The sequence below is a fragment of the Heterodontus francisci genome, chromosome 6 (assembly GCF_036365525.1).
Source record: "Heterodontus francisci isolate sHetFra1 chromosome 6, sHetFra1.hap1, whole genome shotgun sequence".
Taxonomy (NCBI): Eukaryota; Metazoa; Chordata; class Chondrichthyes; order Heterodontiformes; family Heterodontidae; genus Heterodontus; species Heterodontus francisci.
In genome coordinates this window covers 45,165,920-45,454,277 of record NC_090376.1, presented here as the reverse complement: position 1 = coordinate 45,454,277, position 288,358 = coordinate 45,165,920, and the positions used below count along the sequence as shown (strand labels likewise).

Here is a 288,358-nt window from a genome sequence, read left to right as displayed (position 1 = left end):
TTAAATTTATAAGGGGCCAAACTCTCTCGACAATTTTATCAGACTTGCACCATAACTCCTGCAGAGTTTGGCTGAATGGTTTGGAAAAGGCAACGACCTAGATATACTCAGCCCCAACTTAGTTGGGAATTCTTTCTTGGGCTTGTAAGGGCTGAAGCCTCTGGGCATAACTTATAAAAAGCACTTCTTTGGAGTGTCCTGCTTCAGGGTCAGGGTCAGAGTAGGGAATGCCTATGATGGGAGATCCTACCTCTCCAGCCCAGAAGGGAAACAATGTAACAGGAGTCTGGTACCTTTGGACTGCTCCCCCTAAAAATAGCGCATTCTTCAGATCTTTGTTCCAACTCATTTTGTTTTGAGGAGTGTCCTGATATTTAAGTATCTTCGGGATGGTCTACAATCAAAATAGTGCAAACTCTGTACGCCTTCCATGCATTGATTGATATGATTCACATTTTTACATTTGACAGTTTAAACAGCCTCCTGAGGGCCATGGCAGATAAATAGAATATCACATGAAAAATTTCCATATGTTGGTTGGAGTAGAAATTAAAAGCAACACAACAAGTTCAACGAATTGTGTTTCAGTGTTGTTACTTGTTGGTAGTTTTAAAGTGTCCTACATTTTCAACGTCTTAAATTTTTTGGTTACATTTAGGTTTCAAATCAGATTAAACAAAATAATGAGTCCTATTTTAGAATCATGTGTCAAAAATAATTGCAAAATCCTGACCTAAATAAATTTCTGATTAATCTCAACTGCAAGACAGCTTCCAAATAGTGACAAACTAGGCTATCTATTCATGGCTAGCTCGATATTAATTCTACTACCAAATATGATCTATGCACAGCAACTACTAGGACTGACCGTCAGCTAAAATAGCGGAGGCAAGAATCCTGCAATCATCAAAGAAACATTTGGCGCTGTAATGGGGGATATTTAGATCGCGCTCGATTGATGAATTAAGATAGGCCGAATGGCATTCCTCATCTCTAAATATCTTACGATCTAGTGATTTTGTTTTATCAGGAAGTGATACCCTGCTCTTAAAATGCCTGTAGAAGTTTCCATAGCCAGTTGGAAGAATCCCCACAGAAATTCAGCCCCAACAACATTTGTTAATGCTGATGGGACTATAGCCTGAAAGGTACTGTGAGCAGCATTATCATAGAAATACTTAATTCACTCATAACAAATTGTTTTCTCCGCTATTTTAGCACAATTAAAACAGCACATTGGTGCCTTTGTTAAAGTAGCAGAGACAGGAATTTGATACAAATATCTGTTTAGTGTTCATTAAATATCTCACAGTAATTTTCTGGTTTAGATTATTCTGCAAGGAAATTCAGACAGTGTATGGGAGGGGGAACAGTTAAAAAAAAGATGGGCTGTTATACTTTTTCGCAATTGTTATTTGAAAAGGAATGTCCATTTAACATTCACACAACCCTCAGTAGATGGTGGTAGTGCTAAAAGTACACCTTCATATATAACTAGCAATGGAACTAGAGGACATGGATGGTCTTCTGGCTTCAGAAGTTACCTGATTACATTAAACTGGAAAATGAAACTCCAAAATCTCAATTTTTATTTTTGCTAATGGCCAGTCATTCTTACCAGTCACATTTGGAACACTGGATTTCAATGTCTCCCCAAGAACAGGAGATTTCCTATTGGTTACACACAATAAACAGGTGTAAAGCAGGTGTGAGTGATTGGAAAAGTGAGTGGTGATCCATTACATTGAATTTCCACCAATGTAGCATCCCATCCATTTACCATTTTAGTTTTTTATTGGTACCAGAAGCACTTACTAGTTTGGAGGATGATATTCATACAATTTCTTGCTGTTTACTCCAGTATTGAGATTAGTCATCAAGCCATCCATATAAAATGGACTGCTGGGATGGACTGTTGATGGAAGCTGCATTTAAAGAACCCTATTGTAAGATTTGTGTCTATTCAAGAAAGGAGGGAGTGAGAAAACAGGGAACTACAGGCCAGTTAACCTGACATCAGTTGTCGGGAAAATGCCAGAATCTATTATTAAGGAAGTCTGAACAATGCACTTAGAAAATCATTGTATGATCAGACAAAGTCAACATGGTTTTACGAAAAGGAAATCGTGTTTGACAAATTTGTTCGAGTTTTTTGAGGATATAACTGGTAGAGTAGATAAAGGGGAACCAGGAGATGTAGTATACTTGGCTTTCCAAAAGGCATTCAAAAAGGTGACACAAAAGGCGAATACACAAGATATGGGTTCATGGAGTTGGGGGTAATATATTAGCATGGATAGAGGATTGTTATCGGACAGGAAGCAATGAGTGATTAGAGGGATTTCAAGATGGCAAGCTGTAACAAGTGGAGTGCCGCAATGATCAGTGCTCGGGCCTCAGCTATTTACAATCTATATTAATGGCTTAGATGAAGAGACTAAGAGTAATGTATCTATGTTTGTTAACTATAGATAGCCAAGTGGGAATGCAAGCTATGAGGAGGACACAAAGAGGCTACAAAGAGATGTAGATAGTTTTTAATGAGTTTGCAACAAGGTGGTAGTGTATAATGTGAAGAAGTGTGAGATTATTCACTTTGGCTGTAAGAATAGAAAAGCTGAATATTTTTTGAAAGGCGTGAAACCTGTAGATGTTGATATTCAGAGAGACTTGGGTGTACTCGTACAAGGAATGCAGAAAGTTAGCACGCAGGTACAGCAAGCAATTAGGAAGGCAAATGGCATGTTGACCTTTATTGCAAGGGGATTGGAATACAAGAATAAGGAAGTCTTGCTACAGTTGTACAGGACATTGGTGAGATCACACCTTGAGTACTGTGCCCAGTTTTGGTCTCCATATTAAGGAAGAATATAAAAACAGAAAGTGCTGGAAATACTCAGCAGGTCATACGGCATTTGTGGAGAGAGAAACCAGAGTAAACGCTTCAGGTCTGTGACCTTTCATCAGAACTGGCAAAGGTTAGAAATGTAGTTGGCTTTGAACAAGTTAAAGGTGGGGGGGGGTGAAGAAGAATAAAAGGGAAGATGTGTAGTAGGGTGGAGGGCAGGATAGATTAAATGACAGAGATGTCACGGAACATAAGGCAAAGGGAGTGTTAATAGATGTATTAAAAGGCAAAGAATTAATTTAATTTAATTAATTTTTTTTTAAATGGCAGTCATGCTCTGAAATTGTTGAACTCATGTTGAGTTCAGAAGGCTGTAGAGTGCCTAAATGGAAGATGAGGTGCTGTTCCTCAAGCTTGCATTGAGCTTCACTGGATCACTGCAGCCGGCCAAGGACAGAAATGTGGGCATGAGAGCAGGGTGGTGAATTAAAATGGCAAGCATCCAGAAGATCGGTGTCTTGCTTGCGGACTGAGCGGAGGTGTTCCGCAAATTGGTCACCCAATCTGCGTTTGGTCTCCCCATTGTAAAGGTGAGCATGGTGAGTAGTGTATACAGTATACTAAATTGAAAGAAGTACAAGTAAATCGCTGCTTCATCTGGAAGGAGTGTTTGTGGCTTTGGATGGTGATGAGAGAGGAGTTAAAAGGGCAGGTATTACACCTCCTGTAATTGCATGGGAAAGTGCTTTGGGAAGGGGGCGAGGTGTCAGGGGCGATGGAGGAGTGGACCAGGGTGTCGCGGAGGGAATGGTCCCTTTGGGATGCTGACAGGGGAGGGGAAGATGTGTTTGGTGGTAGCATCATGCTGGAAGTGGTAGAAATGGTGGAGGATGGTCCTTTGGGTGTGGAGGCGGGTGGGGTGGAATGTGAGGTCAAGGGGGGCCCTGTCGCAGTTCTGGGAGGAAGGGAAAGGGGTGAGGGTAGAAATGCAAGAAATGGGTCAGACATGGTTGAAGGCCCTGTTGACCACAGTGGTGGGGGGGAATCCTCGGTTGAGGAAAAAGGAAGACATATCAGAAGCGCTGTTTTGGAATGTTGCATCATCAGAACAGATGCGTCGGAGACAAATAAACTGGAAGAATGGAATGGAGTCCTTACAGTAGGTAATGTAGTCGAGGTAGCTGTGGGAGTCACTGGGCTTATAATGAATATTAGTAGACAGCCTATCCCCAGAGATGGAGACAGAGAAGTCGAGGAAGGAGAGGGAAGTGTTGGAGATGGACCATGTAAAGGTGAGAGAAGGGTGGAAATTAGAAGCAAAGTTAATGAAATTTTCCAGTTCTGGGCGAGAGCAGGAAACGGCACCAAGACAGGCATCAAAAAGAGTTGGGGGAGGGGGCAGGCATAAGTGAGACCCATGCGGGTACCCAAAGCAACACCTTTTATTTGAAGGAAGTGAGTGGTGTTGAAGGAGAAGTTGTTCAATGCGAGAACAAGTTCAGCCAGGTAGAGGAAGGTGGTGGTGGATGGGGACTGGCTGGGCCTCTGTTCAAGGAAGAAGTGAAGAGCCCTCAAACCGTCCTGGTGGGGGATGGAGGTATAGAGGGATTGGACGTCCATAGTGAAGAGGAGGCAGTTAGGGCATCAGAAGAGTCACGGATGTAGGTAGGTAGAGGCTGGACCGGGGAGAAAAAAATACAGTCAAGATAGGAAGAAATAAGTTGAGTGGGGCAGGAACAGACTGAAATGGTGGGTCTACCAGGACAGTCCTGTTTGTTGATTTGGGTTGTTTGGTGCTGCAGGACTATGAGGTTGGAAGCTGTAAAGGGAAGATCTCCAGCGGAGATGAGGTCAGTGACAGTCCTGGAGACAGTGGCTTGATGTTCGGTGGTGGGGTCATGGTCCAGGGGAAGGTAGGAAGATGTGTCTGAGAGTTGGCGCTCAGCCTCTGCAAGGTAGAGGTGGTAGCAAAGGTTCACTAGATCGGTTCCTGGGATGAGAGGGTTGTCTTATGATGAGAGGCTGAGTAAATTGGACCTATATTCTCTGGAATTTAGAAGAATGAGAGGTGATCTCACTGAAACATACAAGATTCTGAAATGAAAAACAAAAAGTGCTGGAAATACTCAGCAGGTCTGGCAGCATCTGTGGAGAGAGAAGCTTAGTTTTAACTTTGTTTCTCTTTCCACAGATGCTGCCAGACCTGCTGAGTATTTCCAGCACTTTTTGTTTTTCATTTCAGATTTCCAGCATCTGCAGTATTTTGCTTTTATTTAATTAAGATTCCGAAGGGGCTTGACAGGGTAGACACTGAGACATTGGGCTGGATTTTAAGGAGCTCTCAACGTTGGGATCCATGACGAGCGGGCCTGAAGATGGCCCCAGATAAGGCCCGCCACGGACCTCGGTGCCAGCAGGGCCCGGTCCGATCCTCCCAGTGGCGGTGAGCACCGTGGTGGCCTCCCCGCCGCTGGGCGATGGGACCATAATTTGAATTTTTAAATCAATTAAAACAATTAATTTAAATAAACTTACCTTGCCTCCTGATATCCAGCTGCGATCTGCGGCCTGGCGGCCCGCACTCCCGTGCCTTCGGATCCTCATCCGGGGAAACAAGGCGCAACAATGGTGGGGAGGGGGGAGGAGTTAAATTTCTCAGTGCAGGGGTGGAGGGTAGTCAAATTAACATCATGGTTGTAGGCGATGGTGGGAAGGGTTGTAGTTTAAACTTGGTGCAGTTGAGGAGGGGGATGGTCAGATGGTAAAGATAAGCATTTTGGGGGGGGGAAAGGGCAAATAATTAATTTAATTGTTATTGGGGGTGAGAAAGGGGATAAAGGGATGTATTTAATTAATTTCATTAAAAATTGTTCTTTAAATATTTAAATTAGCCGGTAGGACTGACAGCCCTTTAAAAATGGCGTCAGTGCCTGCACACAGGCAGCTGACGCCTTTGCCAGGGATGGACAGCACACCCCCTGCATGTGATTGGGGGGGCGGGCGTGCAGCCAACCCCGGCTATTTAAATGAGCCGCCGTGCTTAGAATCGCGGCGGTTCTTTGGCATGTGGCCTGCATGGCTGGGCCGCCATTTTTTCGGCAGCGGGCTTATAAAATTCAGTCCATTGTTTCTCCTGGCTGGGGAATCTAGAACCCAGGGGCACAGTCTGATCATTTAGGACTGAGATTAGGAGAAATTTCTTCCGGTCAAAGAGTTGTGAATTTTTGGCCCAGAGGGTTGAATATATTTGAGGCTAAGATGGAGAGATTTCTGGTCTCTCAGGGAATCAAGGGATATGGGGAGCAGGCAGGAAAGTGGAGTTGAGGCAGAAGATCTGTCATGTTCGTATTGAATGGTGGAGCAGTCTCGAGGCACTGTATGGTCTATTCCTGCTCCTATTTCTTATGTTTTTATCTTATTTTGAGGCTATTATTGAACCATTTTCATGCTTTTTTCTTTATTTCTTTCCTGCTCCTACTTTGTTGATGAAAGGTTTTGTGCCTAGTTCTCCAGCACTGCTAGTTTTTGGTCTGACATTGGAACAATGAGTTTCCCAATATAAATCTCTTTTTTTTTAGACAAAGTAGGGGTAAGACCAATAGAAGGATGCCTGGCAGCTTAATCTGCACCGGAAGCAGGCTGGATCCACCTGCCAGTAACCTCTTATCCACATTTTATGTAGAGGCACATCTACCTGGCAATAACCATGCAGAATTGGTGCACAGACACTGGGTCAGTAGACTTGTGCCATTGCTGAACGGGAACTTGCAACTCGTGTGCAGTTTAGGACTGGCATTGCAAGTGGCAATAATAGTCAGTTGCATCCTCAAGTCTTCTTACTGTGTTTCCTCCCAGGCTTTTGTAACGTTGGTCTAATGGGATGGTGCCCTGGAATGGTAAGTAAGGCTACCTTGCTACCATCTCATTCTGTCCCACTTCCACTTTTCCAGCTATCAAACAGGAGGTTGGGTGTTGTGCTGTTCCACCATTTGATCAGATAATCACTTTTCCTGCCTCCATTTTTATTGTGTCAACCACTGAATTTTACCAGATAATTTTGTAATGCTAACAGCCTTTCCAATATCTCAAATTTGTAAAGGCTACCAATATTTTCATCCACATATACAGTTATTTCTTCTTAAGTGACTGTATCCTATCACCCCTTTAAGGGCTGCTTACATATCACTTCCTGCAGCCCCTCTTATGAGTTCCTGTTTGCGCTTGAACTTTCCCACATTACTTAATGAATCTAATACTGAAAAATCATTAACAGTTAACATTATAACACTTCCCAACTAATGCATAGTTGGAAGTCTGAAGCCAAAGGAGACTATCAGGATAGCTACTGTCTCATCACACAAATAAAAGGAACTTTATCTTCTACCTGGCTTGTGCTGTACCTGATTGTCATGCAGGCCCCCACCTGCCAAGGATGAGGCATTATTAATTTCGCCACATGGACATTAAATTTCAAATTGTTGCTGGGAAGAAGAGAAGGCCTGTTAACAAGGACAGCCAGACTTTGGCAGGAAAAAATACATTTGCATATTAACAGACAGTGCTTGGAAAGGACAAAGCACCATTCCCTGACATACAATACACAGAGCCAAGACATGGTCAGACCAGTTAGTCACATGACTAACCTGCTTGGCAACCTGGGGTGGGGGTGAGGAAGTTCTGAATTGTACAGAGAGCCTGCAGAAAGCTGTTTGCTCCTGGACTGAGAAGATCTCTCTCCTGTCTGCTCCCATCTCTTTCTCACAAGCCTCTGAATCCACTGAAGACACATGAACTCCAAGAGAGAAACATCTCCCACAGTGAACAATGTTTAAGAAGAATACTGGGCCCCAACAAAAAGCAAGATCTACTGATAATCAAGGACTCTACAGTGAGCTTAAAGAATCGTAACAGCTCTTCAGATATTGCCTCAAACTTTTCCACTTTATTTTTCTTCTGCTCTTTTCTGTCTCTACTTGCACGTGTGCATCACATATGCATGCTAGCGTGGGGCACAGCGTGTATCCGTAGGCATTAATTGAATTAGAGTTTAAGTTTAATACATTCCAACTTTTCTTCTTCAAACTTAAGAAAGCATGTTTGTGCTGGTTTCTTTGCCTTCCGGGAGCGGATTGGAGAGGAGCAGAGTGGACCTGTGGGAAGTACGCTGAGAGTGGAGCCTATAAACCGACCCCGGGGATCAAGGCCCAGTCTCTTGCCTTCCGGGAATGGAGGGGAGAGGAATGGAGCGGACCTGTGGGGAGAATGCCGAGAGTGGAGCCTATAAATTGACCCCAAGGATCGAGGCCCAGTCTCTTACCTTCCGGGAGCGGAGAGGAACTCTTCCAGCGCGCCGGAGTTTTGAAATAAAAGCCAACAGTGACGTCAGAGGAGAGCTGCAAGGTGATTGGTTGGTGAGTAGCAGCTGTTAGTGCATTTAAATATCTTTTTTAAAAAAGGGAAAGTTTTTTTGTTGGGAAAAAAAACCTCTGGTGATAAGGTGAGTCCTACTAAAGTGTTTTTTTTTAAGGACATTAGATTGGAGTGGGTAGAACTAGAGGGCATAGATTTAAGGTGAGAGGGAGGAGGTTTAAAGGGGATCAAAGGGGTAAATCTTTCACACAAAGAATAATGGGTATCTGGAATGCACTGCCTGTGGAGGTGGTGGAGACAGGAACAGTAGCAACATTTAAGAGGTATCTGGACAGGTACTTGAATGAGCAAGGCATAGAGGGATATGGTATTAATGCAGGCAGGTGGGATTAGTATAGATAGGCATTATGGTCGTCATGGACGCAGTGGGCTGAAGGGCCTGTTTCTAGGCTGTACGACTCTATGACTATGACTATTATAATTGGAAAGCAATGAACAAGAATTCACCAAGGGGGAACTAAAAACACGGTGTGTTTAAAATAAAATCCTGTTAGCTGAAGGCTGAAAGGGAACCCTAAACCCCTTTCTGACCTGGTCGTAAAATAAATTTGGGCGCTAGCGTCCGGGATTGACCAACAGACAAATGAGAGAAATTGGAAGTGAGAAGCCAAATTGTTCCCAATCAAAAAAGAGCAAGATTAATACAGGTATTCTTGTGGTTTTGTGTACTTGAATACTAACATGTCTGCAACTGAAGCTAGTTACTCTCCAAGCCAGGGTGAAGTAACTTGAGATAAATTAAAAGCACTGTCTATGGAGGAGTTGAGGAAAATGGCTGAGCAGTACATGGCAAGGCTAGGAAGTCTGAGCTCCTAAGGCTAGTGGCCAACCATTTTTCCCTTGAATCTGAAGAAGCAGAAACAGGGTTAGAAGCAGATCCAGACAGGGTATTGTTAGCAAAGATACAATTTGAACAGAGGAAACTTGAATTAGAAGACAGGGAAAGAGAAAGAGAAAGGGAGAGACAGGAGAGGGAGAAAGAAAGAGCCTTTCAGAATGAACGTGAGGAAAATGAAAGGCAGGAGAGAGAGAAGGAATATTCCAGAAAGAAGGGAAGAAAGAGAGTTGAAGTGGCTTGAGTTAACTAGGGGGCGACAGAGTAACCCCAGTGAAAGCATGGCCTACATGGAGGAGCGTAATTCAGGGCTGGGTGCAGAATTGTTAAAACTAGCTCATCTGCTCCCAAAATTCGATGAGGAAGATGTAGAAGTATATTTTATGTCTTTTGAGAAACTGGCAAGGCAGCTAAAATGGCCAGCTGAGACCTGGCCTCTTTTACTACAAAGCAAGCTAACTGGAAAAGCCGATAAGGTTTATTTCCTGTTGCCAGATGAGAGTTCATCAAATTATGAACTGACCAAAAATGCTATCCTCAGGGCATACGAATTAGTGCCCAAAGCTTATCGTCAAAAATTTAGAACCTCGAGAAGAAAGCTAATCAAACTTAACTGGAGTTTGAAAGAAGTAAGCAGCTGGTTTTTGACCAGTGGCTGAGGGCTCTTAAAGTACAGCTCAGCTATGAGAATCTCAGAGAAGTAATTCTGTTAGAGGAATTTAAACACTCTCTCCCACTCTCCTTAAAGACCCATGTCGAGGAGCAGCGGGCCCAGAGAGCCCGGAAAGCGGCCATTCTGGCTGATGAATTTGTTTTAATTATGAAGTCGGTTTCCCAGGGAGAACCTTTCCCAGTCACCCCCACAAATCCGAAAGGGACAAAAGATGGGGAGGTGATAGGAGTCTAAGCAGTCCTAGGAGAGAAAAGAAAGCAGAAGACACAGGGGGCCCTCCTCTAGCCAAAACGGAAGGTGCCATGAGCAAGAGTGAGACCCGGAGACCTATGTGCTTCCATTGTAATAAAGAAGGGCATTTAAGAGCAGACTGCTGGAAACTAAAGGGAAAACCTGTAAGGTTAATCAGGGCACACCCGTTCAGTGACAGAGAAAGGACCCTACTGTAAAGCACAGAACAAGCTATGGTTTTAACTGCAGTAAGAGTGCAACCCAGGAAGCTTACTATGGCCAGTACAGGAAAAGCTAATAGGATTCCTGAAGGCTATCAGGGTTTTGTGACTGAAGGGAAAGTAACTCCATACTGCTTGAGTGGGGCAAGCAAGCCCAATGTAATTCTCAGGGACACTGGGGCTACTAGATCCCTTTTACTGGAAAAAGGCCTGGCCTTTTCCCCAGAGAGTGCAGAGAACTCCAGAATGATGGTGAATGGTATTGGAGTGCAGTAGATGCCTGTACCTGCACACTTGGAGCGCGACCTAGTTTCGGGACCGGTGACTGTAGGGATTGTCCCATGTTTGCCTGTGGATGTGGTTGACCTGCTCCTAGGTAATAATCTAGTGGGGGTGAACGTGGTAGCCCCCCCCCCCGGTAGTGAAAGAAATACCACGGAGGTCAGAGAGACAGGGCATTGGTGGGAGACGGACCCCTGCAGTTTCCCTGAATGTGTAGTGGATCAGGCAATGATCAAACCGGCTCCCCCAGAGGAGACTGAATTAGCACTGCAGGCAGATGACCAGGTCTGTCTGTCTGAGACTTTCTTTGGAAAGTTAGGAGACCCAGGGAATGAACTAAATGGATTTTCCCTAGCTGAGGCTCAGCAAGCCAACCCTGTATTGCAAGAGTTAGCAAAGGCTGCCCAGTCTGAAAGTGAAGCAGAGGGAGTCCCTGATTGCAGAGACAAAGAAATACCTCTAGGGGACAGAGAAACCATGAAGGTGATGCCTCACCTAATTGAAATGCCACAGGGAAGTGCAGTAGAGTCTGCACAAATATCTGCAGGCAGGAGTGTCCCAGAGAACAAAGGGAAGATTAACAAAGAATGCTTCCCCACAGTCAGAGAAAAAGGGAACCACCCACCCTGAAGTCAAAAGCCTTTGCATGACTCAGCAAAGCACTGAGAGTTCAGGATGGACCCACCCACTACTGACTCTCTTGGAAAAATTCCAATTTAGGACTAATTAAATCTAACTCCACCCCCCCCCCCCCCCCACCACCCCCCACTTTGGCAGACCTCAACAGGAAGAAAGACCCTAGGCAGTCATGGCAATGGGAAAACGGAAGAGAAATTTTACCAAAAAAAAGAACCACATGTTTATTGGGCTGCCAAAAAGGGGGCAATTAAAGCAGCACTGGCACAAAGAGAAGACAGGCTGTAATAAGTTTTAGGATTTATGAATGAATGGGAATGAATGAGAGAAATGCATGGTTTTCTGTATCTTATATTTTATTTATGGCGGCACAGTGGCGCAGTGGTTAGCATCACAGCCTCACAGCTCCAGCGACCCGGGTTCAATTCTGGGTACTGCCTGTGTCTGCGTGGGTTTTCGCCGGGTGCTCCGGTTTCCTCCCACAGCCAAAGACTTGCAGGTTTATAGGTAAATTGGCCATTATAAATTGCCCCTAGTATAGGTAGGTGGTAGGGGAATATAGGGACAGGTGGGAATGTGGTAGGAATATGGGGTTAGTGTAGGATTAGTATAAATGGGTGGTTGATGGTCGGCACAGACTCGGTGGGCCGAAGGTCCTGTTTCAGTGCTGTATCTCTAAATAAATAAAAAATAAAATAAATAAATATTTTCTCTCAAACCTTTTAATGAAATGCGCTTTTCTCAAATTACATTTCATTCCACTGGGTGTGGAGGTGTCATGCAGGTCCCCACCTGCCAAGGATGAGGCATTTTTAATTTCGCACATGGACATTAGATTTCAAATTGTTGCTGAGAAGAAGAGAGGGCCTATTACAAGTACTGCCAGACCTTGGGTAGAAAAACAAATATTTGCATATTAACAGTGCTTGGAAAGGACAAAGGACCATCTCCTGATATACAATACACAAAGCTAAGACATGGTCAGACCAGTTAGTCACATGACTAACCTGCTTGGCAACCTGGGGTGGTGGGGGGGGAGGGGGATGGTTCTGACCTGTACAGTTTGAACTGAGAGCCTGCAGAAAGTTGTTTGCTCCCAGACTGAGAAGATCTCTCTCCTGTCTGCTCCCATCTCTTTCTCACAAGCCTCTGTATCCACTGACGGTACATGAAACCCCAAGAGAGAAAAGTCTCCCACAGCGAACAAAGTTTAAGAAGAATACTGGGCCCCAACGAAAAGCAAGATCTACCTTCAATCAAGGACTCTACAGTGAGCTTAAAGAACCTTAACAACTCTTCAGATATTGCCTCAAACCTTTCCACTTCATTTTTCTTCTGCTCTTTTCTGTCTCTACTTGCATTTGTGTATCACGTATGCATGCTAGCATGGGGTGCGGAGTGTATCTGTAGGGATTAACCGAATTAGAGTTTAAGTTTAATAAATTTCAACTTTTCTTCTTTAAACCTAAGAAAGCATGTTTGTGCTGGTTTCTTTGCCTTATAATTGGAAAGCGGTGAACAATGATTCACCAAGGGGGAGCTAAAAACATGGTGTGTTTAAAATAAAACCCTGTTACAGTAAGACCAGGTGAAGGCTAAAAGGGAACCCCAGACCCCTTTCTCACCTGGTCGTAACACTAATCCAAAATATTTGGTGCTGGCACTGAGTGCCCAAAGTGTGGAAATGTTATAATTCCCAGAACTAACCTCCCGCACTTTAAGCATCTCGCAGGAAGTCAAATTCCTGCTAATTAACTGGATAGCGAGAAGAGGGAGTCTCAATCCACTTTGATTTGGAATCATTTTGAGCATTAATATCCATCTTATGCTCCAGAAGTTTAGTGTCAGTACAAAGCCAAAACCTCTTTGCACTGATGCTGAATGTCTGGAATAAAGCTAACCCTGAACGGAAGCACAAATTGAACAGGACCCTTCTACCAGTGCACACCAACAATAGGAAAGTAAAATAGCGAAAACCTTATGCAGCACCCATTCAGTGAACAGCAGAATTTTCACATTTATAAATTATGCTGGTAGGAGATAAATGCAAATATTGGTCAGTTATTGAGGCGAGGGTCTGCTTTGTAATACTCTGAAGTTATGCTTATGGATCACATGTTACATCCTTCAAAGATATTCAAAATGTGACACTAGCTTTACAACTCCACATGATGGCACTAAGACCCCACTTTAGACACTGAACAAACGAGCCTCCAGCTTTCAGTTTTCAAAATTGTGGGATGGTTGGGGGGTGGGGGGGTGAAAGGGGGGCTCGAGGGAGGGGGATGCGAGGGGACCATTGATAATGCAAGTAATGTATTTCTCGGAACGTTTTAGTAGTTTTAATATAAATTTAACTGAGAATCCAGTGCTCCTGATTTTAATTCATTCATACATCTTGTTCCACAGAAGCCATCAGTGAACCTAAATCCAGATAAAACAATCTGCCATGCATGTATTTTTGTCAATTTATGTATCTGGGTAATTTAGTGGGTTAGCACACTGGTTTATCACCACTATCCCTGGTTGTTAAGATGCATGTCTTCTCTCTCTTGCTAAGCTTGTAACAGTGCTACTTGAAATGAATTTAGGCAGTGCCAGTTCAGTTCTTAGTGGGTTTGAGTCACAGCACAAAGTTTTCCATTATTCAAAGAGAGAAACTGAGGAAGGCAGATTCTGAACTTGGAAAAATTTGAAGTGGTACAATTCTGAGGCACTTTGGAGAAAAATTTCTGCTGTTAGCTATTTACAGCCAAATCATAAAATCTTTGTTCACATTTTTACATTTTCTCCACAAACACCAAACAGCAGAAATCTTTCCCCATTGCTGGAGTAGGGTAAGGAAAGCTTTACACTGCATCAGGCCCATACTGTACTCAACCTGGGTGTGTTTTATGTTGACCTTTGACACACAAAAGCAACTTATGTTTCATTTCCCCGCATTGACATTCTCGTTTGTGAATGGACACTGAAGTCACCAAAACTATAAAGTATGTGCCTGAGTACAAGAAATCCAAGCCAGTCTGAGTTGTTAAGGGACCCTGGTTCACAATGGAATCATTGAATGATTTTCAATAGTAATGGGTTATTTAATTTTACAGCTTCTAGAATATTTTATTCTCATGGACAATACACCCATAATCCTGATTATACTTTGAATCTACTTCATTCAAGATCAGGTTCAATCTTCCTGTAAACAACGGAATATTCTTTAAATCGAATGGTAGTCTATCACACACTGTGTCAATGCATTTCAGTCTGGTTGGTGAACTCTGCCCTATATGCACAAATGAGGAAGTTTGATCTGTACCTTTGTTGCACAGAATAATAAGCTTGACTCTGACTCTTGGGACCTGGCCTGTTTTAGATCGCATACTCTTTAGTTTCCCACTGAGGAACCACAGATGAGATTTAATTGTAAAGCCGATTGTAGCATAATATAACAAAGCAAAATAGAGTGCAGGTAAGAACCAGTAAGGGTCCAGTGAGCAATACCCAAATCTTTAAAGTGAACCCATTGGAGCAAATAGAGATGCAGATATCTGATATTCAGACACATGGGTAATTGGATAGCTAGAAAAATCTGCAATGCTGGAAATCTGGAATGAAAACAGAAAGCCTGGACTGAAAGCCTGAAAGCATGAGGTCTGTTCATATATTAAAAACAAGGTTGGTTAACCTTTCAGGTAGAAAGCCTCTGTTAGATATATAGGTGGATGGATAGATTAACTTTGCTGATTTCACAGATTGTTAGAATAATTATAAAATGAAAATCCCCGAAAAAGACAATTAATAATTAGGCTTAGTGCTCAACTATAGCTTTCTGATCCAAATTATAGGCCAGCATACTTAAAACAACTAACTCTGGTTCGAATAAATGAAAAGGGTTTTAACAATCAGTCTCAGAACCATAGATACAGATGATCTCTCGTGTTCACTCAGTCCAACATGTTGTGAAGGGTAGAGGAGATTCCTTCAGTAATGTCCACAAGGTGGTGCTTTTCAGATGTACATGTTGTATGGCATTGAGAAAATATTGTTTGAACCACCAAACCTGCACCTTTAGACAATGGTGTAAAATTTAAACTTTTGTGATCTCTAAACCACTAATTTAATCTCCTAACTTCTGAATAAATAACCTCCGATTCCAGTGAAATCAAGCATGAAAAAAATAAACAGATGTTAATTAAAAAAGTGGGTTCCTTGAAAATGAACTGCTCACTCAGTAAACACTCACAATCATTGCCTTTTGCATTTGGTTTAAATACAAATATACTTATGAGAATTTCAAAATGTATATATGCAGTGTAATTACACTTCATGAAATATTTGATATTTCTAGTTTAATTACCAACACAGCACAGTAGCTACATGAGGTTACCATGATGCTCAATGGAACTGAGGCTTTGTAAATATGCATATTCGCCAATAAGATATTGTATGCAATTTGTTCTTAAGCAATGAACAAATTAATTTCCAACAGAGCCTTTCACTCATTATAACTCTTTCACAATTTCAAGTGGGAGCCAGATTATCCACAACTACTCAATACCATTTGATGCTATTTATCTATTAAGGGGGCTATTATTTCTACTTGTTTGTCAGAATCCCACATCTGGGGATAGATTTCTGAAAGTTAATGGCATAAACGCGAGAACTCACCTTTGCTCCTGTGGCATTCTAGACACCCAAAATCAAATAAAGTGGCAATGAAGATGATATGGCCACCAGCCAGCCTGAGAGACTGAAATTCTGCCTTTCCTATGTATAGATGGACTCCTATCACTTACTTATCTCTATGGAGCATCCCCACTGGGTTGGAGCTAGACAAAAGTTGGGGGGGGGGGGGGTGCAAAATTCAATAGGCCCTGAAAGTGGGTGTGAGGATCATGATGTGTAATTAAACCACACCCATTGCTTCTGATACAGGCAGCATGGCAAAGTTACATGCCTGCTCATTTACATTGTTGCAATTGCAGACAATGCTAACTGCGCTGCTGAATGGCTGCATGCCTCAACAGTGGGCCCAAAGTCATGAAAGGTTAGTACCAGTCAAAGCTAGCCTACCTTACTTAAAGCTAGCCTGCACCTCTTACAGGGCAGGTGCATTGTGGCTGGCTCAGATGCTGGAAGTCTTTCTGCAACTTATTCTGACCCAGGAAAGACAGAAGAATGGCACAACATTGAAGAGAACAAGCTCGAAGATTTTTCGACATCAGGCTGGAGGCCTGAGTCAAGGAGATGCAACAATAACAACAACATGTATTTATATAGCCCCTTTAACATAATAAAACATCCAAAGGCACCCCACAGGAGCGTTATAAAGCAAAATTTGACACTGAGCCACATAAGGAGATATTAGGGAAGATGACCAAAAGCTTGGTTAAAGAGGTATCACAGAATCACAGAATTGTTACAGCACAGAAGGAGGTCATTCAGCCCATTATGTCTGCACCAGCTCTCCGAATGAGCAATTTACCTAGTGCCATTCCCCGTAACCCTTAACATTCTTCCTTTTCAGATAACAGTCTAATTCCCTTTTGATTGCCTCGATTGAACCTGCCTCCACCACACTCTCAGGCAGTGCATTCCAGATCCCAACCACTCGCTGTGTGAAGACATTTTTCCTCATGTCGCATTTGCTTCTTTTGATAATCACTTTAAATCTGTGCCCTCTCATTCTCGATCCTTTCACGAGTGGGAACAGTTTTTCCCTATCCATTCTGTCCAGACCCTTTACGATTTTGAATACCTCTCTCAAATCTCCTCTCAGCCTTCTCTACTCCAAGGAAAACAGTCCCAACTTCTCTAATCTGTCTTCATACATGAAGTTCCTCATACCTGGAACCATTCATGTGAATCTTTTCTGTATTCTCTCCAATACCTTTACATCCTAAAGTGCGGCGCCCAGAACTGGATGCAATACTGCAGCTGAGGCCGAACTAGTGTCTTGTACAAGTTTAACATAAGCTCCTTGCTCTTGTACTCTGTGCCCCCATTAATAAAGCCTAGGATGCTGTATTCTTTATTAACTGCTCTCTCAATCTGTCCTGCCACCTTCAATGACTTATGCACATATACCCCCGGTCTCTGTGTTCTTACACCCCCTTTAGAGTTGTACCCTTTATGTTATATTGTCTCTCCGTGTTCTTCCTACCAAAATGAATGACTTCACATTTCTCCACATTGAACTTCAACTGCCACTTGTCCGCCCGTTCCACCAACTTGTCTATGTCCTTTTAGACAGGTAGGTTTTAAGGAGCGCCTTAAAAGAGGAATGGTACAGAAGAGGTTTAGGAAGGGGATTCCAGAGCTTAGGGCCTGGGCAGCTGAAGACACGGGTATCAATGGTGGAGCGATTAAAATCAGGAATGCGCAAATGTCCAGGATGAGAAGAATGCAGATATCTCAGAGGGTTGTGGGGCTGGAGGAGATTACAGAGATAGAGAAGGGTGAGATCACGGAGGGATTCAAAGTCAAAGATGAGAATTTTAAAATTGATGCATTGCTTAACAGAAGAGGAGAGATGTGCTCTATCCAGGTGGCCCTCTAGGTAAACTCTCAGAAGGCAATGGGACCAGATAGCTGCAGCACTCAATGCTAGGAGCCAAGCCCCAAGGATGTGGATACAGTGCCACAAAAAGTTCAATAACCTCAAATGGGTGATCAAGGTCAGTGACTGAATCATCAAGTGTCACATCACCACTAACCTCAGACACTGCTCAATGCACCACACCCCCAACACTCACCTATCAACAATCTTTATTAATCAGGACTCATACCTAGCATTCATAGCTTCACCCTCACCCTCACACACTTAGAACTGCTGCAAGCCTCACATCCACATCTCACAGGTTGCACAATGCCAACTATTCAACCATGACAGCCACATCATTTAAATACATTGCCCCACACTCATTGACACACTTCCCTCTCTCTTGCAGGACAGGGTGGTACACAACCAGAGGCAGCAGGTGCTAACTAGCAAGAGCAGATGTGACTACAGATGCTTACCTCAGTGGAGGAGATGGTGTCCACCATCTTTGGAGCAGCCATTGCTGAGGCGATAGCTAGCGGTCAAGCTAACACTCAATTCTCATACCTAATTCTTATTCTCACATCCCATTTCCCCCTCATCCCATAATCTCTTCTGATTTACAAGCTTCAGATGGGGTAATCATGCACCCCTTGCTCCACCCCTTCCCCTCACCACAACTCTACTCTAGTGCCTTTCTTCTTTCAGATGTCCAGGGGTTCAACCTGCCAGGCAGTGGAGGAACAGTAAGAAGAGAGTGACGATGAAGACACACCATCACTCGATTTCACATTCGCAGCCACCAGCTCACAGGCTAACACTGCATGTATCTAGAGGATAGCATAGAGGTGGGATCTGCACATGGTGAGAGACTGGGCACGAGTTGGCTAGAGTCATAGAGTCATAGAGTTATACAGCACAGAAACAGACCCTTCGGCCAATTGTATCTGTGCCGGCCATCAAGCACCTATCTATTCTAATCCCATTTTCCAGCACTTGGCCCGTAGCCTTGTATGCTATGGAATTTCAAGTGCTCATCTAAATACTTCTTAAATGTTGTGAGGGTTCCTGCCTCTACCACCTCTTCAAGCAGTGCATTCCAGATCCAACCACCCTCTGGGTGAAAAAATGTTTCCTCAAATCCCCTCTAAACCTCCTGCCCCTTACCTTAAATCTATGTCCCCTGGTTATTGATCCCTCCACTAAGGGAAAAAGTTTCTTCCTATCTAACCTATCAATGCCCCTCATAATTTTGTATACCTCGATCATATCTCCCCTCAGCCTTCTCTGCTCTAAGGAAAACAACCCTAGCCTTTTCAACCTCTCTTTACAGGTGTTTACGACACCACCAATTTTCGTGTCATCTGCAAACTTACTGATCATATCTTCTGTATTCACGTCTAAATCATTAATGTACACTACAAACAGCAAGGGATCCAGCACCGATCCCTGTGGTACACCATTGGTCACAGGCTTCCACTCGCAAAAACAACCCTCGACCATTACCCTGTGCCTCCTACCACTAAGCCAATTTTGGATCCAATTTGCCAAATTGCCCTGGCTCTTACCTTCTTAACCAATCTCCCATGTGGGACCTTATCAAAAGCCTTACTAAAGTCCATGTAGACTACATCAACTGCTTTACCCTCATCTACACATCTAGTCACCACCTCGAAAAATTCAATCAAGTTTGTTAGACACGATCTCCCCCTGACAAAGCCATGCTGACTATCCCTGATTAATCCCTCCCTCTCCAAGTGGAGATTAATCCTGTCCCTCAGAAATTTTTCCAATAGTTTCCCAACTGCTGATGTTAGACTCACAGGCCTGTAATTACCTGGTTTATCCCTGATACCCTTCTTGAATAATGGTACCACATTCGCTGTCCTCCAATCCTCTGGTACCTCTCCTGTGGCCAGAGAGGATTTGAAAATTTGTGTCAGAGCCCCTGCAATCTCCTCCCTTGCCTCACATAACAGCCTGGGATACATCTCATCTGGGCCTGGGGATTTATCCACTTTTAAGCCTGCTAAAACAGCTAATACTTCCTCCCTTTCAATGCTAATATGTTCAAGAATATCACAATCCACCTCCCTGATCTCTACCCCTACATCATCCTTCTCCACAGTGAACACAGATGAAAAGTAATCATTTAAAACCTCACCTATGTCCTCCGGCTCCACACACAGATTGCCACTTTGGTCCCTAATGGGCCCTACTCTTTCCCTGGTTATCTTCTTGCCCTTAATATACTTATAAAATGCCTAGAATGTTCCTTTATCTTGCCCGCCAGTGTTTTTTCATGTCCCCTCTTCACTCTCCTAATTAATTTTTTAAGTACCCCCCCGCCCCCCTACACTTTCTATACTCCTCTAGTGCCTCCGCTGTTTTCAGTGCTCTGAATCTGCCATAAGCCTCCTTTTTTTGTTCTTGATCCAATCCTCTATATCCCTTGACATCCAGGGTTCCCTGGACTTGTTGGTCCTACCCTTCACCTTAATGGGTACATGTTGGCTCTGAATTCTCACTATTTCCTCTTTGAATGACTCCCACTGGTCTGATGTAGACTTTCCTACAAGTAGCTGCTCCCAGTCCACTTTGGCCAGATCCTGTTTTATCATATTAAAATCGGCCTTCCCCCAATTCAGTACCTTTATTTCCGGTTCACCTTTGTCCTTTTCCATAAAAACTTTAAATCTTAAGGAGTTATGCTCACTATCCCCAAAATGCTCCCCCACTGACACTTTTATCACTTGTCTGGCTTCATTCCCTAGGATTAGGTCCAGTACTGCCCCTTCTCTTGTAGGACTTTCTACTAACTGGCTCAAAAGCTCCCCTGTATGCATTTTAAGAATTCTACCCCCTTTAAGCCTTTTGCATTAAGACTATCCGGTTGATGTTGGGGAAGTTGAAATCCCCTATTCTTATTACCCTATTATTTTTACACCTCTGAGATTTGCCTCCATATCTGCTCCTCTATCTCTCCCTGACTGGGTCTTTAGTACATTCCCAGCCAAGTGATTGCCCCATTTTTGTTTTTAAGTTCTACCCATCTGGTCTCATTTGAGGAAACTTCTAAGATATCATCCCTCCTTACTGCAGTAATTGACTCCTTGATCAACAGTGCAATGCCACCTCCTCTTTTATCCCCTCCCCTGTCCTGTCTGAAGATTCTATACCCTGGAATATTGAGCTATTAGCCCTGCCCCTCCCTCAACCATGTCTCTGTGATAGCAATAATATCATAATGCCATGTGCTAATCAAAGGCTACAGCTAAGGCAGGGGGCAAGGACAGTGCAGGTGCTAGTTCACCAGATGGCAAGGTTGCACACGGGTTCTGCTGCAGGGGACTCAGACGAACACTTTGATGGGGAGGCTATAGAAGAAGGCTGACGGGTATACACAATGAAATGCCTGGTGCATTGGCAGCCTGCCAGAAAGGTTGCAGTCAGTGTAAAGGAGCATGAAGGAGACCTGTACAAGTTTTATGCAGGGATTTATGTAGAGCTTGGAGCCCATCCTTTCCAGCATGGAAGTGGTGACCAACTCCATTAGCACATTTATGGACCCAACCATGATGCAGCATCTGATGGCCGATGTCTCAGTTTCCATTGCAGCACAAGCAGAAGCCACCTAATGTCTGATGCTGCCATGCAAGCTCAGACGTCTGCCATCATAATTGCAGATACCAGTGTTCAAAGGGGCCTGCAGGGTATCACAGCAGCAGTAATCTGTTCTCTAACAGGTTACTAGGATTGCAAAGCAGCCAGCCTGGGGAGTGGCAGTGGCTCCATGGAGCACAAACCTGCTGTCCTCTCTCAGGATGACAATATACTGTGTACTGTGGGCACTGCAGTCAGGTGAAGAAGGATGGGGATTGGTCATCTCCAGATCCAGGCCTACCATCAACATCGATAATGACCAGCCGTGTGGGTGGTCAAATAGAACGATAGAACCATAGAAAAATTACAGCACAGAAGGAGGCCATTCAGCCCGTCATGTCCATGCCGGCTGAACAAACTAGCCGCCCAATCTAATCCCACCCCCCAGCACCTGGTCCATAGCCTTGCCAGCTACAGTACTTCAGGTGCATGTCCAGGTACCTTTTAAAAGAATTGAGGGTTACTTCCTCCACCATCATTCCTGGCAGTGAATTCCAGACACCCACCACCCTCTGGGTGAAAAAGTTTTTCTTTGTGTCCCCTCTAATCCTCCTACCAATCACCTTAAATATGTGCCCCCTAGTAATTGACCTCTCCGCTAGGGGAAACAGCTCCTTCCTGTCCACTCTATCTAGGCCCCCTTAATTTTGTACACCTCTATTAACTCATCACTCAGCCTCCTCTGTTCTAAGGAAAACAACCCTAGCCTATCCAATCTTTCCTCATAGCTGCAACTTTCAAGCCCTGGTAACATTCTTGGAAATCTCCCCTGTATTCTCTCCAGAGCAATTATTTCCTTTCTGTAATGTGGTGATCAGAACAGTACACAATACTCCAGCTGTGGCCTAACCAGCGTTTTATACAGTTCCAGCATTACATCCCTGCTTTTGAATTCTATAACAAAAACAAGAAATGCTGGATTCACTCAGCAGGTCTGGCAGCATCTGTGGAAAGAGAAGCAGAGTTAACGTTTCGGGTCAGTGACCCTTCTTCGGAACTGACAAATATTAGAAAAGTCACAGATTATAAACAAGTGAGGTGGGGGTTGGGCAAGAGATAACAAAGGAGAAGGTGCAGATTGGACCAGGCCACATAGCTGACCAAAAGGTCACGGAGCAAAGGCAAACAATATGTTAATGGTGTGTTGAAAGACAAAGCATTAGTACAGATTAGGTGTGAATATACTGAATAAAAAAAAATAAAAAAAAAAATACTGAATAATGAACATCAGCAAGTGCAAAGTTTGCACTTGCTGATGTTCATTATTCAGTATATTCACACCTAATCTGTACTAATGCTTTGTCTTTCAACACACCATTAACATATTGTTTGCCTTTGCTCCGTGACCTTTTGGTCAGCTATGTGGCCTGGTCCAATCTGCACCTTCTCCTTTGTTATCTCTTGCCCAACCCCCACCTCACTTGTTTATAATCTGTGACTTTTCTAATATTTGTCAGTTCCGAAGAAGGGTCACTGACCCGAAACGTTAACTCTGCTTCTCTTTCCACAGATGCTGCCAGACCTGCTGAGTGAATCCAGCATTTCTTGTTTTTGTTTCAGATTTCCAGCATCCGCAGTATTTTGCTTTTATTTGAATTCTATACCTTAGCCAATAAAGGAAAGCATTCCATATGCCTTCTTCACCACTCTATCCACCTGTCCTGCCACCTTCAGGGACTTGTGGACATGCACTCCAAGGTCTCTCATTTCTTCTACCCGTAACAATATCCTCCCATTTATTGTACATTCCCTCGCTTTATTTGCCCTCCTCAAATGCATTATGTCACACTTCTCTGGATTGAATTCCATTTGCCACTTTTCCGCCCACTCAACCAAACCATTGATATCTTCCTGGAGTTTACAGTTATCCTCTTCACTATCAACTACACGGCCAATTTTTGTGTCATTAACAAATTTCCCAATCATGCCTCCCACATTTAAGTCCAAATCATTAATATATACCACAAACAGAAGGGACACAACACTGAGCCCTTTGGAACACCACTGGAAACAGCTTTCCATTCACAAAAATATTTGTCGACTACTACCCTCTGTTTCCTGGCCCTGAGCCAATTCTGGATCCAACCTGCCACTGTCACCTGTATCCCGTGGGCTTTCATTTTACTGACCAGTCTGCCATGTGGGACTTTGTCAAATACCTTATTAAAATCTTTCTTGTTACTTCCTCAAGAAACTCAATTAAGTTAGTAAGACATGACCTTCCCTTAACAAATAAATGCTGACTATCCCTGATTAATCCGTGTCTTTCTAAGTAGCAGTTTATCCTGTCCCTCAGAATAGATTCTATAATTTACCCACCACAGAGGTCAGACCGACCGGCCTATAATTATTTGGCCTATCTCTTGTACCCTTTTTAAACAATGGTACAACGTTCGCAGACCTCCAATCATCTGATACCTCTCCTGTAGCTAGTGAGGATTTGAAGATGATCCTCAGCGCATCTGCTTTTCCTCCCTGGCTTCCTTTAACAACCTGGGATGCAATCCATCTGGCCTTGGCAATTTATCCACTTTCAAGGATGTCAGACCCTCTAGTACTTCCTCTCTCAAATGCTTTTTTTATTCGTTCATGGGAAGTGGGCATTGCTGGCTTGGCCAGCATTGATTGCCCCTGAACTGAGGGCATGTAGGAGTCAACCACTTGTCTGGAGTCACATGTAAGCCAGACCAGGTAAAGACAGCAGATTTCCTTCCCTACAGAGCATTAATGAGCTCGATAGGTTTTTACAACAATCGACAATGGTTTCATGGTCACCATTAGACGAGCTTATAGTTCCAGATATTTTATTACTTGAATTCAAATTGCACCATCTGCCTTGGTGTGATTTGAACCCATGTCTCCAGAGCATTAGCCAGGGCTTCTATTCCAGTGACATTACTACTTTGCCCCAGCTTCTTACCCCATTGAAGTTTCCCCCAGTTAATTACTCTTACCCTGGATTGCTATTTGTCCTTTTCCATAGTCAGCCTAAACCTTATGATACAATGCTCACTGTCCCCTAAATGCTCTCCTACTGATACTTGATCCACTTGGCCCAGTTCATTCCCAAGAACCAGGTCTAGCAGTGCCTCCTTTCTCATCGGACTAACAGCATACTGTTGTAGAAAATTTTCCTGAACACACTCTAGGAACTCTTGCCCTTCACTACCCTTTACACTATTACTATCCCAGTCTATGTTTGGAAAATTGAAGTCCCCCATTATAAGTATCCTATAATTTTTGCACCTGTCTGTAATTTCCTTGCCAATTTGTTCTTCCACATCCTTCCCACTAGCTGGTGACCTGTAGACAACACCGAGCAATGTAACTGCACCATTTTTGTTCCTTCGCTCTAGCCAAATTGATTCTGTGCTCGACCCCTCTGAGGCTTTTTCTCCAGCACTGCAATGCTCTCCTATCAATGCTGCTACCCTTCCCCTTTTTTCCCTTTTCTATCTTTCCTAAATACCTTGCATCCAGGAATATTTAACACCCAGTCCTGCCCTTCTTTGAGCCAGGTCTCTGTTATAGCCACAACATCATATTTCCACATGGCAAACTGTGTCTGTACCTACACCAATCTCATTAACCACACTCCATGCATTCACATATATGCACATTAACCCTGATTCAGACTTTATTACTTTCTCCCTTACTCTGACCCCACCTAATAATTTACTATTCCCTACTCTTGTGCTATCTATCTCCCCCAGTATGCTGTGCACCTTGGTATGCCTCTCTGATACTTGCTCTTGGTTCCCACACCCCTGACAAGTTACCAGTTTTGTTTCCCTCCAATCTGAGCTCCCTCTTGGGTTCCCATCCCCCTAACAATTTAATTTAAACCCTCCCCAAAAGCACTAGCAAATCTCCCTGCAAGGTTATTCGTCCCAGTCCTGCTAAGATGCAACCCATCCATCTTGTACAAGTCCCACCTGCCCCAGAACCGGTCCCAATGTCTCAGAGATCTGATGCCCTCCCTCCTACTCCAGTTCGCCAGCTACATGTTCAATCACTCAATTCTCCTATTCCTATGCTCACTCACACGTGGGACTGGGAATAATCCTGAGATTAGTACTTTTGAGGTCCTGCTTTTTAATCTCCTTCCTAACTCCCTAAAATCTGCTTTCAGGACCTCATTCCCCCTCTTGCCTATATCATTGATATCAATGTGGACCTCTGGCTGTTCACCCTACCCCAGAAGAATATCCTGCAGCCGCTCCGTGATATCCTTGACCCTGACACCAGGGAGGCAACACACCATCCTGGAGTCTCTTTAACTGCCGCAGAAACACCTGTCTGTTCCCCTAACTAACGAATCCCTTATCACTACTGCTCTTCCACTCTTCTTCCTCACCTCCTGTGCATCTTAGCCACCTGTGGTGCCACAAACATGGCTCTTACTACACTCCCCTGAGGAACCATCACCCCCACCAGTATCCAAAATGGAAAACCAGTGAGTGAGTGAGATCTTTTCTGACTAACTTGATTGAATTTTTTGAAGAAATAACAATGAAGATTGATGAGGGCAGTGCAGTTGATGTGGTCTCCATGATTTTAGCAAGGCTTTTGACAAGGTCCCACATGGCAGACTGGTTGAAAAAATAAAAGCCCATGGGATCCAGGGAAATGTAGCAAGGTTGATACAAAATTGGCTCAGTGGCAGGAAATAAAGGGTAATTGTTGATGGGTGTTTTGGCAACTGGAGGGCTGTTTCCAGTGGCATTTCGCAGGGCTCAACACTAGGTCTCCTGCTTTTTGTGGCATGTATTAATGATTTGAATGTAAATGTAGGAGACATGATTAAGAAGTTTGCAGACGACACAAAAATTGGTAGTGTGGTTGATAGTGAGGAGGATAGCTGTAGGCTGCAGGAAGTTTTCGATGGACTGGTCAGGTGAGCAAAAAAGTGGCAAATGGAATTCAACCTGGAGAAGTATGAGGTGATGCATTTGGGGAGGTCAAACAAGGCAAAGGAATACACGATTAATGGGAAAATACTGAGAGGTATCGAGGAAGTGAGGGACCTTGGAGTGAATGTCCACAGATTCCTGAAGGTAGCAGGACAGGTCGATAAGGTGGTTAAGAAGGCATATGGAATCCTTTCCTTTATTAGCCGAGGTATAGAATATAAGAGCAGGGAGTTTGTGCTGGAACTGTATAACTCATTGGCTAGGCCACAACTTGAGTACTATGTGCAGTTCTGGTCACCTCATTACAGAAAGGATGTAATTGCACTACAGAGGGTACAGAGATTTAGGAGGATGTTGCTGGGACTGGAAAAATGCAGCTTTGAGGAAAGATTGGATAGGCTGGGGTTGTGCTCCATGGAACAGACAAGGCTGAGAGGAAATTTGATTGAAATGTACAAAGTTGTGAGGGGCCTGGATGGAGGGGATGTGAAGGGCCTATGGACCTTAGCAGACAGGTCAGTGACTAGGGGGCATAGATTTAAAGTGATTGGTAGAAAGATTAAAGGAGAGATGAGGAAATATGTTTTAACCCAGAGGGTGGTGGGGGTCTGGAACTCACTGCCTGAAAGGGTTGTAGAGGCATAAACTCTCAACTCATTTAAAAGAAGTCTGGGTATGCACCTCAAATGCTGTAACCTGCAGGGCTATGGACCAAATGCTGGAAGGTGGGATTCAGCTGGATGGCTCATTTTTCGGCCAGCACAGACACGATGGGCCAAGTGGCCTCTTTGGGTGCTGTTAACCTGCTATGATTCTAGGACTTTCTGTGACATAGTTGAGTCACCCATGAATACTCATGTGTGTGTAGGTTTTTTAAAATACGTTTGCGTGTGCTCCTGCGCTGTGTAACCACTGCGCTAGCAGCTGGACTGGAGGCAGGCTGCTGATCTAGATGTCCCTTGGCCTGGGATGATTTCAGTGGTCATACTCCGGGTGCCTGAGGACTGGAGGGCCCCGGCTGCTTGAAGGCATCCTGCACAGGTGCAGGACTGTCCTCAAGTGTTACGGCTGCTGGAGCTGGGCTCACTGGCAGAGGGGCTGAGGAGCCAGTGTCCACAAATTCCTGAGGGGAGACCTCAGATGTGGAATGCACCCTCTCCTCATCCCACTCAAGGCTATTTTGAACTTCCCTGCTCACCAGAGAAGGACTAGGAGTGGGATAACTGTCCAGGCTGTTGGTCTTTCTCTCGCCCTGCCACTGTTGATCCAAACTTATGGCCAAGACAAGGGTTTGCAGATCATGGCTCAATTTCAGAGGATGTGGCTCTCCAAAAGGGTCGCCAACCTCTTGATGGATGAAGCATGTGCTTATATGCCTGTGACATGGCAGCACTCATGGCATGGACTCCTCCATCGTCCACACAAGGCTGCATGTGGCCTCTGGCATCTCTACCAGATGTTGCCTTACTTCTCCCTGCAACTCCTGCATGCCCCGTGCTGTTGGCACCAGAGGCTCATCATCGGCCTGGGACTCAGCATAGGCCCGGCCACCCACAGTCCTCCGATTGTCAGTGGCCTTGGCTGTCACAACCTCAGCCAGCTGCTCGGGCATGTGTGGTGCTCTCACCAGCTTGTGACCCTGATTCTAAAGCCGAGCAGATTCACACTGAGTTGGAAGCACCTGTGCTGGTGGAAGGTGCAGGAGAGTCATGAGATGGTTCATCGTCTGAGTGCTCCTCCTCCTCAGAGGTTGTCAGCAGTCTCTCAGGGACTGCAGTCACCTGCGAGCGGAGACCTTCAAGATAAAATTGAAATAATAAACAAGTGTGGGTCAGGCTATACATTTCCCATTGAGGACAGAATTGCAGAGCTCATTCAACATGACTATTACATTTTTCTCTGATCAGATATAATAATCCTTATGCGCTGAGACGCTGAGCTCCACATCTGAGATGGCGCGTCCACCTTGGCTGCCAGCTAATTTCAGTGCCTTGTCTTCAGCCTGACTTAAAGGCCGCAAATTGGCCACCCCGCCACCTCCCTCCTGTTATGGGCCCTCTTCTCCTGAAATAGCAAGGATGCAGATATTGAACATTGCCAAATGTCTCAACTTCATGGTTCTAATGACGTGGGCCCCTCATCAACACCAGGGGCATGTTTTGTCTCTCATACTTGTTCAACCTGTTATTGGTCTCACTTGAGCTGAGGTATAAACGAGGGAGACTTGTTTCACATATGCAGCCAGTCATTTGCCATCAATCTGCTCTGACCTTCCTGTCCTAGGAATGGCTCTGGCAGCTGTGTGGCATACAGTTTATTGACAACCAGATTACACCAAGAAATTTCGAAATGTGCCACTTACTTTGCTGAATGCAAGAGGTCATTGACTCTCTTCCTGCACTGAACTCAGTTTCGTCAGGTGACCCCACGGCTACTAACCTCCTCTGCGATCTCCATCTAGACTTGCTTAAATAATGTAATGTCATAAATGTGGGGAACTTTAATCTTCATATAGACTGGGACAATGAAATTGGCAGGAGTGGTCTTGAAGATGAGTTTGTAAAATGTTTTTGGGACAGTTTCTTGGAGCAATATGTTGTGGAATTGACTAGGGATAAAACTATCTTAGATATAGTATTGTGTAATGAAGCAGGGTTAATTAGTAATGTCAGAGTAAAAGATCCACTGGGAAATAGTGATCATAATACCATTGAATTCTATGTTAAGTTTGAAAGTGACATACTCTAAACAGAAACATGAATCTTAAACAAAGCCAATTACGTAGGTATGAAGAGACAATTGGCTAAGGTAAATTGGGTAACTAGACTAAAAAGTATAGCAGTAAATGAACAGTGGGGAACCTTTAAAGAAACTATTCAAAATGCTCAACAAAAATATATTCCATTGAAAAACAAAAGCTCAGCAAGAAAGACTCATCCGTGGCTCACTTAGGAAGTTAATGATAGTATTAAATTAAAAGAAGAAGCTTACGGAACTAGAATCCAACAAAACGCCGGGACCTGATGGCTTACTCCTTAGGGTTCTAAAAGAGATAGCTGCAAAGATAGTGGATGCGCTAGCTACGATTTTCCAAAATTCCTTAGATTCGGAAACGGTCCCAACAGATTGGAAGTTGGCAAACGTTACACCACTTTTCAAGAAAGGAGGGAGAGACAAAACAGAGAACTACAGGCTAGTTAGTCTAACATCAGTCATTGGGAAAATGTTGGAATCTATTATTAAGGAAGTATTAACAATGCACTTAGAAAAGAATAGTATGGTTAGAACAAGTCAACAAAGTTTTACTAAAGGGGTATCTTGTTTGCCAAATTTATTAGAGATTTTTTGAAGATGTAACTAATAGGGTAGATAAAGGGGAAACAGTAGATGTAAAATACTTGGATTTCCAAAAGGCATTTGATAAGGTGTCACACAATAGGGTTAATAATCAAGATAAGGGCACATGGAGTGGGGGTAATATATTAACATGGATAGAGGATTGGTTAATGGACAGGAAGCAAAGAGTGGGTATAAACAGGGCATTGTGAAGCTGGGAGGCAGTGGATAGTGGAGTGCCGCAAGGATCAGTGCTGGGGCCTCAGCTATTTACAATCTATATCAATAACATAGATGAAGGGACAAAGAGTAATGTATCTAAGTTTGCTGATGATACAAAGGTATGTGGAAAGGTAAGCTGTAGGGAGGACACAGAGAGGCTGCAAAGAGATATAGACAGGTTAATTGAGTGGGCAACAAGATGGCAAATGGAATATAATGTCGGGAAGTTGTAAAAGGAACACAAAAAGTTAGCATGCAGATACAGCAAACAATTAGGAAGGCAAATGGCATGTTGGCCTTAATTGCAAGGGGATGGGAGTACAGGAATAAAGAAGCATTGCTACAATTGTACAGGGTTTTGGTGAGATCATATCTGGAGTACTAGGCTGGAATTTGTTCCCAGCCTGACATCGGGTTGCATGGTGGTGGTGGGGGCAAAAAATTGGAGCGGCAACGGCCGCCACAGAGCACAACGCCGGGATTGTTGGGCCCGATCTTCCTGGCGGCGGGGAGGCTCTGTGGCTGCCCCTCCTCCACTCTGTGATGCAACCTGACTTAGCATATTTAAATTACATATTTGCATGAATTAAAAAATAAACCACAGCAATCTGACCTTCAGTTCCCGATCATCAGCACGACAAGCAGCATTCACGCGCCTTCGCTTTTCCGTCCTGGGACAGCTGGTGCCACCGAGGTGGAAAAGGGGTGAACTCTGCACACTGATGGGTGGGAGGGGAAGAGGTGAACTCCGCACTTTGTGTATAGGGAAGGGGGAAAGGGGACAACTCTGCACTTTGTTGAAGTGTCTGCAGGACTGGCAGCCTTTTAAAATGGCGCCAGCACCTCTTCCGCATCGGTGATGCAGCGAACGGCGTTGCCAATGCTGCCCCGCCGTGAATATATAAAGTGGCCGCTCACTGCAGAATCGCAGTGGCACGGGTCCCGTTGAGGGACAGCCGCCATTTCCCATGCCAGCTGCCACTCCTAGCAGCAAGACTACAAAATACAGCCCACTGTGTGCAGTTTTGGTCTCCACATTTAAGAAAGGATATACTTGCATTGAAGGCGGTACAGCAAAGGTTCACTAAATTGGTCCCTGATATGAGAGAGTTGTCCTATGATGACAGACTGAGTAAATTGGGCTTATATTCTCTGGAGTTTAGGAGAAAGAGAGGCAATCTCATTGAAACATATAAGATTCTGAAGGGGCTGGATAGGGTAGATACAGAAAGATTATTTCTGATGTTCGGGGAATCTAAAACACAGGGGCACAGTCGCAGGATAAGGGGCTGATTATTTAGGACTGAGATGAGGAGAAATTACTTCACTCAAAGGGTCTTTGGAATTCTCTACTTCAGAGGTTTGTGGATGCTCCATCATTGAATATATTTAAGGCTGGGATAGATAGATGTTTGGTCTCTCAGGGAATCAATAGATATAGGGAGTGGCGGGAAAGTGGAATTGAAGCCTAAGATCAGCCATGATCATTTTGAAAGGTGGAGCAGGTTCGATGGGCCATATGGTCTACTCCTGCTCCGATTTCATGTGTTCTTGTGTTCTTGCTTGGTCAGGCAGGAGGACCTCTTCTTGCCATCGCTGGGGTAGAGGAATTTCCATCTTTACCTTGCAGCCTGGAGGAGAATCGGCAGGGAGACATCACTGAACCGTGGGTCCACCCTGGCTCGGACATCTGACACGGTCAAAATGATGCCCGAGGGACTGCTTGCTGACTATCAAATTTATTGCAAACACAAAAGTGTTGTTTCAATAAGTTGCTGGTCAATGCACAGAGAGACTAAATGCAGAGCTGGCAGCCTTTTAAAAATGGTGCCAGCACCTGCTCCAACATCAGGTGACTCCATGAACAGCATCTTGATTGCCGCCCCTGCCACAGATTGGGGGGGGGGCGGGAAACGGCTGCCGCCATTATGCAGAATAGCCGCTCCCCCCCCGCCCCCCCCTGTGTTGGCGCAGCAGCTGATCTCACAGGTGGGACTGCTGCCATTTTGCACACCTGCTGATGCTCTTGGCGGTAGGATCATACAATCCAGCCCATGGTCTCTGGCTGAGAGCCCTTTCCCCTCATCTTCCTCCCTCTTCTAGAAGCTTGTCCTGCTCTGCATTGCCACTACTCATTCTCCCCATCATGCTGTTTTCCAAGGGAAATGCCTCTTTGTACATGTATGCCTGAAAGCAACTTGTTTGTGCAGAAGCCTTGAAATCAGGACCAACGCTTTCAGCACCTGCCACGCCACTCCCAGGAGACTTTAGCAACTTTAAAGAACCGTAGAAAGCACCAAACACTTATACAATCGTAGCAACAGCCAGAAGAAATAAATCAGCATCTAACCTGAAGATGATCCCTTTAAATAATGCTGCTGGAAGGTCTTTCCTGCTGCTAAGCTCATGTTCAGCTGTGCATGTTTAAGAGACTACATTAGCTGGAGCATTGAGCTCTCAAATGGCAGCGCTGGCATCAAATCAGTGCTACACGCTGACTGACGTCATGATCTGCCTGCTCTACGTACTTCTGGTGCAAGCTATCTCTGCATGCATTAATGACCTCACCAAAATGGCATCCAGCATGGTCTGCACCAGATGCAATTTTCGATCTCTTAAGGCCAAAAACTGGGGGCTACACATCCAAATTTTGCACCAAAGATATGTAACCTTGCTTGGGTCTTTAGATTATGCAGCCCAAAGTCAATTCGGTGTTTTATTTATCAGCATGCTGCAGTCCCATGTATATTTTTTTTATTACATCACATGCCTTGTCATGACTGCTGACTGGTAATCAAAAGTAATTTTGCTTGATTGAGCTAAAGAATTATTTGTCTCTCTAAGGTCTAACTGCACGGGGGAAATTTTAACATCCAGGCTAGAAAACGGCTATAGCAAGCAGCATGTCAGTCTGAGAGCAGCAGTGGAAAGATCAGCCAATTTTTTACAGCCAGGTCTCATTAAGATGTTGCTGGCTGACTTCCTGACCCAAAGCAGCCAGAAAGTCAGCAAGAAGTGGTGGCCACTAGCCAGGGCTAAGGTAAGTGCTAGTACGGGGTAAAATGGCGGGGGGTGGGGGGGGGGGTTCAGCAGTTTGGGAAGGGAGGAGGGGGCACCGGGCAGGGAAGGTCTACACTTCCCTTGTGGGACATGGAGGAATATTTCTGTTCCTCTTGGCCCCACAAAGGAAAGAAATAAACTTACCTAGAGGGGCCTTTTCTCCTGCTGATCCTCCTTAGGCTTCAAGCTGTTGGGAAAAATGCAACTTCTTTCCAATTCAGACCAACATTAAAATGACAGTCAGGTCATACCCGATCTGCACACACCAAGAAAATCTTTGGTGAGTGTTCTTGGTGCCTACAAGACAGGAGGCCAGCACATAAGCCTCCTGCTCCATTTTGACTGCCTCCCCTTTCCTGCCCAGTTTCCCCCGGGTGGGGGAATTACAATTTCTCCCTTTGCTTTCAACATATCATAAGCGCTCAAGCAACACAATCAAGCAGTAAACTTTCTGCAAGCTAAAGCATGGATTGCAGATAAAGGTATGCGTTACTCTTAAAATGTCGCATGGTCAACAGTAAACAAAGAGAATCTAACTAAGTAACAACTGAGTTTCAACTGTTTTTCTTTCAAATTTATATTCTTACATTAAAATGGACAGCTACACATTTTAAGATTATCCAACCAATTTAAGTTAGTAACCTAAGTTTTTTACAGATGAAAACCTATGGCAAGTGTTATGACAAATTCTAATTATAGCACTTGCCATAGGCTTTTACCTGAAAATGGTAACTGAATGTTTTGTCATGAATGTGACAACCTACTTATAAAACCCTGATTTTCATTTCTATCCAATTGGCCTAAATGCAGATTGTTATCTATTCTTCATTGTGCTCTCGGCATTGTTGGTGATGATACAGCTTGCAGTACAGTTTTTATTCCAGAAATAAATGTAATTAAGTTTTGTCTTATTTTATTTAACCTTTGGAAAACAATGGTCCTGATTTTGAAATCAGCAGTGAAGTGATGGCGTTCTCTGTCGCGTGGATTTCGCCTTTCCTGATGACAGTTTAAATCTGGTGCCAAGTCAAGGGGATCTCCAGACATTCAGCAACACTGATGTCATCAAACAGAATAAGCAGCGAATCATATTGAAGTATTCTCACAGACAGCAAACCAGGATGTAAAATGCTCTGAATTTTTCACTTTTAATTGAAGTTTTCCAGACAGCAAAATCAATGATTGGGACATATACATGGGATTAAGATAGAAGCAGAAATATCATAAACAAACTTTAAAATATATTATTTTAATTTTTTTTATCATAATGGAGAAATTTGACATTCCACAAATATAAAATTAGTTTTTCAAGCCTAGTGAGGCTGTCCAACAGTAATTATGAACTTATTACACAGTTAAAAACCCAGTTACACCGCATTCAAGGTGTAACTTTTTCAAGGTTTTCTTATAATGGGATTAATAGCATAAAAATTGAATTTCTCATCAGTTCAGTGATTTCTACTTGATTGCATTCTGTGGGAACTTGAACCATGCATCCTATTGGGAAGCATAGAATCACTGACAGCAGCTGCTGGATTTCCATGTTTAACTGCACATGTGAGGACTCTGGAAGTTGCTGTCAGTTTCAGAGGAGTAATGACGATGCAGGCTAACAGTTTCACCAACATTATTCCTGCAAAATCCAAGACAAGTCTAATTTTAATCTAGTTTTTGTTCTCAAACTTTAGCTGAATTTTGGTGGTTAATTTTTGATTTCTATGATTTCATTCTAATCATTTGAGGATTTTTTCCAGAATTTATGATTCACAAAATGGTAGCACTATCTTATGTTAGACATAATTTAATGTTTAAGTTTTAATTTTAGCTTCTATTTCAAATGTAACTTTTATTTTAGTTTTAGTCTTCATAAGAAGTTTAGTTCTAATCTTAGTTGACAAAATATTTTAATTTTAGTCTGTAGCTAATTCATCCTTGTTTTCTAAGATGCACTGCAGCAACGCACCAAGGCTCCTTAGACAGCACTTTCCAAACCACGACCTCTACCACCTAGAAGGACAAGGCCAGCAGTTGTATGGGAACACCACCACCTGCAAGTTTCCTTCCAAGCCACACACCATCCTGACTTGAAACTATATCGCCATTCCTTTACTGTCATTGGGACAAAATCCTGGAACTCCCTTCCTAACAGCACTGTGGGTGTACCTACCCCAAATGGACTGCAGCAGTTCAAGAAGGCAGCTCACCACCATCTTCTCAAGGGCAATTCAGGATGGGCAATAAATGCTGACCTTGTCAGCGACGCCCATATCCCATGAACGAATAAAAATAAAAGCTACAAAAATCACCACCAGCTTCGCAATGCCCACATTCCATGAATGAATGTTAAAAAAAACAATATCGGTACTATGCCATTTCAATACTGGTAGTCAATCCTGTGATGAGGTATGTGCAAGTTTTACATCTGATTTGACTAAATAGATGTAACAGGATTTCCTCCAAATCACCATCAAGTTTCTTCAAATTACATAAATAAAGGATTTTTTGCATGTTATTTCAACATTAAGAGCACAAGAGAGGCTGATAGGCGTTGCACTTTTAGCTTCTACTTCAACAGCTGTAGACCTGGTTTTGATAGATTAATAATACTGCCAATGATGCTGTAAATTCATAAGACAAGGCTGTAGACCATACGATAAAATGTTAAGACTTTACAGCCACATCTGTCAATCTAATTACCTTTTAGTGGATATCCACTGAGTAGTAACAATAATCTCCAATTAGCATACTTGTAAGCTATAGCAACTTTACAATTCTGTTTGCATGTAAGTGTCAAATAATACCACGTTGATAAAAGGTAAGTGGAATGAATAGTGGCCGATGCAATTCAGGCCTCGTCAATATTTTTTACAACATTGTAAAAGCCAATTACTCTCAAATTAAGGAGCGAAATTTGTTGACAGCAATTTTAGATGATAATGTTTAGGAAACAATTATCTTGGGTGAATTATAAAGCTTGGAGTGTTAAGTGATTTCTCAGTTCAGTCAAACTGCCACTGGGTTTTCCTGTCTTTCTTCTTATGAACTTAGTTGAGAACAGCAGGTTGAGAACTCATTGACATGTTTCGTTGTTTGAAAATTAGTGTATTAATGTAAACCATAAATGGATTTTGAGGAACAATGTCTGCAAATAGTTTATAAAATTGATATAATTTGGTGTTATTTTCCCTTAAAATAAGCTGCAAAATACCAATTGGTTTTCAGCAAAGAACTTTTTTATGGGAAGAGATTTTTGAGACATTTTGGCAAATACGTCAAACCGTAGACCAGTCTGATTGTTCCAGTCGATTCTAAAGCTTCCATGGCAGTATTTCATCACTTCACTAATGATGGCTGTGCCTTTAGCTACCTAGGCCCGACAGTCTGGAATTTCCTCCCTAAACCACCCTGACTCTCTACCTCTCTTCTTAAAACCTACTTGTTTGACCAAGCTTTTGGCCACCTGACCTAAAGGCTGGAGTTTTACGTCCCCCCCAAAGAGTAGGAAGGTGGTGGGTAGGGAAGCTTAAAATGGAGCGGGAGGCTTCCCTGACGTGCACCAGCCTCCGCCGCCACTTTACACAGGGCGGCAGCGACGGAAAACGGCCCGCCCTCCCCAGGCCAATCAAGGCCCTTAAGTTAAGGGCCGCCACGGGGATTTTACCTTTGGCAAGCGGGTGGCTCAGGCCCTAGAAAAGCCACCTGACAAAAGCAGGTGGCTCTCTGACAGCCTGGCCGGGGTGGGGGGTCCTCATGATCGAGCACCCTGTGCCCAACGGAGGGCCGACCCACTTCCCCAGCTGCCCCCAACACACAATAGGACCTCCACCCCCCCACCCCCACAACCACCGTCCCTCCAATCGACCACCCTTGCCTTGCCGGGGCCCAACTGACCACCTCCGGCGAGGCAACAAAAACTTACTTTGGTTCCGGGGCTCCCGACATCTTCTTCTTGAAGCTGAGCTGCAGTCCCAGCAGTGGCCGCCGCTCCTGGTGGCACTGCGGGGGCTAAGAGCTGCTGGCCTGCTGATTGGCTGGCAGCTCCATTAGGCGGGACTTCCTGCCTCAAGCGGGTGGACATCCTGCCTAAGAACAGTTAAAGGCCGGGGAACCGCAAAATGCGGGTTGGATCCCCAGGCTGGGCAGAGGTGGGTTTGCCACTGACTTTTCAGTCAGTGGACAACTTCTGTCCGCCAAGAGAAAAATCCCAGCCTATATCTCCTTACAGAAGCAAAATACAGAAGATGCTGGGAATCGGAAATAGAGCTCAGTCCTGATGAAAGTCAACCTGAACTGTTAATGTTAATTCTCTTGCCACTGACAGGCTGAGCATTTCCAGCACTTTCTGTTTTTATTCCTCATATCTCCTTATGTGGCTTAGTGTCAAAATGTGTCTAAAAATGCTCTTGTGAAGCATCTTGGGAAGTTTTACTATGTTTAAAACACTAAATAAATGCAAGTTTTTATTGTTGTATTCAAAGAAAAACAGAGAGTTCTCTCTATCTCATAGCTAACATCCCTTCCACAAGCAACATCACCAACAAAACAGTTTAACTGATCACCATCTCATTGCTGCATGTGGGATATTGTTGGGTGGAATGTTTACCTACAGAACAACAGTCACTGCACTTCAAACTTAATTCATTCTATGAAATGGTTGGAGAGGTTTTGATGATATGGCACAATGTTACATAAATTCATGTTGTGCTAATGTTATATGTTACAGCTGATTTAAATCATAGCATAGGAAACTGGTGCAAAAGAATAACTGGGTGTGACTGTAGGCAATGATGCGTCAGTTGCTTCTGTAGGTATGTGCGTAGAACTGAATAAATTGTGCTGGGATTTTTGATGCCCAGTCTGTGTTATAATATGTCTGCATTGTAAATGTGAAAGAATTAAGTTATAAATCACCCAAATATCTAAGTGTTTTATCAATCCCTGTGGCTTCTCTACTAAATCCAGTAGGTGCTGTTTGTATTAAGTTTACACTTTCTTATGTGAGCATTGGTAAAAGAGGGCATATTTTACACCAGAAAGCTGCATTTGACTGTTACATCTGAAGGAGAACAACAGTTCTCTTTCCCTGAAACAGTTTCTATTTTTTATTGTATCTCTAAGTTGGTAGCGGGTGACAAACCTTGCAAGATTGGGATGCGAAGGTGCTACCAAACCTAAAGGTCTCACTTGAATAAACATTTCCAGAGTTCCGCCTGACAAACAGCAAGATTGATTACCTGATGGCTAGGGAGTGGGAATTTGGTGTAGCCAGGGACCCATGGGAATGATTCCCAACAGTCAGTGGCTAGAGGGGATTCCTCACATCGCAGTGGGAGAGGGAGGCCTGGTTTTACTTATAATCAACAATCAAGGCAGGCTAAGGTTTACTTTCAATGAAATTCAGGGAATGTCGGTGCTAGGAATTCCTCGAATAGCATGGGGATGCCAGAGCTGGGGAGACCCTAGGGCTCATTGATGGGGCTAGGGGAAACACAAGGTGTTCAAAGACAGGTCAGGTTTTAAAACAGTCCTAGGCATCTTCTGGCCAGTCAGCTCCTCCCACTATGTTACTGCTAGGCAGCAGACGACTCCCCCCCGCGTGGTCCTTAAAATTACCATTTTGACCCAAATCTTCCTTTTCTGTGACAACTTTTCTATTTTGTTGCCTGAATTGGCTTCATAATTTTCAACTTTGCAGCAACGGTTTTGCATCTTCTTGCATGTTGAGGTCACAGGAATTTTTTCTGTCTCAGTGATGTCACATTTATACCTAAAAACAGGGCAGTAGCCTGATGAAGATCATGTGGAGAACAGAGTCACATTGGTCTTCACCAGTAGCACGAAAGTAGCAGAGATTACACAAACTAGGCTTATACACAACGCTCCCTCTAATTTTTTGTTGCTGTGCACAGCCTATTGGGAACTTACAGGTTGCTGCGGTCTGTGTGGTCACACAGCTTAGAGGGAACATTGGTTGTATTCTCTGAAATTTAGAAGGTTAAGGGGTGATTTGATACAAGTTTACCCCCACGCACCTCCAGGCGCGTATCCATTGTCTCTCGAGATAAGGAGGCCCAAAAAGATATAGGGTAGACAGAGAGAAAATATTTCCACTGGTTGGGAATCTAGAACTAGGGGACATGATCTAAAAATTAGAGCCAGACCTTACAGGAGGGAAATTAGGAAACACTTCCACACACAAAGGGTGGTAGAAGTGGGAACTCTTTTCGACAAAAGGCAATTGATGTTAGATCAATTGTTAATTTTAAATCTGAGATTGATAGATTTTTGTTAATCAAAGGTATTAACAATATGGGGCAAAGACATGTATGTGGAGTTAGGTCACAGAACAGCCATGATCTCATTGATTGGCAGAACAGGCTCAAAGGGCTAAATGGCCTATCCTGATCCTATATTCCGATGAAATGGGCTCATAGTAAATCAGCAGCCTGTGTTACACCACATCCGATTTTCTTTTCCTTCCACTCCAATGGAAAAGAGAAGCAGGCATAATACAACACAGGTTGCTGAATTGCTTTGTGTCTGTTTTGCACAACCCCCATCGACATAACACTGTTGCTCCAATTTTTGGGCACACCTCGATTTAGACAGCGAGTAATGTTACCATGCAATGCCAATAATAAGCAGTAGCAGATCAGCGGCAGTGCAATGCAGCACAAAGTTGAAATGCTGAGTTTGTTTGTGAGTGAGAGAATTCAGTAGAGAGAGAGAAAAGGAAGGGAAGATCCCTGAACACCCTACTGCGCGTGGCCATTTCCTATGCAGTGTGTCCTCTCTCTGCAGGTGATGCTGATGGCTGCTACCTCTACTGCTGTCAGAGTTTGTAGTGTATCAGCATCACCTTCTCTTTTTCTATTTTCCCATCTGTTGTGTGCCAGCTTCTCCTACAAGAAGAGTTGAAGTGATTTATTGTGTGCTCTTTCGAAGGGTTTTCATGATGTCTAAAGCAGCTTAACATAGTGTGCATGGCAGGAAGAAGCAGCAAGTGTAGCCAAGAGGGGGAAGCAGTTGAGAGGACAGTGGAAGGTATGTGAGTGCAAACAAGAGGTGCAATGAAGTGTCCTATTTTAACTGGAGGAAAAGCATGAAAAGTGGAGGAGGGATGGATTGATGGTGCTAAAGTAGGGTTTTGCAGGACTATACAAAGAATAAGAGACCTGTGAAAAGGGAAATCTAGCTTTGCCATCCTGGTGGGGTCAGTAAATTTCATCCTGCAAAGTCAGGTCCTGGGAGAATTGCCGTTGGCACTGATTTGCTCTGCATCTCTCTCCATTGCTGCTGACTCCTTTGTCTGGGCAGCCATCGCCCATCGGATGGATGCTGACTTAGTCTCTGAACAACCATGGCTGCAACACAGAATTTGTGGGCCCCAGATAAAATCTTACAGCCTGCTGTTTCAGCAAATCATTTCCAATTAGCCATGATTGAAAAGGACATCAACTTTTAAGGAGTTACAGACTGCCTTTCAGTAGCGGTTGCTTTGCCAGATTTTTCACCCTCCCAATCGGCAAGCTGCCTATAGGGAGTATGATTAGTCCTGGCAGTTCACCAATTACATGGTAATGAGGCCTAACCACACAAATGGCTCAGGCATCCCACTAACTGCCACCAATTGGGTAAGCAGAGCAGTCACTCCACCCATTGTTAGCCTGATTGGCGCTCCACATGAAACTTAACCCCCAAACTTCCTTTGTTATAGTGCAGCCTATTCAAAAGGTAGGGCAGGCCAGCTTCAATGAATAATGGGAAGGCTATAGCTGTATCTCTTTAACAGATCTTATGAAATACTACATTTCGTAAAGACTGGTGCAAAATCTATTTTATGGTACTGTTATTCTTAAAAACCAATTTCTACAAGAGGTTAACCTTTCATTTGATTTATTCATTCACAGGATTGGGTGACACTGCACATCCCTAATTGTACTTGAGAAGATTGTGGTGAACAACCTTCTTGAATACAACTGAATGACTTGTTAGGCTATTTCAGAGGGTAGTTAAGAGTCAACCACATCGCTAGACACAACAGATAGAGAGAAACTGTTCCCATTGGTGGAAGGGTCGAGAACCAGAGGACATCGATATAAGGTGATTGCAAAAGATCCAACAGCGACATGAGGAAAAATGTTTTTACGCAGCACTGCCTGAAATTGTAGTGAAGGAAAATACAATAGGGCTTTCAAAACAAAATTGGATAAACACCTGAAGACAAAAAAAATTGCTGGGAAACCATTTGCTCTTGCAGAAAGCTAGCAGACTGAACAGCCTCCTCCAGTACTGTAACCCTTCTATGGGTCTGGAGTCTCATGTAGACCAGAACAACAATCTGGTAGTTTCACAGTCACCATTACTGATACTAGCTTTTTATTACAGATTTTATTTAATTAAATGGTCTTAAATTCCCCAGCTGCCATGGTAGGATTTGAACTCATATCTATCAAAACATTAGGCCACATTTTTGGATTACTAGTCCAGTAACATAACCACCATGCAGCCATATCCGCCAGTTCATTCTGAATGTATAGTTGTTTGTGTAGCAGGTTTTTTTATATGCAAATAGATTTTTCAGGTCCTCAGTCTTTGTAGACACAAACCAGGAAATCATGGGTAGTACACCACAATTTTCTGATATGCGCTTGTGTCAAATCAGAAGTGAGGATTCAGCAAATCCAACTTATAGCATCAGATCCCTCATGACATTGCTGGCAGATCTGGACTCTGAAGCAATGTTTTATTCAGTTGCTAGCCTTCCTTATGCCTTTCGGTGTCATATCCTAAATAGGTAGGTTCAGGTAATTGTAGCTATTTATAAACTATTGAGGTAAATCAGGGGGCAGTGGTAACTAATTGTAAATATCAAGCTCCAGGTCAGTGACCGGCTTCCTTTCTTTTTATTTTAACATGTTTTTTATCAATAATAAAATGTGATATCTGACGTATGACATCTGCTGTATTCTGGACACTGGGAGATGTAAATCCTTTACTTAGACACAGATGGGAGTGCTTTTATAAACTTCTAGTTCTGTACTTTACAGCTGTAAACTAGTTACAACATTCTGAAAGTTTTCTGTACAAAGGTTTCACTTCATGTGACTAATAATGTGGATGAAATCTAATTCACTAGGCTTGTGCCTTACTGCATGGCTTTCTCATATTGGGACCAAACTCTCTACTGGCAAGTGGCAAAAATCCATTCCAGGGCAACAGGAGAAAAAAAGTTTGCTCAGTCAAATCTTATCAGTCAAAGCTGTCCTTTGATCAACTGTCAACAGCAGAGCCAGATAATCACTGGCAGCTGCTATCCCATGATGGTGCAGAGTCACCAGTAACTCATAAACATTTATGGTGTGCTTAACTGTGCTGATAAGAGCAGGCCCTACATCTCAATGCAGTCAGCAGCTTCCAGGAAAAGCAGCTTTAAATATCTCCAAGGTTTTCTTATTTAAACACAAATGTAACATGAAAACCTACCCTCCAGTGACATTTGGACGCCAGGCATTTCCAATGAAATATTGGTCTTTTGTGTGAAAATTTGCTTTTCCTTTTTCTTTTAGGTTCATGGGCAATATCTTAATGGATCACAGGCTCTAAATTACTGTTGATCATAGTAGTCAATGAATACTTAATACATTCATATGACATGTGGGTTAACAAAGATATTAATCCATTTAAAATAAACTGGCTAATATCTCACTTAAAACAACAGGCTACATGTTTGCTTGCTCAACAGGCTACATGTTTTCTTGCTCATATTGCCAGCAGCCATTTCCAACTTTACATGTCGTATTCAGATTTACCTCTTTTACAGTAACATGATGTATTTATAGTCAAAGTTATAAATATGTAGGGACTGATATATGTTTTAAAAGATACGTAACACAAACTGGGAAGGTTGCTGGTTTAATCACTGCTTCTTGCTGAGTTGTGTCTCAGATGGGACACTGCAGTTAGCCTCAGTGGTGTTGCAAGAGAACGAGCTGCCAATAGCCTGTGTTTAAGAGTGCTTGTGCAAGATGTCAGCATAGGATCAGACTTGTGAGCATCAGATGGCACTTAACTGGATGCCCATTGTAGTCGAATAGCCTTCTGATCCTATTCAGGCTCAGCCATGAAGGCTTCCTGGCAATGCACGGAACTGCACCAGAACAAATGTTAGTACCGACAAAGGAGGGGTAATGAGAGAAAAAAAACAAGTAGTGGGTCTCAGACTAATGGGTGAAAATGATATAGCAGTAAAAGGTAGCACAAAACTTAGACAGCACAATCAGAATCTTCATCAAAAACTCTTGTCAACATAGATACCAAACAGCAAAAACACCGAACAGAGTGTGAGTCACACTGACACTTATGTGGCATCAGAGGCACAAAAATATATGTGAAGATATCAGAAACTCTTGTAATACAGAAAACACAGAGAAATTCTATACCTTTATAGTGTCACTGGGTAGTTAAAAACAAATGAAAAATCTACATTCAGAAAGTATCATACACCCTGAAAGAACATAAATGTGAAATTTGGATATTTACATAGGATAGAGGAACTGGAGGAAGGAAATTTCAAGAAAAGTTGTGTAGCACCTCTGTTCGCCCTGACTCCACGGCACTAGTGATCAACTCATAGAATCATAGATAATAAAAACAAGAAATGCTGGAAATACTCAGCAGGTCTGGCAGCATCTGTGGAGAGAGAAGCAGAGTTAATGTTTCAGGTCAGTGACCCTTCTTCAGAACGGTCACTGAAGAAGGGTCACTGACCTGAAACGTTATCTCTCCTTCTCTCCCCACAGATGCTGCCAGACCTGCTGAGTATTTCCAGAATTTCTTGTTTTTATTTCAGATTTCCAGCATCTGCAGTATTTTGCTTTTATCATAGAATCATAGAATGGTTACAGCACAGAAGGAAGCCATTCAGCCTGTTGAGCCCATGCTGGCTCTCTGCAAGAGCTGTTTAGCTAGTCAAAAATTCCCTGCTCTTTCCCCATTGCTCTATTGTTTTTCCTTTCTCCCCTGCTCATTTCCACTGCACCTGTGCACCACCACCAAACACCAACCCACACCACCACCTCAACCCCTCATTTCCTCGGGACTTACCTCAGAGCTGCTGCTGGCAAGGCAAGCGGGAGGATAGTTAACATTGTAAAATGGGAGAGCTACCTGTGGAGGCACGACAGTTGCCACCAGCTTGCTCAGAAAATGTAAATGAGGCCTAAGGCCTAATATCCGACCATTGTCTGTCATACTGCGCGCCACTGGTTGTTACTCAAAATGGGTCATGACTAATTTCTAGGCTGAAATGTTTAATCTGAAGCCAAAGGTTCCACTGGATTTTTCACTTTGATTTCACAAATATCTGAAACTGAAATTAAACCTTTCTCTCGCAAAAGTTTTATATGCACTCATTGCAAAAATACCAATGTAATTTCATTTATGTTCAGCGTTATTTATATTAAATATAACAATGAATAACGAAGAAGTTTCATATGAATTTGTGCTTTACTTTATTAAATATTAAACCCTCATATAAAATAATTATATCCACTAAAAGGTAAATTTTATTATGCAATTCAGATTATACAATGTAATACTTAAGATAAGCCATGAACCTAGTGAAGAAAGAATGAAGGTAAGATTTAAGGCTGATTGCAAGCTATTGCAAAAATAATGTAGTGGAACCTTGGAATCAAGTAAAACTACGTGACTACAATTTGTTCTCATGCCTAGCCAAAGAACGAAGAAGAATAAACCATCCAGCCCAGGGACGAGGGCCGCTGTTGGTTGTCATCTTCCTCTCCCAGCTAATGAGCAATTATCCATCCTTGCTACTGGTCAAGAATGAAGGACTATAGAGATACTGATTTATAAGGCATGAGCCCCTGAGGCATGGCAGTTGTGTTACTGAGTGTTATTTATATAACATAGCAGCTGTAGGAAACAACCCCAGGCAATGAAATGCTGCAAAAAGATAAATTATGGCTCTGTAATTATCTTAATATACGTACATCAAAGGAAAAGTGGAAACCCTCACATAAGATGCAGGAGAAATAAATCACCCATATGCATTTAAAGTATTTGAGTTAAATCATTCTTTAAGGGTGGGATGCAAGAAATTGTTCCTTATAATCTGTGTCCAGTAATTTTTTTCCCTGGTTGTCCATTCCTCAGTAGACGCAACTGTCTGACAAAATGATTTCCTTAATCATTCTTTAGGCACTTTGATAGGCAAGGCCTTCACATGTATATTAAAATCTTGCTCTTATTCCAGAAACACTCCTCCACTCTACAAATCTATAAGTAAATAAATGGCAATAACATGCCTTCATTTCATACCAGTGCACAGCAGTGAGCTCTGTTATAGGAGTGACCTACCATTTCTCAGCAAAATTGTCATGGAGGAAGTGCTTATAGGATTATATTGATATGGCCTCAGGGCTGTGGAAGACCCGATCCAGGAGTCAGTGACCAAAGAACATAGTAGCAGCTAAAATCTCACCCTACTGTTAGAGTAAACTTACTGATCCTATGCTCTTAGTAAGGAGTCTTGCTCAAAAGGAGCAAGGGTTGGAGACGAGGCTGTAATGTTCTGGAACTGACTGGCTGACCCATGCTCCCTTCATTACGCCTCCTGTTGGGAGTGTGTGATTGATGGAGTTAGTCTTAAATAAATGATGCAAAGGAAGACTTGCATTTATATAGGGCTTTTCACGACCACAGTTGCTGTTGTAATGTAGAAAAGAAAGCAGCCAATTTGTGCACAGCAGGCTTCCACAAACAGCAATGTTATAATGACCAGACAGTCTTTTTTTTTGTGATGTTAAATGAGAGATAGATATTGGTCAGGACACCAGGGATAACCCCCCTCCTGTTCTTCAAAATTGTCCTGTGGGATCTTTTACGTCCACCAAAGAGAGCAGACAGGGCCTTAGTTTAATGTCTTAATTGGAAGACAGCACCTCTGACAGTGCAGCACTCCCTTAATACTGCCGCAGAGTGTCAGCTTTGATTTTTATGTCAAAGCCGTGGAGTGGGACTTAAATTCACAACTTTGTAACTCAAAAGCAAGAGTACTACCACCTGACCCACAGCCGATACTATATAAATACAATGTAAAGATAGTGTCAATCTACAAAAGAATATGGTGAATGAGGTGGAATCAGTCAGCTCACAGATTCCATTATACTGCCAAGGACCACAAGCAGAGAGTAGGTGTGAAAAAAATATAATAATAACATTAAAAATGGTGTTTGTAGGAAGTGCGCAAGTTTCCCTCAATAAATAAAGAAAGGGCTGGAAAACAAGTATTAGGGCGAGTGGATGTTGGAGGGCATGTTTGAAGGGAGTTGAGAGGATGTGGGAAAAGGCGAGGATAGGTATGAAGGGGTCGAGGAAAGGAGAGAGGGAGGTTCAGGGGAGGAGTTAAAGGGCAGTGGAAGAAAAAGATGGAAGAGATGGAATGGCAGGGTGGGGGAAGCTAAGGGATTAAAGGAAGAGGGTGGGTGACAGTTGGGTTGGGAAACAGGGTTTGTGAGGAGATGGGGCAAATACTTGGAAGGGAGGAGATGCAAGTGAGAGGAGTTTACAAGATGAGGGTAAGAGGAGTGTAGCTCGGGCAGGATGGAGGCCGACAAACTTTGAAGATAATGTCAGACTCTGCAACCACCGCCCTCTCCCCAGTGTGGCATTCCCACGTTCTCCTCAGTGTTAACAGACCCTATGGGCTGCATTTTATGACTCAGCCACCGAAGTAGGCAGCTGATGTAAAAAATGTGGCTTGTGTGCATGGACACCATGTCACGGAGCCGCCGCGATTTCAAATGCGGTGGCTCATTTGCATGGCCGTGGCGCCCACCCCCCACAATGACGTTGGGGGGTGGGCGAGCTGATGCCAGCAACGGTGTCCAGCACCAATGCACAGGCACCGGCACCATTTTTGAGCCCTCAATGGAGATTTAAAATTTAAAGGGCCAGGTAAGTTACAGGTATGCAAAAAATAATTAAATGACCTTTTCCAGCATTTTCCCACTCCCCCCCTCCACCCCCCCCCCCCCCCATGGCATTTCAAAACATTCCTTCCCTTTCCCTCCTGAAATTCCTATATTGAGAATTTGACCACTCCCCCAAGTTCGGCACCTTTGTCCTTTACCCCTTCCCATCAGCCCCCCCAACCAATCCGAGGCATTCTAACCCCGTCTCCCCCAACACAGAGAAATAACCTCCACCTCCCTCCCCACAAGTGTCGCTCCATGTTTCCCCGAATGGGGATTCAAAGACATGGCATTGTCGGCCGCCTGAATGAAGATTGGTGCGGTGATTACCGAGGCGCTGGGGCCTTCATTAAATCAGGTATGTAAATTAATTTACACATTGAAATGAGGTTCCCGTCACCAAGCAGCAGTGCAGCCACTGCCGCGAGGCCTCGCCGTCGTCACCAAGATTGGTATGGGGTTTGCCGCTGTCGGTGTCGGTGGCAGGCCTCCGCTGCACCGATCTTCATTGCCTCCCCACCACCGTTCCCGATGGTGGAGGGGCTTTAAAATCCAGCCCTATGTCCCTGGGAATATTGAGTTTTATTCACCTGGTGTCTGACGACCAGTGAGGCAGTGACCCAGGCTCTGGTAGCACAGATGACTCCAGGAACCTTTACATGAGCCAAAATCAACATTCCAACCCTCAGTCCTGCTGCTGACCAGATCCCCTCCCCCTCCCAATGCTGCACAACCCCAGAAATCCCACAACGTGATGCCAAACTACTTCTTCAACCCATTATAAAATCAATTGCAAAGCATGAGAGTTTCTCTTTTAGTTGAAGACATATACATTCTTTTCTCTTGCTATACAGCAGCAGACACCACTTCCATATTCCTCACCCACCCACATGAAGCAACTAAAAGACAGAGCAAAGGCATAAAATCTGCTGGGAATTCATCATCAAAAGTGCAAATAACCTGGCAGCAGGAGATCCGCCAGAATCAGTAATCACTAGGACAAAGCCCATCATGTCATCTTTCCAGCAGAATTCCTGTTGGACTAGAAAATCCACCTTATTCACCTGGAATTTCCACAGAGGTTCCCCAATCTACTGGCATACGTTTGCCATTAAGATTGGCAAAACCCCAAAGAAATGCCATTTCTCCAGCCTCTCTGCCAATATTTGCAGAAGCTATGGTGGGAAATCTGGAGAGAGCCTTTGAAATTCTTCCCCACACCACCCCCAACATTGCACAAAAATGCATGCAATCATGAAATTTGAACCTGAAAATATTCCTAAGACTCCCACCATCCTCTTTTTTACAAGTGCAATTGACTTATTTAGTCACCATAAATCCTGATAATATATTGCATGCTACAAAAGATATCCCATGATTCACCCTGAGCAACATCATGGTAAATCAGCTAGTAAATACATTAACAGTCTTGCAAAATGGGGCATGTGTCCTTTAAGAACTACCACTTACTTCCTGCAGCACTTTCCTGTCATGTTTTTACTGTCACACCTGTCTGTAATGCTTTTGTTTCAGGCTGTAACTTGCCAGTTTTAAACCTATTTCTTCGACCTACCTCTGATTTGCTGATTCTGGTCATGTGATTCACTTCCAAACCTATCCTTCCAACTCCGATTGATGAGGGTTGATCTGCTGTCTCCCAGCCCAGCAGACCTACACAACAACATTTTAAAATTCTATTAAAGTTTTAAGTCTTTGAGTTACTATTTTTAATGTTGCCCATGTCCTTTGTCTCTCCCTGACCCCAATGACGAAGCTCAGACGCTCCCATCACTCCCCTGTTCCCAGACTCGGAGGTTCTCTCTCCAATGCTCACAGGCCTCAGGAGTCCTCTCTTCAATATTGTCACATACCAAGTCCCCTGTCCCATTATTACTAGATCAACAGAAACCCTTTCTCACTGCTCTTAGACCCAGGACTCGGCTCAAAGCACTCCCATATTGCATGATTTCCCCAAAATTGCCAGTCCCAATAACTGCACTCTCAATCCTCCCAAATCCCAACACCCCAGGACCCACTTCTTCAATGCTATCAGCCTCCAGGCAGTCATGCCCCAAAAATGGTGAACTCAATTTTCTGACACAGCCAGTTAAGCCACTGCAAATGAAGCCCAGTTCTCAAGGTGAATTAGGCCTTCCAATAGGATTATCAAGGAGGTAGCTGGCATGTTCCTCCAGCCAGCCGCTCTACCTCATTGTGTGCAAATGAAATTTAAAGGCATGTGGACTATTAAAGGGGACTGTCCCAATAGGGTGACAAAATAATTCTGGAGATCTTTGAAGAGTCTCAAAAGGTATCTCAACTGATTATCGGCCTTTGCCAAGATTGCAGGTGCAGGAGACTAAGAAGGGAAAGGAAATCCAGACATGAGATGTAGGCAAAAAGAGTAATTAATTGATCCAATTTTTGGAAAGTGGGTCAGGTAATGTTACCAGATGAATTACTTTAACTTTGGTTGGTATGGTTGGTATTTGCTGTTTGGGATACCGTGATGGAGACTGTGGAGCAGAGATGACTAAACGTAAAAATGTAATGAATGAATTTATAATTAATTTTATCTATTTGGTAATTAATAGATTGGAAATGCCAGTGAGTGAATTATTTATGTTAATGTTGGTGTCGTATGGTGGAGAAGTGATGAAATTTAATATTTAGAGATTTCAGATTTGGAATGGAGTACAAGAGAATTTGTGGAGCAGCAAATGAATTAACTGGACGATTGCTTGAATTGATTTAGAGCATAAGTACTATGATTTATTTATTTAATTGTAGCAGCAGTTTAAGAAAGCTTAAATAATTAATTGTTCAGTTTTAGGTTGGCACATTTGGTATTGGAAGCATTTATCTGAAAAGCAGGTGGATGGCCTTGGAGTGAAGTAGGCTGAGTGAGGTAGCATGGCGCTGGTAGCAGGGTGAGAGGGGCTGAATCTGTAATCATAAGTATAAACAATTAAACTCAGATAAATAGTTACTGAAGGTCATAAACAATAATAAAAGACACAGTTGAGTTGCTTTTCACGCCTTTGCATGGTGTTAACAGGACAGTAATGGACTCAAAATACACTTAGAAGTGATAACTTGGGACAAAATTAACAGTCACTTGGCTAAGTGTGAATCAGTTAAGGAAAGCCAGCATGGGTCTATTAAGGGCAAATCGTGTTTATCTAACTTGCTTGAGTTTTTGATGAGGTGACAGAGAGGGTTGTTGAGGGTAATGCAGTTCATGTGATGTACATGGACTTCCAAAAGGCATTTAATAAAGTGCCACATAACAGCCTTATCAGCAAAGTTAGAGCTCATGGAACAAAAAGGACAGTAGCAGCGTGGATACAAAATTGGCTGAGTGACAGGAAATAGAAAGTAGTTGTGAATGGTTGTTTCTGGACTGGAGGATGGTAGAGTGGGGTTCCCCAGGGATCGATGTTAGGACCCCTGCTTTTCTTGATATATATTAATGACCTAAACTTGGGTGTACATGGCACAATTTCAAAATTTACAGATGAAACAAAGCTTGGAAGTATTGTGAACTATGAGGAGGATAGTGATAAACTTCAAGAGGACATAGATGGGCTGGTGGAATGGGCAGATAAGAGGCAGATGAAATTTAATGCAGAAAAGTATGATGTGAGTCATTTTGGTAGGAAGAATGAGGAAAGGCAATATAAATTAAAGGGTACAATTCTAAAGGGGATGCAGGAGCAGAGGGACCTGAGGGTATATGTGCACAAATCATTGAAGGTTGCAGGGCAGGTTGAGAAAGTGGTTAATGAAGCATACTGGATCATGGGCTTTAAAAATAGGGGCATTGAGTACAAGAACAAGGAAGTTATGATAAACCTGTTTATAATAAAATAAAAGATAAGATAAGATAAAAGTGCTTTGGCCTCAACTAGAGTACTGTGTCCAGTTCTGAGCACCACACTTTAGGAAGGATGTTAAGGCATTAGAGAAGTTGCAGAAAAGATTCACGAGAATAGTTACAGGGATGAGAAACTTCAGTTACAAGGATAGATCGGAGAAGCTGGTGCTGTTCTCCTTGGAGAAGAGAAGGTTAAGAGGAAGTATGATAGAGGTGTTCAAAATCATGAGGTGTCTGGACAGAGTAGATAGGGAGAAACTGTTCCCATTGGTGGAAGGATCCAGAACCAGAGGACACTGATTTAAGGTGATTGGCAAAAGCATCAATGGCGAGATGAGGAAAAACTTTTTCACCCAGCAAGTAGTCAGGATCTGGAATGCACTGCCTGGGAATGTGGTGGAGGCAGATTGAATTGAGCCCTTCAAAAGGGAATTGTTAATTTTCTGAAGAGGACTATGGGGGAAAAGGCCAGGGAGTGGGACTAGGTGTGATGCTTTTGCAGAGAGCTGGCAGGGACACAATGGGCCAAATAGCCTCCTTCAGTGCTGTAACCATTCGATGATTCTATGCGGCTGGCTCAATTTTAAAAGAGGCCTACCCCTAGGTATCCAAAGGGCACACCTGTCCCAGGCAATAGGTGTCTTTTATTATATGAATTGGTGTCTGTGACATAAATAAGGCCTCAAATGCCATTTTAGGTTGGAACTCGTGGGAGCTTGCACGTGAACACTCCAACCCAAGGGCAATGAAACCAGAGAGGCCCATCTAAGACTGTTCCTTCAGAGCCCACAGAAATAATCTGGTCTGCTGCCCCCCAGGGCCCTCAGTCTCCATGATCACGACTCCACTGCAGCTTAACTTGTTAGCGGCTGCCCAGGCCCAATATTTAGGCCTCAATCTGGTGAGCTGCATCAGGTCTCCTGTTTGAAGCACCATAACTCATCAGCCAAATATAAATGAGGCCAGGAAGTCAAAATGGCAGGTGCTCAAAATGAAAATGACCCCAATACCCAATATTCATTCTAATATTAAGAAATGTTTGTGAACCGATCATTGTTGACACTAAATCCAGTAAAATAACATTCAAAAACTATCAATGTTTGACGAAAAGGCAACCTGCACTTAAAAGGGGTGAGTTCTGAAAATAAGTAGAAGAGGAAAAGAGGAGCTGCTAATTTTTCATACAGTGAGTTGGAGGTATTGTTATTTGTGATGAGGCAGACAGGGATTCCCTTTTTTGGGGATTGTTGGAAAATAGCCTAAAACAGTGTTGCTTGAGCAATTTGGAAGGAAGTAGCCTTGGCAATAAGTGGACTCTCTGAGACACCCTGCCATAATGATCTGACAAGGGCTGGCTGCAATCGTAGGTGCTACAGCAGCTATGTTCCAAATCTGATTATTTCTGTAGAATCAAAAAGTACCTACTCCATATACTGCATATTCCCGTAATGTCCCTGGTGTGTCAAAGTGAACAATTCATTCACAGATTCCTTCTGTCACCTGGATCACTCAAAAACCACCTTCCCCCTCATTTATTTATTTATGTCTATCTTATATGTCACATTCCATATCAAAGCTCTCATTCAGTCATCAATGTTTTATGTCAAGAGGTGAAGGATGACCAAAACTAAAAGGGAAGAGTAGAAGAATATGAAATATCCATAAAACGATTCCCTCTTTATTCAGAAAATTACTCATAGTGCCTGGGACCATCTAAGGAGCAAGGAGGCAATTTTTCATCTCCTGCCCATGCCTGCAATTCTCTCATATTCTGTGAATTACCTAGTGCCACATCCTCACTCGCACCATTTAATTTCCCTTGGGTGAAAGTATCTCAGCAGGAAGTGCAGGGGCTGAGTTAAAGGGGATTGGGGCAGAGGAACATTATGTCAGGTCATGCTGTAGGCACTCATGGATTGGCATTTCTCCTTTCTGTACCTATGCAATGCCCTGGTCCCTTATGCGAATGCTAGATCCTCCAACAGAAGGCATTCTTTTATAATGATATAAAAATCACACATAAACCATCCAGTACAGCCACCTGACTATCAACTCACTGAGCCAGGCACAGCTACTTCTCTCTTCAGCCACACTTGGCCAGTACAGTACTCCCGTTATACATTGCATTCACTCTACAAAACTGCCAATTTGAATAAGCTGACCCCACAATCGGAAGGAGCAAATGCCAGTTCTGGAATTTCAGGGCAAATATTTTTAATATGATATATTAGTTTATGAGAGGTCAATTTACATTTTTCATAGTGCAATTCTAGGTCTGGCTAAATGTACAAACAACATCTGGAAACTCAGAGTTTGGCATTCTTGTTATGTATATAAATTTTGAGGGCAAACTTGCTAAGGATGGATATGATTCAACTTAAACAGCACTTAATACAACTGCTTGATTTATTCTGAAAGTAATCGACTTAACTACCTTTTCTGCAGAGAAGGTTAGACACTAGATTTTCCTGCCCTTTGTGCCCATTTCTGGGTGTTTCCAGGTTGGACATGGGCCGGTGCTCACCACTTCTCAAATTTTCCTCTACTAGTGATGCCTGTCCATTTTAAGCAAACATATTGAAATAAGGTTTTTCCATTTTAAATAGCCCACAAGCTGAGTGTATTGATCATAGATAATAAATTGCCCTTTGCTGATGCATCAATTTGAATTACATTTTTTAAAATATTAAACATCTTGTTCAACTGTTCAGAGGCAGCCAGTGACAGCCACATCCCAAGATTGAATTTTAAAAATCTGATATATTGAAAAAATTGCACTATAAATGCCTGTGTTTCCGTTCTGGAATAGCAATTAGGAATCAGATTTCAGCCTACATGTTACTGTGTTCATATTAGGTCCTAATCCACTAACTGGGAGATCTGGGTTTCAGCAAACAAATGCACACAGATATTCGCTAGATTCCCTAGATATTTTTCAGGAATGACTGTGATACACTACAATGTCTTCTGTGAATAGACAAAACAGCCAGGAACAAAAAAATTCCCTATTATTTTACATTGAGTTGTGCTTAGTTATCAATAGTATGGCAGAGGCTCCCAATTGACTTCCACAATGAATGGCCTGGAAAACTATTGGTGGAAGGAGATGAAAATGGAAAGAGGAAAAAAGGAATCAGATTAATGTCTGCTTTTCTTTTGAAGGCCTCATTCAGAATGTTTTTAATTTAATGTAAATATTTTTACGTTAATTGTTGTTGGGTTTTTTTGATGATGCCAAATTGGTTGTTTTATTGACAACAGAGTAAGATCCAGTTAATAATTTCTTTTAGTTTTCATAGGTGGTATCATCACATTACAGATTTTTACAATGTTTAATATATGCTAATTCATACAGCCTGCTCTGTAAGCTGGAAGATGTATATGTAGCTTCCCTGCTTCGATCCCAGGTAGGGCTGAAAGTCAGTACACACCTACTGTCAATAGATAGATCAGTTCATTTAGTTTCCCAACAGGTCAGAGAAGAACAAACAAGCAACCTGTGACCTCTGCAACATGGTGCCCTTAATAACAGCCAATCAGCTTCATATCATCACGCAATCCAAATAGAATCCAAGGCTGCGCTTTTCTGCTCTCAGCAATAAAAGAGGCCCAGGCCTGCCAAACATGTTTGATAACTTGCAGAATATGGCAGCATGTAATTAATGATTAACGTGGGAGTGATGAAAGTCCCTAGTTCTGAGTGATGAATGCAGAGATAAATGAAATGTTCCCTCCACTATCTAAGGTACAGAGAGGCTTTGTAGGAGTTGTCAATCTGACAAATTGCAGAACTGTTCACACAGTGGGATTATGGGGCAAACCTTCGTGGAACCAGCTTTTAGTTGCAATTAAGTTTCCATGTTTTGTTTCTTCACAGAAGACATTACAGTGTATCATAGTCATTCCTGAAAAATATCCTTACGAATACAGCACGTTAAAGAAACAAAATGTTTTGAATCACCATCTTAGTGTATTTGGGAGTTCTTATCAATAACAAAAGTTTCTCCTGTTCTTAATTAATGGATGGATCACATCATGAGCAGGAAATGCACTATTTTAAGAGAAATATAGTGCACTAAGAGTGCCATGCACAAAATGCATCCACTTCAAGCTATTGCATAGCGTTATTCTGGAAATTGAAAGTTTGAAAGACATTCTTGTTCCTTTATCAATAGATTCCATCCAGTAAGTCTTTTTGGTATGTCACAACATCTATTAAAGCAACCAAAGTTTCAAACTACTTTCAGAAGAGATATGCAACACGAACTACACTCTTTATGTCTTCCACCTCAAAGAAAGATTTTTCCAGAGATCCTACAATTGTATAATGAGATATCTATAGCTATGAGAACCAATTTACAGTGCCCTGATTCCATGTTACATATAAACAATACAAGAATCATAAAGATAGATTGCAGCTCCAAGAAGACAAAAAGAATCAGGAAACATAGGTTTTTGGGTCATCTGTCAATAGGAGTTCTTCGGCTATGTCCACCTCTGCTTGCCCCTGGAAAATTACTACATTATTTGGCAGCAAAATTTGCCATCTCCACTTCTCATCTCCTCCACTTTTCCACTCACTATCTCTACTGCCCTCCCCTCCCCTCCCCCCACTTCCTCGTCTAAACCATGAGATGTTAAAGCCTGAGAACTCTTAAAATATAGCACTGTATTAAGTATTATACGATCTCTTTATTGCTATATAATACAAGCTACTCTTAATTCAAAGTTGCTTAATTCAAATAATTTGAAAATTCCACTTGTTTCACACATATTCCCACTTTTTTGAGTCTTTTATGTTAGTAAACACATGGATAAATGATTGAATTAATATGTATTCAGCTCTATGGCAGCTTACTCTATGTACAGGGGATTAGAACATATTGATGGGTTTTTTTTATTAATTATGGCTGACAGATGCTCGCTGTGTGCACATTTTTCATGAATCTGCCAGTGTTATAGAAAGGTAAAAAAAGAAACTAAAAAGCAAAAACTTGCATTTTATATAGTGACTTTCACCTTTTCAGGACATCTTGAAGAACTTTGCAGCTAATGAAATAATTTCAAAGTTCAGTCATTGTCATGTAGGTAAATGCAGCAGCCAATTTGAACACAGCAATGTCCCACAAACAGCAATGAAATAATGGCCAGTTAATCTGTATTTAGTGATGTTGGTGGAGTAATAAATGTTGGGCAGGAGAGTGGGAGAATGTTCCTGCATTTCTTCAAAACCATGTGCATGTGCTGTGGGATCTTTTATACCCATTTGAACACACATATGGAACCTTAGTTTAGTATCTCACCTGAAAGGCAGCACTGCCAACAATGCAACTCTCCCTCAGTACTGTACAGAAGTGTCTGCGCTCATCATGGATTTTGTTAATGGTCATAGTGGACACTGTTGCATCAGGATGTTTTGCTTGTCAGCGACTTGCATTGCCCTTTAGACGGTATTTACAGCTAAAGGGTGGAGGATGGAACAAACATAGTTCCCAGAAGAGCTGCTCTGTGAACTTGCCATGATCAATGATCATGCAGACAGAAACAATCTGGTGAGATAAAACTGTTTAATCTGCTTCGCTGCATTATTTATTTCCAATGTGTTTAAATGGCAAAAGATTCACTGCCAACTTTATTTGAGAATTGGATCTGCTGAAATGATCATGCAACATTCAATCATCCAAGCTGTGAAATATTGTTCATGACAGTTTATAGAATCATAGACTGATGCAGCACAGAAGAAGGCCAGTTTCAAAGTTGTGCCTCCTTGTTCTGGACTTTTCCACCAGAGGAAATAATTTCTCTCTACCTACCCAACATATCCTTTCATCATCTGACACACCTCAGTTACATCACCCCTTGGATCACCGTACATTGACCACCATTACCATTGACTACAACAAATACATAGCTATCCTTTTTGTATACTGTTGCAAGTGTAGTCACTCCAACAACCACTTCCCCACACACAGAGAGAAGTTCCAGCAATCCCAAGACAACGTAAAGAAAAATCTCTTGACATCAAACCTAGTTCTATGCCTGCATAGCTTATATGCATGACCCTCATTTTCTCTAACTTATTTAGCTCAAATATTCTTTCCACACAGACACAATCTAGTTCCTTCATCATTTTTAACACTTCATTTAAATCTCCCTGAATCCTACAGGTTTGTAGAGTAAAAAGACCCAGTTCTCTAAACCTAATGTGATAACCAAGGGCTTTTAAATTAGTTATTATTCAAGTTACCCTCTTTTGAACCTTTTTCAGGGTCTCTATAACACTTGCCATGTGAAGGGTCCAAACCGGAACATGGTATTCTAGATGAGGCCTAACTAACGTTTTGTGCCGGAACATCATAATTCTTTAGTTTTATGCTGAATTGTCATTTCTGTACTCCAGGTGCCTTCATAATAGCCTCATGGCACAGGTTGTGCAACCTCACAAACTTATGTATAATAATGGCTAGGCTCTTTTCCAGGTCAACAGACTTCAATTCTGTGCCAAACATTGCGCACACATGCTTAACATTAGCCCTAGCCGCATGAAAGTGCATTTATCAACATTGCTAGAAATCGGCCCGTTTCCCCATTGCATTTAAATCAGATTGTAATCTGTTTTTATTCATCTGAGGTCTGAACATTAGCACAGGTCTTTTAATTGTGACAGCACCTGCGACACTAACACTAATGTAGATCGTGAGAAACGGCAGTATCAATTTCACGTTAACTGAGCCTTTGGCAGTGGCTGTAAATGTCACTATTGAAACAGTTGGAGCAAACTCCTGTAGACAATTTTTTTTTCCTGTATGTCATTGATATTCCATCATATAAAGCTGGGCCAATGCTCTCAGCTAATTTGGAACAAGTACTTCATTGACAACTGGTCAATTTTAATTTGGCATGATATGTCTCTTTATACATATATCCCAACCTTCCCTTTTGTTAGCTTCACAAAGGATTGCTAATATGGCACAAATGGGGGGGTGGGGTGTGTACAGAATCAATTATCTGTTCCACCTTAAAGCCATATCCAGTACTTGGAATGTCCTTCAGTGGCATAGATTATCATCCTAGAAATGAAAATAATGCTATGATAAGTTACTTATAATAATCACCACTATCTTCATAAAAGTCAATCTTTTACAACGTTTATTTGAGGAAGTGAAAACAAGGCTAAACATATCAGCATTGTGTAAACACAAGAAGTGGCTTTGCCACAATTATAACATTACCAAAGAGCAAAATGCAAAATAATGTAGATGCTGAAAATCTGAAATAAAAACAGAAATTGCTGGCAACACTCTTCTGCTTTGGTTGTGGCAGTGTGACAGACTAAAATCCATATTCCACCAACAGGGCAAGGCAAAGAGGCAGGTCCCCAAGTCCCAAGTTCGCCTCAGTTGGAACAGGAATTGAACCCACACTGTTGGCATTATTCTGAACCACATGCTAGCCATCTAACCAACTGTCTGGCAGCAGTGGTGAAGAGAGAAAGATAATGTTAACATTTCAGGTCAATGAACTACTAAGTTAACCTTACACTTCTCTCTCCACAGATGCTGCCTGATCTGTTGAGTGTTTTCAACATTTTGATTGTTTATTACCATAGAACAGTCCAATGATGGCACATGCATGTAGGAATGTAGGAATGACAGTAACCCTTGCTTTTGCTTTAACTCTGATCAATAGAAGGCTGCTGACTAGGTGATGAATAACCCAACAATGACACAGGTTCATTCTGGGTCGCTTTTTCAATCACGTGATAAACCCAAATACAATATAAACCCCACGACAGTAGGTTGAAGATCTGGGTGAGGAGGACATCCGATGCCTGCCTTTGTTTGTAAAAAACAATTTGCCACTTTCCTACCAGTACCTTATTAAACATGAGCTTTATAGGCACCTGTAGAGATGCCATTCCCTAATGAAAGAGAAAGCAGTGAACTATGTTATCAGTTACCTTCAGGATTTGACTGTTGATTTATTAACACACAGCAATTTCTGTCAATCTTTTATTGGACGGACTATAAACTGTACAAGAGTTCAGTGGATAGTCTGTAAGGCTGCTAAAAGAGGAGAGACCTTGAAGTGCAGGGAGTGGGAAGAATATATGATACGTGTGTGTGTAGTTTTATGGAATTGCACCCCCGGCCCAGTGTCGTACTTGACCAATTGCATAACATTTGCAGAACTGTTTTTAGGGAATGACATACCTACAGGTGCCTATAAAGGTCATGTTTAAAAAGGTGCTGGTAGGAAATAACAGTTCTGGTGAAAGGTCACAGACCTGAAACGTTAACTCTGCTTCTCTCTTCACAGATGCTGCCTGACCTGTTGAGTATTTCCAGCACTTTCTGTTTTTATTTAACATTTGCATCAGTCTACATTAAACGATATCTGCCACTTGTCAATTCAGTTCCCTGTTCTTCTTTGTTTGAGCACCTTGTTCCCTGTTGCTTCCAGTCTCTCCTAGACTCGGACAGTTTTACTTTTGTCTGTACTTCCATTTCATTTATGTATATTACGAACAAAAGCAGCCCCAGCAATGAACCCTGAGGCACCCCATTGGTTACCTCCTTCAGTCCCTATCACCCTTTACTTACTCTGCTTCAACCAATTTTAATTCACTTAGAAGCATTCCGAACAATAGGGTGTCTGCTACCCTTGTAGACCAATCTTTCACATAGGACTATACAGTTGTTACTAATACATATGTGTAATATATATCACTTGACAATTTAGTTATAGAAACCTTGACGTCCTCTACATCCTGTACTGCGCAGTTGCAAAACATTAGATGAAAAATAAAATAGAGTTTTGGGTTCAGTTCAGGAGCTTTACAAAGGAGGACTCAGAACTTAATGAGGCTCTACCAATTGGGGTGTGGATTGGAAGAACAAGTACTTGACTTTGCCTGCCAGAATCACTGCGTGCCACATTTTCAGAATAAAGAGCAGACTGCACGTTAGGCTGGCATGAGCCTGATTTCCATTGAATATTTATTTAAATCCAGTTACATGAAGAATTTCACAAGTTCAAGTGGAGTTTCCGTAATTACTGTGCACCTTGACCCTATAAAATGGGTGCACTGGTGATTTGGGGGCCTGTCAGTTCAAGGAGGTTTCTGAAAGGGATATTTTCATTCCATGTTTTTGGTACAAGATTTTTAAAAATCTTTTTTCTTGCATTTTCATTAATTTTTGATGCATTTGTTCTTTTTCTGGGCTAACAAATGCAGTTGCAATAATACCAGAGGCTTTTTGGCTGCATTTATGGACCTGCTGTTAGGGAGGGAGCTCCGAGGATATTGACCCAGCAACAGTGAAGGAACGACGATATAGTTCCAAATCAAGATGGTGTGCAATTTGAAGGGGAACTTGCTGGTGGTGGTGTTCCCATGTGCCTACTGACCTTGTTCTTATAGGCAAAGGAAGTCGACGGTTCAGGAGATGCTATCGAAGAAGACATAGTGAGTTACTGCAGTGCATCTTGTAGATGCTAAAACAACAGTGCGCTGGTGATGGAGGGAGTGAATGTTTTAATTGCTGGATGGAGTGTTAATCAAACATGCTGCTTTGCCCTGGATGGTGTCAAGCATCTTGACTGATATTGGAGCCACACTCATCTAGGCAAATGGAAAGTATTCTAATGACCTAACATGTACCTTGCAGATGGCGGAAAATCTTTGGGGAGTCAGGAGGTTATCCAGTCTCTAACTTGCACTTGTAGCGACAGTATTTATGTGGTTGGTCCAGCTAAGTTTCTGGTCAATGGTGCCCCCAAGGATGTTGATGGTGAGGGTTTCAGAGAAGAGAAGGTTGAAAAGAGATTTGATAGAGGTGTTCAAGATCATGAGGGGTCTGGATAGAGTAGATAGAGAGAAACTGTTTCCATTGGCAGGAGGGTCGAGAACCAGAGGACACAATTTAAGGTGAATGGCAAAAGAACCAGAGGTAACATGAGGAAAAACTTTTTTACGCAGCAAGTAGTTAGGATCTGGAATGCACAGCCTGAGAGTGCAGTGGAGGCAGATTCAATCGTGGCTTTCAAAAGGGAATTGGATAGTTATGTAAAGAGAAAATTTACAGGGCTACAGAGAAAAGGTGGGGAAGTGGGACTAGCTGAGTTGCTCTTACAGAGAGGCAGCATGGGCACAATGTGCCAAATTGCCTCCTTCTGTGCTGTAACCATTCTATGATTCTATATATATATGTGAATAAGTCAAAGATTTGTCTTCACTGCTTCCACTTCAGAAGAGAGGCTGTCACAAAGCTGTCCCATCTACAGTAAAGTGCGCACAGACAGAAAGCATCGAGTACAGGGTCAGCTCCTCCTGTAACAGTGAATTTTACAACACCATGAAGTTATCAATCTACTGGATCCTGCTAGGTCAATGCAGGGGACATCAACCAGATCAGCTAGTCTGCAGTGCACATATGTGTAAAGCAAGAAGCAAGTGCTATGTTTGCAAGCAGCAACACCTTTCTCATTTTTCCTGTAGAAAAGAGACATCAGCTGGGTAAGGTGCAGAGTTTTTGCCAGGTCAAAGTGTTCTCTTGAATGCAGGGTAACATAGATAACCCTTGTGAGAATTAGGGTTCCTCATATCAACTCAATGAACAAGAAGGGTTTGTATCAATCTGCAGGTGACCACAGAAACAGAATTATGTGCTTTAATGGCTGTTTTCCAGGCAGGAACGATGGTGCTTTCATTTATTTGCAGTCCATGGTTACATATTTTGTGAAGGAGATGAAGGGCCTATTTCCCTTAGCAGAGGGGTCACAGTGACTGGGGGGCATAGATTTAAAGTGCCTGCTAGAAGGATTAGAAGGGAGATGAAGAAAAATCTTTTCTCCCAGAGGATGGTAGGGGTCTGGAACTCACTACCTGAAAGGGTAATAGAGGCAGAAAATCTCAACTCATTTAAAAGGTGTCCGGGTATGCACCTGAACTCCCATAACCTCCAGGGATACGGACCAAGTGCTGGAAAATGGGATTACAGTGGATAGCTCATTTCGTGGCAGGCGCAGACATGATGGGCAGAGTGGCCTCCTTCTGTGCCACGAATGTTTCTACATTTTCTAAGTATTCTAAATATCTAAAAAGGAGAAATGTCCAGGGATGTGGGGAGGGGGCGGAGGAGTGGCAGTATGTGAATTGCTCCTTAACAGAGCCAGCATGGACATGAGGGGTCTAATGGTCTTCTTCTGTGCTGTAATAATTCTATGATTCTATGAAATACTGGCTTGAATTTTACCTGCTCGCCGCCAGTCTCAGCAGCGAGCTTCAAAGATGCCAGGGCACACGCGCAGGATTTGCTCTGTGGAGCCGCCGCAATATTATACGTGGCGGCTCACTTACATGGCTGGGACTGACCGCCGCCCCCCCACCGATGATGTGGAGGGGGCGGGCAGTTCGTCCCCGGCAGCGGTGTCCGGCGCCACTGCGCAGGCGCCATTTTTAAAGACTTTCAAGCCCTTCCACTTCAGTTCAATTTTTAAAGTTATAGGCAGTATAAATTTAAAGTTAAAAACTTAATAACAGTTTCAAGACCCTTTCCCACCCCCCTCCAATGACCAAACAAATTATTACTTGCCTTCTCTCCCCCCAAAAAAAACTTACCTTGCGATCCCGACCTTCCCCCCACAAAGTTTATAAACTTTGAACCTTACTCCTTCCTATCAGCCTCTCGACCAATCAAAAAGGTTTTACCCCACTTCCGCCACCACCCCCCCCCCCCACCCCATCCTGAAAACTTACCTCCTCCCCCCTCTTCAGCAGTGCCCGCATCGGAGATCCAGAGGTGCAGGAGTCACGGCAACCAACCAGAATATCAGAGCAGGTCAGCCGGCGGCAGCAGATAAGGTATTAATTCATTAATTGCCATACATTAACATATTTAGATTTTGGTCCTGTCGCCAAGCGGCAGGTGGACCGCCATGAGCCCTCGCCGCCACCGGTAATATGGGGCGGGGCCTTGCCGGCGTCATGGCCCGCAGCGGGCCTCTCTCAGAGGCATTTTCCAGGCCCCCCCCGCCACGATCCCCGATGTCAGGGGGGTAAGGAAGATTCAGTCCACTGTGTGAGTGGCTCTAAGAAGACCAGATCTTGCCTAATTGCCTCATTGAGAAACCTCCTCAAAATAGAGGACTGCCTTGCACTATACACCTTGCTTGCCTTTCTTCAGATGCCACCACCCCTTGCAAAATATGTATGTTGTGCAGCTTTGGCGAAATGAATGTGTATTGACACAAAAGGGCAATGGTTGTGTGTAATGCTTTAAATAGTAAGTTCGCAGGTGACATGAAAATTGGTGATGTCATAAATAGTGCGGAGGAAAGCTTTAGATTACAGGATGATATAGATGGGATGGTAAGATGGGCAGAGCAGTGGCAAATGGAATTTAATCCTGAGAAGTGTGAGGTGATGCATTTTGGGAGGACTAACAAGGCAAGGGAATATACAATGGATGGTAGGATCCTAGGAAGTACAGAGGGTCAGAGGGACCTTGGTGTACTTGTCCATAGATCACTGAAGGCAACCGCACAGGTAGATAAGGTGGTTAGGAAGGCATATGGGATACTTGCCTTTATTAGCCGAGGCATAGAATATAAGAGCAGGGAGGTTATGATGGAGCTGAATAAAACGCTAGTTAGGCCACAGCTGGAGAACTGTGTACAGTTTTGGTCGCCACACTATAGGAAGGATATGATTGCACTGGAGAGGGTGCAGAGGAGATTCACCAGGATGTTGCCTGCGTTGGAGCATTTCAACTATGAAGAGAGACTGCTTAGGCGAGGGTTGTTTTCCTTAGAGCAAAGAAGGCTGAGAGGGGACCTGATTGAGGTATTCAAAATTAAGAGGGGCATTGATAAAATAGATAGGAAGAAACTTTTTCCCTTAGTGGAGGGATCAATAACCAGGAAGCATAGATTCAAGGTAAGGGGCAGGAGTTTTGGAGGGGATTTGAGGAAAAGAAATTTCACCCAGAGGGTGTTTGGCATCTGGAACACACTGCCTGAAGGGGTGGTAGAGGCAGGAACCCTCACAGCATTTAAGAAGTATTTAGATGAGCGCTTGAAAAGCCATAGCATACAAGGCTATGGGCCAAGTGCTGGAAAATGGGATTAGAATAGATAGGTGCTTGATGGCCGGCACCGACACGATGGGCCAAAGAGCCTGTTTCTGTGCTGTATAACTCTATGACTCCAGGTACCTACCTGCAATTCTGTGCCATGTTGAAAAATTTGAGTACACTTATCTTTGATTTCTTTCTGATACCAGTAAACATCTTTCTCATTTGCAGACAGGTACAAGGGATCTGGAATATTACATTGACTCAGCTGGTAGGCTCCCTCCATATAGCTGTCTACTGTACTTTTCCATATAGCTGTCTACTGTGCTTTTACTGGAAGATTGTTGTCAGCTCCAAATGGGACCATCCTCCTATGGTACAACTTCTTGGAGGACCTGCAGCCCTTCAGTGTCAAAAAGGACAGTCTTGCCCATCTTTCCCCTTTGTGAAATTCTGAACAATTACTCAGCTTTTCTGCCACCATTAGTAGGCTAAGTGGGCTTTAAAGACTGCATTGATCTGTAGCTACCTAATTTAGCCATGCAGTGCCATGTTTACATTGCTTAATTCCTCCCCCAGACCGGAACTTTAACTGTTTCATTTAGGTGGGAGCTCTACAAGTGTCTGGACACATGGAGCTGGATTTTTAGCCCCCCCGGGGCTGGGAATTGAGGCAGGTGGGTGCTGTCTGCGTGCCAGCTGCATCCCGTCACCAGCTTCCCAGAGGCAGGATGCAGGGTGGAGGGGGTGCGGTGGGAGGGGTTGCGGCGTCAGGGTTTCCCATCCACATGTGGCGGATAGCTGATTAGGCTCGCTCGGGGCCACTTAAGGCCCGTTGAAGGAGGTCAACTGGTATTTTCCAGTTGGTCTCCAGGTTCCCAGAGGCAGTGGGAACCAATTTAGTTGCCTGGATGCGGCCTCCCGGCGGCAGACTGGGGTGTGTGGCCAGAACGCCAGGTGGCCTAGAGGCCATCCCTGCCTGTGTGCTGCAGCAGCTGCAGGTCACCCTGTAGGGGGTTCCCACCCACACTCAACAATAGTGGCCTGGCTGCAAAAGCCATTTTTATTTTAAATTTTAAAAGGTTGGAGAGAGGGTTCCTCCATCTTGAAGCGCCCTTTCCCTCACTTACCTTTGAATGCAGCCTCCTGCTGCTTTCAAGCTGGAAGGCCTCTGATCGGCCCTCCAACTTCAAGAACCCGCCCACCTTTCTTAATTGGATGGCGAGCCCACCCTTTGGCCATTAATTGGCCGCTCCAGGGAAAATCACGATGGGGGACTGTTTTCTACACAGTGCAGGCTTCTGACCCCCATTTGAATCTGACGGTGGGGTTCAGAAGGTTGCAGGGAACTGGATGTGTAGAGCTGTCTCCCAAAAGTTAAGAATTTAAATGCTTAGAGATCAGAGAGGGGATAATCCATCCTCTTGAATATTTAAATTAAGGTCTGCTAGGTTTACAAATTGTTCAGGGGGCCAAAGGAGAATTTTGCAAACCAGATTTGACACCACATCAGATTTAAGCTCCGTGCTGTGTCAAACTGAGGTGGTGTGAGTGTCGTTTCACTCTACTATGATGCAAAATCAGGTCTAATTCTGGATTTACACTGAAATTGCGGTGAAGTTAAATTTGCAGTGTTAATTTGGACTAAGGACCTCTGTTATTCACTTAAATGGTCAGCACACAAGAATCAGAGTATTAATTATATTGACCCATTAAATGCATGATCCACATACTACAGAGTAAAATCCCTATCCACAAAGTACTTATGTTCAGAACTCTTAAAGGAAGTTTATTCTACTTAATATTCCTATAATCTCAAATTTTACAAAAGGAGCTATGCATAAATATTACTGGAGTCTCTCAGTTTTCCTTAACTATAGTCACTGATATGTTAGAATTTCTGTTTGTAGACAATCTGAGACCTCATGTGACATCATGAAGTCTCAGTTCAAAGATATCATCAATTGAAACACTGGGCTAGTTTGGCTATTTGATTATGTTGTCTTATGACGAATTCTATTCAAAATATCTGTTCCCAAGCTGCCTCTAAAGTTATGCAGAAAAACACTTCAGAAAGTCTGCAAGATATTTATAAGAGCTGCATTCCTGCAAAGTTCAGTGTATAATAATTAGTACCTTAAACAGCACTTACATTTTTATTTTGAGATACAGCACTGAAACAGGCCCTTCGGCCCACCGAGTCTGTGCCGACCATCAACCACCCATTTATACTAATCCTACATTAATCCCATATTCCTACCACATCCCCACAATTTCCCTACCACCTACCTATACTAGGAGCAATTTATAATGGCCAACCTGCAAGTCTTTGGCTGTGGGAGGAAACCAGAGCACCCGGCGAAAACTCACACGGTCACAGGGAGAACTTGCAAACTCCGCACAGGCAGTACCCAGAATTGAACCCAGGTCGCTGGAGCTGTGAGGCTGTGGTGCTAACCACTGCGCCACTGTGCCGCCCACTGCACACAGGTATTTTGTAATACCTTCACTCTCAATGCATGAAAACATAACCCAAAAAATCCTCTTTCGCTCCCCTTTTCACATCTTTTCATTCATTGTAATGATATTAACGGGAAAAATATTGATTGAACAAGGTAGAGATGGTGGAGCACAATCAGAATAGTTAAAATATATCATGGCGCCACCCAGTCTCAAACTGGATGTAATTTATCACCCAGCCTGACCAATTTGCTTATAGATACTACAAAAATTTAACAAACCATTCTGTGATCTAGCAGATATTAAATCTGACAGAATGAATAATTACACAATTATTAATTTTTAAAAGCTGCTAATGCACTACAAAACAACTTAAGTTATCTGGGAAAAGCAGTTACTGATGTTTTCGACACAGAATCTGCAGGGCGTCTTAACCCTTTTTTCTACAAAAGCTTTAGTAATGTCTAAAGGTCTTTATTTACCATTGTTAAATTCTAAATAGAGTAGTGAGTTGCCATGCTTTTGTAAAGCAATTGTTCTCAAATCAATAGATTGATTTTTATTTTACATTTTAGTCAGGAATTCTATCAAGCAGAATTCGGGATTATAGAACTTCTGTTTTGTCCTGAGTGCTGTGAGTGTTGGGCTACAGTTATCACTTAAAACTCCAAGTTGCTTCCATTGCATTTACAGCACTTTGAACTAATATGGGATTATACCAGCTTAATCTGAAAGTCTTGTTTTCATTGCAGTAACTAGTAATGGCATGGGGTAAATTTAAGTTAAATTTAAAAGGCTGAAGGCACTGGATACTGCAAAGGCTATGGGCCCTGACAAAATTCCAGCAATAGTACTGAAGACTTCCGCTCCAGAATATACTGCGCCACTAGCCAAGCTGTTCCCTTACAGCTAAAACATTGGCATCTAACCGGCAATGTGGAAAATTGCCCATGTATGCCCTATGCACAAAGAGCAGGACAAATTCAACCTGGCCAATTATCGCCCTATCATCAGCAAAGTGATGGAAGGGGTCATTGACAGTGTTATCAAGCAGCACTTGCTCAGCAATAACCTGCTCACTGACACTCAGTTTGGGTTCCTCCAGGGCCACTCAGCTTCTGACCTCATTACAGCCTTGGTCCAAACTTGGACAAAAAAGCTGAACTCCAGAGGTGAGGTGGGAGTGACTGCTCTTGACACCAAGGCAGCACTTGACCGAATATGGCATCAAAGAGCCCTAGCAAAACTGGAGTCAATGGGAATCAGAGGGAAAGCTCTCTGCTGGTTGGAATTGTACCTTGCACAAAGGAAGATGGAATTTGTTGGAGTTCAATCATCTCAGTCCCAGGATATCACTGCAGAAGTTCCTCAGGGTAATGTCCTAGGCCCAACAATCTTTAGCTCCTTCATCAATGACCTTCCCTCCATCATAAAGTCCGAAGTGGGGATGTTCGCTGATGATTGCACAATGTTCAGCACCATTCACGACTCCTCAGATACTGAGGCAGTCCATGACCATATGCAGCAAGACCTGGACAGCATCCAGGCTTGGGCTGATAAGTGGCAAGTGACATTCATTCCACACAAGTGCCAGGCAATGACCATCTCAAACAAGAGAGAATCTAACCATCTCCCCTTGACATTCAATGGCATTACCATCGCTGAATCCCCCACTAACAGCATCCTGGGGGTTACCACTGAACTGGACCAGCCACACAAATGCTGTGACTACAACAGCAGGTCAGAGGCTGGGAATTTTGCAGCGAGTAACTCACCTCCTGTCTCCCCAGTGCCTTTCCACCATCTACATGGCACAAGTCAGAAGTGTGATGGAATATTCTCCACTTGCCTGGATAGACGCAGCTCAAACAACACTCAAGAAGCTCACCACCATCCAAGACAGAGCAGCGCCCTTGATTGGCATCCCATCCACCACCTTCAACATTCACTCCCTCTACCACGCACAGTGGCAGCAGTGTGTACCATCTACAAGATGCACTGCAGCAATGCAGCAAGGCTCCTTAGACAGCACCTTCCAAACCCGCGACCTCTACCAACTAGAAGGACAAGGGCAGCAAATGCATGGGAACACTACCACCTGCAAGTTCCCCTCCAAGTCACACACCATCCTGACTTGGAACTATATCACTGTTCATTCACTGTCACTGGGTCAAAATCCTGGAACAACCTTCCTAACAGCATTGTTGGGTGTACCTACACCCCAAGGTCTGCAGTAGTTCAAGAAAGTAGCTCACCACCACTTTCTCAATGGCAATTACTGATGGGCAATAAATGCTGGCCTAGCCAGTGATGCCCACATCCCACGAATGAATAAAAAAAATCTTACAAAATAGTAATAGAGAGATACCAGGCATTAGCAACAATCAGTAGGGGTTTACTCATCTATAATTTTCATACTTAACTTTCAATGAATGTTAAGCTTTGAGAAAGTAAATTATGCAGCAGGATGAGTAGAACATTAAAAGGTTGAAAATCGTTACTGAATGTCAGTAACGATTATTAAAGTAGAGACATCTGTTCCTCGACTCTAATTTAAAGCACTGCACATGCAGTAGATTACAGCACAGCTTTTCACCTCTAGACCTGGGTTTAAATCCACCTCAGGCTGATCTCATTAAAGACTTCTCCCTCTGCTGGCTATGAGGATCCTTAATGAAATGGATTTGCACCACCAAGCACCAAGTGGGCATGAGTTCACAATATTAATTGGCACTACTTGTTTATTTGTACACTAAGAGATTGCAGTCTGACTGGTATGGTAAACGGAAATACCACAATGACACAATAGGGATAATCACAGGCTGGAGTTCAAAATTATTATTAGGACTAATTGATGGAAGCTTTCTCTTGTCGCTAAGATATGTAGTGCCCAATGTAAACATTTTACCACATGTATATTTTAAATGATATATTCAATGAATATATAACCACACCACATCACCTGAATTCTGTTACCTCCAACTTAATATCTATTACTACTTAAAATTAACTTTCCAGGCACTGCTGACTAACTATCATGATACCCTCTCCACCAGTATCTCAGCAAACTGCTGGAATGCCTAATGTGGGTGTCTAAGACACATGGTGTAATGGTAAAATAAAATAGTATAATGGAGAAAAGGAAAATATAAAACATAGCAGAAGTAAAGTTGTTCAAAATATTTATTTTTACTTCGAAATTATTTATCAAGTAAAATATGAAAATTACAGTAATAAAACACTACAGATATTTTGAAAGGCTGAGAAATAATTATGAAAACAAATTCTTGCAAGTTCTTGGTACGCACTCCACCAGATGGCAGTAAGAGACTGTGCTTTGATAACTTCAATGCAAGAAAAATCTGTGCGTTTTCATTCAATTTTAATCTATTGTTAAGTACTTGAAAAGTTTGGTTAAATTGCAAAAAAATACTTTTTCAGCCTATAAAATATTTGAGGTTGAATAACAAAGACGCACTCTGTCAATATGGATGTTTACTACAATGCAATTTCCTTTATCTAAAGATACAGGTTTGGGATGTGGTAATCTTAAGATATATGACTTTGAACTATGCATCATTTGAAGAGAATTTTGGACCATATGTTTGCTTGTAAAACTTTAGGAAACCAAGATAAAGGGAGATAGAAAATATTATTCTGTATTACAATATGCCATGTTAAGTAATACAGGCATCCACATTACGATAGCTTCCATGACCTGTGATTGCTTTTTTCATGTAATAAATTGTGTGATATAATAAACAATGCTGAAATAACAACACTATTCAAGGAGCCAGTGCATGTCATACTTTTAATCTAAACAATGGGATAAAATTTCTGGCAAAGAACTTTGTCTACTGCGAGTAAATATTGAGACTGTGTGTCAATTAAAATGCAAGTTTACTATTAACATGTACTGTGCTGTAAAGGCAGCATTTGAAATTTTCAAGACTGAGATCAATAGATTTTTATTAGGTAAGGGTATCAAGGTAATAAAGAGCAAAGACGCTTAAAAGGAGTTGAGTACACGTAGGTTGGCAAGTTGCCATCCTTCCATAATGGAGACGCAGCAAGCAAGTCATTTAAGTGGGGTGTCTTCTCTTGGTGCACCTTTGTTGATGGCTGCGAAGGTCAATCCTTGAGAAGCAGGTTCTGCCACAAGTGCTGCACGTGAAGCTGCCAAGTGACAGTGAGTTGTTGTTTTTGACATTGGCGTCTGTTGCCAAGCTGCTGTAGCAACTGGTCGTCATCGTCGTACACACCAGTCCACAGGATGTAGCGCCATTTCCTTCTTTCACTAGCTGGTGACTTCCAAGTGCAATAGTCGACATTTAGGGCCTTCATGTCACATTTACAAGCATCCTTGAAGCGGAGCTTTGGCGCCCCACTGGTTGTCTGGCCCGGGTAACCTCACCATACGGAAGGTCTTTGGCTATGCGACCGTCTTCCATCCTGCGGACGTGTCCGATCCACCGAAGCCGTCTCTGTTTGATTAGTGCTAACACACTTGGGAGCTCTGCCTTTGAGAGGACTGCCACATTTATGATTTTGTCCTGCCAGGATATACACATAATGCGCCGCAAACAGCAAAGATGGAAATTATTGAGCTTCTTTTCCTGGTAGATGCAAGTCGCCCATGTTTCACAGCCATACAGCAAGGTGCTGAGTTGAGCACAGATTAGCAATGATCTAATTGAATGATGTAATAATCTCAAGGCACTAAATTTGCATATTTCTATTCCTATGATCCTATCCCTTTGATCTAGCCTGTAGTCACTCCTCTTAAATTCTTCCTTATGGACTTGGTATCCATTTTCAATCCATCTATTTGTGAAGCACCTTGGGATTTTTTTATATTTAAGTTTCTTTATAAATTTAAGTATAAATGAAGGTGCAGTTGACAAGAAATAAACCTTAGAGGAACAAAAACAGAAAGTGCCATAAACAGGCAAATTAATGTTTCAGGTGCTGACCCTTTATCAGACTGAAGCTTAGGGACTGTCAAGTGGTACTGGGGGTCATGCAATTAAACCCAAGTAGCATTTCAGCACTTCCCATCTTTTGTGTAGACAGATTAGCCTACCTGTTATATCAGTAACAGACAAAGTTATCTAGAGATTAGTGGGAGGAATCGCAATTCCTTGCTCCAGAGCGCTACCCATCTTTAATGCATCTTTTGCAGCAAGGTTTCCAAAGCTTCCTCTGAAAATGAATTTTTCTCTAAAGACCTGTACTACTCCATGTCCCATTAATGATCCTGCCTGATTAATCATCATCAACGCCCAGGAGTACTGCAGACCTGCCATAGAGAGTCAACTCTGTGGTTAAATCTGAAACCAGGGTCTTAAATTTAAACAAAGCCAATTATGGAGGTATGAGGGGCAAATTCGTTCAGGTAGATTGAGAAATTAGACTAAAAGATACAATGGTAGATGAGCAATGGCAAACATTTAAAGAAATCATTCATAATTCTCAATGAATGTACATTTTTGAGGAATAAAAAATACCTTGGCTAACTAGAGAAGTTGAGGATTGTATTTCATTAAAAGAAGAGGCTTACAAATTTGCCAAAAAGTGCAGCAAGCCTGAAGATTGGATAGGTTTTAAAAATCAACTAAGGATGCGCAAGGAATTGTAAAGGGGGAGAAAATAGAATGAGAGTAAACCAACAAGAAATATAAAATCAGATTGTAAGAGTTTTTACAAGTATGTAAAAAGGAAGAGATTAGCAAAAGTAAATGTGAGCCCATTAGAGGTAGAGACAGGCAAAATTATAATGGAGAATAAGGAAATGGCAGAGACAATTAAAAAAAATTGTGGTATAAAAGCAAAATACTGTGGATGCTGGAAATCTGAAATAAAAACAGAAAGTGCTGGAAATACACAGCAGGTCTGGCAGCATTTGTGGAGCGAGAAACAGAGTTAACATTTCAGGTCTGTAACTAGATGCTGCCAGACCTGCTGTTTATTTCCAGCACTTCCTGCTTTTATTTTATAAAATTGTATCTGTCTTCACATTAGAAGACACAAAGAATGTACCAGAAATTGAGGGAACTAATGGTTGTATAATAGTGAGGAAAAGGTATTGGAGAAATTAATGGAACTAACAGCTGACAAATCTCCAGTTCTGATGTCACTGACCTGAAATATTAACTGTGCTTCTCTCTCCACAGTTGCTGCCAGACCTGCTGAGTATTAATAGCATTTCTTGTTTGTGTTTCAGATTTCCAGCATTAGCAGTATTTTGCTTTTATATTAGACAAATCTCTGGACCTGATGGCCTACATCCTTCAGTTTTAAAAGAGGTGGATGCAGAGATAGTGGATGCACTAGTTTTGATCTTCCAGAATTCCCTAGATTTGACAGTGGCCCCATGGATTGGAAGGTAACAAGTGTAATCCCACTATTCAAGAAAGGAAGGATAGAGAAATAAGGGATCTATGAGCCAGTTAGTCTGGCATCAGTAGTAGGGAAAATGCTGAAGTCCATCATTAAGGATGTAATAACAGGGCATTTGGAAAATAACAGCATGATTCGGCAGTTTTATGAAAGGGAAGCTGTGTTTGACAAATTTATTAAAGTTTTTTGAGTGTGTAACTAGCAGGGTAGTTGAGGGGCAACCAATGGATGCCATATATTTGGATTTGCAGAAGGCATTCAATAAGATTGTTACACAAAAATAGAGCTCATTGGATTATGGGCAATATATGAGCATAGATTGAGGATTGATTAATGGACAGAAAGCAAAGAGAAGGAATAAACAGGACATTTTCTTAAGAACATATGAAATAGGAGCAGGAATCGGCCACTTGGCCCCTCGAGTCAGCTGCGCCGTTCAATATGATCATAGCTGATATTCGACCTCAAGATCACTTTCCTGCCTATTCCCCATATCCTTTGATTCCTTTAGAGTCCAAAAATCTCGCAATCTCAGCCTGTATATACTGAGCATCTACAGCTCTCAGAGGTAGAGAATTTCAAAGATTCACAGCCCTTTGAATGAAAAAATTTGTCTTCACCTCAGTTCTAAATAGCTGATCCCTTTTTCTGAGAATATGCCCCTTGTTCTAGACTCTCCAACCAGTGGAAACAATCTCTCATCATCTACTCTGTCAAGCCCTCTCAGAATCTTATATGTTTCAATGAGATCACCTCTCATTCTCCCAAATTCCAGAGAGTATACGTTCATTCTACTCAAACTCTCCTCATAGCACAATCCTCTCATCCCAGGAATCAGTCTAGTGAACACTGTGTTGCACCACCCCTAAGGCAAATATCTCCTTCCTTAAGTACAGAGACCAAAATTGTACACAATACCCAAAGTGTGGTCTCATCAAAGCCCTATACAAATGTAGCAAGGCTTCCTTACGCTTGTATTTCAACCCACTTGCAATAAAAGCTAACATTCCATTTGTCATGGCACAGTGGTTAGCACCGCAGCATCACAGCTCCGGTAACCTGGGTTTGGTTCTGGGTACTGCTGTGTGGAGTTTGCAAGTTCTCCTGTAGACACCTGTAGTGTCTCCCACCCGCCCTCCTCCTCTAACCAAAAAAAAAGGACTCGGTGGTGTGCAGATAAGGTAAGGCTTTTTCTATTTTTTTTTTTCTCGTGTGATTGGTAAAAACTTTTCGTTCCTTTTTCATTTATCTAAGTTAAGACTAAGTTAAGCTTAAGATTAAAAATGGCAGGAGATCTCAGACCCGTGTTATGCTCCTCTTGCTCAATGTGGGAACTCAGGGACACGGCTGATGTCCCTGACTCCTTCACGTGCTGGAAGTGTGTCCAGCTGCAGCTCTTGTTAGACCGCATGACAGCTCTGGAGCTGCGGATGGACTCACTTTGGAGCATCCGCGATGCTGAAGAGGTCGTGGATAGCACGTTTAGCGAATTGGTCACACCGCAGATTAGGATTGCTGAGGGAGAAAGGAAATGGGTGACCAAAAGGCAGAGAAAGAGCAGGAAGGCAGCTCAGGTGTCCCCTGTGGTCATCTCCCTCCAAAACAGGTATACCGTTTTGGATACTGTTGGGGGAGATGGCTCACCAGGGGAAGGCAGCAGTAGCCATGGCACCATGGCTGGCTCTGCTGTTCAGAAGGGCGGGAAAAAGAGTGGAAGGGCTATAGTCATAGGAAATTCGATTGTAAGGGGAGTAGATAGGCGGTTCTGTGGTCGAAAACGAGACTCCCGAATGGTATGTTGCCTCCCAGGTGCACGGGTCAGGGATGTCTCAGATCGGCTGCAGAACATTCTGAAGGGGGAGGGTGAACAGCCAGTTGTCATTGTGCACATAGGTACCAATGATATAGGTAAAAAACGGGATGAGGTCCTACAAGCAGAATTTAGGGAGTTAGGAGCCAAGTTAAAAAGTAGGACCTCAGAGGTAGTAATCTCAGGATTGCTACCAGTGCCACGTGATAGTCAGAGTAGAAATTAAAGAATAGTCAGGATGAATGCGTGGCTTGAGAGATGGTGCAGGAGGGAGGGGTTCAGATTTTTGGGACATTGGGACCGGTTCTGGGGGAGGTGGGACTATTACAAATTGGACGGTCTACACCTGGGCCGGACTGGAACCAATGTCCTTGGGGGTGCTTTTGCTAACGCTGTTGGGGAGGGTTTAAACTAATGTGGCAGGGGGATGGGAACCAAATGAGGAGGTCAGTGGACAGTAAGGAGGTAGTAACTCAAGCCTGTAAGGAACTAGATAATGAAGTCAGTGTGACTAAGGGGAAGAGTAGGCAGGGAGCAGATGATGAACGCAAAGGGACTGGTGGTCTGAGGTGCATTTGTTTTAATGCAAGAAGTGTAGTAGGTAAGGCAGATGAGCTTAGGGCTTGGATTAGTACCTGGGAGTATGATGTTATTGCTATTACTGAGACTTGGTTGAGGGAAGGGCACGATTGGCAACTAAATATCCCAGGATATCGATGCTTCAGGCGGGATAGAGAGGGAGGTAAAAGGGGTGGAGGAGTTGCATTACTGGTCAAAGAGGATATCACAGCTGTGCTGAAGGAGGGCACTATGGAGGACTCGAGCAGTGAGGCAATATGGGCAGAACTCAGAAATAGGAAGGGTGCAGTAACAATGTTGGGGCTGTACTACAGGCCTCCCAACAGCGAGCGTGAGATAGAGGTACAAATATGTAAACAGATTATGGAAAGATGTAGGAGCAACAGTGATAGGAGATTTTAATTTTCCCAACATTGACTGGGATTCACTTAGTGTTAGAGGTCTAGATGGAGCAGAATTTGTAAGGAGCATCCAGGAGGGTTTTCTAGAGCAGTATGTAAATAGTCCAACTCGGGAAGGGGCCATACTGGACTTGGTGTTGGGGAATGAGCCCGGCCAGGTGGTTGAAGTTTCAGTAGGGGACTACTTTGGGAATAGTGATCACAATTCCGTAAGTTTTAGAATACTTATGGACAAAGACGAGAGTGGTCCTAAAGGAAGAGTGCTAAATTGGGGGAAGGCCAACTATACCAAAATTCGGCAGGAGCTGGGGAATGTAGATTGGGAGCAGCTGTTTGAAGATAAATCCACATTTGATATGTGGGAGGCTTTTAAAGAGAGGTTGATTAGCGTGCAGGAGAGACATGTTCCTGTGAAAATGAGGGATAGAAATGGAAAGATTAGGGAACCATGGATGACAGGTGAAATTGTGAAACTAGCTAAGAGGAAAAAGGAAGCATACATAAGGTCTAGGCGGCTGAAGAAAGATGAAGCTTTGGAAGAATATTGGGAATGTAGGACCAATCTGAAACGAGGAATTAAGAGGGCTAAAAGGGGTCATGAAATATCTTTAGCAAACAGGGTTAAGGAAAATCCCAAAGCCTTTTATTCATATATAAGGAGCAAGAGGGTAACTAGAGAAAGGATTGGCCCAGTCAAGGACAAAGGAGGAAAATTATGCGTGGAGTCAGAGAAAATGGGTGAGATTCTAAACAAGTACTTTGCATCGGTATTCACCGAGGAGAGGAACATGACGGATGTTGAGGTTAGGGACAGATGTTTGATTACTCTAGGTCAAGTCGGCATAAGGAGGGAGGAAGTGTTGGGTATTCTAAAAGGCATTAAGGTGGACAAGTCCCCAGGTCCGGATGGGATCTATCCCAGGTTACTGAGGGAAACGAGAGAGGAAATAGCTGGGGCCTTAACAGATATCTTTGCAGCATCCTTAAACATGGGTAAGGTCCCGGAGGACTGGAGAATTGCTAATGTTGTCCCCTTGTTTAGAAGGGTAGCAGGGAAAATCCAGGTAATTATAGACCAGTGAGCCTGACGTCAGTGGTAGGGAAGCTGCTGGAGAAGATACTGAGGGATAGGATCTATTCCCATTTGGAAGAAAATCAGTGATAGGCAACAATGGTTTTGTGCAGGGAAGGTCATGTCTTACCAACTTAATAGAATTCGTTGAGGAAGTGACAAAGTTGATTGATGAGGGAAGGGCTGTAGATGTCGTACACATGGACTTCAGTAAGACGTTTGATAAGGTTCCCCATGGTAGGTTGATGGAGAAAGTGAAGTTGCATGGGGTCCAGGGTGTACTAGCTAGATGGATAAAGAACTGGCAGGGCAACAGGAGACAGAGAGTAGCAGTGGAAGGGAGTATCTCAAAATGGAGACGTGTGACCAGTGGTGTTCCACAGGGATCCGTGCTGGGACCACTGTTGTTTGTGATATACATAAATGATTTGGAGGAAAGTATAGGTGGTCTGATTAGCAAGTTTGCAGACGACACTAAGATTGGTGGAGTAGCAGATAGTGAAGGGGACTGTCAGAGAATACAGCAGAATATAGATAGATTGGAGGGTTGGGCAGAGAAATGGCAGATGGAGTTCAATCCGGGCAAATGCGAGGTGATGCATTTTGGAAGATCCAATTCAAGAGTGAACTATACAATAAATGGAAAAGTCCTGGCGAAAATTGATGTACAGAGAGATTTGGGTGTTCAGGTCCATTGTTCCCTGAAGGTGGCAACGCAGGTCAATAGAGTGGTCAAGAAGGCATACGGCATGCTTTCCTTCATCGGACGGGGTATTGAGTACAAGAGTTGGCAGGTCATGTTACAGTTGTATAAGACTTTGGTTCGGCCACATTTGGAATACTGCGTGCAGTTCTGGTCGCCACATTACCAAAAGGATGTAGATGCTTTGGAGAGGGTGCAGAGGAGGTTCACCAGGATGTTGCCTGGTATGGAGGGCGCTAGCTATGAAGAGAGGCTGAGTAGATTAGGATTATTTTCATTAGAAAGACGGAGGTTGAGGGGGGGACCTGATTGAGGTGTACAAAATCATGGGAGGTATAGACAGGATGGATAGCAAGAAGCTTTTTCCCAGAGTGGGGGATTCAATTACTAGGGGTCACGAGTTCAAAGTGAGAGGGGAAAAGTTTAGGGGGGATATGCGTGAAAAGTTCTTTACGCAGAGGGTGATGGGTGCCTGGAACGCGTTGCCAGCGGAGGTGGTAGACACGGGCACGATAGCATCTTTTAAGATGTATCTAGACAGATACATGAATGGGCAGGAAGCAAAGAGATACAGACCCTTAGAAAATAGGCGACAGGTTTAGATAGAGGATCTGGATCGGCGCAGGCTTGGAGGGCCGAAGGGCCTGTTCCTGTGCTGTAATTTTCTTTGTTCTTTGTTCTGTGAATGTGTGGGTTTCTTCCGGGTGCTCCGGTTTCTTCCCATCCGCCAAAGACTTGTAGGTTGATCGGTAAATTGGCCATTGTAAAAAAAAAATTGCCCCTAGTGTAGGTAGGTGGTAGGAGAATTGAGGGAAGGTAGGGATGTGAGAGGGAAAAATGGGATTAATGTAGGATAGTATAAATGGGTGGTTGATGGTCAGTGTGGACTCGTTGGGCTGAAGGGCCTGTTTTGGTGCCGTATCTCTCTATGACTCTAATTGTTTGCTGTGCCTGCATGTTAACTTTCTGAGTTTCATACACAAGGACCCAAAATCCCACTGAACACCAATTTTTAATAGTTGCTGACCATTTAAAAATATCCTGTTTTTCTATTCTTCTTACCTAACCTCATATATCCCCACATTATAACTTCATCCGCCATCTTCTTGTCCACTCACTTAATCTGGTTACATCCCTTTGAAACATCTTAGTATCCTTCTGACAGTTTATGTTCCCACTTAGCTTTGTAGCAAACATAACCCTGCTATTCTCGAAAGGAGAGAGAGAGAAAACTATAGGCCGGTTAGCTTGATAGCAGTAATAGGAAAGATGCTGGAATCTATTATTAGGGACGTGGTAATGGGGTACTTAGAAAATTATATGATTAAGCAGAGTCAACATGGATTTATGAAAGGGAAATCATATTTGACAAAGCTGTTAGAGTTTTGAGGTTCTGACAAGCAGGGTAGGTAAGGATGAACCAGTGGATGTAGTATATTTGGATTTTCAAAAAGCATTCAATAAGGTGCCACACAAGAGGTTATTATACAAAATTAGGTCTTATGGTAGCAGGGATAATATATCAGCATGGATTGAGGATTGGTTAAGGACAGAAAACAGAGATTAGGAATAAATGGGTCATTTTCAGGTTGGCAGGCTGTAACTGGTGGGATACCAGAAGGATCAGTGATTGGACCTCAACTATTTACAATTTATGTCAATGACTTAATTGAGGGAATTCACTGTAATGTATCTAAATCTGCTGATGATACTATGTTAGGTGGTGAAGTAAGCTATGAGGAGAATGCAAAGAGACTGTAAAAGGATTTAGAAAGGTTGGGTGAGTGGGCAAGAACATGGAAGATGGAATATAATGTAGGGAGTATGAAGTTACCCACTTTGCTGGGGAAAATAAAAAGGCAGAATATTTTAAAATGGCAAAAGAGTGGGAAATGTTAGTATTCAGAGGGACTTGGTATCCTTAGTACAAGAATCACAGAAATTTAACATGCAGGTACAGCAAGCAATTAGGAAGCCAAATAGTATGTTAGCCTTTATTACAAAAGGCTTGGAGTATAAGAATAAACAAGTCTTACTACAAATATATAGGGTTTTGGTGAGACCACACCTGGAATACTGTGTATGGTTTTAGTCTCCTTACCTAAGGAAGTATATACTTGCTTTGGAGGGAGTGCAACATAGGTTCACTGAACTGTTTCCTGGAATGAAAGGATTGTCCCGTGAAGAGAGATTGAGTAGACTGGACTTATGTTCCCTAGAATTTAGCAGAATGAGAGGTGATTTAATTGAACGATATAAAATTCTCAAGAGACTTGACAGGGCAGATGCTGAGAGGATGTTTCTCCTGCCTGGTGAGTCTAGAACTATGGGTCACAGTGTCAGAATAAGGCGTCAGCCATTTAGGACTGAGATGAGGAGAAATTTCTTCACTCAGAGGGTTGTATATCTTTGGAATTCTCTACCTCTGAGAGTTGTGGTGCTCAATCATTGAGTACATTCAAGAGATTGATAGATTTTGAGGATTAAAGGAATTAAGAGATATGGGGACAGTGCGGGAAGGTGGAGTTGAGGTGATAATCAGCCAGAATGGTGGAGCAGGCTCGAAGGGCCAGTTAGCTGTCTCCTGCTCCTATTTCTTATGTTCTTATGTTCCAATGCCCCCTAGATCCTTCTTTCCCTTCACTTTCCTTTGTCCCCATCTCTTTTTTCAATCTGACCCCTTGCCACATTTTCACTATCCCTCCTGACTGTCCCCTCTCTGACCCTGAACAATGAGTTCTCAGCAAAGGCATCCGCTTCATCACATTATGCCCCTACCTCAATGAAGTTCAAGCTTGGCACATCACTGAGCTCCTCTTCTGTTGCCTTCACATGTGCACCCACTTCCTTTTCCACCATACTGTGAACCCTTCCTCCCATCTTCAGAATTCTTGTTCCACCTGGATCCCTCCCTCTGCTCTCTTACCAGTTATAGACTTTTCATTGAGAACTGTCGGCATGACATTGGCCATCTCAATTTCACCGCCCTCCTCACTCACTCTAACCTGCCTCCCTCTGAATTTGCAGCACTCCATTCTCTCAGGTCCAACCCCAACATTGTCATTAAACTTGCAGTCAAGGGCTGATGCAGTTGTTTGGTGAACAAACCTCCACCTTACGGAGCCTATTCTCTGACATCTCCCTCTGGACCATGACCTCAACACCAAACATCAAGCCATTGTTTCCAGGATTGTCACTGACCTCATTTCCTCCTGAGATTTTCCCTCCATGGCCTCCAACCTCATAGTCACCCAACCCTAAACAGCTGCTTCTACCTCCTTCCCAAAATCCACAACCAGGGACTGCCCTGGTAAACCCATTGCTTCAGACTATTTTTGCCCCACAGAACTGAATTTTTCCAATCTCAACTCTATTTTTTCTCCCCTTTCCGGTCTCTGCCCAGCTACAACTGCAATTCTTCTGACACCTCTGCCACTTGAACATTTTCCAGTTTCCTGGCCCTAACTGTTTCATTTTCACCAAAGGCATTCAATTCCTCTACACGTCTGTCACCCACCACAACTGTCTGAGGGTTCTTTGCTTTTTCCTTGAATGGAGGTCCCACCACCCTCCTCTGCCTGGCTGTATTTGCTCTCACATTGAACAACGTCTCCTTTAACTCCACTCACTTCCTCCATATAGAGAGTGTTGCTAGGGCTACCCACATGGGCCCTAGCTATGCCAGCCTTTTAGTGGGATATGTGGAACATGCCCTGTTCCAGTCCTACTCAGGCCATCTCCCTCACCACTTTTTCCGAGTCATTGATGACTGTATCAATGCCATTTCCTGCTCTCCGCCCTGAAATGGAAAATTTCAACAACTTTGAGCTGGATTTTGTGGAGCTGGTGGTGGTCCTGACACCAGGTCTAAATGGTGAGGGAGTCTCGTCTCAGCCCTTTGCAGAACCCCCACCCTCCCCGCACCTACCCCCACCCCACCCCACCCCCGACTCTATTTAATGGAACTCGGTCAATTAACTGCCTGGCGCCAAAGACTCCATCCCTTTAAGAACGGGGTTCCTGCTTCCCAGAGCTGCTGGCCAGTTGGAGGGCCGGCAGTTCATTGGTATCAGCAGCGCCACTGGGAGTGGTGGCCACTGATGGTACTACAAGCTGCATGGGACCAGGCCCATCACTGGCGCCCCAGACCCTAGGTAAGTGTGGTGGGGTCACTGGAGCCAGTCCGGCAGGCCCCAGCAAGCGGGTGCGGGGGGCAGGAGGATGGTTGTTAAGAGCAGGTGGTGAGTGTTTGTGGAGGGGTGCCCTTTGCCACCAGGGTCGCTCCATGAGCCATAGATTGCAGATTGGAGGAGGGCCCTCCCCGCAACCGCAAGGGAGTCCATCTTGTTTTACTGGGTGACCTCCTTACATGGTGGAGGACCCTGCTCTCCCTCCCCCTCCGCCAGTGGTGTAGAATACCATTAACTGGCCACTTAAGGGCCTCAATTGATTTCTGGGCAGGAAGGCCGTCTTCGAACTTTCCTGCCCCTAACAAAATCACATGGCAACGGGAAAGCGACAGGCACTCCACCTGCCGCCTTCTGTCGCTACTTCATGGACCACCCACCTACGATCCTGTCCCTAGGTGCTCCACAAAATTTCAGCCTTTGTTTTCAATTTTTACCCTTTCCTCATCTTCATATTTCCAACTCCTCCCTTCCTTTCCTCGACTTTTCTGCCTTAATTTCTGGGGATAGGCTATCAACCAATATCCACTACAAGTCCACTTGCTCGTGCAGCTACTTTGACTACAGTTCTTCCCACTCCGCTTCCCTTAAGGACTCTAATCCATTCTCCCAGTTTATCCATTGCTGTCACATCTGTTCTGACCCTGCCACATTCCATACTGGTGCTTCCAATAAGCCTTCCTTTCTCCTCAGCCAAGAACAATCCCCACCCCCACCAACGTGGTTGGCAGGACCCTAGACCGTATCCATTCCATTTCCTGCAATTCTGCCCTCACCCCCTCCTTCCCAGAAACACAATAGAGTTTCCCTTGTCCTCACCTTCTACCCCACCAGCCTCTACATTAACCAGTCATCCTCCGCCATTTTCACCACCTCCACCCTGATGCCGCCACCAACACATCTTCCCCTCCCTTCCCCTTTCAGCATTCTGAAAGTACCCTTCCCTCCACAACACGCTGGTCCACTCTTCAATTAGCCCCAACACCCTTCCCTTCCCAAGATCCCTTCCCATGCAAGCACAGAAAATACAACACCTGCTCTTTTACTTCCTCCCTTCTTACTATCCAGGGCCCCAAATACTCCTTCCAGATGAAACAGTGTTGTATTTCTTTCAATTTAGGATACTGTATTCCCTGCTCACGATGCAATCTCCTCTCCACTGGGGAAACCTAACACAGGTTGGGTGATCGGAAGTGTGACCCCAAGCTTCCAGTCACCTGTTATTTTAATTCTCCACCCCACTGCCACTCTGACCTCTTTGTCCTCAGCCTCCTACAGTGTTCCAATAAAGTTCAAGGTAAGCTCAAGGAAGAGCATCTCATCTTTCGATTAGGTACTTTACAGATAATTTCAGATCATAACCACTGCTAATTTTGTTTTGTTTTTGGTTGGCAGCTGCTGGTGATGATTCTGCTTTCCGGTTTATACCTTATATGGACCCATCTTTTGTTTCTTTACTTGTCCCATTCCTATCTCCTTTTGCCTCGCACCATCATCATTTTGTCATTTAATCTTTCCCATCTTCCAACTAGCTCAGTCCCTCCCTAATGTTCATTCCCACCCTTTCCCCCTTCCCCTTCCTTTCCCCTTTCCCTGTCTCTGTACTTGTTTAAAACTGCTACATCTCTATTTTTTCTAGTTCTGATGAAAGGTCATTGTGCTGAAACATTATCTTTGTTTCTTTTTTCTCCACCGGCGCTCCCAGATATGCTGAGTATTTCCAGCATTTCCTGTTTTTATTATGACTGACCCATTTATTCCCACTCTCTGTTGACTGTCCTTCAACCAATCCTCTATCCATGCTAATATATTACCCCCAACCCCATGAGCCCTTATCTTGGCACCTTATCAAATGCCTTTTAAAAATCCAAAAACATTACATCCGCTGGCTCCCTTTTATCTACCCTGCTAGTTACATCTTCAAGTCACTCTAATCCATGGGCTGGATTTTAAGAGCCCACCTCTGCTCTTGGCGGCAGGCGATAAAAATGACGGCTCGTAGACTGTAGAGGCACCACGATATCCCACTCAGCAGCTCATTCAAATAGCCGGGGCGGCCCACCCGCCACCCCCCCCCCCCCCCCACCCCACCCCCATCACGTGGAGGGGGCCGGCTGTCTGACACCAGCAAATTTAAATTTTTAAAGACACATCCCCTCCCAAAATGTACCAAATAAAATTATAACGCCCCTTTACGAACTTAAGAACACACAAATTAGGAGCAGATGTAGGCCACTCGGTCTGTCGAGCCTGCTCCGCCATTCAATAACTTAATGGCTGAGCTGATTACTCCACATTCCTGCCTACATCTGATAAACTTCCACCCCCTTGCTTATCAAGAATCTATCTACCTCTGCCTTAAAAATATTCAAAGACTCTGCTACCTTCGCCTTTTGAGGAAGAGAATTCCATAGACTCACGACCCTCTAAGAGAAAAAATTTCTCCTCATCTCTGTCTTAAATGGGTGACCCCTTATTTTTAAACAGTGACCCCTAGTTCTAGATTCTCCCACAAGGGTAAACATCCTTTCCACATCTACCCTGTCAAGACCCCTCAGGATTTTAGATGTTTTAATCAAGTCGCCTCTTATTCTTCTAAACTCCAGTGGATACAAGCCTAGCCTGTCCAATCTTTCCACATAAGACAGCCCATCCATTCAAGGTATTAGTCCAGTAATCCTTCTCGAAACTGCCTCCAACGCAGTTACATCCTTCCTTAAATAAGGAGACCAATACAGTACATAGTATTCCAGATGTGGTCTCACCAATGCCCTGTATAGCTGAAGCATAACCGCCCTACTTTTGTATTCAATTCCCCTCGCAATAAACAATGACATTCTATTAGCTTTCCTAATTACTTGCTAGACCTGCATCATAACCTTTTGTTATTCATGCGCGAGGACAGCCAGATCTCTCTGCATCTCAGAGCTCAGCAATCTCTCAACGTTTAGATAATATGCTTCTTTTTTACTCTTGCTGCCAAAATGGACAATCTCGCATTTTCCTGCATTATACTCCATTTGCCAGATCTTTGCCCACTCACTTAACCTATCTATAGCTCTTTGTAGCCTCCTTATGTCCTCTTCACAAGTTATTTTCCTATCTTTGTGTCATCAGCAAATTTAGCAACCATACCTTCGCTCCCTTCATCCAAGTCATTGACATAAATTGTAAAAAGTTGAGGCCGCAGCACAGATCCCTGTGGCACACCACTCGTTACATCTTGACAACCAGAAAATGACCCATTTATGCCAACTCTCTGTTTCCTGTTAGCTAGCCAATCTTCTAACCATGCCAAAATATTACCCTCGACAGCATGAGTTTTTATTTTCACAATAACCTTTGATGTGGCACCTTATCAAGTGCCTTTCCCACTCCCCAATAACGATTACATTAAGTAATTGCCCTACCCCCACCCAAAACACTTACCTTTGAAATCTGACCTTACCCCATTGCAAGACGGCGCAAAGTTTAAAGTTCACCCCTTCCCACCATCCCCTATACTCATTACGTATATTTGACCACATTCCCCCCCCCACCACACTAAAGATCTTTACTCCACTACCTCCCCACCAGTGTCACGCCTGCTTTCCTCAGACAGGGAAGTGAAGGCACTGGAGTGCTGGCCACCGCACTCATGATCACAGTGGGTCTGGAAGATTGAAGATAAGTTTGTTAATGTATTCATTTTATTGATTTAAATATGTAGACACAGGTCCTGTTGCCCAGCGGCGGCGTGGCCACCATGGAGCTTTGCCGCCGCTGGGAGGATCAGGCTGGGCCATCCCGGCATCGAGCTCCATGGCTGGCTGTGCCAGAACCATCTTCTGGTGCCCCCGCAACCCCCCCGCCCCCCATCCCCCTGCCATGGAGCCCAACGTTGGGCTTCGTAAAATACAGCCCCATTTGTCAAGCATGATTTCCCTTTCATAAGACCATGTTGAACTGTCTAATCATATTATGATTTTCTAAGTGTCCTGTTTCCATTTTCTTAATAATGGACTCCAGCATTTTTCCAATGACTGATGTCAGGCTAACTGGCCTATGGTTCCCTGTTTTCTCTCTCCCTCCTTTCTTGAATAGCAATGTTACATTTGCTACCTTCCAATCCACTGGGATCATTCCAGAATCCAGGAAATTTTGGAAGAGCACAACCAGTGCATCCATTGCCAATGCAGTCACCTCTTTAGAAGGTAGGCCAGCATGTCCAGGGGATTTATTGGCTTTTAACCAGGATTGCAGGGTGTAACTAGTGGTATGACACAAGGAGCAGTGCTTGGGCCTCAGCTATTTACAGTATATATCAATGACTTAGATGAGGGAACTGGGTGTAAAGTCCGAGTTTACTGACGATCCAAAGCTACTTGGGAAAGTAAGCTGTGAACAGGATGCAAAGAGGCTGCAAAGGGAAATAGGCCAGTTAATTTATTGGGCAAGAATGTAGCAGATGGAGTATACTGGGGGTAAGTATGAAATTATCCACTTTGATAGAAAAAATGGAAAAGCAGACTATTTTTTAAAAAGTGAGAGTAGTAAATGTTGATATTCAGAGGGGTTTGGGGACCTTGTACATGAATCACAGGAAGTTAACATGCAGGCACTGCAAGCAATTAGGAAAGCAGATGATATATTATATAAGCAGATGGTATGTTAGTCTTTGTTGTGAGGGGATTGGAGAATAAGATGCAATTATATGGGGCTTTGGTAAAACCACACCTGGAGTACTGAGTACAGTATTGGTCTCCGTACTAAAGGAAGGATATACTTGCCTTAGAGGGAATGCAACAAAGGTTCACTAGATTGATTCCTGGGATGAGAGGGCTGTCCTTTGAGGAGAAATTGAGTAGAATGGGCCTATATTCTCTGAGATTTAGAAGAATGACAGGTGATCACATTGAAACATGAGATTCTGAGAGGGCTTGACAAGATAAAGGATGAGAGGCTGTTTTCTTTGGCTGGCTCATCTAGAACTATAAGGGGTCAGTCATTTAGGACTGAGGTGAGGAGAAATTTTCTCACCAGAGAGTTGTGAATCTTTGGAATTCTCTACCCTAGAGGATGCTCAGCTATTGAATATATTCAAGAATAAAATTGATAGATTTTTGGGAACTAAAAAAATCAAGGATATGATAATAGGGCAGGAAAGTGGAGTTGGTGTAAAAGTTTATCAATGATTTTGTTGAATGGCAGACCATGTAGATGATTCACAATTATTATATTTGGCAATATCAATACGGCTGTGTTGATCTAGAGATTTCCCAGTATGTATGGATTGAATAGATTTTCTGTAAAAATGATCTTACGAGTTGGGATGGCCATGTGTTATTTGTTAATGAGGATCCTGTGGATTACTGTGCAGTCTTTGGGAAGAGAGTAATCATTTGTTCTGAAGCTTGTTGTAATTTCCTGGAAAGTGCCAGGCCGATGTGTAACTGATGTCAGTTCATTTATGCTCCCATGCAATAATGGCAATTACCCGATAGCACTGAGACATACAGGCATTTTCCTGAATTTATGTTATAAATTTGTGGCAGTGAGCCCTGAACAATTTGGCATGGTTCTCAAATTCGTCAGACTAGCCTATTACTGCTGACGCAAAAGAGCTACAGCAATAGGAGGAAAGTAATGAACAAGCTTCATCACTTTCAACATAATACAGATTCATGGAACTTTAAAGGTAAATATCAAATTGTCTGCAGTTTGAAACAACACAGTTGTATTACTCACCTATGTGACTGCTCTGGCATTCTAGAAATGAAGTGTGCTGTTTCTGACAATTTACGTACAGCAGTTGAGGCAATGGTACCAGGGAATTATCACTTATCTCTCAAGAATGTGACTTCATCTGACAACAACACTGAAAGGTACATTTGATATTAGGAGGACTTTCTGTGTTACTCACTCAGATAGAGAATGCATAAACTGAACAATAAAATGTGTATAATAAAATTATGCATTTCTATCAAATTAAAATAAATGTACTAATGATAATATTATGTAATTTCAATGGCTGTACAAATAAATATTTATAGTTACAGTTTTTCTCTTCATAATCAGTTAACAATTAGGACGGAGATCTGTGTTCCTTTGAACAATCAGCCACGCACCCAACTGTGACTCAAATCTGGCAGATGGACTAGAAATTAGGCCTGGTGTCAGATATGACAGGTCGTTGAAAGAGCCAACACAAACTTGATGGTGCGAATGGCCTCCTTCTGTGCTGTACTCTTTTTTGATTCATAGGGTTGGATTTTACCAGTGCTTTGGAGATGGGCTGGGAGGTGGGAGGGCTGGTAATATGGTGGGGGATAGCATCGGGAGAGGAGCATGATGTCTTCCCACCGCCACGGCATATTACCAGCAATGGGAACCTCAGCAGTGTGGCTGCCTGCTGGGCTGCCAATTAAGTGCCCAATAAAGGGCCACCTCCCACCTCCGCCAGCATTTTAGCTGCATGGGAGGTGCTACCGCCATGTGGGGAGATCACCAGGTAAATCCAAAAACCACAATCATCTGCCTTTGTGCTAGGTATGACTCCAATCGGTGAAGAGTTTTCCCTCTTATTCACATTGACTTCAATTTTACTAGGCTCCTTGTTGCCACACTTGGTCAAATGCTTCCTTGCAGTCAAGGACAGTCACTCTCACCTCACCTCTAGAATTCAGCTCTTTTGTCCATGTTTGGACCAAGGCTGTAAGAGGTCTGGAGCCAAGAGGTCCTGACGGAGCCTTGTCTTTTGCACTGACCTGCTGGGATCCAGCATCATTGAGGTTGGGAATGTTGCAGGAGCCTTCTCCTCCAGTTAGTTGTATAATTGTCCACCACCTTTCATGACTGGATGTGTCAGGACTTCAGTTCTTTGATCTGATCCTTTGGTTTAGGGATCACTTTTCTCTCTATCACATGCTTCTTCCACTGTTTAACATGCATGTAGTCCTTTGTTATAGCTTCACCAAATTGGCACCTCATTTTCACATATGTCTGGTGCTGCTCCTGACATACTCCCCTACGTTCCTTACTGAACCAGGATTAATCCCCCTGGTTTGATGGAAATTGTAGAGTGAAGGAAATGCTGGTCAATAAGTTGCAGATTGTGCTGCTGCTGATGGCCCATAGTGCCTCATGGATGCCAAATTTTGAGCTGCTAGATCTGTTCCAAACCTAAACTATTTAGCAGAGTGGTAGTGCCAGACAACACGATGGAGGGCGCATTCAGTGTGAAGATGGGACTTCATCACCACAAGAGCTGTGCAGTGGTTACTCCTACCAATACTATCATGTGGATGCATCTGCAACAGATAGAGTGTTACGACCGGGTGAGGAAGGGGTCTCAGGCTCCCCTCTTGCCCCTTTCCTGGTTTGGCCATAACTGGGTTTATCTTTTAAATCACAGTGATTTTAGCTTACCCTTTCAGTGAGCCCTTTGCTCACTGCACTCTAACTGTAACTGCAAATGAACCCAACAGACAGGTTTTCTTAGGTTTAAATAAGAAAGATGTAAATTTATGAGCCTTATCACTCTAACCCGGTTAAAATTACTAAAATACACAACGCAACCATGCTAGCATGCATACGAGAGAAACACACACACAAATAGATACAGAGGGGAGGAAAGAATTGGGAGTGGGGTGGGGGTGGGGGGTGGGGGGGTCGAAGTAGAATCCGTAATAAAGGATGGAAATGCCCTTGATAAAAGTTGAATTCTTGGAATTCTCACTGGGGCCGACTGCACAATTTCCAACTGGCTTGTCCGGTACCAGAAGGCTGAAGAAGTGCTCTGTCTTGAGGATGAGCCACTACAGGGAGTCCCTGGGACCTGCTGGGGTTAAACTCGGTTAAAATTACTAAAATACGCTAGCATACATACGAGTAAAACACACACACAAATAGATATAGAGGGGAGGAAAGAATTAGTGGGGGGCGGGGACTGGGAGGTTGAAGTAGAATCCATAATAAAGGGAATTCAGTTACTGGATGGAAAAGTCCTTGATAAAAGTTGAAGTCTTGGAGTTGTCGCTGGGGCCCGGTGAACAATTTCTAACTTGCTTCTCTGGTAGCAGAAGACTGAAGAATGCTCTGTCTTGAGGCTGAACTTTGAAGCACCCCGCGACTTTGCTGGGGAGAGAGAGACAGGGAGAGAGAGCTTCCTTCTCTTTGGTCTTCAAATTGCAGCCTTTCTGTGTGGCAAAATTCAAACAGTCCCCAGTTTAGCCAGCAGGTAAGTCATGTGACCATCTCTTTGTTTGAAATAGCAACTTCTTACAGGGTTGCTGGACTTCAGAGTCTCCCAGACACTCAGTGGGATTGGTGGTGGGGGAGTGGCGGGGGTGCAGTGTTGGCTCTTACACTGACAAGATGTGGATCATCACTGTTGCCCAGACCAATCTTGTTAATTGAATCAGTGAGCACTTCCATTGTCTCTCTATTCAACTGTCTCTCAGAATGCAAACGTGCAACGATGTTTTCAGCTGCTCAGTTCTGTTTTTTTTAAAACAACTTCTCTGCAATGTTCAGTAAAAAAAAGTTCAAGTAGTGTCCCATATGACAAAATTAATATGGTTCCATTTGGAAGGTGTTATTTCCGTCAGTGAGGATGACGTCAAGTAGATTTTTCCCTCATGTTAATTCTCTCACCACCTGCCACGTGCTCAGTCTGGCAGATTTGTCCTTCAGGACATAGATAGCTCAGTTAGTAGTGGTGCTACTGAGACATTATTGGTGATGGAATTGAAGTCCCCCACATTCAGTGCCCTTGCTATTGTCAGCATCCCTTACAAGCAGTGTTCAACTGAGAGGAGTGCTGATTCATCAGTTGAGGGAGGGTGGTAAGTTGTAATCACCAGGAGGTTTCCTTGCTCGTGTTTTACCTGATGTAATGATAAAATCTCAGGAAAGTTGACCTCTCCTCTCTCAGATATGTGCATACAGATGTACACAGATACAGGGCTCTCAGCCTCAGACACTAGGCTAACCTGTGCTTCCGGTAAAGAAGGATTCTCAAAGGGAATATGGGTCAAACGTTTATTGCTAGTGTCATGCTGGGCCCCCACCTGCCAAGAATGAGGCATATTAATTTCGCCATATGGACATTAAATTTCAAATTGTTGCTGGGAAGAAGAGAAGGCCTGTTACAAAGGCTGCCAGACTTGGATGGAAAACATTTGCATACTAACAGACGGTGCTTGTGTAGACAGAGGATCATTCCCTGACATATTCAACCCACAATGGATGTTGATCATCGGACAGTGAGGGGGTGGGGATGCGCATTCCAGCGGCTGCTGAGGTGATGCAACGAACAGGGGCCAGGACTGGTTGGACCAGCTGGTCACATGACTAACTGACTGTTCCAGGGTTTTTTGAACTAGCCACAGAGAGTTTGAACTGAAAAAGACTGTTTGCTCCTGGACTGAGAAGATCTCTCCTGTCTGCTCCCATCTCTTTCTCACAAGCCTCTGAATCCACTGAAGATACATGAACCCCAAGAGAGAAAAGTTTCCTACAACAAACAAGGTTTAAGAAGAATACTGGACCCCAACGAAAAGTAAGATGTACCTACAATCAAGGACTCTACAGTGAGCTCAACCATAACAGAAACTCTTCAGATATTGCCTCAAACTTTTCCACTTTATTTTTCTCTTCTGCTCTTTTCTGTCTCTATTTGCATGTGTGTATCACGTATGTATGCTAGCATGGGCATGTTGTGTATCCGTAGGCGTTAACTGAATTAGAGTTTAAGTTTAATAAATTTCAATTTTTCTTCTTTAAACCTAAGAAAACCTGTTTGTGTTGGTTTCTTTACCTTATAATTGGAAAGTGATGAACAAGGATTCACCAAGGGGGAGCTAAAAACACAGTGTGTTTTAAATTAAACCCTGTTATGGTAAGACCAGGTGAAGACTGAAAAGGATCCCGAGACACCTTTCTCACCTGGTCATAACACTAGTGTTTATTGTTTTCTGTGTCTCCTTTCTTGAAAATGAAAGATTATCCACTTCCACATCCCTTAGTCTCCCTGATCTACTCTTTCTTGCTTATGTCGTCACCAGATGGCACTGCTCTGTTCAGCAGATGATAGCTAATTGCCAGAAACATGGCTACTTTAACCCATGTAAAAACTGGGGGTGTCCTGGTTAAATTCACTATTTCTACTTCATCTCCTCCTCAGCCTTTGCAAGTGCGTCTACTCTTGGCAAGGAGAAAATTACATAATTTTAAAATGAATTTACAAACTATTTTATCAAATGCACTTCATATTTTCACAATCAAATGTATTAATTGTCAAAGCTCATTCTACAGACATTAGTGTTTAATCTTGTCTGCCGACAAATGTTTATTCTGCATGTGTCTGGAAATTAAATGCATTATTTTTCAACAGGTACGTCATTGCATTAATAGTTTTGGTACGTAGACCTATCCATGTACCTCATTAATGTGTAATATTCCAGCTGCATACATTTATCAAAGTTGAGCAATTCTGGACAGATTGTTGATTAGTCTTACCTATGATTTGAATTGCAGCCACTGCATCTGTGATTAATAATATTTCTTTTAAAAAATATATTCATCACATAGGAACATAGGAATTTACATGACTGTAAAAGACCAGTGCAGTCCATCTGCTGTGTGCAGGAAATCTGATATCCTACAATCTCTGTTGCAACACTATAACATTTTCTTCAGGAATTTAATCACTATTAGTTTAGTTTAGAGATACAGCACTGAAACAGGCCCTTCGGCCCACCGAGTCTGTGCCGACCATCAACCACCCATTTATATACTAATCCTACACTAATTCCATATTCCTACCACATCCCTACCTATCCCTATCACCTACCTATACTAGGGGCAATTTATAATGGCCAATTTACCTATCAACCCGCAGGTCTTTGGCATGTGGGAGGAAACCGGAGCACCCGGAGGAAACCCACGCAGACACAGGGAGAACTTGCAAACTCCACACAGGCAGTACCCAGAATTGAACCCGGGTTGCTGGAGCTGTGAGGCTGCAGTGCTAACCACTGCGCCACTGTGCCGCCCCATTCATCTGGCAAATAAGTCTGGGGGTGAAATTTAATAAAAGGGAGAATGCTTAGTTTTCTCTATAATTATTGACCCATTAAAGAAATTGCAGATTATGTTAGTTATGGGGGAAAAAAAGGTCTCAAAATTCTGCCATATTCTGCTAGGTGTCCAATGGAACCCACAGAGTCCACTGAGTCTTTGCCATTTCCAGGGGTTTCCATGCAGTCTTGTAAAGGACAGAACCTCAAAATGCCACTTACAAGGCAAATCGCACCATGAGGCCGGCCCCAGGACAGGGACTTCGGTTTCTCTGGCTCAAGGGCAATTAGGGATGGGCAATAAATACTGGCCTAGTCAGTATTTTTTTAGAAGTCAGAAGTCAGAGTTAGACTGGAAGCCAACACGCCAGGTAAGATGAGAAATACCAGCTTCCAGATATTGGCCTATATTCTCCGGAGTTTAGAAGAATGCGAGATGGTCTCATTGAAGAATACAAAATTCTTACTGGGCTCAACAAGATAGATGCAGGAAGGATGTTTTCCCTGGCTGGGGGTCTAGAACCAGGGGACACAGAATAAGAGGTAGGCCATTTAGGACTGAGATGAGGTGGAATTTCTTCACTCAGAGGATGGTGAATCTGGAATTCTCTACCCCTGAGGGCTGTGGAGGCTCGGTCAATGAGTATATTCAAGACAGATATCGATAGATTTCTAGATATTGAAGATATCAAGGGATATGGGGAAAGTGTGGGAAAATGGCATTGCAGTAGAAGATCAGCCATGATCTAGTTGAATGGCGGAACAGACTCGAGCAGTCGAATGGCCTACACCTGCTCCTATTTCCTATGTTCCTATGCAAATGAACCCCAATCAAGGATCCAGGAAAGGAAAATGATCTCAACCTCTGAAAAGGTGGGGGCTTTATAACTTATTATTAGATTGACCCCCTTTAACAGGGTGCTGAAGATGACATGCTGGGACCTCAAAATTGGGGGCTGAATAGGGCAGGGAGCATTAGGAATGCATCTGCAGTGCCTTAGGTTTCGGACAGCCCTGTCAAATTGCATGCCATCATATTGATTCTGCAAACTCGAGGTGGGTCACCACCGAAGATGGTGGGCGTGATCCTGGTGTAAACACTAGGATGTCACCCCATGGATTTGTGGGGCTATACGCTCTTGATTTTTGCTAAAAGAGAAATTTCACCGCTAATGTTGATGCCCTTATTCCAGTGTGCTGCTGCTATTCATTCCTACTCAGTACTGTTTAGTCAAGATAGTCTGACCTGGGAACCATGGTGGAAACAGACTTTACAGATCAAGTGAAATAAGAAATTTCAGTCAGTGGCATAGGAATTAGAGTGAAATATTTTCCAAACATACAAATTACCTAGTTTTTAGTTTAGCAGTTGAGATTGAAGTTATACAGGTCTTGCAGAGGAAATATATAAATGAGTATATTTTAGAAATGAATTGGATCCCTCCATAAAGAAAAGTATTTAGGGTTAAGGATTTATCAGCACTAGTCATTGCTCCTACACTATAAAGTTCCCCTTCAACTTCAAACATAGTCAAATATGTTATATGTGGGAATAAAAGATATACTTAAAAGGAATATAGAGGTAAGCTGAATCTGGAGCAAAAGATTATCTTTATTTAAAGACTGTAAAATCTTATCACTTAATGGAAAGTGAGAATTTTCATGTTCAGTTTTATTGCAAAATTGTTATTCTGGCAAAGTTCCAAGCCACTTGACAGAAGTGTCTGAAACCTCCAATTCAAATTCAAGTGACAAAAAAACTTCTTGTCCTTATCTACCTTTGTGAGATCAATCAGATGGATAAATGCTGTTGGGGGGAGATTGGGTGATGGCACTGAGCTGGAGGCTTCTGATGCAGCAGCATGTTTTCAGGCTTTGTGGCAGATCCTGGCATGTCTTGTTCCACAAAGGCTGCTCCCATCTTGCTCTTCTAGAAGATGTTCAAACTGTCTAAAGATGAGTGGCAATGTCTGGATCACCACTTTCTTCATATTGCTTGAAGAGTTCTGCACTCTTCCTCACAAGGCAAGGAATGTAGATCTTATAACCTCTTGTAATTGGCTTGGTGGCAGCTTTGTAAATGACTGTTATGAACCACATGTACATGTAAACTTCTGCAATAACGATAATGTGTGGGATACAAATGATACACAGTGATACAAATTAATTTTGTAAAGCTGGGCTTATTTGCTTTCTGATAGTTCCAGTGAAAGTTTTTATTAGTGCGTGCAATAAGTAAAGTTACTCGAATTTTGATAAGAATTGGGTGATATTGACTATGTAGAAAGTTTTTCAATTCACTGCTTATAATTTTAAGTGGATAATTGTCTGAGGTGGTGATCCAAGTGAAGTCAGGAGAGTAGACTTGCTTCCATCTGGCAGAATAAAACCTGTTGTTTTGGGTCATGGATGAGGTGAAGATCATAGAATGAAGCCCAGTCCAATAGGTCAATTCAATTTTGGTTTGACTTTCTATATCCAATATTTCTTGATCATTGTTAACATCTCTTGAGAGCCCATCCTGACCAGGATCTGAAAGATTTGGCCTGCTAGCTGCAGCTTTGGTTTCTCCTGCTGAAGTAGAGTACTTAAGGAGTGTACGACAGGAATGTAGTTGCATTGTACCCCTGCAGGTCCATCAGTATTGGGAACAGAAAAGATAGGTTAACGTGTTGGGTGTGGAACCAAAAGGACTTACTTATCTTCCAGAATGCAATTCTGATAAAGGGTCTTCAGCTGAAACGTAAACATAACCTTTCTCTTTGCAGGTACTGATGGCTTGCTATGCATTTCCAACTTTTATTATCTTTATTTCAATAGTAAGAGAGACAGAATAATTCTGTCCAATACCTGGTTAGTAGAGGGATATGATGAACTTGATCCAATATCACAACCCAGGACATGGATGAGAGCAGAGAGTAGCAGATAGTGAAGGGGACTGTCAGAGAATACAGCAGAATATAGATAGATTGGAGAGTTGGGCAGAGAAATGGCAGATGGAGTTCAATCTGGGCAAATGCAAGGTGATGCATTTTGGAAGATCCAATTCAAGAGTGAACTATACAATAAATGGAAAAGTCCTGGGGAAAATTGATGTACAGAGAGATTTGGGTGTTCAGGTCCATTGTTCCCTGAAGGTGGCAACGCAGGTCAATAGAGTGGTTAAGAAGGCATACGGCATGCTTTCCTTCATCGGATGGGGTATTGAGTACAAGAGTTGGCAGGTCATGTTACAGTTGTATAAGACTTTGGTTCGGCCACATTTGGAATACTGCGTGCAGTTCTGGTCGCCACATTACCAAAAGGATGTGGATGCTTTGGAGAGGGTGCAGAGGAGGTTCACCAGGATGTTGCCTGGTATGGAGGGCGCTAGCTATGAAGAGAGGCTGAGTAGATTAGGATTATTTTCATTAGAAAGACGGAGGTTGAGGGGGGACCTGATTGAGGTGTACAAAATCATGAGAGGTATAGACAGGGTGGATAGCAAGAAGCTTTTTCCCAGAGTGGGGGATTCAATTACTAGGGGTCACGAGTTCAAAGTGAGAGGGGAAAAGTTTAGGGGGGTTATGCGTGGAAAGTTCTTTACGCAGAGGGTGGTGGGTGCCTGGAACGCGTTGCCAGCGGAGGTGGTAGACGCGGGCACGATAGTGTCTTTTAAGATGTATCTAGACAGATACATGAATGGGCAGGAAGCAAAGAGATACAGACCCTTAGAAAATAGGCGACAGGTTTAGATAGAGGATCTGGATCGGCGCAGGCTTGGAGGGCCGAAGGGCCTGTTCCTGTGCTGTAATTTTCTTTGTTCTTTGTTAGTTGTAATTAATTTCTATATATGGAGAAATATTTCCTTTGTGCATTGTTTGTAACAAGTCATAAATCTATTCACAAATCATAAACACATAGCACAAAGAGCAAATCTTTCCTCTGAGTTGTTAAAAGCCATTCTCTCAGTATCGGAAGAAGTAAGTTCAAATCCACCCACTCAAAGATCATTTCTGCATTGTCCAGGGAATGTATTAAGGCTGTTATATTAATAATGACCTATTTGGTCTCAGGTGATGGGATTTGTTGTCCTTCATTTGCAACTCAGAAATAAAAATGCCATTCATTTAGAGCTTACAGGGACAATTTTCTGATATCATGTTCCCAACATATCAGAAATTTTGCATTTGACAGTTCAGGCCTGAACTCCTGACAGGTGGCCAAGGCGCCCTTTCAGTTTTATGAAATCAAAACATTTTACCCCTTATGAGTCTTCCATTTCCTATCAGCCCCATGGGATTTCTAGATGTAGAGGAAAGGGTAAAAGTTGTAAAATCTGCTGATCACAGTCGGGTTAGAGGAGAGCTTGCATATAGCATGACAAGATAATTAACAGATAGTTACAGATGGGAAAGACAAATCGTTCCACCTTAATTAATTCTTCCAGAATGATCTTATACAGAGTCCCTCCCATAGCAGCCAGCAACTTGTTCTTAAATGATTGCAGGATTCTCACTGCTCCATCTGGAAGTCAAAAAGATATGTTGATCAGTCTTTATGTGAAGAAGAGGTTCCTGATATCAGTCCTAAATTCGCCTTTTACTAGTTTAAACACGTGATCCCGTGTTCTGCTCTCATGATTTAATTTAATTAAGTCCGAGTGTATCAAGCCTGTGTCCTCAGTACCTTGCTCTACGGCAATGAGGCCTGGACAACGTATGTCAGCCAAGAGCGACGTCTCAATTCATTCCATCTTCGCTGCCTCCGGAGAATCCTTGGCATCAGGTGGCAGGACCGTATCTCCAACACAGAAGTCCTCGAGGCGGCCAACATCCCCAGCTTATACACACTACTGAGTCAGCGGTGCTTGAGATGGCTTGGCCATGTGAGCTGCATGGAAGATGGCAGGATCCCCAAGGACACATTGTACAGAGAGCTTGTCACTGGTATCAGACCCACTGGCCGTCCATGTCTCCGCTTTAAAGATGTCTGCAAACGCGACATGAAGTCCTGTGACATTGATCAAGTCATGGGAGTCAGTTGCCAGCGATCGCCAGAGCTGGCGGGTAGCCATAAAGGTGGGGCTAAAGTGTGGCGAGTCGAAGAGACTTAGCAGTTGGCAGGAAAAAAGACAGAAGCGCAAAGGGAGAGCCAACTGTGTAACAGCCCCGACAACCAATTTTATCTGCAGCACCTGTGGAAGAGTCTGTCACTCTAGAATTGGCCTTTATAGCCACTCCAGGCGCTGCTTCACAAACCACTGACCACCTCCAGGCGCTTACCCATTGACTCGCGAGACAAGGAGGCCAAAGAAGAAGAGACTTTTTACATAATGCTGTATAGAAAAAGTAATCTAACCTACCTCTATTCAATCATATCTCAGGCGGCTCCTTTCAAGGTTGAAAAGCCCTAAATTTTCTCTTAGCTCTGACCTGTAACATTAGGAATCAGTATTGTGGCTCTTCTGTGCACTGCCTCCAATGCTTGGAAGTCTCCCTTGACCAGTGACCAGAAGTGACCAAAGCACTATACCATATGATCATGGATTCCCCAGATTTGTATTTGTCTGTATTGGATATATAGTTCAGCATTCCTTTGGCTCTTCATTGGTTGGACATATTGAACAATGAGTCTGCTAAGACTCCTAGGTCTCTTTCAACTTTATCGTTAGCTACATCTTTCATGGAGTACATGCACTGCTTATTTTTTCTTCAGATGCGCTACAATAAATCACACAACAGTTCCAGGCTTGTGATGCTCGATTCATGAGATAAGGTTCTGAAGTTTTATACAGTATTTTACAATAGTATGACTGAATAGCTTTTGTGCACTTGTTGGTCGGCAGTTTGTTTCAATGCAGCTTGGAACAGGGCCCTTCAGTTCCTTCCCAAGTAGTTCTTTCTATCCCTAGCTCTCCTGCTCTCTGCTGTAGGTCCCTTTGGCTTCAGGACACCCCACATTTCTGCCAGAATTATCAATACCTGACAGAAAAAAAGACTTGCATTTATATGGCATTTTCATAACCACTGGATGTCTCAAAGTGCTTTACAGCCAATGAAGCAATTTTGAAGTGTAGTCACTATTGTAGTGCAGGAAACATGCCAGCCAGTATATGCACAGCAAACTCCCACAAACAGCAATGTGATAATGACCAGATAAGCTGTTTTTGTGAGGTTGATTGAATGATAAATATTGGCCAGGACACTGGGGATAACTCCTCTGCTCTTCTTTGAAATAGTGCCTTTGGATCTTTTACATCCACCAGAACAGTCAGATGGGGCCTCAGTTTAATGTCTCATCCAAAAGACGGCACCTTCTCAGTACCAAACTGGAGTGTCAGCCTTAATTTTGTGCTCAAATCCTGGAGTAGAACTTGAAACTGGAGCCTTATGGACTCAGAGGCAAGAGTGATACCAACTGAGCCACAGGTTACAGAATTGGAATAAAGTGGGAATATAGAAAAGCCGGAAACTCTGCACATTTCTGAATGGAGAGACTGAGCCATCACAAAATGGAGAGTAGGTTGTCCAAGGTCAAGTTAAAATGTAATTGCTGTGCAGCTTGAGACAACCACGAGCAGCTCATCATTTGCTTAAGATGGAAGCAGTCTATTCTAATAGAATTTTCATGTTTCATTAGAAATGAATTCTTTCTCTGGTGTGTCCAAGGTCCACCACATATTCATGAAGTTCAAGCTGCAGCAAGATATGAAAACCATTTCAACATTAACAACAACAACAACTTGCACTTATATAGCACCTTTAATGGAGTAAAACATCCCAAGGTGCTTCACATGAGTATCATCAAATAAAATTTGATACCCAGCCACATATGGGTATATTACAGCCAATGACCAAAATCTTGCTTAAAGAGTAGGTTATAAGGAGCATCTTATAGGAGCAGGGAGTGGAAGAGAAATGGAGAGGCTTGGGGAGGAAATTCCAGAATGTAGGGCCTTAGCAATTGAAGGCATAGTGGAATGATTTAAATCAAGGATGCTCAAGAGGCCAGAATTGGAGGAGCACAGAGATCTCAGAGGGTTCTAGTGCCTTAGGAGATTACAGAGATAGGGTGGAGTGAGGCCATGAAGAGATTTTAAATCAAGGATGAAAATTTTAAAATCAAGCCATTGCTTGACTGGGAACTAATGTAGGTCAGTGAGCACAGGACTGATGGGTGAATAGGACTTGGCACAAGTTTGGACAATGGGCAGCAGAGTTTTGTATGACTTCAAGTTTATGGAGGGTAGAATGTGGGAGGCCGGTCAGGGGTACATTGGAATAGTCAAGTCTAGAGGTAAAAAATGCACGAATAAGGGTTTCAGCAGCAAAAGAGCTGAGGCAGGAGTGGAGTCGGGCAATCTTAAGTAAGTGGAAATAGGCAGTCTTAGTGATGGCGGGAATATGTGATCGGAAGCGCATCTCAGTCAAAAATGACACCAAGGTTGCGAACAGTCTGGTTCAGCCTTACACAGTTGCCAGAGAGAGGAATGGAGTCGGTAGCTGGAAGATGAAGTTTGTGGTCGGTATCAAAGGCAATAGCTTCGGTCTTCCCAATATTTAATTGGAAAACTACTTTAGTCGTTTTTTGTGCTCACCATACAGAGGACCATTTGGTACGTTGGTAGGGGCAGAAACCTGATTGGAGGGATTCAAACATGGAGCTCTGGTAAAGCTGGGCACAGATTTGGGAGGTGACAAAACATTCAAAGACTTTGGAGAAGAAAGGGCTGTTGGAGATGGGGGAAATAGTTTGCAAGAACAGAGAGGCCAAGGGTTTTCTTTGAGGAGAGGGATGATGACAGCAGACTTGAAGGCGAGGGGATAGTACCTGAGGAGAAAGAACTGGTAATAAAATCAGCTAACATGGAAGCCAGGAAGGAAGTTGGGTGGTCAGCAGTTTAGTGGAAATAGGTTCGAGGGAGCAGGAGGTGCAACTCATGAACAAGATGAGCTCAGAGCCAGTATGAGGGGCAATAGCGTAGTGGTAGTGTCACTGAGCTAGTACTCCAGAGCCCTAAGCTAATGCCCTGGGGACAGAGGTTCAAATCCCACCATGACAGCTGGTGGGATTTAAATTCAATTAATCAATAAAACATCTGGAATTGAAAACTAATCTCAGTAGCAGTGAAATGAAACTATCAATTGTTGTAAAAACCCATCCGCTTCATTAATATTCTTTAGGGAAAGAAATCTGCCATCCTTAGCTGGTCTGGCCTACGTGTGACTCCAGACCCACAGCAATGTGGTTGACTCTTAACTGCCCTCTGAAATGGCCTAGCAAGCCACTCAGTTGTCAAGGGCAATTAGGGATGGGCAACAAATGCTGGCCTTGTCAGTGATGCCTACATCCCATGGAAGAAGAATTTTAAAAAACAAGAGAGAAACTAGAGAAAAATGCAAGTTCAGGGCTGGTGGGATGCTAGAGGAAGGGATGGATGCAGTGGAGGCAGCTGATTGGATGGTCTCAATCTCAGTGACAAAGAATTCCATGAGCTCCTCATGCTTGCTGGAGATGATGTGGAGGATACAGGGGAGAGGGGTTTAAGAAGATGGTTTGCAGTAGAGAAACAAAAGCAGGGAATATTATTGTATTCCAGGATGATCGTGGAATAGTGAGCAGGAGAGAACAGAGCATGATAGTACTTTATGTGGTCCAGCCAGATCTGCCAGGCTAAACCAGTTAGCTGCCATATCTATTCGAATCTGTGTCCCTTGAACTTAAGGGAACGGAGATGAGGGCATTACCACAGAAATGGCTAGGATGAGAGACAGTAACAATTTTGATGGGGACTAGGACATCGGAGGTCCAAGTGAGTGTATGGTTGAGCAGATCAGTATCTGCAGGAATGGAGAATGGTGAATGGAGGGCCAAAGGCTAGGTATTTGGTATTTTGAAAGTACAGTTGTAAGTGAATTAGGAAAGTGAGGATGCATGAGATAGCAAGGTCAAGGGGATGGCCATGGATGTGGGGTGGAGAGTTTACCTGGAGGTAGAGATGAATGGAGGATAGGAGGGCAGTGAACTCAAAGAAGAGAGAGCATGAGGAATTGAGATGGAGGTTGAAATCACTGAGGATGAGAAGTTACTTGGGGACAAAAATTTAAGGTTTTGGGCAAGAGATACAGGCGATTGTGAGAAAGAACCTTTTTTACGCAGCGAGGGGTAATGACCTGGAATTCTGTCTACGACGGTGGTGGAAGTGGAGACGATGAATGATTTCAAAAGGAATTTCGATGGGCACTTGAGGGAAATAAACTTACAGGGCTACAGGGTTAGAGCCGGGAATGGGACTGATTGGATTGCTCTATGGAGAGCCAGCATAGACTTGATAGGCTGAATGGCCTCCTTCTGTGCTGTTATGACTCTATGCTTGGTGCAGAGGTAGAGGGAAGCAAGCAATGAAAATATCTTGGTGAAAATTTGTTTATGGTGCTTGGAAGAGCCGTAGAGAACAAGCATTTTAAATGAGAGGCGAGAGGAGTGGCACAAGATGGGATGCCCAAAGGAGGAGAAACTGCCAGAGGAATAGAGGTGTGATTTTGTGATAAAAGCCACACTGCCACCAGGACAGTCTGCACAAGGCAAGGGGTGAAAGGTATAGCCAGGCGGAGAGACTTCATTTAATGGGGAAGGTGTCATCACCTTGGGGGGTGGTGAAGACAGTGGGAGAGACCGTGGAGTACTAGTAATATCACTGAACTAGTAATCCAGATTCACAGCAATGTGGTTTACTCTTAACTGCCCCCTGAAATGGCTTAGCAAGCCACTCAGTTGTCAAGGGCAAATAGGGATGGGCAGCAAATGTTGGCCTTCAGTGACACCCACATCCCATGAAAGAATTAAAAAAAAATCTGCCCTCAGCCAGGTTTCCATCAAGGCCATGATATTGATGCAATCATCCACAATGAGCTGATGGATTGCAAGGGCCTTGTTCACGTGTGAATGGACATTCTGGAAGGAGATGTGGAGAGAGGCATTGATAGCTGATTCGCTGGTAGAGTCAGCACTGGTAGAGGTGAATTGGACAGGGAGTAGATTGACAAGAGTAGCCCCCAGTGGGCACACAGGGCAGGTAGGTTGGTGAGAGAGATGGTTGGGGCAGTTGAGGTTGCTGTTTGTAAGGGGGTAGTGACGACTGCCTCAGTGGGCTCTTCAGAGGATGGAAAGAGAGGCAGAGAGGGAAGCTGTAGGTTTATCTAAGAGGGAGTCAAGCCTGGGTTGGTGGCAGGAGAATAGGAAGGTCAAGGAGTACTGAAGGGTTGGGATAGGGATTTGGGAGCCCAGAGTACCCAAGAGGGGAGAAATGAAAGAGAGGGGTCTAAGAGGGAAACAGAGAAAAGAAGTAATAGGTGTAGGAAAAAAAGTGGAAATGGGAGTGATGGGCTCAGAACGAGAGCAGCAACTAAATGCACATGTGAATGGACACAGTGAAAACTCAAGTTACAAAGGCCTGGTTATGTAGCAACCAGCTGACACTTTAGGATGTCCTAGTATAGCTGGGTAAATACCTTATCATAGACATAGAGCACAAAAAGATTGTCTCTTTCTATCACATGCCATTTGAGGGTTCATAGTTAGAATGGTTGTTTTTAGGAATGCGTGAGAGTCTAGGTTCAGAACAAGACATTAAACATTGTGAACTGTTTTAAAGTACTCATTTTGCTGATCACTACCACAGCCTTTTAAGGGAGATGAAGGGAATAATAATTTAACTTTTACAAGTTTTGTAAAGTAGCAAGTAAACAGTATGACAAATAATTTTTCTGAGGCATGTTTCATTCAGTTTCAGTAATCTATGTAATACTTTTACCTTATGTCAGTCAAACGATAAATTGCTTCAGTAAATCAGCTGTATTACAGCAATGGGTCATGACTGTTGTATTTAGCCTGGCATGGAACAGCAGTAAGCATGAAAGATAACATTCCTGCTCTCAGGCCTCCCATGAACAATGCTACAGGAATCTATTCATTTATAATAAGTCTATCTTGAGTTATGTGGAAAAAGCCTTTAGTATAACAAACATGGCAACATGAATACAATCTTCAAATAAGCTACATGAAGGAGGGATGAATGTGTGTCTTTTTTTATTCATTCATGGGATGTAAGCATCACTGGCAAGGCAATCATTTGTTGCCCATCCCTATTGCCTTTCAGAAGGTGGTGGTGAGCTACCTTCTTGAACCACTGCAGTCTGTGTCATGTAGGTATACCCATAGTGGTGTTAGGAAGGAAGTTCCAGGTTTTAGACCCAGCGACAGTGAAGCAAAGGCAATATAGTTCCAAGTCAGGAAGGTCATAGAATCTTACAGTCTTAGAAATGTACAGCATGGAAGGAGGCTATTCGGCCCATTGTATCCATGCTGGCCAACAAGTCGCCATCCGGCTTAATCTCACTTTCCAGCTCTTGGTACATAGCCTTGTAGGTTACGGCACTTCAAGTGCATATCCAAGTACTTTTTAAATATTATGAGGGCTTCCTGCCTCTACCACCCTTTCAGGCAGTGAGTAGCAGACCCTCACCAACCTCTGGGTGAAAAAATCTCCTTTAGAATCCCCTCTAAACCTCCTATCTGTTAACCTAAATGTATGCTGCCTGGTTATAGACCCCTCTACCAACAGGAATAGGGCCTTCCTATCTACTCTATCTAGACCCCTCATAATTTATACACTTCAATTAGGTCTCCCCTCAGCCTCCTCTGTTCCAAAGTAAACAACTGTGTCTATTCAATCTTTCCTCATAACTAAAATTCTCCAGTCCAGGCAACATCCTCTTAAATCTCCTCTGTACCCTCTTTAGTGCAATCACATCTTCCTACAGTGCGGTGACCCCAGAACTGCACACAGTACCTCAGCTGTGACCTAACTAGTGTTTTATACAGTTCCAGCAGAACCTCCTAGATCTTAGACTCTATGCCTTAGCTAACAAAGGTAGGTATTCCATAAGCCTTCTTGATCACCTTATCTACCTGTCCAGCCACCTTCAGGGATCTGTGGACATGCACTCCAAGATCCCTCTGTACATTAACATTTCTCAGCATCCTATCATTTATTGTGTATTCCTTTGCCTTGTTAGCCTTCCCCAAATGCATGACCTCACACTTTTTCAGACTGATCTGCACTTGCCACTGTTCCACGCTGCCCCCCACCCACCGCCCCCCCCTCCCCCACCGACTAGTCCATTGATATCTTCCTGTTCTACAGTTTCCTTCTTCATTATAAACCATACAGCCAATTTTTGTAACGTCTGCAAACTTCTTAAATCATACCCCCTACATTCAAGTTCAAATCATTAATATATACTACAAATAGCAAGGGACCTTGAAACATATAAGATCCTGAGGGGTCTTGACAGGGTAGTTGTGGAAAGGATGTTTTCTCTTGTGGGAGAATCTAGAACAGGGTTGTCCAACATACGGCCCGTGGGCCAGGATCCAGCCCACCAAAAGTTTCCATCCGGCCCGTGGGTGTAAACTATACCCAGAGCTGTTCCCCATCCTCATCAGGGCTCCGTGACTGGAGATGGGAAATTTCCCATTGTCTTCTTCTTGTAGACCGGCCTTTTTAAAAACATCATGCTGTCAGTTTCACAGCTGACAGCTGCTGAAGCAAGAATGCACTTACCAACTTGGGACAGATTCAGGGTTTTTTGACTTTTTTTAAAAGCCCACCAGAAAACCCCGAAACTGTCCGATATTGGAAAGCACGTTTCTGCTTCAGCAGCGATCAGCTGTGAAACTCAGTGCGATGTTTTAAAGCAAACTGAACAACCACAAAGCTGCTGTGCTGAGCGCTTCCATTCAGTGTAACTGTCGGGGGTGGGGGGGTGGTGGACAAAGAGACTGAGGGGGAAACAAAGAGAGAGAGGGAGCAGAGAGAGGGGGGAACAGGGAGAGAGAGGGGGGAAGCAAAGAGAGAGAGAGGTGGGACAGAGAGAGAGGGGAAACAGAGAGAGAGAGGGGGAAACACAAAGAAGCGGGAAGCAAAGAGAGAGAACGGAACAGAGAGGAGGGAAAACTAAGAGAGAGGGGGACAGAGCGAGAGAGACAGGAAAAAAGGGGACAGTGAGAGAAAGAGGGAGACAGAGAGGCAAGAGAACACAGAGAGAGGGGAAACAGAGAAGGGGAGCGAAACAGAGAGGAAGAGAAACAAAGGGTGAGGGGAACAGAGAGAGAGAGGAGAACAGAGGGAGAGAGAGGGAGGAACAAAGAGAGAGAGGGGAAACAGAGAGAGAGAGGGGAACAGAAAGAGATAGAGAAGGGAGAAACAAAGACAGAGGGAGAAAACAGAGAGAGGAGGACAGAGAGAGGGGGGGAAACAAAAAGAGAGAGAGAGGACAGAGAGAGAGGGAAGAAACAAAGAGAGAGAGGGAAAACAGAGAGAGATCAAGATCACTCCTGACAGATGGGTATCTATCCAGAATATTCTGCATCACGACATCAAGTGTGTGGGCAGAGATTGACTACTTATGCAAGCAAAACCGATGGCAGGTATGTCACTAAATCAGTTTTCAATATAGTGACGAGAAAGTAAATCATTAAATTAGTCTTCTCATTTAAAGCTTCTTCACAAAAATGCACATTTGTTGTTGTTTTTATTAGTAAGATAAATTTTTAATGCCTTTATCTTTCGAAATTTGCTCACCGGCCCCTTGAGCCGAGCAAAAATCGTAATACGGTCCTTCACCCGAAAAGGTTGGACAACCCTGATCTCGAACTAGGGGTCACTGTTTAAAAATAAGGGTCGCCCATATAAGACAGAGATGAGGAGAAATTTTTTCTCTCAGAAGGTCGTGAGTCTTTGAAACTCTCTTCCTCAAAAGGCGGTGGAAGCAGAGTCTTTGAATATTTTTAAGGTAGAGGTAGATAGATTCTTGATAAGCAAGAGGGTGAAATGTTATCAGGGGTAGGTGTGAATGTGGAGTTGAGGTTAAAATCAGATCAGCCATGATCTTGTTGAATGGCGGAGCAGGCTCGAGGGGCCGAGTGGCCTACTCCTGCTCCTAATTCGTATGTTCACATGACCTCATACTGAGACCTGTGGAACCCCAAACACTTCCGCCTCCGCACACAGGTTAGCCTTATGGTCCCTAATAGGCCCTACTCGTTCTTTAGTTATCCTCTTGCTGTTAATGTATTTAGAAAGAATCTTTGAGTTTTTATTGATTTTACTTGCCAATATTTTTTTCATACCCTCTCTTAGCTTTCCTAATTTCCTTTTTGATTTCACCCCTTCACTTCTTATCCTCCTCTAGGCTTTCTGCAATATCAAGCACTCGGTATCTGTCATAACCTTCCCTTTTTCTCTTTATCCTCCCCTTTAAGCCCCTTGACAACCAGCAGGAACATACTTGTTCTGAACCTCATTATATCTTCCTTGAATGCATCCCACTGATCTGGCACTTATTTATCTACAAGTATCTGTGTTTCCAGTCCACTTTAGCTAATCACATCTCAGCTTACTAAAATTAGCTTTCCTCGATTGAGAACTTTTATTCCTGGTCTACCCTTGTCCTTTTTCATAATTAACCTAACTGAATTATGATCACTTTCACCAATGTGCCCTCCAATTAATACTCCTTCCACCTCCCCAGCTTCATTCCCTAAAACTAAGTTCAGAACCACACCCTCTCTTGTTGGGCTTGCTACGAAGTGGCTAAAAAAAATTCTCCTGAATGCATTTTTAAAATTCTGCTCCGTCTGTGCCTTTCATACTAATTCTATCCCAGTTAATAGGGTAGACAAAATCCCCCACCATTACCAGTGGGGAGGCAGTGGCGTAGTGGTATTATCACTGGACTAGTAACCCAGAGACCCAGGGTATTGATCTGGAAACATGGGTTCAAATCCCACAACAGCATAAGGTGGAATTTGAATTTAATTAACAAATCTGGAATTAAAAAAGCCATGAAACCATTGTCAATTGTTGTAAAAACCCATCTGGTTCACTAATGTCCTTCCTTTAGGGAAGGAAATCTGCAGTCCTTACCCGGTGTGGCCTACATGTGACTCCAGACCCACAGCAATGTGGTTAACTCTTACATGCCCTCTGAAATGCCCTAGCAAGCCACTCAGTTGTACCTAACCGCAACAAAGTCAATAAAAAGGAATGAAACCGGACGGACCACCCGGCATCGACCTAGGCACCAGAAACGACAACGGCAAATCCAGCCCTGTTGACCCTCAAAGTCCTCCTTACTAACATCTGGGGGCTTGTGCCAAAGTTGGGAGAGCTGTCCCACAGACTAGTCAAGCAACAGCCTGACATAGTCTCATACTCACGGAATCATACCTTCCAGACACTGCCATCACCATCCCCGGGTATGTCCTGTCCCACCGGCAGGACAGACCCACCAGAGGTGGTGGCACAGTGGTATACATTCGGGAGGGAGTTGCCCTGGGAGTCTTCAACATCGACTCCGGATCCCATGAAGTCTCATGGCTTCAGGTCAAACATGCGCAAGGTAACCTCCTACTGATTACCACCTACCGCCCTCCCTCAGCTGATGAGTCAGTAGTCCTCCATGTTGAACAGCACTTGGGGGAAGCACTGAGGATGGCAAGGGCACAAAATGTACTCTGGGTGGGGGACTTCAATGTACATCACCAAGTGTGGCTCGGTAGCACCACTACTGACCGAGCTGGCCGAGTCCTAAAGGACATAGCTGCTAGACTGGGTCTGCGGCAGGTGGTGGGGGAACCAACACGAGGGAAAAACATACTTGACCCTGTCCTCACCAATCTGCCTGCCGCAGATGCTTCTGTCCATGACTGTATTGGTAGGAGTGACCACCACACAGTCCTTGTGGAGATGAAGTCCTGCCTTCACATTGAGGATACCGTCCATCGTGTTGTGTGGCATTATCACCGTGCTAAATGGGATAGATTTCGAACAGGTCTAGCAATGCAGAACTGGGCATCCATGAGGCGCTGTAGGCCATCAGCAGCAGCAGAATTGTACTCACCACAATCTGTCGCCTCATGGCCTGGCATATCACCCACTCTACCATTACCATCAAGCCAGGAGACCAACCCTGGTTCAATGAAGAGTGCAGGAGGGCATGCCAGGAGCAGCACCAGGCATACCTCAAAATGAGGTGTCAACCTGGTGAAGCTACAACCCAGGACTACTTGCATGCCAAACTGCATAAGCAGCATGCAATAGAGAGCTAAGTGATCCCATAACCAACGGATCAGATCTAAGCTCTGCAGTCCTGTCACATCCAGTCGTGAATGGTGGTGGACAATTAAACAACTAACTGGAGGAGGTGGCTCCATAAATATCCCCATCTTCAATGATGGGGGAGCCCAGCACATCAGTGCGAAAGATAAGGCAGAAGCATTTGCAACAATCTTCAGCCAGAAGTGCCGAGTTGATGATCCATCTCGGCCCCCTCCTGAAGTCCCCAGCATTACAGATGCCAGACTTCAGCCAATTCGATTCACTCCGCGTGGTATCAAGAAACGACTGAAGGCACTGGATACTGAAAAAGCTATGGGTCCTGACAATATTCCGGCAATAGTACTGAAGACCTGTGCTCCATACTTGCCGCGCCCCTAGCCAAGCCGCTCCAGTATAGCTACAACACTGGCATCTACCCGGCAATGTGGAAAATTGCCCAGGTATGTCCTGTATACAAAAAGCAGGACAAGTCCAACCCAGCCAGTTACCGTCCCATCAGTCTACTCTCAATCATCAGTAAAGTGATGGAAGGTGTCATCAACAGTGCCATCAAGCAGCACTTGCTTAGCAATAACCTGCTCAGTGATGCTCAGTTTGGGTTCCGCCAGGGCTACTCAGCTCCTGACCTCATTACAGCCTTGGTTCAAACATGGACAAAAGAGCTGAACTCAAGAGGTGAGGTGGGAGTGACTGCCCTTGACATCAAGGCAGCATTTGACCGAGTATGGCATCAAGGAGCCCTAGCAAAACTGTCAATGGGAATCAGGGGGAAAACTCTCTGCTGGTTGGAGTCATACCTAGCGCAAAGGAAGATGGCTGTGGTTGTTGGAGGTCAATCATCTGAGCTCCAGGACATCACTGCAGGAGTTCTTCAGGGCAGTGCCCTAGGCCCAACATCTTCAGCTGCTTCATCAATGACCTTCCTTCAATCATAAGATCAGAAGTGGGGATGTTCGCTGATGATTGCATTATGTTCAGCACCATTCGTGACTCCTCAAATACTGAAGCAGTCCGTGTAGAAATGCAGCAAGACCTGGACAATACCCAGGCTTGGGCCAATAAGTGGCAAGTAACATTTGCGCACACAAGTGCCAAGCAATGACCATCTCCAACAAGAGAGAATCTAACCATCTCCCCTTGACATTCAATGGCATTACCATCGCTGAATCCCCCACTAGCAACAGCCGAGGGGCTACCATTGACCAGAAACTGAACTGGAGTAGCCATATAAATACCGTGGCTACAAGAGCAGGTCAGAGGCTAGGAATCCTGTGGTGAGTAACTCACCTCCTGACTCCCAAAGCCTGTCCACCATCTACAAGGCACAAGTCAGGAGTGTGATGGAATACTCTCCACTTGCCTGGATGGGTGCAGCTCCAACAACACTCAAGAAGCTCGACACCATCCAGAACAAAGCAGCCCGCTTGATTGGCACACCATCCACAAACGTTCACTCCCTCCACAATTGACACACAGTGGCAGCAATGTGTACCATCTACAAGATACACTGCAGCAACACACCAAGGCTCTTTAGACAGCACCTTCCAAACCCGCGACCTCTACCACCTCGAAGGACAAGAGCAGCAGATGCATGGGAACATCACCACCTGCAAGTTCCCGTCCAAGTCACACACCATCCTGACTTGGAACTATATTGCCGTTCCTTCGCTGTCGCTGGGTCAAAATCCTGGAACTTCCTTCTAAACAGCACTGTGGGTGCACCTACCTCACATGGACTGCAGCGGTTCAAGAAGGCAGCTCACCACCACCTTCTCAAGAGCAATTAGGGATGGGCAATAAATGCTGGCATAGCCAGTGATGCCCACATCCCATGAATGAATTTTAAAAAACCCTATTGTTTTTGCACTTCTCAGAGATTTACCTACATATATGCTCTTCTATTGCCCCCTGACTTTTTGGGGGGTCTTTCGTGCACTCCCAGTAATGTGATTGCTCCATGTGTAACTTGGAGGGTAACAGATATTCCTTTGCATCTGCTGCCTTTGTTCTTCTGGGTGGCATAGGTCACGGGTTTGGAAGGTGTCTTTGAAGGAGCCATGGCAAGTTGCTGCAGTGCATCTTGTAGATAGTATACAATGCTGCCACTCTTCACTGGTGGTGAAGGGAGTGAATGTTTAAGGTAGTGGTTGGGGTGCCAATCAAGCGGGCTGCTTTGTCCATATATTTCTCCATATTCAATTGAATCTGTCACCTATTTACCCACTTTGATTAACATATGCCCTCCTGCAATTTCTTCCATTCTTCTTCACAGCTTGCCATGCCCTCTAATTTGGTATCATCAACGAACTTTAATATCCTGTTATGCTTATGTCTCTGTTCCCCCCTCTCTCTTTGCTTCCCCCACTTCTGTGTTCCCCTCTCTCTCTGTCCCAACACTAATTCCACCAATCCAAAAAAATCAATTTACCCCTACTCTCTACTTGTGACCCTTTGATGGCTCTTTATCCATGCAGTTACAGACCCATAATATCATGGGCCATCATTTTGGTATTAAATGTCTTACATGGTACTTTATTAAATACCATGCTGTCCTTGGATTTATTCCACTTTTGCATCAAAGTCTAAATGTGGTCACTGAGCTAGCTGAAAATAGTCTGAGTTTACTCAGCTGGGGTAGCAGTGTACTGTTACAATTGGCCTCAGCACCTTGTGCTCAGGAAGGGAAAAGAAATCAGCCAGGATACCTGTTCCTGGTCATTATCACGCGAGCACTGAAGTGCATGTATGTAGAGGTCCGATGCGAGCAGAATCAGGCTTTGCCCTCCTTAGTCAGATGTAGCCTGCCAGTACTCACTATCTAAGCTTATATATAAAGGATAGCCATTTAGGCAATGTACTGGGAGGCTAAAGGTGCTTATGAAACTATACCCCAGCAAGGATCAGCACCTTTAAGAGTGAAAGAGTGAAGATTGAAGGAAAAAGAAACATATTTTCTCAATTCCTACAACCTCACAATAAACAAGGCTGCTTAGATGAGTTATTTAGGCAAAGGTGGCACTAATTTGCAGTTCTCAGATGTATAATATTAACTTTAACATCTGAAGGAATGGAAGCCAAGACCTCTTACATGTGCTGTATTCATATAAAAACCATTTGAAAATAAGTCATTAAAAACTCTAAAGCCTCGTACGTCATATGGTGAATTCCTTTTAGGTCAAAAAAATGGTTCATTAAAAAATACATCCAACGTTATTAACTAAATATGCTGATGTCTCAAACCCATATCTATTTGATTCTAATGGTCTTGCAAGCTCTAGTAAACTAATTAATCCTAACTCTCGTGGTTCATTTTGTTAAATAATTTAAAGGCCCCTGGAATCTAAACATGCCTCGGTAATTCAAACAAAATAAATCATTAATCCTGTTCTCTAGCCAAGAAATTTAAAAAAACTTCTGAGGTCTTTTTGAAACATAGTAACTATTTCCCTGCCGGGCTTTACCACAAGTGCCAACTTAACCAGCTTGTAGCACATTATTCGTTGTTAACAAAAAATGGACTTGCATTAAGAGGAGGCATCGTAAAGATGGAATAAGCTACACTTACCAAATTTTTTCTATCAGTCAGATTGAGAGTCCATGCAGTGAATTTGAAGGGGCCATTGGAGATGGGATACATGGAGGCTGGGGGAGGGGACGGGAGGAGAACAAAATCAAGATGAAAGACTTTTGACCGGAAGTCTGACGTCTTGACGTCCCTTCTGCATTTTACTGTTGGTGGCCAATATGGAGGGCAGACGTCGTACATCCATGTGGCGGGAAGGCAATTAAGGTACTTAACATCCCAATACACTGCAATTTTATTCACTAGTTTCAATTTAATTAATGGCGCACGGGAATCACGGGGCTTCAGAGACTTGCCTGGTTAAAGGAGGCATCAAGGAGGCAGGAGCTCAGTGCTGGCTTCACTGTGAAACCATTGGGTGAGGCAGCATGGTATGGCAGGGAGGGTGGAGAATGAAGGGCATCATGAATTGCAAAAGTGCCAGCACTGTGGGGGAGCCGTACCAGGGGGCCATTGGTGCTGTGCCAACTCATCAGAGGTGACAAGTGAGGGAAAATGGGGTGTTGGGGGAGGAGCGCCATTTGCTGTGAAGACCTTGCACTCAGGGAGAGGCAACCTCTCATGGGCCTCATTCACCCTGGCTTTGTGGCCCCTGTTGAGGAGGAGGCGCAGCATAGAGGCAGGGAGGTCCAGGCACCGGCAAGGACAAGCCAGCACTTCAGGACCCACAGCGGGGAGCCAGTCTCAGGGTCATGAGGCTGGAGAAGGATGCAGAGGGGCATGCCAACAGCCTCCTGCGCACTGAAGAAGCTACCCTCCAGAGAGGCTCAACGACCTGCAGATGTCAAAGCAGCAGTGTCTGTGAAGACACCGCCTCGCCAGGGAGGCCGTCATTGATCTGTGTGCCGTGACACAGGAGGAGCTGTGCCCCATGGGACTTGGTGGGCACCCAATGCCAGTTTTGCTGAAGGTCACCATGGCAATGAACCTCTACGCCACCAGATCATTCCAGGAGATATGTGCGGAATCGTGCAGTCTGAGGTATATTGGTGCTTCATGGAGGTCACAAATGCCCTTTTCAGGAGGGCAAGCGACAATGTACCCTTCCGCACCAATCCAAACAGTCAAGCTGAGAGGGCTATAGGGTTCGGGGCCATCACTGGATTCGCCCAGGTGCAGGGTGTCATCGACTGCACGCAGGTGGCCATCAGAAACACAAGAACACAATAAATAGGAGCAGGAGTAGGCCATTCAGCCCTTTGAGCCCACTCACCATTCAATGAGATCATACTGATTTTCTACTTCAACACAATTTTCCTGCACTACCCCCATAACCCTCGATGTTTTTAGTATGTAGAAAACTATCGATCTCAGTCTTGGACATACTCAACAACTGAGCCTCCACAGCCCTCTGGGGCAGAGAATTCCAAAGATTCACCACCCTCTGAGTGAAGAAATTCTTCCTCATCTCAGTTCTAAATGACCTACCCCTTAATCTGAGACTGTGTCCCCTGGGTCTACAGTCCCCAGCCAGGGGAAACATCCTTCATGCATCTACCCTGTCGAGCCCTGTAAGAATTTTGTATGTGTGAATGAGATCACCTCTGATTCTTCTAAACTCCAGAGAATAATGGCCCAGTCTATTTAATCTTTCCTCATAGAACAATTCCTCCATCCCAGGAATTAGTTTAGCGAACCTTCGTTGCACTCCCTCTATGGGAAATATATTTTACCTTAGGTAAAGAGACCAAAACTGTACACAATACTCCAGGCCTGATCTCACCAAGGCTCTATAGAATTGAAGTAAGATATCTTTACTCCTATACTCAAATCCTCTTGTAATGAAGTCCAACATATCATTTGCCTTCTTAATTGCTTGCTGTACCTGCATGTTAGCTTTCAGTGACTCATGAACAAGGACATCCAAGTCCCTTTGGGTTCAACACTTCCCAGCTTCTCACCATTTAAGAAATACTCTATTTCTGTTTTTCCTACCAAAGTGGATAACCTCACATTTTTCCACATTGTATTCCATCTGCCAAATTTTTGCCCGCTTGCTTAGCCTCTCCAAATTCCCTTGATGCGTTTTTGCATCCTCCTCGCAACTCACATTTCCATCTAATTTTGATCATCTACAAACTTGGAAATATTACATTTAATGCCCGCATCCAAATCATTGATATAGATTGTGATTAGCTGGAGCTTTCTGAAAATCTAAATATACCACATCCACTGGTTCCCTCCTATCTATTCTGCTAGTTATTTCCTCAGAAAATTCCAACATGATTTTCCTTTCATAAATCCATGTTGACTCTGCCCAATCCTACCATTATTTTCTACGTGTCCTGTTCTCACATCCTTTATTATAGATTCTAGCATTTTCCTTGTGACTGATGTTAGGCTAATAGGCCTGTTTTCTCTCTCCCTCCTTTCTTAAATAGTGGGGTTACATTTGCCACCTACCAATCTGCAGGAACCATTCCAGAGTCTATAGAATTTTGAAAGATGACCACAAATGCATCTACAGCCACCTCTTTCAACACTCAGGTCCAGGGGATTTATCTACTTTAAGTCACATTAGTTTCTCTAGTACTTTTTTTTGTACTAACATTAATATCTCCTCCTCCTCAGAGGCAGCCAGCTGTCCCCCAGTCTCTCCAGCTATTTATTCTTCTGGATGAGCATGGCCTGCAAGAGAGAACAGGTAAATTGAAGGGTTATGGGTTTCCCATCGCAGCATTCCAACCACTCCCCAGAGTGGAGCTCCAAGTCTCCAGTAGTGGACACATGAGTACCATGCCTCATTTGTGCCACATGCACCCTCAAAAACATAAGAAATAGGTGCAGGAGTAGACCATATGGCCTGTCGAGTCTGCTCCGCCATTCAATATGATCATGGCTGATCTTGGGCTTCAACTCCACTTTCCCACCCGCTCTCCATATCTCTTAATTGCCCGAGAGACTAAAAATCTGTCTATCGCAGCCTTAAATATATTCAATGATGATGCATCCACGACCCTCTGGGTAGAGAATTCTCAAAATTCACAACCCCTTGAGTGAAGTAATTGCTCCTCATCTCAGTCCTCAATGATCAGCCTCTTATCCTGAGACAGTGCCCCATGTTTTAGATTCCCTGACCAGCAGAAACAATCTCTCAGTGTATACCCTATCCAGCCCCTTCAGAATCTTGTATGTTTCAATGAGATCGCCTCTCATTCTTCTAAACTCCAGAGAATAGGCCCGATTTGCTCAGCCTCTCATAAATATAAATTATAAATATATATATAAATAAGTTTATAAATAGAAGTATAAATTGTTGTTACCTTTGAAATTTGGCATTCTTACATATGTCCCAATGTATACAAGATGAAAAGCTTTGACAGCATGTCCCTTTTTTCGGCAATACTCAAGTTCTGTACTACAAAGTATGTATCTATAAATATATATATCTGCACGATCAAACAAAATAGACACAGGATCTGTCTCACAGGGCTGAATTTTGTTTGGAGGCTGCAGGTCCCGATGTTAGGACTGGAAACAGGTGCAGCTTCCATTGGGGCAATGAATGGCCGGCCACACATGATCAAACGGTGGCAGCCAATTAAGAGTCGGGGGGCCTTGGGGCCATACTGTGAACGGACAGAGGCGGGAGTAGAGGCAGTGTTAGGTGACGCCACGGCAGGTGCTGCCGCCATAATTAAAGGGCTGCCAGCCCTTCATTCACTACTGCATTTATCTTTGAAAGGCTCTGGTGAAGGAAGGTAGGCCCAACTACCATAGCTGAAGGAAGACCCCGGGTGGCTCCATGGTTCAGTGATGCAGCCTGGAGGAAAGTCTGGAGAGAGGCAAGGGAAAGGCAGGAGGTCCTCTTCTCCAGGGACGGGAGGAGGCGGCCAGCCTGCCTGCACAAGCAAGACTGGATGGAAATAGCAGAGGAGGTCAGCAGCCATGGGGTCACCCCTTGGACCTGTGTCCAGTGCTGGAATCGGATCAATGACCTGATCCGGTCTGCTAAGGTGAGTACTCTATACACTGTCTATCCTTTGGCCTTGCATGTGGCAGAGCAAGAGAGTGCATTTGGTGGAGAGGGAGTGACCACCCAGCTGGGGGCAATGAGATAAGGCAGTGGGAAATGCTGCCTGAGGCATGACTGCAGCTCGATGAGAGGTGCCCATCTGTCATTGATTTCCCCCACAAAGTCCATCAAGAGTGGCTGCATGCAGGAGACACTGGTGTGCTATCATAGGCTGCAAACTGATGTGCTCGTCTCCTCTGGTAGAATAACATTGTTCCTCTTTGTGTTTGCAGGATCAGACAGCACACTAGCAAAAAGAGCGGGCCAGGACTGGTGGTGGTGTGCCTTATTTGCATATCTTCAGCCCAATTGAAGAGGAGGTGATGGAACTAGCAGGGCAGCAAGGCAGCTGCTCCATAGCGGATGGTGAGACAGGGCCACCCACCCTAGAGAGGGTGAGTGAGGATATCCTGGGGCACAAATACATACAAGAAATAGAGGGTAAACATACCAGAAATAGAGGGTAATAAAGGGGCTAATAAGAGTGAGGAAATCAAGGTAATTAATTTCAGTAGAGAAAAAGTACTGGAGAAACTCAAGGGACTAAAATTAATCAAATCCCCAGGGCCTGATGACCTACATTCTCGGCTTCTAAAACAGATATTTGCAGAGATAGTGGGTGTGCTGGCTATGATTTTCCCAAATACCCTAGATTATGGAAAAGTCCCAGCAGATTGAAGTTGGTAAATTTAACACTGCTTTTCAAGAAAGGAGGGAGAGAGAAAACAGGGAACTACAGGCCAGTTGCCCTAACATCAGTTGTCAGGAAAGTGCTGGAATCTATTATTAAGGAAGTATTAACAATGTACTTAGAAAAGCAGAGTATGATTAGAACAAGCCAACATGGTTTTACGAAAGCGAAATCCTGTTTGACAAATTTATTGGAGTTTTTTGAAGATGTAACTATTAGGGTAAATAAAGGGGAGCCATAGATGTAGTATACTTGGATTTCTAAAAGGCGTTCAATAAGGTGCCACACAAAAGGTTATTACACAAGATAAGGGCTTATAGAGTTGGGGGTGATACATTCGCATGCAGAGACAATTGGTTAACAGACAGGAAGCAATGAGTAGGGATAAATAGGATATTTTCAAGTTGGCAGGCTGTGACAAGTGGAGTGCTGCAAGGATCAGTGATGGGGCCTCAGCTATTTACAATCTATATTAAAGACTTAGACAAAGAGATAGAGAGTAACGTATCTAAATTTGCTGACAATACAAAGCTAGGTGGGAATGTAAGCTGTGAGTAGAACACAAAGAGGCTGCAAGGAGATATAGATAGGTTAGGTGAATGGGGAGCAAGCTGCAGGATGCAGTATAATGTGGGGAAGTGTGAGGTTATTCACTTTGGCTGTAAGGTAGAAGAGCAGAATATTTTTTTAAAGGTGTGAAACTTTAAATGTTGATGTTCAGAGAGTCTTGGGTGTGCTCATACAAGGAACACAAAAAATTAGCATGCAGGTACAGCAAGCGATTATGAAAGCAAATAGCATGTTGGCCTTTATAGCAAGGGCATTGGAATACAAGAATAAAGAAGTCTTGCTACAGTTGTACGGGGCTATGGTGAGACCAATCTGGAATACTGTGTGCAATTTTGGTCTGCATGTCTAAGGAAGGATATATTTGCATTGGAGGCAGTACAGTGAAGGTTCACTAGACTGGTCCCTGGGATGAGAGGGTTGTCCTGCGATGAGAGACTGAGTAAACTGGGTTTATATTCTCTGGAGTTTAGAAAAATGAGAGGTGATCTAATTCAAATATTCAAGATTATGGAGGGGCTTGACAGGGTAAATAATGAGACATTGTTTCCCCAGGCTGGGGAATCTAGAACATCGGGGCAGAGTCTCAGTATAAGGGCCAATCATTTAGGACTGAGATGAGGAGACATTTTTTTACCTCAGCGGGTTATGGATGCTCCATCATTGAATACATTTAAGGCTGGGAGACAGATTTTTTGGTCTCACATGGAATCAAGGGATATGGCGAGAGGGCAGGAAAGTGAAGTTGAAACCTAAGATCAGCTATGATCGTATTGAATGGCGGAGCCGACTTGATGGGCCATATACTCTACTCCTGCTCCTATTTCTTGTGTTCTTGCGTATACTGCATGAGAAAAGGGTGCTGACTTGTTGGCAAGTCGACTCTTGTTGGTTGAGTTGTTACCATGGAGAATACACCAAGGAATTACTGTCTCCCATGTTTTTGTTTAATTCAAAAAAGGTGCAATGACTGAACATGTTCCTTTTGCCTGCAAAGGACAGGTCCCTGCACATGAATATACCTTCTAGCAAGTGTAAGTGAGCCACATTGTGAGCCTGACTAATAATCTTAAATTGGTTGTTAGTGTAATTCTTGGCACATGTGGGATTGTTCAATAAGTTTGGTCCAATCATGAAGTCACATCTAAAGTTAGACATTGGCCAGAATTTTATCTGGGCGATGGGAGTCTCGACGTCCAGCAAAAGCGAAGCTGAGAACCCCGCGTCGCCTCCTCTGGGGAAGGCCCACCAAATCAAGTGCCAATTCGGCACTTAGCTGGACAGGGATGGGCCTTCCATATGATCAAGGATCCTGGTGACGGAAGTACCACCATTTGAGACCTGCCGGTCAATCAGAGGCCGGCAGCTCTTTAACTGAGCAGCGTCACCACGGAGGCAGTGGCTGCTGCCGGTGGAGCACCCACCTGAGGCCCAGGCGCGGTGCTGGAACCAGGCCACGGGTAAGTCACGGTGGGAGGGGTCTCGGGGGTCGTGGGGAGGGGGTTGTAGGGGAGTGTAAGGGGGTTGTCAGCAGGCCCCCCCATTCCTGATGCCAGGTCCCTCGTTCAGGCACTAAATGCCCCCCAACCCCATCCCACCACCCCCCAACTCCACAGAGCCAGCCAGCAGGGCTGCAACAGGGCCGCCTGCCATTTGGCTAATTGTGGTGGCAGCAAGTTGAGGCCCTAATTGGGCATTAATTGCCCAGTTAAGGGCCTCAGTTGGCATCGGGATGGGTAGGCCATTTAGAGGCCTTCCCGCCCTGTACTTTATTTTACGCGGAGGCGGGATGGTGGCAGGGCCCCCCCCCATAAACATCCCACCCAATTATGTGCTCTCCCCACCTCCAAACCCACTGCGGGGGACACGTTTTCACACCCTGCCTCCTGTAAGGACTCCATTTCATTCTCCCAGTTTCGTCGTCTCCGACGCATCTGGTCTGATGATGCTACCTTCCATGACGGCGCTTTTGATATATCTTCTTTTTTCCTCAACCGAGGACTCCCTCCCACTGTGGTTGACAGGGCCCTCAACCGTGTCCGGCCCATTTCCCACACCTCTACCCTCACCCCTTCCCCTCCCTGCCAGAACCGCGACAGGGTTCCCTTTGTCCTCACTTTCCACCCCATCAGCCTCCATATCCAAAGGGTCATCCTCCGCCATTTACGCCACCTCCAGCGTGATGCCACTACCAAATGCATCTTCCCCTCCCTTCCCGTCAGCATTCCGAAGGGATTGTGCCCTCCGTGAAACCATGGTCCACTCTTCCATTACCCCTACCACCTTGTCCCCTTCCATTGGCACCTTCCCCTGCAATTGCAGGAGGTGTAATAACTGCCCATTTACCTCCTCTCTCCTCACTATCCCAGGCCCCAAACACTCCTTTCAGGTGAAGCAGCGATTTACTTGTACTTCTTTCAATGTAGTATACTGTATTCGCTCCTCACAATGTGGTCTCCTCTACATTGGGGTGATCAAACGCAGACTGGGTGACCGCTTTGCGGAACGCCTCTGCTCAGTCCGCAAGCAGGACCCCGAGCTTCCAGTTGCTTGTCATTTCAACACTCCCCCCTGCTCACATCTCTGTCCTGGGCTTGCTGCAGTGTTCCAGTAAACATCAACGCAAGCTCGAGGAACAGCATCGCATTTACCGATTAGGCACACTACAGCCTGCCAGACCAAACATGGAGTTCAATAATTTCAGAGCATGATGGGCCCCCCACTTTACTTTTATTTTTAATTATTTTTTCTTTTTTACATTATTTGATTTCATCTTAGTTAGTTCAGTTTGCTTACCCACTGTTTTTTTTTTATGTTTGTACTTGCTGCTGTTCAATTTTCAGTCCGTTAACACCCTATCTGTACTAATGCTTTGTCTTTCAACACACCATATTGTTTGCCTTTGCTCCATGACCTTCTGGTCAGTTATTCTCTATGACCTTGTCCTATCTACACCTTCGCCTTTGTTATCTCTTGCCCCACCCATGCTTTACTTGCTTATAACCTTTGCCAGTTCTAATATTTGCCTGTTCCAAAGAAGGGTCACTGACCTGAAACGTTAACTCTGCTTCTCTCTCCACAGATGCTGCCAGACCTGCTGAGTATTTCCAGCATTTCTTGTTTTTATTTCAGATTTCCAGCATCCGCAGTATTTTGCTTTTATGTTAACTAGCTCACTTGCATTATTAATTGCTCATCCAACCTTTTCAGGCAGGTCTGACTTCCCAACATTGGTATAAAAATTTCTGCTGTGTAAGTCACTTTGGGAGGGTGACACGCTGCTCACCTGCAGGAAATTGCAGGCCTGCCCATCTCCGTTCCTGCCACTACTGCACAGTGAAAATTCAGTTCCAGGAGTATATGGTGCTATTATGCACTATTTCCATTATACATATCAACAGCAAAGTGTTCATCTGGTGGTCTGCTATCCGAGATACTTTGGATTGAGCCAGCTTTTGGTTCATTGGAAATTGGGAGTCTGATAATCGAATGGAGTAGAAGTAGAAAAGTACTTGATATAAGCCTCAATTCTAACTGTCCAATCTACTTATGCAGAATTTAGTATGTGTTATTTTAAAAAGGACAACTCAACTTCCAAATTGTAGGTACTTTATATATACAATGGATATATGGCCTGCGCAACTGTGATATGAACTTTTTAAGCAGGATCAAAATCACTTCCATAGGCACATCTACATCGGAATCTGGGTGTTGAGAAGGAAATTTCACCTCAAAGGGCAATTTTAAAGCTGGATCTTCTTGGTCATTGTGACTTTATTAATAAACCTTTAACCTATGCTACAAATTTTCAGGTTTTATACTTGATATTCTCTTGGCTTCAGTATTACCAGTGCCTCCTGCAAGCGGATTTCAATTCCCCTTGGATCTGGATTGCACCTTGTTTGGTACAATATCTAGAAAAACAAGAGCATCACCCAGGGATTGCAACATAGAACCATTGTCGTATATACCAGCTACTGTAATCTTGCTCTTACTGCCGTGTATGCTCTTCTGCCTTTATATAAGGTGAACTGAAGAGAGCTCTAGCAAGAGACGCAATTGTTAACCCACAATTTGATTTATTTTATAGGAGATATGTGAAGAGAACACAGTGAAAACCATCAAGTTCCCACTGCTCCTCAAAACATTTTTAAAATGTGAACTCTGCTAAAAGTGCTGGGCAAAACAACGCCAACTTATACTTATATAGTGTCTTTAACATAATAAAACATCCCAAGGTGTTTCACAGGAGCAATATAAAACAAAATATGACTGAGTCACATAAGATGTTAGATCAGGTGACCAAAAGCTTGGTTAAAGAGGTAGGTTTTAGAGAGTGTCTGAAAGAAGGAAAATGAGGTACAGATGCGATGAGGTGTAGGAAGGGAATTCCAGAGCTTGGGATCTGGGCAACTAAAGGCATGGCCACCAATGATGGAGCGATAAAAATAGGGGATGCTTAAGAGAGCAGAATTAGAGGAGGCAGATATCTCAGAGGTTGTGGGGCTGGAGGGGATTATACAGAAAGGGATGGATGAGACCATGGAGGGACTTGAAAACAAGGATGAGAATTTTAAGATCAAAATGTTGCTTGATTCGGAGCCAATATAGGTCAGCAAGCAGAGGGATGATAGGTGAACCAGACTGTGAGTTAAGACACAGACAGCAGAGTTTTGGAATGACCTCAAGTTTAGAGAGAGTAAAATGTGAGAGACCAGCCAAATGTGGGAGTGCATTGGAATAGTCAAGTCAGGCAGGAACGAAGGCATGAATGAGGGTTTCAGCAGCAGATGAGACAGGGGTGAAATCGGGCAATGTTGCAGAGGTGGAACGAGGACCGTCTTAGTGATGACATGATATGGGGTTGGAAGCTCATCTCGGGAGTCAAATGTGACACCAAGGTTGCAAACAGACTGGCTTAAACTGGCTGTTAAGTGGGAACCGAAAATAATGGCTTCAGTTTTCCCAGTATTTAATTGGAGGAAATTGCTGCTCAGCCAGTACTCGACACAGATGTCAGATAAGCAGTCTGCTAATTTAGCAACAGTGGAGGAGTCGAGAGAGGTAGTGGTGAGGTAGAACTGGGTGTTGACAGCGTACATGTAAAAACTAACACAGTGCTTTTGGATGATGTCACTGAAGGGCAGCATGTAGATGGGAAATAGGAGGGGGGTCAAGGACAGATCCTTGAGGTATCATTGCGGGAACAGGAAGAGAAACCACTGCAAGTGATTCTCTGGCTCCAACTAGATTGATCAGAAGGGAACCAGGTGAGAGCAGTCCCACCCAGCTGCACAACAGTGGAAAGGTGTTGGAGGAGGATGGTGTCATCAACTGTGTCAAAGGCTGCACACAGGTTAAGAAGGATGAGGAGGGATAGTTTACATTTGTCACAGTCACTCACATAGGAAGCGGAAGAGAAGGGGGAGAGGGGGAGGAGGAGGAGGGGGGAGGGGGAGGAGGAGGAGGAGGGGGAGAAGGAGGAGGGGGGAGGGGGAGAAGGAGGAGGGGGGAGGGGGAGAAGGAGGAGGGGGGAGGGGGAGAAGGAGGAGGGGGAGAAGGAGGAGGGGGGAGGGGGAGAAGGAGGAGGGGGAGAAGGAAGAGGGGGGCAAGGGGGAGAGGGGGGCAAGGGGGAGAGGGAGGGAAGGGGGAGGGGAGGGGGAGGGGGAAGGGGGAGGGGGAAGGGGGAGGGGGAAGGGGGAGGGGAAGGGGGAGGGGAAGGGGGAGGGGAAGGGGAGGGGAAGGGGGAGGGGGAAGGGGGAGGGGGAAGGGGAGGGGGAAGGGGGAGGGGGAAGGGGGAGGGGGAAGGGGGAGGGGAAGGGGGAGGGGGAAGGGGGAGGGGGAAGGGGGAGGGGGAAGGGGGAGGGGGAAGGGGGAGGGGGAAGGGGGAGGGGGAAGGGGGAGGGGGAAGGGGGAGGGGGAAGGGGGAGGGGGAAGGGGGAGGGGGAAGGGGGAGGGGGAAGGGGAAGGGGAGGGGGAGGGGGAGGGGGAGGGGGAGGGGGAGGGGGAGGGGAAGGGGAAGGGGGAGGGGGAGGGGAAGGGGGAGGGGAAGGGGGAGGGGAAGGGGGAGGGGAAGGGGGAGGGGAAGGGGGAGGGGAAGGGGGAGGGGAAGGGGGAGGGGAAGGGGGAGGGGAAGGGGGAGGGGGAGGGGGAGGGGGAGGGGGAGGGGAGGGGGAGGGGGAGGGGGAGGGGGAGGGGGAGGGGGAGGGGGAGGGGAAGGGGAAGGGGGAGGGGAAGGGGAAGGGGGAGGGGAAGGGGGAGGGGGAGGGGGAGGGGGAGGGGGAGGGGGAGGGGGAGGGGGAGGGGGAGGGGAAGGGAAGGGGAGGGGAAGGGAAGGGGGAGGGGGAGGGAGGGGGAGGGAGGGGAAGGGGGAGGGGGAGGGGAAGGGGGAGGGGGAGAGGGGAGAAGGAGGAGGGGGCAGGGGAGAAGGAGGAGGGGGAGGGGGAGAAGGAGGAGGGGGGGAGGGGGAGAAGGAGGAGGGGGGAGGGGGAGAAGGAGGAGGGGGGAGGGGGAGGAGGAGGAGGGGGGAGGGGGAGAAGGAGGAGGGGGGAGGGGAGAAGGACGAGGGGGGAGGGGGAGAAGGAGGAGGGGGGAGGGGGAGAAGGAGGAGGGGGAGGGGGAGGGGAAGGGGGGGAAGGGGGAGGGGAAGGGGGAGGGGAAGGGTGAGGGGGAGGGGGAGGGAGAGGGGGAGGGGGAGGGAGAGGGGAGGGGGAGGGAGAGGGAAGGGGGAGAGGGAGGGAAGGGGGAGGGAGGGAAGGGGGGAGGGGAGGAGAGGGGGAGGGGGGGAGGGGAGGGAGAGGGGGAGGGGGAGAGGGGGAGGGGGGGAGGGGGAGGGAGGGGGAGGGGGAGGGGGAGGGAAGGGGGAGGGGGAGGGAGGGAAGGGGAGAGGGAGGGAAGGGGGGAGATGGAGGGAAGGGGGGAGATGGAGGGAAGGGGGGAGATGGAGGGAAGGGGGGAGATGGAGGGAAGGGGGGAGATGGAGGGAAGGGGGGAGATGGAGGGAAGGGGGGAGATGGAGGGAAGGGGGAGATGGAGGGAAGGGGGGAGATGGAGGGAAGGGGGAGATGGAGGGAAGGGGGAGATGGAGGGAAGGGGGGAGATGGAGGGAAGGGGGGAGATGGAGGGAAGGGGGGAGATGGAGGGAAGGGGGGAGATGGAGGGAAGGGGGGAGATGGAGGGAAGGGGGGAGATGGAGGGAAGGGGGGAGATGGAGGGAAGGGGGAGATGGAGGGAAGGGGGGAGATGGAGGGAAGGGGGGAGATGGAGGGAAGGGGGGAGATGGAGGGAAGGGGGGAGATGGAGGGAAGGGGGGAGATGGAGGGAAGGGGGGAGATGGAGGGAAGGGGGGAGATGGAGGGAAGGGGGGAGATGGAGGGAAGGGGGGAGATGGAGGGAAGGGGGGAGATGGAGGGAAGGGGGGAGATGGAGGGAAGGGGGGAGATGGAGGGAAGGGGGAGATGGAGGGAAGGGAGAGGGGCGGCAGAGGGAAGGGAGAGGGGCGGCAGAGGGCAGAGGGAGGGGCGGGAGAGGGCAGAGGGAGGGGCGGGAGAGGGCAGAGGGAGGGGCGGGAGAGGGCAGAGGGAGGGGCGGGAGAGGGCAGAGGGAGGGGCGGGAGAGGGCAGAGGGAGGGGCGGGAGAGGGCAGAGGGAGGGGCGGGAGAGGGCAGAGGGAGGGGCGGGAGAGGGCAGAGGGAGGGGCGGGAGAGGGCAGAGGGAGGGGCGGGAGAGGGCAGAGGGAGGGGCGGGAGAGGGCAGAGGGAGGGGCGGGAGAGGGCAGAGGGAGGGGCGGGAGAGGGCAGAGGGAGGGGCGGGAGAGGGCAGAGGGAGGGGCGGGAGAGGGCAGAGGGAGGGGCGGGAGAGGGCAGAGGGAGGGGCGGGAGAGGGCAGAGGGAGGGGCGGGAGAGGGCAGAGGGAGGGGCGGGAGAGGGCAGAGGGAGGGGCGGGAGAGGGCAGAGGGAGGGGCGGGAGAGGGCAGAGGGAGGGGCGGGAGAGGGCAGAGGGAGGGGCGGGAGAGGGCAGAGGGAGGGGCGGGAGAGGGCAGAGGGAGGGGCGGGAGAGGGCAGAGGGAGGGGCGGGAGAGGGCAGAGGGAGGGGCGGGAGAGGGCAGAGGGAGGGGCGGGAGAGGGCAGAGGGAGGGGCGGGAGAGGGCAGAGGGAGGGGCGGGAGAGGGCAGAGGGAGGGGCGGGAGAGGGCAGAGGGAGGGGCGGGAGAGGGCAGAGGGAGGGGCGGGAGAGGGCAGAGGGAGGGGCGGGAGAGGGCAGAGGGAGGGGCGGGAGAGGGCAGAGGGGAGGGGCGGGAGAGGGCAGAGGGAGGGGCGGGAGAGGGCAGAGGGAGGGGCGGGAGAGGGCAGAGGGAGGGGCGGGAGAGGGCAGAGGGAGGGGCGGGAGAGGGCAGAGGGAGGGCGGGAGAGGGCAGAGGGAGGGGCGGGAGAGGGCAGAGGGAGGGGCGGGAGAGGGCAGAGGGAGGGGCGGGAGAGGGCAGAGGGAGGGGCGGGAGAGGGCAGAGGGAGGGGCGGGAGAGGGCAGAGGGAGGGGCGGGAGAGGGCAGAGGGAGGGGCGGGAGAGGGCAGAGGGAGGGGCGGGAGAGAAGGGGGGCGAGGGAGGGAAGGGGGGGAGGGGAGAAGGGGGAGGGGAGAAGGGGGAGGGGAGAAGGGGGAGGGGAGAAGGGGGAGGGGAGAAGGGGGAGGGGAGAAGGGGGAGGGGAGAAGGGGGAGGGGAGAAGGGGGAGTGGAGAAGGGGGAGTGGAGAAGGGGGAGGGGAGAAGGGGGAGGGGAGAAGGGGGAGGGGAGAAGGGGGAGTGGAGAGGGAGAGGGGAGAGGGAGAGGGGAGAGAGGGCGGATAGGGGGGACAGGGGGAGGGGGAGGAGGGAGAGGGAGAGGGCGATGGGGAGGGGGCAATGGGGCGGGGCAATGGGGCGGGGGCGAGGTGGAGAGTGAGGGTAGAGGGAGGGGGAGACAGAGGGGGGACAGAGGAGGGAGATGGATGGATACAGCGGGCGGAGAGGGGGCACGATGGACACAGAAGGGGAAGAGAGTGGTAAGAGATAGACACAGAGAGGGAATAGGGATTGACACAGATCCGGCCGAATGGAATCGATATAAAGACCAGCAAAGGGTCACAAATCAGCTTATAAGAGCTACTAAAAGAGATTATGAAAGGAAACTTGCAAGGGACAACAAAATCAATAAGAAGAAATTTTATAGTTACATAAAGGGAAAGCAGGTGGTCAAGAGCAAGGTAGGCCCAATAAAAGCTGAAAATGGAGATATTGTCATTGATAATGGGGAAATGGCAGACATGTTGAACAATTACTTTGCCTCAATACTTAAAGTTGAAAAGGAGGATAACGTGCTGGAAGTCCCAAAAAAATTAATAGCCGATAGGGACTTAATACAATTAACATAAGTAAAACATCAGTAACAAGAAAATTAATGGAACTAAAGAGTGAGAAATCCCGAGGACCTGACGGTTTCCATCCAAGGGTGTTAAAGGATGTAGGAGAGCACATCGTAGATGCCCTAACTATCGTCTTTCAGAGTTCCCTAGATTCAGGAGTCGTCCCTCTGGACTGGAAAGTTGCACCTTTCACTCCACGTTTTAAGAAGGGTGAAAGGGGGAACCAAGGAAATTACAGACCAGTTCGCCGGACATCTATGGTGGGCAAGCTGCTGGAGTGTATAATCAAGGATAGAGTGACTGAACACTCAGAAAAATTTCAGTTAATCTGGGACAGCCAGCATGGATTCATGACAGGAAGGTCATGCCTGACAAATCTCATTGAATTTTTTGAAGAGGTAACTAAGGTAGTGGACAGGGGAATGTCTATGGATGTTATTTATATGGACTTCCAGAAGGCATTTGATAAAGTCCCACATAAGAGACTATTAATTAAGGTAGAAGCCCATAGAGTTGAGGGCAAATTATTGACATGGTTAGGAGGTTGGTTGAGTGGTAGGCAACAGAGAGTGGGTTCATGGGTAAGTACACCAATTGGCAGGATGTAACTAGTGGTGTCCCGCAGGGATCTGTGTTGGGGCCTCAATTATTCATTAACGACTTGGATGATGGTATAGTAAGTCATATATCCAAATTTGCTGATGATACAAAGTTAGGCGGCATTGTAGACAGTCTAGATGATAGCATAAAATTGCAAAGAGATATTGACAGACTAGATGAGTGGGCAAAACCGTGGCAGATGGATTTCAGTGCGGGCAACTGAGAGATTATCCACTTTGGACCAAAAAAGGATAGAGCAGGGTACTTTCTAAATGGGAAGAGGTTAAGTACAGTGGATGTCCAAAGAGACTTGGGGGTTCAGGTGCATAGATCTTTAAAATGCCATGAGCAAGTGCAGAAAGCAATCAAAAAGGCTAATGGAATGCTAGCCTTTATATCTAGAGGATTGGAGTATAAAGACAGAGGTTATGCTGTAGTTGTACAAAACCCTGGTTAGACCCCACTTGGAGTACTGTGAGCAGTTCTGGGCACCACACTTTAGGAAGGATATATTGGCCTTGGAGGGAGTGCAATATAGGTTTACAAAAATGATACCTGGACTACAGGGGTTAAGTTACGAGGAGAGATTACACAAATTTTTTGCTAGAATTTAGAAGGTTAAGGGGTGATCTGATTGAAGTCTTCAAGATATTAACAGGAAAAGACAGGCTAGATAAAGATAAACTATTTCCACTGGCTGGAGACTCTAAAACTAGGGGACATAGTCTAAAAATTAGGACCAGACCGTTCAGGGAAGATGTTAGGAAGCACTTCTTCACGCAAAGGGTGGTAGTGGTTTGGAACTCTCTCCCACAAACAGCAGTTGAAGCTATAACAGTTGTTAATTTTAAATCGGAGATAGCTAAATTTTTGCTAAGCAAAGATATTCAGGGGTATGGGCCAAAGGCAGGTATATGGAGTTAGGCACGGATCAGCCATGATCTCATTGAATGGCGGGACAGGCTCGAGGGGCTGAATGGCTTACTCCTGTTCCTATCTTCCTATGAGCGCGCGAGGGGGACAGAAAGAGATCAAGATTACACCTGACAGATGGACATGTATCCAGATTCTCCGCATGGCTACATCAGGTGTGTGGGCAGACGTTGACTCCTTGTGCAAGAAAAAACAATGCCAGGTACTCACGAAATAGGGAAAAATAATTTTTATATCGGACTGTGTTTTGATGGCATTAGGTTGGCTATACACTTTATATACAAGTTAATTGCCCCCATGTCCATGGCTGAGTCAATAATTTTGACAAATGTCCATGGTGCAACATGTTGGTGCCTATCCCTGAAAGTGCATTAAGTATATTATCCCGGGTTTTGAAATATTAATAAATCAGACAAAAACATCAGACATCTGCACATGTGCAGTTAGATACAGAAATCAAGAAGCTGTTGTCTAAGTTGCCCTGCTCCTCCAGAAACTTCACTATACCACTACCTCACAAAGAAACTCAGCATTCAAAAACATGAAGGCTGTGAAGTTGTGCTACTTACCACTACATACCCATTAAACATGCCAATTAACGTTAGACCTCGTTCATTCAAGTGTAAGTGAATTTTTAGAGTCATACAGTCATTTATGGCACAGAAGGAAGTCATTCAGCCCATCGAGTTCATGCCAGCTCTCCACGGAGCTATGCTATCAGTCCCACTCTTCAGCTTGATTAACTGCAGGATAAGTCTTAATTACTGCCAAACTTCCTCTCTGGCACTCAAAATTGACTTTTAAAAGTGTGGAGTCTCATTCCTTCAGATTTTGATAATTGCTGGAGATTTAACAAATTAAGAAAATAACTAATTTTTTCTGTTTATCGCATTCTTAATCTCATCTATCCTTCCCTCTCTACTTTGCTTCCTGTACATGATTTTACATTGAATTAAATATTCTAATTTACACTTCCTAATTTAGACTTGGTGGCTCAGCAAGGATTCTGCAATGTGAATGGTGAGGAGACATGCTTTTTCTTATCCTGTTCACACTGTCCCTGATGCCCTGTAGATGGCGACGCACTGTATCTGACTCCCGATAATCTTAAATTGCCATGCAAAAACCCACGGGAAGTCTTGTGGGCAACTTTAAGCATGACAAATGGTTTGCACCATTTGATCGCTGCTGACCGCAAAATCCGTTTTTTTTTTATTAGTTGGCAAATACTGCTCTAAGTATTTAAAGAAGTCCACAGGATCAAAATATTGAATTTATGCTATTTTGTTAATTGTTCTTGGTGGTATGAGCAAGATTAAAATTTGTAATATAGGAAATAAGTGAGTGGAAACCTGCAACTGACCTCGCTGTGGCACAGAATGATGTTCAATATATTGCATCACAGCACCATCCTCTATCAATAATATTGTAGGAAATGACTGTGTTACACATTATCTGGCTCAGCTTGTTATGATTACACATTTTCCATACTTAGACACAGAGGCTGTATGTAAACTACCACTTTTATATTGCTGTGAAGAAAAAGTGACTGAAATGCAGCAGCGTTAGAAATCCTTGGTGAGGTCATCTTACACCACTTGGCACAGCTCGACACCTCAATAAATCCAGTGCAATGTCAAGCCAGGTTTAAGTGATCAGAAGATTGGACTTTGAACTGACCTTTAATCGTAACAGTGGTGTACTTTCTTTACAAAATGTTTTCAGTAAGCAGATGCTTCCAACCAACAAATAAAATTAATATAGCACCCTTAATGTAAGAAAATACATTATAAACAAAATATGACACCAAGCCACAAAAAGAAAATCAGGTCAGATGATCCAAAGCTTGGTCAACGAGGTAGGATTTAAAGAATGTCTTAAAGGAGGAAAGTGATGTGGAGAGGCAGAGAGGTGTAGGGAGGGTATTCCAGAGCTTGGGGTCTAGGCAACTGAAGGCATGGCCACCAATGGTGGAGCAATTAAAATCAGAAATGCACAAGAGGCCAGAATTAGAGGATCACAGATACCTCAGAGGGTTGTGGGACTGGAGTAGATTACAGAGATAGGGAGGGGTGAGGCCTTGCAGGAATTTGAAAACAAGGATGAGAATTTTAAAATCAAGACTTTGCTTGACTGGGAACAAATATAGGTCAGTGACCACAGGGGTGATAGGGGAACAGGACTTGATGTGAATTAAGACATAGTCGCAGAGTTTTAGATGACCTCAAGCTTACAAAGAGTAGAATGTGGGAGACCAGCAAGGAGTGCGTTGGTATTGTCAAGTCTATAGGTAACAAAAGGCATGAAATGCATTTTTCAAGCAGTCTTATAAATGGGCAAAACTGCCTACGGGAAACAGATACAAGGTTGCTTAAATAAGCAAATTGTGGCCCTATGCCAGTTGTAGGACTCTTTGCAAATTGTACGTACAAATGAGTGGAACATGTGTGGCGCCCGCTCTGCCTATTTGTACCAGGCATTGAGCGGCCTAAACAACTGCCAAGCAAATTTTCAGGTTTTTTTTTGTTCTGGTCCCAGGAAGATCAGGAATGTAACAAACAACAACTCTGGACCACTGTCAGCCCAGATTGCCTCTCTCCTCCAAGGACTGACTTTTTTTTTTAAGAATTAGAACATTACAGCGCAGTACAGGCCCTTCGGCCCTCGATGTTGCGCCGACCTGTGAAACCATCTGACCTACACTATTCCATTTTCATCCATATGTCTATCCAATGACCACTTAAATGCCCTTAAAGTTGGAGAGTCTACTACTGTTGCAGGCAGGGCGTTCCACGTCCCTACTACTCTCTGAGTAAAGAAACTACCTCTAACATCTGTCCTATATCTATCACCCCTCAACTTAAAGCTATGTCCCCTCGTGTTTGCCATCACCATCCGAGGAAAAAGACTCTCACTATCCACCCTATCTAACCCTCTGATTATCTTATATGTCTCTATTAAGTAACCTCTCCTCCTCCTTCTCTCCAACGAAAACAACCTCAAGTCCCTCAGCCTTTCCTCGTAAGACCTTCCCTCCATACCAGGCAACATCCTAGTAAATCTCCTCTGCACCCTTTCCAAAGCTTCCACATCCTTCCTATAATGCGGTGACCAGAACTGCACGCAATACTCCAGGTGCGGTCTCACCAGAGTTTTGTACAGCTGCAGCATGACCTTGTGGCTCCGAAACTCGATCCCCCTACTAATAAAAGCTAACACACCATATGCCTTCTTAACAGCCCTATTAACCTGGGTAGCAACTTTCAGGGATTTATGTACCTGGACACCAAGATCTCTCTGTTCATCTACACTACCAAGAATCTTCCCATTAGCCCAGTACTCTGCATTCCTGTTACTCCTTCCAAAGTGAATCACCTCACACTTTCCCGCATTAAACTCCATTTGCCATCTCTCAGCCCAGCTCTGCAGCCTATGTCCCTCTGTACCCTACAACATCCTTCGGCACTATCCACATCTCCGCCGACCTTCGTGTCATCCGCAAATTTACTAACCCACCCTTCTACACCCTCTTCCAGGTCATTTATAAAAATGACAAACAGCAGTGGCCCCAAAACAGATCCTTGCGGTACACCACTAGTAACTAAACTCCAGGATGAACATTTGCCATCAACCACCACCCTCTGTCTTCTTTCAGCTAGCCAATTTCTGATCCAAAGCTCTAAATCACCTTCAACCCCATACTTCCGTATTTTCTGCAATAGCCTACCGTGGGAAACCTTATCAAACGCCTTACTGAAATCCATATACACCACATCCACTGCTTTACCCTCATCCACCTGTTTGGTCACCTTCTCGAAAAACTCAATAAGGTTTGTGAGGCACGACCTACCCTTCACAAAACCGTGCTGACTATCGCTAATGAACTTATTCTTTTCAAGATGATTATAAATCCTGTCTCCTATAACCTTTTCCAACACTTTACCCACAACCGAAATAAGGCTCACAGGTCTATAATTACCAGGGCTGTCTCTACTCCCCTTCTTGAACAAGGGGACAACATTTGCTATCCTCCAGTCTTCCGGCACTATTCCTGTCGACAATGACGACATAAATATCAAGGACAAAGGCTCTGCAATCTCCTCCCTGGCTTCCCAGAGAATCCTAGGATAAATCCCATCTGGCCCAGGGGACTTATCTATTTTCACACTTTCCAAAATTGCTAACACCTCCTCCTTGTGAACCTCAATCCCATCTAGCCTAGTAGTCTGAATCTCAGTATTCTCCTCGACAACATTTTCTTTCTCTACTGTAAATACTGACGAAAAATATTCATTTAACGCTTCCCCTATCTCCTCTGATTCCACACACAACTTCCCACTACTATCCTTGATTGGCCCTAATCTAACTCTAGTCATTCTTTTATTCCTGATATACCTATAGAAAGCCTTAGGGTTTTCCTTGATCCTATCCGCCAATGACTTCTCGTGTCCTCTCCTTGCTCTTCTTAGCTCTCCCTTTAGATCCTTCCTGGCTAGCTTGTAACTCTCAAGCGCCCTAACTGAGCCTTCACGTCTCATCCTAACATAAGCCGCCTTCTTCCTTTTGACAAGGAACTTTTGACTTTCTGACCCGCTTAGCCCCATTTTTTCTCTGAAATGCATGGATTGCACCAGCTCTCAAATACTCACATGTTGCTTGCAACATACCATGAAATTCAAGATAGATAAATTCCCAATCCATTACTAAAGGTACAAACGTGAAATCATACAGAGAGACATACAGAAGAGGAGACTGGAGGAGGAGGGGCTTACAGACAGATTGATGAAGGAATGAGTGTTAGACACAGACGAAAACAGCACATTGCCCAACTGCTTTTCCATAATCACTGATTTTGCACTACTGCTGAAGACCAGTTTCTCCCTCGTCATGTGTTATTGGGCATAATGAGAACATACTAGCAGAACTTCTATGGCATTGCTCATCATGAGTTAAAGGATATGCAGTTTTGTAACCCCAGAGGTGTTTATGCCACGTAGAGAGTAACATCAGGTCCGCTGATTTATAGTGACTGAATAAATCCATTTCAATTTTAATTAAACTGTGTTTTGGGATTCTTACTGGCACTTTGGAAATTGAATTCCACAACTCTCCATCACTTGAAGAAACTGTACATGAGTGGCTTTAAATTTCCTTTACCTATATGTATTTATCTTTAATCCCTTACTAGTTTTAAAGATGAGAACAGTAAGATGGTGTACATGATGGGTCAGCATTTGATATCCAGTATTTAGCAATATTGGATAAGGCAAGCGGAGTTTAGCTGCACAGGAGGCAGTTCTATACTTTGGTAGCACTGGGGATACTCCTGGGTTTTGACAGAATTGATTTGGGGCTGCTGGAGTGTAACAGTGGGGCGGGGGGGGGGGGGGTTGGAAATGATGGACAACCTTTGGTCTGACATCACTATGGAAAGGGAACATGAGTTTGGTAGAACTGAAAGGTAGAATATGGGGTTTCACATGCTGAAGGATTCCTGGTGCCTTTCAGCAGTTAGGATGAGGAAAGACTCATCTGTCTGTGCGTGTCTTGCCCTCTCAACTTAATACTTCCTGAAGTTTATATAGAGTATTTATAATTCAAACAACTAAAGCTACATACAGTATAATCAGCTATTTTTTTTCTCTTCCTATTGCACAAAAAAGAGCATCTCTTTAAAAAAAACAGATTTTACTTGGATAAAGCTTTTGAAAGTTTCTCCTCCAGTTTTCTCCAACCGCCCCCCCAACAATTTTGAAAATCAAACAGATTGAGCGAAGCATTCTTTCATTTATGCATCTTAAATGTTACTGATGAATCCCAAGAAGCTGGACATACCACACATGTCCAGACTGCAGGATCGGAGATCAACTTACACACTTTTACACTTTCAAGTCTTTGGTAAGGCTTTTGGGAGAGGTCTTCAAGTAATGAAAACAAAAGGGGATAAATTCAATCCTGTTATTGAGAGATATGATTAGCTTTGAATTCTATTTTAAACCTTACTTTGAGCTTTATAAATTTCAGTTGATGAAAAAAGACAATTTTTCTCCCTAAAACCATTGAGTGATTCAGTTGGTTCATTAACAATGATGGCTAAATGGTTACATGTAAATTTCCATTATAAAATTGATACATAAATGTTTACATACAGAATCCCATTAATGGTTATATCATAAGCTCCAATAATATTTAGATTTAATTTGTTTTATCTGCACATCCCCTTTCCTGTTATCCTTTTCCAGTATAATTTCCTAGGTCAACAACTGTATTTATTCTGAAGACTTGTTAGGCTGTAATGACACTCTCCCCCAATGGAGACACTACAGCACTATTATTGGTGGACGGGTAAAATTACAACATGACAAGTTTACATTATAAATATGAATATCGGATATTATAATGGAAATATAAAAATAAGGACAGAATGTATGACTTTGAAATGGTGCCTGAATTACATCTGCACATCTGGTCTAATTATGACAAAGTCTAAAATTGACTACAGAAAGGCCACATTTGACTAACCATGTGCACTGTCAAGCAAGATCAACTTGTAATGTATAAAAAGCTGTGACATTTTTTCACTCTAAAAATTCTAATGTTCAAATTTATAATGAAAATTGCCAAGATAAACTTGAACTCTAATTAACCAACACCCCTACCCCACCTCCCCCCGCACCGGACCCCACGAGACACTAAATCACTACCACTGGCAGGAGGGTGCAATTACAGCAGAAGTTTAGATAAATAGTTCTATTATAAATGTAAACATAGGGATTTATAATGGAAATTGATAAAATAATGACAATATATGACTTTTAAAATGGGAACTGAATTACAGCTGCACACTCTGGTCCAATTAGCTGCTGCCCTTTAAGACAGCTTCACCTCGAGAGGGTCTTGATTCCCATACATGACAGAGGAGATCAACTAGTTCACAATAAGTGTTACAACAGATAAGATTTGTGGACAGGAAGTGTGCAGTATATACAACATTTATTTATTTATATTTTTATATGTATTACATTGAACATTATGTAACTCACTGCAAACAGCACCATATGAAATCTGCTAGTATATCCCAAAGCAAAAATAGCAATGAGCAATGAGCTATGTATGCTGTAAAACTTTGACGCTGAATGCAATTCCAGATTGATTTTTTTTCTCTGAATATAAAGTCACAGAGATCTTTGAAATATACGTCTTAGTCCCACAGGCATTTGACACAAATTAAATTTTCTTTGATGACCATGCAAAAATGTTACAGTAATGCTGGTGCTGAGCAAGTATCTAAAGCAAGGGTTAAACAAAACAGAATTTATAAAATATTTCCTTGTCAAATATAATGTAATTAGAGTTATAAAGAAAGATTTACTTCAAGAATAATCTGTGTAATTACCACAGCAAGTTAAACATAAAATTCAAGCACTCCTTAGGACTGTAAATTATCTTTATTTCTGTAAGACAAAAACAAACAGGCTGTCTCAAGTAACCCCTTAAATACACCTAAAAATCAGTATAAAAAGTGCAAGAATTTATAATTTAGAGTAATTTTTTCAATATATATATATATATATATATACATACATACATTATGCTATCAAAGAAAACATTTTTTCTGTAGAAATTTCTGACCCAATATACAAAATATTCAGCTGCTGTGTCCCAAAGAACTTCCTGACAAAGACATGAATCAGTTCCATTATTTACTGGTTACTTCTTTCCCCCATCACCTTGATTTCTGATGGCTAAAATGCAATTTTGCAGCACTTAAAATATCCAAAATTATCAAACTATGCACCATTTACTTCTGCACAATAGCCAAACCAATTCCTAATATTCACTAAAATCCACACCCAAAAACACTTTTTTTTTTACAAATCTCAAGCATGACACAGGAACATATGCATATTCTAACAATATTTCAATCACTGATTCTTTTGTTTTCTTTTAATATGATTGAAGCATTTTTTTAAAAGTATATATAGCAACTGTTAAGCATATAACCTTCTAAACATGAAAGTGGGGAGGTGGAGAAAAGGAGGCAAAAAAAAAAAATTCAACTAAATGTACATGGCTTCTCTATTCCTGAATCTCAAGTTGTGTATTAATGCAGGGAATACAAGGGCATTGATTAAAGTAGTATAGAGAAAGCCTAACGGATTTCAATTTAAAAAAAAACTATTTTGAAAAAATATTTTGGGTACTGCAGCTGTATCCTTAGAAGCAATCCGTCTGAACTCCTGCCCCCACAAATTTACACCTTGCCCGAATAACATGATACTAGTCCCCTTTAAAAAAATATCTAAAGGTAAGTGCTAAGGGTTAAATGGCATCAAATGTTAAGACTGCAGCATTTCCTGAGCCAACAAGTCAAAAAGCATTGTTCTAAAAGCTACAGAATGTTCTCTGGTGAACTAAAATTCATTTTAGCAGCAGATAGACATTCTTCACAGGATTTCAAAGTATTGATATGAAGTACTGTACAAGAAAAAGGTGGCAAAGTTCTCCACCTGTTTTATTCAGAACAGTGATTCTGGTCTTAAACCCTACTTTTAAGGTTTATGCAGGCCACTTTAAAATTACTTTTGCCAGTTGACTATATCCATTTATGTCACCAGCCAGCATGGCTCAGATGCTGTTGAATTGGAACTGCAACCAATCTACCTCCCATTTACACATCATCGCTGCTTTAAACCAGGACAATTAGTACACTGTATCAAACCTTTTGTCAGAGACATGGGCTGGTGTGCACCATGAGGCAAGGATTCATAAAATTACATTAGTTTGATTCAAATTCATGACCCGATTTTAAATTAATATGGGAAGGTAGGTTTTTTTTTTTTACAAAAAACTGTCAAATTTATGGGTACCATACATACAATGTGCTTTGATTCCCAGAAGCAGAAATGCAAACCAAATCTGAATGTACAAATGGTGTCTAAACAGGGGCTTGAGATATTACATTCATTTGTTACTGTGAGTTTAACGAAGTGCATGGGAACACTGACTATATTTTTCAGGCAAATAATCAGTTACTTCAATTACTATATTGAAGTGTGCTGGATCAGGTTAGCAATGCAGACAACCGATGCAGGAGAAATGTTAAGATGTTACAACAAAGAATAATTATACTTTACATAATAGTGAGCAACCAAGGATTTATAGAAACTGAAATGGTTTATAAAAAAAATTAATGAATTTTAAATGTGTAATCAAATTATCTATATACTATATACAACAGAAAATAATTAGTGCACACTCCAATATGGCAGAATAGTAATGTGTTTCACTCTAGTGAGACATTTAAAATATTTACTTTTCATGATGTTATATATGCTTTGCGTCAAAAAAAATTGGAATTACTTTTAACGCTTTGCCACTTTACAGTTTCTCTGGGATAACAAAAATACTTTACAAAACATATTTAATTCTTTGACACTAACAAATTGGTTTACTGTTGTATTTACAAGGTTCTACAACTGCCATTGCTCCTGCCCTGCATTTAACATCTACTCATAGTTAATGCTTCTCCTACTTTCCAGCAATCAGCACCAGATTTTTTGTGAACAGAGTGCCAATGTGTGACCAGATGATGAAACAAAAGAAATACATGAACTTAACACCAAGTCTGCTAGAATATTATGTACTTACCTTGTGGAAATCGAAAGTAGATGCAATTGCAAGGCTAGGTGTCAGTCAAGTAAGTTTTTAAGAGGTGTAGACACCTCACAAAATCCATAATGTCATGTTCATCTTTGGTGGGACTTTTTTTCAAATTTGTTTATATCAACTATCATTGTTTTTGGTCATTTACTTTGAACGAAAAAAATCTAATCCCAGTAGTTCCCAAATTTTAGAATGTAAAAATTACATAAATTAAAAAGCCAACAGGATGAAGCCAGGGAGAGATTAATCTGATTGAACATCAGTTCACTTTGGTTTCATACATATGCATTTAGCATGCATCACTTTCACCTATGTCAATTTGAGCTCTGGAACTGACATATCATCAGTTTAGTGCCACTTACACAACGTCCCTTATACACAGCTGCTACAGCTTTATTTCAATGTGCTTTCACAATGAGTAAAACTGCTTTGTTTACATGGATATTTTTTGCTTTGCCATTACAATCAGAATTACTCAAGTGTGACCCAAGATCTGCAAACAAGACTGAAAGTTCTCTCATCCTCTATTTCTTTTGCATGATCTCATTGCCTTGTTTCTTCAAGGGTGAGCATTGGGAAGTGAATGAGGTGGAACTGTTCTCCTACACTCTGCATCCATTTAATCTCTGGACTGGTAGAAAAGGATATAACCAGACTCAGAGTTCTTTGAGATATCAGATGTCAATCCATAGAACTCTTCGATGGCTTGTGCATCTATTTTCTGTGCAGCAGACAACATAAGCATCGTTAACAATGGAGAAAAAGAGCTGTAGAGTTTTTAAAATTCTAATAGTTCTGTCTACCAAACAAATTTAGTACAATTATGATTCTGAATGTCCCACAGGAAAGTCAAAATTTTTGTCCTAGTAAACAAACAACATATTAAGTAGAGAACTACCTGTATTGCCAAAAGCCCTCATTTACTGCAGCTGAACAATAACTTACCCGGTCAGGTGAGGGAATTCTCTACTTAAGTCAATAGGGGTGAAATTTGTCTTTGGTGGCAGTGCGAAAAGTTGACAGCAAAGCGACAGACCATTTTACATTGACTGGTCAGGGTGTAAAGCTCACCTGTTTGCATTACTCGAGACGAATTTCACTCCTAATGTTTCTTGACTATGTTTATATTCACCGCAATGTTTTTACCATCCTGTTTCTAATCCTTGCGCTGTTGAATGGATACTACAATGCTAGCATAGCACCTGTTGTGCCTTGTGCTTTAAGAGCTTACACACAAAAATTTTGCAACAGTATGCACAGACAAGATGATAACTACTCTGTAGCCAGATGCGCCATTTCTCTGGGGGTTTCCACAGATATCCCACCGAATTGTTGGCAGTAGACTGAGAAAACTGCAATGGAAACTCAGTCAAATATTTTGAGAAGAACAAGCAATGTGCATTGAACAAAAAGGATTTTCTTTTTAATTGATGGAATAATCACTTAAACGGGTTGTGAAAAAATGTGTACAATGTAGTTTATTAGGAATATGAGTAGCAGACGCCGAGTTTCCACTGTGGTTTTCCCAGTCTCCTGCCAACAATTTGGTGGGATATCTGTGGAACTCCTGAGAAAAATGGCATAACTGGACACAGAGTAGTTATCATCTCATGTGTACATACTGTTGCAAAATTTTGGTGAATAAACTCAAAGTACTAGGCACAACAGCTGGTTTGCTAACACTGGAGTGTTCATTCAACAGCACAAGAATTAGGATTGGATGGCAAAAACATTATGTGGTTAATATAAACATAGTCGACTTGGGCAATAATGCAAATGGGTGATCGTTACACTCTGTCCAGTCAATATAAAAGGGCTGCTGTAGGACCATTCAGCCCCTCAAGCCTATTGTGTTATTCAATTAGATCATGGCTGATCTGTACTTCAACTCCATTTACCCACCTTTGATCTATTTTCCCTCGATACCCTTGGCTTAAGGAAATTATTCTTAGTGATTTACAAAACAATTAAGATAAAATAGAAGTAATTCTTGTAAAAGGCCTTCATCCCAATATAAGCACTATGATCTTCAAACAAAGTTTATTTGATGGATATAACAATTAATTGATAACAGAATTGCAGGTGGAGTACAGTATGGAGAACTGAACTATTATTCCAAAATATTACATGAAAAGGTAAAGTTACACTTCCTTTTGTGCCTCAGTCTAACTTTGCTGGCATGCTGTATGTTATTAAACTGCTAGAGGCAGTGTAGGATCAGAATCCCCTCGCCATGTGATATCATGAATCTACAGTGGGTATTCTGCCTCTACCCAGTCCCAAAGTGTAACGAGGGACATCTAAAAGTCAGCAGTCAATATAAGAACATAAGAAATAGGAGCAGTTTAAGACCATACAGCCAGTCAAGCCTGCTCCTCCATTCAATATCATGGTTGTTCTTGGGTTTCAACTCCACTTTCCTGTCTGCTCCCCATATCCCTTGATTCCCTGAGACACCAAAAATCTGTCTATGCCAGCCTTAAATATATTCAAAGATGGAGCATTCACTACCCCCGGGGTTATAGAATTCCAAAGATTCATAACCCTTTTAGTGAAGAAATTCCTCCTCATCTCAGTCCTAAATGAACAGCTCCTTATCCTAAGACTGTGCCCCTTGTTCTAGATTCCCAGCCAGCAGAAACAACCTCAGTGTCTACCCTGTCAAGCCCCTTCAGAACGTTGTAAGTTTCAATGAGATCACATTGCATTCTTCTAAACTCCAGAGAATATAGGACCATAAGAAATAGGAGCAGGAGTAGGCCATTCGACCCATCGAACCTGCTCCGCTATTCAACAGATCATGGCTGGTCATCTACCTCTACGCCATTTTTCCTCACTATCCTCAAATCCCTTGATGTCATTAGTATTTCAAAATCTATTGATTTCTGTCTTGAACATACTCAATGATTAAGCTTCCACAGCCCTCTGGGGTACAGAATTCCAAAGATTTACCACCCTCTGAGTAAAGAAATTCCTCCTCATCTCAGTCTGAAATAACCTGCCCCTTATTCTGAGACTGTCCCCCCTGGTTCTAGACTCACCAGCCAGAGGAAACATCCTGGCCACATCTACCCTGTCACATCCTGTAAGAATTTTGTAAGTTTCAATGAGAACACCTCCCATTCTTCGAAACTCTAGGGAATACAGGCCCAGTTTCGGCAATCTCTCCTCATAAGACAATCCCACCATCCCAGGGATTAGTCTGGTGATCCTATGTTGCACTCTCTATGGCAAATATATCCTTCCTTAGATAAGATCACCAAAACTGTACACTCCAGGTACGGTCTCAAGAAGGCTCTATACAATTGCAGCAAGACATCTTTACTCCTGTACCCAAATCCCCTTGCAATGAAGGCCAACATACCATTTGTCTTCCTAATTGCTTGCTGCATCTGCATACTAGCTTTTAGTAACTCATGAACAAGGACACACAGGTTCCTTTGGATAGCAACACTTCTCAACCTCCCACCATTTAAGAAATACTCAGCCTTTTGGTATTTTCTACCAACGTGCATCACTTCACACTTATTCACATCATATTCCATCTGCCATGTTCTTGCCCCAAACCTCTCATCCTAGCGACCAATCCAGTGAACGCTCGCTGTATTGCCTCCAATGCAAGTACATCCTTTGTCATGCAGGCCCCTACCTTCCAAGAATGAGGCACATTAATTTCACCAAAGAACAAAGAACAAAAAAAATTACAGCACAGGAACAGGCCCTTCGGCCCTCCAAGCCTACGCCGATCCAAATCCTCTATCTAAACCTGTCGCCTATTTTCGAAGGGTCTGTATCTCTTTACTTCCTGCCCATTCATGTATCTGTCTAGATACATCTTAAAAGACTCCATCGTGCCCGCGTCTACCACCTCCGCTGGCAATGCGTTCCATGCACCCACCACCCTCTGCGTAAAGAACGTTCCACGCATATCCCCCCTAAACTTTTCCCCTTTCACTTTGAACTCGTGTCCCCTTGTAATTGAAACCCCCACTCTGGGAAAAAGCTTCTAGCTACCCACCCTGTCTATACCTCTCATGATTTTGTACACCTCAATCAGGTCCCCCCTCAACCTCCGTCTTTCTAATGAAAATAATCCTAATCTACTCAACCTCTCTTCATAGCTAGCGCCCTCCATACCAGGCAACATCCTGGTGAACCTCCTCTGCACCCTCTCCAAAGCATCCACATCCTTTTGGTAATGTGGCGACCAGAACTGCACGCAGTATTCCAAATGTGGCCGAACCAAAGTCCTTTACAACTGTAACATGACCTGCCAACTCTTGTACTCAATACCCCGTCCGATGAAGGAAAGCATGCTGCATGCGTTCTTGACCACTCTATTGACCTGCATTGCCACCTTCAGGGAACAATGGACCTGAACACCCAAATCTCTCTGGACATCAATTTTCCCCAGGACTTTTCCATTTATTGTATAGTTCACTCTTGAATTGGATCTTCCAAAATGCATCACCTCGCATTTGCCCTGATTGAACTCCATCTGCCATTTCTCTGCCCAACTCTCCAGTCTATCTATATTCTGCTGTATTCTCTGACAGTCCCCTTCACTATCTGCTACTCCACCAATCTTAGTGTCATCTGCAAACTTGCTAATCAGACCACCTATACCTTCCTCCAAACCACATGGACATTAAATTTCAAATTGTTGCTGGGAAGAGGAGAAGGCCCGTGACAAGGGGTTGCCAAGCCCCTGGCTGGAAAGACACATTTACATAACAGTGCTTGCAAAGCAGCTATTCCTTGCTCCAATTCAATCCACAAACAGACATGGTCAGACCAGTTAGTCACATGACTAACTGGTTGTTACAGTTTGAACTGAGAGTCTAGAAAGCTGTTTGCTCCTGAATTGAAAACACCTCTCCTGGCTGCTCCCATCTCTTTCTCACGGAACACCAAAACCCACTGAAGACACATGAACCCCAAGAGAGAAAAGTCTCCTACAGTGAACAAGGTTTAAGAATAATACTGGGCCCCAACAAAAAGCAAGATCTGCCTACAATCAAGGACACTACAGTGAGCTCAAAAAACCTCCTCAGATACTGCCTCAAACTTTTCCACTTTATTTCTTGTTTTCTTTCTCTCTCTATCTGCATGTGTGTATCGCGTATGCACGCTAGCGTGGGCGCATCGTGTATCCGTAGGAGTCAACTAAATTAGAGTTTAATAAAAATTTCACTTTTCTTCTTTAAACCTGGGAAAACCTGTTGTGCTGGTTTCTTTGCCTTATAATTGGAAAGCGGTGAACAAGGATTCACCAAGGGGGAGCTAAAAACCACGGTATATTTAAAATTAAACCCTGTTATGGTAAGACCGTAAGTGAAGGCTGAAAGGGAACCAGAGACCTCTTTGCCACCTGGTTGTAACACCTTTCTTAAATATGGAGACCAAAACTGCACAGTATTCCATATATGCTCTCACTAAAGCCCTGTACAATTATAGTAAGACTTCTTTATTCTTGCAATAAAGGCCAACAAGCCACTTACCTTCCTAATTGCTTGCTGTACCTGCATGCTAACTTTGTGTTTCTAGTACAAGCACACCCAGGTCTCTCTGAACAACATTTATATTTCCATGCCTTTTAAAAAATATTCTGCTCTTCTATTCTTACAACCAACATGAATAACCTCACACTTCCTCACTTTATACTCCATCTGCCACCTTGTTGCCCATTCATTTAACCGGTCTATATCTGCAGACTCTCTGTGTCCTCCTCACAGCTTGCATTTCCACCTACCTTTGTATCATCAGCAAATTTTGATACTCCATCTCTTCCTCTATGTCATTAATATAGATTGTAAATAGCTGAGGCCCCAGCACTGATCCTTGTGACACTCCACTAGTCATAGCCTGCCAACCTGTAAATGTCTCATTTATGCCCACTTTTTGCTTCCTGTCCGTTAGCCAACCCTCTATCCCTGCTAATATATCACCCCCCAACTCCATAAGCCTTAATCTTGGTATTAACCTTTTGTGTGGTACCTTATCAAATGCATTTTGGAAATCCAGATATACTACATCTACTAGTTCCCCTTTATCTCCCCTACAAGTTACATCTTCAAAAATCTCTAATAAATTTGTCAAACACTATTTTCCTCTCGTGAAACCATGCTGACTTTGCCTGATCATTCAATGATTTTCTAAGTGCATTAAGACTTCCTTAATAAGAGATTCCAGCACTTTCCTGATGACTGATTTCAGGCAACTGGCCTGTAGTTCCCCGTTTTCTCTCTCCCTCCTTTCTTAAGAGCGGCATTACATTTGCTAACTTCCAATCTACTGGGAGCATTCCAGAATCCAAGGAATTTTGGAAAATCATAGCCAGCGCATCCACTATCTCTGCAGCTCTTTTAGAATCCTAGGATGTAGGTCATCTAGTCCTGGGGATTTGTCAGTTTTTAGTCCCTTAAGTTTCTACAATACTTTTTCACTACTGATATTAATTACCTTAATTTCCTCACTCTTTTTAGCTCCAGGTTACTCTTTATTTCTGGTACACAACTTGTATCTTCTATTGTGAAGACAGACACAAAATATTTGTTCAATGTCTCACTTTCCTCATTCCCCATGATAATATCCCCTGTCTCTGCTTCTAAGGGATCAACATTTATTTTAGCTACTCTCTTCCTTTTTATATACTTATAAAAGCTCTTAAAATCTATTTTAATATTCCTATCTAGTTTACTCTCATTCTATTTTAGGAACATGGAAACATAGCAACAGGAGGAGGCCATTCAGCCCATTGAGCCATTCAATACGATTATGGCTGATCATCCACTTCAATGCCTTTTTTCCCCTTATCAACTTTTTGGTGGTCCTTTGCTTGTTTCTAAAACACTCCCAATCCTCAGACTTGCTACTATTCTATGCAGCATTATAAGCCTCTTCTTTTAATCTAATACTATCCTTAACTTCCTGAGTAAGCCATGGGTGGATCTTCCTTGCTGAGTTTTTATTTTTCAATGGAATGTATTTTTGTTGAACATTTTGAATTGTTTCTTTAAATGTTTCGCACTGTTTATTTACTGCCATACCTTTTAGTCTACTTACCCAATTAACCTCAGCCAGCACCTCCTCATGCCTATATAATTGACCTTAAGATTCTTGATTGTGATTGGAGTATGTTACTTTCAAATTGAACATGGAATTCAATCATGTTATGATCACTATTTCCCAGCAGATCTTTTACTATGAGATTACTAATTAACCCTGCCTCATTACACAATACTAGATCTAAAATAGCTTTATCTCTAATTGGCTCCACAACACTGTCATGAAACATTCCACAAACTCAGCTTCCAGACCACCCTTGCCAAATTGATAAAGATCAAAATCCCCCACAATTATTACATTGCCTTTGTTACAAGCTCCAATAATTTCTTGTTTAATCCTCTATCCAACAGTGTATGTAGGTTCACTATAACCTACTCCCACCAACATTTTCAGACTCCTGCTCTGCCTAATCTCCATTCATACTGATTCTACTTCATGATCTTCTGAGCCAAGGCCCTTTCTTACTAATGCCCACGTGTCATCCTTTACTATCAGGGCTACCCATCCTCCTTTGCCATTCTGTCTATCTTTTCCAAATATTGCATAACCTGGAATATTTATTTCCCAACCTGGGTCACCTTGTAACCATGTCTCTGTAATGGCGATTAGATCTAGCCCATTTATTTCTATTTGTTCCACTAGTTCATCTACCTTATTGCGGATGCTTTGTGCATTAAAATAAAGAACCTTTAATTTCATTTCTTTACTGCTATTCCCTGCATGGACCTTATTTGCTGATGCACTATTACTGTTAAACTCTCTGCCCCTTCCTTCCTCACTCTGCTTGTCTTTACCCATATCACTACACTGTTCTATTGCCTCGACTTTTATCTTTGGATTCCTAAATCTCCCTTCACCTGAACCCTCCCTGTTAGTTTAAAGTCCTATCCACAGCCCTAGTTACACGATTCGCCAGGACACTGGTCCCAGCCCAGTTTAAGTGGAGCCCATCCCAATGAAACAGTTCTCTCTTTCTTGAGTACTGGTGCCACTGCCCCATGAATCGAAATCCCTTCTTCCCACACCACTCTTTGAGGCATGCGTTTAATTCTCTAATTTGCTTGACCCTATGAGAATTGGCGTGTGGCTCAGTTAAACATCAAAGGTAATCATCTCTGGATTGTTAACATTGACAAATTGGGAAGTGATTCAGAACATATTTTAATAGGCATCCTACAATCTTTTCTCCATTTTCTCTCACTTTAGAATATAAACAAAATTTTATGATTCTAACACAAACAAGGGATCACTTCTCAATGCATTAAGAATTCCTGCCAGAGATGGGAAATTCTGACAAGTTTTGTTCACTGTTCCAAATTTAACCTTCAGGTGAGGATAGAACTATGCTTTGAATGGCTGCCAACCACAGAAAAACTGTACTACTTCGGTTGAACTACTTCTATCTCAGAACAGTTAAAAACAAAAAGAAAAGGTTTTGTAAAGCTAAAGGGACACATAGAATCATGCAGCACAAAAGAAAACATTTTGGCCCATTGTGCCTATCCTGGCTCTCTGAAAGAGCTACCAATTAGTCCCACTCTTTCTCTTAGCTCTGCATATTTTGCCTTAAGTATATATCCAACCTCCTTTCAAAAGTTAATACTGAATCTGCTTCCACCACCCTTAATATTTTAAAGTCTTTGTTAAAACAATGACATCCTGTACGGTAGGGCGTGAAGTTTAGAAATTTTTCAATTGTCATGTAATTATGTTTTGTTTCCAGAAAGACTACGCCTAATATGCTCAAACACAAGAAAATATAATCACAGAATCATAGAAAGTTTAAAGCACAGAAAGAGGCCAATTGGCACATTGTGTCTGTGCTGGCCGAGAAACGATCCACCTATTCTAATCCTACCTTCCAGCATTTGGTCCATAGCTCTGCAGATTACGGCACTTGAGATGAATATCCAGACTCCTTTTGAATGAGTTGAGGATTTCTGCCTTTCAAGCAGCAAGTTCCAGATCCCCACCACCCTCTGGGTGAAAAAAGCTTTTCCTCATCTCCCCTCTAATTTTTCTACCAATCACTTTAAATCTCGTCACTGACCTCACTGCTAAGGTGTACAGACCCTTCACCTCCACTCTATCCAAGCCCCTCAAAATTTTGTACATTTCAAGCAGATCTCCCCTCAGCCTTCTCTGCTCCAAGCAGAACAACCCCAGCCTGTCCAATCTTTCCTCATAGCTGCATTTTTCCAGTCCTGGCAACATCCTCGTAAATCTGCTCTGTACCCTTTCCATTGCAATTACATACTTTATGTAATGAGGTGACCAGAACTGCACACAGTACTGAAGTTGTGGCCTAACCAAATGAGTTATACAGTTCCAGCACAAACTCCCTGCTCTTATATTATATACCTCGGCTAATAAAGGAAAGGATTCCATATGCCTTCTTAACCACCTTATCAACCTGTCCTGCTACCTTCAGGGATCTGTGGACATTCACTCCAAGGTCCCTCACTTCCTCTACACTTCTAGGTATTTTTCCATTAATCATGTATTCCTTTGCCTTGTTTGACCTCCCCAAATGCATCACCTCACATTTCTCCAGATTGAATTCCATTTGACACTTTTCTGCCCATCTGACCAGACCATCAATATCTTCCTGCAGCCTACAGTTATCCTCCTTGCTATCTACCACACGGCCAATCTTTGCGTCGTCTGCAAACTTCTTGATCATGCCCCCTACATTTATGTCTAAATCATTAATATATACCACAAAAAGCAGGAGACTCAGTACTGAGCCCTGCGGAACGCCACTGGAAACAGCTCTCCAGTCGCTAAACACCCATCAACAATTACCCTTTATATCCTGCCACTGAGACAATTTTGTATCCACCTTGCTGCATTTCCCTGGATCCCATGGGATTTTATGTTTTTAACCAGTTTGACATTTGGGATCTTGTCAAAAGCCTTGCTAAAATCCATGTAGACCACATCAACTACACTACCCTCATCTATCTTCCTTGTTACTTCTTCAAAAAATTTGATCAAGTTGGTCAAACAAGATCTTCCCTTAACAAATCCATGCTGACTATCCTTGATTAACCTGTGCCTTTCTAAGTGACAGTTTATTCTGTGTCTCAGAATAGATTCCAATAATTTGCCCACTACTGAGGTTGGACTAACTGGATTCTAATTATTCGGTCTATCCCTCGCTCCCTTTTTAAACAGAGGTACAACGTTAGCAGTTCTACAATCCTCTGGCACCACACCTGTATCCAGTGAGGACTGGAAAATGATGGTCAGACTTTCAGCTATTTCCTCTCTTGCTTCTTTTAACAGCCTAGGTTACATTTCATCTGGCCCTGGTGATTTATCAACTTTCAAGGATGCTAATCTCATTACTACTTCCTTTCTTCCTATGTTTATCACATCCAATACCTCACACTCCTCCTCCTCCTTAACTACAATATTTGCATTGTCCCCCTCTCTCCTTAGTTATCCTCTTACTCTTAATGTATTGATAAAGCATCTTTGGGTTCACCTTGATTTTGCTTACCAGTATTCTTTCATGCCCTCTCTTTGCTTTCCTAATTTCCTTTTTGATTTCACTCCTCCACTTTCTAATAGTCAGTATAGCTCCACTCTAAGTGTTTCACAAGTACTCCACCTATATTATTCAAATTAAACTTGTGATATTCTAGAAATTCAAAATTCTCACCTCCAAAAGACTGTGGTGCTGGGACAATAAGCACTTTAAGACAAAGATCACTAGTTTTTGATTGGTATGGGTATCAAGGGATATGAAGCTAAGGTGGGTAAATGGAGTGTAGATTAGCCATGATCTCATTGAATGGCAGGGTAGACTTGAAAGTATGAGTAGCTACTCCTGTTCCTGTGTTGAATATTGAGATCCCGTTTCCCAAGAGTAATTTGAGGAATCTTCAACTTTAAAAATAAACCATATTGATATAAAACAGGGATAGAAACTGTGAACCAGTCAGAGTTCAGAAAAGCTTCACGAGCTATTAAGAATTCTATTCTTTAACCTACCACTTTGTAACTCAGTCTGTATTTTTCCCCCTTTCATGAGGGTACATAACCTCTGTTTTCCGATTATTTTCTTTCCCCTTTTTTCAGGTTTCTGTGGATCACACAGCAATAGCTGGGAAAGAATTTACCTGATCTGCTATTAAGGTCCCAGACATATTGGTCAACAACTTCATCAAGGTGGGTTAACACAGTCAAAGATATAGCAATACAAAATTTTACAAACTTCCATATTCCTTTTAATCCAAGTTTCAAGTAAATGGTAAAATTTGATATTAAATAATTTAAATTCAGTAAAAACGTGAAATAGACATACCTCTACTATATCATCATCAAACAACAACCAAAAGTCATGGCTCTTTACTATTGCAATGTAGTGCCCTCGGTTAGGACCACTAAACAAAAGAAACAATTAGCATCATTAGCACAAAAGCTCCATTCAATGTTTTTGTAGCACATAAAATTTCTTTATCAACAAGGATTGAAAAGAAAAGTTGCAGCAAAATTCTAGCTGTTGAAGATGAGACTGCCTATCCATCATTTTCTGCTCACAGCTCATATTACATTTTGCAAGGAAATCTGGCAGGGAGCCAGTGTATAATGATTAATCCACATTTCACATTAATCAGCTTTGCATGAAAAAAAGGCTGCTGCTGACTGTATAATATGCAGACATTAACAAAATATTAGATTACAGGTAGCAATAAAGGAAGGCTCCAACAGGTTTTGATCCAGGTCTCAGCTAATAAAGAACTAATTTTCAGTATCGCTGCTAAGCTTATTTTGTAAACTAGTATCAATATGCTATTAAGGACAAGATACTTAAAGCCGTTTCAAAATGTTTTGTGATATTAACTCATCATCTAAAATTGCTCAAACCTCTACTGTCTTCAGTCACTCGTGTGTTACATAGCTAAAATGTTCCCTTTAGACTCAACCCAAGTTTAGAAGGCTGTTATCTATTACTCAACTGTTGAGTACTTTTCAAACTCCTAATGAATATTGTACAAACATTTCTTCCATCATTACACTTTACAGACGTATAAGTGGGGTGCAGTGGGGCAGGTAGTGCAGAAAAGCATCTACAGTGGTGCCACAGGAATATTTCACACAAATATCATACACTCAACATTATGTTCTACTCAAATCGTAACAATACAGCTTTGGGATCTTGGCTACACTGTTTTAGTTACCGTAACTGCTTTCAAAAAATACTTGTAAATACTCTATATAAATATGCTTTTTCAATACAAATACTTTCCAAAACATTATTTTTTTTAAAATCGAATTTGTTTCACTACACTGCTCCATACCCTAGTAGTTAATTTCAATTTATAAGAAAGTTCCTCAAACATTTTTCCCATTTACATAAAGAAAATGGCAAACAAGTGATACTGGTTTCATTAAGTTTTTTCTGAATAAGATTTGCAGACCTCCAAAATAATGTAACAGATTGAGAAGGTTCTTGATCACCTATAGAAGGGGGGGGGGGGAGGAGAGAGAGAGGGGGGGAAAGAGAGAGGAGGGGGGGAAAGAGAGAGAGAGAGGGGGGGAAAGAGAGAGAGAGGGGGGGAAAGGAGAGAGAGGGGGGGAAAGGAGAGAGAGAGGGGGGAAAGGAGAGAGAGAGGGGGGAAAGGAGAGAAAGGGGGGAAAGGAGAGAAAGGGGGGAGAAGAGTGGGGGGGGGGAAGAGTGGGGGGGGGGAAGAGTGGGGGGGGGGGAAGAGTGGGGGGGGGGGAAGAGTGGGGGGGGGGGAAGAGTGGGGGGGGGGGGAAGAGTGGGGGGGGGGGAAGAGTGGGGGGGGGGGAAGAGTGGGGGGGGGAAGAGTGGGGGGGGGAAGAGTGGGGGGGGAGGGAAGAGTGGGGGGGGAGGGAAGAGTGGGGGGGGGAGGGAAGAGTGGGGGGGAGGGAAGAGTGGGGGGGAGGGAAGAGTGGGGGGGAGGGAAGAGTGGGGGGGAGGGAAGAGTGGGGGGGGAGGGAAGAGTGGGGGGGGAGGGAAGAGTGGGGGGGGAGGGAAGAGTGGGGGGGGAGGGAAGAGTGGGGGGGGAGGGAAGAGTGGGGGGGGGGGAAGAGTGGGGGGGGGGAAGAGTGGGGGGGAAGAGTGGGGGGGAAGAGTGGGGGGGGAAGAGTGGGGGGGGAAGAGTGGGGGGGGAAAGAGTGGGGGGGGGGGAAGAGTGGGGGGGGGAAGAGTGGGGGGGGGAAAAGTGGGGGGGGGAAAAGTGGGGGGGGAAGAGTGGGGGGGGAAGAGTGGGGGGGGGGAAGAGTGGGGGGGGGAAGAGTGGGGGGGGGAAGAGTGGGGGGGGGAAGAGTGGGGGGGGAAGAGTGGGGGGGGGGAAGAGTGGGGGGGGGGAAGAGTGGGGGGGGGGAAGAGTGTGGGGGGGGGAAGAGTGGGGGGGGGGAAGAGTGGGGGGGGGGAAGAGTGGGGGGGGGGGAAGAGTGGGGGGGGGGAAGAGTGGGGGGGGGGAAGAGTGGGGGGGGGGAAGAGTGGGGGGGGGGAAGAGTGGGGGGGGGGAAGAGTGGGGGGGGGGAAGAGTGGGGGGGGGGAAGAGTGGGGGGGGGGAAGAGTGGGGGGGGGAAGAGTGGGGGGGGGAAGAGTGGGGGGGGGGAAGAGTGGGGGGGGGGAAGAGTGGGGGGGGGGAAGAGTGGGGGGGGGGAAGAGTGGGGGGGGGAAGAGTGGGGGGGGGGAAGAGTGGGGGGGGGAAGAGTGGGGGGGGAAGAGTGGGGGGGGGAAGAGTGGGGGGGGGAAGAGTGGGGGGGGGGGGAAGAGTGGGGGGGGGGAAGAGTGGGGGGGGGGGAAGAGTGGGGGGGGGGGAAGAGTGGGGGGGGGAAGAGTGGGGGGGGGGAAGAGTGGGGGGGGGAAGAGTGGGGGGGGGGAAGAGTGGGGGGGGGAAGAGTGGGGGGGGGGAAGAGTGGGGGGGGGGAAGAGTGGGGGGGGGAAGAGTGGGGGGGGGAAGAGTGGGGGGGGGAAGAGTGGGGGGGGGAAGAGTGGGGGGGGGAAGAGTGGGGGGGGAAGAGTGGGGGGGGAAGAGTGGGGGGGGAAGAGTGGGGGGGGAAGAGTGGGGGGGGAAGAGTGGGGGGGGAAGAGTGGGGGGGGAAGAGTGGGGGGGGAAGAGTGGGGGGGGAAAGAGAGGGGGGGGAAGAGAGGGGGGGGAAGAGAGGGGGGGGAAGAGAGGGGGGGGAAGAGAGGGGGGGGAAGAGAGGGGGGGGAAGAGAGGGGGGGGAAGAGAGGGGGGGGAAAGAGAGGGGGGGGAAAGAGGGGGGGGGGAAAGAGAGGGGGGGGGAAAGAGAGGGGGGGGGAAAGAGAGGGGGGGAAAGAGAGGGGGGGGAAAGAGAGGGGGGGGAAAGAGAGGGGGGGGGGAAAGAGAGGGGGGGGAAAGAGAGGGGGGGGAAAGAGAGGGGGGGGAAAGAGAGGGGGGGGAAAGAGAGGGGGGGGAAAGAGAGGGGGGGGGAAAGAGAGGGGGGGGAAAGAGAGGGGGGGGAAAGAGAGGGGGGGGAAAGAGAGGGGGGGGGAAAGAGAGGGGGGGGGAAAGAGAGGGGGGGGGAAAGAGAGGGGGGGGAAAGAGAGGGGGGGGAAGAGAGGGGGGGGAAGAGAGGGGGGGGGAAGAGAGGGGGGGGAAAGAGAGGGGGGGGGAAGAGAGGGGGGGGAAAGAGAGGGGGGGGAAAGAGAGGGGGGGGGAAAGAGAGGGGGGGGAAAGAGAGGGGGGGGGAAAGAGAGGGGGGGGGAAAGAGAGGGGGGGGGAAAGAGGGGGGGGGGGAAAGAGAGGGGGGGGGAAAGAGAGGGGGGGGAAAGAGAGGGGGGGGAAAGAGAGGGGGGGGAAAGAGAGGGGGGGGGAAAGAGAGGGGGGGGGAAAGAGAGGGGGGGGAAAGAGAGGGGGGGGAAAGAGAGGGGGGGGGGAAAGAGAGGGGGGGGAAAGAGAGGGGGGGGAAAGAGAGGGGGGGGAAAAGAGGGGGGGGAAGAGAGGGGGGGGAAGAGAGGGGGGGGGAAGAGAGGGGGGGAAAGAGAGGGGGGGGGAAGAGAGGGGGGGGAAAGAGAGGGGGGGGAAAGAGAGGGGGGGGAAAGAGAGGGGGGGAAAGAGAGGGGGGGGAAGAGAGGGGGGGGAAAGAGAGGGGGGGAAAGAGAGGGGGGGGAAAGAGAGGGGGGGAAAGAGAGGGGGGGGAAAGAGAGGGGGGGGAAAGAGAGGGGGGGGGAAAGAGAGGGGGAGGAGGAGAGGGAGTGAGAGAAGGACAGGGCAAGTGAGAACGCGCACAAGGTTTTCAGAGAAAGAGGGGTCGAGTAAGAGACAGTGTTACGACCGAGGCGGGAGGCGTGCACTGTTTATTCTAGTACCATTACAGGTCACAACATATATTTAAATTTTCCCATTTACCAATATGATCAATCGTATATTCTATTTGTTCCATAATAAAACACACTAACCAGGTTTCTTTCATGAACAGAATTATCAGATTATTATAAAACAGTCTTAACCAGTAATGAAGTCAAGCATAAACACACAGATTGAAATTTTAAAGTTCCCTTTTTACCTTAGCCTCTCACCCTCACACAAATATGTACACCAGTTAACCAGAAAAATAGAACGTATATTTGTTCAGAGCTCTGTTACAGACCAAATAAAAACGGGCTGAATACTAGCTCATTCTTGAAGAAAACAGATGAGATATGTTGTGTTCCAAAGCTGGGATAAAGTCTAGCCTCCGAGTACATGTAGACAGGCTACTGGGATCTTTTAGAACAGTTCTTTTCAGGCAGTGTTGAGAATTAATTTAGTAGGCTTTTCTTCAAAGACAGGAGACGAGATGAGTTGCCACAGTGGACTTCTCAGGATCGTTGCGATATGCTGGAAAGCTAAGCTGGATTGTGGTCTTCTCTCCATCCTTGGGAATTCGCTTCTCCTTCTGCAGACTTGACTCTTTTAAACATTCAGCAAGAATCTGATCTCTTCCTCCATGACACTTCTTCAGCAGCAGGAGCTAACTTTATCTCATCCCAGAAGGTAAACACAGACACTACAACAAAAAGCTTGCGAGTTCACTGCTCTCGCAGGTGCATGCTGCTGCTCCTGGGCTTGTCCTATCAATGGGCGCCAGACTGACTTCTCTACCCACATCTTCCCCAGTTGCCAGGGTTTCTGTTCTATTTTTAACTTGAGTCATGTGACAATCAGTAACCATTGTTGCCAAAGCAGTTCTTTGTGTCCTCTTGATGACCCTCTTGGGAAAAAAAACTGGTCCAACATTTCATCAGTTTGACTATGAATTCCTCAAAAAATATTAACAAAAACAATCACTTCATAACAAAAGACAAAAGGAAAGTGAGAGACTGACAGCTTCTTTCCTTATTCTAATTTGGTCCCAGAATTTCTGTAATTTCATTTATGCCAAAATTTTCACTAATCTTGCCGATGGCAGCTTCCCACAAATTTCCTGCAAAGCACCTTTGCCTATGCCATAATGCAAAAACCTTTAGTAAAACAAGCACAAATGCTGCATCACCAAAAGGAGCAACAGTGTGTGGGCTGCAGTCTTCTGCCATCGCACCTCACTCGCAGAGTCACTTGTTTCTGCTATTCCTCTTCCATTATCATAGAGGATGCGCAGAAATTTTGGGGGTGCAAATCTATGCCAGCACCTTACTGGAGTAAATGCAGAAAACTCATGAACTGGTCTTTTGCATGGGATCAGAGCTGTAAGTGATTGGTAGAGGATTTCAATGGATACATCTCAAAAGCAATGCAAACGATGAAAGAAAATCATACATATTGATGATTCTGTGTAGAACAAGTATAAATTAGTTATGTTCAAAGTTTCTCAAAACATGTAGTCACACTGAAAAGTTCTAGGAAATTCATGGTGTTAATTTCTTTTTACTTAAACAAACTGCATTTTGAGAACTAATCCTCTGAGGGAAACAAATCAGAGGAAAGAGGAAAAACTGGCTGAGCTTGAAGGGGCCTCTGGCCTTTCACCACCCACTCTTGTAGACAGCGGCAGTGAGAGGAGTGGATGGAGGGTTAAGTGTAAGATGAGTGATAACAGACCGAAGGAGGGGGAAACGTAGAGGCTGAGCAGTTTATTTCAAAGGGAGTTAGGAGTCATGATGGGACAAGATGGTAGAATGTGAAAAAATTGGGGGAAAGTTAAAGAAGGTAGAGAGTGGCCGGAGCAGGTGATTGGGGAAGGGGATGGGAGAGGAGTAGCTGAAGGTCACAATTTTCCTGCAATCCCTACCTCAAAACCACCTGTGGTGGCTTCCTTCCCACCCAGATCACACCACTTTATTCTTCACCTCCTACCGGAAAGGAAAAAGCAAAAGAGCTGGGAGGTGAAAAGCAGGAGAGAGGAGGAAGAGAGACAGAAGCAAAATAGAAACAGAGAAACAAAGGCATCATAGAGAGCAACCATATTCTCCAACTTACCTCATACAATGCCACAGGAGATTTAACTAATATTTATAGTGGACCAGAATTTGCCAAAAAAAAAAAATGGTGTACAAACAACAAATGTCGTTACTAATGTGCAGATCAGCCAGCAATTTTTGGCAAGGAAGCGATACCCTATGAACTGCAAATCACAAGTTGCTGGAAAATTTGCACCGCTCTGGTTAACTTTGTGAGAATGGCATCTCAACCTTAACCTCCCCATTCATTTTGTGAAGTTGCTGGATTTGTATATGAACTGACCATTAAACTCGCAGAAATGTAAGTCTAGTATTTAACAGCATAAATACTCCTTCAACTTCTCTGGCCCAGAAAATAAACAATTAAAACTATGAGTCTCAGTCCTTCAGGTAGTAAATTGGTGGAAATTTAAAAACGTCAATTTATAAGTATGCTTTCTTACTTTTTTACTGTCTTAATCCAATCTTTCTTTCCCTTTATTTCTCTTTCTGTACCTGATTTGGCATTGAATTCACCCACTCAAATTCACCCTCCTTCCTCTGTTTATTGCTCAATCCTTAAATCTTATTGGTTAAGGAGATACGCTGTTGGTTCCATTGTTCACCAAGATTTCAGATGCCCTTGCTACGCTGTTACCAGCTCGTACTTCCAGCAACTTACAGGGCAAAAGATTTTTGATCTGAACTATGCAAGAATAAAGGTTAACTAACTGGGCACACCACAAGATGCCCTGCTCCAGCAAATTCGGGCTCATATGTTAAAAATCTCAAGTTTTCCCATGCGCTTCTTGTCTATGCCACTTGACTACTAGTTCTGAGCAGGTTGCAATTCATCCAGCTATTGTGGTAGTTTTACTGACAGGTCGATGGCCTCTGTGGCCCATATTCTTTATTTCTATGTTTGGCATAAATTTAACAAAACTTGGGAACAAATACATTCTTCTCATCTGACAAAAAGATTAAATATCCTGCTCAGACATTACAAAATAAAACTTCTGTACATACATACACGAATAAAAGCAATGACAATTAGAATATGAAGCTAAACCCAGTCTGCAGCCTTTGGTATGGTTGATCATACCATCTTCTTCCAACATCTCTCTACACTCATCTAGCTGGTGAGACTGTACACCGGATTCCATTCTTATCTATCTAGCCAGAGTATCACTTGCAATGGCTTCTCTTCCCACTCCCGCTTTGTTACCTCTGGTGTCCCCCAAAGATCTATTCTTGGCCCCCTCCTATTTCTCATCTACATGGTGCCCCTTGGCGACATCATCCAAAAGCACAGCATTTGCTATCACATGTACCCTTACAACATCCAGCTCTACCTCACCATCTTTCTTTCATCCTCTGCAGTTGCTAAATCAGTACTGGATGAACAGAAATTTCCTCCAGTTAAATATTGGGATGAAGTCATTGGGCCAGATTTTTAAAGCCCGCTGGGGCAGAGGCAGGAGCAGGTGCACGCATGATTTGAAGATCATATTTTGAGAGGTCAACACTGGGTCCCACCGCCTCTGGAATGCAAAGCCTTTATTAGACGCTGGGACAGCAGAAAACCTGCACACCTCCAATTAAGTGCTTGGTGAATTCAGCAGCAGCTTTGGATTTTCAGTGGAAGTGCAGGGGTAAAACGCCAGGTCTGGAACACAGCAGGGATTAGAAGACATGAACGATGCAGGGGTGCTGGGAAGGCTATGAGAAGGGCTGATTAACATATTGCAAAGGCACTAAAAAAAGCTCAGCTGCTCCAAAAGTGCCACAGAGTAGCCATTGCTGGAGCTGAAAGACTTGATTTTCTCAGTCAAGTGGGAGGAATCTGGAGGGGGATGCGAGGCTGCTGGCATCACTTGGACAGCTGGTGTTGGCAGGGGAAGGCCTGGTGAACGAACGAGCACCAGCTGAGGGAGTTTGAATGGGAACAGGCTACTCCGACATTAGACAGAGCAGCCAGGATGAGCTTCAGAAAATGCAAACGCGCCTGGACAGCAGGAGGCCAGAAGAGCACAGCAGGGGCTGCAAGGGAAGAAGGCGCTATACAAGACATCAGGTCTACCACCCAAGAGTCAGCTACTTGCAAATCTCAGAGCGCCAGTGCCATAGGAGGCTACGCCTGTCCAGGCAGATGGTCGCGGATCTGTATGCTCTGATCCACAATGACCTAAGGCCTCACGGCCCCCATCGCAGTCGCTTACCTGAAGCCATCAAGGTCACCATCACTGAATTTTCACGCAACCAGATCGTTCCAGGGATCAGTTGCGGACGTCGGTGATATCTCACAGTCAGCAGCTCATCATGCCGTTAGGCAGGTCATGGATGCCATATTCAGGAGGGCAGGAGAATACACCTACTTTGATACAGATGGGCCTGCGCAGGCACAGAAGGCTTTGCTGCCATTGACGGATTCCCTAAGGTCCGGGTGGTCACCAATTGCATCCACGAAGCAATCAAGGCACCAACAGACCAGCCAGTCAGATTCCTGAACAGAAGGGGCTACCACTCATTGAATGTATGGCTGGTCTGTGACCACAGGAAGCGAATGTTGCAGGTCTGCGCCAGGTTCCCGGGCAGCTGTCATGATGCCTTTATCTTGAGAGAATCCCAGGTGCCATGGGTGGCTGCTGGGGAAGAAGGGTTATCCCCTAAGGAGGTGGTTCCTGACCCCGGTCAGAAACCCAGACACGGATGGAGAGAGGCGCTATACCCAGAGCCACCTTGTAACACGCACCTGCATTGAACAGACCACTGGCCTCTTGAAGACACGCTTCCATTGCCTTGACTGGTCAGGTGGTGCCCTCCGGTACAAGCCAGCCAGAGCGTCCCATATCATGGTCGTCTGCTGTGCCCTGCATAACATGACACTGGAGATGGATGAAGTGGAGTAGGTGGAATGCCACTCTACCTCGAAGGAGGTCTGGGATCATTCAAGACGTGGCCAGCACCCAGGCAGTGGAGAATGCCTGTCAATGCCATCCCAGACCTCAGGGTGAACTGCAGGCTGGCATGGCAGCAAGGGCCACGCTGATTCAGCGGTGCTTCACCTGATCACCCCCATGTCCTTGTGGCTGATGATCCCTAAACTCACCTTCCGGCATAGAGCGCTATTTTACTGCTATGACCAATAACTGAGATCCCACTGCCAGAAATGAGCATGCAGAATGAGGGTTCCTCTGCCAACATCGTCCATCACAAGGCATGGACACAACATTCCCAGGGCCCCATCTCCCCACCACCCACCCACAATGCTACGTTCTCCTGCTGCAATGAGACATCAGGGTGATTGCATAAAGAAGTTATAATATGAAGCAAACGAAACAGACAGATGTAGATAATAGCTCATAGATGACCCATTAAGCAAATTCAACGCCACGGTGCCTTCCTCTCCCTAACACTTCTACGGGGCGCTTCCCTGCGGTGAAGGATGAGATGTAGGCAGCCTGCTTCCTACTCCCTGCCTCTGGCTGAGATGCTCCGAGCTTCCGTCCTCGTCTTGGAGGTGCCCATAGGGGCTCCTCCACAGGCTGACATGCCTGTGTTATTATAGGAGCTGCCACTGTCTCAGGGTCCTGGCACACATGGTTCCTGAGTCGGAGGTGGCGAGGGGTAACGCCAGTGCCCCCAAGGAGTAGCCCCTTCGTCTGTTGTTATGACCGTCTCAGCCTTTTCCTGGTGCCCTTGGATACTGGGACACGGCTGCTATCCACTCTGAGCACCTTTGTGCCATCGGTGACACTGAGCAGTCAATACTACAGAGAATTTCACTCTTTCCGTGCATATCAGCATGCTGCTCCAGCACCCACTCAGAGAGGTGCTGCATATGGCTGTCTAAGAGGTTGCCCAATCTCTCAATGGAGGAGCTCATGCAACTGAATCCCTGAATCATGACAGAGCATATGCGCTGCCTGGACTCCTCCATTGGCTGCCCATGCCTCCTCATGGCCTCAGGGAACTCTGACAAACAGGAACCTATCTGCCTCTGGTTCTCGAGGTAGACCTTCCTTGTCTGTGACACCCAAGGCCCAGAATCTTCTCCCAGAGGAGCATCGCTGTGTCTGTCCTCCATCAGGGACTACCCACAGCTGACTCTGCCTCACCCTCCTCCTGCTCGCGTGATGCGAGGTTCACCAAGTGCTCCCCTTTCTACTCTAATCTGTGGCCCAACCAAGGTAAGAGTGACTGTGCTGGTGGAAGGTGCAGAGTAATGATGTGACAGTGCTGGTTCCGTGGACTCTCAACTGCCCCCCGCCCTGCCAAGGATGTCAGCACCGATACGGTGGGTCCACTTTGCTCCCGCTCCACAACTGGCCCTGTGAGAAATATGAGAAACTGGTAGAGATCTGGCCCTGCTCAACAAGTGCCCCAGCTCAACCATCCCCCCAGATGGCAGCAGTCCAAGATCTATTGCTCGTATTGGACAGGAGTCTCCTCCATGCCCTTTCACCTCAAGAAAGAGCTATCCAATGATCCGTGGCTCCTCAAGGAACTCTGACAAACAGGCTCACAGCCTCCCATCATGCCACCCCCCACCGAATGCCAAGGGCACCCTAGCGACCTCCAATGCCACCTCCTCCACTGCTGTCAGCGTGTGGAGCTGGACCACTGCACCACCCATTATAGCCATCTCCTGCAGGATGAGGAGAATGATTCATGAGTAGGTTTCCCTTTCTTATCTCTTCCAGCATGACATACATGTGGGCTGTTGTTCCCCTCACTGATGTCCCCATCTGAATGTCGGCCCTATGTGAGGGTGGCTGTGTCTCAGTGTTGCAACCGTTCACTTACCCTGACAGCAAGCAGGAGAACCATGGACATTCTGTGAGGTCAGCTCGCTCACATTCTGGTGCTTAAAGAGTTGGTGCCCAATGAACTAGGTGTCACTGGCCACTCAGTTTACCAAACAGCAAGAAGTCATTGAACCTTTTTCTACACTAGACCCAGGATCTTCTCGTGGGTCTCTGGCTGCTGACCTCCATGGCCACCTCCATCCAAGCCCTCTTGGTCTCGCTGGGTGGATCTCTCCTTCCTGAGGCCGGGAAGAACAGCTCTCTCCTCTCCAGCACTGCATCAATGATTGCCACCAGGGAGGCATCAGAGAAAAATGGTGCTGCCCAGGAATGCATGCTCATGCTATCATCCTCCGATCTCCCTGGTGCTGCATAACTGAAGGCAACGGCAGGCCCAGTCATGGCTGCCATTTGCGTTTTAAAATTGCCCTCAGTGACCGGCTTCCGCCTCCAGGATGCTTCTGGCTCTTCTGGGCACCGGACTCACACCCAAGCCAATTAAAAACTTTGAATTTCAAAATAGCATCGCGTCATGGACGCTGACGTGGGGTGGGGACCCAGAAATGTTCCGGGCGTTGGGTTCCTGACCCTGTAATAAAAATTCCGCCCACTGTCTTTGGTCCCGCTCCAAACTCTGCTCCGTAATTACCAAGTCCATCCCTTGCCCTGGCAACTGTCTGAAACTAAACCAGACTGTCTGCAACCAATGTGTCATATTTGACACCAAAGTGAGTTTCCAACCACAAAGCCATGCCTGTTTCAACCACCATAACTGTGCCCATTCGCCCCGCCTCAGTTCATCTGCTACTTAAATCCTCAGTCATACCTTTGTTTCCTCAAGACTTGACTATCCCAACATGCTCCTGGCTGGCCTCCCACATTCTACCCTCCATAAACCTGAGAACATGAAAAACTCTGTTGCCTGTGTCCTTTCTCGCACCAAGTCCCGTTCGCCTGTCATCCCTGTGGTCGCTGGCTCCTGGTCAAGCAAAGCCTCGATTTTAAAATTCTTATCCACGGCCTTGCCCCTCCCCATCTCTGTAATCTCCTCCAGGCCCACAACGTTCTGAGATATCTGTGCTCATCTAACTCTTGTGCATCCCCAATTTTAATTGCTCCACCATTGGTGGTGGTGCCTTCAGTTGCGTCAGCCCTGAGCTCTGGAATACTTTTCTAAATCTCTCTGACTTTCTACCTCTCTTTCTTCCTTTAAGACACTCCTTAAAACCTACCTCGCTAACCAAGCTCTTGGCCATGTGCCCTAATATCGCCCTATGTGGCTCAGTGATTAAGTTTGCTTTTGATGTTCCTGTGAAGCGCCTTGGGACGCTTTATTACGTTAAAGGCACTATATTAATATAAGTTGTTGGTGCACTATTCATTATGCATCAGTCACATAACTTTTGAATCTTGGGTCAGAAGGAAATTCATTATGAAGGCTCCTTGATCCCTCGCACCTCTGCATTTCCTCAGCTTCACCACTCCACCTCCCCATCCTTTCCTACTGTCCCCTCCCCCATGCCCTCTCTCCAACTGTCCCATTCATTCCCGAGCTCCCACCCTCTTACTCCTTTTCCCTTCCTACTTTCTCCCCATTTCATTCCTATCCCCTCCCCCTCCAACCTACTCCTCTGCTCTTCACCCTCTCTGCTTGCCTTTTCTTTCTCCTCATCCCTTTAGTTTTTCCTCGCCACCTTACATAATTTCCAGCTCTGCTCTAGCCACTCCTCTTTACTCCTATCCTTCCATCTCCAATCCAGCTCCACTCTGGCATCAATTGCCATATGGCTGTCATTGGTTGCTGCAATGCTGGAACTTCCTCCAAACTTCAAACCAACTCAGGCAGCTTTCAATTCCAAGCCGACATCTTAAGATTTTAATTCTTGTTTGGCCTCTTACCATGCTTTACCTTCCTCTTCTCCCCTCTTTCCTGACTTTTAACCCTGCTCTACTTTTTACATCCCCTGGCCTCTAATCCTTTCTCTGGCTACTGCACAGTATCCAAATATAATCCTGCTTTACTATGCACCTTAACATCTAACCCTCCTCCATCTTGCTCTCCCTTAACCCTCTAGCTTCCTTTCCACAGTACTCTCTCAGCCCTAGTCTAATTATCCATTGCCCTCCAACATGAAAATTACACTTGCTCTTGACCTTCCATGTGAAACCTGACGGGAGATTGACGGTTAGTGTATCTCCTGCCCATTCAGAATTATTGATCAAAAATCATTTCAAAATTATTTTACTGAATAATGATATACACATAATGCAGTGCAATAAGCAAACCACATTAACACTTTTTCTTACTATTCATACTGAACAAGCAACACATCAGTATTCTCACATTATCCTAAATACATGATTGATTTTCATCTCTACTGCCCGGGGGAATACAGAAATAAAAACTGAGCGAGAGGAATACACACCTGTTAATGGAGGCTGGTTAAGTTTTCTTCAATTCATTTAAATGGAAGAAACATTGAGTGTTTTCAGCCATCAGTGTGTATTCCCCCCCGTCTAATTACTACCTCAGAGGTAGTAATCTCAGGATTACGACCAGTGCCACGTGATAGTCAGAGTAAAAATGAAAGAATAGTCAGGATGAATGCGTGGCTTGAGAGATGGTGCAGGAAGGAGGGGTTCAGATTTTTGGGACATTGGGACCGGTTCTGGGGGAGGTGGGACTATTACAAATTGGACGGTCTACACCTGGGCCGGACTGGAACCAATGTCCTTGGAGGTGCTTTTGCTAACGCTGTTGGGGAGGGTTTAAACTAATGTGGCAGGGGGATGGGAACCAATTGAGGTCAGTTGACAGTGAGGAGGTAGTAACAAAAGCCTGTAAGAAACTAGATAATGAAGTCAGTGTGACTAAGGGGAAGAGCAGGCAGGGAGCAGATGATGAATATAAAGGGACTGGTGGTCTGAGGTGCATTTGCTTTAATGCAAGAAGTGCAGTTGGTAAGGCAGATGAACTTAGGGCTTGGATTAGTACCTGGGAGTATGATGTTATTGCTATTACTGAGACTTGGTTGAGGGAAGGGCATGATTGGCAATTAAATATCCCAGGATATCGATGCTTCAGGCGGGATAGAGAGGGAGGTAAAAGGGGTGGAGGAGTTGCATTACTGGTCAAAGAGGATATCACAGCTGTGCTGAAGGAGGGCACTATGGAGGACTCGAGCAGTGAGGCAATATGGACAGAACTCAGAAATAGGAAGGGTGCGGTAACAATGTTGGAGCTGTACTACAGGCCTCCCAACAGCGAGCGTGAGATAGAGGTACAAATATGTAAACAGATTATGGAAAGATGTAGGAGCAACAGGGTGGTGGTGATAGGAGATTTTAATTTTCCCAACATTGACTGGGATTCGCTTAATGTTAGAGGTCTAGATGGAGCAGAATTTGTAAGGAGCATCCAGGAGGGTTTTCTAGAGCAGTATGTAAATAGTCCAACTCGGGAAGGGGCGATACTGGACCTGGTGTTGGGGAATGAGCCCGGCCAGGTTGTTGAAGTTTCAGTAGGGGACTACTTTGGGAATAGTGATCACAATTCCGTAAGCTTTAAAATACTCATGGACAAAGACGAGAGTGGTCCTAAAGGAAGAGTGCTAAATTGGGGGAAGGCCAACTATACCAAAATTCGGCAGGAGCTGGGAAATGTAGATTGGGAGCAGCTGTTTGAAGGTAAATCCACATGTGATATGTGGGAGGCTTTTAAAGAGAGGTTGATTAGCGTGCAGGAGAGACATGTTCCTGTGAAAATGAGGGATAGAAATGGCAAGATTAGGGAACCATGGATGACAGGTGAAATTGTGAGACTAGCTAAGAGGAAAAAGGAAGCATACATAAGGTCTAGGCGGCTGATGAAAGACGAAGCTTTGAAAGAATATCGGGAATGTAGGACCAATCTGAAACGAGGAATTAAGAGGGCTAAAAGGGGTCATGAAATATCTTTAGCAAACAGGGTTAAGGAAAATCCCAAAGCCTTTTATTCATATATAAGGAGAAAGAGGGTATCTAGAGAAAGGATTGGCCCACTGAAGGACAAAGGAGGAATGTTATGCTTGGACTCAGAGAAAATGGGTGAGATTCTAAACGAGTACTTTGCATCGGTATTCACCGAGGAGAGGGACATGACGGATGTTGAGGTTAGGAACAGATGTTTGATTACTCTAGGTCAAGTCGGCATAAGGAGGGAGGAAGTGTTGGGTATTCTAAAGGGCATTAAGGTGGACAAGTCCCCAGGTCCGGATGGGATCTATCCCAGGTTACTGAGGGAAGCGAGAGAGGAAATAGCTGGGGCCTTAACAGATATCTTTGCAGCATCCTTAAACACGGGTGAGGTCCCGGAGGACTGGAGAATTGCTAATGTTGTCCCCTTGTTTAAGAAGGGTAGCAGGGATAATCCAGGTAATTATAGACCGGTGAGCCTGACGTCAGTGGTAGGGAAGCTGCTGGAGAAGATACTGAGGGACAGGATCTATTCCCATTTGGAAGAAAATGGGCTCACCAGTGATAGGCAACATGGTTTTGTGCAGGGAAGGTCATGTCTTACCAACTTAATAGAACTCTTTGAGGAAGTGACAAAGTTGATTGATGACGGAAGGGCTGTCGATGTCATATACATGGACTTCAGTAAGGCGTTTGATAAGGTTCCCCATGGCAGGCTGATGGAGAAAGTGAAGGCGCTTGGGGTCCAAGGTGTACTAGCTAGATGGATAAAGAACTGGCTGGGCAACAGGAGACAGAGAGTAGCAGTAGAAGGGAGTTTCTCCAAATGGAGACGTGTGACCAGTGGTGTTCCACAGGGATCCGTGCTGGGACCACTGTTGTTTGTGATATACATTAATGATTTGGAGGAAAGTATAGGTGGACTGATTAGCAAATTTGCAGACGACACTAAGATTGGTGGAGTAGCAGATAGTGAAGGGGACTGTCAGAGAATACAGCAGAATATAGATAGATTGGAGAGTTGGGCAGAGAAATGGCAGATGGAGTTCAATCAGGGCAAATGCGAGGTGATGCATTTTGGAAGATCCAATTCAAGAGTGAACTATACAGTAAATGGAAAAGTCCTGGGGAAAATTGATGTCCAGAGAGATTTGGGTGTTCAGGTCCACTGTTCCCTGAAGGTGGCAACGCAGGTAAATAGAGTGGTCAAGAAGGCATACGGCATGCTTTCCTTCATCGGACGGGGCATTGAGTACAAGAGTTGGCAGGTCATGTTACAGTTGTATAGGACTTTGGTTTGGCCACATTTGGAATACTGCGTACAGTTCTGGTCGCCACATTATCAAAAGGATGTGGATGCTTTGGAAAGGGTGCAGAGGAGGTTCACCAGGATGTTGCCTGGTATGGAGGGCGCTAGCTATGAAGAGAGGTTGAGTAGATTAGGATTATTTTCATTAGAAAGACGGAGGTTGAGGGGGGACCTGATTGAGGTGTACAAAATCATGAGAGGTATAGACAGGGTGGATAGCAAGAAGCTTTTTCCCAGAGTGGGGGTTTCAATTACTAGAGGACACGAGTTCAAAGTGAAAGGGGAAAAGTTTAGGGGGGATATGCGTGGAAAGTTCTTTACGCAGAGGGTGGTGGGCACCTGGAACGCATTGCCAGCGGAGGTGGTAGATGCGGGCACGATGGAGTCTTTTAAGATGTATCTAGACAGATACATGAATGGGCAGGAAGAAAAGAGATACAGAAGCTTAGAAAATAGGCGACATGTTTAGAGAGAGGATCTGGATCGGCGCAGGCTTGGAGGGCCGAAGGGCCTGTTCCTGTGCTGTAATTATCTTTGTTCTTTGTTCTAATTCTCCACTGGTAGAAAGAACGAGGAGAGGCAATATAAAATAAAGGATACAATTCTAAAAGGGGTGCAGGAGCAGAGGGACCTGGAGTTTAGAGATACAGCACTGAAACAGGCCCTTCGGCCCACCGAGTCTGTGCCAATCATCAACCACCCATCCATACTAATCCTACACTAATTCCATATTCCTACCACATCCCCACCTGTCCCTATATTTCCCTACCAACTACCTATACTAGGGGCAATTTTTAACGGCCAATTTACCCATCAACCTGCAAGTCTTTGGCACGTGGGAGGAAACCGGAGCACCTGGAGGAAACCCACGCAGAGACAGGGAGAACTTGCAAACTCCACACAGGCAGTACCCAGAATTGAACCCGGGTCGCTGGAGCTGTGAGGCTGCGGTGCTAACCACTGCGCCGCCCTATGTGCACATATTGTTGAAGGTGGCAGGGCAGCTTGAAAAAGCAGTTAATAAGGCATACGAAATCCTGGGTTTTATAAAGAGTCATGGGGCAGGATTTTGGTCTGCCCTTGGAGACAGGTACAGAGGCAATGTGGGGGGGTGGGGCACTGCAAAGAAAATGGCAGGGGGTGCCATTCCCGATGTTGCCCAGGCCCGTGTCATTTTGTCCAGGGTGGGCAAGGCTGAGAATGACCTTCCCACCCCAGGCCAACTGAGGCCGTTAAATGGCCAATTAAGGGCCTCTTCCCACTTCCACTTCAATTTCATTGAAGGCAGAGGGGTCTGCCACCGCTGGGAGACACCGCCAGCGGGTGGGGGGGGGGTCCTCCTTTGGGGGCAATCCGGGGCCCCTGGCAGCAATGGCTGCACCCCTCCCCCCCATCGCCAAGGCCTGCCTGAAAGGCCCTGGTCCCAACCCTACTTCCCACTCCTGGGGTCTCCTCCAGTCCTCAGTACTGCAGTGCCTCCCGGTGGCACGGCCGGTACTGCAGAGTTGCCTGCCCTCCTACTGGCCGGCAGCTCTGGAGGCGGAAGGTCATCCCTTAAAGGGACTGCGTCCCGGACGGCGGCCAGTTAATTGGCTGCCTGTGGAATAGCAACGGTGGGGTTCGATGGAGGGCTGGGGCAGAGTCTCCGCCTGCCTTCCGGCCTGCTGCCGGAACCTCCGTTGCCAGAATAAAATCTGGCCCATACAGTATAAAAGCAAGGGAGTTAAGGTGAACCTGAAAAAACACTGGTTTGGCCTCAACTGGAGTTGTTGCATCAAATTCTTAGCATGACACTTTAGGAAGGATGTGAACACATTACAAAAGCATTTGTTGTTGGCATCCTTCCATCTAAGAAAGATGATGGGTACGCAGCAAACAATCTTCTCTTGGGGCACCTTTGTTGATGGCTGTAAAGACCAATCCTTGAGAGGCAGGTTTTGCCACAAATGCTGCATGTGAAACTGCCAAGTGACAGAGTTGTTGTTTTCGGCATTAGCGCCTGTTGCCAAACTGCTGTAGCAGCTGGTCATCGTGGTCATGCACGCTAGTCCACAGGATGTGTCGCCATTTCCCTCTTTTACCAGCTAGTGACTCCCAAATGCGATAGTCGACATTTCGGGCCTTCATGTCACGCTTGCAAGTATCCTTGCAGCGGAGCTTTGGGCTCCCCATTGGTCATCTGGACCCGGCTACCTAACCATTCAGAAGGTCCTTGGGTATGCAACTGTCTTCCATCCTGCGAATGTGTTCAATCCACTGTTTGATTAGTGCCAACACATTTGGGAGCTCTACCACATTTGTGATTTTGTCCTGCCAGGATATACCCATAATGTGCCGCAGACAGCAAAGATGGAAATTATTGAGCTTCGTTTCCTGGGAGCTGTAAGTTGTCCATGTGTCACAGCCATACAGCAAGGTGCTGAGAACACAGGCCTTATAAACCATCAGCTTGCTAAGGGTCAGTCTGCTGTTATCCCATGAGAGGCATTAGAGAGGGTACAGAAAAGATTTAAGAGAATGGTTCGAGATATAAGGACCTTCAGTCACATGTATAGATGAGAGAGGTAGGGCCTGTTCTTCTTGGAGAAGAGAAGGTTGAGAGGAGATTTGATAGAGGTGTTAAAAATCATGAAGGGCTAGACAGAGTAAATAGGGAAAAACATCCCATTGGCAGAAGGGTCGTGAATCAGAGGACACCGATTGAAGGTAATGGCAAAAGAACAAAAGGTGACATGAGGAAAAACTTCTTTTACACAGCAAGCGGCTAGCATCTGGAATGCACTGCCTGAGAATGGGGCTAAAGCAGATTCAAATTTTGTTTTCGAAAGGGAATTGGATAATTACTGACGGGTAATTTGCAGGATTATGGGGATAAGACAGGGGAATAGGACTAACTGAGTTGCTCTTGCAGAGAGCCAGCACCAACGTGACAGGCCAAAGGCCACCTTCTGTGTTGTAACCATTCTATGATTCAACCCAGTCGTTACTTTATGCCCAGGTGGGACAGACAAAAATCTAGCCCCTATGAGCCCTTGGACTTTGGCAGTGACAAATGCTGAGATATAGATCTATGATAGTCAGATGCCCAAGAGTACGTCACAGTAAATGTTAACTATTGAGAGGCTGCAGGAAGCTTTGCCTGAACATACTCTCACCCTACATGCATGGATGTGCATTTTCTAGCAGAGGTCAGTGGATTGTGACAAGAAGCAAAATTCCAGGTTGCTTTTTCCCCTTCCTAGCTCAGAGAGGCTGAATGCAATTATACTGCTCCATTATTAACATTGCATCCATCAGCTGGGCAGACAGCGATTCAGGAATTTTACTTATGTATTTTTTTTGGGAGGGTGGAAATTAGCGAGAACTTTTCAGACTCTTTCCTCAGAAAATGAATTGGGTTGGACAGAGTCCAAGATACTGCTGAATATATGTGTCCAAAAAGGAATGCTTTTGATGGATTTTTCTTGTTCAATGCTTTTTTTTGTATTCTTAAATGCAAATGGAATGTTTAGTGCTTACCTTCCACAGTGCACTACCACAGCAACCAGGTCATACATTCTGTCTGGATTGGTGGCATCGCCTGATGTGTTGAACAGTCGGAGTTCTAAAGGAAAGACTACTCTGTAGGATAACTTTGTGTATCGATGCAATTGATCCATATATTTGAATCTCTTCAGGTGAAGAGCTAAAATCATAGGCAGCTTTTTTACTTTCATCCTGTAAAATGACAGCAAAAGGGCATGTGACAAATGTTATAATACAAATAGCATATAGTTCCATTTTGATATTATAATCTCAAAAGTCCGATGGTTTAGAGCTATCAGATTAGAGTCAAGCTTTTTATTTGCACGTTTTATTTATGGAGCTAAATTTTTCACCTACTGATTATGAAATTAATTTATAAAAACTTTTCCAAGGTCCCTTCTCTCTTCCTCTTCAAACTTTAATTCATCCAAGTAGCATCTGTTAGTATGATATGGCTGTTCAACTGTTTGTGCTACTAGCCTATACCTGTGGTTTAATAACTCCTCTTGGACAGATAAAACTTATTTTCTCGTATAATTCTTTCTATACCTACCAGATAAACACTGTCCTGACGGTTAATTGGTTCCAATAAAGGGAAGCTACTTCCTAATCAAAAGCTATTATTTCTATTATTTAGTACATTGGACTTTTAATTAAGTAAATGATTCCTCACCTATTATGTAACTAGCAGGAAGTCATGCTTTTGTACACTTAAATATTAGCATCTACTAACACTTCTTGGTACAAAGTATACTAGAAGCATAAAATCTGACATTAAAAATTAAATTGATATTTAATATAATAATCTAGTTTAGAAATACTTACACAGTTCAGGAATACAGACATTACATTTGTACTGGATAGACTAAGAGACCAAATCAATTTGGCTGAGTTCAAATGTTTAAGAGCATCACAGAACCAAGGAAATTATGCTTGATCCTTAGCTCTCCGGTTCCTGATCTCATCTGTGCCGCTATGCCCAACTGCCTCCCTTGCAAAGAGGAAGGAAAATCAGAGAGATGCATATCTTCCAGCAAGTTCTACAAACTTGTGCGCCAGCTTACAATGGCATTAGTAAAGGCTTAGCAGCAGATCCCCCACCTATTTTCTGCAATTAATGCACAGCACAGGGAGATCAGAGAAAATACTGTGATATCCCTGAAATCTCTGCATTTGCAGCATTTGGCCTGGGCTGACAGCATGTAACGCTAGCTGAAAGAATCGCCCCCTTTGAAATTGGGTAAGCTCCTGCACTAAAGAGGATAGCTGATCAAAGAGTATAATCTTAAATCAAATATAATCCTGATTTGAAAAATAGTTTCAATCACCCCAACTACCAAAGTGCACTAATTTTTAAAGTTTTTATTTACATATAAAAGTCCATGGTGCACCACGGAAGAATTAGCTCATTTAGGTGATATTAAGCCCCTGACAATGCAGATAAGGTAACTCATCCAAATACTCCTGTATCCGGACACTAGAAAACCACAACAATGTCAACCTTCAGATAGTAAGGTCTCAAAGGATTGAAAAATGATTTTTAGAACTAGATTTCAGTTAGTCAATGTTTGTCTCAGTTGAGTTTGGAAGATAAGAAAAGTAGATACATAATTTATATTTTATTTAAAAAAGATAAGTTATTAAATAGATAGAACCAGATTTGTTAAATAGAAATAAAGGTAAATCAATAAAAAGGATCATGAGAATATGGGGAATATGGACAAAAGGGAAAGATGTGGTGAGCTAAACTGCTTAAAATTTCTTACTTAAAATGTCTGAATCTATTGTATATGGCTAATGTTACAATAAAGATAAATTAACTAAACAGCCAGCCCAAGAAGGTTGATATCTTTGAACTACTAATAGTCTAAGGGTTAACATTGCATAACAGTGTACAGTTTGCTGATAATTCAGTCGTTTTTGCACTGAACTGAATTATCCAATAATTTGAAAAATGCAAATTTAAATAACAGTATATTGGGAATTTAGTGCTTAAAATTATATTAGATCTTTGAATTATGAGTAGAACATACAATAAGGTTTTTGATAACTTTAAGGGTGAACTAAATAAATGCAATTACTGTAACGACACCTAAAAAACTCAAAATTACTGAAATTGTAATCACTTACTCCTGACAGGATTTCTAGAAAGATCTTGGAGAAACTACTACTGTAAATTGTGACATATGAAGTAATGAATATTTAATATAATACAGCAGTTTTGTTGATCATAATTTGCAGTGTATTCTGTTCCATATCACCAATATCTGATGACAACAAAGGGCATATATAAAGTGGAATATTTTCCAGTTGCCTGGATGGGTGCAGCTCCAACAACACTCAAGAAGCTCAACACCATTTGATTGGCACCCCATTCACAGTCACTCCCTGCACCACCGACGCACAGTGGCAACAGTGTGTACCATCGATAAGATGTACTGCAGCAACTCACCATAAATCACTGAAGGCAGTAGTACAGGTAGATAAGGTGGTTAGGAAGGCATATGGGATTACTTGCCTTCATTAGCCGAGGCATAGAATACAAGAGCAGGGAGGTTATGATGGAGCTGTATAAAATGCTAGTTCGGGTTGTTTTCCTTAGAGCAGAGAAGGCTGAGGGGGGATCTGATTGAGGTATACAAAATTATGAGAGACATTGATAGGATAGATGGGAAGAAACTTTTTCCCTTAGCGGAGGTGTCAATAACCAGGGGGCATAGATTTAAGGTAAGGGGCAGGAGGTTTAGAGGGGATTTGAGGAACAATTATTTCACCCAGAGGGTGGTTTGAATCTGGAACACACTGCCTGAAGGGGTGGTAGAGGCAGGAACTGTCACAACATTTAAGAAGTATCTAGATGAGCACTTGAAACGCCATAGCATAGAAGGCTACGGGCCAAGTGCTGAAAAATGGGATTAGGATAGATAGGTGCTTGACGGCCGGCATGGACACAATGGGCCGAAGGGCCTGTTTGTGTGCTGTATAACTCTATGACTCTATGGCAAATAGTCTGCAGCAACTTTTTCACAGCAATTGCACAAAACCAAAACATTGGGAATTAATGAGCACTTAGTACGGCACCAAATCATTTCCAGCCACAATTCATCACCATCATTTTACAGGTTTCTGGATCCAAGACATTGAAATCAGGGCTTATTTCTGACAGGCAAAACTAATAGAACATTTTTGTATGACGAGCCAGTCGAAGAGAATCTTTGGTCTGGACAAGAAAAATAAAAGCAGCACTTTGTAGTACCAGGCAGCAAAAGTTAAGTATGTAAATGAATGCATCAGTTCCTCATTGGAAAATAAATGTTAGGAAAGCAATCTGCAACACAGGCTATAATGAGCTTAATAACAGTGATTCCATGATTATATGCAACTCATTCAATTCCCTTTTGAGCCAGTCCGTTTTAGAAAGGGCATTTAAGCTCCTCTCTTCATTTACACATCATTTGATTTTTACTATTTTGGAACAATAACTAATGTAAAGCAAATCTGAAGGAATATACAGAATCGTGGAACAATTCACAACATTTGCAGAAAACTGCAAAATACAACAACTATACATTTCCCTTTTTGATGCAGAAAGGTTATTGCAATTCCAAGATACAATCTCTCATCAGAAATAAATCTGAACCATCAACTCAGATAGTCATTGTACCCACTATATAATGTATGTATTATAACATTTTAACAAACCATATTATAGATTCTTACCTTTTCTGAGCTTCTTGTTTACTGCAGCACACTTCACAGTAATATTTATATTCACTACACAGAGTCTCTGTATTACTAAACCCCCTGTGCAGAAAAGCAGATCTTGCATTAATCTCAAATACTTATCAATAAATTCAAATTTAAAAATACGAGTGAATATATATTTTAAAGGATACATATAAATCATAAGTCTGATTATTTAACTTGTAAACATAAAAAATTTTGCTACATTGTTTTTTAAAAATCTATTGCAAAGCTGGACACTTTTAACATTTTACTCAGCATACCTCAAGCAATGTGTAATTGAAGTGTTCTGCTCCACATCAACAGAAAGGTCTAAAAAGTCTTCATCTTTGCTACTTACCTGTGAAGTAGGGACAATTTAGAATTACTAATAGCAGGAAGCAGTAATACAATAATCCTAAAGCAGTTTTTTCCTGAAATACAACATAATGTCATAGAAATGTATTCTTTCTAGCACTGCAGTGGTTAGTTAAATGAATGGAAACGTGGTTCTATTTTTAAAACAAAAAAGAAAACCCAAAAGTAGTTATTCAAACTGAGTCAACCATACATTTAAAAAGGAAATTCAAGAAAAAAAATTAAAGAATATGGTGAAAGGGCAGGGAAATAAGATTAGAGTAGATATCCTGATGTGGAGCTAGCACTGATATAACAGCTCAAATGACAAGCTCTATAGTTCAAGCTACCACAGAAAATGAAAGGAGTGGAAAATAAATTACTACTGCTATCTGGCAAATTAGTCACAATATATTACTGATATTTCCCCCTATATTTCCTTGTGTTTTGAACACATTCATAAGACTTACAAATAAAATTGACAAATTTTGAAATCATGAAGTTTATCGCATGCTGAACTTACAGTTTCACAGTTAAGACATCGGGTTTCATTAGTTAACGTTCCTTGAAACATTTCATGAACCCAGGTTGGTTCTGGTACGTCACTGCCATTGCCATTGTCATCATTGATACAGCCATTATGTAGCTGTCCATTTTGTTTTTCTTGCTTTTTCTCTTCCTGCAGGATATCAGCAATGGTGTTTAACAGGTAGTTCAGGAACTCATGAGCATCTTGTTGCATGTAATTATCAAAAAGTTCTGAAACAAAATATAAGTTGAGATGTGAACAATTTTCTGTATTGATAGACAGCATAATGTCTGCTGCAATATATTTCCAATTGGAACAAGCTACTCAATTTAAGTTCCTAATTGTGAGCTTTACCCTGGTATCGGAGTAAAATATTAGCAAACTTATCAAAGCTATCCACCAGTTCCAGTAAAATAACAGGAGGATGATGTGGGAATGCTGTGGAATGAGTTCAGGATTGTCCACCAGCAACACATATTAAAAGTAAATTGTACTGCAACAATGTAATGCCTTCTCATGAAAAGTGCAACAGTGCTATGTTCTGGATACATATGATGCACAGGACAATTTTGCTTTTAGTCAGTGTTTGGCTCAGGGGAGTAATGATTTCAGCATCCATGCTGCTGAAATGGAGGGAAAGAATGTTTTGGTGGAAGGTGGCGATCCAGGAGCCAATAGGGGATAGCTGGATGAATATTCTGGAGCTTTTGAGGTTCAGAATTTTCCCTCAGGAAAGTAAGTGGATGTAGCTTTGTCCATAATGGACGTGCTGGTGGCATATGAAACATACACTCCAAGGTCCCTCTGTTCCTCTACAATACTCAGTATCCTCCCATTTATTGTGTATTCCCTTGCCTTGTTGCACCTCCCAAAATGCATTACTTCACACTTCTCCGGATTGAATTCCATTTTCCACTTTTCTGCCCAACTGACTAGACCACCTACATCTTCCTGCAGTCTAAAGTTTTCCTCCTCACTGTAAACCACAAGGCCAACTTTTGCATCATCTCTCAAAGGGGAGGTGCATTCTGGCTGCAGCAGCTTCTGGAAGTGCCTGGGGAAGAGAGTCTGATCTGTAAGAAGACTGATTAATGGCGCAACAGGGAAGAGTGTGCATGCCAATGTTTTTAGACGCAGTACTAGAGGCCTTGGTGCAGGAGCTGTCATCTGTCCACAGGAGGCCAGATGCCTTCCAGACAAACTAAGGTAATGGAAACAAGATACCTATTGTGGTTAATGCAAACAGCATAGCCCAGAGGACTTGGATGCAGTGCCGCAAAAACAAGAATGGTCAAGGTCAGTAACCTCATCTTCAAATGCCATATCCTTACAGCTGAACCACCAGCCTCACACACCGCTCAATTCACCAACTTCCAACTTTCCTTCACTCAACTACCAACAGTCTCTATCAGCTGCAACTCATACCTCACATTCATAGCTTCACCTCATTCTTGCACACTTAGTACTGTTGAAAGCCTCACATCCACATTTCTCAGCTCATACACACTCAGCTATTCAACCATGACAGGCACATCACCCAAACAGTTTGCACCGCATTCACTGATGCACTTTGCTCTCTCTTACAGGACATTGTGGGTGTAACTGGATGCTGCAGCAGCTAACTGACAAGAGGGAAGTGCTGCTAAAGTCCTTAACCCTTTGTAGTAAACGATGCTCTCCATCATTGGAGCAGCCGCAACTGAGGCCATGGCCAGCAGTGGGGCTGAAAGCATTAAAGATGACAATATGTTCATACCTAATCCTTCAGCTCACATCCCAGTTGCCCTCATCCGAGAATCACTTCTGATTTACAAACTGCACGTGGTTTAAGCCTGCTTCTCTTGTTTCCTGCCATCCATCACCACAACCCAACCCTTGAGCTTTTCTCCTTTCAGATACTCAAGAATTGCCACCTGTTCAGGCAGTGGAGGAAGAGATGGAAGAACAAGATGACAGTGACGATGAAGAAACAGCATATTCGTAGCCACCAACTCAGTTACTGACACTGCATATACTTTAAAGGGTAGCTTGAAGGCAAGATCTACATGTGGTGAGGCATAGGGAACGTGTGGCCTGCAGCCAGGGCAAGGGACAAGGGTACCACAGGTGCCAGCTCACCAGAGGCCAAGGCTGCACCTGAGTTCTGCTGCAAAGGATTCAGATGAGGACTTTGGTGGGGCGACCACAGAAGGCTGATGGTTGTGCATAATGAACTACTTGGTACACTGGCAGGCCTGCCACAAAGCCTGTGCTCAATGTCAAGGAATATGGAGCAGGCACCAACCTGGCACAGGGCTTTGCACAGAGCTTGTAGCCGATCCTCTCCAATCTGGAAGTGACGGCCAGCATAACACTTGCGGACCCAGCATCTGATGGCTGATGCCTTAGCCTCCAATGCAGCACAAGCAAAAGACAGCCAACATTGGGTGCTGCAGTGGAAGCTCAAAATGAAGCCATGCAAACTCAGCTTACTACCACACAAGTGCAGACTGCTGTCACGAACTGCTGCCCCATGGGAAAAGCAGTGGCACCATGGAGCACGAACCTGCTATCCTCTCTCAGGATAACACCATTTGCCCTCCTACCACTGCAACTCTGCCAGGGCTCCTGCTGTTGCCTGTCAACCATCCAGCAGAGCCTTCTGTCACCCATGCCAAGGTGGTGCAGTCCAAAGCCGCACCTTCTTGGACCACAGCTTTGCGAGGTTGCTCTGCAAAGTAATCTGAAGTCTCCCCCACTCAAAGTCAGCAGCCTTCCATCAGGCGTGCTGTAGCCACTGGAGGAGCATTGCACAGGAATACCAGGACAGGCAAATACACACAGAAGACAGGCACTAAGGGAATGCACAAGGGTGATTAATTGACTTTTGAATGGAACAAATGGATAGTTTGATTTATAATATACAATTTCTGATGAAAGATTAGTTCGGTTTCTTACTTCAGATGATGCCAGATCTGCTGAGTATTTCATTTATAGTTCAGATTTCCAGCATCCACAGTTTTTTGCTTCTGTGTTGGTTTGATTTCTAAATTTGGTTTGGAATGTTTGTTTTATGGTGACTTTTATTTTAACATTGTGGTCAAGAGGACGCTGTGATAGTCTATAACAGAAAGGTGGTAAGGCATGGGACTGTTGGTGAATAGAGAACTGGGGTTGAGATCATGGACAGCACAGCCAGAAAGGGATGTGTTAGTTGCCTCCTCTCCTTCAGCTGCTCACCATATACCTGGTAGTAAGCTTGTGCTCTCATGATGATGAGGTTGTGCAGCAAGGAACCATAAATCTTGACACATGCTCTGCCAAGTACTGCAGGGCTCCTCCAGAGTGGTTCAGCAATGGAAGCACTGTTTAAGCACCCCAAAGGTGTGCTCAATTATGTGGCAGCAGTGCTTTTGCTATATGCATGCTGTCCACATTTGCGTCAGTTGTGCACCGAAATCATGAGCTAGGTAGTCAGCAGATAGCCCTCATCATTCAGTAACCATGTCATGGTACCTCAAATGCCAAAGGTACACTGGACTGCCGCAGAATGACGTAATCATGCTTGCTGCCAGGATACCAAACACTGACCTGCATGATGTCCCGAGTATGGACATAGAGGGTGTGGAATCCTTTCTGGTTGTGGTACATCTCTGAATTGACTTCAATGTTCCCCTAGGCTGTGCGGCTACCCAAACGTTCCCACACAGGCCATGCACAAGTCGGCCCCCATAAGTTACCGCACCTGCGCAGTTGCGCAAAAGAATTGAAAGGAGCTGCACACTTAAATTGCCCACACACTCCAAAAAAAAATTTGAGGATACGTTGATTGACATTTTTTTTTATTCATTCATGGGATGTGAGCGTCGCTGGCTAGACCAGCATTTATTGCACACGAAAAGGTGGTGGTGAGCTGCCTTCTTGAATCACTGCAGTCCATGGGGTGTCGGCAAACCAAGAGTGCTGTTGGGAAGGGAGTTCCAGGATTTTGACCCAGCGACAGTGAAGGAACGGTGATATAGTTCCAAGTCAGGATGGTGTCTGTCTTGGAGGTGAACTTGCAGGTGGTGATGTTCCCATGCATCTGCTGCCCGTAGAGGTCGCGGATTTGGAAGGTGCAGTCGAAGGAGCCTTGGTGAGTTGCTGCAGTGCATCTTGTAGATGGTACACACTGCTGCCACTGTGTGTCGGAGGTGAAGGAAGTGAACGTTGAAGCTGGTGGATGGGGTGCCAATCAAGTGGGTTACTTTGTCCAGGATGGTGTCGAGCTTCTTGAGTGTTGCTGGAACTGCACCCATCCAGGCAAGTGGAGAGCACTCCATCACACTCCTGACTTATACCTTGTAGATGGTTGGCAGGCACTGGGGAGTCAGGAGTTACACACTGAAGAATTCCCAGCCTCTGACCTGCTCGTGTAGCCACAGTATTTATGTGGCTGGTCCAGTTCAGTTTCTGGTCAATGGTAACCCCCCAGGATGTTGATAGTGGGGATTCAGCGATGGTAATGCCACTGAACATGAAGGGGAAATGGTTAGATTTTCTCTTGCTGGAGATGGTTCATTGCCTAGCACTTATGTGGCGCGAATGTTCCTTGCCACTTATCATCCCAAGCCTGGATGTTGTCCAGGTCGAGGCATCTGGACACAGGCTGCTTCAGTATCTAAGGAGTCGCGAATGGTACTGAACATTATACAATCATCAGTGAACATCCCCACTTCTGACCTTATGATGGAGGGAAGGTCATTGATGAAGCAGCTGAAGGTGGTTGTGCCTAGGACACTACCCGGAGGAACTCCTGCAGTGATGTCCTGGGACTGAGATGATTGAGCTCCAACAACCACAACCACCTTCCTTTGTGCTAGGTATGACTCCAACCAGTGGTGGAGATTGAAGTCCCTACCCAGAGTATATTCTGTGCCCTTGCTACCCTTATTGCTTCTTCCAATTGGCGTTCAACATAGAGAAGCACTGATACAGCCACCGTTGGGTGGGGGGGGGGGGGGGTGGTGGCAGTAGGTGGTAAACAGCAGGAGGTTTCCTTGCCCATGTTTGACCTACTAACATATGAATTAGGAGGAGGCGGCCATAGGGCCCCTCTAGCCTGCTCAGTCATGTAATAAGATCATGACTAATCTGATTGTCTCTCGAATTCCACCCTTCCCATCTACCCCAGATAACTTTTGATTCCCTTGCCTAACAAGAATCTATCTAACTCCGCCTTAAAAGTTTTCAATGACCCCCCACCCCCCCTTCTGAGGCAGAGAGTTCCAAAGTTGCACAAGCCTCAGAGAAAAAATTTCTCATCTCTGTCCTAAAAGGGTGACCTCTAATTTTAAAACAGTGCCCCCTAGTTCTGGACTCCCCCACAAGAGGAAATATCCACCTTGTCAAGACTGTTCAGGAGCTTATATACTTCAATCAAGTCTCCCCTCACTCTTCTAAACTCCAGCCAAAACAGTCACATCCTTCTTTAAATAAGTAAACCAAAACTGCACACAGTATTCGAGATGTGGTCTCACCAATGCCCTGTATAACCGAAGCATAACATTCTTACTTTTATTTTCAATTCCTCTCGTAATAAAGAATGGGATTGTGGTCGCTGCTACCTCGAGGTGCCTTCACTCTGAGGTCATTAATTAACCCTGTCACATTACACAATACCAAGTCTAATATAATCTGCTCTCTGGTTGGTTTCAGAATTTGCTCCTCTAAGAAACTCTCTCGAAAGCATTCCATGAACTCCTCATCCAGACTACTATTGCCAATCTGATTATTCCAGTTTATACGTAGATTAAAATCACCCATGATTACTGCCATCCCTTTATCACAAGGACCTATTACTTCCTGCGTACTTCGTCCCACGTTATGGTTACTGTTAGGGGGCCTGTAGACCACTCCCACTAGTGACTTCTTTCCCCTTCTATTCCTCATCTCCACCCAAAACAATTCTACATCCTGATCTCCTAAACCAAAGTCATCTCTAACTTTTGCACCAATGCCATCCTTGATTAAGAGTGCTACACCTCCGCCTTTATCTAACTTCCTATTCTTCTTGAACGTCATATACTAATATTCAGGAACCAATCCTTGGCATCCTGTAGCCACATCTTCATAACGGCTATCAGATCATATTTATTTATTTCAATGCGCGCAATCAGTTCGTCGTTTTTCATACAACTGAGTAGGCCATTGAGGACATTTTAAGAGTCAACCACATTGCTGTGGATCTGGAATCAGATGTAGGCCAGACCAACAAAGGACAGCAGATTTCCTTCCCTAAAGGATATGAGTGAACCAGATGGGTTTTTACAACAATCGACAATGGTTTCATGGTCATCATTAGACTAGCTTTTAATTCCAGATTTAAGTGAATTCAAATTTCACCATCTGCGCAAACCCACGTCCCGAAAGCTTTAGCCTAGGCCACTGGATTACCAGGCCAGACATTACCTACGTCACCGCCTTCCCTTCCCACAAAGCAACATGTACACCATGGAGATGCCTGCAATGCTCATGAAGCCACATGCTTGTTCCATCTGCTTCTCTCTAGCAAGAGAGAATGAAATGCATTCAGCTCTCTTTGCACACAAAGCCTCTGTGACCTCCCATATTGCAACAATGAATGGAAAACTATGAGATGTTGGAGATGACAGCTACTCCAGCCTGGAAGGAGCCCAAAGCAGAAAGCTTCATAGCCATGGTCACCTTCATAGCCACTGGAAATGCTGTCCACGTCCTGCTCCAAAGCTGAAGTTCTGGTTGCAACCGGTGCCAGATTTCAGTGAGGACCTTCTCAGTGAAGTGGGTCTGCCAGTGCTCCTCTGAGGTTGAGGCAGGAGAATTGCCCAACATCCTGTGCAGATATGGCCTCCTGTTGAGAGCCCTACCCCTCCCTCCCTCTTCAAGTAGCTTGTCCTCCTTTGTTGCGCCTCTCTCCCTTCTCCCTGCCATGTTGTAAGCCAAGGGAGGTGGCTGACAGCAGGTATTTTATCCAGAATCCTTGCAGTCAGGACTAAAGTCTTGAGCACCTGCAACATCACTCACTGTAGAATTCATCAACTTTAACTAACAGTACAAACCTCTCAACACTTCTACAAACTCAGCAACAGCAATAAAAATCAACCAGCAACTAACATGAAAGTAGTTGATCTCTTTAAACAGCACTCACGTGAGGTGGGAGTCTTTTCTGCAGCTGAACCCATGTTCAGCTGTGGGAGATTAAGGGAGAGCTTAGCTGGAGCCTTGAGCTTCAAAATAGCAATGTTGGCCTCAAATCAGTGTTATACAGTAATTGATAGCATGATCTGCCTAATCTGCATACTTCTGTCCCACACACCCTCCACCTTCACCAACACCTTATGTAAGATGGTGTCCAGCTCAGCTTGTACCAGTCTGCAAGCACTGCACCATTTTGGAACAGATGCTGCCAGACCTGCTGAGTACTTCCAGCATTTCTTGTTTTAATTTCAGATTTCCAGCATCTGCAGTATTTTTCTTTTACTATATCGTTAACTTTCTCCATGTTGGCTTGTTCAACATTTATCTACCTTACAATGAACAATCACCACTCATTTTGTTAGTAGCCCCAAATGTCAGCATTTAAAATCACTGAGGTGTTGTCAGACTGATTATATCCTTGACATTTGTTCATAATTTAGACTGACCTTACCTCACTTGTTTAAGAAGCTTACCATTTTCTTTCCGTAGTCTTGTTATAAACTTTTTGGGAGGTATTACGCCAACTTTCTTCTTTTGTGTAGCTATGTTGTGGAAGAGATCTGCCAAGCACGTGAGTAGGTTTTCCTTTCTTCTGGGCTGATTCTTGTAGGCTAGAACTTTCTCCCGAAATGGACGGCAAAAATAAAGTGCCTGAAGGACTGAATTACAGTAGCAGGTATTCCCAAACTAATAGCACAAGGGAGGACAAAACAAGCTTGAATCAGTCACAAGGTAGAGCCAAAAGAGTTCAGAAAAATAAAACTCTTTACACAACTGAATGGGTAAATGATCAGAACTTCATTTTCATTCTGAAGTGATGCCATTTTAACAGTTTGTTTTTATCTATTGTTAACCAAAATGTTATCTCGTAGCTTTTTGTTGTATTTTCCAACCTAGGTAGCATTAGAATACAAAAGTTACTTTTTGTTTTAAAATTACTGTAAAGAGGTACTTACGTATTACTATGTGTAGATACAAAAAAAAATTAATCAACTTGTTCATTTTTGCAAGTTTCAGAATTATTTTATAATATTAAAACATTAGACCACAATTTCCTGGATCTAACTTATGCAGAAATTAATTAGTGCAGGCTTCAGTAAGAATTAAAAAAAACTGCATAGACAATTTCTATCAAACTCAAGAAATCTCAGTTATGCTGATATCAGGTAACCTTGAGCCATTTTGCACCTAAATGTTTACACCAGCACATGATCTGTGCAAACTCAAGAACCTTGCTTGAGTTATTCTTTTGCATGGAAGAGGAGCTATGTAAATGAAGACAGAGGATTTGGGCAATTGTATCTTGGCGGCAGTGTAAATGTGGACATTTCCGCATAGCGTATGTCAGTGTAAAACTCTTGCAAATCAATTATACGTAAATTTCCTCCAAACAAATGGTGCAACCTCACCCTTGCACCATATTTATGCTGAATCTTACCAGGAATTTCCTGGCCATTCAGTACAACAATTGATTTTCTAATCTGGACCCAATTAAAATCAATATCAGCTCTATAGGAAAATATTATGCACATATATCATAAACCACCTGGTCTGTTTTAGCGAAAAAAAGATTACTTTTTAAATGTCTGTATAATTTCCATTTCACCAGTGCTTCCAGTTCCTCATCATTGATCAATTGAACTGATTAGAGACTGACCGTGGGCTTCTATCCTTCCACCTACCCCCATCCTAGTCTCCAGAATGTTTGCAACATTTTAGCAAACAATCAGCAACGACTGTGGCATATAAAAAAAAGAAAAACTGCCTAGAACACTGATTCTCCCACCAATAGTACTTGGTAAAAATCTCTTTCAGATAGCGATCAAGAGTCTTAAGCCAACTACATTTGAGTAGCTGATACTCAATTTGGATCCTAAACATGCACGAGTGTGCACCAAAATATATAATTGACACTAATATGGCTATTTTACTCAGACCAACTACAAGGATAGATAGGGTGAGAAATGCATTAGGTGCATAAATAGTTGTTGAGAATAAAGTCAGAACAATATGTAGGGGCTCTACATCTCTTGCATCTCATCCAAATGACCTGGATGTACTAAATGCTGTCACAATTTGACAAGAGGTAAAATAGTTAACTCCCCCTCCCCATACCAGCATCATTAAACACACAAAAATGCCTTTATCGATTCAGTCCCTTTTAGGGATATTTATAAAAATCAGTTTCGCCACATTATGCCTGTGATGACTGAATTCGCAAAGAACATTTCTTACATATTCTGGTGGAAAGGGATGGAAATTAGTGCACTATTTTCTTCATCCTTCAGGATCTGTGAAAGATCCTGAATAAAGATCAGCATTAAAAAAGGTACTATTTATTTTGGTGGGACACAATTGGGATGGAAGATGCTACACAATATGATTAGTGAATATTACTACAAAATAGCTAACCAGAAAAACTTAAAAGGCTTAACTAACAACAGAGAAAATAAATGACTTGATGGTCATGATGGGCAGCAGGCTAGACGCACAAGAAATCTTAATTTAAGATACATTAATGTAGATGTTTGAACAATAAAATCATATCAGCAACTCTATCACTAAAACTTTAAATTAAAATTAAAGAGCCTACAAGAAGGATAAATTAAAATGTATTTGACATTCTGCGTGATAAGGCATGCCCAAGCAAAGTTGAAAGTAACATTGCGCCTGAATGATACTGCTTGCAGTTTTAGGCTGCAAAACATCACTGCTGCCTCCATCTTGCTGTACTCAATAGGAGACTGGTAACATAACCACCTTGATGTGTGCATATATTTTGTTATAACTGTAATAATTGCGACAGGTAATGATGCTCATGAATGATACTGAATGTTTTCTTTTTTTTGTATCATAGTATTCAAACCTTTAGTATCTTATAGTCTACTTAAGAGTGTAGATTAAATTAGAAAAATATGAGGGCCTAAGGTTTTTGTTATGGGTGCAATCATCAATTGGGCACAAACTGCATTAGTTTTGAGAAGTGTTTTTTTCCCTCAAATTTCCACTCAAAACTGATTTGCATATTGCTAAAAGTAAAATCTTCCATGAAGCAGCACAATTGGACAGGGTTTTAGAATATAATTTTGTTTCCAAAAAATTTTTGGGTTAAACAGCTGGAAGTGGGTTTAAGCATAAAAAATAAGCATTTTTAATCAGAGTTGTCTAGCCCACTACCTGTGATTAACCCGATTTTACATTACTGGAAATGACTTTTTAAAAAAACTATTCAGAACCAGTTACTAGTTACACTGGTGTACAGCAGTCAGTTTCTTAAATTAAAAATATGTAAAAGCTTTTAAAAATGTGCCCAGTGTCCTTGCACCTAAAAAAGCTTAATTTTAAGAGCTCCTTGAAGACTCGCAAACAGGTGCAATTAGCGGAAACTCATCATGGTGATTAATTCGATCCGGGGGCATACCCAGTATTTCGGGCACAGCTGGCTTTGACAGCAATGTTTTTTAAACTGGCACAAAAGATTACAGAAGCTCAATTTGCACTGAATGTAATTTGTGCTTAAAATTCTGCAATCCTTACTTAGGTTTCACTATATTTAACGGATGGATCAAAATACAAACTATGTTTTGAAGGAATATAGGTTTGTGAAATACTTTCTGTATGAAGTAGCCCCCACCACCCTCAATTTAAACAAAATTTGACATGGTGCCTTAGATGGCTCAATTTTACAGTACTTAGCTATACTAACCAGGAAGGTCCAAGGTTTGGTCCCTGATCTGTACTGATCTCAGCAATGGCAATGATGGAGACACTGGTCACAGCATCGCTGGGTCAGGAAAGAAATCAGCCAGAGTGTATGCTGCAGATCACAACCAGAGATCAATGATGCAGTGAATATCAGGGGAGGACAGGATAGGCTCTGCAATTATGCCTGTGTCATCAAAGCAGAGTCCTAGACAGTCGCAGGAACTCATTGAACTGTATCATAGACACGAACTGCCTTCAAAATGGGAGATGTTGGGGCTTGGGACAGAATTAAGATATCATGTACCTATTAGGAAATGTCCTGTTATTAGCATATTTTTGGCCTCATGGAGACTATTTTCAGAGGTCTGCTTTCCTCCTAATCCACTCTAATGAAGTGCAACGGGAGGGGTAGCCAGAATGTCCTGCAGTTGTTCCATTTGATTTTTGCTACAATCTAGCACTTTAAGGCAATATGGAAACCTATATAGAGCCAATTAATCCTAGGAAAATCACCACTAGTTAAGAACACAGCAAAATCTGGCAGCAATGATTTCTACAGGGTGGGGCACCTTTAGGCCAGCCTAAAGTTCTGCTCCAAAAAACAACAAATCATTGCGTGACACTTGGGAAGAGACTAGAAATGGCAAACCTAGAAAACACTGAAAATATCATCTACTGGAATTGGATAATTTATTTTCAGAGAGATGGGCTAGTACTTATATTCACAACTTCTTTACGTACTGTCAGGTGCACACTCCTTCACACCAGTAGTTCTTGTAGAGCAGGGTTGTCCAATCTTTTCACGTGGGGGGGCGGGGGCCACATTACCATTTTTGTTTTACATAGGGGACCAGTGAGACAATTTCAGAAAGATAAAGGCATTAAAGAAATTTCTTACTATGAATCAAAACAAAAACAAATGTAATTTTGTGAAGAAGCTTAAAAGACATTAATTTATTGACTTACTTTCTCATCACCATGTTCAACACTGATTTAGTGAGATACCTGGCATTTTGTTTGCTTGCACAAGTAGTCAATGTTTGCCCTCACACTTCTTGTAGCGATGTGGAGTATTCAGGATAGATGTTCATGTGTCAGGAGTGATCTTGATCACTCTCGCTCTCCTTCTATCTCTGATTCTTTTCCTGTGTTTCCACCACCACCACCCCTCTGTGTTATTCCATAGAACCATAAAAAAATTACAGCACCGATGGAGGCCATTCAGTCTATCATGTCTGCACCAGCTGAAAAAACTAGCTGCCAATCTAATCCCACCTTCCAGCACCTGGTCTGGAGCTTTGCACGGTACAGCACTTCAGATGCATGTCCAGGTACCTTTTAAATGAGTTGAGGGTTTCTGCCTTCACCACCGTTCCTGGCAGTGAATTCCAGACACCCACCACCCTCTGGGTGAAAAAGTTTTTCCTCATGTCATAGGAACATATGAGCAGGAGTTGGCCATTCAGCCTATCGAGCCTGCCCCGCCATTCAATAGGATCATGGTTGATTTTCCACTTCAATGCCTTTTCATCACACTATCCTCATGTCCCCTCATGTAAATGATATTTAGAAATCTGTCAATCTCTGCTTTAAACATACTCAATGACTCAACTTCCACAGCTGTCTGGGGTAGAGAATTCCAAAGATTCACAACCCTGTGAGCAAAGAAATATCTCCTCATCTCTGTCCTAAGTGGCTTGCCCCTTATTTTGAAATTGTGTCCCCTGGTTCTAGACTCCCCATCCAGGGGAAACATCTTACCTACATCTACCCTGTCTATCCCTTGAAGTATTCTGTAGGTTTCAATGAGATCACTTCTCATTCTCCGAAACTCTAGAGAATACAGGCCTAGTTTCCCCAATCTCTCTTCAAAGGACAGTCCCGCCATCCCGGGAACAAGTCTGGTGAATCTTCATTGCACTCCCTCTACGGCAATAATATCCTTCCTAAGATAAGGGAACCAAAACTGCACACAGTACTCCAGATGCGGTCTAACCAAGATTCTATACAATTGAAGCAAGACTTCACTATTCCTGTACTGAACTCCTCTTGCGATAAAGGCCAACATACCTTCTTAATTAGCCTTCTTAATTGCTTGCTGAACTTGCATGTTAGCTTTCAGTGACCTTTGACAAGGACACCCAGGTCTATTTGTACATCTACACTTTCTAATCTCTTACCATTTAAGAACTACTCTGCACATCTATTCCTCCTACCAAACTGGATAACCTCACATTTTTCCACATTATATTCCATCTGCCACGTTCTTGCCCACTCACTAAGTCTGTCCAGATCCCCTTGAAGCCGCTTTGCATCTTCCTAACACACATTCTCACCTCGTTTCGTGTCATCCGCGAACTTGGAAATACTACATTTGGTCCCCACATCCAAATTATTGACATATATTGTGAACAGCTGGGGCCCAAGCATTGCTCCCTGTGGCACCCCACCAGTCACAGCCTGCCAACGCGAGAATGACCCGTTTATTCCGACTCTCTGCTTTCTGCCTGTAAACCAATCCTTAATCCATGCCAGTATATTTCCTCCTATCCGATGTGCTTAAATTTTGCTAACCAACCTTATCAAAAGCCTTCTGAAAATCCAAGTATACCAGATCCAATGACTCCCCTTTATCAATTCTGTTAGTAACATCCTCAAAAAACTCCACCAGGTTCATCAAACATGATTTCCCATTCATAAATCCATGTTGACTATGCCCAATCAGATCATTATTATCCAAATGTCCTTTTATCACATCCTTTAGAATAGAGTCTAACATTTTCCCAATGACTGATGTAAGGCTAACAGGTCTGTAATTCCCTGTTTTCTCTCTCCCTCCCTTCTTAAATAGTGGGGTGACATTTACGACCTTCCAATCTGCAGGAACCGTTCCAGAATCTATAGAATTTTGGAAGGTGATCACCAATGCATCCACTATCTCCATAGCCACCTCTTTCAAAACTCTGGGATGTAGAATATCAGGTCCTGGGGACTGATCAACCTTCAGCCCCATTAATTTCCTCAATATAACATTCTTAGTAATACTAATTTCCTTCAGTTCCTTATTATCCCTAATCCCTTGGATCACTAATTCTGGGAGATTTCTTGTATCTTCCTCAGTGAAAACAGACACAAAGTAATCATTTAGCTTCTCTGCCATTTCTCTACTCCCCATTATAAATTCTCCTGACTGCCTGTAATGGACACACATTTGTCTTAGCCAAATGCTTCCTTTTTACGTACCTATAGAAACTTTCACAGCCCATTTTTATATTGTTTGCTAGCTTACATTCGTATTCTATTCTGCCTTTATCAGTTTCTTCATCCTCCTTTGCTGTATTCTAAAATCCCCAGGTTCATACAGTCATAGAGTCATAGAAACAGGCCCTTCAGCCCAACATGCCTGCGCCGACCATCAAGCACCCATCCAAAACTAATCCCACTTCCCTGCAGTTGGACCATAGCCTTGTATGTTATGGCATTTCAAGTGCTCAGCTAAATACTTCTTAAATGTTGTGAGTGTTCCTGCCTCTACCACCCCTTCGGGCAGTGTGTTCCAGATTCCAATTACCCGCTGGGTGAAAAAATGTTTCCTCAACTCCCCTCTAAGCCTCCTGCCCCTTACCTAAAATCTATGCCCCCTAGTTGTTGACCTCTCCGCTAAGGGAAAAAGTTTCTTCCCATCTATCCTATCAAAGCCCCTCATAATTTTGTATACCTCAATCAGCCTTCTCCGCTCCAAAGAAAACAACCCCAGCCTATCCAGTCTGTCTTCATAACTGAAATGTTCCAGCCCAAGCAACATCCTAGTGAATCTCCTCTGCACCCTTTCATGCAATCACATCCTATAGTGTGGTGACCAGAACTGTACACAGTACTCCAGCTGTGGCCTAACCAGCGTTTTATACATCCAGTCCTGTTAGAATTTTGTAGGTTTCTATGAGATCCCCTCTCATTCTTCTAAACTCTAGCGAATACAAGCCTAATCGACCCAATCTCTCTTCATACGTCAGTCCTGCCATCCCAGGAATCAGTCTGGTGAACCTTCGCTGCACTCCCTCCATAGCAAGAACATCTTTCCTCAGCTAAGGAGACCAAAACTGCACACAATACTCCAGATGTGGTCTCACCAAGGCCTTATATAATTGCAGCAAGACATCCTTGCTGCTGTACTTGAATCCTCTCGCTGTGAAGGCCAACATACCATTTGCTTTCTTAACTGCCTGCTGCACCCGCATGCTTACTTTCAACGACTGGTGTACAAGGACACCCAGGTCTCGCTGCACCTCCCCCTTTCCCAATCTATTGCCGTTCAGATAATCTGCCTTTCTCTTTTTGCCACCAAAGTGGATAACCTCACATTTATCCACATTATACTTCTGGCAACTTTATAGGCCTCTTCTTTTAATCTTATACAATCCTTTACTTCCTTTGTTATCCATGGTTGACTGTCTTTACTTTTGAGATTTTTATGCCTTGAAGGAATGTATAGCTGCTGTAAACTATGTAATATTCCTTTAAAGACGATCCATTACCTATGTACTGTCATACCTTTTAATGAATTTTCCACCTCAGCCAATTTGCCCCTCATAACACCCTGGCTTCAGATTGCACTACCTCACTTTCAAACATAATGTAAAATTCTATCATATTATGGTCACTCATCCCTAAAGGTTCTTTTACAAAATTAATTAGCCCTTTCTCAACACATAAAACTAGATCTAAAATAGCCTGTTCTCTAGTCGGTTCCTCAACATACTGCTCTAGAAAACCATCCCTAATACAGTCCAGAAACACGTCCTCCACAGCATTAGTGCTCATTAGGTTTACCCAGTCTATATGCAGATTGAAGTCACCCATGATTACTGTATTACCCATGCTACATGCTTCTCTAATCTCCTGATTAATACTATGCCCCACACTACTATTGTTCGGTGGCCTATAAACAACTCCTACCAATGTTTGCTGCCCTTTGTTGTTTCTTAGCTCCCCATTTTGTTCTTCCCAACTGAGATCCTCCCTTACTAATGTACAGATCCCATCCCTTATTATCAGCGTAACACCATCTCCCTTTCCTTTTTGCCTGTCCTTCCTAAATGTCGAACATCCTTGAATATTCAGTTCCCGGTCTTGGTCACCATGTAGCCACATTTCCGTTAAGGCAATTAGATCATACCCATTTACAGCTATTTGAGCCTTTAAATCATCTACCTTGTTGCGAATGCTGCGAGCATTCAGTTAGAGTGCCCTTAACCATGTCTTCTTGACATTCTGCATTCTAAGCCTAGTTGATGTTCGCCTTTGTTTTGCCTGCATTCTAATGTCACTTGATACTTTTCTACCTCCTGTTACCAGCTTTACTTCCTTGTAATTTGAGCTACCCCTCAGGTTCCCATTCCCCGGACAAGCTAGTTTAAACCCTCCCCAACAGCACTAGCAAATCTCCCTATGAGGATGTTAGTTCCGGTCCCGTTAAGGTATAGCCCGTCCATCTTGTACAGGTCCCACCTGCCCCGGAACTGGTCCCAATGCCTCAGAAATCTGATGCCCTCCCTCCTACACCAATTCTCCAGCCACATGTTCAAGTGATCAATCCTCCTATTCCATTGCTCACTAGCACATGGCACTGGGTGTAATCCTGAGATTACTGCTTTGGAGGCCCTGCTTTTTAATTTCCTTCCTAACTCCCTAAAATCTGCTTTCAGGACCTCATCCCTCTTCCTACCTATGTCATTGGTACCAATGTCGACCATGACCCCCTGCTGTTCACCCTCCCCCAGATGGATGTCCTGCAGCCATTCCGTTACATCCTTGACCCTGGCACCAGGGAGGCACCATCCTGGAGTCTTGCTTACTGCCACAGATAAGCCTGTCTGATCCCCGACTATCAAATCCCCCATCACTATTACCCTTCCACTCTTCTTCCTCCCCTCCTGTACAGCTGAGCCACCCCTGGTGCCACAGACTTTGCTCTGGCTGCATTCCCCCGAGGAACCATCTCTCTCACCAGTATCCAAAATGGAAAACCAATTAGCAAGCAATATAGATTCAGGGGACTTCTGCACTGCCTGTCTGGTTCTCTTAGACTGCCTGGTAGTCACTCATTCCCTCTCTGCCTACATGCTCCTAACCTATGGCGTGACCACCTCCCTAAATGTGCTATCCATGTAGTCCTCTGCCTCGCAGATGCACAATATTGACTCCAGCTGCTGCACGAGTTACAAAACCAGGAGCTCAAGCTTCTGCAGCCGGTGACACTTCCTGCAGATGTGTTCATCTAGGACACATGGTGCGTCCATGACTTCCCACATACCGCAGGATGGACATTCCACTTGGCTGAGCTGACCTGCCATAACATAACTTGAGAAACTTATTACAATGAGAAGTAAAATAACTTTCCAGGTACTCATCAATCAGCTTCCTGCCCTGTCCCAAAGAAAGTGGCAGCTACTGGAGGCTGAAAAAAGGTAGAAGAAAGAAAGGAGCCCCTCCCTCACTCACCAAACTCCCACTTTACACTCTATGTACTCAAATTTAATTTTTTCTTAATTTATAGTTCCCCTCCTTCTTCACAGTGTGCACTCCAGCAGCACACAATGCAGACAAGCAGCACTGAGTCCCCTGAATTTCAACTCTGAAAACAATGCTGTGTCAACTCTGCTACAGCGCAGAAACAAGTTTAAGCTCGCAACCTAATTAACTAGCTACAGCTACTCTCAGTGTTTGTATACCCCTGTTCAAAACTGCAAGAAATCTAACTTAGCTCTTAACTGTAGCAGGAATTTCAATTAAATGCAAGACGCAAACAAAACAAAAACTAGTCTTGAACGATTAACTCTTAAAATCCACTCACTTACCAAACTTCCCCCTTCACACTCAGTGCAGAACCCTTTAATCCTTCTACCAATCACCTTAAACCTGTGCCCCCTGGTAACTAACCTCTATGCTCGGGGGAATGGTCCTTCCTGTCTACTTTATCTAGGCCCCTCATAATTTTGTACACCTCAATTAAGTCACCCTCCTCTGTTCTAAGGAAAACAACCCTAGCCGATCCAATCTTTCCTCATAGCTGCAACATACAAGCCCTGGCAACATTCTTGTAAGTCTCCTCTGTATTCTCTCCAGAGCAATTATGTCCTTCCTGTAATGTGGTGACCAGAACTGTATGCAATACTCCAGCTGTGGCCTAACCAGCATTGTATACAGTTCCAGCATTACATTCCTGCTTTTGTATTCTATACCTCAGCCAATAAAGGAAAGCATTCCAAATGCCTTCTTCACCACTTTATCTACCTGTTCTGCCACCTACAGGGACCTGTGGACATGCACTCCAAGGTCTCTCACATCTTCTACCCCTCTCAATATCCTCCCCATTTATTGTGTATTCCCTCACTTTGTTTGCCCTCCCCAAATACATTATCTCACAATTCTCTGGATTGAACTCCAGTTGCCACTTTTCCGCACACTCAAACAAACCACTGATATCATTCTGGAGTCTACGATATCTTCACTATCAACTACACGGCCAATTTTTGTGCCATCAGCAAATTTCCCAATCGTGCCGCCTCTCTGTGTCGTCCTCAGTCTCTGTGCACCACCCCACCCCCCCCCCGGCCCCTTTCTCTCTTTGCAGCCCTCTCTGTCTGTCTCTCTGTCCATCTTATCTCTCGCTCTCCCCAAGTCCAGCCTTCTCTCTCTCTCTTCCCCCCGCCCCAAGTCCCCCCCTTCGCTCTCTCTCCCCATTCCCCCTCTCTCCCCATTCCCCCCTTCTCTCTCACTCTGTCCCCTCCTCCTCTCTCTCTCTCCCCAAGTCCCCCTTTCTCCCTCCCTCTCTCCCAAGTCCTCACTTCACTCTCTCTCTCCCCCAAGACCCTCCTTCTCTCCCTCCCCATGTCCCTTCCTTTTCTCACTCCCCCCAATTCCCACCTTCTCTCTCTCGCTCTCCCCCCCCGCCCCCATTTCTCTCTCTCCCTCCCCCACAAATCTCCCCTTCTCTCTCTCTCCCCACCCCCCAGTCCCCCCTTCTCTCGCTCTCCCCCCCCACAAAGTCCCCCATTCTCTCGCTCTCTCTACGCCCCCAAGTCCCCCCTTCTCTCTCTACGCCCCCCCATGTCCCTCCTTCTCTCCCTCTGTCCCCCAAGTCCCTTCTTCTCTCTCTCCCTCTGTCCCCCAAGTCATTTCTCTCTCTCTCCTTCTGTCCCCCAAGTCACTTCTCTCTCTCTCCCTCTGTCCCCCAAGTCCTTCTTCTCTCTCTCTCCCCCAAGTCCCTTCTTCTCTCTCTCTCTCTCCCTCCCCTAAGTCCCTTCTTCTCTCTCTCTCTCTCTCTCTCCCTCCCCCAAGTCCCTTCTTCTCTCTCTCCCTCCCCCAAGTCCCTTCTCTCTCTCACTCTCTCCCTCCCCCAAGTCCCTTCTTCTCTCTCTCCCTCCCCCAAGTCCTTCTTCTCTCTCTCTCTCTCTCTCTCCAAGTCCCTTCTTCTCTCTCTCCCTCCCCCAAGTCCCTTCTTCTCTCTCTCTCTCTCTCTCTCTCCCTCCCCCAAGTCCCTTCTTCTCTCTCTCCCTCCCCCAAGTCCCTTCTTCTCTCTCACTCTCTCCCTCCCCCAAGTCCCTTCTTCTCTCTCTCCCTCCCCCAAGTCCTTCTTCTCTCTCTCCCTCCCCCAAGTCCTTCTTCTCTCTCTCTCTCTCTCCAAGTCCCTTCTTCTCTCTCTCCCTCCCCCAAGTCCCTTCTTCTCTCTCTCACTCTCTCCCTCCCCCAAGTCCTTCTTCTCTCTCTCTCTCTCTCCCCCAAGTCCCTTCTTCTCTCTCTCTCTCTCCCCCAAGTCCTTCTTCTCTCTCTCTCTCTCTCCAAGTCCCTTCTTCTCTCTCTCCCTCCCCCAAGTCCCTTCTTCTCTCTCTCTCTCTCTCCCTCCCCCAAGTCCCTTCTTCTCTCTCTCACGCTCTCCCTCCCCCAAGTCCCTTCTTCTCTCTCTCCCTCCCCCAAGTCCTTCTTCTCTCTCTCCCTCCCCCAAGTCCTTCTTCTCTCTCTCTCTCTCTCCAAGTCCCTTCTTCTCTCTCTCCCTCCCCCAAGTCCCTTCTTCTCTCTCTCACTCTCTCCCTCCCCCAAGTCCTTCTTCTCTCTCTCTCTCTCCCTCCCCCAAGTCCCTTCTTCTCTCTCTCACTCTCTCCCTCCCCCAAGTCCTTCTCTCTCTCTCTCTCTCTCTCCCCCCCAAGTCCCTTCTTCTCTCTCTCTCTCTCTCTCCCCCAAGTCCCTTCTTCTCCCTTTCTCTCTCCCTCCCCCAAGTCCCTTCTTCTCCCTTTCTCTCTCCCTCCCCCAAGTCCCTTCTTCTCCCTCCCTTCTTCTCCCTCCCCCAAGTCCCTTCTTCTCTCTCTCTCTCTCTCCCCCAAGTCCCTTCTTCTCTCTCTCCCTCCCCCAAGTCCCTTCTTCTCTCTCTCTCTCTCTCCAAGTCCCTTCTTCTCTCTCTCCCTCCCCCAAGTCCCTTCTTCTCTCTCTCACTCTCTCCCTCCCCCAAGTCCTTCTTCTCTCTCTCTCTCTCTCCCCCAAGTCCCTTCTTCTCTCTCTCTCTCTCCCCCAAGTCCTCCTTCTCTCTCTCTCTCTCTCCAAGTCCCTTCTTCTCTCTCTCCCTCCCCCAAGTCCCTTCTTCTCTCTCTCTCTCTCTCCCTCCCCCAAGTCCCTTCTTCTCTCTCTCACGCTCTCCCTCCCCCAAGTCCCTTCTTCTCTCTCTCCCTCCCCCAAGTCCTTCTTCTCTCTCTCCCTCCCCCAAGTCCTTCTTCTCTCTCTCTCTCTCTCCAAGTCCCTTCTTCTCTCTCTCCCTCCCCCAAGTCCCTTCTTCTCTCTCTCACTCTCTCCCTCCCCCAAGTCCTTCTTCTCTCTCTCTCTCTCCCTCCCCCAAGTCCCTTCTTCTCTCTCTCACTCTCTCCCTCCCCCAAGTCCTTCTTCTCTCTCTCTCTCTCTCTCTCTCCCCCCCAAGTCCCTTCTTCTCTCTCTCTCTCTCTCTCCCCCAAGTCCCTTCTTCTCCCTTTCTCTCTCCCTCCCCCAAGTCCCTTCTTCTCCCTTTCTCTCTCCCTCCCCCAAGTCCCTTCTTCTCCCTCCCTTCTTCTCCCTCCCCCAAGTCCCTTCTTCTCTCTCTCTCTCTCTCCCCCAAGTCCCTTCTTCTCTCTCTCCCTCCCCCAAGTCCCTTCTTCTCTCTCTCTCTCTCTCCCTCCCCCAAGTCCCTTCTTCTCTCTCTCACGCTCTCCCTCCCCCAAGTCCCTTCTTCTCTCTCTCCCTCCCCCAAGTCCTTCTTCTCTCTCTCCCTCCCCCAAGTCCTTCTTCTCTCTCTCTCTCTCTCCAAGTCCCTTCTTCTCTCTCTCCCTCCCCCAAGTCCCTTCTTCTCTCTCTCACTCTCTCCCTCCCCCAAGTCCTTCTTCTCTCTCTCTCTCTCCCTCCCCCAAGTCCCTTCTTCTCTCTCTCACTCTCTCCCTCCCCCAAGTCCTTCTTCTCTCTCTCTCTCTCTCTCTCCCCCCCAAGTCCCTTCTTCTCTCTCTCTCTCTCTCTCCCCCAAGTCCCTTCTTCTCCCTTTCTCTCTCCCTCCCCCAAGTCCCTTCTTCTCCCTTTCTCTCTCCCTCCCCCAAGTCCCTTCTTCTCCCTCCCTTCTTCTCCCTCCCCCAAGTCCCTTCTTCTCTCTCTCTCGCTCTCTCTCTCCCCCAAGTCCCTTCTTCTCTCTCTCTCGCTCTCCCTCTCCCCCAAGTCCCTTCTTCTCTCTCTCCCTCCCCCAAGTCCCTTCTTCTCTCTCTCTCTCTCTCCCTCCCCCAAGTCCCTTCTTCTCTCTCTCACGCTCTCCCTCCCCCAAGTCCCTTCTTCTCTCTCTCCCTCCCCCAAGTCCTTCTTCTCTCTCTCCCTCCCCCAAGTCCTTCTTCTCTCTCTCTCTCTCTCTCTCCAAGTCCCTTCTTCTCTCTCTCCCTCCCCCAAGTCCCTTCTTCTCTCTCTCACTCTCTCCCTCCCCCAAGTCCTTCTTCTCTCTCTCTCTCTCCCTCCCCCAAGTCCCTTCTTCTCTCTCTCACTCTCTCCCTCCCCCAAGTCCTTCTTCTCTCTCTCTCTCTCTCTCTCTCCCCCCCAAGTCCCTTCTTCTCTCTCTCTCTCTCTCTCTCCCCCAAGTCCCTTCTTCTCCCTTTCTCTCTCCCTCCCCCAAGTCCCTTCTTCTCCCTTTCTCTCTCCCTCCCCCAAGTCCCTTCTTCTCCCTCCCTTCTTCTCCCTCCCCCAAGTCCCTTCTTCTCTCTCTCTCTCTCTCCCCCAAGTCCCTTCTTCTCTCTCTCCCTCCCCCAAGTCCCTTCTTCTCTCTCTCTCTCTCTCCCTCCCCCAAGTCCCTTCTTCTCTCTCTCACGCTCTCCCTCCCCCAAGTCCCTTCTTCTCTCTCTCCCTCCCCCAAGTCCTTCTTCTCTCTCTCCCTCCCCCAAGTCCTTCTTCTCTCTCTCTCTCTCTCCAAGTCCCTTCTTCTCTCTCTCCCTCCCCCAAGTCCCTTCTTCTCTCTCTCACTCTCTCCCTCCCCCAAGTCCTTCTTCTCTCTCTCTCTCTCCCTCCCCCAAGTCCCTTCTTCTCTCTCTCACTCTCTCCCTCCCCCAAGTCCTTCTTCTCTCTCTCTCTCTCTCCCCCCCAAGTCCCTTCTTCTCTCTCTCTCTCTCTCTCCCCCAAGTCCCTTCTTCTCCCTTTCTCTCTCCCTCCCCCAAGTCCCTTCTTCTCCCTTTCTCTCTCCCTCCCCCAAGTCCCTTCTTCTCCCTCCCTTCTTCTCCCTCCCCCAAGTCCCTTCTTCTCTCTCTCTCGCTCTCTCTCTCCCCCAAGTCCCTTCTTCTCTCTCTCTCGCTCTCCCTCTCCCCCAAGTCCCTTCTTCTCTCTCTCTCGCTCTCCCTCTCCCCCAAGTCCCTTCTCTCGCTCTCGCTCTCCCCCTCCCCCAAGTCCCTTCTTCTCTCGCTCTCGCTCTCCCCCTCCCCCAAGTCCCTTCTTCTCTCGCTCTCGCTCTCCCCCTCCCCCAAGTCCCTTCTTCTCTCGCTCTCGCTCTCCCCCTCCCCCAAGTCCCTTCTTCTCTCGCTCTCGCTCTCCCCCTCCCCCAAGTCCCTTCTTCTCTCGCTCTCGCTCTCCCCCTCCCCCAAGTCCCTTCTTCTCTCGCTCTCCCCCTCCCCCAAGTCCCTTCTTCTCTCGCTCTCCCCCTCCCCCAAGTCCCTTCTTCTCTCGCTCTCCCCCTCCCCCAAGTCCCTTCTTCTCTCGCTCTCCCCCTCCCCCAAGTCCCTTCTTCTCTCGCTCTCCCCCTCCCCCAAGTCCCTTCTTCTCTCGCTCTCCCCCTCCCTCCCATTTTTCGCTCTCCCCCTCCCTCCCATTTTTCGCTCTCCCCCTCCCTCCCATTTTTCGCTCTCCCCCTCCCTCCCATTTTTCGCTCTCCCCCTCCCTCCCATTTTTCGCTCTCCCCCTCCCTCCCATTTTTCGCTCTCGCCCTCCCTCCCATTTTTCGCTCTCCCCCTCCCTCCCATTTTTCGCTCTCGCCCTCCCTCCCATTTTTCTCTCTCGCCCTCCCTCCCATTTTTCTCTCGCCCTCCCTCCCATTTTTCTCTCGCCCTCCCTCCCATTTTTCTCTCGCCCTCCCTCCCATTTTTCTCTCGCCCTCCCTCCCATTTTTCTCTCGCCCTCCCTCCCATTTTTCTCTCGCCCTCCCTCCCATTTTTCTCTCGCCCTCCCTCCCATTTTTCTCTCGCCCTCCCTCCCATTTTTCTCTCGCCCTCCCTCCCATTTTTCTCTCGCCCTCCCTCCCATTTTTCTCTCGCCCTCCCTCCCATTTTTCTCTCGCCCTCCCTCCCATTTTTCTCTCGCCCTCCCTCCCATTTTTCTCTCGCCCTCCCTCCCATTTTTCTCTCGCCCTCCCTCCCATTTTTCTCTCGCCCTCCCTCCCATTTTTCTCTCGCCCTCCCTCCCATTTTTCTCTCGCCCTCCCTCCCATTTTTCTCTCGCCCTCCCTCCCATTTTTCTCTCGCCCTCCCTCCCATTTTTCTCTCGCCCTCCCTCCCATTTTTCTCTCGCCCTCCCTCCCATTTTTCTCTCGCCCTCCCTCCCATTTTTCTCTCGCCCTCCCTCCCATTTTTCTCTCGCCCTCCCTCCCATTTTTCTCTCGCCCTCCCTCCCATTTTTCTCTCGCCCTCCCTCCCATTTTTCTCTCGCCCTCCCTCCCATTTTTCTCTCGCCCTCTATCTCTTCCATTTTTCTCTCGCCCTCTATCTCTTCCATTTTTCTCTCGCCCTCTATCTCTTCCATTTTTCTCTCGCCCTCTATCTCTTCCATTTTTCTCTCGCCCTCTATCTCTTCCATTTTTCTCTCGCCCTCTATCTCTTCCATTTTTCTCTCGCCCTCTATCTCTTCCATTTTTCTCTCGCCCTCTATCTCTTCCATTTTTCTCTCGCCCTCTATCTCTTCCATTTTTCTCTCGCCCTCTATCTCTTCCATTTTTCTCTCGCCCTCTATCTCTTCCATTTTTCTCTCGCCCTCTATCTCTTCCATTTTTCTCTCGCCCTCTATCTCTTCCATTTTTCTCTCGCCCTCTATCTCTTCCATTTTTCTCTCGCCCTCTATCTCTTCCATTTTTCTCTCGCCCTCTATCTCTTCCATTTTTCTCTCGCCCTCTATCTCTTCCATTTTTCTCTCGCCCTCTATCTCTTCCATTTTTCTCTCGCCCTCTATCTCTTCCATTTTTCTCTCGCCCTCTATCTCTTCCATTTTTCTCTCGCCCTCTATCTCTTCCATTTTTCTCTCGCTCTCTATCTCTTCCATTTTTCTCTCGCTCTCTATCTCTTCCATTTTTCTCTCGCTCTCTATCTCTTCCATTTTTCTCTCGCTCTCTATCTCTTCCATTTTTCTCTCGCTCTCTATCTCTTCCATTTTTCTCTCGCTCTCTATCTCTTCCATTTTTCTCTCGCTCTCTATCTCTTCCATTTTTCTCTCGCTCTCTATCTCTTCCATTTTTCTCTCGCTCTCTATCTCTTCCATTTTTCTCTCGCTCTCTATCTCTTCCATTTTTCTCTCGCTCTCTATCTCTCCCATTTTTCTCTCTCCCTCGCTCTTTACCCCCCATGAACCCCGTCTCTCTGTGACAGTTGTCGGGAGCAGGAATGCTCCTCAGAGCAGCCTTGTGGTAGGTCAATTTTTTTTAAAATTCCAGCTGTCAGTTTCACAACTGACAGTTGCTGACATCGGCAACAGTGGTCTCCCAACTTCGGACAGATTTAGGAATTTCCCATGACCTTTGGAAAAAAAAGTCAAAACCCGCCGTAAAACCCCGGCTCTGTCCTAAGTTCAGCAGTGGCTGTTCCTGATGTTAGCACCTGTCAGCTGTGAAACTGACAGCGCAAATTCTTTTGAAAAGCTGGCCTGAAGGATGACAACAATGGAAAATTTATCAACTCTGAAATACATCCACGAGCGTGATGGAAACCTTTGGAGGGCCAGATCCTGGCCCGTGGGCCGTATGTTGGACAACCCTGTTCTAGAGGATGCTGGATATGTAGTCTCATGGTTCCAGTCAAAATTCATTAGACTGCCAACTTTTTACATGCCCTTCATGTCCTCCTTAGTTGCATTTCAAAATGTAACAAGTAAAAAGTTGCGCTGTTCTGAGTGACTGAATTGCAGTTCCCTTCTATGTCAAAGACTTTGTCTATTAAACCTCTCACCCTAATTATGAATAATGTGAAATGCTATATTGAATGAAATCAAATATTTTAAGAAATCACTGTTTAGCCATTTATAAAATTATAGTCAGCAAATTGCTCATAACAATCTAATCAACATTGATTTGTTGATAACATTTTGAAATTCCAGCTACTTACATTGACTAAACCAAAATAATGCTCATTGACTGGAAACTGTTCTGGTCCAATCTCTTTCTCCAAAGCAGAGGCATTGATGCCCTAGCAAAAAGAGAGGGAACATAGTTAAATGATTTGTGCTCACCTGCTGTAAAACAATGCTGGAGCTGAAAAAGGAAGTGTCAGCACACTATGGGCTGGATTTTGCGTGGCCCGAGGCAGGGTCAGAGGTGTGGGGGCGTGGATAATCTTGACGGATGGCGGGAAGGGGACGCGGCAGGCCCGTCGCCAAGCCATTTTCCCGGGGGCGGGGTAGGCCGAAAACAGCTTTCCCGCCCAGAGGCCAATTGAGGCCCTTCCTATTAACGGCCAATTAAGGGCACCTTCCTGCCACCACCGAGATCTTTCCAGCAGCGGGGATGATTCCGCCGCGCACGGAGGACGCCTTGCAACATGAGGTGCTCTCCCTGCAGGCTTGTAAGGTGGGGGGGGGTCCCTCCTTCGTGGACAATTCGTGGGCCACCAAGGACCCCCACAGGGAACAACTTTACCCCCCAGGACCACCCCCACCCCTCCCATCGGACTGCACGACCAATGCCCACTAACCCTCACCGGGCCTTCTGGACTGGCCTCAGCAACCTCACCTCACCTACCTCTGGTCTAGGGTTCCAGTGCTGGGCCTGGGTCCGAACCTCTACAGTACCGGCAGTGGCCACTGCTCCCGGTGGCGCTGCCTATACTGCTCTGCTACTGGCCCTCTGTTTGGTCAGCAGATCTTGAAGGCGGGATCCCCATCTTTCAAGGATGGGGATCCCAGCTCCTGAAACTTTGATTTTAAAAGACCAAACGATCACTCCGAGATGGGGGGGGGGGGGGGGGGGGGGGGGGGCGCACGCAAAGGCAGAGGCAGGATTCCCCAACACATTTTTGGCCCGGCGCTGGGAACCCTGCCTCCAGCACAAAATCCAGCCCTACGTTTAACATACAAAGCTGTAACAGTTTACACAGAATTTGTAATCCTCTGCTGGTATCATCACAGAATCTGAAGTCCAGGGTTCAGTCTGGGCAGAAATTTTAGGTTCCTGCTGTACTGTTAAATAAAGTTATGTTGGCCCATTAAATTGCTAATGTGTGCACTTCCTTGTGAACTTTATTTTATTACTGCACAGGACTTCACTATGTGATAGAGCTACTTACAGAGCTTACAAGGAGGATAAAGTGGCAACTGATTACTCATTTTCATAATGGCCAAACTCAACCTTTGAAAGATTGCTATCATGAATAATCAAACTGATCAAATGTTAACTATTTTTAAGCATTACTTGGCAAATACAATGGCCAAAGCAGATCCGGCCCAGCTGTATGGTTTAAATATAACATATGATTTTTTATATATAACTTTGCTTTGGTGGAACTAATTCCATTTTCATATGTAGATTACTTCATCCATGCCTTTGCTACCACTCCTTTTGAATATCCCAGTGCTCTCCTGGCTGGCCTCTAATCTTCCACCCTACATAATCTTGAGCTCATCTAAAACTCTGCTGCCTGTATGCTACAAATTCCTAAGCAACACCTCAATTTTAAAATTTTTATCCTGGTTTTCCAAGCCCTCCATGGCCTTGTCCAGCCCTATTTCTGCAACCTCCTCCAACACTACAACCCTGAGATCTCTGCGCTCCTCCAATTCTGCCCTCTTGCATATTCCCAACTTTAATCGCTCCACCATTGGCGGTCCTGCCTTCAGTTACCAGGGCCCCGAGGCTCTGGAAATCCCTCCCTAAGCCTCTCTGCCTTTCTCTCTTCCTTTAAGACCCTCCTTAAAATATATCTCTTTGACCAAGTTTCTGGTCATCTGCCCCAATATCTCATGTGGCTTGGTGTCAAATTCTGTTTGATAATGCTCCTGAAATGTTTTACTATGTTAAAGATATTATATAAATACAAGTTGTTCTTCTAATAACTGATTTCCATTTTCAACCGCTTTTCCTATGAATTGCTCTGGAAGCAATTTACTGTGAAATTCCTTGTCTCTTTGGGGATTATACTGCCAGTTGTGTACATTTTGTTCAACAGTTTTCTCGTGCAAAATAAAATGTTGTTGAAAATCAGCAATGCTATATTTCCCAAACGGGAGCAAAAGATAAAAAGTATCAGCAGTGAAATGCTGGGATACTTTCCACAATTCGCAGCCATCCTTTCTTCCATTCTTATATTTTTTTAAACCCATCATAAGTTATGCATTTAATATTTCTGTTCAAAAATCTCATGGCATTATTGACTATTTTTCTGCCTCCACTTCTTTCTGTTCTTGAATTCTCCTGTCACCGTCTGTATGTTCTTCCAATTGTTAGTCATATACAACAGAGTGACCAAATTCTGTGACCATATTGGCCACAAAAACAGAAGAGGATGGCATTGATATGAACCCAGATGTTAACTGCAGGTGGCAGCATTTTGTAACAGGCAAAACATGGGTAGAGTTAGGAACAGCCATTTTGTACAATGTTTGGTTGCCAACCAAATAAACTCTTGCAATTAAAATACATGTTTCAATTTGTGCAAAATTAAAACTTGACATGTTTTCTTGTGCAATTCAAAATCTCCTTACTTCATTCCACCCTGGTCTTTGTATTTACTTGCCATGACCTGTTCCATATAGCCTCCAACTATGCATTTGTTTTCCCTCCATCTCGTGATGTTGTCCCATTCCTTAATCTCATATGTCAGGTTCTGTCTTGCTCATGTTCAATGACTAAAAATTTGTAATCACTACAATACTTTGTTTATCTGTTCAAATCTCTTTCTTGTTCAACTGACATGACCCTGAGCCTCTCACCATCAATGCAATTTTTTGTCATCACTCAGAATCCTGGAATTTCACAGCCACTTCAAATTTTTTATTTTTCAAATATTTATCCACTTCCCTTTAAGAAGCCATTATGGATTCTGCTTCAACCACTGGTTCTGATGGGGCAATCCATGTCATAATGGCCTTCTGCAAAACAAAATTCTTTGTTTTTTGGTAATGATCTTAAATTTATGGCCTCTAGTTAATAACTCAATGACCAGTGGGAATAGTTTTATACTATTTATCTTATCGAAACCACTCAATTATGAACTCAAATTTCCTATTAATCATTTTTTGTTCTAATGAAAATAGCCCCAGTTTCTCAAGTCTCACCTCATAACTAAAACTTCTCATCTCTGGTAGGATCTTAACGAATTTCCTTTGCACCCTCTGCATGACCTTTATGCCATTCCTAAAGTAGGGTTCCCAAAACTGGACACAATATTCTAATTACAATTTAATCAATGATATATATAGGTTTAACATTACTTTTTAGCTTTTGCAATTAATGGGCTGAATTTTCATTTCCAGGTCAGGACCATTTCTGGTCCAGAACCTGCTCGGAGTCAGTGCCTGATGGCCGATGCAATTTTCAAAGAGATAGCCAATTAGCGGCCCATTCACCATCCAATTAAGGGAGGTGGATGCGGTGAGGTGGCAGGAGTTGGACTTAAAGGGCAAACAGCAGCCATTATTGTGGTCGATGATTATTTTGGAATGGAGGAGAGAGGAGAGCAGCAGGCCAGCAGCTCCTATGCAAGGGCAACCTCACGATTTACAGATGCCTCCCTTTTAGAGATGGTGATGGCACGGCAGAGCATCTTGTTTCCAGAGAGCGGCAGGAGAAGACCGGCCAGCCAGCCAGAAAAAGCAGGCATGGCTGCAGATGCCTCACGAAGAAATCAGCCGCAGCGTTGTCAGCGGGACGTGGGTACAGTGCCAAGAGTGTTTCAATGATATCGAGGGCTGGCAAGATGAGTGCAATGCAACACTCAGATGAAAGACCTCCAGTTCTATAGTGACCAGCATACCCACAAGCTGAGTAGCCCGAGAGTGCATAGTGCCCAGGAACATGGAAAATATGATTACTCCAGAGCACTACTGAGCACTGGCAAAGCTCACACCATAAGCACTTGTGGAGGAGGCAACACTGAAGGCAGTGAAATAACATGTGTTGGATCTGCCGGAGGTGGTGAAGGATGGCATCACAATCATAACTCTCTCACTCTATACCTTGCAGGAGAAAAGGGCACACAACTCCAGAGAAAGGGCTCATTCAGGTGATGGGACCCCCAATCTAGCTATTTTAATGCCCATAGAGAAGGAGGCCCTTCACATTGCCGGGGTGGCAGCATATCAGGAAATCGGCAATGGCGAGATGGGAGTCCATCCAAGACAGGGTAAAATGATCTTACCATCTCCAGGTGACTGGGATGAAGCTTCCTCCTTCTCAGTTTCTTCCATGCCAATACACAAGATATAATGACCGCTGATGCTTTGCAGAAGCAGCTAACAGGTGTGTGTGTTCCTAACTGGCTTATGACTACCATAGGGCCAGATGTAGAGGGGGAGCCTTAGCATGCCACAGTGATATCTTCTTCAGCAGAGGAAGGAACAATGGAGCGAGCACAGTATCAGTCAAGCATATCCGCCACCAGCATAGATACACTCACCTCAGCGGGACCTCACGTGAGTTTAGAATAGGTGGCATAGGGTGCCCAACACTTCACTGAGGAGTGAGGGAGGCAAGAGGGCAACTCTAGGCAGCCCCCTTTGGAGGCTGGAGGAGACACAGCCACACAGCACAGCCTCAGGAACACACACAAGGCAGGTCAGCCTTGATCAGCAGTGCAAGATGTATGCCCAATTGCTAGAGTTCTCTGAGGCAATGCGCAGTCATGGGCAAAGAATGGAGGAGTCTATCTCTGACATGTGCTCCACTATGTCTCAGGCATACGAATGCATGAGCTCATCCATTGACAGTTTGGCTGACCTCGTGGACAGCCATATGCAGCATCAGGCTGCGTGGTTTTGGGAGCAGAGCACTGACAGGCACAGAATGTATGCCATATCTGTAGCATTGACCAGTCAGTGGCACTGATGGTGCAAGGAGGTTTGGAGTGGATGCCAGGTGCACCCCAGCTGGGGAATCCCTCTGAGGTCAATGTATGCTGTGAAAGGGCTGAGATGGTCAGCAATGATGTTGAGGGGTCCACCCATTATGGGAAAACGTCATTCACCCCTTGCCACCTCCACTCCACCCACCCCCCCCCCCCCACCCCCCGCCCCACAACTGAGGCACCATCTATATAGGAAGGCCCTGTAACCAAAACTGCCCCTGCATCAATACAGGTGGGGCAGCCTGTGGAGGTGCCTCCCCACGCAACCTCCACCCCCCCCCACCCTCACTGGCAACATGACAAGGAGAGTAACTGCCACTGGCATCTCAGCTTCATGCACACGTGGGCGAGCAGCCTATTTTCACCTCATCCTCAGCCATGGGGGAGCGCCACGAGTAGAAGGAACTGCGTCGGTAGTATCACTCAGTGGCTCACTTGGGTGTCTTTTGTCATGGTTGTATTAATTTATAAGACTCAATGTAATGAAAATGTTGATAATTAGAATCACACAAGTCTGGGTCCAACATTTGACATTAAGGCAGAAGATTGATAAAGTAGGTGTGGGATGGGGAGGGATGCACATGAGTGTTTTCATGGAAATTGTGGTGGCTTGTCTTCCAAGCAGTGTGGGGAACAGGGAGATGCCATGCATCTTGGATGCACTCCCTCTCTCTGGGAAAAGGGGAGTTTTTGAGGCATGTGGCTTCCAGGATGAGGCACACTCAGGAGAGCCATGCCTGAATTAATGCGGCCCGAGCCTCCCTTCCAATTCTTTGAGTCCTTGGTTGGACCTGTGGAAGGCCTTGCAAGGCTGATTGACACTGCTCCATTATGTATTCCAGCCTGGGCTGGAGCATTTCAGCTCTGAAGAGAGACCGGATAGGCTAGGGTTGTTTTCCTTCGAGCAGAGAAGGCTGAGGGGGGACCTGATTGAGGTATACAAAATTATGAGGGGCATAGATAGGGTAGATAGGAAGAAACTTTTTCCCTTAGCAGAGGTGTCAATAACCAGGGGGCATAGATTTAAGGTAAGGGGCAGGAAGTTTAGAGGAAAAATGTTTACACCCAGCAAGTAGTTGGAATCTGGATCACACTGCTTGAAGGGGTGGTCGAGGCAGGAACCCTCACAACATTTAAGAAGTATTTAGATGATCACTTGAAATGCCATAGCATACAAGGCTACGGGCCAAGTGCTGGAAAGTGGGATTAGGATAGGTGCTTGATGGCCGGCACAGACACAATGGGCCGAAGGGCCTGTTTCTGTGCTGTATAACTGACTCCAGTGCAGTGTGGCGCTCCTCCACAGCTCCCTCTTTAAGGCCCACACCTTTCTGGAGGACCACACAATCTGAGAGGGGTACACTGAAAGGCACTCCCCTTTCGGTTAAGACTCCAGAACCTCATCTTCAAAAGTCCAATGGCCTGCTCTATGGTGGACATTGTGCTGAGATAGCAGCAGTTGTAACACCTCTAAGCTTCCATGGAAGGTTTGCGTACAGGTGTCAGCAGCCATTGCTTCAATGAATAACCCTTTCCCCTAGCAGCCATCCACATATTCTCTCCAGTGCCTTGAACAGCTGTGACACCTGTGAATGCCTAAGGGTGAAGGCGTCAAAGCAGCTCAAGATACCATGGACATATCTGCAGGGCACACTGCGGTCACATACCAGCTGAACGTTGAGGGAGTGGAATCCTTTCCTATTCATATAATTCCTACAATTGATAATATTGATATGCAGAGATCATCACCATGACAATCTACTTCACATCTGGGATTAGCCAGAGGCAAGCACTTCTTGCATTTGCGCGCAAAAAATCTAAGAAGGATACTGCAGAGGATGGAGACTGCCAATAAAACCTTCATTGTGATTTGTTGTACTACTGAATCCCTTGGCTGCTTAGCCAGTGCCTTGATGGCCACATGGGTGCAATCGATAACCCCTGCACCAGAGGGAGTCCAGCAGTGGAGGCAAATCCCACTGACCTCTGAGCCTGTGCAGCCCAATCAGTGTTGAACTCAATGTAATCCAATGTCCTATCAAACAGGATAACCATTACCTACTTTATGCTGTGATGGGCAGCCACTTGCAAGATGCCAGTCAGGGCCACTGCCGTTTCTTGAAAGGACCCAGAGGCATAGAAGTTCAGTACCACGTCACTAACAGCTACTAGCAAGGTGTGCCCATGTGACTGGCGAGTAGGGATATATTCCTCCTCGAGCTACTGTCACCATCTGCCTCTTGGAGTAGCTCAGCCCCATATAAAGGAATGGCCTTCCTTGACAGTACATGCACTATAACAGCTGCCTGGACCCCCCTGCTGCACCCCATTAACCCCTGGAGATTCACTCCCCTCCAACTGCTCCAGTGCCTACAGATCAAACTGTCTGCCCATCTATACTCTCAATGGCCATACTGTGTGCCACTTTTATACACTGCTCTTAAATGCACCCGCCTCCATGACTGGCTCTCCACTGTGATGCCGCCGTCTCTTCATGGGACCTAATTTTGACGCTGCGGGTTCCCCATGACTCCCCTCCAAAATCGTTTTCAACAAGCTCTCAATTAGCTTGTTCGCATGATAAATTGATGACCCACCAGTTTCTTGCGGGTTGCCACTGCACCGAATGCAACATCTCCACCTGCTGGGTGGCAGGACCATGTCAGGAAGCCGGCACGCTGCTCAGGAATCCAAAATTGCCGGCTCTTACCCCACAACCTAACCTTTTTTTTTATTTATTCATTCATTCATGGGATGTGAGCATCGCTGGCTCGGCCACCATTTATTGCCCATCCCTAATTGCCCTTGAGAAGGTGGTGAGCTGCCTTCTTGAACCGCTGCCATCCATGTGAGGTAGGTACACCCACAGTACTGTTAGGGAGTTCCAGGATTTTGACCCAACGACAGTGAAGGAACGGAGATATAGTTCCAAGTCAGGATGGTGTGTGACTTGGAGGGGAACTTACAGGGGTGGGGGTGTTCCCATGCATTTGCTGCCCTTGTCCTTCTCGTTGGTAGAGGTCGGGGGTTTGGAAGATGCTGTCGAAGGAGCCTTGGTGCGTTGCTGCAGTGCATTTTGTAGATGGTACACACTGCTACGACTGTGAGTCGGTGGCGGAGGGAGTGAATGTTTGTGCATGGGGTGCCAATTAAGCGGGCTACTTTGTCCTGGATGGTGTCGAGCTTCTTGAGCGTTGTTGGAGCTGCACCCATCCAGGCAAGTGGAGAGTATTCCATTACACTCCTGACTTGTGCCTTGTAGATGGTGGACAGGCTTTGGGGAGTCAGGAGGTGAGTTACTCGCCACAAGATTCCTAGCCTCTGACCTGCTCTTGTAGCCACGCTATTTATATGTCTACTCCAGTTCAGTTTCTGGTCAATGGTAGCCCCTAGGATGTTGATAGTGGGGGATTCAGTGATGGTAATGCCATTGAATGTCAAGGGGAGATAGACAGATTCTCTCTTGTTGGGGATGGTCATTGCCTGGCACTTGTGTGGTGCAAATGTTACTTGCCACTTACCAGCCCAAGCCTGGATATTGTTCAGGGCTTGCTGCATTTCTACATTGACTGCTTCAGTATCTGAGGAGTCGCGAATGGTGCTGAACATTGTGCAATCAGAGACCATCCCCACTTCTGACCTTATGATTGAAGAAAGGTCATTGATGAAGCAGCTGAAGATGGTTGGGCCTAGGACACTACCCTGAGGAACTCCTGCAGTGATGTCCTGGAGCTCAGATGATTGACCTCCAACAACCACAGCCATCTTCCTTTGCATTAGGTATGACTCCAACCAGCAAAGAGTTTTCCACGATTCCCATCGACTACAGTTTTGCTAGGGCTCCTTGATGCCATACTCGGTCAAATGCTGCCTTGATGTCAAGGGCAGTTACTCTCACCTCACCTCTCGAGTTCAGCTCTTTTGTCCATGTTTGAATCAAGGCTGTAATGAGGTCAGGAGGTGAGTGGCCCTGGCGGAACCCAAACTGAGCGTCACTGAGCAGGTTATTGCTAAGCAAGTGCTGCTTGATGGCACTGTTGATGACACCTTCCATCACTTTACTGATGATTGAGAGTAGACTGATGGGGCAGTAATTGGCCGGGTTGGACTTGTCCTGCTTTTTGTGTACAGGACATACCTGGGCAATTTTCCACATTGCCGGGTAGATGCCAGTGTTGTAGCTGTACAGGAACAGCTTGGCTAGGAGTGCGGCAAGTTCTGGAGCACAGGTCTTCTGTACTATTACCAGAATATAGGCCTATAGCCTTTGCAGTATCCAGTGCCTTCAGTCGTTTCTTGATATCACGCGGAGTGAATCGAATTGGCTGAAGTCTGGCATCTGTGATGCTGGGGACTTCAGGGGGATGCAGAGATGGATCATCAACTCAGCACTTCTGGCTGAAGATTGCTGCAAATGCTTCTGCCTTATGTTTTGCACTGATGTACTGGGCTCCCCCAAAGGATGGGGACATTTGTGGAGCCACCTCCTCCAGTTAGTTGTTTAATTGTCCACCATCATTCACGGCTGGATGTGGCAGAACTGCAGAGCTTAGATCTGATCCATTGGTTATGGGATCGCTTAGCTCTATCGCATGATGCTTAAGCAGTTTGGGACGCAAGTAGTCCTCTGTTGTAGCTTTACCAGATTGACACCTCATTTTGAGGTATGCCTGGTGCTGCTCCTGGCATGCCTTCCTGCACTCTTCACTGAACCAGGGTTGGTCTCCTGGCTTGATGGTAACGCTAGAGTGGGGAACATGCCAGGCCATGAGGTCACAGATTGTGGTTGAGTACAGTTCTGCTGCTGCTGATGGCCCACAGCGCCTCATGGATGCCCAGTTTTGCATTGCTAGATCTGTTCGAAATCTATCCCATTTAGCACAGTAATAGTGTCACACAACACGATGGACGATATCTTCAATGTGAGTACGGCCTTCGTCTCCATAAGGACTGTGTGGTGGTCACTCCTACCAATACTGTCATGGACAGATGCATCTCCAGCAGGCGGATTGGTGAGGACGAGATCAAGTATGTTTTTCCCTCTTGTTGGTTCCCTCAGCACCTGCCGCAGACCCAGTCTAGCAGCTATGTCCTTTAGGACTCAGCCAGCTCGGTCAGTAGTGGAACCCCCTTCGTAATATCACTGTGGGTGTACCTACCCCACATGGACTGCAGCGGTTCAAGAAGACAGCTCACCACCACATTCTCAAGGGCAATTAGGGATGGGCAATAAATGCTGGCCTAGCCAGCGACGCCCAGATCCCATGAATGAATTTTAAAAAACAGCTTAAATGGTCACTTTTACTGGTACCATTTCCAGATTTTTGATTTACAATTATCTATCAACTCAAAGAAAATGGTTCTTCTTTCTTCTTCTTTGGCCTCCTTGTCTCAAGAGACAATGGGTAAGCGCCTAGAGGTGGTCAGTGGTTTGTGGATCGCGCCTGGAGTGGCTATAAAGGCCAATTCTAGAGTGACAGACTCTTCCACAGGTGCTACAGATAAAATTGGTCGTCGGGGCTGTTACACAGTTGGCTCTCTCCTTGCACTTCTGTCTTTTTTCCTGCCAACTGCTAAGTCTCTTCCGCTCCCCACCTTTATGCTGTCCGCCAGCTCTGGCGATCATTGGCAACTGACTCCCACGACTTGGGGTCAATGTCACAGGACTTCATGTTGCGTTTGCAGACGTCTTTAAAGCAGAGACATGGACGGCCGGTGGGTCGGATACCAGTGATGAACTCGCTGTACAATGCATCCTTGGGGATCCTGCCATCTTCCATGTGGCTCACATGGCCAAGCCATCTCAAGTGCCACTGGCTCACTAGGGTGTATATGCTGGCCGCCTCGAGGACTTCTGCGTTGGAGATACGGTCCTGCCACCTGATGCCAAGGATCCTCCGGAGGCAGCAAAGATGGAATGAGTCGAGACGCCGCTTTTGGTTGACATGTTGTCCAGGCCTCGCTGCCGTAGAGCAAGGTACCGAGGACACAGGCTTGAAACACTCGGACTTTTGTGTTCTGTGTCAGTGTGCCATTTTCCCACACCTCTTGGCCAATCTGGACACAGTAGCGGACGCCTTTCCCATGCACTTGTTGATTTCTGCATCTAGAGACAGGTTACTGGTGATAGTTGAGCCTGGGTAGGTGAACTCTTGAACCACTTCCAGAGCGCGATCGCCGATATTGATGGATGGAGCATTTCTGACGTCCTGTCTCATGAAGTTCATTTTCTTGAGGCTAATGGTTAGGCCAAATTTGTTGCAGGCAGCCGCAATCAAGTCGATGAGTCTCTTCAGTGTGGGATGTTAATGCAGCATCGTCAGCAAAGAGGAGCTCCCTGATAAGGACTTTCCGTACTTTGGTCTTCGCTCTAAGATGGGCAAGGTTGAACAACCTGCCATCTGATCTTGTGTGGAGGAAAATTCCTTCTTCTGAAGACTTGAACACGAGAGCAGCAGTGAGATGATGATCCCAAACAGTGTAGATGCGAGAACACAGCCCTGTTTCACGCCACTCAGGATATGAAAGGGGTCTGATGAGGCACTGCTATGCTGAATTGTGCCTTTCATATTGTCATGGAATGAGGTGATGATACTTAGTATATTTGATGGACATCCGACCTTTGCTAGTAGTCTGAAGAGACCACTTCTGCTGATGATGTCAAAGGCTTTGGTGAGATCTATGAAAGCAACGTAGAGAGGCATCTGTTGTTCGCGGCATTTCTCCTGTAGCTGGTGACGGGAGAATAGCATGTCAATGGTGGATCTCTCTGCTCAAAAGCCACACTGTGCCTCAGGGTAGACTCGCTGAGCCAGCTTCTGGAGTCTGTTTAAAACGACTGGAGCAAAGAGTTTCCCCACTATGCTCAACAGGGAGGTTCCATGGAACAAAATTGTCATATGAAACTTAAAAGCACAGGATCCTACTGATCGGAGTCATTGCGATGGGGAAAATGTGAACAAGGACCAGGTGCTTTCTCATGTGAAAAGAGGGTTAGAAAAATTTATCATCCAGGCCCACTCTTGCATACCTCCTAGGCAGAAACATATATACAGAGGTAACCTGTGTAGCTGCTCTATCGGCTGGCATATTGCATACCGTAGGGAAAGCATAATGATGGGAAAGGAACAGGCACAGACAGGGTGGCACAGACAGGGTGGCACAGACAGGGTGGCACAGACAGGGTGGCACAGACAGGGTGGCACAGACAGGGTGGCACAGACAGGGTGGCACAGACAGGGTGGCACAGACAGGGTGGCACAGACAGGGTGGCACAGACAGGGTGGCACAGACAGGGTGGCACAGACAGGGTGGCACAGACAGGGTGGCACAGACAGGGTGGCACAGACAGGGTGGCACAGACAGGGTGGCACAGACAGGGTGGCACAGACAGGGTGGCACAGACAGGGTGGCACAGACAGGGTGGCACAGACAGGGTGGCACAGACAGGGTGGCACAGACAGGGTGGCACAGACAGGGTGGCACAGACAGGGTGGCACAGACAGGGTGGCACAGACAGGGTGGCACAGACAGGGTGGCACAGACACACACGTAAATAATGAAACTTTCCATATACAGAAGGATAGAGAACCAGAGGACCATTTTAAAGTGATTGCCAAAGAATGGCCTCCTTCTGCACTGTAATAATTCTGTGATTGTGCTGTAACCATTCTATTATTCAACGTCTATACATACTGCATGTGGTATGCATGCACATACACACACACTCACTCTCTCAAAAGTCAAACAGCATAATGGTCAAATTCACAACAGCCAAAGTTTATGTTAATGAATGTAAAGAGCCCAGCAGTGAACAGAATCAGTCAAAAAACTCAGTATAAAGCTGAATGGCCAAAACCAAACCAGGTTTCATTAAAAATAGCTAACATTCCCTGACTCATACTGAAACACAAATGGCACACTGCATGTGAGTAGGCAAAGGAAGCCCCTAGGAGGTGCAGATTACTTCTTTAAGCATACACAGAGAGGAAATAAGGTTTAAAGCCTGGCTCGACTGTAAAATTAAAACCCGACCCGGGCCCGACCTGAACTGACAACAGCCAACCCGAACCCGACCCGAGCCCTTTAATTTTTTTTAAATACTCGCCCTGACCCGAAAATAACAAATATATTATTGAAACAAAAAAATCTTAGATTAAACCAAAAACACTACGAAACAAAACTGTACAGTCCAGCCTGACCCGACCCCAAATGCTGGACATAGAATACAGACCCGACCTGAACCCGTAGTCAGGGATTTTTGAAGGAATATTCCACGTATGTACAAGGCATGAAGGCACTGTTATAAAGGAACTACATCTCAAGTAAAATGTATATATTCAACAGTCTAACTCTGTTCATAATGAATATTTTTTCACTCATTAAAATTGCAATAACATTTGTTCTTCTGTGTTTTCTTTGTAGATGCCTGCATAGCAACAATTACACATATGGGTCCATAACATTTGGAGGTGGCCTGAAGTTTGGGAGCTTGGGATTGTTAGGCATCTGTGAGAACAGGGGGTGTAAAGAGTCTGCAAAGCATGAAAACATTGGCAGGATAATCATAATGCTCTGAAACACTGGAAGGAAAATACAAGTGTCTGATAGAATTAGTAGATGATCAGGGAGTGCTGGGAGAGGATGCCGGACCTGGTCGTGATGGGAGAGGGGCTTGGGTATGGTACAGCACTGGAAATGGGCTGTGTCGGTGCATTGGTATGGGGAAATTACAAAACATGGGAATACTGGGAAGAAGACTGCAGGGTGTTACTGATAAAAGCATATATTGGCAATAGGGAAAAGAATTGATGCTCAGCATGGGAGGTAACAGACTGGTGGGGTACAAGCACTCAGTGCTGGTTGGCCTTTTTAAAGGTGTTTTCCAGTAGCCTGGTAATACCCATATTATTTGAAATTTAGCCGAGTAATTACGTTAAATATGATGCAAGTATTGCAGGTCACTGCTGCTGAAAACTCTGAAGTGTGCCCTCCCACCCACCCCCCAGTAATGACTGGCACCTCCTTTACTGCTGCCACTACCCTCTCAAGTGCCACATTTGGTCCCAAAAATGGGCCAAAAGAAAACCACCGATTTTAAAAAGGCTGAAGATGCAGTTCAGGAACTTCAAACCAACTCAAATAATAACCAAAATGCTATAGGGAACATGGATGGAATCCTAGGTTGAATCATGATAGTTCTGTTCAACTGGGGGGAGGGGGGGGGGGGGGAAACAGTAGCCACAAAAGGCAACAGTAAGGGGAATGTTGTCAGCAACGAGTCTCTGGGCCAACAATAATTAACTTGGAGTCACACATAAATCTCACAGGACAAGTAACAACGTCACCCGAGAATTCAGAAATAAGTAAAACAAATAGGTGAGTTTAATCGTGTCAGAACAGGTTGACAGGTGTGACAGAAATTAGCACAGCAGGAAATCTGATAATTGCAGAAAATGTACACATATAGTTAAACATAAATGTCAGCTTGGTTTAGTGGTAGCTAGCATGACATGTGGTACAGTACTGAGGGAGCGCTGCATTGTCAAAGGTACTGTCATTAAACTATAACGGTTCAAGTGGATATGAAAGATCCATGACACTAATGAAAACAGTGTTCTGAGTGTCCTGGCCATTACATATCCTTCAACCAACGCAATTATAACAGATTAACAGATCATTTATCTCATTTGCTTTTTGTGGGATCCTGCAATGCCCAAAGTGGCTGCAGTGTTTTCCTCTAACATAGGTCGTACTCTTCAAAACTTTGAGCCACTGCTGAGGACATGAAAGGTGCTACATTAATGGAAAATGTATTTTTAATGATGAATTATTTTCAATGATTTCAATTGATAAAAATTCATATCAAGTTAATGGTTTGAAAATGTATAAAGTTACAAACAATTTTTTTCTGTGCTTAAAATATGGTTGAGGTGATCTTAAGAGCATCAATTTGATAAAAATGTCTGACATTTTCCCAACCCCCCCACTCCCACAATTTTGGATTATTTTTCCCATCCTTTTTAGGTTTCAAATGCTACACTTTTTTTTATAGCTAAGTGAATTGACACCAACAGGTTACTAACCTTTTACCAATACCAATTTATAATTGTCCACTAGGATAGATAAAACAGTGGAACTTGCATGACTATTTATTTTCCTCCAAGAAGCTGTCAGTCTTACTCAAAACAAAATAGGAAACTGATCATGACACATACACTACTCAGTAGGTAAGTGATTTGACATAACAAAATTACAAAACAGTTGCAGGAAAAATGTTTAGAATTGAAAGCAACTATGAGGGTTACTGTTCTTGCATTGTCAACTTTTCCCCTTATATTGCATTTTAATTTTAATCAGCATCATGTCTGAAAGCACTGATGTTCCACTGCTCTCACCCCTTTTAGGGGTGTAGCAAGTTTCCAGCTGGTTACTTAAACAGCTCCTTGTGCAGTCCACTAGCACTCAGCTCACAAGCACTGAAAAACAGTGTTTGAATTATGGTGTTAATGTGAGAAGCATGTGCCAAATATACAATCTGTTGTTACAGTAACCAACTGGAAAATGCTTCGCTTTTAGATGAGCTGAAACTAAATGCTGATTTGTTAAAACATGCTGATTAAAACTGAAATGAAATGTTACACTGCAGTGTGAAATTCTCAGCATGTGTCCTGAATGTCAAACTCCAGCAAACCATTTGTCCTATCCATGACAATGCACTGGTAAAACAACCCACTAATCATATCTTCGAATGCAGTTTTGACAAATAGAGCAGCTCCTTACAGATCTATTCACTCTGGCTTCTTTGAAGTTCTTTTTTAAACAAAAAAGCTATTTTCTTTTACAAGGTGAGTCTACCACATACTGAATTTTCACTATAAAAACTGAAGAGGGTGGCACTCCACAGATCAAGAAGTGAAAAGTAATCTTTTGACAAGATCGTAACTTATACCGCACTATATAATACTAAATGCTGACATGTCAAATCCTTCTGTGCCGTAAATGACTATGACTCTATAAACGTGAATTTGTTATAAATCCCAAGGCACACTATACTGCGATAGCGAGTTTCATCTAATGTGAAACACACAAAAACTATCACAGGTAGTTTCCAATTACACCTCAAGGTTTTATTAAACTCAATACAAGACTTCAGGTGGGGATTGACTGAAGTGCTTCTTTGGACAAAGTGACACACAAAGCACTAATCCCGGAGAGAAACGCCGTGCACTTTTTAAACGCCCTTTTAAAGATCCCTTAAATGAATTAAGACTAAATATATGAAATACACTACTACACTGGAGCTCACACTGGGAGAATGTCAGACAGAAGGAGCAGAGAGATTCTCGGCACAGATTTCATAGGTTTGCACCGCGCTGTTCTGCGCCCTTCCACTGCACCTGCCTCCCGCACCCGGGTAATGCTACAGCCGACGCCCAGCCGGGACAGGGAAGGCCCGCTCCAGCCGCCACTACAACACGGGGTGGGGTTGGGGGAGACCTCTCCCCTTCACTATTTTTAATAGATATTTTCACTTTATTTTTCCTCGGCCTGACTGCTGTAGCAGCACCAGGCCGGAGAATAGCCCGGAACTGGGAGTAAAGCGGTGGCCCAGCGGCCGGGAGCCTCAATCCCGCTCTAGACACGGGGTAACCGCTGACAAGGTCGCCACGGCGGCTGTTTGCAGAACGAGAAGTTAGTGTTCCCCGAGACCTCCCCGCTGGCCACCTACCATGGTACAAATGGAAGCGAGTTTCCCGACTGTCATTAGTATTTCCATCCGTCCAGCGCCATGTTTCATCCGCTCATTCAGCAGCGATTGGGGATGGGGGCGGAGTGGAAAATGCTGAGCATGCAGGTCCTAGCGCCCGCTGATGAATATGGCCCGACCGTCTGTACAGACATTGACGAACGTCCAGGCATTTCTAGATGAAAAAAAAAGGTTAGTAAGAGGACGTTTGTTGGCATCTGTAAACAAAAACGGTGTGGACAAACAGTGTATTATCTTTGTATATCAGACAATACATCTGTGGATGGTAGCTAAGAATGAATTGGATGGACATTTAGAGGAAAACTATTAAGAGGTGTGGGGAAAGCAGGGGAATTAGATTATATAGCTTTAGTCTGGAGAAAACACTAACCCAGGCATAGGCATGACTAATCTTCTACACTGGAATTTCTATGATTCTTCGGAAGCTGATATATAAATGCAGATCCGCAATACATTCATCAGACATATACTTACACTAACATGCACAGGTATTTACATACATATACACACGTCCAACACTAACAAATATGAATGTGAGTTTACATATGCATACTTTATACTTACAGTAACTCATGCACATGGATGAGAACTTGTATATACATATAAGTACATGCACTTGAGTATGTATGTAAATTGTACATGTATATTTTCAATTATAAATATTATATATTCATACATTTCCTAAATATTTAAAGGGCATAGTGACACTATCTATGTCTATATAAATTTACACTCATATGTATAATTTATGCCCATGTACACATATTTATTTATATACCCATAGAATATATTAATTTATACACATTTATATACACTTGTAGATACATACATATAAAATATACATCAACAGAATCACAGAAAGGGACACTGAACTTGAAAAGGAAAAGAGCAAACAAAGCAACATATTAATAAACTCAATTATCTGGAATGTAAGGTGTGCCACAACTGGCAATATACTGACATAAAGCAAAATACTGCAAATGCTGGAAATCTGAAATAAAAACAAAAAATGCTGGAAATGCTCAGCAAGTCAGACAGCATCTGTGGACAGAGAAATAAAGGTAATGTTTCAGGTTGATAACTTTTCATCAAAACTAGAAAAAGTTGAGAGATGTAACAGGTTTTAAGGAACTACAGAAACAGGGAAAGGAGGAGGAAAAGAACAAAAGGAAAGGTCTGTGAAAGGCAGGAGAGATTAAATGACAAAAGGGATGATGGTGCAAGTCAAAAGGGGATGGTAATGTGACAAGTAAAGAAACAAAATATGGTTCTAGATGAGGTGTAAATGTAATAGCAGCATCATTACCAACAGCTGCTGTCCAAATAAATGGGGGCAGTGATTGTTGAACTCAATGTTGAGTCCGGAAGACTGTAAAGTGCCTAATTGAAAGATAAGGTGTTGAAACTTCATTGAAACAGTGTAGGAGACCAAGGTCAGAGTGAGTAGGCTGAAGAACTAAATTGACAGGCAACCGGAAGTTCAAGGTCATGCTTGCGCACTGGATGGAGGTGTTGAGCAAAGCAGTCACTCAATCTACATTTGGTTTCCTCAATGTAGCGAGGCTGAGAACTATGTGGACATCATGTTTAGGGAGGTTGTCACACTGCAGGTTAAGAGAGTGCAGGCAGAGAGGAAATGGGTGACCACCAGTCTAGGATGACCAGGCAGTAGGTGCAAGAGTCCCGACATCAGTAGTAGGGAAAATGCTAGAATCTATTATAAAGGATGTGATAACTGGACACTTAGAAAATAGTGGTAGGATTGGGCAGAGTCAATATCAGTTAGTTGAGAATATTCAAGGCTGAGATAGACAGACCCCAGTTCACAAAGGAGCCATGGTTTATGAGGGGGAAGGCAGGAAAGTGGAGTCAAGACCACATCCAGTTCCGCCATGATTCACTGAACTGTTGTTGACTCTACCCAACCCTACCATTATTTTCTAAGTATCCAGTTATCATATCCTTTATAATAGATTCTAGCATTTTCCCTACTACTGATATCAAGCTAACAGGGAAATCATGTTTGACAAACCTGTTGGAGTTTTTTGAGGATGTAACTAGCAGAATAGATAACGGAGAACCAGTGGATGAAGTGTATTTGGATTTTCAGAAGGCCACATAAGGTCCCACACAAGAGGTTAGTAAATAAAATTACAGCACATGGGATTGGGGGTAATATACTGGCACGGATTGAACATTGGTTAACAGACAGAAAACAGACAGTAGGAATAAACAAGTCATTCTCAGATTGGCAGGCCATGACTAGTGAGGTACTGCAAGAATCAGTGCTTGGGCCCCAGCTATTCAAAATCTATATCAATAATATGGACGTAGTAAATGTAATATTTCCAAGTTTGCTGAAGACACAAAACTAGGTGGGAATGTGTGTTGTGAGAAGGATGCAAGGAGATCTAGACAGGCTAAGTGAGTGGGCAAGAACATGGAAGATGGAATATTAAGTGGAAAAATATGAAGTTATACACTTTGGCAGGAAAAGCAAAAGTGAGAGATTGGGATGTGCTGATGTTCAAAGGGACTTGGGTGTCCTTGGTCATGAGTCACTGGAAGTTAACATGCAGGCGTAGCAAGCAATTGGGAAGGCAAATGGTATGTTGGCCTTTATCGCAAGAGGATTTGAGTACAGGAGTAAAGAGGTCTTGCTGCTATTGTATAGAACATTGGTGAGACTGCACCTGGTGTGTTGTGTACAGTTTTGATCTTCATACCTAAGGAAGGATATTTTTGCCATCGAGGGAGTGCAACGAAGGTTCACCTGACTAATTCCTGGGATGGCAGGATTGTTCTATGAGGAGAGATTGAGGAGGCTGGGTCAATATTCTCTAGAGTTTAGAAGAATGAGAGATGACCTCATTTGAAACATACAAAATTCTTACAGGGCTCGAGAGGGTCAAAGCAGGAAGGATGTTTCCCCTGGTTGGGGCGGGGGGGGGGGGTCTAGAACCAGGGAACACAAGCTCAGAATAAGGGGTTGGCCATTTAGGACTTAGATGAGGAGGAATTTCTTCACTAAGAGGGTGGTGAATCTTTGAAATTCTCTACCTCAGAGAGTGATGGAGGCTCAGTCATTGAGTATGTTCAAGACAGAGATCGATAGGTTTCATGATATTAAAGGATATGAAGATAATGTGGGAAAATGGCATTGAGATAGAAGATCAGCCACGATCTAGTTGAATGGCAGAGCAGGCCTGAATGTCCTACTCCTGCTCCTATGTCCTATGACCACATCATGAGCACCACATACAGTATTCTAAATTGAAGGAAGTACAAGTAAATTGCTGTTTCACTTATAAGGAGTGCTTGGGGCCCTGAGCAGTGGGAAAGGAGGAGGTAAAAAGGTAGGTGTTGCATCTCCTGCACTTTCATGGGAAGGTGAAGGGGAGGGGGTGTTGGCAGTGATTGATGACTGGATCAGGGTTTCGCAGAGGGAAGTGTCTTTGGAATGCTGAAAGTGGAGGGGAGGGGAAGATGTGTTTGGTGGTGGCATCATGCTGGAGGCGACGAGGTGCTAGCTATGTAAAGCTAACGGCGCAGCGTCAAATATTGGCCAGCAACTCGTGGGGAATCGCAATTCGCAGGGTTATCTCTTCCTCATTACAAGTTGCTGGCTGAGTTCCGCATTATAAACGGTGTGTAGCATTCATTCATATTATTTCAGTGTGACTGTCATCACGCTCAGTTGGGATCTTTCACATCCACAGTTGATTTCTCTGCTGAAGTATGAAGATAGTCACGTGGGTAAAGAGACAGTTCAAACAGCTTATTTGACAATAGTGATCCAAGTAAGTTAATTGTTATGAACTTAAAACAAGATTTCCCAACATTCGTACACAAGTTAAATTTCGTTTACGTAAATCAGCTAAATGTTGACTCAAAATAAAATTAAAGATAGTTAAAAATGTTAATTGTAAATCAACTCGGAATTAATTGTATTCAGATGATAGGTATTCATTGGAGATAAAGATGTATTATATATGTGTGTATATTTATATTACATATAAGTAATAGGAGCAAGCTGAAAGGAGGGTTCTTGTTGTTAAAGGTGCACGGTATGCAATGTGTGTCTTTGTAAATAAAAGCATGTAAGTGAATAAAGTCTCAGGCCCAGTATTCTATCCTTCATCATCTACCTATCCCAGTTTCACAAAGAATAGGGAAATAATACACACAAGGTCTCCCGCAGCATTTTTCACAGTAAGTCAGATGATACGTTGTATTGGATGGTATAATTCTCATTAGAGAATTAATGGCTTGGCTTGGCCATGTGAGCCGCATGGAAGATGGCAGGATCCCCAAAGACACATTGTACAGCGAGCTCGCCACTGGTATCAGACCCACCGGCCGTCCATGTCTCCGTTATAAAGACGTCTGCAAACGCGACATGAAATCGTGTGACATTGATCACAAGTCGTGGGAGTCAGTTGCCAGCATTCGCCAGAGCTGGCGGGCAGCCATAAAGACAGGGCTAAATTGTGGCGAGTCGAGGAGACTTAGTAGTTGGCAGGAAAAAAGACAGAGGCGCAAGGGGAGAGCCAACTGTGCAACAGCCCCAACAAACAAATTTCTCTGCAGCACCTGTGGAAGAGCCTGTCACTCCAGAATTGGCCTTTATAGCCACTCCAGGCGCTGCTTCACAAACCACTGACCACCTCCAGGCGCGTATCCATTGTCTCTCGAGATAAGGAGGCCCAAAAGAAAAAAGAAAGAAAAGAAATTCTCATTAGAAAACTATACCATCCAATACACGATTTTGCTGTAAACATGGACTTCTGTTTGAACTAACCTTTCACTTTAAGGCCAAGCGTATAAGTGCTGTCCATTCTAGGTCACTATTGCTTGTGAGAGATTTTTGTAGGTTATCAAGTCAGAAGAAAACACAAAGTGGGATTTTTTGTAGTGGAGGAAGCACAGGAAACCTGTGGGCAGTCCCTGAACAAGTTATACCTAAACGCACCTGAAGCGTGGATGAAAGTTTTAGATGAAGAGTGAGGTAGAGACAACGGTGGGAAATGTTATACAAATGTAAATCAATGTGATATGTATGGGGTTTTATCTTCAGCTTAGAGTTAAACAGAACGTGAAGGTTGCATATGATCAGGTTCAGTCTGAGCCAGCAAGAATGTAGGACTAGGGTGCAAAGTTCTTGTGGGACTAGAAGTGAATGGCTTTGGTTTTGTCAGTGTGAAGCTGGAGGAAGTTCTGGTTCATTCACTATTTGATTTCGGAAAAAAAGTCTCATAGTCGAAAGGAAAATTTGCATTTCTTCAGCATATATATGGAAACAATATATTCTAACAATGGCCGCTGGATGGCAGTCAGCAGGAAGAACTATGGCAGATTGTGTTCTGTTCATAGCCTGGAACATGGACGCCAACTGCAATAACTCTCACTGATTCATCAGAACTCAGCTAGCCAAACATGTTTTTGATCTTGGAATCATCCTGGTCTGATTGGTTCAGTACTACACTGGCATGGGGATATTCATAAAAATGTTTAAGTCAAAACACATTTTACTGTGTTGTTATTGAATTATACAAGAATTTACATACTTTCTCAGGTCGTGGTAGAATATGGAATAATGGAGTACAAGCAGTTTTGCAAGTTAGGTGGGGCCTGAATTTGTTAAACCTGCGCCAGGACGGCACAGTGGCGCAGTGGTTAGCACCGCAGCCTCACAGCTCCAGCGACCCGGGTTCAATTCTGGGTACTGCCTGTGTGGAGTTTGCAAGTTCTCCCTGTGTCTGTGTGGGTTTTCTCCGGGTGCTCCGGTTTCCTCCCACAAGCCAAAAGACTTGCAGGTTGGTAGGTAAATTGGCCATTATAAATTGCCCCGAGTATAGGTAGGTGGTAGGGAAATATAAGGACAGGTGGGGATATGGTAGGAGTATGGGATTAGTGTTCTTTCTTCTTTCTTTTGGGCCTCCTTATCTCGAGAGACAATGGATACGCGCCTGGAGGTGGTCAGTGGTTTGTGAAGCAGCGCCTGGAGTGGCTATAAAGGCCAATTCTGGAGTGACAGGCTCTTCCACAGGTGCTGCAGAGAAATTTGTTTGTTGGGGCTGTTGCACAGTTGGCTCTCCCCTTGCGCCTCTGTCTTTTTTCCTGCCAACTACTAAGTCTCTTCGACTCGCCACAATTTAGCCCTGTCTTTATGGCTGCCCGCCAGCTCTGGCGAATGCTGGCAACTGACTCCCACGACTTGTGATCAATGTCACACGATTTCATGTCACGTTTGCAGACGTCTTTATAACGGAGACATGGACGGCCGGTGGGTCTGATACCAGTGGCGAGCTCGCTGTACAATGTGTCTTTGGGGATCCTGCCATCTTCCATGCGGCTCACATGGCCAAGCCATCTCAAGCGCCGCTGACTCAGTAGTGTGTATAAGCTGGGGGTGTTGGCCGCTTCAAGGACTTCTGTGTTGGAGATATAGTCCTGCCACCTGATGCCAAGTATTCTCCGAAGGCAGCGAAGATGGAATGAATTGAGACGTCGCTCTTGGCTGGCATACGTTGTCCAGGCCTCGCTGCCGTAGAGCAAGGTACTGAGGACACAGGCCTGATACACTCGGACTTTTGTGTTCCGTGTCAGTGCGCCATTTTCCCACACTCTCTTGGCCAGTCTGGACATAGCAGTGGAAGCCTTACCCATGCGCTTGTTGATTTCTGCATCTAGAGACAGGTTACTGGTGATAGTTGAGCCTAGGTAGGTGAACTCTTGAACCACTTCCAGAGCGTGGTCGCCAATATTGATGGATGGAGCATTTCTGACATCCTGCCCCATGATGTTCGTTTTCTTGAGGCTGATGGTTAGGCCAAATTCATTGCAGGCAGACGCAAACCTGTCGATGAGACTCTGCAGGCATTCTTCAGTGTGAGATGTTAAAGCAGCATCGTCAGCAAAGAGGAGTTCTCTGATGAGGACTTTCCGTACTTTGGACTTCGCTCTTAGACGGGCAAGGTTGAACAACCTGCCCCCTGATCTTGTGTGGAGGAAAATTCCTTCTTCAGAGGATTTGAACGCATGTGAAAGCAGCAGGGAGAAGAAAATCCCAAAAAGTGTGGGTGCGAGAACACAGCCCTGTTTCACACCACTCAGGATAGGAAAGGGCTCTGATGAGGAGCCACCATGTTGAATTGTGCCTTTCATATTGTCATGGAATGAGGTGATGATACTTAGTAGCTTTGGTGGACATCCGATCTTTTCTAGTAGTCTGAAGAGACCACGTCTGCTGACGAGGTCAAAGGCTTTGGTGAGATCAATGAAAGCAATGCAGAGGGGCATCTGTTGTTCACGGCATTTCTCCTGTATCTGACGAAGGGAGAACAGCATGTCAATAGTCGATCTCTCTGCACGAAAGCCACACTGTGCCTCAGGGTAGACGCGCTCGGCCAGCTTCTGGAGCCTGTTCAGAGCGACTCGAGCAAAGACTTTCCCCACTATGCTGAGCAGGGAGATTCCACGGTAGTTGTTGCAGTCACCGCGGTCACCTTTGTTTTTATAGAGGGTGATGATGTTGGCATCGCGCATGTCCTGGGGTACTGCTCCCTCGTCCCAGCACAGGCATAGCAGTTCATGTAGTGCTGAGAGTATAGCAGGCTTGGCACTCTTGATTATTTCAGGGGTAATGCTGTCCTTCCCAGGGGCTTTTCCGCTGGCTAGGGAATCAATGGCATCACTGAGTTCCGATTTGGTTGGCTGTATGTCCAGCTCATCCATGACTGGTAGAGGCTGGGCTGCATTGAGGGCAGTCTCAGTGACAGCATTCTCCCTGGAGTACAGTTCTAGGTAGTGCTCAACCCAGCGGTCCATCTGTTTGCGTTGGTCAGTGATTATGTCCCCCGATTTAGATTTGAGGGGGGTGATCTTCTTGATGGTTGGCCCAAGAGCTCTCTTCATGCCATCATACATTCCTCTGATGTTTCCGGTGTCTGAGGCCAGCTGAATATGACTGCATAGGTGTTGCCAGTAGTCGTTTGCGCAACGCCTAGCTGTTCTTTGTGCAGTACTTCTGGCTGCTTTAAGTGCTGCGGATGTTAAATCGCTGGGGGCTTTCTTGTAGTTCAAAAGTGCAATGCGCTTAGCGGCTATGACAGGTTCCAGCTCTTCATTATGAGATTGAAACCAGTCTGCATTTCTCTTCGCACTTTTGCCGTAGGTGGTCAAAGCTGACTCATAGATGGCGTCTCTGATGTGGGCCCACTTGGTCTCAGCATCCCCTGTGGGAGTGTTTTGAAGGGCTGTTACAAGTGAATTTAGAAATTTTTGTAACAGCTGTGGGTGAGAAATTCTGCTCGTGTTGATGCACGGGTGGCCCTTCTGCTTGGAATGATGCAACTTCTTTGGTCTGAGTCTAACCTTGCTGCACACCAGGGAGTGGTCGGTGTCGCAGTCCGCACTGTGGAAGCTGCGTGTGATTTGAACACTGTTTAAGGCGGCTCGCCTTGTGACAATGAGGTCTAGCTGGTGCCAACGACGTGATCTTGGGTGCCTCCATGAAACCTGGTGACAGGGTTTAGTGTGAAAGAACGAGTTGGTGATGCAGAGGTTATGATAGGTACACAACTCAAGCAGTCTCTGCCCGTTCTCATTCATCCTTCCAACGCCATAGCGCCCAAGGCAGGAGGGCCATGAGTCATGGTCGGCCCCAACCCTGGCATTAAAGTCCCCCAGCAGGAATAGGTGTTCGGTGTTGGGGATGCTGCTAATGATGTTATGGAGTTGTTCATAGAACTGGTCTTTAGCTTCAGGTGCGGAGCAGAGTGTTGGAGCATAGATGCTGAGTAGGTGTACTGGACCAGAGGTGGTGAGCAGTCGGATGGACAGTATGCGTTCCGAGCCATTTGAGGGAGGCTCTATCATGCTGAGCAAGGAGTTTCTGATGGCGAAGCCCACTCCATGCTGTCTTGGTTCTTCAGGATCCCTGCCCTGCCAGAAGAAGGTGTAGTCTTGCTCTGCTAGAGAGCCACTCGCGGGGAGGCGAGTCTCCTGAAGTGCTGCAATGTCCACATTGAATCTACTGAGCTCGTTGTTAATGATGGCGGTCTTCCGAGAATCGTTGATTTGTGTAAGGTCTTCCGACAGGCCAGGACACATAGTTCTGACGTTCCAGCTTGCAAAGCGAAGGGCTGGTACCTTCTTTCCTTTTTTCATGTTGTTTGGTGCGGTGTATCAGTCCACCTTTCGGGCAATGACCCTGAGCTCCAAGCACCCATTGAAGCAGGCAGACTGTGGCGGGACAGAACCTTATTGACCGGGGGCTGCCCGGTTTGAGGCGGGCGGTAGCTGTCCAGTGAGGTGCAATGACCTCTCCCACCGACAAAGGCAACCCGTGGCGCCCAGTTTCTACGCCAATTTATCTGGACTTATAACCCATAACTGCTGCCTTCCGTGTTGTTTTAGTCGCTGTGAGGCAACTATGGAGTGACCTCTCCATGGCGCATGCCTGGGCAAATTTATGGAGGTTGAGAGTTGCCCAGTCGTCAAAACCCCCCTCTCGGCCTTTCTGGTGGGGTCCAAAGGAGTGCAGGACACGACGTTTGGCACCAGTATGGCTGCAGGAACTGCCGGAAACATGCCAAAGGTGACACATGACCGCCTACGGGGTTCCGCTCCGGATTTTCTGTTAGGGTTTACTCCCTTAGCCTTGGTCTCTCCCGAGACGCCCACAAGGCAGTGGGGTTGTTGGGGCCCCTACACAGGTGTAGGATGGTGCCGGTGGGAGGAGGGGATGCAAGGGGGAGGGGTAGAGGGAGGGGGTGGGGGGGCGGTGCAGGGGAAGGGGGTGCGGGGTGAAGATGGTGCGAGGGGGGGGCGGGCTGGGACGGGATTGTGAGGGGGTGAGCTGAGAGGGTGGAGCAGGGAAGGGGACGGGGGTGGGGGGGGGGGTGGAAGGGGGGTAAAGGGGTGGGGGGGGGGGAGGGGGGGTGGAATCTGGTGCAGGTAATAAGCCATTTCCTCAGTGCCCACCATCGACGTCCGGAAAGCTCATCCACGTCCTTCGGGAGGTGAAGCATCATTTGGCAGACTTAGAGGTGATTACATTTGCTAAGGGTTTTTTTTTTGCAGTGGTTTAAATAAAGGCATGCAGCATTGCCGACAGTGCGCTGCAGATGCTCTCCGAGCCATCTCCCGCGGGCGCTTTGAAGTTGCGGCCGGGGGGGGCCGTTCGTGGATGTTTTGGGTGTTCGGGGCACCTTTTCACAGGACTTCTCTCGGGTCCCGCAGCTCCTTCTTCACCTCAATGGACTTACCGCATGCCGTGGCTGCAGACACTCTGGACTGTGAAGACAGCAGGATCGGAGATTGAAGTATCGGCAGCTGTGCTCGTCAGTTTCATCCGGATCAATTTCATTGAGAAAACAAAGAGCAGGTGTGGCTGGGGGAGGGCAGTGGGCCCAGGTAACATACACTAAACTAACTGTTAACTTTTAGATAGGGCTAAAATGAACTGATTTAAAGAGCCAGGGGAATTTAAACAGTTTAAGAGGGCAGATTGGGGGAGAAAACGTTAGGGATGGGAGCAGATGGCCATGGATAGAGTTGAACAGCAAGGGAGCTTCCTAGGGGGCTTCCAGCCCAGGAGCCATCTTGAAAAAAAACCGGGATTAGTATAGGATTAGTATAAATGGGTGGTTGACGGTCGGCACAGACTCGGTGGGCCGAAGGGCCTGTTTCAGTGCTGTATCTCTAAACATTATCGCAAAGGCCATTATAGTACAGAAATTGCCGGAGTTTATGGCATAAGTGATTTATCCTATTACATACACCATGCCTTAAATTACTGGGACGTTACCGTTTCGCCACTTCACTGACAAAGCTGAACAGCTAATTATCATAGATCCGCATCTATTAAAATCAATGGCAAGAGTGAGTTTGCTGTGTTCACATCACTGTGATCTCTACAGTCTCTACAGAATGGCAATGGAGAGCTCAGAAACAGTATTCAATGCTCAGCAAGATTCCTGAGGGTAACATTTTATTGACTTACTCTAAGAACTTAATTGAAATCTTAAATCTCAATTAAGTAACGAGTTTTGACAGCCAGGCATGTTCTGATTTTCCCAAACTAATATTTTAATATTAATATTTATTATGCGCTGAGCATGGATTGCAACCAGTAATGAACTTGCCTAGGGATTGGTTGCAGTTCAGCAGACAACCCTATGCATACAGATCCCTTCATAATGTTGATTTATATCTTTTATGCTGTTCCAGTACAAATGCATCAAGCAAATTAAACCCACCCTGGACTTTGTCCATCTGCAACCCATCCCCACATTATCAGATTAGAACCATTGCTCCTATATGTGCCCTTGTTTCATTATCTGTTCAATTCTGTGTCAGACCCATTACCTTTGATGGGTATCAGACATTAGCCACAACTTTCCCGATCCACTTCAGAGCTCGCAGTGGCATATTCTAATAGTTTTTCCAGCAAATTATGGCATGAATTAGCCGCTGGAGAATCAAGAACCATGACTACCTTATAACTTATGGCGTTTGTCATCAATATTGCCATTTCAGCAAAGGTCATTCATGGGCCAGGTCTTGCTGCAGTAGGGCACGTCTTGGCAAGTGCCGTTAGTTGATACATTTTTTCTACACCTATTCAGCTCAAAAAATGTTCAGTCGATTATGGCGTGGTATGGGTAACAGGCCTTTGGGACCTCGGTTAAGAGCAGGGCCAACAGTGTGTCTCCTTAACCAATGAGATTAGAGGAACAAGAAAGAAGGATGAATTAGAGTGCATAAATCAGGTACAAAAACTCTCTAACAATAACTGACTACATGCAGGAATGAGATTGAACACTTTAAATTGATCCCATTCTGGGCCAAAGAATCCTCCCAAAATCAGTGGCAAACCAGTGGGAGGCATTCAAAAGGGAGAAACTACAGGCACAGTGTAGGCATGTCCCCACAAAGATTAAGGGTAGCACTGCCAAATCTAGAGTCCCCTGGTTATCTAGAAGCTTACAGGGTAAATTAAAGCAGAAAAAGAAAGCTTATGAAAATCACAAATTTCTTAATACTTTAGAAAGCCTAGAGGAGAATAGAAAGTGCAGGGGTGAAGTAAAAAAGGAAATTAGAATAGCAAAGAGAGGACATGAAAAATTGGCAGGTAAAATCAAGGAAAACCCAAGGATGTTTTATCAGTACATTAAGAGCAAGAGGATAAGCAAGGAAAGGGTAGGGCCTATCAGAGATGTACAAGGGAACTTATGCGTGGATGCAGAAGATCTGGGCAGGGTTCTTAATGAGTTTTTCTCTGTCTTCACAAAGGAGGGTTGATGCAGACATTATAGTCCAAAGAGAAGTATGAAATATTAGATACGATAAGCATGAGAGGAAGTACTAGAGGGTCTGACATCCTTGAAAGTGGATGAATCGCCAGGGATGGATGGATTGCATCCCAGGTTGTTAAAGAAAGCCAGGGAGGAAATAGCGGATGTGCTGAAGATCATTTTCAAATCCTGATTAGATACAGGCGAGGTACCAGATGATTGGAGGTCTGTGAACGCTGTACCATTGTTTAAAAAGGGTGTGAGGGATAAGCCAAATAATTATAGGCCAGTCAGTCTGACTTCAGTGGTGGGTAAATTGTTAGAATCTATTCTGAGGGACAGGATAAACTGCCACTCAGAAAGGCACGTATTAATCAGGGATAGTAGGCATGAATTTGTCAGGGGAAGGTCATATCTTACTAACTTGATTTGAGTTTTTTGAGGAAGTGACAGGGAGGATTGATGAGGGTAGCGGAGTGGATCTGGTTTACATGGATTTTAGTAAGGCATTTGACAAGGTCCCGCATGGTAGACTGGTCAGTAAAATGAAAGCCCATGGGATACAGTGGAATGTGGCAGGTTGGATCCAGAATTGGTTCAGGGACAGGATGTTTTTGCAAATAGAAAGCTGTTTCTAGTGGTGTTCCATAGGGCTCAGTGATGGGTCCCTTGCTGTTTGCGATATATATTAATGATTTGGACTTAAATGTGGGAGGCATGATTGGGAAATTTGCTGATGATGCAAAAATTGGCCATGTAGTTAACAGTGAAGAGGATAGCTGTGGACTCCAGAATGATATCAATGGTTTGGTTGAGTGGACGGGAAAATGGCAAATGGAATTCAATCCAGAGAAGTGTGAGGTAATGCATTTGGGGAGGGCAAATAAAGCGAGGGAATACACAATAAACGGGAGGATATTGAGAGGGGTAGAAGAAATGCATGTCCACAGGTCCCTGAAGCTGGCAGGACATGTAGATAGAGTGGTGAAGAAGGCATATGGATTGCTTTCCTTTATTGGCTGAGGTATAGAATACAAAAGCAGGAATGTGATGCTGGAACTGTATAAAATGCTGGTTAGGCCACAGCTGGAGTATTGCGTACAGTTCTGGTCACCACATTACGGAAAGGACATAATTGCTCTGGAGGGAGTACAGAGGAGATTTACAAGAATGTTTCCAGGGCTTGAAAGTTGCAGCTATGAGGAAAGACTGGATAGGCTAGGGTTGTTTTCCCTGGAACTGAGGAGGCTGAGGGGTGACTTAACTGAGGTATACAAAATTATGAGGGGTCTAAATAGAGTAGACAGGAAGGACCTGTTTCCCCTGGCGGGGAGGCCAGTTACCGGGACACAGATTTAAGGTGATTGGTAGAAGGATTAGAGGGGACATGAGGGGAAACTTTTTCACCCAGAAGGTGGTGGGTGTCTGGAATTCGCTGCCAGGAATGGTGGTGGAGGCAGAGACCCTTAATTCTTTTAAAAGGTAGCTGGACATGTACCTGAAGTGCTGTAACCTGCAGCGCTATGGTCCAGGTGCTGGAAGGTTGGATTAGATTGGGTAGCTAGTTATTTTGGCCGGCATAGACACAAGGGTCTGAATGGCCTCCTTCTGTGCCGTAATTGTTCTATGGTTCTAAGAAGTTGACTGGCATTGTATTAACAATTATCACATTGTGAAAAAGGTACTTATGTTCTTAGTTACCAAATTTAACTGTGACATATTTAATGGGCAATAAATGCACAAATCCAGCAGGTTCTTAGAAATAACAGGGAGGCTGAGGGCAAGATACCATTTGTGCAAAGCATATGGTAGAACAGCATAAATTGACCAGCACATTCTGGAGACTTGCAACTCACAGTGTATCTCTTAATACCCTTAATTTGTTGGCCAATTTGCACATTAATAATGGTGTGTGTTACCAGCAAGATCCAACTCCATATTTCATGATGTTCTCCTATCTCCAAGTACAGTCTGTATTACTTTCTCCGCTTATATGTCGACATATTTGTTGAGGGTGTTTTGTTGCACTAGAGCTGAAGGATGTACTTTCTTGCTGCTTAGAGCAAAGAGTGGGTATTCTTGTGAGTGTAGTCCTTTTCTCATCTTTGGTTTAATCTTATGTTCTTAAACCTATGACTTTGGTGGTCTCCAGGACCTCTACCAGAAGGACTGGATTAGTGGGCAAGACCGTAATGTGAGCTGGAACATGTCTTTATGACTATACTTGTACCAGTATTCATCTGACAGGGCTCAGTGAAATTTGCAGACTTTGTGTGGTGTGAGGAGGTTTGAGTTGACCTTCTTTCAATCTGTTGGAATTGGTGATTGTAAAGATTGACTTGGGTCATGGGTGGCCCATATCATGTTCAATTCAAGTAAGCTTTCTTTCATCTGATGACATGATAGAAGTGCAGAGCAGATGCTGAGACATATCTGAAAGTGGTGGGTTCTGTGTTGCAGTGCACCAGTTCTAATGAGATTGGATTCTGCTGAACTTTAGTTAGCACAGCCAGATACACAGGTGGTATGGGATGAAAGTACACAACAGGAATTCCTTTTGGGACATGTTGAATTTGTCAACTAACTGCTGAAAGGGTATGATTTGGCCTTAAGGGAACAGCTTGCTTTCAGTGATGCCCTTAAGTTGTTTGTGAGGAGAGTCTCTGGAAGGTCACAACTGTGGAGCCCTTGTTGAACTTTCAGCATGGTGCCTGCTTTAATCTAGACTGTCAAAGTTAGTGCTATTGGGTGTTACCATCCTCTAGCTAACTTTTTCTGGTAATCTGAGAAGGGGAAGCAGTTTAGTGGTGTTATGATTAGTAGTTATTAACTATTTTACCTAGAAGGCATTTTTGATATGAACTCAAAATTCCAGATTAATTCCAAAAATGGTCCAGCTTACTTTCTTTCAGCTTTACAGAGATATGCAGACTGGATCCACCAGTATAATGGATCTCCCATCCATTGATGGGAGAGAATATCTAGAGCAGATCTGAAGCTTGTAAAAATAAGGTTGGATGGCATTGCTTGTTTCCATTCCTATTCTGAGACTGTGTGTGATAGCCCTGTTCCGGGTAACAATTCCCATAGTGGCATTGTCCAATAATAGTATCACAGATTTAGGACACAACACAATATATGCAAGTGTGAGGTCATCAACTTTGGACCTAAAAGTGATAGAACAGGTTATTTTCTTAATGATGTAAAGCCAAAAACAGTGGAGGTCCAAGAAACTTGATGTCCATGTAACTAGATTGTTAAAATATCACTGATCAGTACAAACAATAATCAAAAGATTAATGGAATGTTGGTCTACAAGGGTTTAGAAGTCATGGTACAAAGCCCTGGTTAGATCACATATGGAGTGCTGTGTTCAGTTCTAGGCACCACACCCAAGGAAGGATATATTGGCCTTGGAGGGAGTGCAATGTAGATTTACCAGAATGATATCTGACTTCAAGGGTTAAATTATGAAAAGAGATTATACAAACTAGACATTCCCTGGAATTTAGAAGGTAAAGAGGTGATTTAATCAAAGTTCAAGATAAAGAGAAACTATTTTTGCTGGTTAGGGGAATCTAGGACTAGGGGACATAGCCTACAAATTAGAGCCAGATCTTTCAGGAGTGAAGTTAGGAAACACTTCTACACACAAAGGATGGTAGAAGTTTGGAACTCTTCTGTAAACGGTGGTTGATGCTGGGTCAATTGTTAGATTTAAAATCTGAGATTGACAGATTTCTGTTAACCTGGGTTTTAAGTGATATGAGGCAAAGGAGTTAAGTCACAGATCAGTCACAATTTCATTAAATTGTGGAAAGGTTTGAGGGGCTAAATGGCCTACTCCTGTTCCTATGTTCACTGACAGCACAATCAGAGACTGTGGCAATGTGATCAGTCTGTTTTGTATGGATTGTCTTTGTCGGACATCAACACCTCTGCCCAGAAATGTAATTAAATCATGCTTGATGGCTAGGATTGACTGTTTTGAATTGATAACGTCTGAAGGTTAACAGATTGGAGGATAGTTAAATTCAATTACTCTGACAACTGAACCATCATAATGAGAAATGTGTACAGAACAGCAGTAACATCCAAACATTAACACCTTCCTCACAAGATGTAAGTTGTGTTGCACTGTCAGGCTTCAAAAGGTCTGGTATAACTTAAAGATAAAGATACCATATACTAACCAATTGCATCTCTGGTTATTCAGTCCCAGTTCCATCTAGGGATTTGAAATCTGCAGATTGGACATTTGCATCCTTCATCTGCAATTTCACATTGTGACGATTTATGAAAGTCTGGTTCATTCAAGAATCCTGCCGGTTCTCAATCTGTGCAAGATATCAATTTAAAAAGGATATTATAACCCACCTGAGGACTGTTTGCACTCTAAGTGATTTGCTACGTCTTACTCCTTTCCTGTATTCCCATTATACAGAAATTTGATTGTTAGTTTTAATCTATATGTTGTGGTTTGACAGTGGGATGTTTTCCCTATTTGAGGAGTAAGAAGAGACTGATGGACATTTTTTGTGATCACCAGTGGCTGATATATCTAAGGGTAATTGTTAATTCTGGGCATGATGTTTCAGGCATGGCATGTATAAGGGATAGCAGACTTGGGGAAACTGCCCTTTTGCTGTGAACAATAGGCATAAAAGCATCAGGAAAAGGTCCAAACTAACAAAGCATCTGTCTACCTCAGTCATACACGAAGGTTCACATGTGCAAAGTTGATGTCATTTATGTCTAATCCATATGAAATTAGAGTCAAAAAGCAACAAATTACAACTGAATAAATAGTGAATCTACAAATGAACAAGGTGCATCTTGAAAAAAAAATCTCGCGCAGACAAGCTGCGACTTCAAGGTGTGCATATTTAAAACACCTCCCCACAGAGAAGAGTTTAACATACACAAAATCAGATCCTGTTGTTATAATCAAGGTAAAGGAAATCAAACGATGTGTAGAACGAGCTGCTGATGCAATTGCCATGCTACTTTGTGCTATTATCTATGAGGAGTTTTAGTTTACAAACATACGAATTAGGAGAAGTAGGCCATTTGGTCCCTATAGCCTGCTCCAACATTCAATAAGATCATGGCTGATCTGTTTGTGTCTTGAATTCCACACTCCCATCTACCCCCGATAACCTTTGATTCCCTTGCCTAACAAGAATCCATCTACCTCCGCCTTAAAAATATTCAATGACCCCACCTCCACCTCGTTCTGAGGCAGAGAGTTCCATAGTCGCACAACCCTCAGAGAAAAATTTCGCCTCATCTCTGCCCTAAAAGAGCGACCCCTAATTTTACAACAGTATCTCCTAGTTCTCGATTCACCCACAAGAGGAAACATCCTTTCCACATCCACTTTGTCAAAACCATTCAGGATCTTATAAACTTCAATCAAGTCTCCCCTCACTCTGCTAAACTCTAGTGAAAACAGGCCAAGTCTGTCCAACCTTTCCTCGTAAGACAACCCGCTCATTCCAGTTATCAATCTAGTAAACCTCTTCTGAACCACCTCCAATGCATTTACATCCTTCCTTAAATAAGGAGACCAAAACTGCACACAGTATTCGAGATGTGGTCTCACCAATGCCCTGTATAACTGAAGCTTAACATCCTTACTTTTATTTTCAATTCCTCTCAAATAAAGGATAGCATTCCATTAGCCTTCTTTATTACTTGCTGTACCTGCATACTAACGTTTTGTGACTCATGCACTAGAACATCTAGATCTCTCTGCACCTCAGAATTCTGCAGTCATTCTCTGTTTAAGTAATACTCTGTTTTTTTATTCTTCCTGCCTGCCAAAGTGAACAACTTCACATTTTCCCACATTATACTCCATCTGCCAGATTTTTGCCCACTCACTCAAACTATATCGATCTGCAACCTCCTTCTGTCCTCTTCACAACATACTTTCCTATCTATCTTTGTGTCACCTGCAAATTTAGCTACCCTGCCATCATTCCCCTCATAAATTGTAAAAAGTTGAGGCCCCAGCACAGACCCCTGCAGGACTCCATTCGTCACATCCTGCCAATCAGAAAAGGACCCATTTATGCATACTCTCTGTTTTCTGCCAGCCAGCCAATCTTGTATCCATGCTAATATGTTATCCCTACATCATGAGCTCCTACTTTGCACAATAACCTTTTTATGTGGCACCTTGTTAAATGCCTTCTGGGCTCCCCTTTATCTACAGCACATGTTACTCCTTCAAAGAACTCCAATAAATTGGTTAAACATGATTTCCCTTTCATACAACCATGCTGACTATTCCTGTTATCTTGAGGTTTTTTAAGTGCCCAGCTATAGCCTCCTTAATGATTGATTCTAACACCTTCCTCATGACAGGTGTCTAGCTGAATGGCCTATAGTTACCTGTTTTCTCCCTCCTTTCTTGAATAGAGGTGTTATATTTACTACTTTCCAGTCTGATGAAACCTTTCCAGAATCTAGTGACTTTTTCAAAATTAACACCAATGCATCTACTACCTCATTAGCCAGCTCTTTTAAGATCCTATGACGAAGCCCATCAGGACCCAGCGACTTGTCAGCCTGTAGCTCCATCAGTTTGCTCAGTATTGCTTCCCTGCTGATTGTAATTTCACCAAGTTCCTCTCTTCCTTCCATCTCCTGATTTACAGCTAAAACTGGAATGTTTTTGTATCCTCAACAGTGAAGACAGAAGCAAAGTATTTGTTCATTTCATCCACCATTTCCTTATTGTCTACTATTAACTCCCCATTCCCACTCTCCAGAGGAACAACACTCACTTTACTTACTCTTTTCCTTTTTAAATACCTGTAGAAACTCTTGCTATCCATTTTTACATTTCTGTCTAGCTTCCTCTCATACTCTGATTTCTTTCTCTGGATTAAACTTCTGCCATTCTTTATATTCTGACCAATCATCTGACCTGCCACTCATCTTTGTGCAATTATATGCTTTTTCCTTAAGTTTGGTGCTTTTCATAACTTCTTTAGTTAACCACAGACGGTGGGTCCTCCCCTTAGTTTCTTGAGCTTTTCGTTGCTAACTGCAGTTTGGGACAACCTCCAGTAGCAGCTGAGTCACAACCTTGTGCATCTAGATCGGGGAGCTGGGGGGAGAGCAGGGGGGTGAGCAGTGAGGTTGAAGTTGCTGCTTTCATGTTTCCAAGTTCTTGTGTGGCATCTATATGGATAATGACCAAGGAGATATGCCTAACTTGGTATTAGACTCTGCAAACTTACATTATGTAATTTAAATGAGTGTGTGGTATTGTGTGATATCATACATTAGGTTGCCAAGGGCTTCGCAAACAGCTGTACATATGTATAAAGGATCATACTTTATCATCTCCCTCTTAGCAAAGTCATTACATTTCTTATGGTTTACATCCATCACCAAGAGTGGCTCAGTAGTACCACTACTGACCAAGTTTGCCGAGTCCTGAAGGACATATCTGCCATACTGGGCCTGTGGCAGGTGTTGAGAACCACCAAGAGGAAAGAACCTACTAGACCTTGTCCTCACCAATCTACCTGTCCATGACAGTATGAGTAGAATGAGCACCATACAGTCCTTTGAAGACAAAGTTCTGTCTTCACACTGAGCATACCCTCCATCCTGTTGTGTGGCACTACCACCGTGCTAAATTGTATAGATTCAGAACAGATCTAACAGCTCAAAACTGGGTATCCATGAAGGACATCAGCAGCAGCAGAATTGTATTCAACCTCAATCTCAAGGCCCATCATATCTCTCACTCTACCATTACCATGAAGCCAAAGGATCAACCCCTGGTTCAATGAAGAGTGCAGGAGGGCATGCCAGGAGCAGCACCAGGCATACCTAAAAATGAGGTGTCAACCTGGTGAAGCTACAATACAGGACTATTTGCATGTCAAACAGCGGAAGCAGCATGCAATAGACAGAGCTAAGCAATCCCACAGCCAATGGATGAAATTTAATGCAGAGAACTGTGAAGTGATTTATTTTGGTAGGAAGAACGTGGAGAGATAATATAAAATAAAGGGCGCAATTCTTAAGGGGGTGCAGGAGCAGAGGGACCTGGCTGTATATGTGCATAAATCATTGAAGGTGGCAGGATAGGTTGAGAGAGAGGTTAATAGCGCATACAGTATCCTAGGCTTCATTAATAGAGGTATAGAGTACAAAAGCAAGGAAGTTATGTTAAACTTGTATAGAACACTGGTTCGGCTTCAACTGGAGTATTGTGTCCAGTTCTGGACGCCACACTTTAGGAAATATGTGAAGGCATTGGAGAGAGTGAAGAAAAGATGCACAAGAATGGTTCTAGGGATGAGGAACATTAGTTACGTAGATAGATTGAAGAAGTTGGGACTATTTCCTTAGAGAAGAGAAGGTTGAGAGGAGATTGGATAGAGGTGTTCAAAATTATGAGGGGTCTGGACAGAGTAGACAGGAGAAAACTGTTCCCATTGGTGGAAGCATCAAGAATAAGAGGGCACTGATTTAAGGTAATTGGCTAAAGAAGCCATAGCGACATGAGGAAAAGCTTTTTCACGCAGCCAATGGTTAGGATCTGGAATGCACTGCCTGAGAGTGTGGTGGAGGCAGGTTCAATCGAGGCATTCAAGGGGGAAATTGTACTATTATCTGAAAAGGAAGAATGTACTGGACTAAGGGGAGAAGGCAGGGGAGTGGTATGAGGTAAACTGCTCTTTCAGAGAGACAGCATAGACTTGACAGGCTGAATGACCTCCTTCTGTGCTTTAACAATTCTGTGAATCTGTGGATCAGATCAAAGCTCTACAGCCCCGCCACATCCAGTCATGAATGGTAGTGGACAATTAAACAACAACCTGGTACAGGAGACTCCACAAACATTCTCATCCTCAATGATAGGGGAGCCCACCGCATCCGTGCAAAAGACAAGGCTGAAGCATTCGCAACCAACTTCAGCCAGAAGTGCCAAGTGGATGATCCATTTTGGCCTCCTCTTGAGGTCCCCGGCATCACAGATGCCAATCTTCAGCCAATTCAATTCACTCTCTGCGAGATCAAGAAATGGTTGAAGGCACTGGATACTAAAACGGCCCTGACAACATCCCAACAATAGTACTGAAGACTTGTGCTCCGGAGCTAGCCGTGCCCCTAGCCAAGCTGTTCAAGTACAGCTACAACAATAGCATCTACCCGACAGTGTGAAAAGTTGCTCAGGTACGTTCTGTCCACAAAAAGCAGGACAAATCCAATCTGGCCAATTACCACCCCATCAGCCTCCTCTCGATCATCAGCAAAGTGATGGAAGGTGTTATCGACACCTATCAAGCGCCATTTAAACAGCAATAACCTGTTCACTGATTTTCAGTTTGGGTTCTACCAGGGCTACTCGGCTCTTGACCTCGTTGCTGCCTCGGTTCAAATGTGGACAAAAATGCTGAGCTCAAGAGGGGAGGTGAGAGTGATTGTCCTTGACATCAGGGCAGCATTTGACCGAGTGTAGTATCAAGCAGCCCTGGCAAAATTGAAGTCATTGGGAATCGGGGGAGAAAACGCTCCACTGGTTGGAGTCATACCTCGCACAAAGGAAAATGGTTGTGGTTGTTGGAAGCTAATCATCTCAGCTCCAGGACATCACTGCAGGGACTTCCTTAGGGTAGTGTCCTAGGCCCAACCATCTTCAGCTGCTTCATCAATGACCTTCCCTCCATCATAAGGTCAGAGGTGGGGATTGTCGCTGATGATTGCACAACCAGTCACAACTCCTCTTACTGAAGCAGTCTGTGTCCAGATGCAGCAAGGCCTGGGCTGACAGCGCGCACCACACATGTGCCAGGCAATGACCGTCTCCAAGAAGAGAGAATCTAACCATCTCCCCTTGACATTCAATGCCATTACCATGACTGAATCCCCCACTATCCTGGGTGTTACCACTGACCAGAAATTTAACTGGAGCAGCCATATAAATGCTGTGGTTACAAGACCAGGTCAGAGCCTGGGAATTCTAAGGTGGGTAACTTACCTCCTGACTCCCCAAAGCCAGTCCACCATCAACAAGGTACAAGTCAGGAGTGTGATGGAATACTCTCCACTTGCCTGGATGAATGCGGCTCCAATTACACTCAAGAAGCTCGACACCATCCAGGTCAAAGCAGTCCACTTGATCAGCACCCCATCCACCACATTAAACATTCCCTCCACCATCAACTCACAGTGGCAGCAGTGTGTGCCATATACATGATGCACCGCAGCAACTCACCAAGCCTCCTTCGACAGCACCTTTCAAACCCACGACCTCTACCACAGGACAATGACAGCAGATACACGGGAACACCACCACCTGTATGTTACCCTCCAAGCTACACACCATCCTGACTTGGAACTATATCGCCGTTCCTTCATTGTTGTTGGATCTAAACCCTGAAACTCCCTTAACAGCACTGTGGGAATATCTGCACCAGATGGGTTGCAGCAGTTCAAGAAGGCAGCTCACCACAACCTTCTGAAGGGCAATTAGAGATGAGCAACAAATACAAACACACATCTCATGAAAATAAAATCTGCATCTATTGGGCATTGCTCTGTATGGCACATCCCTACTTCCATTGCAGGGAAACAGGGCATCACACCTTTTCTCATTTCCCGCAGCAACTGCTCAATCGCCTCATCATTTAAATAATGGGGGCTTGTAAGAAAGGTTATGTAATAATTGTGGGTGATTTTTAATCATCTTATCGATTGGACAAACCAAATTGGCAAAGGTAGCCTTGAGGATTAGTTGATAGTGTTTGTTTGCGATAGTTTCTTAGAACGATACATTCTAGAATCAACCAGGGAACAAGCTATTTCAGACCTGGTAATGTGCAATGAGACAGGATTAATTAATGATCTCATAGTAAAGGATCCTCAAGGCAAGAGTGATCGTAATATGATAGAATTTCACATTCTGTTTGAGGGTGAGAAAACTGGATCTGAAACTAGTGTCTTAAATAAAGGTAATTACAAAGGTATGAAGATACAGTTGGCTACAGTGAACTGGGAAAATAAGTTGAAAGGCAACACAGTAGATAAGCAGTGTCAGACATTTAAGGAGATATTTCATAACTCTCAACAACAATATATACTGTTGAGAAAGAAAGACTTTGAAATGGATGCACCTTCTGTGGCTAAGGAGATTAAAAATGCTATCAAATTGAAAGAAAAGGCGCACAATGTTGCAAAGATTAGTTATAGGCCAGAAGATTGAGAAAATTTTAGAAACCAGCAAAAGATGACTTTTTTAAAAAAAGAGGGAGCAATTAGAATATGAGAGTAAACTAGCAAGAAATATAAAAACAGACAGCAAGAGCTTCTACAAGCATATAAACAAGAGTAGCTAAAGTAAACGATGGTCCCTTAAAGGATGAGACAGGGGAGTTAATAATGGGAAACAAGGACATGGCAGAGACCTTGAGCAAATATTTGTGTCTGTCATCACGGAAGAAGACACAAAGATATCCCAAGATCGGTCGAGAATCAAGGGGCAAAAAGCAGGGTGGAACTTTATCATTCAAAGAAAAAGTACTCGACAAACTAATGGGAATAAAAGCAGACAAGTCTGCTGGACCTGCCTCCTAGGGTCTTAAAAGAAGTGGCTGCAGAGATAGTGGATGCATTGATTGTAATCTTCCAAAATTCCCTTGTTCTGGAAAGGTTGCAGCAGATTGGAAAACCACAAATGTAACACATCTATTCAAGACAGGAGGGAGACAAAGCAGGAAGCTACAGGCCAGTTAGCCTAACATCTGTCATTGGGAAAATGCTGGAATCCATTATTAAGGAAGTCGTAGCAGGACATTTAGAAAATCATAATACAATCAGGCAAAGTCAACATGGTTTTATGAAAAGGAAATTGGGTTTGACATTTATAAGAATTCCTTGAGGATGTAACAAGCATGGTGGATAAAGGGGGAACCAGTAGGTGTAGTGTATTTGAATTTCCAATTCGATAAGGTGCCACATAAAATGGTTACTGCAGAAGATAGGAGCTTTTGCTGTTGGGAGTAACATATTAGCATGGATAGAGGATTGGATAACAGGAAATGGAGAGTCAGGATAAACAGGTCATTTTCAGGTTGACAAACCTTTCAGGGGTGCCACAGGAATCAGTACTAGGGCCTCAACTATTTACAATCTATATTAATGACTTGGACAAAGGGACCAAGTGTATTGTAGCCAAATCTGATGTTGATACAAAGATAGGTAGGAAAGCAAGTTGTGTGGGAGGACACAAAAAGTCTGCAAAAGGATATAGATAAGTTAAGTGAGTGGGCAAAAATTTGGCAGATTGGGTATAAGATGGGAAAATGTGAGGTATTCCACTTTGGTGGGAAGAATAGAAAAGCACAATATTATTTAAATGGAGAGAGACTGCAAAATACTGTGGTGCTGAGGGATCTGGGTGTCCTCGTACATGAATCACAAAACGTTCACATGCAGGTACAGCAAGTAATTAGGAAGGAAAACTGAATGTTGGCTTTTACTGCAAGGAGCATGGAGTATAAAAGTAGGAAAGTCTTGCTACAACCGTACAGGACATTGGTGAGACCACACCTAGAGTACTACCTACAGTTTTGGTCTCCTTATTTAAGGAGGGATATACTTGCATTGGAGGTAGTCAGAGAAGCTTCACTAAGTTGATTCCTGGGATGAAGGGGTTGCCTTATAAGGAAAGGTTGAGCAGGGTGGGCCTATACTCGGAGTTTAGAAGAATGAGAGGTGATCTTATCGAAACATACAAGATGCTGAGCGGGCTTGACAAGGTAGATGCTGAGATGTTTCCCCTCATGAGAGAATATAGAACTAGAGGGCACAGTTTCAAAAATAAGGGGTATCCCATTTAAGATGGATATGAGGAGGAATTTCTTCTCTGAGGCTCATTAATCTTTTGGAATTCTCTACCCCAGATAGCAGCAGCAGCTGGGTTGTTGAATATATTCAAGACTGTAATAGACAGATTTTTGATCTACCAGGGAGTAAATGGTTAATGGGAACAGGCAGGAAAGTGGAGTTAAGGCCACAATCAGATCAGCCAGGCTTGAGGGGCCAAATGGCCTACTGCTGCTATTTCTTATGTAAAATGGGGTGCCCCTATATGACCAGCGTTACCGACTAAGATGGTGATGGTTGCAATACAGCTAAAAAAATCTTTCTCCCTGGTACTTCAACTTTAAAAATGATCTGGCAGAAATAGCTTCAAGGACAACAGAACAGCAGATTGGTAAAGTCAACAGACTGTCACTATTACCAGCTGCAACAGATCTATGCCACTTGTTAGCTTCAATTGTCCTTGTAGCAGATGATCACCTGTGAAGACAGTTTGCTATGACTTGCCTGGTTGGTATATCAGCTGCTGCAGTTATAATTGGTGGGACCAATTAGACTTTGCCAATTTCTTTTGTACGGTACCTTGTAAAGCATAACATATCATGATTGTGGCATTTCTGAAGAACCATTAGCATTAAGGTTGGTCAGTCCTTCACATATCACTCTTGTGCTATGAGGTCTGTTGTCACAGTCTCTCATGTTCTGTCTCCATAAACATTTAAAACTCTGGTGCCTATGCCCTAATTTGCACCAAGCCTCGTTTCCCCCATCACCTGTGTCCTCACTAACTTACATTGACTCTTAGTTTAGCAATGCCTTGATTTTAAAATTGTCATCATTGTTGTCAAATACCTCCATGAATTCATCCATTCCTATCTCTGTAGCTTCATGCAACCCTCAGAGATATCTGCAAACCTCTAATTCTGGCCTCATGTATCCCTGATTTTAACTGCTCTGCCCTTGATGGCTGTGCCTTCAGCCGTCTGGGCCCCTCTGGAGTACTCTGTTTAAACATCTCCGTCTCTCTCTCTCCTTTAAGAGGCTCCTGAAAACCTACCTCTGACCAAGCTTTTGGTCATCTACCCTAATATCTCCTTAATCGGCTAGGTGTTAGATTCTGTTTGATAACACTCCTCTAAAGTCTCATAAATACAAGTTATAACTAAATGACTCTTCCCAGTCGGCTAACTTTGAGTCACGTGACCGTTATCGCAGCGGGTCCTTAAAAATAGTTAGTTGCACAATTTAAAAATCACTTCCACCATTTATCTTTTCTGTGCTTAATTTAATGTTATTAAATTTGTTAATTAGATAAAATAACGTTGCAATAAATGATTTTTTTCCTGATTAGGCACTGGTTAGTCAGCCCCGGTTGCCATGTTAAGGAAGCTGAGGACCCCACTCGCTCTTTCCGACCAGCTCCGCCATCTTGTAGGTAATGAGAGGATGAAGCTGCGCTCGGATAACCGTTTAAAAGGGGAATAAAACCCGTAAAAATTAGGACCAGGGTCTGAATGTTGTAGAGAACGGATTGTGGTGGAATAAGTTATATTTGGTGTTAGGCGTCACTTGAACTCTGATTCGTTGTTGCGGTGTGGCAGGCGAGTTCCGACCATGTGGCGGCGGGAGGAACCAAAATGTTCAACTGCAGATTAAAGTGGGGCGAAGCTAGTCAAGTAGCGGGGCCTGCGAGCGGGGTTAAAGAGCAGGTTTTAATCGGTTCACACGTAACCGTGTGGGTTTAAATCTATTTGGAGGATAACTGTCCCGCGCAGGGGTTTGGTTTTTATATGTAAGAATGTTAAGTAAATAACGCGGTTATTTTTTTTCAGTGAAGGTTCAAGATGACGAACACCAGGGGTAAGAGGAGGGGAACGCGATATATGTTTGCAAGGCCCTTCCGGAAGCATGGTAAGAACCCTTAATTTTTCTATTACACCCACCGATTTCTTGGATCCGGACTTTTTGTTTAAGAAATCGTATTTTGCTGATGAGTGCAACATTTATTTGATCTGGTTATTTCTTACATTTTGCCACCTTTTCCTACCTACTACTGGGCTGTGAATCAGCATTGTCGTTTCTGTTGGGTTATTGAATTTTGGACAAGCCAGATTGATTCCATCTTTAATCTGCTTTTAAAAAAAAAATCGTATAAACGAAGGAGTTATTGGATAGTGATTAGTGGTAGAAACTCAGGAGACTGAGGTCAGTCGTAGCTGTGTACTGTTGCCTTCAGCTATTCAGAGATGACTTAAGAAAACCTGGGATCTGCACCACTCTTGAGACTTTTGGTTCTGGGATGTTGGATGGGTTGACTTGCATGAACTCTTACCTAATTGCACACCCCTGTCCCCTTCTGGAGTGTTTTGTTTTTATGATTATGGTGGTACGTATCTGGTGCTCAATGATGATTGAACTGTAATGATTGCCCTATGAGGCAAGTTGAGCAAGTTATTTCACCGGCACTGTGAGCAAACCAGAATTACTTTTTGGGGGGTGCGGGGGCAGTGAGTGAGTTAGAGGTTTTCTTGATGAACACCATACTGTCCCCTCAGGATATCACAGTAGTTTACAATCAATTAATTACTTCTTGGAACACAGCATTTTCCCTCCAGTTTTTGTTTTCTTGAAGGACCTAACTTATCCTGGAACCTGATTTCACAAGAGACCTGGATGGATGGCAGGATGTTCAATTTTGGGGCTGGGGGAATGTCATACCTGAGCCAATCGGCATGTACACTTCTTAGCAAAGGTCATTGGATAACAACTGGGAGCTCTTGTTCTGATTGTTCAACTGCCATGCTCACTGAGATTAGCTGAGTCAAAAATTGAGTCTATGGCACTTCAGTATGGCTGTTAACCCTCCCTTTTGTTTAATTGCATTTGATTGCTTGATTTTCATGGGCAATTTAATCTTACCATCACATAGGGGGATGGTAGTGAAGGTAATGTTGCTGACCTTGTAGTCCACAGTCCTAGACTAATGTTCTGGAGACATGAGTTCAAATCCCACTGCAGCTGCTGGAGAACTTTGAATTCAAAATGCTAGTCTCATGACTAATGAAACTACAGGATTGTTGTAATGTCGTACACGGGAGGAAATCTGCTGTCCTTACCCAGTGTGGCTTACATGTGGCTGCGGACCCACGGCAATGTGCTTGACTTTTAACTGCCATCTGAAATGAAACCGTTGTAGGTGGCTGACCACCACGTGCTCAAGGACAGTTGGAGATGGGCAATAAGTGCTGGCCATGCCAGTGATATTCATGTATCAAGAACAAATAAAAATACACAATATTCACTTTCCTAAACAAATAAAATGCATTGTCTTTATTTTAGTTTGAGTAAAAAATGGATTTGTGCTTTTTTTTTTAGGGCCTGTTCCCCTCTCTACTTACTTCCGTATCTACAGGAAGGGTGATATTGTTGACATCAAGGTATTTATTAAATACACATATATTGCTATTACAACTTCTGCTGTAAATGTCCAGAAGAGATCACTGAAAAGTGGGCACTTGAAATGTGAATTTTTGGAGCTGAAATATTGGGTGTAATGTACTATAAAATGGGGTGTTCGGTGTTGCTGTTGCCAGTACTCTTGGGTGACTATACATGGGAATTAAGAGCAGGAGTAGGCCATACAGCTCCTTGAGCCTGCTCTGCTGTTCAATAAGATTATGGCTGATCTGATTGTGGTGTTAATTCCACTGCCTGCCCCCAGAACCCTTGACTCCCTTGTAGATTAAAAATCTGTCTAATTCAGCCTTCAGTAAATTCAATGCCTCAGCCTCCACTGCTCCTCTGTCTCCTTATTCTGAAACTGTGCCCCATAGTTCTCGATACCCCCACAAGGGGAAATCTCTCAGCATCTACCCTGTCAAGCCCCCTCAAAATCTCGTGTTTCAATAAGTTCAGCTCTCATTCTTCTAGACTCCAATGAGTATAGGCTCAACCTTTTCCTCATAAGGTAACCCCTTCATCCAGGAAGCGTCTCTGAACTGCCACCAGTGCAAGTATATCCCTCAAATAAGTAAACCAAAACTGTAAGCAATATTCTGTGTGATGTCACCAACACCTGTACAGGTGTAGCAAGACTTCCCTACTTTTTCTTCTCCATGTCCCTTGCAATAAAAAACATTCCATATGCCTTCCTAATTACTTGCTGTACCTGCATGCTAACTTTGTTATTCATGTATGAGGACACCCAGATCCCTTTGTACCACATCATTCTGTAGTATTTCTCCATTTAAATAATGTTTTGCTTTTCTGTTCTTTCTATCAAACTGTAACCTCATGTTTCCCACATGATACTCCATCTGCCTAATTTTTGTAGTCAAATTTGCTAACAATACAATACACTCGATCCCTTCATCCAAGTCCTTAATAGATTATAAATAGTTAAGGCCCCAGCACTGATCCCTGTGGCACCCCACTAGTTACAGTTTGTCAATCTGCAAATGACCCATTTTCCCCACTGGTTTCTCTGTTAGCCAATCCTCTATCCATGCTAATATACCCCCAACACCTTGAGCTCTTATCTTCTACAGTAACCTTTTTATGTGGCACCTTATCAAATGCTTTTTGGAAATCCAAATACACTCCCATCTCCTGGTTCCCCTATATCCACCCTGTTACATCCTCAAAAGAACTCCAATAAATTTGTCAAACACTATTTCCCTTCATGCAATCAAGCAGTTAGCATGATTTTCTAAATGTCCTGCTACTACTTCCTTAATGATGGATTCGAGCATTTTTCCAATGAGGGATGTTAGGCTAACTAGCCTTTTCTTTCCTGCTTTGTCTCCCTCCTTTCTTGAATTTGAAGTTTTCCAATCCACTGGGACCTTTCCAGAATCTAGGGAATTTTGGAAATTTGCAACCACTATCTCTGCAGCCACTTCTTTTAAAACCCTAGGATGCAGGCCCTCTTGAATAGAGTTTCATGAGATAAATCATCCATCATATTTCAGGAAGACCATAAATTGTTGATGCCCTGTTTCCCAATTTAAGCATCTAATTGCTAAAAGATTTCATGGTTTTGATCATTGGTCTCTGAAAATCCATTCAATATGTTGATCGCTGTGAATAACTTATTATTCATTTTTTAAAATACTGAGCTTGCATTTTCTACTTTATAATATACTCCTGTAGGATCTCTGATCAGATATAAATCTGTAAATTAGAAACTAGTGATAGCAACACTAAGCTTTGTGGCACCTTGTGCAGACTACCCTCCCACCCTCATTAAATCCATCCAACCCCCAAAAAAATACATTCCCAAGATTAAACCAGACTTTCTACCACATTAAATCTAACTAGTGATCATTTGTTAAATTTGGTCTAGAGTCCGTTGGAAGTCTAGGTTTTCCCACAGTCTGTGTGGCTTGTCGCTTCTGCAAAAGGATTGAGGAGGGTTGTTGCTTAGGATTGCTCCCTTTTGAAGTCCAAATAATTGCTGTTAATCGTGTTAATGCAAGTTTAGTTCTCTAGACTAGTGATCTGTGTATATTAGAATTGAAGTAAGACTGATGGAGCTACAGTTGCCTGTGTTTTGTCAGAAAATGAGGATTTTCCAGCTAACACTGAATACTTTGTGAATTGGCAAGGGTCTGCCCTTAATTGCTTTCCAATTTAATATTTTTTGAGTAGTATGGAAAATCGCCATCGTGACGAGCTCTGCATTTCTCCAATTTTGACCTCTTATGCATATATTTGACTTTCCTCTGCCCTACCTTCAGCTGTCTAGGCATTAAGCTCTGGAATTCCCTACCCAAGCTACTTTGCCTCTTCACCACTCCTTTAACACAATGCTTAAAACCTGTATCTTGGCTGAAAAACAAGTATTTCTGTCCACCTGGATAAGTGATGAGTTATCTTCAGATATTGTGTTTTCTACACTGGCTGGTTAAAAGGAACATCTTTAAATTAAACCCTTTTTCTTGTATTTGAATTTCATTGAGCCATGCTTATTAGATTAGATCCTATTTCAAAACTCACTAAGGTAAGAGCTAAAGTGTCTCTTTCTCCTTAGGGCACAGGCACTGTTCAAAAGGGCATGCCCCACAAATGTTACCATGGCAAGACTGGAAGAATTTATAATGTTACCCAGCATGCTGTAGGCATTATTATCAACAAGCAAGTCAAGTGAGTATAATCAGTTGTATGGTGCTTTTAAATGTAAAAAGTCCAAAAACCGAGTAAGTCCAATCAAAGTGCACAACAAGCCATGAAAGGAGATATTTGGAAGGCTGAGTAAAAGTTTGGCCAACAGAGTGAATTTTAAGAAGGCTTCTAAAGGAGAAAAAGGGGATGGTGAATTTGTGATTTAGGTGGCTAAAATTGAGATTGCCAATGGGGGGAGAGAATGAAGAAGAGGTCAGAATTAGGAAATGCAGAGCTGAAGGATCTTGGGGAAGGTGAGAACTCTGATAAAAAAATTTAAATTTGATTCGAGAGAAGTGAAGGGGACGTTCTGGAGTTAGTTTTAGGGAAATGAAATTGGGCAGGTAGAAGTGGTATTAGTTGGAGCACACTTTGGAAATGATAATCATTCAGTTAGATTTGAGTATTTATGGATCAGGATAAACAAAGACAGGAATAAATGTTCTCCATTTGGAAAAGGCTAATTTTGCTAAGCTGAGATATGATTTGGCTAAAGTGGGCTGGAAAAAGCTACTTGAAGATAAATCTGCACCAGAGACATTCAGGGTTCAGAGAAATGTTCCCTTAAAGAAAAGGTGGGAACTAACAAATCCAGAGGTCCCTGGATGGCAAGGAGCCTAAAGGATAAAGAAAAGGGAAGCTTATGACATACCGAGGGTTCAATACTGCAGAAAACTTAGGAATATGAAAAGTGTAGGGATGAAATTAAAAAGGAAACAAGGAAAGGAAAGAGAGGGCATGAAAAATATTTGCAAGTAAAATCAAGGCAAACACATTATATTCTTTTGGGCCTCCTTATCTCGAGAGACAATGGATACGCGCCTGGAGGTGGTCAGTGGTTTGTGAAGCAGCGCCTGGAGTGGCTATAAAGGCCAATTCTGGAGTGACAGGCTCTTCCACAGGTGCTGCAGAGAAATTTGTTTGTTGGGGCTGTTGCACAGTTGGCTCTCCCCTTGCGCCTCTGTCTTTTTTCCTGCCAACTACTAAGTCTCTTCGACTCGCCACAATTTAGCCCTGTCTTTATGGCTGCCCGCCAGCTCTGGCGAATGCTGGCAACTGACTCCCACGACTTGTGATCAATGTCACACGATTTCATGTCGCGTTTGCAGACGTCTTTATAACGGAGACATGGACGGCCGGTGGGTCTGATACCAGTGGCGAGCTCGCTGTACAATGTGTCTTTGGGGATCCTGCCATCTTCCATGCGGCTCACATGGCCAAGCCATCTCAAGCGCCGCTGACTCAGTAGTGTGTATAAGCTGGGGATGTTGGCCGCTTCAAGGACTTCTGTGTTGGAGATATAGTCCTGCCACCTGATGCCAAGTATTCTCCGAAGGCAGCGAAGATGGAATGAATTGAGACGTCGCTCTTGGCTGGCATACGTTGTCCAGGCCTCGCTGCCGTAGAGCAAGGTACTGAGGACACAGGCCTGATACACTCGGACTTTTGTGTTCTGTGTCAGTGCGCCATTTTCCCACACTCTCTTGGCCAGTCTGAACATAGCAGTGGAAGCCTTACCCATGCGCTTGTTGATTTCTGCATCTAGAGACAGGTTACTGGTGATAGTTGAGCCTAGGTAGGTGAACTCTTGAACCACTTCCAGAGCGTGGTCGCCAATATTGATGGATGGAGCATTTCTGACATCCTGCCCCATGATGTTCGTTTTCTTGAGGCTGATGGTTAGGCCAAATTCATTGCAGGCAGACGCAAACCTGTCGATGAGACTCTGCAGGCATTCTTCAGTGTGAGATGTTAAAGCAGCATCGTCAGCAAAGAGGAGTTCTCTGATGAGGACTTTCCGTACTTTGGACTTCGCTCTTAGACGGGCAAGGTTGAACAACCTGCCCCCTGATCTTGTGTGGAGGAAAATTCCTTCTTCAGAGGATTTGAACGCATGTGAAAGCAGCAGGGAGAAGAAAATCCCAAAAAGTGTGGGTGCGAGAACACAGCCCTGTTTCACACCACTCAGGATAGGAAAGGGCTCTGATGAGGAGCCACCATGTTGAATTGTGCCTTTCATATTGTCATGGAATGAGGTGATGATACTTAGTAGCTTTGGTGGACATCCGATCTTTTCTAGTAGTCTGAAGAGACCACGTCTGCTGACGAGGTCAAAGGCTTTGGTGAGATCAATGAAAGCAATGTAGAGGGGCATCTGTTGTTCACGGCATTTCTCCTGTATCTGACGAAGGGAGAACAGCATGTCAATAGTCGATCTCTCTGCACGAAAGCCACACTGTGCCTCAGGGTAGACGCGCTCGGCCAGCTTCTGGAGCCTGTTCAGAGCGACTCGAGCAAAGACTTTCCCCACTATGCTGAGCAGGGAGATTCCACGGTAGTTGTTGCAGTCACCGCGGTCACCTTTGTTTTTATAGAGGGTGATGATGTTGGCATCGCGCATGTCCTGGGGTACTGCTCCCTCGTCCCAGCACAGGCATAGCAGTTCATGTAGTGCTGAGAGTATAGCAGGCTTGGCACTCTTGATTATTTCAGGGGTAATGCTGTCCTTCCCAGGGGCTTTTCCGCTGGCTAGGGAATCAATGGCATCACTGAGTTCCGATTTGGTTGGCTGTATGTCCAGCTCATCCATGACTGGTAGAGGCTGGGCTGCATTGAGGGCAGTCTCAGTGACAGCATTCTCCCTGGAGTACAGTTCTAGGTAGTGCTCAACCCAGCGGTCCATCTGTTTGCGTTGGTCAGTGATTATGTCCCCCGATTTAGATTTGAGGGGGGTGATCTTCTTGATGGTTGGCCCAAGAGCTCTCTTCATGCCATCATACATTCCTCTGATGTTTCCGGTGTCTGAGGCCAGCTGAATATGACTGCATAGGTGTTGCCAGTAGTCGTTTGCGCAACGCCTAGCTGTTCTTTGTGCAGTAAAATCAAGGCAAACACATTATATAAAGCAAGAGAATAACTAAAGTAAGAGTAAGGCCTATTAGAAATCATGAGTAACCTGTGTGTGGAGGCGGGGACATTGGTATGGCTCGATGCTAAGGAGAGAGACAATACAGATATTGCAGTCATGAGTCTGAAATACTAGATGAAATTTATCATAGAGGAAGTATTTAAGAGGTTTAACTTCTTTGAAAGCGGATCAATCCACAGTCCCTGATTAAATGTATTCTAAGCTCTTAAGAGAAGCAAAAGAAGAAATAATGGATGTTCTGACCATTGTTTTCCAGTCCCCTCTGGCTATAGGCATGGTGCTGGAGGACAGCTAATGTACCATTGTTTAAAAAGGATGAAATGAATAGACCCAAGTAATTACAGGCCAGTCAACCTAACCTCAGTGGTGGGAAAATTATTGGCAAAAATTCTGAGGGAGAGGATATTAATTTAGAAAGGCACAGATTCAAAGACAGTCAGCATGAATTTGTTATGGGAAGATCGTGTCTGACTAAAATGATTGACATTCAAGAGGTAACAGGAGGGGTTGATGAGGGTAGTGCATTTGATTTGGATTTTAGCAAGGCTTTTGATAAGGTACCACATAGCAAAACTGGTCACAAAAGTAAAAGCCCATAGGATCTTGGGCAAAGTGGCAAGTTGGATCCAAAATTGACTCGAGTAGGAAGCAAAGGTTGATGGGTGTTTTTGTCACTGGAAGGCTGTTGCAGTGGGGATCCGCAGGGCTCAGTACTAGGTCCCTTTTTATAGTGTATGTATCAATGATTTGGACTTGAATGTAGGGGTATGATTAAGAAGTTTGCAGGCGATACAAAAATTGGCCATGTGGTTGATAATGAAGAAGAAAACTGTAGACTACAGGAAGGTATCAATGGACTATTTGGATGGGTGGAACAATGGCAAGTGGACTTCAATCTGGAGAAGTATGAAGTTTGGGGAAGGCTAACGAGGCATGGGAATGTACAATAAAAGGTAGGATACTGAGAAGTGTAGTGGAGAGCATGTCCACAGATCCCTGAAGATGGCTGCATAAGTAGATAAGGTGGTCGAGAAGGCATATGGGATACTTGCCTTTATTAGCTGAGGAATAGAATAAGAGCTGGGAGGTTATCCTGGAACTGCATAATAAAGCTTGGCTGCCCGACTACATGTATCTGGGTCAGGTCTATATTCAGAGTCCAGCATTTAGGGTCAGGTCGGGCTGGGCAGTGCTGCCTCTGGGAAGTCACGGGATCAGGCTTACTCATGATTCCCCACAACTCTATCTGCAGGAATAGCCTGCTGCCGGAATGGATGAAGGATATTCGGGTCAGGCGCGAAAAAAATTAAAGGTCTCTAGTTCGGGTTGGCTGTGGTCGGGTTTTAATTTTATACTCAAGTTAGGCTTTACTACATAAAACACTAGTTAGGCCAATGCCCTATGGGAAAGATATGATTGCACTACAGAGGGTATAGAGGAGATTTACAAGAATTTTGCCTGGACTGGAGAATTTCAGTTATGAGGAAAGATTGGATGGATAGGTTAGGGTTGTTGGAACACGGGTCTCCCTTCAGCCTCCTCATTGAAGTATATAAAATTGAGGGGTCTAGATAGAGCAGATAGGAAGGTTCTATTCCCCTTGGTTGAGCAGCCCATAATCAGAAGCCAAAGATGTAGAGTAAGAGGTAGGAGGTTTAGAGAGGATTCAAGGGGAAATATTTTCACCCAGACGGTGGTGGGGTCTGAAACTCCCTGCCTGAAATGATGGTAGAGGCAGAAACCTTCAGAACATTTTAAATGTACTTGGATATGCACGTGAAGTGCCGTAACCTACAAGGCTACAGACCAAGAGCTGGAAAGTGGGATTTGGCTGGTTGGCTCCTTGTTGGTGAGTGGACATGATGGGTCAAATGGCTTCCTTCCGTGCTATAAACTTCTAGGATTCTATGAGTGAGACTTGGTGCAAGATGGAATAATCAAGTTTCCACCCTGCCGCAGTACCACAGCAGCTCTTAATCAAAAGTCATGAATGCCATCCTATGTGACTGATTAACGGTAAAGGCTTCCTCCTCGTCCTTTTCGACCTGTCTGCAGCCTTTGACAGTTGACCACACCATCCTCCTCTGACACTTCTCTACTGTTGTCCAGTTGGGTGGGACTGCTGTCACCTGGCTCCATTCTTAACTGTCTAAGCCAGGGAATCATTTGCAATGGCTTCGCTTTGTACTCCTGCACTGCTTCTCTGGTGTCCCCCAAGAATCTGTCCTTGGCCCTCTCCTATTTCTCATCTACATGCTGCCCCTGATCGATGTCATCCGAAAGCATGGTGTTGGTTCTCGCATGTATGCTGACAACGCTCAGCTGTACCTCCCCACCAGTTCTCTCGACTCTGCCACTGTTGCTAAATGATCAGACTGCTTATCCAACATCCAGTACTGGATGAGCAGAAATTTCCTTCCATTTAAATATTGAGAACACTGAAGCCATTTTTATTTTTTGGTCCCTGCTCCAAACTCTGTTCCCTAGCTACTGAGTCCATCCCTCACCCTGGCAACAGTCTTGAGAGTAAGCCAGTCATTTTGCAACCTTGGTGTCTCATTTGACCCTGAGACGAGCTTACAACCTAATTCGTGTTATCACTTGAGACTGTCTATTTTGACCTCTGTAACTTTGCCCCTTTCTCAGCTCATCTGCTGCTAAAATCCTCATTGGTGGCTTCATTACCTCAAGACTGAAGTGTTGTACTCCTGGCTTGTCTCCCACATTTCTACTTTGTAAACTTGAGGTCATCCAAAACTCTGCCGTGTCTTGACTCATACCAAGTCCTGTTCCCCTATCACCCTGTGCTCGCTGACCTACATTGGCTCCTGGCCAAGCAACGCCTTGTTTTTTTAAATTCTCATCCTTGTTTTCAAATTCCTCCATGGCCTCGCCCCCTCCCTAGTGCACTCATCTCCAGCTCCACAACCCTCCAAGATGATCTGCTTCTCGAATTCTGGCCTCTTCATCCCTGATTTTAATTGTTCCACCATTAGTGGCCGCATCTTTAGTTGCCTAAGCCCCAAGCTCAGTCATTTCCTGCCTTACACCTCCCTTTCCTCCTTTTAAGGTGCTTCTTGAAAACCTACCTCTTTGACCAAGCTTATGGTCATCTGACCTAATATCGTCTTTTGACTTGGTGTCATACTTTGTTTTATAATGCTTCTGTAAAGTGCCTTGGGACATTTTATGATAAAGGGGAGATGGTGTAGTGGTAATGTCACTGGGCTAGTGATCCAGATGCCCAGGCTAATGCCCTGGAGAGATGTGTTCAGTTGGTGGAATTTAAATTCAATTAATTTAATACAAATCTGGAATTGAAAGCTGGTCTCTGTTTCATGGTCCCATGATTGTTGTCCTTGCCTGGTCTGGCCTACATGTGACTCCAGACCCACAGTATTTGGTTGACTCGCAACTCTGAAATGGCCTAGCAAGCTACTCTGTTAAAGGGCAATTAGGGATGGGCAACAGTTGGCCTTGCCAATGAGGCCTACATGCCTTGAAAGAAAAGTTAGAGGCAGTATATAAATATGTATGAGCTGAAGGTAATGAAGTGTGGAAGGCCAACAAGAAAACATTGGAATAAGCAAGTCTGAAGGAGACCAAGGTCTTGGCTGAGGATATCAGTGGTCGATAGGTTGAGGCAGGGGCAAGCACTGTTAAAGATGGGTGTGGGTGGTGGTGTTGATGGAAATTGTTTCAGCTCTGTTCAGGATTGAATAGCACTGATGTTGCAAACAACCTGGTTCAGCCTGAGTGGTGTGGTTAAAACGGTGGAAGGGGTCCAGTTTGTGGTGAAGTCTCTAAGATGATTGCCATCCCGATATTTAATTGGAAGAAATTGCAGCTTGTCTTGGAATGTTTGTTTGACACCTAGTCTAATGAGTCAGTAAAGGGATCGGAAGATGTGAAGCTAGTTGTCAGTTGGTGTACATATGAAAGTTTACCTCATATTTTTGTATGATGCTGTCAAGGAGCAGCATGTAGATGAGAGCATGAAGGCTAGATTTTTTTTGGATGGGGGTGGGGGGGGGAACTTTGGTAATGATACAAGGCTAGAAAGAGAAGACCTTGCTGGAGATACTCTGGCTGCAACAACTTTCATTTATATCATGCTTCTACTGTCCCATGGCACTTATAAAAGCATAATCAGGCAAAAATTGACACAGTATTGGGAGATTGACTTAAAATCCGAGGGGTTTTACAGAATGTCTTAGACTGAAGTGAAATTGCAGAAAGATCTAGAGGAAATCCTAGAGCATCGGGCCTAGACAGCTGAAGGAACATTGCCAGTGGTGGAATGAAGAGTGCAAATGTATAGTAACATAGGATTGAGGAATGCAGCATTCTTGGAGGGCTGGTAGGGGCAGCAGAGTTTTTTTTTATAAGTAACATTTATGGTGGGTAGAGATGGCTGGCCAGGAGAACGGTGGAATAGTCAAGATGGTTTTTGTCACAGGTGCGTAAGGGGGTTTCAGCTGCAGGTGGGCTGAGAATAGGGCTGGTGGGCAATGCTGTGCTATCTTTATAATGCAGAGAATCTGATTGGAAGCTCAATTCAGCATCAGATTGGTTGGCAGTCTAACAAGGTGTGCCAGATTCACTAATTTATGACTTTGGCTTTGACTGTTTTGGTGCTGTGTAACCAATTTCATGCCACCCCTCTTCACTTTGCCAGTAAGACCTCTGGTGTCTCTATTGGTCATTCAAGTGGGGTAGAGTAAAATGTCCTTTTAAAAACCCAAGCATATTATATTTGACTTGGTTCCTGTCAGAGGGGACATTTAAGAACGTTGAAGAAAAATAACTTGCTGTGGTGGCTTGTTGGTATGTCATTAGGCTAAATTGTAAAACTTGTTTTGAGAAGTCTCTTTCCCAAAATGATGCTTTGAATTTTTAATTGTATTCATAAAGTGCTGTCGATTATAGAGTGTATCATTCAACTTATCAAGACACTACTATACTTACGTTTTGAGCAGTTCTAAATATTTTCAGTATATGTTTTAATATATGCATTTTATTGTGAAAGGAAGTTTTGATATAGTAGTGACTTGTCCAGAATATTCAAGTATATGCATAATGAATATAATGCTGGAATTGAAACTTTAAAAAAAATTAAGACATTGCAGTGAAGAGCCTGATTGAACCAATGTTGCTTGAGCTTATAAATCTAAATGTATATTACAATTTAAAGCTGATAACTTGGATAGGATAGGCTAATGCAGTTATGCTATTTTTTATATTTTGATATACTACAGTATAGGGGGCCTCCAGGTGTTTCGATTACAAATTTTAGACGATGGTTTTTAGTGGCATTCTGAAGCTTCTTGCTTTTGAATTGCATCCTAGGGGCAAGATCCTCGCCAAAAGAATTAACGTGCGTATTGAGCACATCAAGCATTCAAAAAGCAGGGACAGCTTTCTGCAGCGTGTGAAAGAGAATGAGGAGGCAAAAAGAGCGGCTAAGGAGAATGGAACCTGGGTTGAGCTGAAGCGCCAGGTAAGGACGCCAGGATGATTTCAATTTTAGGTGACCATCCAAGCCATCTATGGAATGTTGCCTGTATCACAACCAGATGTCTGAGGGCATGGCTATTACATTTGCTCATTCCTGAAGCCTACCTGCAGATTTTGAGGAAAGATCCTGGCAGATAAAAGCTGAAGATCATTTGGGAGGGGAGGTGCCTGAATTTTTGAATTTCTACCATAGCTGTCTGTACTGCTAATCTGATACTACAACAGAACTAAATGAGCTTCTGTGATGAGATGAAACTCAAGAAATTTGAAAAAAAAAAATGAACTTGTCCTTAATAAAACTGATTCAATCCACCAGAAAGAGCAGAAATCAGCCGTTAAGTGTCATAGCAGCATATGATTTTTTTCTACAATTTTATCTTGGTTGACATCAAGGCAGTAATGCAATATTGAAGGAATAGGTGATAAATGAAATACTGGACAAAAAAGTTAAATCTACACCATCTCAAATATTTTGCATTTGTAGTCTAGCTGGGAAATTATCCTTTCTTTTGTTCTCGTTCTCTGCATGGAGCACTCTGGCTTCTTTACCTTCATAAGCTGAATACAAAAACATTCCACTCTAGGCATTGCAATGGTAAAACAACTTTACTCTGCAGCTGGTTGTATTATACAAGACCTGAAAATGTCTTTTTATTAATGAACACTTGGATGATAAAAGTTTTGGGGTGGGGTGGTGAAAGAGGCAAGGTGTTCATTGGTTCACAAATGTACAAAAATTGCAGCCAAGCATGGTAAATGATTTTTCAAGCAGGTTGGTTTATGACTTGAAAATACTGGGTTTGTGCCTAGTTGTTGTGGGGATTTGATTTTTTTTTTGGGTCGATGTTGAGCAGAGTTTTGATCTATCAATGCCAATGTGGTTGAATATCAATAACAATACCATTTAACTAATGTGATTTTCTACTTTGCAGCCTGCTGAGCCTAGAAAGGCACACTTTGTACGAACCAAGTCTAACAAGCCACAGTTGCTGGAACCAATTCCATATGAGTTCATGGCATAATTTTGTCACCAAATCAAATAAATATTCTATGTCTCCTTTTGTATTAACTTCGTGTGTTCTTTGCCAGCTTTTCACCCCTGCTGACTCTGTTGTGGCACGGTTCTGTGGCTGCTGGTCACCCTCTGGTATATCTTTCAAGTGACTCTTGTATAAACCAAGACAGTAAATGAGCTTCAAGAATCTAGCCCCTTGGTGTTATAATTTTCAAATAAACAGACAGCGACAGGTTTTCTTGTAGGTTTTAAAAACAGAAAATCAATTGTTTATCGATCAGCCTTATTCCAAAATTGTCGCAACTCCATCCACTTGTATGCATGCATGCACACGAAGAAACAGAGCAGGGAAAAAGATGGCTTTAGTTTGGGGGGGGGGGGGGCGGGGGAGGTGGTTTGCAGTTGAAGATGATGCATCTGTTTTATTCTCTTGGAAATCAAGTTCTAGATGGATGCAGACCTGAGATGACTAGATTTCTCTCTGATTTGAAGGGTCATTGAAGACAGTGGATTACTTCTAGCTCTCACTGCTGTATACTGTAGATGTCGGGTTATGCAGCCGGGCATGTGCTTTCTGGCTTGCTGGAAAGCAAGTTGTTAGATGTTGCTTCTCTTCTGGGTGAGTCTGTCTCTGGCTGTTATATCTCCACCTGTTAGGAGACACTCTGGTTTCTTCCCCATGGTGATCACATGATGGCCTAGGGTGTGGCTACCTCACACCACCTTCAGAAGAAGGCATTCAATTCTGGAATGTTCTAGGATAGGTGTAGGACCGGTTCCATTGACCCTTTAGCTTTGAAGATTTTGTCTCAGACAGTTTTTCTTCGGTGGCCATTTTGGACCATTGTTCACTTTTTAAAGAGTCTGTTTTTTGTAACTGTTCAGTGTTGGTCCATGATTGTATCATCACACTTCAGGTGTGTAACAAAATTAATTAGTAATTTTCAACAAATACACATTACGTTGAGGAATAAAACTCTATTAGAAAAGTGGTACAATGAAGGCTAGTTAAATCAGTTAGATATATTAGATTGAGGTTTATAGTGTTGCCAAAAGGAGCAATAGATCTGAAGATTGGAAAATGGTCTTGGTCCTTTTAAGTATGTACCAAAGATGAGATTGGTCAAGTAGATGTGGGTCCCTTAGAGACAGGAGAAATAATGGGGAATAAGGAAATGCAGAGACAAATATTTCTTTCAGTAGAAAACACAACATAACAGAAATTGTGGAGAATAAAAGCTGAGAATATTAAAGAAAATATTACTGAAAATTAATGGGCATAAAAGTCAATAAATCCCCTGGACCTAGATGGCCTTTGTTAGGGTTTTATTGGTGGATGCAGAGATAGTGGATGTATTGGTTTTGATCTTGCTGAGTTCCTAGATTCTCAAATGGTCCCTGTGGATTGGAAGGTAATAAATTTAAAACCTGGTTTGTCAAGGAAGGAAGGAGAGACAAAACTGCTCCATAGGCCAGTTAGCCTTGCAGTAGTAGGGAAATGCTGATGTCAATTGAGGATGTAACTGGGCATTTGTCCTGGCTGCTGTTTATCCCCTAACATCACAAAAAAAATCATGCTGCTGTGTGTGGGACCTTGCTGTGTACAAATTGACTATTGTTTCCTACATTATAACAGTGAAATCATGACTAAAGCACTTTGGCATGTCCTGATGTTGTGAAAGGTGCTATATAAATGCAAGTCTTGGAAAATCACTAGGGCAGGGTCAACTTTTTATTTGGATAGTTTTTTGAGAACTAGCCCAGTAAATACAAGGGGGAACCTGTGGCTGTAGTATTTGGATTTTCAGAAGGCATGCAATATTTATATAGTGTCTTTAATATCCTAAGGCGCTTCTCAAGGGTGTCAAAATTTGACACCCAGCCACATAAGGTGGTATTGGGGCAGATGGCCTAAGGCTTGGTCAGAAGTAGGTTTTAAGGAGCACCTTAAAGAAGGAAAGAGGTGGGAGGTTTAACAAACTGAAGGCACAGCCTCCAATGACGGGGAAAAAAACTTGAATTTTTCACGTTAATTATTGTGCATTTTCTTAAAATTGGGGGCCTATGATCACACAATTTAACTTTATTCCCAACCTGATTTGCCCCCTCCACCCAACTTTTGCCCTTCAACCCCTTTCTGCCATACTCATAGCCAATACAAAGTGTCTTTCCCACTCCCCCACCCTGAAAATTTCACTCCTCCCACCCCCACCAGTGTCACTCCTCGGCACTCCGAATGGAGTCCCGAAGGCACGGGTGTTCTGGCCGGCAGCCAGAATATTGGTGTGGGACAGCTGCTGAGACAAGGCGCGTCCATTTGCATTCATCTTATTAACATATTGAAATGAAAGCCTCAGCGTCGCCAGTAAAATGCATTGGGGCCTTCTCAGTGGCGGGCCTCTCCTGGAAGACTTTTCTGGGCCCCAATGCCGGAAGGCTAGTAAAATTCAGCCCAATGTATCCAAGGTTCCTGACTACAAGGCCAGTGTGTAGCAAATCCAACAAGAGAGGGAGCAGTTCTGGACTTGGTTTTAGGTAATGAAGCTGGGCAGGTGCAATGAGTGGCAGTGGGAGAGCATTTTGGTGGTAGTGATCATAATTCAGTTTTAACATAATCATGGAAAAGGTCAAAACAGGAGTTAAAAGTTCTAAATTGGGGCAAGGCCAATTTTACTAAGCTGATGAGTGATTTAGGAAAAGTGGACTGGAAACAGCTACTTGAAGATAAATCTGTGGGAGAAATTCAGAGGAGATTGCGGGGCTTCAGAGTAAAAATGTTTCCACAAAGAAAAAGGGTGGGATGGCCAAATCTATAGTCCCCTGGATGTCAAGGAGCTTACAGGGTATGGTGCAGAAAATGAAAGCTTATGTCAGACAACGGGAATTCAATACTACAGAAAGCTGAGAGGAGTGTAGAAAGCGGAGGGGTGAAATTAAAAAGGAAATTGGAAAAGTAAAGAGAGGGCATGAAAGAATATTGGCAAGTAAAATCAGGGAGAATCCAAAGAAGTTTTCAGTACCTTAAGAGTAAGAGGGTAACGAAGGAAAGAGTATGACCCATAAACAAAAAAGGTAGCCTATGAATGGAGGCAGAAGATGTGGGTATGGTTCTTAATGAATACTTTGCGTCTGTCTTCACAAAAGAAGGAATGGTGCAGACATTGTAGTTGAGGAGGAGTGTGAAGTATTGGATGTGATAAACATAGGGAAAAAGGAGGGATTAGCATCATTGAAAGTGGATAAATTACCAGGGAGGAAATAACAGAAGGTCTGACCATTTTCTAATCCTCGCTGGATGCAGGTATGGTGCTGGAGGATTGGAGGTCTGCTAATTTTGTACTTTGTTTAAAAAGGAAGCGAGGGATAGACTGATAATTTTCCGCCAGTCAGTTTGACCTCGGTAGTGGGCAAATATTTGAATCAATTGAGACAGGATTAATTGTCACTTAGAAAGGCATGGATTAATTAAGGATAGTTAGCATGAATTTAAGGTGGCAGGATACAAAAGGTGATTGGGTGTTTTTGTGACTGGAAGGCTGCTTCCAGTGGGGTTCTACAGGGCTCAGCACTAGGTCCCCTGCTTTCTGTTGTATATTAATGATTTGGAATGTAGGGGGAATGATCAAGAGTTTGCAGATGACACAAAAATTAGCTGCCTGGTTGATAGGATTATTAGACTGCAGGAAGATAGCAATGGACTGATCAGGTGGGCAGAGAAGTGTGCAGTGATGCATTTGGCAAAGGAACACCCAATAAATGGGAGGATACTGAAGTGTAGAGGAAGTGAGGGACTGACAGAAACCACACCTGCCTAATGGAAACTTTAATTTTCATATTGAACACTACTTAAACTTTTTACTGGACATTGAACAAAACTTGTTTAACAGAACCACAGCGCTGAACAGCTAGAACGTAAGAACTAGGAGTAGGCAATTCAGCACCTCGAGCCTGCTCTGTCATTTAATACGATCATGGCTGATCTCATCTCGGCCTCAACTCCACTTTCCTGCCTGTTCTCCATAACCCTTCAACCCTTTACTAATTAAAAGTCTGTCTATCTCCTCAAATTTACTTAATGTCCTGGCATCCACCGCACTCGGGTAGTGAATTCCACAGACTCATGACCCTTTGAGAGAAGTAATTTCTCCTCATCTCTTTTAAATCTGCTACCCCTTATCCTAAAACTATGACCTCTTGTTCTAGATTGGCCCACCAGAGGAAACATCCTCTCTCTACTTTGTCAATCCCCTTAATCATCTTTATACCTCAATTAGATCTCTTCTCATTCTTAACGCTAGAGAATAAAGGACTAAACTGCTCAATCTCTCCTCATAAGACACCCCACATCCTTGGAATCAATGTATTGAACTGCCTCCAATACAACTACATCCCTCCTCAAGTAAGGGGACCAAAACTGTACACAATACTTCAGGTGTGGTCTCACTAATGCCTTGTACAGTTGCAGCAACACTTCCCTACTTTTATACTCTTATTACTTTAGCAATAAATGCCAAAATTCCATTTGCCTTCCTTACCTGCTGCACCTGCAGACTAGTTTTCTGCAATTCATGCATGAGGACACCCAGATCCCTCCGCCAAAGCACTCTGAAATTTCTCTCCATTTAGATAATTTGCCTTTCTATTCTTCCGACCCAGGTGGATAACCTCACACTTATCTGTGCTCAACTCCATCTACCAAATTTTGGCCCATTCACCTAACCTATCTGTATCCATTTGTAAATTTCTTATTTCTTTATTGCAACTTACTATCCCACCTATTTGTGTCATTTGCAAATTTGGCTATAGTACCTTCTATCCCTGCATCTAAATCATTAATATAGATTGTAAATAGTTGGGGCCCGAGGACCAAATCCTATGGCACCCCACTAGTTACATCTTGCCAACCAGAAAAGGACCCATTTATCCCTATTCTCTGTTTTCTGTTGGTTAGTCAATCCTCTATTCAAGCTAATAAATTGCCCCTAATGTGATCTTACCTTGTGTATTAATATTTTGTACTGCACCTTATCAATTGCCTTCTGGAAGTCCAGATATACTACATCTACAGGATCCCCATTATCCACTTTACTTGTTACATCCTCGAAGAACTCTAGCAAATTAGTCAAATAGGATTTACCCTTCATAAAACCATGCTGACTCTGATGGATTGCATTTTGACTTTCTAAATGTCCTGTTATTACTTCCTTAATAATGGATTCTAACAATTTCCCAATGACAGATGTTAAACTGGTCTATAGTTTTCTACTTTCTGCTGTCATGGTCCTGTAGTTTTTTCAGAATGTGCAGTTTGCCTTGCAAGGGATCAGTATTGCTTTAAGAGCTGGCAAGCCTTAGTAGTTGTAGGAAGATGCATTTTTGTTGCGTTAGAAACAGCCATTTGGAGACTGATTCAAAGGGTGCATTCTCATTACCATAGATATAGCCACTGGGAGTGAGCCTGATGCGATACATTTGTTACAATTCAATTTAGAACTGGCTTACGAGTTGAAGATAGTTTGTCCTAACAGACACACACTGAGAAGACACAGAGGACACAGCTGTGATGAGCACACCTGAAATAGAGCTCCCAACCATTTAAACTGAAAGAAGAGGATTTTAGTCTGTTTTATTATCTCTCAAAATTCTAAGAAAAGTCAAGCAAAAACAGAGATGTCTGGTAATTTAAATTGAAGAAAGAGAAGTTAGACTGTGACAATCTTTTGTCCCTCATGAACTCTAAAGTCAGATTGATTCTGTTGAAAGTGTTTGCAAGTCGTTAATTGTTCAAATTCACTGGAGAAGGAAAACAACATCTGCTGAGGACTTCGAGCAATGCCCTGTGAGGACTTCAAGCAACCTTGGACTGTAAATTTGCAAGGACTCTAATTTTTTCTATTTTAAATGTTGTTTATATCTTCATAATATTTAAGAATTTAGTTCATCTAATTAAAGGGTTAATTTGTTGGTTTAAAGACACCTGGTTTGGTTAGCCACATTCAGGGGTTATTAGATGATACAATTTGGCTGGGTCTCTCTTTAATTTGGAAAGTTTTAAATGATATGTTATCCGATCTGTGGAATGACAGGATTGAATTAACAGTTCGTTGGTCCCACCACAGTCAGAATTGTATAATTTGATTGGGCGCTTTGACTGGAGCAGTCGGTTGTAACACTGCCTCCCTCCCTTTTTGAATAAGGGTGTTATATTAGCATTTTTCCAATCCACTGGAAACTTTCCTGCATCCAGGGAATTTTGGAATATTATAACCAATGGGTCCGCTATCTCCGCTGCCACTTCCTTTAAGACCTTGGGATGTAGGCCATCAGGTCTTGGGGACTTGTCTGCCTTCAATCCCAATAGTTTGCTCAGTACTTTTCCCTAGTGATGATGATTGTTCCAAGTTCCTCCCTTTCTATAACCTCTGCATTACCTGGTACTAATGGGATGGTACGAGTGTCCTCCACCGTGAACTGAAGCAAAATACTGATTTAGTGTCTCTGCCATTTCTGTGTTCCCTTCTATTAAATCCCCAGTCTCGTCCTCCAAGGGACCAACATTCGCTTTAGCTACTCTCTTCCCTTTTTTATATACTTATAGAAGCTTTTGCTATCTGTTTTTATATTTTACGCTAGTTTTCTTTCATAATTTATCTTTGCTCTTTTTATTACTTTTTTAGTAACCCTTTGTTGATCTTTAAAAGTTTCCAATCTTCCAGCCTGCCACTGGCCTTTGCAATATCGTATGCCTTAGTTTTTGTCTTTATGTTATCCTTAACTTCCTTGCTTAGCCATGGATGTTTTTTCCCCTCTTATAATCTTTCTTCCTCTCTGGAATATATTTTAGTTGGGAGGAATTGAATATCTCCTTAAACATCTGCCACTGTTCATCAACTACCTTTTAGTCTTCCCGCCCAGTCCACTAGGGCCAAATCTGACCTCATGCTTATGTAATTACCTTTGTTTAACTCCAGAATGCAAGTATGGGACTCCAGTTTCTCGCCCTCACACTGAATTTGAAATTCTAGCATGCTATGATCACTCTTCCCTAGAGAATCCTTAACTATGAGACCATTAATTAATCCCACCTCATTGCACAATACCAAATCTAGAATAGCCTGCTCCCTGGTTGGGTCCACAACATATTGCTCCAAAAAACAATCTCTAATACATTCAATGAACTCTCCCTCGAGGCTCCCCCTGCCAATATGATTAATCCAGTCTATATGCATATTAAAATTGCCCGTACCTTTCTTACAAGCCCCCAGTATTTCCTGGTTTATACTGTGCCCCACTGTGGAACTACTGTTTGGGGAGATATAGATTACTCCCACCAGGGTCGTCTTTCCCTTGCCATTTCTTATTTCTACCCAGATTGATTCTATGCCTTGATCTCCAGTGGCTATATCATTTCTCACTACAGCACTGATCGCTTCCTTTACTAACAAAGCTACACCACCTCCTTTTCCTTCCTGCCAATCCTTCTGAAATACAGACTACCCTTGGATATTCAATTCCCAAACCTGGTTTCCCTCCAACCACATCTCAGTAATCGCCACTAAATCATACCCATTCGTCTCTATTTGTGCTGTTAACTCTTTGTGCATTCAGATACAAAGCCTTTAAGTTTGTTCTATTATCAAACTTCCCTTCTCTTGTACGATTCCTTGGGGCAATATGATGTTCACACGTTCTGTCCCTACCGTTTATATTCTGGCAACAATCAGCCTCATCACTAACCTGCACTCCTACCTTCTCCTTTAGCTTTGACTTCCTAATTTTCCATGCAACTGAACCCTCCCCCACCCCCCACTATTTAGTTTAAAGCCCTATCTACAGCCCTAATTATGCGATTCACCAGGACTCTGGTCCCAGCATGATTCAGCTGGAACCCGTCCCATCAGAACAGCTCCCTCCTTCCCCAGTACTGGTGCCAATGTCCCATGAATTCAAACCCATTCCTCCCACACCAATCTTTGAGCCATGTATTTACCTCTTTAATCTTATTGACCCTGTGCCAATTAGCTCGTGGCTCAGGTAGTAATCTTGAGATTATTACCTTTTTGGTTCTGCTTTTTAATTTAGCCCCTAGCTGCTCATATTCCCTCAGCAGAACCTCTATCGTCATTCTACCTATATCGTTGGTACCTACGTGGACCATGACAACTGGATCTTTCCCCTGCCACTCCAAGTTCCTCTGCAGCCCAGATGAGATATCCTGAACCCTGGCATCAGGTAGGCAACAAAGCCTTCGGGACTCGCTCCTGGCCACAGAGAACAGTGTCTATGCCCGTAACTATACTATCCCCGATTACGACTACATTTCTCTTTTTTTCTACCCCCCACTTGAATGGTTCCATTGGTGCTATGGTCAGTTTGCTCATCCTCCCTACAGTCTCTGCTCTCGTCCATACAGGGAGAAAGAATCTTGAACCTTTTGGACAAGGACAAAACATGGCTGCACATTTGCATTTCAAGAGACAGTTGCATGGAGAGACAATGGGAGTGCTCCCTGATTCAATTAGCAAGATGGGTTTTGTTAATGGTGATGATTAAAGGATGTTGAGAGCCATTGTCTAAGAGCCAGCACTCTTTCCTGCACCGCCCCCCCCCAACCCGAATGTGCCTAGTAAGCTTCGAAGAATCAACAATCCTTGCAGACGATGCTGTTTCAAACAAAGATCTGGTCACATGACTAACCTGCTGGCCAGACTGGGAACTGTTGAAATGTGCCTCACAGAAAAGTTTGGGGCGGACTGCAACTTGAAGACCAAAGAGAAGGAAGGTACCTCTCTCTGTGTGTGTGTCTCTCTCAAGCAAAGTTACAGGGACCAATGGAAGCAGCTTAAGCCTCAAGACAGACGACCTCTTCAGCCTTCTGGAACCCAAAGATAAAGTTTGAAAGTGTGCATTGGGCCCCAGTGAGAACTACAAGACTGCAATTCTACAGCAAAACTAAAGACAGCAACTGAATTCCATCTACTACTATAAACCCTCCCCGTTTAATTCTTTCTCCTCTATGTCTATGTGTTTATCTCTTATGCATGCTAGCATGGTTGCATCATGTATTTTTAGTAATTTTAACTGAGTTAGAGTGTTAAGACTAATAAACTTATATCTTTCTTGTTTGGTTCATTTACAATTACAGTTAGAGAGCAGTGAGCAAGGGCCCTGTTACAGCCAAACCAGGAAAGGGGCCAGAGGGGAGCCAGAGACCCCTTCTTCACCTGGTCGTAACAGAGACCTTGGAGTGTATGTCCACAGATCCCCTGAAGGTAGCAGGACATTGATATGGTGGTTAAGCAGGCATATGGAATCCTTTATTAGCTGAGTCATAAAATATAAGAGTAGGGAGGTTATGCTGGAACTATGTAAAACATTAGTTAGGTCACAACTTGCATGCTGTGTGCAGTTCTGGTCACCTCATTACAGAAAGGATGTATTTGCACTAGAGAGGGTACAGAGGAGATTTATGAGGATGTTGCCAGGACTGGAAAATTGCAGCTATGAGGAAAGATTGGATAGGCTGGGGTTCTCCTTGGAACAGAGGAGGCTGAGGGAAGATTTGATTGAGATGTACAAAAGTGTGAGGGGTCTGGATAGAGGGGATGGGAAGGGCCTATCTCCCTTAGCAGAGGGATCAGTGACTAGGGGGCATAGTTTTTAAATGATTAGTAGAAGGATTAGAGGGGAGATGAGGCAATTTTTTTGTACCCAGTGGGCGGGGCGGGGGGTCTGCCACTCACTCCTGAAAGGGTCGTCGAGGCAGAAATCCTCATCTCATTTAAAAAGTGCCTGGATGTGCACCTGAAGTGCCATAACCTGCAGGGCTATGGACCAAATGCTGGAAAATGGGCCAGTGCAGACACGATGGACCAAGTGGCCTCTTTCTGTGCTGTAAACTTTCCATGATTCAAAGAGGAGAAATTTCTTTACTCAAAAGAGCTTTAGAACTACTGCAGACAGAGGGCTGTGGATGCTCAGTTGTTTAGTATGTTCAAGACTGAGGGCTAGATTTTGGGCACTAAGAATCAATGGATGTGTGGATGGGGTGAGAAAGTACAGTTGATGTAAAAGTTCAGCTGTAATAATGAACAGTGGAGCAGGCTTGAGGGGCCCCATGGCCTACTATTATGGTTTTAGGTAAGCCCAGTCATGTTCCAACATGTGCAAGTACCTAATGTTCAGCAGAGTTCATTCAGTAGGAGTTCTAGTTGATGTTGTTTTTAACTCCTTAGCCCATGACCCTTTGAGGCCCTTGTAACTCTTCTGTTAATGTCTACAGCAGCTCAAAGCAATTTAGTTATTCAATTAAAGTTGTGCTTAAATGGAGTCTCAGTATGACACCTGGAGCTATCAAGTGTTAATTTGCAAGAAATCAATTAAATATTCCCTTATACAAATTCTTGGAAGTTATGTCAGCTAAGTTATATCTCCTACCTTCAGTGCCTTGTTTTTTTTCTGAAAATGGTTAGACTTGATGTTAATAGTTTAGCTGACTTCTCTCTTCCATTGCCTTCCTGGCAAGTGGCTCACCTTGTACCTGTTCATGGTGATGTGTGTAAGATACCAAATGCTGCTGTTAATCTCCCCTCACTTTAGCTCCTTGTATATTCAATGTACGCATCCATTGGAGATGCTTGATCCACAAGTCACCTGCCTACTTTCCATATCATGAGCTAACCTGAACCCGTAATCACGTTGAAGTGGTGTTTGTAATATGAACAGAAAATGCTGGAAGTATCAGCAGGTCGGGCAGCAGCTGGAGAGGAACACAATAGTACTGACGAAAGGTCACAAATCTGAAGTGTCTTTTTCCACAACTGAAGATTCCCTCCGCTGTGGTTGGTAGGGCCCTCGACCATTTCTGGCCCATTTCCTGCACTCCTTCCGCGCTCGTGAACCACCTTGCACCCCACCAACCTCCACATTTAACTGATCATCCTGTGCCATTTCCACAACCTCCAGCCCAATGTCATCATCAAGCACAACGTTCCTTCCCCTCCCCCTTTCAGCATTCCAGAGGGATCATTCCCTCGGTGACATCCACTCTTCCATCACCTCAACAACTACTCTCCTTCCCATACCACACCTTTTCTTTCACCACCTCCGCTCCCACTATCCAGGATCCCAAACATTCCTTCCAACTGAAACGGCAGTATACGTGTACTTCCAATTTAGTGTACTGTATTTGGACCATTAACCATCCGCCTTTTCCTTGTACCATCACCTCTTCCGAGATTTATATCACTCCCACCTGTCACAAATTGCCTTTTCTTTCCTCCTCCCCTTTACTTGCCTCCGTGCTTGCTTAACACCTGGAGTATTTTCCAGTTGTGAAGAAAGGTCAGACTCGAAACGTTAATTCTCTCTCCACAGATGCTTCTCAAGCTATTTCCAACATTTTCTATTCAGGTTTTCAGCATCCGCAGTGTTTTGCCTTTTCCTGAAGCAGTGTTTGTGTGTATGTAGATTAACCGTAGGAAGAAAGAAAATCACTTGGTGGAAGTTGATCGATGAATTGTTCACCTTAGCTAAATGCACGCTCCTGGAGCAATGTTGAATATTAATTACACTGAGGTGCTGTCTTCCGGTGCTAAACTGGCCATTTTAGCTCCTTGTTTTCTGTTCGATGTGGGTTGTTTTGTGCAGATATATTCTTATTTAAGTATTGTTGTCAGATGAATAGCCGTCATGTGTGTACAACGACTGCATGTTCCTTAAAGTAAGAAAATATTTTGAAATGTACTTTCCGCCAGCAGCGGAGCGTCTTTCCCGATGGCTGGGGTAACATTTCTGAGCATTGTTCCGAGCAGCGCTTTCACTGATCTCTTAAAGTGATCACATTAAAATCAAAACGTTTTTGTATCTGACAAAACGACACAGTACATTTCCTTACTCATTCTAGTTGTAGAAATATAGTAAATTAATGCGTTCGATAATATTGCGCAGTTAATAAACCAGATCATTGAGTAATATTAACATTTTCGTTTTCTTATTACCCTGTAGTGACCTATTTTAGAAAGCAAATACTATACAAGCAACATGTCTACACACACAAATACATTGAAAAGTGCTGCCACAGCTAAGTAATCGCTCGTGGGATAGATATATCGTTAGCGGTAATTTTGAAAGGAATGCATTATATAATTTCCTGTGCCCTGAACCATTTTACGCACTGCTGATAAACAATTTATATAATTGATAATTATTAGTGACTAAATGCAGGGACTTCTCGGATTTTTACCGTAAATACATCCACACACAACATCCACATTCATGTGTAGGATTTGCAATTGGACTACAATTTTTAAAAAAAGCCTTTGGGGTGGATACGAGTTAAAAAGACATTCTTGGTTTACCTGCCTGTAACATTCATGGATGCAGCAGTGGATTCAAGAAGGAAAGCCTATATTTTAAATTCAACTGTGACGCGGAAGTGTCACACCGAAAATTAAAACAATCACGATCACATAGGGGGAAAAAAACTAAATGCAACGCGAGACAATGTGATTTATTGATAACATATTGCCCTCCCCGTTTCGTGAAAAAATGTGTCCTTTCCCCCCCCCCCCCCCAGTGTGTCAGCAGACAGACATGGGAGTTACTGAGAAGGCTTGTGTAAGAGAATTGATTTCGCAGGTAATAAATCAGAAACAAATAACATCTGTAAAAATGATTTGTATGGTATATACTGTGGTCATGTTCTCATTTAGTGACATTTTTCTCAGTTTCCAATGCTTTCGCGAGAAATAAATCTCCATTTTAATTTTATGGGGGCAGTTAATGTTACGGAAATGAAATCAAACCTACAGCTATCTTAATGCCACAATCTGTAGAATGGTATTATGTATGTTCTTCGTAAATTATCACCAGTTAATCCCCCACCCAAATCCCCCGATTGCCCTCTGAAAACTTTCCATTTATCTCTCCTGATGGAAGGGGATCTGGAGCTCACTGCCTATGAGGGGTTTGGAAGCAAGATGATCAATAATTTCAAAAGAAAATTCGATAGGCACTTGAGGAAAATAAATTTGCAGGGATACAGGGATAAAGCGGGGGAATGGAATTGACTGGAGTGTTCTACAGAGAGCAGACATAGACTCGATGGGCCAAATGGCCTCGTGTGCCATTATGACTCTATGTCAGTGACTTGTATTAGGATATGATTCTCAGGGACAACCACCCATGGTTAAAAAGGTGGTTTTCATAAGCAGGCCAACCCTCCTGTCAAACCAAAATCTGCACCCTTGTGTTTGTTGTGCATGGGTTAGCATATCCAGGTTTAACAGTCACAGGTGGCATAGTGGTAATGTCACCGGATTAGTAATCCAGAGGCCCATGGCAACTGGTGGAATTTAAATTCAATTAATTAAAAAGTTCACTTCATTAATCAAAAAAAAAACTGGCACTGAAAGATAGTATCAATAATGGTGCCATGATTGTTGTAAAAACCCATCTGGTTCACTAATGTTGAAATCTGTTGTCCTTACCTGGTCTGGCCTACATGTGACTTCAGACCCACAGCAATGTGGTTGATTCTTAACTGCCCCCTGAAACGGCCTGGCACGCCACTCAGTTGTCAAAGGCATTTAGGGATGGGCAACAAATGCTGGCCTTGCCAGTGATGCCCATATCCTATGAAAGAATTAAAAAAAGTTAACTGGAGATAATGTGGGCTAACATGTGCTCCTGTCTCTTCTAAAAGGTGGAAAATACTATGCTGACACAATGTTGGTAGGCTACATCTACTTGGTGAAGTTTTACTTATCAATTAATAACAGAAACCAAATGATACAGCAAGTTAATCAGTTAAAGCAACATATTTAGAATCAGTTTGAAAAGATTAATGTACTCTACAGAATCTGATATGATTAATATTTATAAACCTTCACAATATAATGTTTTACATGAATGATGCAAATTTCCAGTTTGCCCATTTCAGAACTAAAGTTGAGTCAGCAGAGTAATGACTTATGCCATGGGTTGTTGTGTTATAGCCATTTCCTTGACGTATGCTGAGAGTTTAATAGTTCCTGCACTACGTGAGGGAGAATGATAATGCCCAAACTCTAATTACTCCCTCTATTCCCTTAATGGCTCACTATCATTCAATCTATTCTAGTGTCGGTCAGTATGTATATATTAACATTATATGATTTTCCAACACCAAACTATTTTTGAATTATTTCTGAACAAAAGCCTTGAAGCAAACATAGCTACCTAATTTAAGATAAATGTCTCCCACTGAATACACTGTCAGGGTCTGATAGTACAGTATGAATTGGACACCAATGCCATTTAGGAATCTAGTCCTCTAAGAGGCACAGCTGGCTAAAATATATTTTTTTAATCAAGTTTTCCTTAAATTAACTACATCACATAAAATACAGAAATATTTTGTCACACAGGCCACTGGACAAGAAGCATATTGAAGGTTCAGCAAAAACTATATTGGTCTGCAATGTATGAATATATAGATTGAAAATATTACATCAAGAAGAGTAAAGAACTGTCCAATAATCCATCGAACAGGGATAGGTATTTTATTAGATTTCAGCAAATGACTCCATCAGTAGCCTAGTGGCTAAAGCCATCAACTGACGTAGCACAAAGCTAGAATCTTCCAGGTCTGTGCTGAGTTAGCAGATTACAGCCAGGGTTAGAGCTCATAACTCCTGATTGACATCCAGCACTGGAGGTTAGGTTAAAACACGATTCAGCTGTTATGTGATGCCCTTTATGGTTGATTAGCTACTTGCACAAGAAGAGTAGCCAGTTGAATGAGGTGCCAGAGGGCTGTAGTTTCTGTGGACCTTTACTTCAACTGAACTCCAAGCAAGTGCTCAGAAAAGGAGAAAAAAAAGGCAAAACATTCGGGCAAATGAAGGCCTGCAGGATTTCTATTTTGCAGGACTATTCCATCATGGGAATTAGTGTAAAGTGTTTCAAAATTAATGATAAAGAGTAATAAAGTTCAGCCTTATTTACCATGCATGAAGTTGATGTAAAGGTTAGTGGCATCATGGTAAATAATGTAACCCCAAAAGAGGTCAGTGAAATTGCAATCTGGTTGGTGTTATCTCATGAATTGAACAATCCAGCCCACAGTATAAATGAAATAAAAACAAAATATTGGAAATACTCAGTGGGTCTGGCAGCATCTGTGAGGAGAGAGCCCAGTCATTTACCTGAAACATTTCTCTCTTCACACATGCTCCCAAATCTGTTGAGTATTTCCAACATTTCTGTTTTTATTTCAGATTTCCAGCAGCCACATTACTTTGCTCTTGCACAGTGCAAATGCTTTTATAGCACTCATATCAGTTGGCGTCTGTAGAAATGGTTTCTGTAGTTCCACTGTTATTGAATCACAATTTAAATGACTGCACAATAGTTTGCAATGATTTTCTCTGTTTGCCAATCTTAAAGCAATTATTTTCCCTCCTGTTTATATTATTCTACTACTGCTCTTCAGCTAATGTATGGAACCTTTATCATCCATTTCAGTATATTTCTACATTTTAAACTATTCTCAAGAGTTTACTTTTGAAATACAGTTTTTAATGGCACTGTAATAAAGTTATTAATTGGCTCCTGAAATATTTGGATTCTTTTTGGTGACATATTGTCAGTTGAAACTGAAATAAATAGCTAGCCCAAGGAATAACTAACTCAGGGTTAAGCTACATAGATCCACTTACCATGCTAAATGAATCCTTGCCTTCCCAACTCCTAATCTAATCTTAGCCATTTAGAATAATACTACAAGGCCGATTACAGTTAGACCTACCATCCTATCAATGTTAGGTGCATTTTAAAGATATTGGCTGCAAAATTCAGTTGCGTTTGATACTGTTTTGGGTCCAAAATGGCATCCACGCCATGCGTGCACACTTCTAGTGTGAGCTGCGCCAGATGCCATTTTGGGTATAGGTGTGGACAGACTTGTGAGGGAACCAGCAGCAGTGGAGTGCTTCCATAAAGCCCGAGGCTCAAGGCCCAGACCAAGCTGGTTGTGAGCAGCAGCAGGAGCAGACGGACCACTTTTGAATCAAGAGTTCAAAAAAAACAGTTGGGGGGGGGTGGTGGGTGTGGAGTGGTGGGAGGATGGGATCAAAGTGTGACCTCACAGGAAAGCAGGTAAGTGAGTGCTTGATGAGTATTTCTTATTTTTTCCTCTAAACTAGGGCATTGGTTTAAACTAAGAGCCGGGAAATTAAAATTTCAATCGGGGTAACACAGTAAGTGAATTAATAGTAAGAGTATTAGCATAGAGCAGCTTCACCTGAGTGCAGATTTCACCAGAGTGCAAGGAAATTGGTGAGTGTGGGAGTTTGGTGAAGTGGGGGTAAGAGGTGCTGCTTGATATATAAAAAATATGAACAAATAGGATTAAATTAGGACAGTGGGCTATGTTACAGTAAAGACCTAAAGCATATAACTAATTTAATAAATTAGACAAGGTTATTACCTAGATTAAAAACTATAAAAAGACAACTAAGTGATACTTCAAAACTTGAAAATCTAATTAGTTAAATAAAATACAATATGAAGATGGCACAGCGGGGATGTGTTGCAGCTGCAGCATGTGGCTCACCAGTTTAGTTTAGTTTAGAGATACAGCACTGAAACAGGCCCTTCGGCCCACCGAGTCTGTGCCGACCATCAACCACCCATTTATACTAATCCTACACTAATTCCATATTCCTACCACATCCCCACCTGTCCCTATATTTCCCTACCACCTACCTATACTAGGGGCAATTTATAATGGCCAATTTACCTATCAACCTGCAAGTCTTTGGCATGTGGGACGAAACCGGAGGAAACCCACGCAGACACAGGGAGAACTTGCAAACTCCACACAGGCAGTACCTGGAATTGAACCCGGGTCGCTGGAGCGGTGAGGCTGCGGTGCTAACCACTGCGCCACTGTGCCGCCCAGTGTCATCCACAAGAACCATATCTGCAGTAAGTGTCTGCAGCTCGAGGAACCTTTACTCAAAGTTGAGGAGCTGGAGTCTGAGCTTCGGACACTGCGATGCATCAGGGAGGAACTTACCTGGATACTTTGTTCCAGGAGGCTGTCATAGCCCTTTGAGTAAGTACTTCAAATTTGGTTTATGGTCTGAGACAGGAGGGTGTGATTACAAGTGAGGCAAGTATAGGGATCCAGAATATAGCACTGGAGCAGCCTCAGCTTTTGCACTGGTCCAACAAGTACGAGGCTCTTGCAGCCTATGTGGACAAGAGCAGGGACTGCAGGGAGGTTGAGCAAACTGACCACAGGGTACAGGGGGCCATTCAACTTGGGGGAGCAAAAATGAATAAGTATTGGTAGAGGACAGTATAGTTAGGGAGATAGATATTGTTCTCTGCAGCTGAGAGTGTGAGTCCCGAAGGTTTTGTTGCTTGCCCAGTGCCAGGGTTAAGGACATCTCCTTGGGGCTGGAGAGGAACTCTGAGTTAGGGGGAAGATTCAGTTATCATGGTCCATGTAGTTACCAATGACATAGGTAGGATTAAGAAAGAGGTTCTGCTGAGGGAATAAGAGCAGCTAAGGGCTAAATTAAAAAGCAGAACCACAAAAGACAATAATCTCTGAATTACTTGACCAATGAGCAAATTGGCATAGGATCAATAAGATCAGAGAGTTGGATGCATGGCTCAAAGATTGGTGTGGGAGAAATGGGTTTAAATCATGAGGCACTGGCACTAGTACTGGGGAAAGAGGGAACTGTTCTCTAGGGATGAGCTGCACTTGAACTGTGCTGGGACCAGTGTCCTGGCCAATCGAATAACTCTGGCTTTTAACTAAATAGTAGGGGAAGAGGGTTCAGGTGAGGGGAAATTTAGAAAATTAAAGAGAAAGGACAAGGCAGTACTGCAGGGTAGCGATGTGGGTAATGATAACCAATGTAATAGGAAGGGACAGAGTGTATAAACATAAGAATGTACCAGCAAATAGGATCAGAGTAGGGAAAAACAGTAAAAAGACAAAATTAAGGGCTCTTTATCTGAATGCATGCAGCATTTGAAAAAAAAAATCATGAATTGAGGCACAAATTGAAATAAATGGGTATGATCTCATTGCTATTACAGAAATGTGGTTGCAAGGTAACTAGGGCTGGGAACTGAATAATCAGATGCACTTGACATTTTGGAATAATAAGCAGAAAGGAAAAGGAGGTGGGGTAGCTCTGTTTAAAAAAAGGATGAGATCAGTACGGTAGTGAGAAATGAACTTGGCTCAGAAGATCATGAATTAGTTTAGGTGGAGATACGAAATAGCAAGAGAAAGAAGTCAGTGGTGGGAGCAGTCTATAGGGCTCTAACAGTGGCTATACTATAGGACAGAGTGTAAATCAAGAAATAATCGGGGCTTGTAAGAAAGGTACTCCAATAATCGTGGGAGACCTTAATCTTCATATAGATTGGACAAATCAAACTGGCAAAGGTAGCCTTGAGGACAAGTTCATAAAGTGTATTTGGGACTGTTTCTTTGAACAATACATTCTGGAACCAACCAGGAAACAGGCTATTTTAGATTTGGTAATTGTAATGAGACAGAATTAATTAATTAATGATCTCATAGTAAAGGATCCTCTAGGGAAGAGTGATCAAAACACACTAGAATTTCACATTCAGTTTGAGGGTGAGAAACTTGGGTCTGAAACTAGTGCTTTAAATTTAAAGACAATTAAAAAGGTATGAAGGCAGAGTTGGCTAATGTGGACTAGGAAATAGATTAAAAAGTAAGACAGCAGATAAGCAGTGGCTGACATTTAAGGGAGATAGTTCATTATTCTCAACAAAGATATATTCCATTCAGAAAGCCTATGAAAAGGCTGCACCATTCATGGCTAAGTAAGGAAGTTAAGGATGGTATCAAATTGAAAGAAAAGACATAAACTGTTACAAAGATTAATGGTAGGCCAGAAGATTGGGAAAATTTTAGAAACCAACAAAGGATAGCTTAAAAAAGAGGGAGAAGATAGACTGAGAGTAAACTAGCAAGAAATAATAAAATGGACAGTAAGAGCTTCTGTAAGTATATAAAAGGGAAGACAGTAGCTAAAGTAAACATTGGTCCTTTAGAGGATGAAACTGGATCACAACCGCTTAAACAATGCTGCAGTATTTTAACAGTTGGTAGTTTAACAACTGCATATTTCCATTCATGTCCTTGAAAAATTTATCTCCTGTGCTACTGAACAAAGTGTCAAGTGCACAAATATATCTTCAATTCTGCTAATTATAAAATATCCATCTGCCACAAGTTCAACTATACATCTATAAATATAAACTATGAACATTCATGCTGCCATTGTTGTGCACCCAGATTTAGAATTCACAAATTTGATGTTATCACCTTCATATTTAATGAACAAACCCCAAATTTTAATGAGAAAAAAGTGCATTTAATCAACTTTCAATTTTGGTGTCCAAGATGGACATGCATTACACCAAGTTCCTTGCTATAGTGGATGGCGATATAACAGGGTCCTGGTGTATTTTGTATCTGAGTTCACAGTAGAAGACACTAAAAGCATCCCAATAATAATACAAAATCAGGGGGCAAAAGGGAGACAGGTATTTGAAATAATCATTATTGCTAGAGAAAAAGTACTAGGCAAACTAATGGGACTAAAGACTGACAAGTCACCTGGACCTGATGACCTGCATCCTTGGGACTTAAAAGAAGTGGCTGCAGAGCTAGTGGATGCATTGGTTGTAATCTTCCAAAATTCCCTAGATTCTAGAAAGATCCCAGCTGACTGGAAAACTGCAAATGTAATGCTCCTATTCAAAAAAAGGAGGGAGATGGAAAGCAGGAAGCTATAGACCAATTAGCCTAACATGTCATTTGGAAAATACTGGAATCCATTACTAAAGAAGTAGTAGCAGGACATTCACAAAATTATAATACAATAAAGAAGAGTCAACATGGTTTTTATTTATTTAGAGATACAGCGCTGAAACAGGCCCTTCAGCCCACCGAGTCTGTGCCGACCAACAACCACCCGTTTATACTAATCCTACATTAGTCCCATATTCCCTACCACATCCCCAAAAGAGAAATTGTGTTTGCCAAATTTATTAGAGTTACTTGAGGATGTAACGAGCAGGGTGGATAAAGGGGAACCAGTAGATGTAGTGTATTTGGATTTCTAAAAGCTATTCGATAAGATGCCACATAAAAGGTTACTGCACAAGATAAGAGTGCACGGTGTTGGTGATAATATATTGGCATGAATAGAGAATTGGCTATCTAACAGGAAACAGAGTGTAAATGGGTCTTTTTCAGGTTAGCAAACTGAAATAAGTGGGGTGCCACAGGGGTCAGTGGCTGGGGCTTCAACGATTTACAATCTATAGTAATGACCTGGAGGAAGGGACTGAGTGTATTGTAGTTAAATTTGCTGACAATACAAAGATGGATAGGAAACCAAGCTGGAGGAGGACACAAGGGGCTGAATTTTACTGGCCCCCTGATGGCCATCCAGAATTTTAAATTATACTTACCTCTCCAAGGGCTCTTCTATCTTGAGGTGCCTCCAAAATCTCCTTGCCCACCACTCCCAATAAGGCTGCCAAGGCTTCAAAGCTGCCGGCTCTGTGATTGGGCCGGTAGCATCCTTAATTGGACGGTGGGCCCAGAGGCAGCAAATTAGATACTGCCTCTGGTAAAAATCGCCAAGCTGGTGCCACAGCTGGCAAGAGCAGGTTCGGGACCCCCATTTGGTCCTGACATTGGTGTCCCAAAGCCCACGGTAAAATTCAGTACAAGGAGTTTGCCTTATTGTTTTTGTATTTGCTCTTCTATCTCCCAGCAGTGTGATTACTTCTTTTTTGTTCTTTAGTTCAACTCATATAGCCTCAATTGATGATGCCTCTAGCATATCATCCCTTCTTATGGCTTATTTAAATAGAAAGTGACAACAAAAGGCTGCAGTACAGAGGGATCTGGGTGTCCTTGTACATGAAACACATAAAGTTAGTATGCAGATACAGCAAGTAATTAGGAAGGCAATTGTAATATTAGCCTTTATTGCAAAGGGGATGGAGTATAGAAGTAGTCTTGCTACAGCTATACAGGGCATTGATGAGACCGCACCTAGAGTACTGTGTACAACTTTGATCTCCTTACTTAAGGAGGACTATATAAGCATTGGAAGCACTTCAGAGAAGTTTCAGTAGGTTGATTCCTGGAATGAAGGGATTGTCTTATGAGGAAAGGTTGAGCAGATGTGGCCTATGGTTGGCATCCTTCCATCTACGAAAGATGATGGACACGCAGCAACCAATTCATTTAGGTAGGGTGTCTTCTCTTGCACCTTTGCTCATGGCTGTGAAGGCCACTGCTTGAGAGGCAGGTTCTGCCACAAGTGCTGCATGTGAAGCTACCAAGTGACGCTGTGAGTTGTTATTTTTGATATTGGCGTCTGTTGCCAAGTTGCTGTAGCGACTGGTCATCGTGGTAGTGCACACCAGTCCACAGGATGTGTCACCATTTCCCTCTTTTGCCAGCTAGCGACTCCCAGGTACAACAGCCGACATTTGGGGCCTTCATGTCACGCTTGCAAGCATCCTTGAAGTAGAGCTTTGGGTGCCCACTGGTCGTCTGGCCCTAGCTACCTCACCATACAGAAGCTCCTTGGATATGCAACCGTCTTCCATCCTGTGGATGTGTCTGATTCACCGAAGCTGCCTCTGTTTGATTAGTTCCAACACACTTGGGAGTTCTGCCTTTGAGAGGACTGCCACATTTGTGATTTTGTCCTGCCAGGATACCCATAATGCACCACAGAAAACAAAGATGGAAATTATTGAGCTTCTTTTCCTGGTTGCTGTAAGTCACCCATGTTTCACAGCAATATAACAAGGTGCTGAGAACACAGGCCTTATAAACCAGCAACTTGATTCTAAGGTTCAGCTTGGTGTTATCCCATGCACATTTCACAAGTTGGCCAAAGATGGTAGCTGCTTTTCTTATGTGTGTATCGAGCTCTGCGTGAAGGGACAGGTTGTCTGTCACTGTGGACCCAAGGTAGCAGAATCTGCTAACCACTTCCAGTGGGGTGTTATTTAGTGTGATTGGGGCAGAGATGCAGCACACCTTGTCCCATGACCACAGTTTTCTTGACACTTATAGTCAAGGAGAACAAGTTACAGGCATGGGAGAGACAGTCCATAAGTCTTTGTAGCTGAGTTTCCATGTGAGTGACTAGCGCAGCATCATCAGCGTAGATCAGTTCTCTGATCAGGACATGACGTGTTTTTGTCTTTGCTTTCAGCCTTGATCAATTGTAGAGCTTGCCATTTGACCCAGTGTGCAAGTAGACTCCTTCCATATCTGCAAGAAAGGCGAAGGTCCAGAGCATGGAGAAGAAGATGCCTAACAGAGTGGAAGTTAGGACACAACCCTGTTTCACTCCATTCTTCCCTCCAAAACTGTTGGATGTGGAGCCATCAAGCTGTACAGTGCAGTACATGTTGCCATGGAAGGAGCAGATGATCTTGAGGAGCTTCAGTGGACAGCCAATTTCCCAAAATCTTGTAGAGCCCTGCTCTGCTGACAGGGTTGAATGCCTTTGTGAGATCTACGAAAGTAAGGTAAAGGTGTATACCAGGGTTGTCCAACATACAGCCCGCGGGCCAGGTCCACCAAAGGTTTCAATCTGGCCTGTGGCTGTAAACTGAACCTGGGCCATTCCTCATCCTCACCAGGGGTCCGTTACTAGAGATGAGAAATTCTGCATTGTCATACTGGCTTTTGAAAAAGATCACAAGTCAAAGTTTCACAGCTGACAGGTCCTGATATCGAGAATAGCAGTTTCTGAACTTTGGACAGACTCAGAGATCAGAAACTGCTGTTCCCGATGTCAGCACCTGTCAACTGTGAAAGTAACATGCGATTTAAAAAAAAAACTGAAATGTGCTGAGCGTTCCTGTTCTCTGCAACAGTTAGAGGCAGGGGGAAAGAGAAAAGTCTCCTACAGTGAACAAGGTTTAAGAAGAATACTGGGCCCCAATGAAAAGTAATAGCTATCTACAATCAAGGACTCTACGGTGAGCTGGAAACACAGAATCAGCAACAAGAAACCCCTTTTAAAGACTGCCTCAAAGCTCTCCATGTTATTTATTTCTCTGCTCTTTTCTGTCCCTATTTGCATGTGCATATTAACATGGGCGCATTGTATATCCGTAGGTGTTAACCGTATTAGAGTTTAAGTTTAAGGTTTAATATATTTCACTTTTCTTCTTTAAACCTAAGAAAACCTGGTGTGCTCATTTCTTTGCCTGAAAATTGGAAAGCTGTGAACAAGGATTCACCAAGGGGGAGCTCAAAACACAGTGTGTTTAAAAATTAAACCCTGTTACAATAAGACCAGGTGAAGACAGCAAAAGACCCTTAGACACCTTTCTCACCTGGTTATAACACCCTAACACAGTCATATTGCTCCTAAGCTTTGAGATTCCCTCCCTAAACCTCTCTGCCTCTCCAACTTCCCTCACTTACTTTAAGACCCTCTTTAAAACCCACTTCCATGACCCAGCTTTTCAATGACCTTCTAATATTGCCTTTTTTGGCATGGCAACAATTTTTGCCTGATTACATCTCTGTGAAGCACCTTATGATGTTTTCTCCATGAAAGGTGATATATAAATGTAAATTGTTGTTTTTGCAGTGTGTATTTCAGACTGTATGCAGTCTCATATATACATAAACTGTCCTTTTATTATAAAATTTTGTTTATATTATTAATAGTTTACTATAATCAGAATTTCACACTGGAAAATGCCAACATAAAAATGTCTAATTTGCCAAATGTGGGATCTGCAAATATCTTCAACTTGTAATATTTGATGATTCATCATGATAGTTCTGTTTAATTTCAGTACGATCAACATGGGCTGAATTTTATGAGCAACCAAGATCGGCGGTGCAGTTTGAAGATGGTGGTGTGCCCACTCTAACCGCCTGTTGCGGAGCCGCCGCGATATTTAGCGCGGTGGCTCACGGTGACGCACTGCTTCCCCTCCCACCAAATCATGTGGAGGGGGTCAGGATTTCCGGCGCCAGTATCGGCGTCAAATCAGCTGATAATCAGGTGCTGGGGCCCTATTAAAAGGGCAGGCAGCACATCCATCATGTCTCCACTAAAACAAAACAGTGGAGGTGACATCTGTTCGGGTTGCTGAATATTTATCCAGTGAGGACATTACTTCTGCTTCATGGCTTCAGAGGGTTCTTCCAAGGTGACCCCACGGTTCAGTGATGCCTCCCTGCTCACTCTCCTCCAGGCTGTGCGGGCAAGGCGAGAGGTCCATTTCCCCAGCGACGGCAAGAAGAGGCCCTCCCGCCTGACCAAGGCAGCCTGGTTGGAGGTGACATAGAATGTCAGTCGTCATGGGGCCATCTGCCATGACTGGGCACAGTGTCGGAAGAGGATGAACAATCTGGTATGAACCACAAAAGTCAGTGCCAATTTACAACAGGGCTCCACTGAAGCTGGGTGTGCCAATTCAGAGTGGCACATGTGTATCACTGCCATGCCAAAGACAGGGAGGTTGGGCAGGGAGGAAAGACGTGACACGAATGGAGAAATGTATGATATAACTTACTTTTGTCTGCTGCTCAGAGCATGGCACCTACATGAGTGGCTTACTCAATAGTGCATATCGAGCCTTGCCCACCTTTGTGCCCAGCTCTTGTGACATGTTGATATGCCATCCTTAATATCTGCCTCCTTGCTCCTCCAGGTGAAGAGGGCCCACAATTCATGGGAGGCCACCCATACCGGTGGAGGTGTGCCAGATCTAAGACGGCGCACAGAAGCTGAGGAGGAGACCCTGGAGACAGCTGCAAGCCGTTTGCTATGCCCATTTGGTGACCTAGACATCAGGGTCCATAATGAACATACGTCCAATTGATATAAACAATGATCAATGTTGAATTTCTGTTGTGTGATACAATGCTGTTATAATTATGACATGAGCAACATCAAGACTGACAGTGTGCTCTTCCCATTGTATCTTCCAGGTCAACATTCGGAACTGACCCTCGGTGCACAGGATACCTCCCACCTTGGAGAAAGAGACATCCTCTGAGGAACCAGCGTCCCATGACATTAACACACTTTCCACCAGCGCAGATACAATCACCTCAGTGGGTATCCATTCGGCCTTAGAGTGTGGGTCACAAGCTGGTGAGAGCAATGCACCCACGCCCAAGCAGCTGACTGAAGCTGAGACGGCTGAGGCCCCTGCAAGCCTGGAGTCTCACCCCCTCTGCACGCTGCCCTCGAGGTGGCTGTGGTGGGGAAGAGACAGTTGCCCACCTCCTTCTGGAATGTGTCTTTGCAAAGCAGGTGTGGAAAGAGATGCAGTGGGTTTTGTCGAGGTTCATCCCAAGCAGCTCTGTAACACAGGAGTCTGTGCTCTACGGGCTGTTCCCAGGGACGCACACTGAGATAAACATCAACTGCTGCTGGAGGACTATCAATTCGGTGAAAGATGCCCTTTGGTCTGCCCGAAACTTGCTGGTCTTCCAGCATGAAGAATTGTCCACGACCGAATGTTGCAGACTGGCACATTCCAAGGTCCAGGACTACGTGCTGAGGGACGCACTAAAGCTAGGGGTAGCTGCGGCAAAGGCTCAATGGGGAAGACCACTGTGTAAGTTACCCCCACCAAGCTGAACTGAGGGGCTGGATCCATGGGAAACCCCTCAAACTGTATCCGGAAAATATTTGTTTACTGTAAAATGTACATGGCATTTAAATGAAATGGAAGGGTTGTGAGGCAACTCAATCCTGTATTGAAGGAAACTGATCTCCTTTGCACTCTTTGTATTGTTTGACTTGGTGCTGTTTGGAACTGTTTTGTAATGTATTACAGATTTTTATGAATAAAGTATATTTTGGAAATAAAAAAAAGCTGAGGCCCCCGGCAGGGGAGAAACCATGATCAGTGGCCTTTGATCCTGTCCTGGGTACTTTTTCAGCAAATGGCTATAACCAATTCGAGAGCTTCGGGCCAGGGAGTGCGCAACACCATTCGGGTGGTTGTGAAGGATAAGGAAGGAGGTGCACTGTTTGAACGCACCTTCATCATCAGGAGAATCCTCATCGATTGATTCCTAACTGCAGACATCTACTGCCTGCAGGACTTCCCCAGCAGTGGATATTTCGACGTGATATTTAAGAATGTGATGGGATGCATCAAGTTCCTGAAGGTCTTCAAAGAGAAGGGAAACCAGGTGCTGCTGTCCATCCTCAAAGTGCAGCCATCTCTTTACGCTGCCGTCACAATGTGACAGGGTGGTGACAATTCACCTCTATAACCTCTATGTTCCTGTCGTGGATGTACTCACCCACCTCGCCAGGTACGTCGAAGTGGTCAGCAGCAGCACTGAAGTCCGGGACCCTTTTGGGATTTGAACCAGTAAGCAGCAGGTCAAGGTGACCTTGAAGGTCGACACCAACGGAGCCATCATCCACCCTCCCTCCAGCTTCGCTATCGGGGGAAATCAAGGCTTCTTAGTCTATACGGGGCAGCTAAGAGTTTGTCGCACCTGTGGCAAATTTGGTCAGGTGGCAGCTAACTGCAGCACAGTCGTCTGTAAGAACTGCAAGAAGGAAGGCCATCAGACCAAGGACTGTAAACAGTGTAAGTGTTGCAACCTGTGTGGTGAGGCAGACAACCTCTACAAAACCTGCCCCAAATGTTGCCTCAGCTATGCTCAGGCAGCAAGCCCCAAGGAAAAGTTGGGAGAAAGAATAACTAATGCGTCGGGTGCTGGGAAGGAGGCAAACAACCCTCTCCACAGCAAGGAAAGCCCACCTGAGAAGAAGAAAGGGGAGGCAGCTGAAACCAACGACCCAACACCTACCCTGTGCCCGGAAACCCCTCCTCCACAGCCAAAGTCAATGGAGGAGGAGGCAGCTGATGGTCAAACAGGTCAGTGGCAAGTGGTACAAAAGAAAACCACAAGGAAAAATCTGCCTAAAGCAGAACAGGTCACCACCCAAACCAGTGGCAAGAGGAGGCTACCGTCTGAGACAGACTACACCAGCTCCTCTTCACTGGACGAGGAAGTGTCGGAATGACGGCACCTACAAAAGATGCGACAGAACTCAAGGGAGCTGGAAGATAAAGCCCCCCAGCCCCTGGGCATTGAAAGTTGTGATGGGCCCAGCGCGCCCCAAAACCCAAGGCACCGAACCTAGCAACACGCCCAGCGCTTCCCAGCTCCGGGACACCTAGGTCGACGAAACGTCTGGTGCGCTCCAGCTCTGGGAAGCCAGGAGCAGTGATGTTCTCAAAGAGGAAACAACAGCAGAGGACAGCCCAATCCTTGCTGTCTTCAAGACCCCCCCCGATGTCACCTCAGTGGAACAAACCCTACATGAGAAACCAGGAGGAGTTTCTGAGCCCAACGAACATGAAACAGCTTGTGTACACCATGGGTATGCAGGAACATATCAAAGGACTGGGTCTAGCAAAGGCAAATGGTGCGGGAAGCAACAACTAACTTAAAAATGGGTATAAGGGTTGCTTCAATTAACGTGCGTTGCATTAAATCCACTACGCGTTGCGTTTCAACCTTGGACTACCTCAGCAAGGTCAAAGCCAACCTACTGTTTCTGCAGGAGTGTGGAATACCACACCTCAGCACCTAGAGGCAAAGGTTGAGATGGTGGTCCCATGGGCCATCGATCTGGTCAGGGGGAAATGATTCCTGTTCCTCCGGCCTGGGTATTTTGCTGTGGGGAGGTAACTTCACCATCTCCGAAGTTAAGGAGGTGGTGGGCAGTCGCCTCCTCGTAGCAGACGTAATGTACAACAATGCTCCGCTCCGGTTGATCAACATGTACGCCCCGGTTCAATGCAGCGAGCGGCTGACTGTCTTCCAGCAGCTCCCATAGCTGCTGGCGACGTCCAGGCCGGTCATCCTAGGCGGTGACGTCAACTGCATCATCAATGCAGCTGGACGAACCATCAGTGATGACAGCAAACTGGACGCTATGTCCAGATTCCTAATGGAAACAGTAAAAAATGCCAAACTGCACGACGTCTTCAGCAAACCTGCAGACGGAGCGCAGCGTAGATACACCTGGTCAAGATCGGACGGGTCTGCCCGTTCCAGGATTGACTTCCTGTTATGATCGTGTGCTGTCACGGTCAGATCCATCGACGTCAAGCCGGTGTTCTTCTCCGACCACTGCCTCTTACTGGCTGACTGTCACTTACAGGATAACCAGCGGGTTGGCAGGGGATATAGAAGCTCAATGCTACACTGCTAACCCCAGAGAACATTGAGGAACTCAAAAGGGATTACAAAGGTTGGAGAACCGTGAAACCCCTCTTTGAGTCTCCAGTTCACTGGTGGAAGGCGATCAAGGAGAACATCAAGAGGTTCTTTATCTTCAAAGGTGTTCAGAGGGCGAGAGAGAGACAGAGAGAAATGTCCCAACTACAGAAAAGTATCCAAAATCTGTTCCGGCTGCAGTCGATGGGGGTCGAGGTCAAGGAGGACCTCCATGAGGTGAAGAGCCAGCAGGCCTCGCTCTTTGCCAAGGAGGCCTCCAAGATCATCTTCTGGTCCAGAGTCTGCTCCATTGAGCAGGATGAGACGTGCTCGCGTTACTTCTTCCAAAAGATACACAGAAAGAGCTCTGTGATCAGAAGCCTGAAGGAAGAGGATGGCTCAGTAACGTCTTCACAGTCCGACATACTAAGGATCAGCAAATCCTTTTATGCTGGGCTGTACGACGCGAAGCCCACAGATAGCAGAGCCTCCCATTCCTTCCTGTCATCTATCACAGAGGTCTTAGATGACTGCACGAGGGAGAGACTGGACAAGCCGTTAACCCTGGACAAGTTGACAAAGGCCGTCAAGTCCTTTGAGACGAGTAAGCGATGGCTTACCAGTTGAGTTGTATTCGGCCCTGTGGAACTGGGTCGGCCCGGACCTGCTGGAAGTATACGAGAGTATGCTCCTAGCTGACAGCATGTCAGAATCCATGAGGAAAGGCATCATCACCCTCATTTACAAGCGGAAGGGGGAGAGGGCAGAAATCAGAAATTGGCGGCCCATCTCACTGCTTAATGTTGACTACAAGATTCTGTCAAAAGTCATAGCCAGTCGAGTCAAGTCTGCTCTGGAGTTGGTGGTCCACCCCGACCAGACCTGTACTGTACCCGGCAGGAAGATCTCTGATAGTCTCGCGCTACTCAGGGATACGAACGCCTATGTAAGGGACAGGAGGGTGGACACCTGCTTCATCAGCCTGGACCAAGAGAAGGCTTTTGACAGGATATCGCACACCTACATGATGGACGTGCTTTCCAAAATGGGGTTTGGGGAGGGAATCTGCAATTGGATCAGACTGCTCTACACGAACATCAGTAGCGCAGTCTCAATCAATGGGTGGAAATCAGAAAATTTCCCGATCCAATCTGGAGTCAGACAGGGCTGTCCTCTCTCCCCGGTCTTGTTTGTTTGCTGTATTGAACCCTTTGCTGAGTCTATTAGGAAGGATGCGAGCATAAGAGGGGTGACAATCCCAGGCAGTGGAGGCACTCAGGTTAAAACCTCCCTATACATGGATGACGTTGCCGTCTTCTGCTCAGATCCGCCTCCCATTTGCAGACTGATGAGCATCTGTGACCAGTTCGAACTGGCCTCGGGAGCCAAAGTTAACCACAGCAAGAGCGAGGCCACGTTCTTTGGGAACTGGACTGACCGGTCCTTTGTCCCCTTCACCGTTAGGTCAGACTACCTGACAGTGTTGGGGATATGGTTCAGAGGGGCCGGGGCATGCACCAAAACCTGGAAGGAGCGAGTAGCCAGGATACACCAGAAGCTGAGCATGTGGGAGCAGCGATCTCTCTCCATTGTGGGTAAGAACCTGGTCATCAGGTGCGAGGCACTCACATGGTTGCTGTACGTGGCGCAGGTCTGGCCCAGACTCCACTCCTGCGCCGTGGCGGTCTCCCGAGCCATTTTCCGCTTCATATGGGGATCCAAAATGGACCAGGTCCGGAGGGACACGATAGGGGCGGGAAAAATGTACCCAACGCCGCCCTCATCCTGATGACTACCTTCGTGTGCGGCTGCATCAAGCTGTGCATAGACCCCCAATATGCAAACACCAAGTGTCACTACGTGCCGAGGTTCTGTCTGTCCCCGGTGTTGCGAAGGATGGGTCTGGTCACATTAATGCAGAACGCGCCATCCAGTTGGTCCATGCCGTACCACCTATCCTTCGTGGAAAAGTTTCTACGGAAAAACACCTTTGACCACCAATCCATCAGGCAGTGGTCTGCACGGAATGTCCTCAAGGCCCTACGGGAAAAGGAGATGGTGGATCCGGTCGGATGGTTCCCCGAGCAGATTGCCAAAGTCATTTGGCGGAATGCCTCATCACCAGAACTTTCAAACAAGCACCAAAATATAGCTTGGCTGGTGGTGAGAAGAGCCCTCCCTGTCAGATCCTTCCTGCACGCCTGGAGTCTCACACCCTCTGCACGCTGCCGTCGAGGTGGCTGTGGTGGGGAAGAGACGGTTGCCCACCTCCTTCTGGAATGTGTCTTTGCAAAGCAGGTGTGGAAAGAGATGCAGTGGTTTTTGTCGAGGTTCATCCCAAGCAGCTCTGTAACACAGGAGTCTGTGCTCTACGGGCTGTTCCCAGGGACACACACCAAGATAAACATCAACTGCTGCTGAAGGACTATCAATTCGGTGAAAGACACCCTTTGGTCTGCCCGAAACTTGCTGGTCTTCCAGCGCAAAAGTTGTCCATGACTGAATGTTGCGGACTGGCACATTCCAAGGTCCAGGACTACGTGCTGAGGGACGCACTAAAGCTGGGGGCAGCCAAGGGAAAGGCTCAATGGGGAAAGACCACTGTGTAAGGTCCCCCCCACCAAGGTGAACTGAGGGGCTGGATCCATGGGAAACCCCTCGAACTGTAGCCAGAAAATATTTGTTTGCTGTAAAATGTATATGGCATGTCAAATGAAATGGATGGGTTGTGAGGCAACTCACTCCTGTATTGAAGGAAACTGATCTCCTTTGCACTCTTTGTATTGTTTGACTTTGTGCTTTTTGGAACTGTTTGTAATGTATTTTTTACAGATTTTATGAATAAAGTATATTTTGGAAATAAAAAAAAGCTGAGGCCCCTGACAGTCGGAGGGCTGTGAGTGACCAGACCCATGCTGAGCTCCAGGCTACTGATGACCCTCTGCCGTCAACAGCACAGGCTGTGGTGGAGCTGCTGCAGAGGTCTTGGCAACATCAGGTGGAGATGCCACAGGCCATACGCAGCCTTGAGCAGAGGAT

The 288,358-nt window shown here is 44.3% G+C and overlaps 2 protein-coding genes, 1 long non-coding RNA gene and 2 other non-coding genes across 7 annotated transcripts in view; 3 read left to right on the top strand and 2 right to left on the bottom strand.

Moving 5' to 3' along the window:
- LOC137370956 (uncharacterized) overlaps positions 1 to 15,907 on the bottom strand; it is a 16,861-nt gene extending 954 nt beyond the window's left edge. Inside the window, exon 1 of the long non-coding RNA XR_010975149.1 lies at positions 15,819 to 15,907. This is a non-coding gene — a long non-coding RNA (uncharacterized lncRNA). The remainder of the gene's footprint in view (positions 1 to 15,818) is intronic.
- Positions 15,908 to 135,441: 119,534 nt separating this feature from the next.
- Positions 135,442 to 216,274, bottom strand: usp12a (ubiquitin specific peptidase 12a). 2 transcript variants are annotated; one of them, XM_068033577.1, is made up of 9 exons: positions 216,183 to 216,274; positions 199,502 to 199,582; positions 181,433 to 181,646; positions 173,757 to 173,992; positions 173,161 to 173,237; positions 172,874 to 172,957; positions 169,148 to 169,345; positions 149,501 to 149,579; positions 135,442 to 135,908 (listed from the first exon to the last, which is right to left on the bottom strand). In XM_068033577.1, the coding sequence occupies exons 1-9, from the start codon at positions 216,249 to 216,251 to the stop codon at positions 135,903 to 135,905; spliced, it is 1,044 nt and encodes a 347-aa protein (XP_067889678.1). In that variant the 5' UTR covers positions 216,252 to 216,274; the 3' UTR covers positions 135,442 to 135,902. The 2 variants fall into 2 exon arrangements, with proteins under 2 accessions (XP_067889678.1, XP_067889677.1); XM_068033576.1 differs by lacking the exon at positions 135,442 to 135,908 and adding an exon at positions 135,930 to 138,841.
- Positions 216,275 to 242,780: 26,506 nt separating this feature from the next.
- On the top strand, positions 242,781 to 257,055 carry rpl21 (ribosomal protein L21). Of its 2 annotated transcripts, none has more exons than XM_068033578.1 (6): positions 242,781 to 242,813; positions 243,211 to 243,289; positions 244,754 to 244,815; positions 247,410 to 247,522; positions 255,819 to 255,969; positions 256,919 to 257,055. In XM_068033578.1, the coding sequence occupies exons 2-6, from the start codon at positions 243,223 to 243,225 to the stop codon at positions 257,006 to 257,008; spliced, it is 483 nt and encodes a 160-aa protein (XP_067889679.1). In that variant the 5' UTR covers positions 242,781 to 242,813; positions 243,211 to 243,222; the 3' UTR covers positions 257,009 to 257,055. The 2 variants fall into 2 exon arrangements, with proteins under 2 accessions (XP_067889679.1, XP_067889680.1); XM_068033579.1 differs by having other exon boundaries at positions 242,786 to 242,809.
- LOC137371635 (small nucleolar RNA SNORD102) lies at positions 243,777 to 243,852 on the top strand. Its single transcript, XR_010975259.1, has one exon. It is a non-coding gene; the product is annotated as a small nucleolar RNA SNORD102 (small nucleolar RNA).
- Positions 255,126 to 255,255, top strand: LOC137371636 (small nucleolar RNA SNORA27). The gene has a single exon (XR_010975260.1). It is a non-coding gene; the product is annotated as a small nucleolar RNA SNORA27 (small nucleolar RNA).
- Positions 257,056 to 288,358: the final 31,303 nt, after the last annotated feature.

What these genes read in the sequence shown, in the direction of transcription:
- usp12a (XM_068033576.1), bottom strand. Translation starts at nt 216,251, where the DNA reads ATGAAACATGGCGCTGGACGGATGGAAATACTAATGACAGTCGGGAAA. An exon ending in TCGCTTCCATTTGTACCATG is followed by an intron (nt 199,583 to 216,182) that starts GTAGGTGGCCAG and finishes TCTTTTTGCTAG; the next exon opens with GGCATCAATGCCTCTGCTTT. An exon ending in TCAATTACACATTGCTTGAG is followed by an intron (nt 172,958 to 173,160) that starts GTATGCTGAGTA and finishes TTTTCTGCACAG; the next exon opens with GGGGTTTAGTAATACAGAGA.
- rpl21 (XM_068033578.1), top strand. Translation starts at nt 243,223, where the DNA reads ATGACGAACACCAGGGGTAAGAGGAGGGGAACGCGATATATGTTTGCA. An exon ending in GTGATATTGTTGACATCAAG is followed by an intron (nt 244,816 to 247,409) that starts GTATTTATTAAA and finishes CTTTCTCCTTAG; the next exon opens with GGCACAGGCACTGTTCAAAA. An exon ending in GGGTTGAGCTGAAGCGCCAG is followed by an intron (nt 255,970 to 256,918) that starts GTAAGGACGCCA and finishes TCTACTTTGCAG; the next exon opens with CCTGCTGAGCCTAGAAAGGC.